The sequence below is a fragment of the Podarcis filfolensis genome, assembly GCF_964270895.1.
Source record: "Podarcis filfolensis genome assembly, chromosome: 9".
NCBI lineage: Eukaryota > Metazoa > Chordata > Lepidosauria > Squamata > Lacertidae > Podarcis > Podarcis filfolensis.
Window position 1 is genome coordinate 1781743 of NC_139610.1, and position 283501 is coordinate 2065243.

Sequence of the window (283501 nt, forward strand, 5' to 3'; positions counted from 1 at the left end):
AGCTGCAATCTGCGCCTCCATGGAGAGGGAGTTATTGAAGATTACAGCCAAACTCTTAATGGATGGTGCTGACACTAACTGCCCCCCCGCAAGAGATGGGAGTTGCCCCCTCAATCCCATATCGTCCCGTCCCAGCCAGAGGAGCTCTGTCTTCGAAAGATTTAACTTCAACCGGCTCCCACGTAACCATCTAGCCACAGCTTCCAAAAGCATCTGATCAGTGTGTCTGGGGCCGAGTCAGGATGGCCATCCATCAACAGATAGAGTTGGGTGTCATCAGCATACTGATGGCAGCCCAGCCCAAAACTCCGGACAAGCTGGGCGAGGGGGCGCATAAAGATGTTGAAAAGCATCGGGGAGAGTATTGCACCCTGAGGCACTCCACACACCAAGGAGTGGTACGATGACAATTCCCCCCCAAGCGCCACCCTCTGTCCCCGACCAGAGAGAAACGAGCGCAGCCATTGAAGGACTGTGCCCTGGATCCCCACGTCGGCAAGGCGATGGTTCAGGAGTTTGTGATCGACCATGTCGAAGGCTGCTGACAGGTCTAGAAGAATCAGCAGCCCCGACCCGCCTTGATCCAGCTGCCTGCGGAGATCATGTTAGGGCGACCAGAGCCGTCTCAGTCCCATGACCAGCGCGGAAGCCGGACTGGAACGGATCCGGAGCCGATGTTTCATCCAGAAACCTACCAAGCTGTTCAGCAACCGCTCTCTCAATCACCTTACCCAGGAATGGAAGATTCGAAACCGGGCGGTAATTGGATAGATCTAAGGGATCTAATGATGTTTTCTTTAAGAGCGGGCGCACCGCTGCCTCCTTCAGTTCCCCTGGGAATGTTCACCCTCCTTATAAGGTTGATGCAAACATATCAAGAAGAGCACTTTGAACTCTTTAGATGCGCTATATAGTATTATCATGATTCACATTATTGACTTATTATTAATTAATCTAGAGAGACTGGTTTATAACTAGCATTCATTTAAGCAGTTCTAAACATCCATTTCTTCACATAGAAAACACAGTGCACCCTGTTGCTGAGGTCCAAAAGCAACTTGAAGCCCCAACCAATACCTGGGTTGCTTCTTTTTCCCTAGCATATACAACTATGTCCCAGTTCTTTGTGTTACCTATCCCCAAAGGAGGGGGGTCACTGTCCTCATTTTCCTGCCTTTTGTGAGTGCCTTATTCTGATTTGGGGGGGGGGGGTTGGGTGCATCATCTTTGTATGTGGGGTCACAGCCCCCCTCCCCTAGAAGTAAACCCCACTGAGCTCGGAGGGACTGGATGCCCGGGCACCTGGCGAAGGCGAGGCCCTCTGCTCCCCAGCCCCTTCCGCCGCCCTCCGCAGCCTCCGTGCCGCAGCTCGGCCTGCCTCAAAAATGGAGCCCCGGGGCAGCTGGAGGCGCTGCAGCCGCAGGCCCGCCTTCGCTCCCCAGCCAAGACCACGCGGGCCTCGGGCAGGACCGGCGCCCCCGCGGCCGCTGAAGCGACGCTGCGCGCTGGCCGGGTGATTCTCCGCGGGCGCCCGGGGCCTCCGGCTTCTCTGCCCCTTCTCGGTTTGCACTGCTGCCAACTGGGAGCGAGCGAGAGCGCGGCTTCCCTCCCCCGGCTCGAGATGGCAGAAGGGGCCGCCGCGCCTCCCTCCCTCCCTCCCTCCCTGCGGGCGACCCACCTGGCCTCCCAGCAGCGCCTCGCGGTCGTAGTCCGGGCGGTGCTCGCCGTCGCCGCCGTAGTGCTGCCTCTCGGCCGCCACGCCCAGGACCAGGCCCAGCAGCAGCGCCAGCGGAGGGCCAGGCGCCGCCCGCATCGCGCCCGCTCTCTCGCTCTCTCCCGCGGCGCCGGCCCGGGCGAGGCTGCCGAGCGACGGGCTGCTCCTCCTCCCGCGAGGCCGCGCCGCGCGCTCCCGCTCCTCCCTCGCCCTGCGCAGCCGCGGACGTGGCCGGGCGCCTGGAAGCGGCTCCCGGGAACGAAGGCGCGAAACCGTCGCAAAGCAAGCTTTGAACGGGGCAAATAAACGTCTCGTGAGGAACGCTGAGACAGCGCACACGCCACCTTCCCTTTCCGTACCTAGGGTTTTCGGGGGTTTTGCCGGTATTATATCCTGCTTTGGAACGAATTCCTAATTAAAATAGGGGAACAAATTACCTGCATTGCACAGGAACGCTAAAAATCAAACTACAAAATCCAAGGTTTTTTTAATCCATTTTGAAACGTTCCCCACACCATCTGGCATCCAGCTGTATCCCAATGTACAGAAATCGCTTCTGTGCATGCCCAGACGCCAGAAATCGCACCTGCGCAGAAGTGATTTCCAGAGCCACAGAAGAGAGTCCCCACACTGTGCAGCACTGGTTTAGTGCAGCGCATGGGGACCTGCTGAGCAGACAGCTCAATTCGGGGCTGGCTCATGCGCCAGTTAAGCAACCCTCATGGGCCGCTTCCGGCCCATAGGCCTTAGGTTGCCAACCTCTGGTATAGACCAAGACCTGCTCTTTCATTTCGGGAACCTTCATGCAAAAATTGGTTAAAAGCAGCACTGTTCTGAAAATTTCACTCTGCCCTCTTGATTGAAAATGGTGTCCAATTGTATCCACAAAACCTGCTCCTTGATATTAAGAAGCATGAAACAGAATTTAGTTATGACATCTTAAGAGGCGACTTAATGTTTCACAAACATTTCAAAATACCGTATTGTGCGGCTCTTGGGGCTTTTCCTCGAAGAGGGAGAAGGGACTGACGGGCTGCCCTTCTCCCTCCCCAGGGAAAAGCCCCCAAGACCCCTCTTTGGCCGTGCGAAGCCTCGGCAGGGCAGGGAGAGCCTTCATCCCGCTGCCCTGAAGAGGCTGCGCGCGGCTATCCCAGAAGCCAGAACGGTGAAAGGGACTGCTGCACAGCGATCCCTCTTGCTGTTCTGGCTTCTGGGATTCAGAATATTTTTTTTCTTGTTTTCCTCCTCCAAAAACTAGGTGCGTCTTATGGTCTGGTGCGTCTTATAGAGCGAAAAATACTAGTAGATACTCGGAGAGGGAGGAAAAGCATAGTGAAGCATAGTGGACCAACACCAGCTGATGACATGGCTCCCCAAATCAACACATACTGTGGAAACTTCACACTGGACTTCAAGCATCTGGCATTGTGTGCCTCCCCATTCTTCCTCCAGACTCTGGGTCCTTGGTTTCCAAATGAGATGCAAAAGCTGCTATCAGAAGAGAGATTTGGGGAGCCATGTCATCAGCTGGTGTTGGTCCACTGTGCTTCATTAAGTCCAGGGTCAACGCAGCCTTCTACCAGGAGATTTTGGACCACTTCATGCTTCCTTCCGCAGACTTTGCAGCTCAGTATAGCCTTAGATGGATCAGTTGGAGGGTGATGGGTTTGAATGAAGAAAAAAATGGTCTGCGATAAGACTGTTTTTAGGGAAAACATTGCCTACACTTTGAAGGCTAAAGCAGTTCTGGATCTCAATGCCTCTTCTACATCATGGGAGCAATTGGCTTCCTAATGCAAAGCCTAGAAGATATTTCTGGTCTGCAAACTAGTCACATCAGAGTGGTATGTGCCTTTACAGAGCATGGTGGGGATGTGATCCCAGGTTCAAATCTTTATGAAACATGCTCTAGGACCTCTCAGCTCAGAGAGTTGTTGTGAGGATTAAAAAAAAAAACCCTGCCACTTCAGCTCTGGCCTCGAGTCAGCAGTGCAGACAGCACAGGAGTTACTTACTTTTCTGATTTCAATATTGTCATCTATAGTTATAAACAATGACTTGACTCAAAAGTATTTTAGTGATGAAGTAATTGTTAGAGCTGACTCTCAACTTACGCCAGGATTATGTTCCAGGGATAGCATGTGAAGCTAAACCCATGTACAGTGGTACCTTGGTTTTCGAACGTCTCCATTGACAAACGTTTCGGAACTTGAACGCTGAAAACCCGGAAGTAAATGCTTCGGTGTTTGAATGCGCCTCAGAAGTCGAACAGGAAACACGGTTTCCATTTTGAGTTTTTGACCGTTTCGGAACTTGAACAGTTTTCCGGAACGGATTGTTTGAAAACTGAGGTACCAGTGCAGAATCAAAACGCACTCTCCCTGCACCTCCAAATGCTCCCCCCACCAATGTATCCAGTCTCCCAAGGCTGCTGAACGTTATCCCTGCACCTCCAAGTACTCTCCCAAGGCGAGTCCAATGGTGGGCGGGATTGCTGACCTTTTTTCCTGGATGCCCACCCCTTTAAAATCCACCTCCCGTCCTGGGTTAGACCATCGCCCCATCTAGGTCAGTACTGCCTACAGTGAGCGGCAACAGATGCTAGAAGTTGAACATGAATCTTCAAATTTAATTAGCAACAATTAACAACCTGGAACCTTCTGCATGCAAAATAGATGTTCTTCTACTGAGCTGCAGCCCTTCCGAGGATGACAATAAATACTTTTATGTACCATCTGCATTAGAATTTGTACTTGAAAGGTGGATAGCAAAATCAGGTAGCACAAAACCAGTTTTAAGCCAAGAAATGTCAGAAGATGCAAGCAACAGTGTTTTCACACTGAATGCCTTTTCAAGCTGTCTTTGTTTACTCAAAGCTCAACAAGATCTCCTTAGCAACAAAAGCAACTTTCCTCTTTACAGCCATCCTTAGCAGGTAAGCCAAGATCTGTTTTGTGAATTTTTAACGTTAGCATTCATAAATTCTAAAATAGTCCAATGATGTTACAAGGCTACAATGCTCGTTTGTTGTTCTCTTAACACTGTATTGAATTTTCTAGAGCTCATGCTTTTCCTGGTTCTTTTGACACTAGCATGAGTGGGAATGCATGAAGTACTGGCAGGAATCAGATGGGTGAGAACAATGAGGCAGATTTACGTGTTGGAGGAAAATGTCAGCAAATGACAAAACCGAATTTGCATTCCTTCCCATTACATGGAAACCTAAAGTTTGAAAAGTGATCTTAGCCAGTGCTTTTTTTCTTAAAAAATGTTTAGGGGTACTGTCATTTTGACTCGAGAAAAAAGTACAAAGATTCACAAAATGTTTAGGGGAATGTGTACCCTAAAGCACTGATGATCCTAGCAATAAGAAGGGTTGCCTTGTTTGTGATAAACAGAAAACCTACTCTTTAGAGCTGTCAGCTAATTAAATAAATTTTGGTTGCTTAATAAAACTGGAGGTGCCGTTTGGAAGAAGCATTCCCTCCTGTGTGAGTGAAGAGGAAATGCCTTTTTTAAAGATGCCAAGTTGATTGTTTTTTCACCCATTACTGTTTTTGCAAGAGACACTGTACTTATTTTGCACACATTCTTCTAGCTATAATTGCCACTATCTGTTCTTGCATTTCCTTTCCTTCTGACCCCCCTGATCACATTACAAACATGGGTATAGTAGAGACTGCCCCCTGCTTGCAGCACTCGCCCACCCCACTCCGTTTCCCCCATGGTAACCCATTGAACCCTCCCCTTTCCACTTCATGCCACCATTGCTGCTGCCACGGGTCCCAAAGTCAAATGGCTGTTGCTCCTGAGCGCGAGGGGCAATCAGCTCCAGAGACTGATGAAGCAGCGGCGCCTCCTCCTGGCCTTCCACGCCTTTCCCTCCTTCCAGGTAAGAGAAGAAAAAGAGGAGTTTGGATTTGATATCCCGCTTTATCCCTACCGAGTCTCAAAGCGGCTGACATTCTCCTTTCCCTTCCTCCCCCACAACAAACCCTCTGTGAGGTGAGTGGGGCTGAGAGACTTCAGAGAAGCGTGACTGGCCCAAGGTCAGCCAGCAGCTGCAGGTGGAGGAGCGGAGACGCGAACCCGGTTCCCCGGATTATGAGACTACCGCTCTTACCCACCACACACTGGCTCTCAAGAGCCCTCTGTTAATGGGCAGAGACCCCGATTCACGCAGCGCGGGCTGTGGGAAGTCGCTCCCGCAAGAGGCTGGGACGGCCGCCAACCCAGATGGCTTCGAAGGAGGCCTGGCCTGCCTGGCCACTGGCCCTGGTGGCTCTGCCTGCGCAGTCGAAGGGCGGTCCCGCGAGGGAGGGATCCCGGGACACCCAACTATTCCGCTGCGGAGACCGCGCGCCCGAGGCCGGCGGGGCCGGGGCCTCATCCTGGCGCTCCTCCGGGCAGCACTTCGCCCCGCCGAGCCCGCCAGCCCTTGGCCCGGAGCGGCGAGGGGAGGAGAGCTCGGCCCCGACTTTCCCGCCTCCTTCTCCCTCGTGCGGCGAAGTGGCGGGCGCGCGCCTTCGGGCGACGCTGCCGCGCATGCCCGGAAAACCAGCCGCGCACGCTCCGTGGGGGCAGAAGTGGGCAAAGGAGAGCGGGAAAGCAAAGTCCGAGGCGGCTTCGGCAGCCCCACGGAGCACGCGCAGAGCTCGCCGCGCACGCTCAGTCGGCTCCCCTCGAGCCGGGGGGAGGGGCAGGCGCTTGCCCCGCCAGCGCCTTTCGTCGCCGCACCGGCAACCGGCGGGACGAGATGACGTCACAGCGGCGGGACGCACGCAGGCGGAACGGCGCGGCGAGGAGGCGCGTGTAAGTGGCCCCGCGGCGCCGCAGGGGCGGGCGGAGTCGGAGGGGCGGGAAGCAAGATGGCGGCGCGCCGGTCCCTCGGCCGGGCCGCCCCGGGAGGGCTGCGCCTCTGGGCCTCGCCCGCCGCCTCAGCCCGGCCTTCCCCGTCCCCCTTCGGAAAAACTGAGAAGGAATAGTGGTGGCAGCCAAACCCCGCTGCCCTCGGGGCCGCCTCCCGGAGAGGCCGGGGAGCCCCTTCGCCTCTGCGTGTGGCACGAGCAACAGAGGCTGAAGCGCAGGTGTCGAGGCCGGGAGGAGGGGTCGCCCTCGGGCGCCTTAAACACTAACCGAAGAGCATTGCGGACACGGTCTATCCCAGGGGTAGGCAACCTAAGGCCCGGGGGCCCGAGGCAGCCCAATCGCCTTCTCAGTCCGACCCGCGGACGGCCCGGGAATCAGCGTGTTTTTACATCAGTAGAATGTGTGCTTTTATTTAAAATGCATCTCTGGCTTATTTGTGGGACATAGGAATTCGTTCATCCCCCCCCCCCCAAATACAGTCCGTCTCACCACATGGTCTGAGGGACGGTGGATCGGCCCACAGCTGAAAAAGGTTGCTGACCCCTGGTTCATCCAGTTGTGGACGGTTAAGACATGACAGGCACGTCGTGCTTTTAAGGCGCAGTGGGCTTCTTGGATGAATGCGGGGGGGGGGGTGTCATAAGCAATAGGGGCATATTTCAGAGGGGCAGCCTTGTAAGTCTGTGGAAGCAAAAAGGACCGAGGAACAATAGGACTTTGGTTCTGGTTGATAGCCATGACATGCCTCCTTTACCCAGTTCCTCCTGCTTTTCTATGTTCCAGAGTGTATGTGAACAAGCGTTTCACTCACCTTCCCACACTCTGATTTTTCATTAAATCGTCACAGCTGAGTGAAAGCCATGTCATTCTTTTTAATCAAAAAAAGTGTATACATGCTTCCATTTCTGGTCCATGTAGTTGTCCCCTTAATAAACAGTGTTTTCAAAAGAAACACACTTGAGGCATTGGTGAAATTTGTAAGGGTTTTGTAAATTTCCTCCAGAAGGGAAACCTGTACTGATAAAAGGTATATCTCCGCCCTCCGCAGTCCTGCCTGCCAATTTTATTGAAAAAAGGAATGATGAAGCAACTGGAGGGAGAGTAGGTAACACAGAAAAGGAGCTTATGCCCTGTTACACCGTCACCAAACTTGTCATCATGGGATTGCATTTCTTACCAGCTGCAGAACAGTATGTTCATTATCCTAGGTAGACAAGTATGGAACCGTTTCCTTGCATTACATATCACCACAACCTCTCCAGCTAAAATGGGGAAGTGTAATTTGTGAATCGTGATAAATGTGCATTAACTGAAGCAGATGGAGATTCCAGAGTGATCATTAAAGTGCTTGAAATGGTTGTGTGATTTTTGGACTGATTCTTCCAGCGGCCTCTGGTACTTTCAGACTCAGTTGCTGCTCGAGGAAAGGTGCTGAAGGTGGTGGTTGAAGCCAGGATAATTGAGTTGCTGAGGAATACTGTTCTGCACGCTCCCCTTTCTTTTTTTAAAAAAATGCTAATACCTTTGTTATTGTTACTGAGGCACTACTGATTCTTTGCACATAAGCCATGCCTACCTGAGGGGATGGGTTGGGAACACACTAAATGTTTTCATTCCATAACTTGATATGTATATATTTTCTTTCTTTCTCCAAAAGTGGCTGCACACTTTATCCGGACTAAAAGTCCCATAACGGACATAACTTTGCCTTTCATGGTATGAACAGCACTTTTCCTCTTCCTCCTATAGACAGTGCTGTGGCACTTAAAACTTTGTATTAGTTCATCATGGCATGACTAGGGAGGCATTAGATGTTTTGTTGCACGGTACCCTCCCTCATACATCTTGGTCAGCCTCTTCCGCCTCCCACCCCGTCAGCCCCTCCCCTTGCTCCTTGCATGTTTTTAGCAGTGGTCACAGGCACTGTCTCCTTGCTCCCATGCCTTGTCACCTTCTGCAGCTCAGCCTTCCACTTGATGCACCTGCATTGCCACTCTCTCTTCTGTCTCGTCTGGTGGAAGATTATCCTGGGAGGCGCTTCTACAGCTTCCTAGATTAACCAGTTCTTTTCAAAGACCCTGGCTAATCTGAGAGTCTGGCAGCATCTTAAGAATGTTAGGAGACCCCTGCTGGATCATACCAGAGGCCCATCTAGTTCAGCATCAAGTTGATTTTTGTAAACTGCTTAGACATTTTATTACAATAAAGCTATATATAAAGGTTGTGGAAGAAAGACAGACCTGAGTGGAAGACCACTCTCCTGACTTGTGATTCCCAACAACTGATACCCAGAGGCATGCCACTTCCAATACTGGAGGTAGTACACAGCCATCCTGGGTAGTAGTCATTGATAGCTTTATTCTCCAGAAATCTGTCTAACCCCATCTTAAAGCCATCAAAGTTTGTGGCCAACACTTTATCCTGTGGTAGTGATGCCATAGTTTAACTATGCGCTGTGTGAAAAAGGACTAACTGATCTTTTCTCTCAGCTAAAAAGCCCCAGTAGTAACCTTTCCACATAGGGGAGTTGTTCTAGCTCCTTGGTTATTTTGGCTGCCCCTTTCTCAGTGCTTTCCAGCTCAACAATATCCTTTCTGAGTTGCTGTTTTATTGTAGATTGGCACTGTGATGCTAGTATTGAAGACTGTTGGCCGAAAAGAGTCTGAAAGATGATGCGGGTTTTCTAGTGTGGTGCTTTCAGGTAATAGTGCCACCTTAGCTCCTTTCCACCAGAGGAGGGATAATGGGATAAAGCTGTGACGGCTGCAATCAGTGTGTCAAATTCTGGACATGCTCTCATTCTTGGCTGCTCCCTCCCCAGTGGGCTTCTCCTGTCTCATGTTTGAGCTGCTCCATGGCATGTGCTTTCATAGGCAAAAGCCTGTTTCGTCTGATGCACGTTGTGAATTGAGCAGCTATGTGTCCTCTTCGGTTCATTGGAGGAAAAATGAAAAAAAAATGAAGGCCAAATTTGTGTTTGCTTGTATGGTTCCGTCTGTTGCACCAAGTTGAATGATTCAAATATATATCTCTTGAGCAAAATGAGGTGTTTTGTTGCTTCTATGGAACTAGGATTTAGTGTTTTGCTTTCCATTTCGTTGTGTGTTTTTGCACCAAGAAAAGTCCAAGATAAAGCAATCTTACTGTTTTGGAGTGTGCCAAGGAAATAATGGTAGTCAGCAGCAAAACAGCAATTTACATTCGGTGTAGGATTTTTGTACACAACCCAGTGCTTATTGCAGTTGCAGTTTTGAAAACCTGACGTTTTAGCAGCATCCTTGACCCACGTTGACCCATTTTTTTTTGTTTTATACATTAAGTTTTCAGAAATGTAAATTAGCATAAATTAAATTCAACAATAGATCTCATTGTTGTATCCATTCTGGAATCAACAACAGTCCCTAAGAGAAAAGAGTTGGAAAAGTTTGGTAAATCCCACTTATTCCAGAAGGGATGACTTAGGCCTAATGTCATGAGGGTGTGGGAAATAGAAACAATGAGATGTAAAGCAAAATAATGATTATAATAAAGAGTTGAGGTGACTAGTTTGTTTAAGGGTATTGCTAGGTATGTTGTACTCAGCACCACCACAACTGATGATCTTTTCCCATTAGTAGAATTGAAGGTCCTCCTCTTACCTTTCATACAGATAGCTACCACCTCTTGATTTTTCCTTGGTTGTCTATTTGCATATTAGGAGTTTCTTCCGATAAAATCGGAAGCAACTAAAATGTGAGAAGAATAGAGTGGTTTGTTCTCAAGACATGACAGTATTAATCCTGGTTTAAAGGTGGCTTATAAGGGACACAGGTGGTGCTGTGGGTTAAACCACTGAGCTTAGGACTTGCCAATCAGAAGGGCCGTGACGGGGTGAGCTCCCGTTGCTCGGTCCCTGCTCCTGCCAACCTAGCAGTTCGAAAGCACGTCAAAGTGCAAGTAGATAAATAGGTACCGCTCCAGCGGGAAGGCAAACGGCGTTTCTGTGCTCCTCTGGTTCGCCAGAAGCGGCTTAGTCATGCTGGCCACATGACCCAGAAGCTGTACGCCAGTTTCCTCGGCCAATAAAGCGAGATGAGCGCCGCAACCCCAGAGTCGGCCACGACTGGAGCGAACAGTCAGGGGTCCCTTTACCTTTACCTAAAGGTAGCTTAGGGCAGTGTTATGAATGTGGGACATTGTCATGGATATTTTAAATGTAAGAATTGAAACATGATGCTTATTTGATTGCAATCTTCTTATATCTATGCTTCCCCAAGTTGTAGTTTTCTAGTGGTGATTACTCTGGTTGTTAATGAATAAAATGCATTGTTCATTCATGTTTGTCTCTGTAACAGCAGCGTAGTGCCCCATCGTTGTTAGTCTAATACCATAGTCTTGCTAGCATGGCAGTCAGTGTGACTAGTCTAAGGAATTATCTGCTAGGCCAGCAAACTGTGGTCCACTAGCAGTATAATCGAATTTGGTGCCTGGGTGTAAATGTTAGTTGACTTTGCAACTTTAGGAATTCCTGATGCTTGTGACTTGAATATTAAATGTTTCTCTTTTATATTAAACAGCTATGATGACTTCATGGGGTCAGCAAAAAATGTGATAAATGAACCGGTTGATGTAGAAGACAGTTATAACATGATGGTAAGTTGTATGTCTACTATGGCCATATTTTAGGATCTTAACTTGTTTGGCTTGTCCTAGTTCACAGTTTTAGTTTCCACATATCTGGGTAATAGTTACCAGTCTTCCATGAAACTGGAAGGTGGTGGACTGTTCTTCACTGAAGGTTTTTAAGCAGAGGTTGGATGGCCTTCTACCAGGAATTCTTTAGTTGTGATTCCTACATTGAAGTGGGTTGGACTAGATGCCCCTTGAGGTGCCTTCAAACTATACCATTCTGTGATTCTATAATTTGATTTCTTCCCCTGCTGCTGAATCCTTCTTTGCTGTGTTAACTGATCACTACTAATCCTTTTTCTTTCTTTCTAACCCAGTCCCTTTCTATGTTTTGATGGATTTTCACATTTTGCACTATTAAACTATTATTCGGAATTCATTTCTTATAGAAGCATTGCTATAACCTAGTTGTGTTGTTAAAAGGTCATAACTTTAATTTTATATCTTTTATGCTAGCTTGCACCAAATCCTAAAACTTATTCATCAAATTTTCCCCACCAGTGATGCATATTATGTCCTTTCTTTTAGGGATGGGCAATGTTTAGCTGCTCTACACACACGTATACTGTGAACGTTTCTAGTTTTAAACTGTTCATGATGGTTTTATTACATTTTTGGTTGTTGTTAGCTGCAAAAACAGTGCCCTCCTCACTGAATTAACCTCTTCACATAAACCTTCAAATGCAGTTAGTGGTCTAGTAACTTTTAAACATAATAAATTGTTTTTATTCATGAGATGTTCTGTTTGAAAGTGCTGTAGCCATGTCTCTGGTGAGGAAAGTTTTTTTCTTATGACAAAAGCATGTATATATTACCATAGAGATTTTGAAAATTGCTATTTATGAAAAGAAAACCGTTTGCCTAAGAAATTGCCTTTATTTATTTAAATTTGTATACCACCCTTCATCCAAAGATCCCAGGCCGGTTCACAACAGAAAAATACAAAGTGAGAATACAAAATACATAATAAAGAACATGTCACAACAAGTATTTTAATGCATCTTAAAATCTGGTGTGGCCATTTGCCACAGTTTTATAAACAACAGGAATCACACTGTTTATATTTGAAAGGCTTTTTGAAAGCATTGTGAAGAATGGATCCTTTCCAGTGCCTCACAGATCTGTCTTTTATCAACAAAATGATGGGGAGATCGAGGCAAAGTCCTTACCCATCAAGTTCAGCAGTCTCTGGAAGACACCCACTCCCTGTCTCAGATAGAAATTGCAGCTAGTTCACACAATATGTTTTTCCTCAATGCATGAACAATTCTAACTATACCTGAGTCTCATGTGGGCAAAGTTAGGCAAAGTGCAACTCAATTCTACTTGCTTCTTCAGTTGTCTTTCCTTACCTCCTCCTTTATTTCTCTGTTTGCCTAGATGGTAAGCCTAGGAGCAGTTTCTACATTGTCAAGTTTGTTACATATCATACAGTGTCTTGTTTTTAGGTGTCGCAGAAAAAACCCTGATATTAATGGTTAATATTGCACAGCACTGTATTGTGTAAAGTCTAGAATGTCCCTTCTTATACCTTTTTTAAAAAGAGTGTGATTTATAAGGTATAATTTCAAACTAGCAAACTGCAGTGTTCCAGCTTGGTTTGAGTAGCATGTGAATGCCTTTCCAGCTCCCACCTTGAGCTTGCATTAAGGATTTTGATTCTTTTGCAGAATCATTTCACCTGGTGCAGAATTAATGTTGGGTCCTGACAAACCATAGTTTTCAGTTAAGGAGATGGTCTTGATATGTGCAGTTTCATTCCTGTCCTTTCCATACTGGTATTTAACTGTGGTCTCATATGTGCCAAGGCAAAGCATGGTTTCCTTGCAAACCAAAGATTGACACCAGTTGTTTGAAGTGGGTTTGTGAAACATGGTTATAAGAGAATTGGCTTATGTTAACCATGGTTTTGTCAGGTTGCACTCATAGCATGACACCGTAGTTAGCACTGGAAAGTTATCTTAACACTGGAAACATAGTTATCTTAACAGAGGAGAGGGTTCACATATTTTTAATACTGGCTCCCTGTTTACAAATTGTGGTTTGTTGAGAGCCAGCAGTCGCACTACACTAACCTATTTGTGCCTATTTTGCTTTCACAACCAAATGCATTTATGTAATGTTCTTTCTCTGGGCAACAAAGATGTCTGGTGTTTAGAGTACTGTAAAATTATTACAATGCTGTCCTTCTGGGGGAGAAATATTGGATGGAGATGGTTCAGTTCATGTTAAGGAACTTGAGAAGCATATCTAAAATGTGCAGAATTGTGAATAGTGACAGTTTCACCGTTTGCAAAAATTTGGGAAAGTAAAACATTGTGAAAGAAGCAGCTCAGAGATGCCTGTTTGAGTTCTTCTGCATGACACTAGATGGCACACTGTGGCTTTGAAATCAAGACACTAGAAAATGATTGGAGGTGAAATAAAATATAAAAATTATCAACATAGCGCAGTATGTCCTCTTCGTATTCTGCATTTCACCCCATCCATTATTGCTTGGAAAAGTCTCTTGCTGAGGGGTTTTATATGTGCAACTGCTTCATTACACGTATCTGAATGTATTCGCTTGAGCTTAATTATTAACTTGTTAATTAATATTTTAGACTATAGCTCTCATAGCTTCTCTGACCATTGGCTATGCTGGCTGGAACTGATTAGAATTGGAGTCTAGTAACATCTGTAATGCCACAGGTTAGCCACCCATTGTAGATCTTTGTGGCTGGTGTATAAAATAACAGTTATATAAAACTTTTGTGTGTGGTTTTTTTATTGATCAGAAAAAATATATTAGTGACCGAAGACTTAAGAGATGGTTCAGAAGTAACAGTAAACTATGATTTGCCAATGGCTGATAAATCAGGATATAAAATAATGCTTTAAAGCTAATTTGCAACGAAGGCTCAGAAAAAGCTCTATATGGAGGCCAAATGGCCGAAATATTGGGAAATATTGGAACAAGAAGGAGACAAATTGAAATTGCAGAGTTTTGAGAAATTAAAAGATAAAGTGCGAGATTGGCTTCATTATTATCAAATAAGAGAGGCCTATAATTTGGACAAAAAAATTGGCTTTCAGGTGGAAAAATCAAAATTGGAAACAGAACTGTTAGATCCCAAAACTAAGATACTTTTAAGAATGTATAACTTGCTGTTAAAATGGAATACGCAGGATGAAACGGTTAAATCTGCGATGATTAAATGGGCACAGGATATCGGTCATAACATCATGTTTGCTGACTGGGAACAGTTGTGGACCACAGGTATGAAATTTACGGCATGTAATGCCTTAAGAGAGAATATTATGAAAATGATATACAGGTGGTACATGACCCCAGTCAAGCTTGCAAAAATATATCATTTGCCCGATAATAAATGTTGGAAATGTAAAGAAATTGAAGGTACATTCTTTCACCTTTGGTGGACGTGCCCAAGAATCAAGGCTTTCTGGGAGATGATATATAATGAAATGAAAAAGGTATTTAAATATACCTTCCTGAAGAAACCAGAGGCCTTCCTTCTGGGCATTGTCGGCCAATCGGTGCCAAAGAAGGACAGAACTTTCTTTATGTATGCAACAACAGCAGCAAGAATACTTATTGCAAAGTATTGGAAGACACAAGATCTACCCACCCTGGAAGAGTGGCAGATGAAGATGATGGACTATATGGAATTGCCGCAAATGACTGGCAGAATCCGAGACTTGGGAGAAGAGGTGGTGGAAGAAGACTGGAAGAAATTTAAAGACTATCTTCAGAAATATTGTAAAATTAATGAATGCTAAAATTATGTTCAGATTGGCAATAAGTGGTATTCAGCAACAAAAGTTAATAAGAATATGCAAAAATGAATTGATAAATGGATGAAAATATAGAGTTATAATATGTTATGATATAGAGTGAAGATAAATGAAAGAGGGTAAGGATTTGCTGAATTGATTATGTAAATGGGAATACAAAAAGGGGAGGTGTGAGGAGGTCAAGGAAACAAGCAAATGAGCTTAAAGATATCAAAAAATGGATTTGCTTTTTGTATTTTGTATTTTCTTTTTTTTCTTTTCTATGTATCTTTGTATTTTTTGTATTTTTCTTTTTCTTTGTTTTTCTTTTATTCTGTAAATCTCTGTTTTTTGTAAAACCCTAATAAATATCTTTAAAAAAAATAAAGCTAATTTGCAAACCCCAGTGTGGGCACATTGTGGTTTTTGATAAAGTGTCTTAACTGACAAACCATGCCTTGGGACATTGCTCAGTCCATGGAGGCTGCAGTTTAGGATAGCATCTAGGTACTCTTAGGGAAGGCATAAACAATATTTTTTCTTATACAGCTGGAGCATGAATCACCACTTGAGTAAAGGAAGGTTAGCTCAAACCATGGTTTAGCATTGAATTGGAACCAACCCAATCCAATGACTGCAATCCTATGCCCTTTAGAGTAATCCTCATTGAATAAGGTGTAGTATGGATAGGATTATTGTGCTGTTAGTGAAACAATTTTCCTCTCTTTTCAGGCTTCCTTCCAGCGTTCAAATAGTCATGACAAGGTTAGAAAAATTGTGGCTGAAGAGGGTCGCACAGCAAGGAACCTGATTGCATGGAGTGTGCCCTTGGAAAGCAAAGAGGATGATGGTATGCATTAACCATGGATCATATTTATGTTCAGCAAGTAATTATGCCAGTGAAACAGATTGGCATTCTGTTCAGGACAGGCAAGGAAAGTTCAAATGTGGTGTACTTTAACTTAATGGAATTCGCCATCACATGATTTAGTTGTGATCACTGTTTTAGATGGCTTAAAGGGGGATTAGATGACGTCATGGAGGAAAAGTCTGTCAATAGCTGTATACTGTTTCCATGTTCAGAGGTCGTAAGCCTCTGGACACCAGTTGCTGGGCATGGCAGGCAACAGCAGGAGAAGACGGTTGCCACATTCACGTCTTGCTTCTGATGTATCTGGAGAGTGGCCTCTGTCACACAGGATGATAATGGACTAGACCAGTGGTTCCCAATTAGCTAAATACTGCAGCCCCCGTGTTTCACAAAAGCCAAGCCATGGACCCCCTACGTTTGAAAATGTTTATATCTCTATGGTAGTTTTGGTTGTGTGAATGGTGCCATGGACTGCCTGGGTGGGTTATGCAGATCCTCTTGGGTCTGCGGACCACCAGTTGGAAACCACTGAACTAGATGGACCTTTGGTCTGCTCCAGCAGGGCTTGTACTGTATTCTTATTATGCCTGTCAGTCCCCCCCCCCCCCAATAAGGCATGCAGCTAGAACTATAAAAGCAAGAAAAGGTTGAGCACCAGCAAAACTGTATACCCCCAAATCAGTGCTCTAATTATGGAGTGGAATGTTCTCCTTGACATCTGACATGTCTTACATAGTTGCCATTTTTACAGAGTATGATTTTACTAAAATTGGAGAGAGCCTGGGGTTGTGAGCTATGCATACCATTAAGCTCCCCCCCCCCGACACCTCTTCTCCTTTAATTTTTGCCAAAATCCGATAAAAATGCAACCCATCTGCTAGGCATGAAGGAACTCAAGAGTTGTTAGATTTATGAAAAGGTCATATAAATGCCAGTGAAGTTGGATGTTGATTTCCAGCACCCTAACTAACCACTGTCCATTCTGGTTGGAGCTGATGGAGTTTAAAAAGTCGAGCAACATCTGGAGGACCACAGGTTTACCATATCCAATGTAAGCATTACGGAATTATTGCTTGCTTCAAATGCTGTTTTCTTTTCACAGGAAAACAAAAATGGCAAGTAGGAGGGAAATCCAAAAGAATAACTCAGGGAACTCATAAAACTACTAAACAGGTACATGCAAGTTTTCTTGTTGGGTTGCTCTTCATACCACACTAGAAAAGTAATGTGTTCTGAAACAAAACTTAAATGCTTCATTTGGAATGTTTTGTTCAACTGTACTGGAGATAAAATATATCTTAAGCCATTCCCATCCTTCCACAAAGCAGTTTTATTTCAGTGTTTGGTTTGCTGGCATTGTGTTTGGATCATCATATGCCAGTTAAGCTGAGGTATGAAGAAGCTTTATGGATGTGCATGCAGTCTCTTCCCATGAGCCATAAGACAAAGCAGGGCGGGGTTTAAATAATTTTTGTTGTTATTATTATTCCATTTTACCAGAAAGCTGCAGGTAACAGGTATGGAACAAGAAAGTATATTAAGCAACGTGACATTGTGGTTAGAGTGTCGGACTAGGACCTGGAAGACCAGGGTTCAAATTCCCACTTGGCCTTACTAGGTGACCCTAGGCTAGTCACTGCCTCTCAGTCTAACCCACCTCACAGAGATTAAAGGAGGAGGGAGAGAACCATATATGCCAACTTGGGATAAATGAAGTAAATAAATAATAAATTCATGTGACCTGAGGGATTGAAGAATATTTAATCATGTGACCTCCCTTCACTGTCTGAAGCAATATGCAGGATGGTTGTCTCATCTGTCAGAAATTGTGAGAAATAGTCCTTTCTGTGAAATAATGATCACTGAGTGCTTAGTGTTCTCTTGATTCTACCATGCTTTGTGAAATTACAGATGTTCTCCTTGGGTGGGGAAAAGAGGCATGTGTCAACGATCATCTTGGAACCCAACCCCTTAATTTTCTAAAAATAGTTTTTAGCACCTGCCCTTCTAAGTGTTCTCTGTGTTCCTTACCTCCCTTTTATTCTTCCCTTAATCCTATGTGGTGGGTTCTTGCCAGCTGAACAACTGTTCAAGGCTTGCAGAGACAAGTGTGTGCTGCACATGTTAACAGGCTCCTGGGATGCCAACCAGGAAGCAGGCCTCAGGCTCAATGCTGCCTCCAGTAACAGCTCTTCTCTCATCATCGTCTAAGATCGCTGGGGTTTGGAGGCAATACCTCCTTGTTGACCTGTGTGTCTCCTTGAGGCTAGTTTTTCAGCAGTTCCTAAGTGATAGACTTGGGCGATGAGAAGCTTTGCATCACAGAAGGTGGAAACAGCAGCCCAGATAAGTCATGACTCATACTGTGGGATTTAAAATAAACTTTTCCTTAACCTCCCAGCCCCCAATTCTTCATTTAATCTTAGTCTGCAGTCCCACTTACTAGCAGGTAGAAGCCTGCTTGATATGAACACATGAAAGAAACCGAAGGTATTGTCTGCAAGTTTGCAAGTCATTGATAACTTCCTGGAGCTCTGTGTGAGTTGGGACATGTCTCCTGTCTGTGCGTCTCAGTTGCCACATGTGTTGGTCAGATCCCTTGTATGTGTCATCTACGGTGAGTGTAATGTAGCTAACCAAGTGGGGCAGTTATACGTGGTCACGACCCCATTTTTCATTTTAAAGAAAAAGGTGGTATTGATGGTTAAAATGATAAAAACAAAGGGTAGTATTTGTCTAACTCCTACTCAGAGCAGACACATTGAAATTAATGAACCTAAATTGTTTGTCTCCAACTTTTATTTTAGGGCAGGCACTTTATCTGATAACTACTAAATGAAGTTTTAATTTTCTTTTCCGTATTGTAAAAATATCAAGAACATACACATTGCATTTATTTTGCTGACAATCTGTAGCCTGAACTTTAAGGGTTTATTTTGCAGGTCTGGTTTACCACAGATTCTTTTTTTTTTGTACCAGATATGCTAAAATATTGCTGAAGAGCTAACAAGAAATAGATTTTAGATGCTCAGCAAATAGAAAATTCTTCTGGTCAGAGCAAGTGGAGGGTGAAACTAACATCCAGACGTGATGAATGTCTGTCTCACTCTCTGGGGGAGACAGAAAATTACACTGATATTTCAAACCGCCTGGAGATTAAAAAGGGCAACACTAACACAAATACCCAACTGTTCCACTTCAATAATGAGGCTTTATGAAACACAAAATGGAGAAGCATAGATGTAAAATGATAGTCAGATATCACTAATGGAAACTTAATACTTTCTCTCTTGGGGCTGTTCGGTCACTTTGACACCAGAGCTGACTGGCAAAGGCAAGATTAATTTCCATAGGTTTTATATTAAAAGCAACAACTCTTATACAGTTCATTTAAAGGTATTTCACAGAGCAGTCCTAATGCATTCATGCCCAAAAGCAAGTCCCACTATGCTCAATAGGATTACTCCCTTAGTAAGTGTGTTTAGGGTTGCAGCCCAGACACTATACATCAGTGGTTTTCAACCTTTTTGAGTCCACCGCTCCCTTGACCAACCGCTTTATTCCTGTGACTCCCCTGTGGGTTCCAGCTCATCCTGGGGTTTTGTTACAGGATGTGCGTAAGTGGGGATTCCCCCGCTCTGCCCCAACCCATTCTGCCCTTGCCAGCTCCCCTGAATGTTCCTCGGAGGAGAAGAAGAGTTTGGATTTGATATCCCGCTTTATCACTACCCGAAGGAGTCTCAAAGCGGCTAACATTCTCCTTTCCCTTCCTCCCCCACAACAAACAGTGGGGCTGAGAGACTTCAGAGAAGTGTAACTAGCCCAAGGTCACCCAGCAGCTGCATGTGGAGGAGTGGAGACGCGAATCCGGTTCCCCAGATTACGAGACTACTGCTCTTAACCCCTACACCACACTGGCTCTTGGAGAGAAAGAGAGATGATACAGGAAGATATGGGCTGAAAGTGAATGAAAGGACAGCCCCCCAGGGCTTCTCTGAACATTCCTCAAGTCTCCCCAGGGTGTCCTGGTGCGCTGGTTGATCACCAATGCTGTACACCTACTCTGCAGGACAGGGATGAGAAACCTGTGGTTCCTCAGTTCCCATGGGCCACAGCTTGCACAGCCAATGGCCAGGGATGGTGAAAGTTCTTGTCTAGCAGCACCTGGAGAAAGAGAGCTTCTCCATCCCTATTTTAGGAGCAGCTTTGGTGGCCAGCAAACATGGAAGAAGGAATGTTAGCCAAAGAATGGAGGAGAGTGTCTCCTGTGCTGCCCTGGATTCCTAGGCTGTGCTTGTAGACACTACAGCAAAATGCTTGGCAGCTCTGCCTTGTATGTGCACAGAGGGCTTTTTTGTGGGAATGGATGGGAAGCTGCTTGCACATGTATAGGAGAGGGCACATAATACGACAAGAGAACTGAACATGCCTTTTAGGTATATATTGAATTCTCTAGCTAGAGACATTAAAGAGTATTACTGTAATTCTATTGAATATAAGTGCTTTGTAAATTCTACCTGTGAATGTTAATTTAACATTTGCCGTTATCACAATGTCTATGAGAAGAACTAAAAAGTTCCTTCACTGTGCTTGAAATGCTCCCTCTTTCTGTCCCATGAATGTGGCTCAGTGGATAACTTCCTGCTTTCATCAAACTGTACTTTGCTGCTTTGCTCAAATCAGCAAACTATGATCTGAGTGAGCCCTCCAAACTACGATTGTAAACCACAATTTACTCCTAGTGTTGTTGTTTTTTAATTGCTTTTATTGAAGATTTTCTTGGGTTATAAAAGTACAAACATCACCTCTGCTTTCAGATCACAGAGTTCTTTTTACAGATCATTTATATTTGATATGAGACTTTGATGCTGTATACAGTATAAGGGGGGGAAGAGAGGTAGGGGGAGAGAAGGGGGTAATTTGCTCCTAGTTGATCAAGCCAAAATGTTATGCGCTCAAGGGAGTGCATGAGCAGAGGGCTTCCTCCCCATCCTTCAAACCCTTGAGCCCCCCCTATGTTGTTGGATTCCAGGCCCTCCCACCACAGACTTATGGCCAGTGGTCGGGGTGATGAGAGCTGGAATCCAGCAGGAAGCTTATCTGTGGAGTCTTGGAAACATTATATTCAGTGCTTTTTTTCCTGGGGGGATGCAGGGGGACGCATACCCCTAAACATTTTGTGAATCTTTGTACTTTTGTCCATTTACTATATTTATTGTTCCCATTCTGAACTATAAAATGGTGATTTTCTTGAGTCAAAATGAGAGTACCCCTAAACATTTTTTTTTTAAAAAAAGCACATTATATTTGAATACTTTCAGTGCTTTGTTTTAAAAGTGTTTGGGCTGAAGCAAAATGCATGTCCTGTGAATCGCCAACCGTTGGCCACACTTGCTGGATTTTGCATTTCAAGTTGTGCCCCTTCTTTGCAGAGTACCACATCAGATTGCAAAATAACATCAGCTACTGGAGAAAAAAACTTTGATAAAAGCCCAACTAAAACAAGACAGCCTCGGAAAGTGGATCTGCGAGCACGATACTGGGCCTTCCTTTTTGACAACTTAAGACGTGCAGTTGATGAAATCTATGTCACCTGTGAATCAGATCAGAGTGTAGTAGAATGCAAGGTAAGCTCTTCTGGTAGTGCAGTACATGCATGGATGATGCTTGGTTGTTACTTATAATCCTCAAAGTACTGCAGGACTCTTGAATCTTGTTGCTCTGTTCTTTATGAGTAGGCAGATATACTGTGGTCTAAGCTTTCATAGACTAGAGCCCGTTTCGTCATCTGCCACTCCAGACTTTAGGTTCTGAATGCTTATGTGCTAGAGAACATTCATTTCCATTGGGGTTGGGATCTGTGGTGAAACCACTGCACCATCCAGGGCCTTGCTGGTGAGCTGTGGCCAGAGTTGAGGGTGTGATTGGAGTGGCTTTTTCTATTTTTGTCTTCCTCCCTCCCCCCCCCCATAATGTATTTCCCCTTGACGGCATTGAGAGGAAAATTAAATCATTGACTCCAGGGCCTGTTTGTGGTGGGGATGATCCTGTAGATCCATAGCCTCCCTGGACCCACTGCATTCAGGGCAGCACCAGTGGGTCAGTGGCAGCAGCACTGATTTCCACAGCCACATTGGGGAAGGCCTGTGGCTGCAGACCTTCTTCTCACTACACTGAGAGGGAGCCTAATCAGCTGCAATGTATTTTCATATGGTTCTGTTGGTGGGTGCTTTCATGGTCTCCGGCTGTCTTTTGCAGTAAGTTTTCAATGGAGTGGATGATAGTGGTTGAAAGGGAGGTGTTGGAGCAATTGGGTGGATGGTGTGTTTGTGTGTAAGGTGGACTTGTTAGTGGGGGCGGGGTCAGAGTGACGTATCGTAAATCGGTCTGCTTGGGCAAGAAGGGAGGATGAGACAGAAGGGATCCTTGACTCTGAAAAACGTTTCAAAATGTTCGTGTTTTTGCTTTTCAGAAAAGTTTATTGTTCTATTTGTTATTATAGGTTTCTGGTTTGATTGTTTATCTATAGTATAAGTTATTTTTGTAAATTGCTCTAAAACTGAAATGAAATAACAAATCTGCAGGATCCACACGAACCTTTAACCACCCTTCTTGAGAGCTTAGGATAGTTTCCTTATTCTTTAAGTTGCCTTTGGATTCCAGTTTGCTCTTTGTATTGACTGTAACAGGCTAACTTAACTAACCCTTTGAGCAATTGTCATTTTTAAAATTGGCTGTTTAAAACTCTCTAATCTTGTTTGTTTGCAGAAGATTAATCATAATTTAATTTTATATATACCCTATATGGTCAAAACTGCTTTAAAAACAAGAATATTATGGCAGTGTAAACCACTGAAATCCAATAAAACCAGAAGCTCTCAGAACAGAGGAAGCTCTAAAATAAGAAATCTTAAAGGGCTCTAATTAAAGAATAACTCTAAAATAAATTATTCATTTAACAACATTTAATATTTATATGATTCCCCCATTGCAGTGAGATTAACACACAGTAGACTGTATATGAATATATTGTAGTTGATTTACCTGCAAGTCCCCCAAAATTTCAGTAATCAATCCTGTAGGTGGCACTATTGAGATTCAGCCTGAATTCACATTCTTTCGTTTCCTGTTTAATATCTTAATTACACATTGTTCCCTTTCTCCAGAGATAGCTATCGCTCCTCTCATTCACTTGCTGGTGGTAATTATGGAAGATTGATGGCTCAGTATAAACAGTGTCTGGGTGGGTCGTAGTCATAAGTTGGCTTCCCCCATATAATTTTAGATGGAAAACAGACACATCACCCAGTGTATTTTTCGCCAGCTCAACTGAAAGGAAGCTGGCTTCCTTCTTTATAACATCAAATTTACTCCTTGGAGTTTTATAATAAGTATAACAATTTGAATATATACATACATACACACACACCCCAAGAAATACATGGCGAGCAAAAGAGAGAAGTTTAACATTATGAAACTGTTGAAGGTATCCAAATTACTTTCCTATGAACTTTGAGTGAAAATATTCACCACATTCTGGAAACCATTATTATTGCTAGTCCATGACATGTAAAGAGAACTTTCATCTGGTCATGAATATTTAGTTTTCTGTTGAAATGAAAGATGACCAAATTGACTCTAGGGTTAGTGTACAAATAGAGCTGGAAGAAAGCAAATTCTGAAACCAAACAGTGGCTTGAGGTTTCCAAGCTGTCTGTTGGTTTAACACAATTTAACTCCCCCCACCACACACAAAAAACGAAACACTGAACTAAACTGAACTGTCCTCCTGCTCAGGAAATTTCCCCAAAGACCCTCCGCCCACTTTAAAGAGACCTGATACTCCCTGCAGTGTAATCAGATTATGATTTTCTAAACTTTTGTGGCTGAAAGAACAGTAGTTTATTTGTATGACATCTCCATAGATCCAAAACTGCATTCAGAATTCTGGTCATACCATTCATGCTAAGTTGGGAAGGAAATATTATATATCCAAAACCGCATTAAAACTAAAACAAAAAATCCCCCAAACATTCATTTTACAGAAGAGTTAAGGTTGTTAAGTGATACCAGTGTAATTATCCAATGAATAATTTGTATACAAACCCTAAACATTAGAAAACTGTATAGAATTCCTGCCTTTCAAAAAAAAAAGGTCTATTTTATTGTGCCACTGGAGCTTTAGTTCAGTCTTATGCATTGGTGACAATCCATGGCCACTTCAGTTATGGCATTTATGTTTTAGAAAGTACAAATGGGACCTACAAATGGGGGGGGTGTTCGTGTATGTCTGCAGATGCTAACTTCCCTCCTGTTTCTTAGCTGACCTTGTTTAATGTATATATGTATTTATTCTTTTCCTTAAAATATTGTAAGTCACTTTGGGTTGCTGTGGTAAAAAAGGTGTGAAAATAATAATTTTGCCTCTAGTTCTGTTGGCACAGGGCCACTGACGTCAATATTAGCAGGAGTGATTATCTCTATTTGCTTTATTGTGTGGGGTGTGTACATGTGTGGGGTGTGTACCCTGTAAAATGCTTATAGCTATGTGTTAGTTGGGGTGGGGGTGGGTGGTGCTGTGGTGGCGTTCTTGGGCTTGCCAATCAGAAGATCACAGTTTGAATCCGCATGACTCAGTGAGCTCCCATTGCTCTGTCCCAGCTTCTGGCAACTTAGCAGTTTGAAAGCGTACCAGTGCAAGTAGATGAATAGGTAGTGCTGTGGCGGGAAGGTAAATGGCGTTTCCGTGTGCTCTGGTTTCTGTCACAGTGTCCCATTGTGCCAAAAGCGATTTAGTCCTGCTGGCCACATGACCCGGAAAAGCTGTCTGTGGACAAATGCTGGCTTCCTCAGCCTGAAGCGAGTTGAGAGCCGCACCCCATAGTCACCTTTGACTGAACCATCCAGGGGTCCTTTACCTTTTAGTTGGGGTGGGGAATATTCGCACTGCAAAAGAAAGTGAAAATAATGATGGTTACGGTGACACTGCACTGTGATGTTGGCTTCTTCTGGATGGAAGTAATTCTGCTTCCCCTGTCTTTAGCACCAACCTTCTCTCATTTATACCATGCAGTGATCTCAGTTTTTGATGTGACTTTGACTGAGGCTACAGTGGCAGGCTTGAGCTTCCGTATCTGCAAGTTCCATCTTTTTCTGATATCTGCAAGTAAGTAGGACTGGGTGATGGTTGGTTTCCAACATCGCAGTGTATCACCAGCTAAACGTTGTGATATGCTGGTATATCACGATGTCTGAAATAAGGATGGAGCTATGTACGGTGGGCCTGGAGACTGGGTGTGCGGGTGGCTGAGGAAGCAGCCACAGAGAGGCAGGCAAGCGAGGGGCAACTGAGGCAAGCTCTTGCGTTTGGAGGGCGAACTCCTTCCACTCCTCCCTAGACAAAGAGAGGGAGAAGGAAGAAGCAAGAGCCTCGATTCCTGGCTGGGGTGAGGATGGATCGTGGAGGAGTGAGACACTGAAGGGGAACCCCCCCATCCAGAGCCTGGCAGGTGGTTCTTTAGGTGCCAGGAGGGGCAGGGCAGCTGGCTGAGATGAGCCACAGGGAAGCAGCTGGAGGGGGAAGGCAGAGCCTCAAGGAAGCAATCAGAGAGGAAAGGCAGGGAAAGAAGCAGCCAGCCAATCTCACTTTGGGGGAGGCAAAACGGTGTTTGGAAGGCAGCAGCCAGCAATCACCAATACACAGGGACAGGACTTCTCAAATTGCTCGCAATTATACCACCTCCGGGAGTTTTGAAGGCTGTTTGCAATGTATTGCCAGATCAAATATACTGAAACAGTTATCGCAATGTGGGCTGCTTCAAACCAGTTTTGAATTATGTATTGGTACATCGCACAGGCCTACAAATAAGGTTAAATATTTCCTCCTCATACATTTTTCCGTTGTTTGGGGCTTTATTTAAGGTTTGAAGGAACAGAACAGAAATAGCAGTGTGTGATGTGCACCCAATTCTCCAGATGTTTGCTCATTAGTAAGTTCCACTCAGTTCTGCTTACTCCCAAGTAAGCATGCGTAGGGGATTTGTGCTCATTTCAGCATTGGCCATGGCTGATGGAAGAGGGAATGGAGCCATCTCAATCTCACCTGCTGTCCATCAAGGGGTCCAGAATTTGGTGTTTCCAAAGGTCTGAATTGCACTGCTTTGGGAGAAGTAGACACTTTGTTCTCTTTTGTTTCCCTCCCCCTTCGTTTTGAAAAGTCTTAACTGTTTTTGTTCCAAAAGGGCGTCAGGAAGGAGGGCTGATGTGTCAAATATTTGGAGGCAACAAACATGTAGAGATAGAAAAGAAGAAAGGAAAAATGTGTGGACTGCTTCACATATTACTTTTTAAACAGGTATATGCAAAACATGTTTGTGTACCTGTGAAAACATCACATGTGCATGTGACAATCCATATTTATAGACACCTGTGTTAACAGTTTGGGGAACCAGACCTATCTGCTGCTCTCTGAATCATATACAGTGGTACCTTGAGTTAAGTACTTAATTCGTTCTGGAGGTCCGTTCTTAACCTGAAACTGTTCTTAACCTGAAACACCACTTTAGCTAATGGGGCCTCCAGCTGCTGCCGGAGCACAATTTCTGTTCTCACCCTGAAGCAAAGTTCTTAGCCCAAGGTACTATTTCTGGGTTAGAGGAGTCTGTAACTGGAAGCGTATGTAACCTGAAGCATATGTAACCCGAGGTACCACTGTACCCACAGCAGCCATGTTCACATTTCAAAGTAAGCCAGGATTCATAATCAAACAACAAACCATGTTTTAAGGCATACTAAAAATCCTGACTCATTAGGAGAGGAACAAACTAGGATCCTGGGTTCAGATGTCACAGGCATGCCAAGCTCAATGGTGGCTTACTGGGTTTGTTTTTCCTCCTCATTCCACAGGAGGAGTGAAGCAGGAGCGATCAAGATGGGTGCCCCAACAGCCTTGGATTGTTGTTAGGTGTAAATGCATCCAATACTTGGGCGTAGCCAAGGGGGGCAGGGAGGGGCAGCTGTCTCCCCCCAAATCAATAAAAATACATAGCAACTGAGGTTCTGCCACCCCTAACAAAAATCTTGACTATGCTTATGATCCAATGTGAAGTGCACATGTGCTGTCATATAAGTGTGTGAAAGGGGCCCAATTTCCCCTTGCAAATAGTACTTGCAATAATATTTTTCCCTTTGCAAATAGTATGTCAGCATTTAGGTTTTCATCCCTGTAAGGAAAGATGGAGAGCCAAGCGCATAAATTTACTTGAAGTCCGTTTGAGGCTTCTCAGCATACTATAAATTGTTACTGAATGAAAATAATGATACAAAATCTCTTTAAACTGTTAATTGTTTTTAATTTTTCTACTGCAACTGAAGGATTTTATCATTTTTCTTAAAGTAATATCAGAAAGGACAATTGTATGTTCATCTGTGGAATATCTGGTCAAGTTTTTTTTGCATTTTTGGAATTTGAAATGATATTTATTCAAACACAACAAGTAATATTTATTATATTCCTAAAGCAATTTGTTGCCTTCCTAAAAGAAAACCCCCTGCATTCATTTTAAATGAAGAAAGAGCAATCATTACATTTCAGTCTTTACATAATAGGAATTGGAATGTCTGTGTGCAGTGCAATGAGGGAGTGGGCCAGATTATTGATTTACAGTGTTGTTGAGGATAATGTTTATTGTATTTGAATGAGACAGGGCTCTGGTGACTGTTTGCGGTTGAAACTGCAGACGGAAGGGTTGTGGTGGAGATGCAAACAGGCTTGTGAGAAAATCAGCTGTTGGTAATCTCTCCAAGCTTTGAAGTTTGCCTTAAGGACAGTTGTATTTTACAGCTCAAACCTATGCACATTTACTTTTTTTTAAAATAATTTTTATTAACTGGCCAATCAAATCAAATTAAATCACATCACATAAATTCCGAATTACAAAGCCAAATTTTAAATTTTTTGTTGGGGGGACCCATATTTCAAGATCCGAAGGGGGATTCTGATCATCTTCTTGCTACTGCGTTAATGTCCAAATCAGTCCAAATCAATCCAAACAGAGATCATAATTCTATCCAGTCTTTTCTTGCTGTTTCCACATCACATCTTGTTCATATATTTTCTCTTTTTTCTTTATGATCTCTTCTGATAGTCTCCTTAAGCCGATAAACACCAATAATAATCCTGTGTGAATTTTTCCGTTCTTCCAATCCTCAAATCGAGATGGTTTCCATATATCATCGCCTTCATAGATAACATCGCTCTTTCCATCATTAATCTCGCAAAACTGTCGCTCTTAAGTCCCTCTGAGGAGTTTCACCCACAATATAAAAACAGCTTTATTTCTCGATTTCTCCTCCCAGACTCAAGACCTCCGACAGAACTTCCCAATATGGCGACGGCATTTTTAACTGCGTCATTCCAAAGCTCTTATACATTCCACGCTCTTCTTAAAACATGCTTTGGTTCGAAATTTTATCTCCACACAGCCTTAAATCCACAGCTTAAGTCCTTAATACGACATTTCTGACTTGTAAGGGGAGGGGATTCTTGTTTAATCACATAAGAAAAGAAAGGAAAGTTTTCCCCCCCTCCCCATCAGTCATTTGCCATACCGAGTCTTGGCGTATCTCCTCATGATTTATTCTTGTTCCTCCGACTCGTCTTGTTTTATCAGAGATCTCTTCTGTTAGCAGTCTTTAGTCCCCCTCTTTCCTTGAAATATGTGCATTCCTTCATCCAAATTGTTTCTTTTGAAGTTCTTGCAGCTAGTGGCGCGGATCAGGGATGGCGTCCAGGAGTGCCGAAATCCCACAGGAGGGCTTTGTGCCTAGTGCCCCCATCCCCACAAATTCGGGGGTGGTATAGGGCACAGCAGGCAGAGGCAGTCCCCCCCACCATCCTGGGGGGGTAGGGAGGCTAATTACTCCCATCATAGCCTCCAAATTACCTTGTGTGGGTCGGAGAGATGTTATTGTCAGCCATCTTCTGATGCGCCTCCTAGTGGCCCCCCTCCTCCTATGCACATTTACTTGGAAGTAAGTGTTGTGTTCAGTGGGACTTGCTTTCTTGTGTTCAGGGTTGTAATCATAGTAGCTCTTCTTAAGCTGCAATATGCACATGCCATTTTTTCATGGTTTGGAATACAGGAACAAATAGTTAAAGCAGGCTGTCTCCATCAGTTGTGTGTTTTGGCGACTAATGAAATGAAGTCTGCAAATTTTCCAGGGAAAAGCAAATGTATATGGTGGAGATATGTCATTGAAATCCATGGAATTTCCAAGTATGTTCAAAGTTGCATTCTGGATTTATCAAGGTTTTGAGGAGTTTGATCCATTTTCATTTAAAGGAGCTTTATTTCTGTGCAGTGATTATCCTAACCGGATAATTCTAATTACAGGTAGGTAGCCGTGTTGGTCTGCCGTAGTCAAAACAAAATAAAGAAATTCCTTCCAGTAGCACCTTAGAGACCAACTAAGCTAGTTATTGGTATGAGCTTTCGTGTGCATGCACACTTCTTCAGATGCACTGAAACAGAAGTCACCAGACCCTTATATATAGCGAGAGGGTGGGGATCAACCATTCCCACCACCCTTCTGAATAATACCCCTCCCCACCCTCTCACTATATGTAAGGGTCTGGTGACTTCTGTTTCAGTGCATCTGAAGAAGTGTGCATGCACACAAAAGCTCATACCAATAACTAACTTAGTTGGTCTCTAAGGTGCTACTGGAAGGCATTTTTATTAGGATAATTCTAAGTGTCTGATTATAGATATTAATGAAGGATGTGGGTTGAAATAGTGCCTTCTTTACCTCAAGAGGAGGGGCCATATTTTGGTGAGAGAGCACTTTGCTTGCCTTCAGACGGTTCCAAATCCAATCTTCATAGCTAGATGATGGGAAAGGATGAGTCTTACTCCAAGACTCTGGAACACTGCTGCCAGAGTAGACCACAGGTGAGCAACCTGTGGCCTTAAGGCTTCATGTGACCCTTGACCCAAATGTCATGAGAGTGGCAAGGATGGGGAAGCCGGTATTATCCCTCCTTGGTCCGCAGCCCCCAACAGATTACACCCAAGGAATTGCAGCCCCTGACAGGAAAAGGGGCTCCACTCTGGAAAGGACAAGACTAAAGACAGATGGGCTACTAATCTGATATGTAAGGCAGTGTTATATAAACTGGCAGCAGTTCTAAATCTAAGCCGTTAAGGATGTAATTCTGCTAGAGTTGCACATGTACAGGGCTGGCAATGATCCCAAGAAGAGCCCTTCTGGATTAGGCCAAAGTCCCATCTACTCCAGCTTCCTCTTCTCACTGTGGCCAACCAGATGCATAAGGGGAGCCTGCATGCAGGACTCAATTGCAGCAGCATTCTCCCCATATGTGAATCCCAGCAACTCATATTCAGAGGCTCTTTGCTTCCAGCAGGGGCGGTAGAACATAGGCAATAGGCTTCATGTTCTATGCACTTTTCTCAACCTTTTCTCAACAAGATACAGCTCCATAGTCTCTTTTCTGAATACAGTAACCAGTACAGTGGTACCTGGGGTTACATACACTTCAGGTTACAGACTCCGCTAACCCAGAAATAGTACCTCTGGTTAAGAACTTTGCTTCAGGATGAGAACAGAAATCGTGCTCCGGCGGCGCGGCAGCAGCAGGAGGCCCGATTAGCTAAAGTGGTGCTTCAGGTTAAGAACAGTTTCAGGTTAAGAACAGACCTCCGGAACGAATTAAGTACTTAACCCGAGGTACCACTGTATTCCAAGTGTGTCTTTACCATAGATATAGTGTCATTATGGTATTGTCAGTTTGGGGCTCAGTCCCTTTCCTAATTATTCCTAGCATGGCATTCACCTTTTTCACAGCTACTGCACTCTTAAGTCAACATTTCAATCACCTGTGTTTCAGATTCCATTTAGCATCTGTTCTATTTTTTTAAATTGCCTCAATGTGCATTTGCTAACATTGAATTGCATTTGCTTTTACTGTCTGTTAACCAATTTTGAAGAGAGTATTTTGGAGTGCCTTCAATCCCTTTTTGTTTTAACCACCTTGAACAATTTGGTAGCATAATCAAATTTGGCTAGTACACTGTTCACCTCTAACTCTAGATGATTAATGGACAAATTTAAAAGCACAAGTCCTAATACTAATCTGTGGAAGAAATCCACTTTCTATCAGTGGGGAAACTGCCCCTTTATTCCTACTCTCTGCATCCTGTTTTTTAGCTAGTTACTGATGCATATGAGGACCTCTCCTCTTATTTCATGGCTTCTAAACTTATTCAGGAGCCTTTGGTGAGTTATTCCTAGACACCAGCATTGCTTTTTCAGTGCTAGCCCACACAGAACTGAATGAATGAATATTTCAGTATAGAGACAAGAATCAAATTACCAAGTTCTCAGTGGATCTGGGCTTTCTCTCGCTATCCAACCTCCATAGACTTAAACAGGAATTGTTGTGTACAGAGTTGCAGCCTTGTTACAGTCTTGTTTCTTCTCCTGCATTTGTTGAGGTGTCCGAGGCAGATGAGTGGGATAGGGAGACAGAATACATGAGATTTGTTCAGGGCTTCTCCCAAGTTACTTTACATTGGTGGCATTCCACATCAATGCTCTTTTTAGCAGTTGACTTTTTTGGTTTTTTCCCCTTAGATGTGGCTTAAGTCTCTAGCAGTTTTACAGAGCAATCATACATATTTTATAAACTACGCAGAAGCCATACAAGAGAAACTAGCAAATAGAGGTATTCTACTCAAGTGGATAGTGGGTCGGGCTGTGGTCTAAACCACTGAGCCTCTTGGGCTTGCTGATCAAAAGGTCGGCAGTTCGAATCCCCGCAACGGGGTGAGCTCCCGTTGCTCTGTCCCAGCTCTTGCCAACCTAGCAGTTCGAAAGCATGCCAGTGCAAGTAGTTTAATAGGTACTGCTGCGGTGGGAAGGTAAACGGCGTCTCTGTGCGCTCTGGTTTCCGTCACAATGTTCCATTGTGCCAGAAGCAGTTTAGTCCTGCTGGCCACATGACCCAGAAAAGCTGTCTGCGGACAAATTCCAGCTCCCTCGGCCTGAAGCGAGATGAGCGCTGCACCCCATAATCGCCTTTGACTGGACTTAACTGTCCAGGGGTCCTTTACCGTTTCCGTTACCTTTACCTTTTAATCTGTAGAACTGTTTTGAAAATCCTGTATGAAACTTTGAAGCTTAAAAATCAGACTCACAGAATCATAGAATTGTAAGGGATCTACAGAGTAATCTAGTCCAACCCCCTGCAATACAGAAAGCTCAACTAAAGCATCTGTGATAGATGGCCATCCAATCTCTGCTTAAAAACTCCCAAGGAAGGAGAGTCCACCACCCTCCAAGGGAGTCCCTTCTACTGTTAAACAGCTCTTTCGCCCAGAAAGCTCTTCCTGATGTTTAGTCAGAATCTCCTTTCTTATGACTTCAACAGGAACTTCCCTCTGGAGCACGACAAAGCCAGATTGCTCCATCTTCCATGTGACAGCGCATTAGATATTGAAGATGGCTAACATATCATAGACTTGTAGAGTTGGAATGGACCCCAAGGGACATCTAGTCCAACCTATAATGTGGAGTTTTACTCATGCAGCAGAACTTTCCTTACCCTGGTCTGGTCGCCCAACCCTCTGTAGCAGATTTTGAGCATACATTGGGGAGGACTGCAGGAGAGGAGGTGGAAGTTCCATTGCACAAGTTGGATTCAACCCTCTGGCTGTATTTTCATGTACCACTGAAACATGGTTTAATGTTGCAAGAACATGTCTGTGTTGGCCTTGGGCTTGTGTGCTTCCCTCTCTCATCTGGCATGGCCACAAGGAAAGGTCCTAAACCTTTTCTTCCTTTGTAAACTAACCGCAGCTTACAGGCATATTCATCCGGTCAAACTGTGGTTTATGAAGCTGGCTTGTTTTCTTAGCTAAGATTAAGCACACTTTAGGTTGAGCATTACACTAAGCTGTGATTAATCAGTGATGGTTAATCAAAAGTGAAAGTAGAAGCTTCCAAGTTTCCCTGTGTTCCTGTCGGATGAGGAGAAGGGAAAGGGGATCTCAAAAGCCCAAAGTTCACCCAGGCTTGTCCTTGTAACATGAAACCATGGTTTAGCTGTTTACTTGGGAGTGAGCCCCATTGAGCTCTGTGGGGCTGACTTCTGAGCATGGAGTTGTACTGTTAATAGCCAGCTTCATAAATACAACCCCATCTCAGCTCCTATAAATCAAGTTTTCTTCCCCTAAAAATTGCTGTAGGGATGCACTTGCCCTTGAAAAATAATGGGATTTTTAAATGATCATGACTATAGCACAGAAACAGACTTTCCTTTTTTGTCAGCACCTTTTCAAGTGGTACGTATTTCCACTGCTTCAGCACTGTAGGGTATATCTGCTGCACTCACGACTGTGGGTGAACTGGAGAGCTGTATTGATGGCCAAGACCCCAGGGCCCTGTGCGCAAGGATTGTGTGTCAGTAGGACAAAAGGGATGGCGCCAACCATCCTGCTGTGTGCGCCAGTAACTAGAATTAATTACAAACCAATCGAATCCGTCGCAGCCAATTGGTAAACTAATTGGTAATTTTAGCTGTACATCTATATGTAGTTATCTGGGTGCCTGCCTGTAACAGCGCTTTCAGAGCCACTTTTGTTCGGCTGCCTCCTGATGGACAAAATGGCCTTCATAGCTTTAGGGAGAAAGATGTGCATCAGTGGACATGGGGCCGCTCCAGCTGCTTGTCTTGTTTGTATTCCCTTGTTCGTAAAACAGGATTCAGATTACAGCTGCATGGTGCTTGCTCTGATAATTTTGGATAACAGCAGAGCTACGCATTTCTTGAAATAGGCTCCTTTAAGCCATTAACTGTAATTTCTGTATGGCAGGCATCTCTTGAAACAAAATGTCATGTTTTCAAGTTAACTGGCTGTTTAGGAACGGGCAAATCTTCAGGTTGAGAGTTCATTTCTTAGCCATGTTCTCTGGGCAAATTGCTTCTTGTGGCCTGCGCTCCCATCTATGGCCACCTGAAAGAGAAGAAGGTTTGATCTGCCATTGGCAGGGTTGCGACTGGATGCCAGCTCTAATATTTCATTTTGTGGAACATGTCTTACTAGCTGCTGACTTGGCACTGCAAACAACTATCTATTGTGTCCACCTTTCCCTTTAAAAAGGAAAAGGAAAAGAAAAAGTTCTTATTAGAGCTACTTCTTCCAGCTGATTTAAAGTTTTAGTGTATTAATTGTCTCTTTTTTAAACAAATAATTGATGCAAATGTACTTTTATTAAAAGAGCTGTTCTGGGTCCACCCTCCTGCTTTGTGCAGTGGCCAGTCAGAGGCCCTCCAGGAAGGGCATGGTGGTAATAGCCCTCCCAGGCAGATTGACACTTCCCGGCAGCTGATATTCAGTGGCATACTGCCTGCAAACACCAGGAATCCATTTTGCCACTTCTTGTTATGTTTCAAATTTAAGAAGGAAAACACACACAAAACCAAGTTTTTTTCTTCATAAAGGAGAGGCAACAACACAACACAGACTGTCAACTTACACTGAAAATACAAGCATACTTCCTTCTAAAATTAAATGCGAGTTCACATAAGCACTCCACATGTCAATTTTAACGTAATGGATAGCAGCCATTTGATAGATCCTCCATGAATTTATCTGGTTGCCTTTTAAATTAATGTGAAGCTGATCTCCTTTACGCTACTGTCCAGGATTCAGCACCTTTAAATAAAAAGGGAGTTGGAAATCGGATTGTGATGTTGTGGCAATGGATCCCATAAATTTAATTCTATGTACTTTTTTTAGACATGGAAGAGAGGCTGGAGGTGTTTTACAGTTTAATAAACAAAAACTGCCACTCAGTTTTTGGCAGGGAAGGCCATCTTTAATAGTCTCTCTTTTTATTCCTTATTACACCATCTTGGCAGAATGGATACAGCTTCTTCAGAATAATGAAGTGTGACCTAAACTCTCAGCACCTCTCTTCATAATTAATCAGCTAAAGAGAGGGTGGCCAGTTGCATGTTACCAACAAAGACTTGCCTCAGCAAAGCAGAGGATAGACGATTACGTTAATTTGCATTAAAACTGCATATAGTAACATATGCATAGACACAAATTTGGAAATAATAGCTATAATTTAAATAGAAATATAGTACATCTCGCCATGGTGGAGATGCCTGCAAACTCTGCTGACCAGGTGCTGCTAAGTGTTGGTGGGCAACTTCGAGGGCCGCCAACCCTCCTTTTGTCATGATTTTTTGACATTCCTCAAATAGAGAGTCCCTTCAAATAGAGGACTTTCCTGTGCAGAGCAGAGCACATGGTAACCCTAAGGTGGTGAAATCACCAAATCCCAAGTCAACTGGGCTCACGCTGGCAAAGTAGAAAGGGTGGGGGAAGCATTTGTCCACACCTTTGTTTCTTCTTCCATAGGCCTATAGTTTGGTTTTTCAGATTTTTGTTTCTTTTGAATTTTGCCTCTCATTGCTCTCCATGGAAGAGGAAATTAAGATGGCAGCTCCAGGGCTGTTGTACTCCCTCTCCTCTTTGGGAGCCCCCCTTTTTTTCCATAGGGAGAAGAACACACATGGATGCAAAACGGCACTCTTCAGAATATGAGAATTAGCATAATTCTGGCAGAACTTTTTCTCCTTCTCCCTCTCAATAGTGTAAATTGCAGCCTTTAAATTGAACTTTATTGCCCATAGCAGACCTTCTTGTAGCGAAAATGGGGCTTTCAGTTGGACATTTTTGGTTGTATTTTTGATTTAGTGGTATAGCAGTCTGGCTTGCTTGGAGTCTGCTGTTAAGGGAATTCAATTTTTAAAAAATCATTCCTCTTTTTCTGCTCTGGTGACTTGGGCAAATTAGGTCTCTTAGTATGAACTACTGAATGGATTGCTGAAGCTGGACATAATGATGGTGTCATTGGACACTGTTAATTGACTTATTGAATATATTTTGTATGCATCTAAACTTCATTGTAATGTATTATGGCTATTGTTCTATTATTGTTGTTGTTGAACTGTCTTATTTTCTGTACCATTGTCACTGGTTTCAGAGTCAAGGGTGGCTAAACCCATTAATCTTTGGGAAGGGCTCGAGCTCAGTAGTAGAGCACATGAATGCCCAAGGTCCCAGGTCCAATCCCCAGCAGCTCCCAGTAGGGCTGGGAGAAACCCAGTTTGAAACCTTGGAGAACTGCTGTCAGTCCATGGTAACTGTACTGTGCTAGATGGACCAGTATAAGGCAGCTTCCTAGGCTCATAATATGTGAACTTGGCCTTTAAGTATTGAAGTGAGAGCTGGAGTCGGAATCAGCATTGATGAGCATTTGCTAAAGCCCATGCCTGCATAGGGGGCCACTGGTGACCTCTACACCACCACCACGCCAACCAGCCCTGCTGCTGTTGCACCTTCTACTATTCCTTATTGTTGCATCTTCCTGGGAATTACTTGATAAGCTTCACCAACTCCAAAATACTGTCATTGTTCTCTTAACTTCAATAAATGCCTTGTCTCCAAAGGCTGCAAAACAATGGAAATCAGGTGTGTTCTGCCAGTCTAGATATACCGTAGCTGGTGAAATATAGAATAAGGACTGTTTTAAAAACAGTTTTTTTCTCATAATTATTTGCTGCTGGGTTGATCCTTGTTTGTTCTATTTCATTTCTGTTCTTGGTTTGTATATGATATGTTCCTTTGATAAATTTATGTTGTAGGAGGTGTTAATGATGCTAGACAACTATGTACGAGATTTCAAGGCTTTGATTGATTGGATACAGCTTCAAGAAAAGCTGGAGAAGGCTGATGCCCAGAGCAGGTAATTGGAAAAATATTTCCATATAACTTTCCACATAACACTGGCCCTAAAGGATCTTTACTGGCTCCCAGTATGTTTCCGAGCACAATTCAAGGTGTTGGTGCTGACCTTTAAAGCCCTAAACAGCCCTGGCCCTGTACTCCTGAAGGAACATCTTCACCCCCATCATTTAGCCTGGACATGGAGGTCCTCCTCCAAGGGTCTTCTGGTGGTTCCCTCACTGTGTGAAGTTACAGGGAACCAGGCAGAGGGCCTTCTTGGCAGTAGCACCCTCCTAATGGAATGCCCTCCCATCAGCTGTCAAGGAGATATAAAAAACAACAACATTTGGAAGACCCCTGAAGGCCTTCAGAGAAGTTTTTAATGTTTGACGTTTTATTATGTTTTTTTAATATTTTGCTGGGAGCCTCCCAGAGTGCTTGGGAAACCCAGCCAGATGGGTGGGGTATAATAATAACAATAACAATAATAGTAGTAGTAGTAGTAGTAGTAGTAGTTGTTTTTATTATGCTTGTTCTCTATATGGCAGGCACTTCGTTTCAGATAGTGTCCCAAATGCTAGCATGTTGTGGCCTAACCAGAGTTTGGCCTTCAGTCTTGTGCACTCCTTTCTCTATGTGTGCTTCAATTCCCTTCCTCATTTGTAATAGTTGTAGTTTGAAATCAGGTAAACAATTATTATTGTAAACCATAGTTTGCATCTAAACTAGAATGGGAAGTCATATTTGAACTAGATCTGGAGGCAAGCTGCAGTTTGTTCTCACTAAGTTTGTCTGATCTGAGATTACTGCAAACCTATTGTTACGTTGAACCAGAAGTGAGGGAGATGCAACTCAGTGCAAGTGGGGAAGATGGCGCATAGCACTTCAAGGCATGACCCTGAAACCCAAGCCATGGTTTGACTGCTATATCTGAACCAAACTCTATGCACAGTTATGGTTAACTGTGGGTTCCTGGTTTATTTTCTTGTTTATGTGAAGTGTGGAGTAAAGGAGCTGTATGTAGATGTATTGTGGTTTGTAAGCCAGGATTGTGTAAACCATTTCTCTCTGGCCATTTTTAACGCTAATGTTACGATGGTTCTGCATATTGGAGTCCTCTGAGCTCCACTTGGCCCCTTCCCAAATTCATCTGAAGCTCTTGCTCATGCAACTTCATCTTCTGTATCATGTAGATCAAAATTGTTATTCAACAGAAAGAAGCATCAGCCATTTGAATGTTTGAATTTGAGAACATCACCTAAAAGAAACCTATATATAGCCATTCCATTCCAGCAGGGTTCAGTTTTAAAGGATTTTTTCTCATTCATTCATTCATTCAAATTGATGCTATGCCTTGTGTGTGTTTGATTTATATGCTTCTAAAGTTTTAATTAACCATTTGTCTCCTGGCTCAACCAAGGGGATTCAATTAGTTCATGGAGGATAGTTCTGTCAATTGCCTCTGGTAACATTAGCTGAATGAAACATCCAGATTTCATAATCTTAAACCTCTGAATTCCAGCTGCTGGAGGAGCAAACAACAGGCATCTTCATTGCCTTCATCCTCTGATGATGATGATGATGATGATGATAATAATAATAATAATAATAATAATAATAATAATAATAATAATAAATTTATTTATACCCTGCCCATCTGGCTGAGTTTTCCCAGCCACTCTGGGCGGCTTCCCATCAAGTGTTAAAAACAATACAGCATTAAATATTAAAAACTTCCCTAAACAGGGCTGCCTTCAGATGTCTTTTAAAGAGAAGATAGCTGCTTATTTCCTTCACATCTGAAGGGAGGGCATTCCACAGGGCGGGCGCTACTACCGAGAAGGCCCTCTGCCTGGTTCCCTGTAACCTCACTTCTCACAATGAGGGAACTGCCAGAAGGCCCTCGGCACTGGATCTCAGTGTCCGGGCTGAACGATGGGGGTGGAGACACTCCTTCAGGTATACAAGACCGAGGCCGTTTAGGGCTTTAAAGGTCAGCACCAACACTTTGAATTGTGCTCAGAAACATACTAATGCAGCCAATGCAGTTCTCTCAGGACCAGTGTTATGTGGTCCCGGTGGCCACTCCCAGTCACCAGTCTGGCTGCCGCATTCTGGATTAATTGCAGTTTCCGGGTCACCTTCAAAGGTAGCTCCACGTAGAGCGCATTGCAGTAGTCCAAGCGGGAGATAACTAGAGCATGCACCACTCTGGCAAGACAGTCTGCAGGCAGGTAGGGTCTCAGCCTGCGTACCAGGTGGAGCTGGTATGCAGCTGCCCTGGACACAGAATTAACATGTGCCTCCATGGACAGCTGTGAGTCCAAAATGACTCCCAGGCTGCACACCTGGTCCTTCAGGGGCACAGTTACCCCATTCAGGACCAGGGAATCCCCCACACCCGCCCGCCCCCTGTCCCCCCAAAACAGTACTTCTGTCTTGTCAGGATTCAACCTCAATCTGTTAGCCGCCATCCATCCTCCAACCGCCTCCAGGCACTCACACAGGACCTTCACCGCCTTCACTGGTTCTGATTTAAAAGAGAGGTAGAGCTGGGTATCATCCACATATTGATGAACACCCAGCCCAAACCCCCTGATGATCTCTCCCAGCGGCTTTATATAGATATTAAAGAGCATGGGGGAGAGGACGGAACCCTGAGGCACCCCACAAGTGAGAGCCCAGGGGTCTGAACACTCATCCCCCAACACCACTTCCTGGACACGACTCAGGAGAAAGGAGCGGAACCACTGTATAACAGTGCTCCCAGCCCCTCTAGATGATCCAGAAGGATGTTATGGTCGATGGTGTCAAAGGCCACTGTGAGATCCAGCAGAACCAGGAAACAGCTCTCAGGTACCTTTGTCCCTAGCCCTCCAGAGATCATCGACCAGTGTGACCAAGGCAGTTTCAGTCCCATGGTGAGGCCTGGAAGGGATAAAAATGGTCCACATCCTCCAGGCGTGCTTGGAGTTGTTCAGCAACCACCCGCTCAATCACCTTGCCCAAGAATGGAAGATTTGAGACTGGGCGATAGATGGCCATAATGGCCAGGTCTAAAGATGTTTTTTTAAGAAGCGGTTTAATGACTGCCTCTTTCAGCGGGTCTGGGAAGGCTCCCTCGCAGAGGGAGGCATTCACCACCCCACGGAGCCCATCGCCCTGCCCTTCCCTGCTTGCTTTTATTAGCCAGGATGGACAAGGATCAAGAAGACAGGTGGTTGGTTTCACTCGTCCAAGCAGCTTGTCCACATCCTCGGAGGTAACAGATTGAAATTGATCCCATATAACATGACTAGACAATACTCTAGCACTCTCCCGCCCCGGCCCTGCTCCCACGGTAGAGTCTACCTCCTTCTGAATCTGAGCGACTTTGCAAAAGCATTGCAGGAGATCTTGTGGTCCCTAGCCGGCCCCGATGATGAAGGTGGTTCCGATAGATTACAAACCACCTGAAAGAGTCTCCTGCTGCTGTTTTCTGCAGATGCAATAGAAGCGGCGAAGAAAGTCCTCTTCGCTGTTGCCATTGCCACTTGGTAGGCTCGACTTTGAGCTCTAACCCGTGTCTGATTCAGAGTGAGTTTTCCACCACCAGCGCTCTAGCCGTCTCAACGATTGTTTCTTCCCCCCCCAGCTCCAGGGAAAACCACAGGGCTGTCCGGGCTCCATGCAATAGGAGAGGGCACTTCGGAGCCAGACAGTCAATAACCCTGGTTAACTCCGTATTCTAGCGGGTCACCAGGGAATCAGCTGAAAGGCCATCAACTTGGGATAAAACATCCTCTACCACTCCCTGGAAACCATTTGGATCCCTTAAGTGGCGGGGGCGGACCATCCTGCAGAGGGGAAGGGTCACAGAGAAGTCCAGTTGCACCAGGAAGTGATCTGACCATGGCACTTCTTTTGATTCGCTTTTACTTAGTGTCAGATCACCAACATCCATAGAGGTGAACACCAGGTCTAAGGCATGTCCACGGCTATGAGTTATTCAGGGACAGCCCCATGGAGGCCATGCTTTCCACAAAGTCCCAAGCGGCCCCTTGTAAGGTTGTGTTGGCATGGATGTTAAAATCCCCTAGGACAACCAAGCTAGGTGTCTCCAGGAGAACATCTGCCATGACCTGAAGCAGCTCAGGCAGGGAATCCCTAGTGCAGATGGGAGGTTGGAATCCTGTACTGCCCCTATTGCCCAACTTCCAGAACATGCACTCAGAGAACTGGGTCTTCCCAATAGGACGCCTGGTGCAAACCAATGACTTCCTAAAATTCACTGCAACCCCCCCTCCCCGCCCACATGACCTGGGTTGCTGTGTGTAAGAGAAGCCTGGTGGACAAGCAGCGGCAAGGACAGGCCCATCTGCTTCATCCAACCAAGTCTCTGTCACATATGCCAGGTTGTGGATGGCAGTGGTCTTATTCATCATTGACCTGGCATTGCACAGCAACACTTTCGGGTCATGTGGGTTTCCCCTGCTGATTCCAGTATCCTTCCGGTCAGGACCAGACCTGGAGGTAGGGATAGTCCTCAGACAATGACTAAACCTGCCTCCTCAGTAATGACATGGTCTGGTATTAGTATAGCTCCTCCTCCTGCCCGTGACCACTGAGATTGGGTGTCCTGGTGCTTCTGCCCCTGTGGAACCTGCCCCAGCCATTCTGTTGGCTGAGGCCCACTCCCAGGCAGCCCTGACCCTTTCCCCTTAAAAAGCAAAATACAAACTTTACAATGGCCTAACAAAATAGTAAAAGCAAAACAAAGCCAAAAACAATTATACTAAAATAAAACTAATCCCCACCCCACTCAACATTTATCCAACCCCAAACAAAAATAAAATAAAATAAAAATATGTAAATAAAAACCATCGTTCACAGTGGTGGAACAAAGTAAAAACGCTTTTAAAACATTTTAAAATATGTAAAAACATTTTTGACATTTGCTGCAGCAGCACCAGTGTCCTGAGGCCTCGCTGGAGCCTCTTAAAGCTGTGGCGGTGGTGAGTGTGGGCCCCGCCCCCTAGGCCCGGTGGAGGGAGCGGCTTTCCCCAACACTCACAATGGGCTTTCCCACAAGCATCTGGCTTTTACTGCTCTAAGCAAGAGTGTGGATTAGACAGACCGCATCATAGAATAGAAAGGGACCACGAGGCTCATCTAGCCCACCCCTGAACTCTCCATATGTGGCAATTATCAGGGATAAACTCATGCACCAAGGAGGGTGGCTGAGAGCACTTGCATGGAGACCACTAGATGCTGTCAGCAGGCCTTGCATTGTGCGCTTTTACAGCATCCAACATTGTGGCTTTAACTGCAAACAAGTAGGAATACCAGTGCCTAGTTTTTACTTAGTATTCCACGTTGAACTTGCAGGCCGACTTCACTAGCATGGGAAGTAAAGAAGATGTCTCCAGGACGCCATGTAATTCCAAGCCCATCAACTGACAGAATAAGTGTAACATCAAACGCTCGAAGAAGTCTGAACTTTGGGTATGGAAACTGAAACACTTTCCTATTTCAAGAGTGAAAAGATCTGTTCATTGGCATAGATTTCTCACTGTAGCTTTTATTGCTAAACTTAACTTGCATCAGTTTTCTATTTTTCTCTTCCTGCTTAGCTACTATGTTCCAATCATTGTTGGGCTGTTTGTCCCCCCCCCGCCCCCCATTATGGAATGATTGTTGTTGTAGTTGTTGTTGCTCTGCAAACCTTACAGTTCCTCTGAGCATTCTCTCAGCATTCACCATATGTGTTTGCTATGAGAGGGAATGATTAAAATTAAAAATAAATATCACTGTCTTCATGCACACCTAAACTCACGCTAGAGCCTTTGAGGATGCAAGTTCCAAATTTGAAATTTGCTCCAGTGTAAGAAATAGAGGAAGTTTGCCTCTCTTTTCTGTCATTTTGCTGTGGAGAACTAGATGGAAAAGTAGTTCATGGAAAGAGGCAACACGAGTGAAAGTTAGGATACATAATTTTGTCAAAGCTCAACATTTTGCTTTGCCATGTTTCTAGACCATTTCCCACAAACATATTCTATATGGTTCTATGTGGATCCCACTTTGATAAAATCAACCTATTTGGGTAGAATAGTCATGTGACTGTATCTTTATATGTTCAGGTTTTAAATTAGTGGTGTTGAGTAGTGCAATCACGGTTAATTTTTGTGCTTTGGATAATTAATGATTAGGTTGAGCCAATAGAAACCATGAGGAACTAAAAAAGTCAGACGAAGAATACATGGAAGGTATCAATCTGTCCTTAATGAAAATGCTAGATGTGTGACTTTTTTCTTTGCTTAGGACACCATCTGCAACAGTGACTTCTAATCGTCTGGCTCCAGTGGGTGTAAGTTGGGCTGACAAAGTGAAAGCAAACCATATAGCAACGGTTACCAGTTCAGAGATGGCAACAGCACAAAAATGCATACCAACACCAGTGCAGAAAACTTCACGGAGAAATGGCAAGTGTCTATAAGTGACCTGATTAGTAATGTACCTTATGGTCATGTGCATACATTTATATGCATGTGCACTTGAGGCAAAGATGCATCCATAGCAAGATGTGACTTCTTAGGTATTTAACTTCTAGAGCAGTGGTCTCCAAACTTTTCACCCTCATGAACCACTTGATAGTTGCAGATAGTCTTGGTAGACCATTTAATGATTTTCCTGCCAGACATAACAATTGCAATGCCCTGTGCTAGATTCTCTGATTCTTAATTGTATTTTTATTGCTGCTTTTATTTCTTTCATTGCATTAGCATTTTGAAGTTGGGAATGTTAAAATTGTGGTTGAATAATAGTTGTAATATATATAAATGAGAATATATATATATTTCATAGAATTCAAATAGTAATACATTAAAGAAGCATTAAAATTACAATTAAAAAACTATGAATATTTAATTTGAGCATGCCACAGACAGTCCTCGCACCACATTTTGGGAACCCCTGTTCTAGAGATACTGTGGAAGCTGACAAACTTGGAGAAATGACAGCTTTAGAAACTCATGCTAACAAGTGCTGTTAAGTGCTATTTTCATATTGATTTTATGCTGCTCCATAATGGCTTTAGGCCGTTTGTGTGTTATTTAAGTCCAGCCTTCCCCCACCCTGATGCCTTCCAGGTGTTTTGCACTTCAGCTCTCATTAGCCCCAACATGAAATCATAGATTGGTGAAGACTGGTTTAGTACTGATGATTTTTATTATTACTGTATTTTTCGCCCTATAGGACGCACCTTTTCCCCTTCAAAAATGAAGGGAAAATGTGTGTGTGTCCTATGGGGCGAATGCAGGCTTTCGCTGAAGCCTGGAGAGCGAGAGGTGTCGGTGCACACCAACCCCTCTCGCTCTCCAGGCTTCAGGAAGCTATCCGCAAGCCTTGCGCGCCCAGGGGGAGTTCCCGCGGGCTCGCAAGGCTTGCGGGCGGCAGCCTGCAGCCCGAAGCACGGGGCGCCCTCCGGAGGACGCCCCGTGCTTCGCGCAGCTGTCCGCAAGCCTTGCGCGCCCGAGCTTCCCCAGCCCGAGCTTCCCCAGCTCCCAGCCCCGCAAGCAAGCTCCGGGAGCGATGGCGAGGTTGCGCAACCTCGCCATCGCTCCCAGACCCATTCTGGGGGCTGGGGTCGGGGGAAGCTCGGGCTTCCCCCGCAAGCTCCGAGAGCGATGGCGAAGCTGCGCGCAACTTCACCATCGCTCTCGGACCTGTTCTGGGGTCAGGGGAAGCTTGGGCTTCCCCCGCCCCCAGCTCCGGGAGCGATGGCGAGATTGTGCAACCTCGCCTTCGCTCCCGGACCCCCAGCCCCGAGGCTAAAAATGAAGCCAGGATAACGAGCGGGATCCATCCCGCTCGCTGTCATGGCTTCTTTGGGGCTTGGGGGGGGGGGGAATAATTTTTTTCTTTATTCCCCCCCCCCCAAAAAAAATAAGTGCGTCCTATGGGCCGGTGCGTCCTATAGGGCGAAAAATACGGTAGTTTAGTTTGTATTTATTAATTTTGTTTCATTTTTTCCAAAAATAGTTTCAGTCACTGGAAAAACTGTGTTAATTGGGCAGTGTAGACAAACAGCATACATAAACTAGACACTGTACAAAAATGGAAATAGTGATTTATCAGGGACAGGTACAAGAAAATACAAGGCTGGCCCTGTAAGAAGCAACAATTGGAGCTGCATTGCACAGTGTTTGTGCCAAGAGTTACTGTTTATGTTTATCCATTAAAAACTAAGCATTTCTTTTGTTTGGACAAGTTAAAAAGATATAGCTTAGTAATCCATCTGACTATTTCAGAGGGGTAGGCTTGTTAGTTTGTTTTTGCTGTAAGAGTCTTAAAAGACTCACAGATTTATTGTGTCCTGAATGCTGGTGCGTGCAATTTTGTGCCACAGTAAATCTGTTCGTTTTTAAGGTGCCACAAGCTTCCTTGCTTTTTTCATTGCTGACTACTAACCTAAATGTAAAGAATTAGAAGAGTATTAAGGGTTTTTTTCTTACGTAATTAAAAAGTACTGGTTTTGTTCCCCCCTTGTTTTAAAATTATCATAGACACTTTATACATCATCATGGGCATCAGGGACCACTATTAAAAAAAAAACCAAAAAGTGTTTAGTTTCGCAAGTTTAGACAAGTGACCCCACAAGAGCAGCGTTTGGCTAATATTTTCAAGAAAAAGCCGATAGGTAGACCATGTGCCTGTAGAGACACAAGTTTAAAAGAGATAATGGATAACATGTTGTTTGAGTACAGGTGGAATCCTATCTAGCTGTAGTTTCTCCTGCTTTAAAAGTTTCTCTGGCTTTTGTACTGAGAGCCTGGAGTTCTATAACAGGTTAATTCCTTATTTGTGTTCTATTAGTGATCTAATAATTCAATATCTACTCAGTAGTAATTCTATTGATATCAATATGAACACTCTACATACAGGGTGGAAAACGTGGTTCTCTGGGTGCTATTGGATAAAAAATAAAAACCTAGCACCATTCATTTAAAAAAGTCATTCATTTAAGTAATCTTAAAAGTACTACTTAAATTTTAACAACAGTGAACCAAATATTGATTGAGTGATTTATTCATTATATTTCTATGCCGCTTTTCATTCAGATGAATCACAAAGCAGCTTACAAACAATAAATAATAACAACAAGCTAGAACATGGGTTTTGAGATTTGAACATCACAACCTATTGGCTGCGATCAGAAGCCATGGGGTAGTGTTTGCACATGCATCCAGGCAGCTCGTTCCTTAGCTCACACTCCTCTCTGAGGAGGGACTTAATTAATCAGGAAGCAGGGCATATGAGTCACACTGGACCTCAGAAAACCCTCACATGAACAGAAGGCAGCAGTTTAGGATTTAGGAGCAATATAGAATTCACTGAGATATAGACTGTTTGGAACCAACTCATTTTGAGAACCTGTGTATTTAACTCTTATTGAATTAGGGGTCCTGCCCTTGTGTGGACCTGTTCCCTATCCATAATAGGACTTGTCCTCTTATTCCTCTCTATTCCTGGACTCCTAAGCTTACTCGGGAATCTTTGTAGAAAGACTTTTGAAAGTCCGAGGAAACCTCTGTCTGATGCTTGTTGACACTCAAAGAACTCTACTAAGGTAGTGAGAGAGCACTTGCCCTAGGTGGTCAAGTTGGTTGAGAGCTATTTGTTCTACCTCCAACTCCTATTAGAGTGGACTGAAGTGCAGGAAATGAGTCTGTTTCCCTTTTGCAATTACCAGTGACATTTGCTGGCTGCTGGTAAGGTTGTGATTCTTTGTAGCCCTGAAACAGGTCCTTTATATCAGTGTTCCCCAACCTTGGGCCTCCAGCTGTTTTTGGACTACAACTCCCATCATCCCTTGCTAGCAAGACCAGTGGTCAAGGATGATGGGAATTGTAGTCCAAAAACAGCTGGAGGCCCAAGGTTGGGGAACACTGCTTTAGATTAGGGTAGCCAATGTTGTATCCTCCAGATGTTAAACTCCACCTGTCCTCAGCCCCACCAGTAGTCAGGGCTGTGGAGAGTGAGTCCACAATATCTGGTGAGCACCATGCTGGCTATCTTTGTTCTAGTAAAACATTTCAATGAGTGTGAGCTAACTAATGGTAGAGGACAACATTCAGTGTGACAGATCTCTTTGAAAGGGATGTTTTAATATCAGGAACCGACAGCTTACCATAGTGCAAAGGGGCCCTTTTCTGACTAGTCTTGTTAATAGGGTTGCAGGACAGTTCTTCCAGATGCAGTGATGTTGGAGGCATAACGCCTAAGTGGCTTTGGGAGGTGGGGTGGTGGGGGCTTACAATAACAGATGGTTTGTCACTTCAGTGTAATATAAGAAGAAGCCGAGAGTGGGAAGCTCAGATGTGACTAGAGAATTGTCAGAATACCCCAATGAATTATTCATTGAAAAAACTGGGCATGTAACACAATCCAGGTTGTGATACTCAGTGTGGGCTTGCCCATAAAGTGCCCCACACTTAACTAAAACAAAAACCTTCTCCTTTCTGGTTTCAGTTTGTGGTCTTAGTATGGACACTCCCATCCAACCTCAAAGTGTGTGTCTGGTATTAAGGGCACCAACTGCACACCCTGTTAAGTCATGTAATGTAAAGCACCATTTTTAAAAGGCATATTTCCTATTTATGCTGCCCTCCAGGTGTTGTGAACTGCAGTTCCCATCAGCCCTGACCATTGACCATGCCAACGGCAGATGATGGGTGTTGCAATCCAACAATGCCTGGAGGGCACTGGGGTTTTTTTTTAAATCTGAGAACTGCATTGTAAACTCGAAATGATAGCTATGTTCCAGGCTGCTGTTGGCGGGCCCTGCATGCTGGTTTCTCTCATCCATCTGTTTAGCCACTGTGATAACAGGATGCTAGACTAGATGGGCCATTGGCTTTACTTGAAGTACAATAATGTAAGTGTACGTAGCCCTGGATCAAGATGGATCTGCCTTCCTTGAGGGGGCGTGATTGTTTGCTCCAGTGACAACTGTGCTTGGCTTGGCAGTGGAGGGAGGCCCTCTGGGGTGGAATTGGAGGAGGGAAGCAGACCTTCTGCCTCACTGTCCCTTGGGTCTCCTCTTTCTCTGCCGCTTTACGGACTGTGCCTCGTGGTGGTTCAACAGCCTACTCCTCTCTGTCTTCTTGGTGTTCCGTCCCTCTCTCTGAAGCGGAGCCTGGACCATGACACAGCTCCATCTTCATCAGGATAGAGTCCAGAGGCGCCCTGGTTCCATCTTTCCCGATAGCCTCTGTTTTTAGAAGGCTACCCTGGACATGATTTGGTTAAAAAGAGGGTGGGAAGTCAGGGCTTAGGGTTGTCATTAAAGGCAGCTCCTTTATCCCCTCAGTTTGGTGACTGCTCTTTACTACGTCTCTTAATTCTTCCTTAAGGCGAATCTTCTCCACTTTGCCCTTCCCATCTGCCCCCATGTTTGAGCAGCTTGCTACAGATAATATTTCTTCTCAGTGCTTTTTGACTTCTTGACTTTGCATCTTTTTGTGGTCATGAGGAGCCTTGAGAAAACTTAGCATACAGTAATGATTATATAACTCAAACTCTATATGTTATAATAGCCTTTGCTTGCAAATCGGGATGACAATCTTTTTATCAGTTTCCTGTGTGTGATTTGTTATTCTGCCTGAATAGCTATTCTTTATAGATCCTTCTCATTTCTTATTGAAATGCTTCTTTAAAACCTTTTAGATATAAAAGTAGCATTAACAAATATTCATCTTGCTTTCTTTAGGTACTAAATTTTGATTCGAATTTGCCTCCTGTGACCATTTTTCTTTTATTGTTTTTATATTTTATAACTTTCTAATGTTTGTGTTGGCAGCATCCTTGCCTAATGGATGAGTTCCAGTTTTTAAACAGCATTTCTTTTCAAACAGTGCTTTATACTCTTTAAAGTCCCCTCCCCCCCAGGTCACACAAGCCATGCTCGCCCTAAAGAGTAAAATTCCCCTGGAGATAAAGATTTGTTTGTAATCTGAGTAAAACCCATGTTACTTTACACTCCAGTATTGTTTTCTTTTAAATTTAATTTAAGCCAGCTTCTGTTGGTGCATTTAGAATTGCTAAATCATTTCCCTCCTTTAATGTGCAGTGCTCAGAATCACACGTTGCCTCCTATTAAGTTAGACCATGGGCCAAATCCAGCCCAAGCCTGTCTACCTCAGGGTAGCCAACGTGGTGCCCCCCACGTGCTGCTGGACTCCTGTCAGCTCCAGCCAGAATGGCCAAGGGTCAGGGGTGATGGGAGTTTTCGTTCAGCTGCAGCTGGAATGCACCACTCTGGAAGCAGATCTCCAGTGTCTCTGGCGCGGAAAAATCTTGCCCAGCTCTGCTGCCTGGTGCTGGGACTGAGCTCAGGGCATCCTCTGCCACTTAGCTGAGGCCCTTCTTACATATCGGACACAGTTGGCTCTAATCCATGCAGACTTACCCTGTAAAAGTTCTTTTAGTCTTTAAGATGCCACAGGCCTCTCTCTGTTGCTTTTTAAAATTCATAGTGCCTATGCAAATGTAAGTGCTGTGTGGCTCCATTTGCAGAATCAGAGCAGGAAAGTCAACTAGTTAAGGTATTTAATACGCACATCCCTTTGCCAGAAAACGTCCTCCTGACAGGAATATTTGAGGAATTAGTTCTTTGTGAATTTCAATATGAGTGGACCTAATCAACGCCCCCCCCCCCGGACTAATGCACAGATTGGAACATATTTTTATTTTATTTATATACTATAAATATTCTATACTTACCTTCATCTGAGGATTACAGGGTGGTTTATAATATAAAAACACAAAAAAGCACAGCACAGTAACAAACCATAACAGTAACAGTAAAAGGCCACAGGACTATTTAATTAGCCATAGCTATTCTTTGGATTTTGCAATGCAATTTTCAGATCAAAAATATCAAAATGCATATTATAAGATAAGATATAATATATCTTATACTTATAACACATATACTTATAATATATGTGTTTTCTGTAGTTTTTATTTTAATTTTTTTGGAATTATGAGGAAGTGGAACAGAACTGATTTAGGCATAAAGACTCAGGAGGTTGTGGACTCTCCTCCCATGAAGGTTTTTAAGCAGAGTTTGGATGGCCATCTGTCCTGGATGCTTTAGTTAAGATTCCTGCATTGCCTGGGGTTGGGCTAGATGACCTTGGGGGTCCCTAAAACCCCCAAAATCCTATGATTCCATGACATAGACTAACCTGCTCGTCCCTCACTCCTGATTTCTGTGTGCTCAGATATTTGTACTCAATCTTGCTTTTGATTTCTTGCTTTGCTTTTTAATGGTGCCATGTAGAGCGGAGGGATGCTGAAGGATGGGAAACAGTCCATCGTGGAAGACCTGTGAGATCCAAGTCTTCTGCTTTGGCCACAAAACCAACTTCATGTACAGAGTTATCACGCTTCAAGGATGACAGCGACAAAGAAAATGTCGCTCTTCGACCACCAGAGAATAAGCAGAAGGCCTTGCTAAATGAAGAGAGTCTATCTAAAACTGTAGAGCCTGCCCCCAAAGATTCTTGCTGTCTGTCTGAGCACCCCCTTGCTGAAAGGACTCAGGTACATGCAGTTCAGGGGAACTGTTTTCGAAAGAATGTTGGGAGCTAACTGGTGCAAGTAAAATTATTAAGCATTAGGTACTTGCTATAAAAAGAAAATTAATGCTGGAGATTAATAAACTAATGTGTTAGGACTGGTCGTTGTCCTCTTCAGATCACCACACAAACGCTTCTTGTTCTTTTATAACTTTTTATTGCGTATTAAGAAACAATCTTATAAAGGGTTCTTATCTTTAACTATTATTCTTCAGAGTCACTTATTTCAGATACCTTCTGAGTTCTGCTTCTGAACTGAACCCTTGCCTTTCCTGGGAACAGCCGGTCCCTCCCTGTTGTTCCTCTTGCTCTCTTCTATTAGATTCACTGCTCTCCTCCCCCCTTGGGGAAAGCTTTCTCCCTCTGGGAAACTGGAAACTTCTAACTCTAACTCTTCCCTGACATAATGTTTCTTGAAAGATCACCATCCCCAACAGCTTTTAGAAAATTCAGCACAGTGGTACCTCTGGTTGTGAACGGGATCTGTTCTGGAGCCCCATTCACAACCTGAACGGAACGCAACCTATGTCTGTGCAGGTCATGATTCGCCGCTTCTGCGCATGCGTGTAACGTCGTTTTGCGCGTCTGTGCATGCGTGAGCGGCAAAACCAGAAGTAACCCTTTCCGGTACTTCTGGGTCGCCGCAGGACGCAACCTGAAAAGACGTAACCTGCAGCGTTTGCAACATGAGGTATGACTGTATTTGTAAAAAAACCAAAAACCTTGATTTTAATTATTACAAGTGTGTAAATATTTCAAGCTATGCTAAGCAATGAACTCTTACGCAGAGTAGAAATGACAAAATCCCTTAAGCAGAATTTGCTCTTGGTCAAATGTATGGGTGCGGTTGTGTTTGGAAGCTCAGTATCGATTTCTGTCTATCTTGCATATTAGTTCGCAGCCCGTGTCCTTGAGGACATCAAGATCTCTGAGAAGAGCAACAGTTTGCCAGGTAGTTCTCTACTTCCATCTTCTGAAGTGCCTGTGGTTCTCTTAGAGGCTGAACATACTTCAAAAAGTCTTCAGGTGGAAGAAATAATCTCTACTGATTCCAGGAGCGATGGAGGGAGTCAAACAGAAAAAAATAAGATTGAAAGAGAAATGGACCCTACAGATATTTCAAATGTGAGCGCTTGCAGATGGGCAAGAGGATCTGTTCTAAAAACAAGTCCCCAAACTTAATGGCATGTAGTAAATAGTTACCACCTTCCCCTTCTGTAACACAGCTGTATTAGTCAAGTATGAGGGGATATAATGCAGTGATAAAGGAGATGCCTGGGAGGTCACAGGTTCAATCCCCTAGAGTCTCCAAGATGGTAGCAGAGCCATTAGTGCATCTGCAAGCTCCTAACGGCAACGTTTGTGGCACTTCTGATAGGGCCTGGGAGTGAAACTAGAGGAAGAGCTGTTTGGCTGGTTTTTAGCAGGTCCAGTGGTGAATCTTATCTCTTTGTTTTTAAGGTCCAGAAGGGGTGCCAAATACAAATGCTGCCTACGTATAAATGTAGGAAAGCAGTTACTTACTCGAGTTACTTACTCCTAGCAGTTTGAAAGCATACCAGCACGAGTAGATAAATAGGTGGGAAGGTAAATGGTGTTTCCCTGCGCTCTGGCACTCGGCATGGTATTCTGTGCGCCAGAAGCGGTTTAGTCCTGCTGGCCACATGACCTGGAACAGCTGCTGTGGACAAACGCTGGCTCCCTCGGCCTGAAAGCAGAGATGAGCGCCCCAGCCCATAGTCAAATTTGACTGAACTTAACCATTCAGGGGTCCTTTACCTTACTATACAGTGGTACCTCGGGTTACATACTTAATTCGTTCCGGAGGTCCGTTCTTAACCTGAAACTGTTCTTAACTTGAGGTACCACTTTAGCTAATGGGGCCTCCCGCTGCCATGAGATTTCTGTTCTCACCCTGAAGTAAAGTTCTTAACCCGAGGTACTATTTCTGGGTTAGCGGAGTCTGTAACCTGAAGCGTATGTAACCCAAGGTACCACTGTACCACCTCTGAGGGAAAGGGAGGAATGGAAAGTCAGATAGTTGGATATATGAATGATGGGGGTCAAATACCATCAGGTTGACACTTGGAATGGGAGAACCATTTACATAGCAGTAAAGTATTTTCAGGCTTCCAGCTGAACTCTGATTTTGGTTTTGCATCTTTAGTCCATGGCTGAAGTTCTTGCTAAAAAAGAGGAGTTAGCAGATCGCCTGGAAAAGGCCAATGAAGAGGCTATTGCAAGTGCCATTGCGGAAGAAGAACAGTTAACCAGAGAAATTGAAGCCGAGGAGAACAATTACATAAACATTGAAACAGACAATGACAGTGACTTTTCCGTGAGTTTTCTGCATGTGTTGAAATAATTTATAGTGGATCAGGTTAATATTCCCAAAACAGGCTAGAATTTGACAATAGTTTTGTATATTTGTATAGTTTTCACTGTAGCAAAGTAACTGTCTGATGTGCCAGGGAGGCAAAAAAAAAGGAACACAGGTTCTAGCATGACTGGAATTAGTTTCCAGGCTCAGTTGAAGGCTCTGTTCATCATCATCATTGTTGTTGTTGTTGTTGTTGTTGTTGTTGTTGTTATCATATTTGCATATAAGGTACTTGTTTTTTGAAGTCAAGAAAAGGAAAAAAGAAATATACATAATATCACTATAGCAATTGTTAACAATTAACAATTTCAATTTTTAAGCTACTGAGTTTTTATCACTGAGATCCAATTTTCATTATACTTGTCCATGCAAAGTCAAGTTTATAAGCCATCCGCTCATAGGTGGCAAGTGTAAACAGATCTTCAGTCCATTGAATAAACGGATCCCTATATTTATCTTTCCAGTGTAAATGCAACAATATCAGTCTTTTGGCCATAGTAAGGGCACGGAGAATCCATTTCTATTGTCCAGTTGTCAGAATATAATCCTCTGAAATTTTTAGCTTTTTCCATACAGTGTCATTTTATATAATCCATTGCTTTCCCCCAAAACTTAGTAAGTATAGGACATTGTAAAAATACATGTTTTAAAGAAAGCACCTTTCTTGACCTTAAAAGCCCTATATGACTCAGGAACGCCACTTCCCATAGAGACCTGCCTGAGTACTGTACTGCAGTTGTCTTCTGAAGCCAGGATGCCCAATCCAAAAAGCTAATGCCGTCAGCTACTGCTGTTGGCCTGAAAAGATGTTGTATCATTTGTGTGTGTTTATATTTTAAATTGTAAATGCCTTAGGTGCCTTCATAGAAAAGGTGTTCAAAAATGCTGTGAATGATAAATAATCTCTAGACTTCTGGAGGTGCTGAACTTCTGCTCCCATCATCCCTGACATGCGCTATGCCTGCTGGGGTTGATGAGAGTTGGCATCCGGCAACATCTGGAGGGCCACAAGTTAGCCACTCTTGCTTTAAGCTATGGTTAATGAGAACAAGCCAGGATCAAATCATACTTTCAGATCCTGCCTTGTTCTCAAACCATAGTTTTAAAAACCTTCAGTTTCCAAGTTTGGTCCTAAAAGAACTGAGGTTAGGTTAAAATGGAAAGGAGGGCAGGAAGAATGTGTAAGGCCCAATCTGCTTTTTCTCACAGCAAAAACATTGGTTTCCTATTATGTCTGAAGTGGGCCATAATAGCGGCAACAGCTGCCTTTTGTGTTGGTCTGCTATTTTAAAGGAGACTGGAAGAAAGATGCTCTTGAACATTTGATTTATATTTGCATTTATATATAGTTTGCATGGAATGGTGAGTGTAAGAAAGGTTTCCTTTCCAAATAGAAAGTTTGGTTTCTGTTTTCTGTTTTGCACTATGGAATTTTAGGCTGGCATGGGCAGTGGAAGCACATCTTTCTGTGGAATTTCCATGGACTGGAATGATGTCCTGGCAGACTATGAAGGTAAACTTCCTTGTCCAGAAATGTGAATTAACAATATCAGAGCGCATGTCTTAAGGCTTTCATTCTGTCACCCGCCACTTTATTCCCCTTGCTTTTTAATCACAATAAATTTGTGAGAGTGATAACCATCACCAAAGTTTGGTGTACCGTGCAAATATTATCAGGCAAGTGGTTTTGATATTAATGCAATTGCTTAATTAAAAAAAAAACTACGGAATAATAAAAGGGAACATTTTCACTATATTATTGTTCCAGAATTCTCTCTTTGGTCATTTCCATTCTGATTACATTCCAGAATGGAACAAATTCTGTACATGCACTATTCCTTTGATTTGTTTTTAAAACTCTATTGTATTTTTGATAACAAAGGCCAAGTTTGAACATCACGTTAAACCATGGTTTGCCACAAACATATCAGTTGCAGCTTCCCACTAGCATTCAAGAGAAACAAACCACAAGCCCTGGCTTAGCATTATGTCCAAATCAAGGGTTTTGGTTTATTTCACTCCAGATAAACTACAGTCTGTAGCCAAGATTTGTTCTTAGCTTACAGAACATGGTTTGTTTGAGTGAAACAAACCTCAAACCTTGGTTCAGACATAAGCCAGGGATCATGATTTGTTTCTCCTGTGCATCAGAGGGGAGCAGCAGCATCCAAGGTCATTTGGTTCATGGTAAACCATTAACTGCGATTTACTGTGATGTGTGAACAAGACCAAAGTCACCAATCACAAGTGCTACAACAGTCAACAATTTTAGAATGTGCTCCTTGAGAGTGGCATGGCCAGTTGGGAGTAGGATCATGTACCAGAGTAAATATTGAGGATATTTTGCTTCCCATATGCTAGCTTTTACTTTAAAAAGGGATCCTGCTTTTGTGCAGCTCGTGAATCATGGCGTCAAAATAACACTTGGGGCGACATTGTAGAAGAAGAACCAGCTCGTCCACCCGGCCACGGAATACACATGCATGAGAAACTCTCCTCACCATCTCGCAAGAGGTCATTAATATTTTTAAACTTTTGGTATAGAATAAGCTCAACAGGATCAAATTCCATAGTTGAATTACCGGTACAGTGGTACCTTGGGTTACATACGCTTCAGGTTACAGACTCCGCTAACCCAGAAATAGTACCTTGGGTTAAGAACTTTGCTTCAGGATGAGAACAGAAATCACGGCGTGGCAGCAGCGGGAGACCCCATTAGCTAAAGTGGTGCTTCAGGTTAAGAACAGTTTTAGGTTAAGAACAGACCTCCAGAACTAATTAAGTTCTTAACCTGAGGTACCACTGTATATATTAATCATTAGAGCATAGGAAGCTGCCTTTTACGAAGTCATACTATTTATTTGTCCATCTAACCCAGCCTTCCCTATTCTGACTGGCAGTGTTTCTTCTGGGTCTCAGGCAGAGGAGCTGCTCAGAGTGCTGCTGCCACCACCAGAGAAGCCCACCAAATTTATCTTGTCTTTATCATTTATTTTTAACTCCCAACATAATGAGCTAACTTGGCCATTGAGGCAAACTCTGTTATCTCTTCACTAATTGCTTCAGACCCCGTATGTGATAGCTGTCCCTTACGGTCCATTCTCACTAAACCATGGTGCTATTTTCCTTGAAAAAGAGGTGCCGGAACTGAACACGAACGCCTCCCTTGTTCTCTTAGAATGGCAATGGTGCCCATCTGAGAGAGGCCAGAACTTAGTTCCAGTGAGTTCTGGCTGGAAAAAAAGCCCAGCTAAATCATATGTATAGTTGAACAGAAAGAATACTAGGTCCAATGGTTGTTGTTGTTATCGTTTAGTCGTTTAGTCGTGTCCGACTCTTCGTGACCCCATGGACCAGAGCCGGCCAGGAACTTAAGGTCCAATGGTACCTTAGAGCTTAACATATTTGAGAGTTGAATCTTGATTACCGTATATTTCCATCCTTAAGACACCCCTATGTATAAAACGTCCCCCTATTTTGGGGTACTCATATTTAATAAAATGGGGGGAGATGGCCCCGTGTATAAGACGCCTCCTAATTTTTGACATTATTTTTAAGGGAAAAAACCTAGTCTTATACATGGAAAAATACGGTAATTTCCAGAGGGTTTTTTGCCACTGCACATTCCCACCCTGAACATCACCCCTGCTGTTGCTTGACCATGTGGTAAATCACTTCAGTTGTGATCCCAAAGGGCCTGCATGGGACACATGCAGCAGGGCTTTTCTGTCCACCCCCCCCCGCCCCCGAGTCTTTCTTCAGATCCAAATATATTTTTGAGGCTCAAAGAAAGCCCTTCCATGTGCTTCCATGGTGAACAGAAAGTTTTGAGGTTTGTTTCAATGATAATCCTTGCTAAATTGATGGACTCAACTAAGTTCAATTCATTGATTTAAATGGGCCTACTCTGAGTAGCATTTACTTGAGTATAAGCCATAGCTTAAACTATTCCAAAATTATGTTCAGTGCCTGAACTAGATATTTGTGAGGGATTTCTTCAATTGTTGCCCGGTAACATAAGTTTCAGGTTTCCCCACATACCTTTGTTTTGATTCATTGTCCCATTAGCCTTTTCAAATATTTATTTCAAAAGGACAATAGCAGAATCTAAAAAGAAACATGAAGAAAAGCAGATGAAAGCGCAACAGCTGAGAGAGAAACTGCGTGAGGAGAAAACGCTAAAGCTTCAGAAATTAATGGAACGGGTAAGTTTGCTGTAGTTTAGCTTTTCATGCTCCATTGTGACTCATAATCATACCTTTTGTTAGATCTTTGGGCCACACTCATGCCTTTGGGAACAACTGGTCAATGCACATTCAGAAGAGCATTCTCCAAAAATCTGCTGGTTGGATTTCAAAGGTCCACGTGTAGTGTTTGACACGGCAGCTGGGGATTTCAGAAGCCCTTTCTCACTTTAACCCCATATATTCCCTGAAAAGATTTTCCTGACTTGCAGGGGACCCTCAGGGAACAGTGTGTGATGAGGATGGGAATCATTGACCTCCCTTCTAGGTGGATGTGATTATTGTCTGCTCATGTACAATGTGCTAAGGTGGGTGTGTCTCTGAATAGGACCTCGGTGTATTGTTCCAGTCCTTTCAGCTTGAAGGTGTTCTGAATACAGCGGGCGGAATCCAGTTTGTCCTCCTAGGGCTCTTGCCTTGCTGAATCAGACCAATGCCTTAAATAGTCCAGCATTCTGTTCTCACAGCGGCATCCAGATGTCTGTGAGAAGCTAGGCAGAACCTGAGGGTAACAGCCCCTCCCTCCTTGTGATTCCCAGTAATTGGTATTCAGAAGCATACTGAATATTTCAGTAGTACAGTGGTGCCTTGGTTCTCAGACTTAATCCATTCCAGAAGTCCAAAACCAAAGCATTCCAAAACGAAGGCACACTTTCCCATGGAAAGTAATGCAAAATGGATTAATCCGTTCCAGACTTTTGAAGACAACTCCTAAAACAGCAATTTAACATGAATTTTACTATCTAACGAGACTACTGATCCATAAAATGAAAGCAATAAACTATGTACTATAAAATGAATAAGACAGTATGGTAGATGATAAAAATTAAAAAAAAATCTAACCTGCTCTGATGATAGTCATTGTTTGAATGGGGGGTTTATATCCATTTCTGCAGTCACACAATCAATCAGTAGCTGAACTGGGTTCCACACAGTCACAAAAAAAAATTAACCGAATAAGCCTCAAAAACAAAAATGCCAAATAAACAGCAAAAACAAAAGCACCAAACATAATCCGTTTCGGAAGTCCATTTGACTTCTGAAAGGTTCACAAACCAAAGTGCAGATTCTGGTTGGTGCTGGTGCCCCGGAAACGGTAGCTGACAGCCACATTGGATGTCCTCTTTCGAAAAACATCCGAAAACCGGAACACTTACTTACAGATTTTCAGCGTTTGAGAACCAAGGCGTTTGAGAACCAAGGTACCACTGCACAGAACACTGTACTTTGTAGACCCCAAACCCGCATGCTTCCTTCCCCTCTTGGGAGCTCTGATTCTCTCCCTAACTTCCTGGTTTGTGCTAGCCATGATTTGCCCTCATGTCCAAATTAGGCAAACTATGTTTTGTGCAAACTAGGAAGGGGAGAATTGGAGCACACAACAGAAAGAGAGGAGGTAATAGACACACCTGAGGCTAGTTTTCTACCCCCTGTAATATGATTTAGAAGAGTATTTTAATGGACCTGTTGGTGAGGCATTTCTATTCTTTAGAAACAACTCCATCTTCAGTGTCTGTTTCTGTTCTTCCAACCCTCCTTAAAGCATTTAGACTATAAATTACTCAGATACTTAAGCAATGACATCCTGTAAAATTATATTTTCCTGATCTTTGTCTGTCTTATGCAAATATTTCCCCTAGCATGGGATTGGTGCTGGTAAATATTACCTGAGGTTTCAAGGTTCATTTGCTTCTCTTACGTTAAGTGAAGTGAGAGCTTTTGTCATGCTGTGTATTGCATTATGTTAGACCTTTTAAAATGTTGACATGCATTAAACTTGGAATGATTGCCAACTCATGAAATATGAGATTTATGACATCTTTCCTTAACTCCATGTTCCTCATGGTTGGTGCCATTAATGCTAACCTTGATTGAAAGACTTCACAATATCTTCACTATTCAGTTTTGAGTTAGGCTGACATTGCTCCAAGATTACTCTAAGCAGTATTTCTAATGGCACTTAAATGGTTATATTTATTGAATTGTTGGCAGAAAAGTGGAATAAAAATATCCTGAGAATTTAACACAATATAGACCTATAGTAAACCATAAATCATGATTTACCGTGCTTAATCAAATCTTGTCTACTTCATTGCTGCTGACTCATGTAGGGAGGAAATAAGCCATGATCCTGACTTAGCATTATGTCCAAACCTGAGATTCTGGGTTTCTTCATTCTCAGTAAATTATATTCTGTAGCCTAAGCTGCTTTTTGGCTTACGAATCATGGTTTCAGTCCTCAGTTTGAATGTACTGCTAAGCCAGGGATATAGGAAACAAACAGCCCAGAATGACCCATTCACAGTATAGAACCATAGAACCCAAAGGTCCTCTAGTCCAACCCCCTCCCCTGTAATGCATGACAGATGGCCACCCAACCTCTGCTTTAAAACCTCTAATAAAACCATTAACTATGATTTACTGTGATGTGTGAACTGAATCATTGTGTGTATGTTGTTTATGTAGTCAAAAGATATCAAGGGATCTGTTGCTTTACTTACTATTTATGTAGGAAAAAGATGTGCGAAAGTGGAAGGAAGAATTGCTAGATCAGAGGCGGAGGATGATGGAGGAAAAATTACTCCATGCTGAATTTAAGCGTGAAGTGCAGTTGCAAGCAATAGTGAAAAAAGCACAAGAGGAAGAAGCCAAGGTGAGCCTCATGAATTTGGGGAAGCTTTTGGGGAGCTCCTGTTCATTTCAGTGGCTCTTGCACAGGAGAGAACTTCATTCTGGATTCTGCTCAATATTTACATTTCTCTTAAGATTGTGAATGGCCTGGTGGAAGAGATGATATCAGAGCTTTTGAATGGTGTATCCAACTATGTCCTACTCAGACAAACCCATTGAAATTAATGGCATAGCTAACTTAGGTCCATTCATTTCAGTGGGTCTATTCTGAGGAGGACTTAGTTTTCTTTAGCCCTATTTCTGTCTCTCAGTTCCAGAACATCCGCTGTCCATGTGGGAGCCCTTAAACCAGGGCTGGGGAATCTGAGACCCCGCTGACGTTGTTGCATGCCGACTCCTGTTAACCCAGACCACTTGCCATGCTGGCTGGGACTGCTGGGCGGTGTGGCCCAACAGCCTCAGAGGAGTCACAGATTCCCCAACCCTGCCTTAGGCATTGTAATTAGCATGGAGATAAAACAGGACTCTTCCTCCCCTCCCTTGCCTCAGTTTCTTGTGGGCTGGTGCTCATCCATTGGTCTGTTGCTTACTTGACCACTTGTTTGTTGCATATTTTTGTTGTTAATCATCTTGAGCTTTTCCATAGAAAGTTCAAGGCCAATTAAATACCAAAGGTTCCCTTCCTCTGATGGAAGGAGTAGTTCTGTTGGAGCAGCGGAATGTTTGGATACAGCCCAACGGTTACTTGGTTTGCTTGGCTAGTAACTGCAAATTGATGCTGTGTGATGGCAGATGGACAGTTATGAAGCATTGTAATTGTATAAACCAATGTTTCCCAAAGTGGGCAATACCACCCCCTGGGGGTGCTGCAACAATCCAGGGGGGCAGTAGTAGCCTTGGGTGCAATGAAGGGGGCATTGAATAAAAATTAGGAGGCAATGGAGGCATAAAGAAAGAAGAGAAGAAGAAATTGAAAAACTGTTTGTACACATTTCATCTGTTGTGTGAAGATACTTACTGCCAGGTCGGGTGCCGTTGTGAGATGGTGATCACACACACACACACACACACACACACACACACACACACCGGATCCAGCAGTCATGCTGGAGGCAAGGGGTTTTCCCAGGCTTGGTGAACCCTTTTCAGCTTCATCCATGCCCAGGAAGTGGATTGCAGCTTGCCTGCCTATTTAGTCAAGGGCAGGTGGTTGCAACACCGGCTCCATCCCTGGGCGGATCAGAGGGTTCGCTTAAAGAAGGTATGTTCGGGGGGGGGGTGTCAAGTAATTTCCCCCCCTGAAAAGGGAGCAGTAGGCCAAATAAGTTTGGGAATCTCTGGTGTAAACTCATTCTTTGGTTACTTTGGTGATGGCAGTGGCAGTACTTTATGCGTATGAGTTTGCTATGTTGTCAATCAAGGCCAACAGCCTGTTCAAGAGTACAAGTAATGAATCCCACATGTCAGCCTTCCCCAACCTGCTATCCCTTAGATGTGTTGGCCTGCACTTTCCATCAGCCCCAGCCAGCACAGGCCCAAACTATCTTGCGAGGAATAGGTTGGAGTCGGCTGCTCTGTGTGATCTTTGGAGAGAGCCCTTGTGGTTGAAGCTCCAAGGAAAAGCACCTTTGGCTTCTTCTGTTAGCGTAGCAGCTGTTTCCATCTCTTAGTTGAGAATGGAATTCTAACTGGATTTGCCTTCATCCTTGCTTCATTAAGCCTATGTGACTTCTGTAATCAAATTAACTAAATAATGTAATGTAATTCTCAGCTAAACAGATGTGTGAAAAGTGTTGCATATGCTAAGCTGTGCAATATCTGTTGTCCCTTTGCTCTTGAAGATCAAGATTAATTGGGTCAGAATTACTAGTTGAGAGGAAGTAGAGGAAGAAAGCTAGGACTTCTGCTGCCATCTATTTTGTCTCTTAAATTCCCATTGATGGCTGCTCACTGAGCTGCAAAATCCATTCTGTAAATGTGGTCCTCTCAGTAAACAAAGCAGAAAACCTGCCTTTTGTTTCTTCATTTAGTATCCCTGTAGACAAAGGTCTTTCATATGCGTGCGTGCGTGCACACACAGTAAAAGAGATGCAATGGTGCTGTAATGTTTTCACTGCAGTAATTTTATAAGAAGAATAATATTTTTTTTTTTTTATACCCCGCCCTTTCTGGTTCAGGAAACCAGGCTGAGGGCGGCTAACAACAAATTTAAAACAATTGATGCTCAAAAAGAAAAGCATAAAATACGGTATAAAGCGTAAATAACCATAAAATCAAAAATCAATTTAGGGGGGAAATCCATCCAATAAACATTAGATAATCGCCAGGGCTAGCTGGCTAAATTAGTCCCACTTGGGCCAGCAAGGAGACCAGGGGAGAACCAGCTGTGGGATCCCAGAGCAGGCAATCTTCACAAAAAGGGGAGGGGGAGGGAAGGAAGTGGAACAAAAGATCGGGCCAGGTTCAAATTGAAAGCCAGGCGGAATAGTTCTGTCTTACAGGCCCTGCGGAAGGAGGTTAAATCCTGCAGGGCCCTGGTCTCATGGGACAGAGCATTCCACCAGGTCGGAGCCATCACTGAGAAGGCCCTGGCCCTGGTGGAGGCTAATCTAATTTCCTTAGGGCCCAGGACCTCTAAACTATTATTATTCATGGACCTTAAGGTCATCCGCGGGGCAGACCAGGAGAGGCGGTCCCGTAAGTACGAGGGCCCTAAGCCACAAAGGGCTTTAAAGGTCAAAGCCAGCACCTTAAACCTGACCCGATACTCCACCGGGAGCCAGTGCAACTGGTAAAGCACTGGGTGAATATGCTCCCATGGCAGGGACCCCTTGAGGAGCCTCGCTGCAGCATTCTGCACCCACAGAATCTGGTGTCTGGGAAACCAGGAAGCAGGATCTGAGCACAAGAGCCCTCTCCCCTCCTGTGGTTTATAGCAACTTGTATTCAGATACATTGCTGCTTCCTATTCAGAGAAGGCCTGTTGAAATTAAAGGACATGGCTTATTTAGGTCCATTAATTTTGATGGGTCTACTTTGGGCAGAATTTAGGTGGATGCACCTACTTTTGTGCAGTGATCCAGGTTTGGTTTAGAAGTTTCTAATTTGCAGTGGAGACAGTGGCAAGGAGGAGGGAGCCCTACTGGGGGCATCTCTCCCAGTTAAAATAAGCTTGCCTTGTGAGGCGACCACCCTGCCCATGTTGCCATAACAGAGCAGAGGATATTGTGCTGCCTAACAAGCAAGCACAGCTTACCAGCAGCAGCATTTAAACGTCATGCAAGAGGACCACAACTCATATGTCAGGGCACACTATATGGGGCTATATCTCTCTGGCGTCAGGGTGAGCACAAGGAGGAAGTTTGCTTATTGGAAACTTATCAGGAAAGGGCACATAGCAGAAAAAGGACAACACACCCTAGACTTACAACACACATAGGAACTTCTGTATATAAACATCTTACAGCTTAAACCCACTTCAAAACTGACTCAGATAACTTGGCATTAGGAAAATGATGGCTTTCCTTATATTTGTAGAGCTGATCAGAACTCCTTGTAAGCAATTTAATTAATCTTTTGCTCTTGCTTGCCAAATTAGAGTCACATAACCCCATTATTCTCTTTGACTGTTCCAAGAGTTGGAGGCTTTCCCAGCTCACGCACCAGGCCTGTTCCCAAAGTTTAAAATATCTGAAATGGCTGCCGACGCATCAGTTGAGGCTTCTGAAATTCTGAGTTAGAGAAATTAGTCAGCAACATGGAAAGTGTTTATTTGAAAACATCAAACTTTTGCTAATAATGTTAAAGTCAGATTTGGAAACAGTGATCTTTTTTTGCAGCATGTATTGTAGTGCTTAACCATTTTCTTGGTTGGTTGGTTGGTTGGTTGGTTTTAATATGGCCCTTGCAAAGTCATACCAGAAAGTGAACTGGTTGTGTAAACTGGTTCAGTTGGGTTGGATGCAGATCATCAAATTACTGGTGGAATTTCTCAGGTGCTGATATCCTCAAAACCAGGGCTGTCTAACCTTTTTGGCCAGTGGGCACATTTGGAATTTTGAGAAAGTGCAGTGGGCATCAGTCAGAAAATGGCTACTGTGGGGGCCTATCATAAAACAAGATGACTGCCAGATCCAAGAGACAAGAGTAGTTCTTTTGGGCAGGCTGATGATTAGTAAAGGATCCTAGGCAGCTAAGGAGCAGAGTGCTCTGTAGGGGAAGGGGTCCCAAGTCCAATCTCTGTCATCTCCAGGCAAGGTTAGGAAAGACAGGTTAGGAAAGTCAGTTAGGTTTATGGAGCACCACGTCAGTTTCCTGTGCCTCAGTGAGGCTATTATTCCCAGTAGCAGTTGTTCCTTTGTCCTCTCTAATATTGTCTCCATCTCCCTCAGGATTTAGTATAAAGCTTTTCTGATCAGTTTTGCGAGACTCTTAGCAAACACATTTTTGCCAACTGCTATGAGGTGCAACACATCTCTTGCCATAAGTCCTTCCTCAAGGAAGCCGAGACTGGGTTCTAAAAAGCCAACCTGTTCAGCCAGTGGTTTCTTTCCAGTACTTTCCTCTCTCACCCTGGGCCACAACCTTCAACAGGAAGGAGTGATTTGGTTTCAGGTTGCTGTTAATTGTCCAGAGTCTTTATGATGTTTTATATACTGCTCTTACCCAATTTTTAAAGACTTCTTTATCACTCATATTCAAACTTTGCTTTAATTGCAGGTAAATGAGATAGCATTTATAAACACATTAGAAGCCCAGAATAAGCGCCATGATGTTTTGTCTAAGCTAAAAGAGTATGAGCAAAGGCTGAACGAGTTGCAGGAAGAGCGTCAGCGAAGGCAGGAGGAGAAACAAGCACGTGATGAAGCTGTGCAGGTATTGCTGGACTTTACAAATGCAACCAGTAATAACAGAGTCAGTATAAAATTGCTTTTAGCAGTTTCATTTGTTTTACTGGTGTGATACTTTCAAGCAGTATAACAGTGCATAAAAATAGGGCCACACTTCTGCCCCCCTGGGCTGAACTATCTGTCCCTGCGCTCATCCAGAAGTTTTTGAAAATGGGCCTATTAAAAGCTGCTTGCTTCTTGTGCTCATGTTCTGAGATTTTTAACCTGAGATGCTTGCTCTCCAGGAACGTAAAAGGGCTTTGGAAGCAGAACGCCAAGCCCGGGTTGAAGAGTTGCTAACGAAAAGAAAAGAGCAGGAAGCTCGGATTGAACAGCAGCGGCAGGAGAAGGAGAGAGCCCGGGAAGATGCAGCTCGTGAAAGGGCCAGGTAGCAACCTTGATTCTCTTAAACTCTGCTATCCTCAGCACTTTTTATGGGTCTTGGTAAAAGACAGATTCTTTAGGGTTTTTGTTAAGGTGGTCAACCTTTTTTTCTGTCAAGAGGTTGCATCTCCTCAGGGCCGTGTCAGGGCAGCACGCCGTCAGTGGTGAGGTGCAAAGCCAGCAGCAGAAGGGGCCAAATCCAAGAGTGGCCATGACCACCCCTTTCTCCCTCCATCTAAGCAAAACATTATTTGTGGAGCAGCCATGTTTCTGACATTATGTGGATGCTGTCTCTCACACAGGTTGACCTGAAGTTCTTTGCCATCAGTATCAGATTGCCCAAATAAGTGATATGCTTCAGTTTTGACAAGGCTAGCTATTAACATTCTGACCTAGAATTGAGTTTCACTTGCAACATTACTACTGTAAAGTCAGGACATGCTCTACTATAGAATCTGAATGTGGCCCATTTTTTAGAAGAGAACATAATGTACCAGAAGGTATTTTGAAGGTTCTAGTTGACATAGAAACTGAAATTTTCTTTCACAGCCTCTTCCTGAACTATCCAATGTAACCTTAAGTTTTGATTTGAAACTGCCCTGTGAGTAATCCGGCTAGAGAGGTGGAAGTCAGAAAGTGGTTGTTTTATATGTCACTCACACACACAAATAATGGCCATTATTTTGCTAGCTTGTAAACATGCTTTACCTGTCAGGAGAAGATTATGGAGCCCATTTATCTAAGAAATAGTGGCAGGCATTTTGTTCTAGTTCATGTGTCTGTTCTTCATTAATGAAGTTCTGTATATGTAATATTCATTCCTGATTAAAATATTAGACCTGCAACCAAAGGTTGCAGTACTTAATGCTTGGGGAAGGTCTCAGGGGTGGAGCATCCCCCTTCTTTCTCTCTTCTCCTGACAGGCAGTTGTGGGAGGGACAGGTTGCTCTTGCCAGCGGTCTTAACCAGTTGCTTGCAGAGGGCATTTGAAATTATTTAGTGGACAATCTTCCAAGGGTCAAGGGTCACCCACCCCTGCTTTAGGGGGCTTTTGTGAATGCTGGTAGCTTCGATAACACTGTCCCACCATCTTGTCCTCTGTCGTCCCCTTCTCCTTGTGCCTTCCATCTTTCCCAACATCAGGGTCTTTTCCAGGGAGTCTTCTCTTCTCCTGAGGTGGCCAAAGTCTTGGAGCCTACAAGAAACACATGTGACGAGAAAACACAGGAAAATTTTAATAAACAAAAAATTAGGAAATGAATTTATCTCATCGGACAAAATTAAAAAGAGAGGAGTGATATTATATATTAAAAACAAATTAGAAGCTCAACAAATTTTTAAAGATGATGAGGGTAGAATTGTGGCAGTACAAGTTAAGTGGCAAGGTGAAAAATTAATAATTGTCAGAGTATATGCACCAAATGAAAATAGAATGGACTTTTTCAAAGAATTAGAGGAAAATTTATTTGAATATATGGACCAAAAGATTATAATAATGGGTGACATGAACGCAGTTGTGTCATTGGACATGGATAGACTAAGAGCTACAGGTAAATCCAAAGAAGGGAAATTACCAAAGACATGCTTTTCAATGGTAGAGAACTGCAATTTAATAGATATTTGGAGATTGAAACACCCATTAGAAAAACAATTCACGTATCAGTCAGAAGCAAATCAATGTCAAGAATCGATCAGATCTGGATAACTAATGAGCTTACAACAAGAATATTAAAGATCGAAATTCAACCTAAGGTACTATCGGATCATAATCCAATAACGTGCATCTTGAAAGGATATGAAGAAAAATCTTTCCGATGGAGACTAAACGAGACTCTCTTTGAGGATCAAAAAGTTGTAGAGGAGGCACAAAAGTGCTTGAAGGACTACTTTCTAAATAATATGAATCAAGGAACAAAAATAACCACAGTTTGGGACGCTAGTAAAGCTGTAATGAGAGGACTTTTTATTCAACAGAATTCAATTAAGAATAAATTAAGAGAAAAGGGGAAAAAAGAAATTTTAGAACAAATAATGGAGAATGAGAAGAGATTGGTTACTAGTCCCGAAGATAAAAAAACGAAAATGAATATTAAAGCGTTACAAGCACAATTTGCAATGATAGTAAACAGAGAAGTAGAATGGAATATTAAAAGAATGAGACAAAGGAACTTTGTTTTTTTTATTTTTTTAAATAAATTTTTATTAAAGTTTTACAAAAGAAAAAAAGAAAAATTTACAGAATAAAAAAGAAACCACAGATAAAAATAGACAATACAAAAAAGAAAACACAAAAAATACACAAAAAACAACTAATTAAGAAAAAAAAGAAGTTAAAAAGCTAGACAAATCCATTTTTCTCAATATCCTCAAATTCATATGCTTGTATCCTTGACCTCCTCACACCTCCCCCCTTTTGTGTTCCCATTTACATACTTGATTCAGCAAATTCTTACCCTTTTTCCAATATCTTAACTTTGTGTCATAACATATTATACCTTGATATTTTCAACCATTAATCAATACATTTTTTTACATAATCTTATTTAACTTTTGTCACTAGTTACCACTTATTACCAATCCAGGCATAATTTTAACATTCATTAATTTTACAATATTTCTGCAAATAGTCTTTAAATTTCTTCCAATCTTCTTCCACCAACTCTTCTCCCAGGTCTCGGATTCTGCCAGTCATTTCCGCCAATTCCATATAGTCCATCAGCTTCATCTGCCACTCTTCCAGGGTGGGTAAATCTTGTGTCTTCTAATACTTTGCGATGAAAATTCTTGCTGCTGTTGTTGCATACATAAAGAAAGTTCTGTCCTTCTTTGGCACCAATTGGCCGACCATGCCCAAGAGAAAGGCCTCTGGCTTCTTAAGGAATGTATATTTAAATACTTTTTTCATTTCGTTATAAATCATCTCCCAGAAAGCCTTAATCTTTGGGCACGTCCACCAAAGGTGAAAGAATGTTCCTTCATTTTCTTTACACTTCCAACATTTATTATCGGGCAAATGATAGATTTTTGCAAGCTTGACTGGTGTCATGTACCACCTGTATATCATTTTCATAATATTCTCTCTTAGGGCATTACATGCCGTAAATTTCATACCTGTGGTCCACAACTGTTCCCAGTCAGCCAACATGATGTTATGACCGACATCTTGTGCCCATTTAATCATAGCAGATTTATCTGTTTCATCCTGCGTGTTCCATTTTAGCAGCAAGTTATACATTCTTGAAAGTGTTTTAGTTTTAGGTTCTAACAATTCAGTTTCCAATTTAGATTTTTCCACCTGGAAGCCTATTTTTTTATCCGAATTATAGGCCTCTCTTATTTGAAAATAATGAAGCCAATCTCGCACCTTGTCTTTTAATTTCTCGAAACTCTGCAATTTCAGTTTGTCTCCTTCTTGTTCCAATATTTCCCAATATTTCGGCCATTTGGCCTCCATATTGGACTTTTTCAGTGCCTTTGCTTCCATTGGTGACAACCACCTTGGGGTTTTATTCTCCAGTAAGTCTTTATATCTTATCCAAACATTAAACAATGCTTTCCTGACAATATGGTTTTTGAATGCTTTGTGAGCTTTAACCTTGTCGTACCACAAATATGCATGCCACCCAAAAACGTTATTAAAACCTTCTAGGTCCAAAATGTCTGTGTTCTCAAGAAGCAGCCATTCTTTCAGCCAACAAAATGCGGCCGATTCATAATAAAGTTTCAGGTCTGGCAGGGCAAATCCACCTCTTTCTTTTGTGTCAGTTAGTATTTTAAATTTTATTCTGGGCTTCTTGCCCTGCCAGACAAATCTAGAAATATCTCTCTGCCACTTCTTGAAACAGTCCATCTTGTCCAAAATTTGCAAAGATTGAAACAAAAATAACATCTTAGGCAATACATTCATCTTAATAGCCGCAATTCTGCCCAACAAGGAAAGCTTCAGATTTGACCATATCTCTAAGTCTTTCTTCACTTCTAACCAACATTTCTCATAGTTATCTTTAAATAAGTTTAAGTTCTTAGCAGTCATGTTAACCCCCAAATATTTAACTTTCTTTACTATTGTTAGGCCTGTCTCCTTCTGAAACCTTTCTTTCTCAATCGGTGTTAAGTTTTTCTCAAGAACTTTAGTTTTTGACTTGTTCAACTTAAAACCTGCCACCTGACCAAATTCTTGAATCAATTCCAAAACCCTTTTCGAACTAGATTCTGGCTCCTGTAATGTTAATACTAGGTCATCTGCAAAAGCTTTCAATTTATATTGCTTGGCTCCGACCTGAATACCTTTAATCAGACGGTCCCTTCTAATCATGTTCAATAATACCTCCAGGACTGAAATAAAGAGCAATGGGGAAATTGGGCAGCCTTGTCGTGTACCTTTCTCTATCTTGAATTCCTCTGTCACCACATTGTTTACAATTAGTTTAGCCTTTTGTTCTGAGTAAATTGCACTTATACCATTTTCAAACCCTTGGCCCACCCCCATCCCCTGAAGATTTTTCTTCATAAAACACCAAGAAATGTTGTCAAAGGCTTTCTCCGCATCTATAAAAATTAAGACTGCTTTGGTGTTTATGTTCACTTGCAGCTTCTCCAAAATGTTAATTATATTCCTCGTATTGTCCGACAAGTGTCTACCTGGGAGAAAGCCAGCTTGGTCCTTATGGATCTCTTCCAATAATACTTTTTTTAACCTATTAGCCAAAATATCAGCAAATATTTTGTAATCCACATTAAGCAGGGATATGGGGCGGTAGTTCTTAAGTTGCGTCTTTTCAGACTCAGTTTTCGGTATAAGTGTAATATAGGCTTCCTGCCACGACTCCGGCGCCTTTTTCCCCTCTAGGATCTCATTGCAGACCTCCTTTAGTGGCCGAATTAACCAATCTTTCAAAACTCTATAATATTTGGAGGTTAAGCCATCTGGTCCTGGAGATTTACCCAACTGCATATTCTGAATGGCACCCTCCACTTCCTGTTCTGTAATTTTATCACTCAGCATTGTCTTTTTTTCTTGAGAGATTTTTTGTAGTCCATTTTTCCTCAGGAATTGGTCTAGCTCAGCCTCTTTCTGTGGCCCTGAGACAAAGGAACTTTGAATTTGCAAACAAGTCAGGAAAATTGCTTGCTTGGCAGATAAAAAAAAAGGGAAAGAGCAAAATACTATTCACAGAATAATTGTGGAAGATAATAAGATTGAAGATCCGAAAGGGATAAGAAAAGGATTTGTGGACTTTTACAGACAATTATACAAGAGAAAAGAAAAAGTCAATATAAAAAAAGATAGAGGAATACTTAACAGAAAAAGCGGTGCAGAAAATCCCGACAAAAGAAAGAGGAAAATTAAATGAGAAGATAGAATTAGAGGAGATTAGAAATGCAATAAAAGAATTAAAAAGTGGGAAGACACCGGGACCCGACGGACTAAGTGCAAGATATTATAAAGAATTGAAGGACATCCTACTTGTCCCATTAAAAGAAGTTATGAACAACATTTTACTAAACAGAGAAATACCAGAAACTTGGAAAGAAGCATACATCACTTTGATACCCAAGCAAGACTCTGATCTAAATCAGGTTAAAAATTTTAGGCCGATCTCGGTTTTGAACAATGATTATAAATTATTTGCAAACATACTAGCAAACAGGTTAAAAAAAAATATTGAAGGAATTACTACATAAAGATCAGGCGGGTTTCCTGCCAGGTAGACAAATGAAAGACAATATTAGAAACATAATTAATATTTTGGAATACCTGAATGCTAAGAATGACAAACAAGTGATGTTAATATTTGTGGATGCAGAGAAGGCCTTTGATAATATTTCTTGGGAATTTATGTTAAAGAATTTTGAAATGATGGAAGTGGGACAATCGTTTTTAAATGGTATTAAAGCTATATATATGGATCAAAGAGCTAAATTAATAGTTAATAATGTGACGACGGAAAATATAAAGAGAACTAAGGGAACAAGACAAGGATGCCCTCTATCACCTCTGTTATTTATCACGGTCCTGGAAGTGTTTTTAAGGGCAATCAGAAGTAATGATCAGATAAAAGGGGTAACGGTGGGTAGAAAAGAATTTAAGGTTAAAGCCTTTGCGGATGACTTAGTATTAACTTTGGAAGACCCCATGAATACGGTAACAGAAGTGCTGAAAGAAATGGACCAGTTTGGTCAGTTGGCAGGATTCATTCTGAATAAGAAAAAAACTAAAGCAATTACTAAAAATATTGATTCGGAGAATGTAAACAGATTACAGCAGCAAACTGAAATAGAAGTGGTAAAGAAAGTTAAATATTTAGGAGTTTGGTTAACCCCCAGGAGTATTGACTTGTTTCAGAATAATTATATTCCAACATGGAATAAGATCAAAAGGGACTTAGAGGTGTGGGGAAGAATGAAATTGTCATTTTGGGGAAGAATTGCAACGATAAAAATGAATGTGCTACCGAAGATGTTATTCTTGTTTCTTTTCTTTCTTTTTTTTAAAAAGATATTTATTGAGATTTTACAAACAAAGAAAGTTACAATATAAAAAAATAAAAATAAAAAGGACAAAGAAAAAAGATACAAAAATACAGAAAAAAATACAAAATATGTAAAAAATAAAGTAACAATTAAAAACAAATCAAACTTTTCATGTCTTATATTTCAATTACTCGTTTCCTGGCCTCCTCATACCTCCCTTTTTTGTATTCCAGTTCACATAGTTAATTCAGCAAATCCTTTCCCTCTTTATTTTTATCTTAATTATAAATCTTAACACATTAAACATCATATTTTCATCTAATTATCAATCCTTTTTTACATATTCTATTAATGTTGTTACTAAAACCATCTCATTTCAATCCTGCATCATTTTAACATTCATTAATTTTACAGTGTTTCTGCAGATAGTCTTTAAATTTCTTCCAATTTTCTTCCACCAACTCTTCTCCCTGGTCGCGGATTCTGCCAGTCATTTCCGCCAATTCCATATAGTCTATCACTTTCATCTGCCATTCTTCCAAGGTGGGTAGATCTTGTGTCTTCCAATACTTCGCGATAAGTATTCTTGCTGCTGTTGTAGCGTACATAAACAAAGTTCTATCCTTCTTTAGCACCAATTGGCCGACCATGCCCAGGAGAAAGGCCTCTGGTTTCTTCAGGAAGGTATATTTAAATACCTTTTTCATTTCATTATATATCAATTCCCAGAAAGCCTTAATCTTTGGGCACGTCCACCAAAGGTGAAAGAATGTACCTTCATTATCTTTACATTTCCAACATTTATTATCGGGCAAGTGATATATTTTTGCAAGCTTGACTGGTGTCATGTACCACCTGTATATCATTTTCATAATATTCTCTCTTAGGGCATTACATGCCGTAAATTTCATACCGGTGGTCCACAACTGTTCCCAGTCAGCAAACATGATGTTATGTCCAACATCTTGTGCCCATTTAATCATAGCAGATTTAACCATTTCATCCTGTGTATTCCATTTCAACAGCAATTTATACATTCTTGGTAGTATCTTAGTTTTGGGATCTAACAGTTCTGTTTCCAATTTTGATTTTTCCACCTGGAAACCAGTTTTTTTTATCCATATTATAAGCCGAAGATGTTATTCTTGTTTCAAACAGTTCCAGTAATCAAAGGGGCAGCAATTTTTAAAAATTGGCAACAAGAAATTTCAAGGTATATCTGGCAGCGTAAGAAGCCGAGGATAAAATTTAAGATATTGACGGACGCAAAAGAAAGAGGAGGCTTCGCCCTGCCAGACTTGAAACTGTATTACGAAGCATCTTGCCTCTGTTGGTTGAAGGAATGGATGAAATTAGAAGACACGGATGTGTTAGATCTTGAAGGTTTTGATAATAGATTCGGGTGGCACGCGTATTTGTGGTATGACAAGAGACGAGTACATAAAGGTTTTGAAAATCATATTATAAGAAGGTCTTTGATTGAAGTGTGGGAAAGATATAAAAACTTGTTGGAACAAAAAACTCCATATTGGTTGTCGCCGTTGGAGGCGATAAGTGTGAAGAAAGTCAATATGACAGGGGGCTGGGTGACATATGAGAAGTTAATGTGTAAAAGTGTAGGAAAATGGAAAATGAGACCATTTGAAGACGTTAAGGACTATGTGAATGACTGGCTGCACTATTTTCAAATCAATGAGATGTTTAGAAAAGACTTAAATCAGAGGGGTTTTGCTGATAAAGAATCAAAATTTCAGACAGAAATATTGAATAATGATTATAAGAACTTAGCAAAAATGTATAAGATATTACTGGAATGGTGTACGAAGGATGAGGAGGTAAAATCAGTTATGATTGACTGGGCCAAAGATATAGGGCATAATATAATAATAATAATAATAATAATAATAATAATAATAATAATAATAATAATAATTTATTATTTATACCCCGCCCATCTGGCTGGGCCTTCCCAGCCACTCTGAGCGGCTTCCATAGAAACCAAAAATACAGTAAAATATCACACGTTAAAAACTTCCCTGAACAGGGCTGCCTTAAGATGTCTTCTGAATGTCAGGTAGTTGTTTATCGCTTTGACATCTGCTGGAAGGGCGTTCCACAGGGCGGGCGCCACTACCGAGAAGGCCCTCTGCCTGGTTCCCTGTAGCTTTGCTTCTCGCAATGAGGGAACCGCCAGAAGGCCCTCGGCGCTGGACCTCAGCGTCCGGGCAGAACGATGGGGGTGGAGACGCTCCTTCAGGTATACTGGACCGAGGCCGTTTAGGGCTTTAAAGGTCAACACCAACACTTTGAATTGTGCTCGGAAACGTACTGGGAGCCAATGTAGGTCTTTCAAGACCGGTGTTATATGGTCTCGGCGGCCGCCCCCAGTCACCAGTCTAGCTGCCGCATTCTGGATTAGTTGTAGTTTCCGAGTCACCTTCAAAGGTAGCCCCACGTGGAGCGCATTGCAGCAGTCCAAGCAGGAGATAACCAGAGCATGTACCACTCTGGTGAGACAGTCCGCAGGCAGATAGGGTCTCAGCCTACGTACCAGATGGAGCTGGTAAACAGCTGCCCTGGACACAGATTTGACCTGTGCCTCCATGGACAGCTGTGAGTCCAAAATGACTCCCAGGCTGCGCACCTGGTCCTTCAGGGGCACAGTTACCCCATTCAGGACCAGGGAATCCTCCACACCTGCCCGCCTCCTGTCCCCCAAAAACAGTACTTCTGTCTTGTAAGGATTCAACCTCAATCCGTTAGCCGCCATCCATCCTCCAACCGCCTCCAGACACTCACACAGGACCTTCACCGCCCTCACTGGTTCTGATTTAAAAGAGAGGTAGAGCTGGGAAAGACTTTGGAAAGAAGGTTTAAGATTCACTGCATGCACAGTTATAAAAGAAAATGTTATGAAAATGATGTACCGATGGTATGTATGTAACACCTGTGAAGTTAGCAAAAATGTATAAGATAAGTAACAAATGTTGGAAATGTAAAGAAAAAGAAGGTACCTTTTTTCATATGTGGTGGGAATGTAAGAAGGTAAAATGCTTTTGGGAAATGATTTATAATGAATTGAAGAAAATATTGAAATATACATTTGTTAAGAAACCAGAAGCATTTTTACTAGGCATTACAGGTAATGAGATAAATAAGAAAGAAAAGAAGTTATTTTTATATGCAGTGACAGTAGCAAGAATATTGATGGCCCAGAAATGGAAACAGGAGGAATTACCTATGATAGAAGAATGGAGAACTAAAATGATGGACTATGCAGAACTGGATAGAATGACAGGAAGGATCCGGAATCGACGAGATCAAAGATTTACAGAAGATTGGGAAAAGTTTATCCAATATATGCAAAAACTGAGTGATAATAAAATTACGTTTGTAAGCTTTAAGGAAGCTCTGTGAGGGGAAAGGGTTATAAGGGCAGAAATGTGTAAAAGGTAACAAAAGGAAGGAATGGCAGACAAATTGAGGGAAGTCAAAAAAGATAAGTAAGATATAATTAAGATGTATGGAATGTATAAATTTGTTTTTGTATTTGAAAACTAATAAAAATATAATATATATATATAAAACAAAGTCTTGGAGCCTCAGCTTCACGATCTGTCCTTCCAGTGAGCACTCAGGGCTGATTTCCTTAAGAAAGATTTCCTTAAGGTTTGATCTTCTTGCAGTCCATGGGACTCTCAAGAGTCTCCTCCAGCACCATAATTCAAAAGCATCAATTCTTCAGCAATCAGCCTTCTTTATGGTCCAGCTCTCCCTTCCATACATCACTACTGGGAGAACCATAGCTTTTACTATACGGACCTTTGTTGGCAAGGTGATGTCTCTGCTTTTTAAGATGCTGTCTGTGGGGACAGCCCTAAGTAAATCAATTAGACAAGGAATGGTGATAAGCACAGCCCAGCCACACAGGGCTTCAAACAGGACGCAATGCATTCATGTGCTGCGATAAGAACAGATCATTTGGGAAACCTGGCCCTTGCAAAATTTGCACATCTGCTTTTGCAAGAAAATGTCCTAAATAATCTTCCTCTCTCAAAACAAAAATTTTTTTTTCCCTTCCAGTAGCACCTTAAAGACCAACTAAGTTAGTTCTTGGTATGAGCTTTATCTGAAGAAGTGTGCATGCACACGAAAGCTCATACCAAGAACTAACTTAGTTGGTCTTTAAGGTGCCACTGGAAGGAAAATTTTTTTTTTTGTTTTGACTATGGCAGACCAACACGGCTACCTATCTGTAACTGAATCTTCCTCTCTGTTCAGTGGGGCAGAAATATCAGGGAAGAGTTCACACATCCATTAAGGCATTGTTGTGGAAAGAGTCTTGTCTGTCAACCTGCCAGCTTGGATTCCCCCTGCCTACAACATAAATTGAATTGGTTATCAGGAAGGTTTCTGAACATTTTAGATGTCAAAGAAGTTGAAGAATACTAGTCCCATCAATTCAATTCATGCAACAACACCAATAAATGTTTGTGAGGTCAATGTAGGTGCTCTATAGTTGTTGTTGGCATCCGTCTGTCTCAGGAAACACCGGAGGTGTGTGCCTTTGGGGCTGAAGTCAAACCATTGGAGAGTTACAGCGCCTGCTATAGCTGTAGAGACCGATATGGGAGAGACATGTTTTGTTGCAGCTGGGGCAGCGGAAGGCATCCGGTTGTGCTCCTGCAGATGCACCATGGCATTTTTTCTCTCTGTGCTCCTCCCATTGGTCATCCCTCCTCTGGTCACTTCTGTTGGATACACAACCTGGCTGTCTCAAGGCGCTGCAGCCATCTCCAAGGCATTTCCACACAGCGGGGGTTAATGTTGCCAGCCTTGTTTTCTCTAAAGTTGTTTATATATTACTTTTTATTGAAACCAGAAGTTTCCGTGTGTGTTTTTCATCAGCTTCAGATGTCCAGTAGGTTTTTGTCTTTGAATTCTCAAACAATAAAAGGAACAGTCTTTCTCAGCTATTGGATCCATTTCTGAGCTCTTGAGGGTTGACCTGGTAATCCGCTGCCGGGAATATTCATTGTCACAGCTGGTGTTATTTACAGTGGCCAGGAACTCTGCATAGAAGGGGTAAGCAGGTTAGGCATCCTTTTAAACCTCAAGGGAGGCATTTCTTTTGGCGCCTTGGGTCCTTTAGGCCCCCAAACAAATCCTGAAGCATAAGGGTGGAAGCCAAGGGTGTTGATCTGTGTCAGCTTTTGCCTAATGCCACCTGCTGCCCTGTAGCTGATGCAGCTGGGTGCTGCTTTCTATTTAGAAGTGTGTCAGTAAAAGCTGCAGCCAGCTTTTAACCCAGTTGTGTGTTTTGCCCCACTTTCATCCCCACCTGCTCCTGCCTTGGACACAGTTCATTTTATTCCATTTGGAAATGGAGGGCATTCTTATTTATTTATTTAATAAGCTTTATACACTGCTTGATTGTAAATCACTTTGAGATCTATATCTATATATTACAAGGTATGGGGTGAATTCTTTGTATCTTTTAAAATGTTTTTATCTTCACCCTCTTATTTGCATAGAGATCGAGAAGAGAGGCTAGCTGCTCTGACAGCAGCTCAGCAGGAAGCTATGGAAGAACTGCAGAAAAAGATCCAGCTGAAGGTAGAGCCTGAAAATTAGTTGCTATTTGTGGAGTTCTTGTCTTTATCTCTGGCATTTTTTGTTTAACAAAGTGATATCAGGACCGAGTAGAAGAAAGCAGTTGTGTGGCAGAAGAAAGCTGCCTGCAGAACATTCCAAATACGTTAGCTCCCTCTCTGGTTTTCTGGTTTTGGTCAAACTTCTCTGGCTTCTCCTTCTTGTGAAAAGTTAGTTCTTCCTTTATTGTCAAATCTTGAAGGTCTTTGGTCCACAGGTCAGCGAGTCATGAGAACCTGCTTCCCAGTGTTGGCACACGAGGCTTTTGGGCACAGCTGCCACGTGGGGAAGTCATAGGCGTTGCTGGAAGATAGTCAAACACCAGTTTGTCCGCCTGCGAGCCCTGTTGGAAGCGTCACAATGATTCTGCACTTAAGTCGCATTAAGCAACAATGATTCAGTATGGAGACAAAATATGGGGATGGGAAGCAGATCACAGCAAACAGAGCTCTAGAAGGTGGGACTAACAGGAAACATTTAAAAGGATTGCAAAGTGGGGAGAGACAGGCAGGATGGAATAAATAAGGCCAAAACTAACCTAAAATAAAGCTAAACTCTACCGTTAATTTATTGGAAGGTGTGTGGCACTGAGAAAAATTGCATCTCCATTCCCCCAAACTATTTGTTTATGTTTAGGATTTTCTAAATTAACTTGCTATTTCCAGTAGTGCCATTGTTTTACACTGATTTGATGTCAAGCCCTTTAGCTGTGTTTTTGACCATTTTGATGTCACTGTTTACTACTTCTGATTTTGCTCAGCATGATGAGAGCATTCGGAGGCACATGGAGCAAATAGAGCAGAGGAAAGAAAAAGCAGCAGAGCTGAGCAGCGGAAGACATGCAAATACGGACTACGCCCCTAAGCTTACACCGTATGAGCGGAAGAAGCAGTGCTCACTGTGCAATGTCTTGGTGAGCTTATAATTCTCTTGAGTTTGTGCAGACTGTGGCGCATGATCTGCTCCTTCCTTTTTCAACAAACCTTTTGAGTGGAGATGGGTATCGCAGTCTGTGTATATATTGGATTTGAAATTGTTTTTACATCTGAAAGTGTTTTTAATTGGGTTGAATCCAATAGCAGTCCTACTCTGAATATACCCATTGAAATTAATGAGCAGGTTGACTAAGTTAGAGTCATTAGTTTCAGTCCACCTACTCTGGAGTATACCTTAGTTGAATTGACCCCACTATTTTTTATTGCTATATGAAATTGGTTTTATTGCAGATGTTTTTATTGGGAAATCACTTTGAGATATTTTGGAGGGGAGAAATTAATAAATGGAATTAAATAAATTACCATGCAACATCTCAAACTATTGCAGAAGAGTAGCTTAAACTAAGAAGTGTTTTGTGAGACAGGAAGGTCCCCTGTTTCGATTTCACCTCAGCTGGTTCTTAGGCCAGCCACTCGATTCCCCACTCCTGCTTCCTCTCACAAGTGTAGGTGTGCACACGCACAGACAGGTCACCTGCAAGATGGCAATAATAATAATAATAATAATAGTAATAATAATAATACAATGGTACTAGCCTACGTTACAGAATTGTTCTAAGGTTGCTTTGTTTTTTGTTTTGTTTTTGGTGTAATATTTCCGCTAGCAATGCAACTCAATTTTTTTAAAAAAAACAACTCATTAATAACATTATTTATGATTGAGTAATCAATTTTGCCTATGGGTAAGACGGTACTTCTGAAGCAAGGAGTATTTTTCATTTTTAGATATTATATGTGTTTATAATGGAAGGCATGTTGGACAGCTCCCTCTTGTGTGGGAGAAAAGGAGGACACGTACACTGCTGCCTAATTTAATGCAGGACTCCTCTTTGCACTGTACTTTTACTCAGATTATTTTTTTAAATCCCTTTTCAGATTTCCTCAGAGGTCTATCTCTTTAGCCATATTAAAGGTAAAAAGCATCAACAAGCAGTGAGAGAAAACAGCAGCATCCAAGGACGGGAGCTTTCAGACGAAGAAGTGGTAGGTCTTTGTCCTTTTTCTTTCCGCCTCTTTAAGGTCATGTTCATATTTTCCCTAGAAATCTTTCTAATCTTCCCCAAATTAATAGGTGGTTAAACAATTTTTAAAAAATGTTTTTTTATTAGATTTTCCACAGTGATAACACAAACCACAAAGCAAAATGATACACAAAAACAGAAAAAGAAAAAGGAAGAAAGAAAGGGGGGAAAGGGGGGGGACAATAAACAGATAAACCATAACAACAAACTTAATTCTTCACAAATCCAACCTTTTAAACATCTTGGTTGACTTCCTCAAATCCCTCCCTTCTGAGTTTCCTTGTAATTAAAAGTAACACCTTTCCAATATCATTATTAAACTAAAACAATTTCCAATTATAGTCTATCTTATTCACTTTTCTTAACATTCTAAATCCCATTTATTTGATTATAAGTTAATTTAATCCTAGGCCTATTTGTTTCTTTCAAGTAATTTCTAATTTTTTATATTACAATATTTATTCAAATAGTCCTTGAATTTCCTCCAGTCCTCTTGAAACTCCTCTTCTTTCTGGTCGCGGATTCTTCCAGTCAGGTCAGCTAGCTCCGAAAAGTCCATCATCTTCATCTGCCAATCTTCCACTGTTGTTAGTTCTTATGTTTTCCAATTTTTAGCAAGTAATATGCGGACGGCCGTTGTGGCATACAAAAATAATTTAACATCTTTCTTGGGCAATTCTAAACCTGTTATTCCAAGAAGAAAGGCCTCTGGTTTCTTAATAAGTGTATATTTCAACATTTTTTTCAGTTCATTATAAATCTTCTCCCAGAAGTCTTTCACCTTGGGGCAAGTCCACCACATATGGAAAAAAGTACCTTCTTTTTCTTTACATTTCCAACAAAGGTTATCACTATTGTGATAAATCTTTGCTAGTTTTACAGGGGTCAAGTACCATCTATACATCATCTTCATAATATTTTCCTTTAACATCGTACATGCAGTGAACTTAACCCCTTTCCTCCATAGCCTCTCCCAATCCTCCATCATTATATTATGTCCCACATCTCTTGCCCAATCAGTCATAACCGATTTAACTTGTTCATCCTTTGTATGCCACTCCAACAACAAATTATACATTTTAGACATATTCTTATCATTAGTATTTAACAACTCCGTTTCCAATTTGGTTTTTTCTGTTGCAAAACCATTTCTCTTATCCATCTTATATAATTCATTAATTTGATAATATTGCAACCAGTTCACTTTATCTTTAATTTGTTCAAATGGTTTTAATTTAAAACCTTCCTGATCCTCTAACAACAAATCTTATTACCTCAACCATTTGTTTTCCATATTTAACTTTTTGGGGGCCTGTGCTTCCATTGGCGAAATCCATTTTGGTGTTTTTCTTACTAAGAGATCTTTATATCTAGTCTATATATTGTATAACACCTTTCTAATTACATGATTCTTAAAACCACTGTGGGCCTTTATCTGGTCATACCATAGATATGCATGCCATCCAAATCGATTATCCAGTCCCTCCAAATGTAACACATCATCATTCTCTAATTGAATCCAATCCTTGATCCAGCAGAAGGCAGCAGCTTCAAAGTATATCTTCAGGTCTGGTAGGGAAAAACCCCCTCTTTCTTTTATATCTGTAAGTAATTTATATTTAATTCTAGGTTTTTCCTCCTGCCAGATAAATTTAGACAATGCCTTCTGCCATTCTTTAAAACATTTAACATTATCAATGATTGGTAGAGCTTGAAATAAAAACAACATCTTCGCCAATACATTCATCTTAACCACCAATACTCGGCCCATCATTGAAAGTTTTAGGTTTGACCATATCTCAAGATCTCTCTTGATTTCATTCCATAATTTTTCATAGTTATCTTTATAGAGATTCAAATTCTTTACCGATAAATTCACACCCAAATATTTAACTTTTTTCACAGAAAGGCCTGTCCTTTCAGAAAGGGTTTTTCTTTCCTCATTAGCTAAGTTTTTTCTAAAACTTTGGTTTTGCTCTTGTTTAATTTAAATCCTGCTACCTGCCCAAACTCTTGAATCAGCTCCAGTGCTTTTACTGCACTGGTTTCTGGATCTTGTAAAGTTAAAACCAAGTGATCAGCAAAGGCTTTTAATTTATATTGCTTGGATCCTACTACAATGCCTTTAACCTCCTCCTCTTTCCTCAACATGTTTAGCAAAACCTCCAGAACAGAAATAAATAGCAGAGGGGAAAGCAGGCACCCTTGCCTGGTTCCTTTCTCAATTCTGATTTCCTCTGAGACCACATTATTAACTATGATTTTTGCTTTTTGTTCAAAATAGATCGCATTGATACCATTTAAAAATTCCTGGCCAATCTTAATTCTTTCTACGTTTTTCATCATAAATAACCAAGAAACATTATCAAAGGCCTTTTCAGCATCAATAAACATTAACATTGCTTTACAATTTCTTTTCACTTCCAACCTTTCTATTATATCAATTATATTTCTAATGTTATCTTTCATATGTCTCCCAGGAAGAAATCCTGCCTGGTCCTTATGTATATAATTTGATAGAACCTTTTTTAATCTATTGGCCAAAATGTTTGCGAAGATTTTATAGTCCACGTTAAGTAATGAGATTGGTCTATAATTTTTTACATCAGATCTATCTTGATCTATTTTTGGAATTAGAGTGATAAATGCATGTTTCCAGGTTTCGGGAGCTTTGTACCCTCTTAAAATCTTATTACACACATCTGCCAACAGTTGAATTAGCCAATCTTTCAATATTTTATAATATTTTGCAGAAAGACCATCCGGTCCTGGGGCTTTGCCTAACTGCACCTTATTTATTGCCATCTCAACCTCCTGTCTTGTAATCATGCCATTTAGTAGGAACCTTTTATCCTCGGGAATTTTCTGCATTTCATTCGCCGCAAGAAGTTGCTCAATTTTATCCTTATCTTCTTTACCTTTTTTATACAGCTGTTTAAAGTATTTCTGAAAACATTTTCTTATATCTGCAGGGTTTTCCATAGATTTTCCATCAGATACAATGTTTGTAATAGTACTTTGCTTCTGTCTCTATTTTAATTGCCAAGCCAACAATTTCCCACATTTATTCGCAGATTCAAAATTTCAAAATGTTAGGTCAGAAATACTAGATAGATAGATAGATGTAGTTTGAGAGTCTATGGGAATGGGGACTATTTCTACCTAGAATTTACACATCCAGGGATTATATTTGTGTATCACTTTTACTTCTGAAATGAAGCACAAAGCAGCTGACCCAAATTTAGAACAGGTTTTATCCCTGCCATATTTAATGTTCTTTCATCAGAATTACTGCAGGGCAGATTTGAAGGCAAACCATATTCAAAGCAAAAATGCCTGTGTGGTTTGAAGGAAGTTGAAACTGCTACTCATGCCCTATTACATTGTCATTACTACAAAGTTATATGCTCTACGTTTATCACTCCAATCATGCAGCAAACCCCAAGCAGAACTGATGATTATTACTTAAAATACTTAATAGGAGACAGGAAACAGAGATTACATTAAAAGTTGCTAAATTCTGTGCTGCTGCTATAAAATTAAGGAGACAAGCTTTGAATGAATCTAACAGCTGATGTCTTAATATGTTTTAAATTAGTGATTAGGGTTTTAACTTATAGAATCATAGAACCATAGAGTTGGAAGAGACCACAAGGGCCATCGAGTCCAACCCCCTGCCAAGCAGGAAACACCATCAGAGCACTCCTGACATATGGTTGTCAAGCCTCTGCTTAAAGACCTCCAAAGAAGGAGACTCCACCACACTCCTTGGCAGCAAATTCCACTGTCGAACAGCTCTTACTGTCAGGAAGTTCTTACTAATGTTTAGGTGGAATCTTCTTTCTTGTAGTTTGGATCCATTGCTCCGTGTCCGCTTCTCTGAAGCAGCAGAAAACAACCTTTCTCCCTCCTCTATGTGACATCCTTTTATATATTTGAACATGGCTATCATATCACCCCTTAACCTCCTCTTCTCCAGGCTAAACATGCCCAGCTTCCTTAGCCGTTCCTCATAAGGCATCGTTTCCAGGCCTTTGACCATTTTGGTTGCCCTCCTCTGGACACGTTCCAGTTTGTCAGTGTCCTTCTTGAACTGTGGTGCCCAGAACTGGACACAGTACTCCAGGTGAGGTCTAACCAGAGCAGAATACAGTGGCACTATTACTTCCCTTGATCTAGATGCTATACTCCTATTGATGCAGCCCAGAATTGCATTGGCTTTTTTAGCTGCCGCTAAAACAACTATATATCTTAGTAGTTTTATATCTGAGTTATTTATTGTGTATTAGGTCATAGAGCTTAATTTTAATCTATTTATGTTTGTATGCTCTCTGTTGTTGTATAGGTTGCATTCTGGTCAGTGACCAAAATAAATTGATTTGATTTCAAACTCCCTTGTTTTTGTTACCACCAAGAGATGTACCATATTTTTCGCTCTATAGGACATACTTTTCCCCCTCCAAAAATCAAGGGGAAATGTGTGTGCGTCCTATGGAGCGAATGCAGGCTCCTTGGCTTCAGCAATAGCAACACAGCCTCCGAAGCGCAGAGGGAGCGCTTCCTCCGCGCTCCGGAGGCTTTGCGTTGCTTTCACTGAAGCCTGGAGAGCGAGAGGGGTTGGTGTGCACTGACGCCTCTCGCTCTCCAGGCTTCAGGGATAGCTGCCTGAAGCCCTCGGAGCGCAGCACGAGCTCCCGCTGCGCTCCGCAGGCTTTAGGTTCCTTTCTCTGAAGCCAGGAAAGCAAGACTCTCCTGGCTTCAGCAGAGAGGGAGAGCTGCGCAGCGCCCCTTCAGCGAAGTGGGAGGAGAAATGGAAGGGGCTCTGTTTCTCCTGCCGCTTCGCTGAAGGGGCGCTGAGCAGAGAGGAGGAGATTTTTTTTTCTTGTTCTCCCCCTCTAAAACAAGGTGCGTCCTATAGAGCGAAAAATATGGTATGTTGTATTGAAATGCTGTTGAAATGAAATGTTGTTGTTTGGAATGCTGCTGCATTTGTTCTCTGTTGCTTTTTATTATTCCTCTTATGAAACTCTTCTTGCAGTTGTTGATTTTGGGATGTTTTGTTATCATGATTTTGAGGATAGGTTGCATACAAATGAAATGATGATGACTTGGGGTAAGATTTCAAAGCACAGGGTAAATAATGTGTTTGTGGGTATGCTTTGTTGTCAGTGCTTCCCATTTTATTTTTAATCAATGAAGGTAGGAACACACTATTCCTACTTAAAGTTATTGCTTGTCATCTCCAATGTCTTCATATTAAATGACCTTTCTTCTTTGGCATATAAGATTTTTATTTATACCACCTCTGACCTAATGAAATTTCACCTTTCACCTTGTGCACTTGATACTTCAGGTAACATACAGTTGATCTTTGACACATTTTTGTTTTAAGCCCTGTACGCATAATAGCTGCCTGCTGAGAAGCAAAGGCACTTTGCTGGATAGAAAGCTCAATGGGGAGCTTCCATAGGGTTCCCTGAGCTACCAAAGGAGCCAGCAGATTATGTGGTATTTATCTTGATCAAGAGAAAATCTACTGACAAAGAGCTGGCCGATTTTTAAAGTTGTTTCATTAGCAATCATACAGCAATGCCATTTGAGGATTGTCATGATCTGTTCTGTAGATTTTCATCCAGGGCAGGGGGACAGGATTGCTGATTTTGTTCTTTAGATTAGTTTTGGATCACTTGTTTATAAAAGAGGCGTAAAAATGGTGACGGTTAAGAATCCTCCTCCTAAACTCCATTATCTTCTTATTGTAGCTTGTGCTCCTTGGAACTTCATTTTCTTTCTTTGATGTAATCTCCTGTAGTATGTTTGAGTTTTATGGGACACAACAAGCTGCCACATACTAGGCAAGACTATTTGTCCACCGGGCCCTATATTGTCCGCCATGACTGGCAGCAGCTCTCCAGGGTCTCAGGCAAAGCTATTTCCCATCACCTGGTATCTGATCCCTTTAACCTTCCTTTCTGACCATGTTTCAACTGATGCAATGTGGTATCTCTTTACCTTTTCTGTGCTTTGAGCCACATTTCATCCTGCATGTGCATTGCAGAGGGTTGGACTAGATGATGCTTCGGATCCCTTCCAACTCTACAGTTCTATGATTTCATGTTCCTTAAGGGAGTCAAAAATACACTGGATCTGAATGAAGGGCATCCTGGCATAGGACCTAGCAGAGGGCAGTGGTAACGTGTGTTGCTCTGGATTGCCCAGAAACAATATTATGTTTAATCTTCTTAAACCATCTTAATAGCATAAAAATCTGCAAGCATCCAGCACAATGATTACACATAAAAAGTGGAAGCATGAACCTCATTCATAGTACAAAATGCTACTTCATGTCATGCAGAAGTTCTGTTTGGTTGTAAATCAGTGTTTGACTGAACAAATGAGAATGTGCTTTCTTTAAAAAATGAACTACTAATGGAGAGGTTGATTAAAGTAATTGATTTAAATAGAGGCTTGGTGATACAATTTGTCTTGATTTTAAATCAATTCTGAACACATGAACTCTGATCTAAGCTGGAATTACACTAGGAGTAAAAGGCCCAGTCAGCTGATACTGGGGGTTTTTAAGTAGGAATTTTTTGTTACAGTGTCCCAAGGAGAACTCTTCTGTAATGATTTCACTAGATAGAAGATGATATACAAAGCTTCAGAGGACCAGCTTTGGGGTACCGGAATCTGTTGCAACTGTCACTGTTTTCTGGGATGTTCTTGCCTGGCTCCAGGCTTTGGAAGGCCCTGGAGCAGGAGGCCTGCCTGCCCTGGCCATCCTCCCTGCCATTCTCCCTAGCTGCTGCTGCTGCTCCTTTTCTTCTCCTCATCGCTACCACCGGCTGGCTTGCCAGGCAGAGCACCAAGGAGCAGGGGGTCTGCTGCTTCTCCTTACTGCCACTGTTGTCTGGGCCACAGTGAGAGGCAGCTGAGCAACCCATCTGGGTTGTCCTGTTTCTCACCGTATATTGTCTTCTTGAACCTAGTGTGTTGTGCTGACATATAGTGTGGTGGGTGGGGGAAGAAGGGGGTTAGAGTTACGGATGGACTGAAGATGGGGGGGAGGTTATAGAAAGTAGCCGTTATATAGATGTTTGTTTGGGGTAGCTTGGACCATTTGGCTCCCAGCCGGTTGGTCCTGTGTCTCAGCTGGCATGGATGGCCTTGTTTGAGAACAGGCCGTCCCCTCTTGCGCTTGTGATGGGGGTGGGTCACTGAGATGGTGTCAAGTGCCTTTGTGGTGCTTGTGTTGGGTGTAAAGTTTATAAACAATGTTGTCAGTATTGTTAACAACATTTTTGGTTTGTTGGGGTATTAGGGTAGGGATGCGAGTGTTGGCACGCTCTGGCGACACCGTTATGTTAGATATTTGTTGGGTTTTAGCCTATTTGTTGATTGTTTTATTGGGGTGGGGATGTTGTTTTAGTTAGTATGAGTTTGCCTTTTTCTGTTTGCCTTTATTTTTTAACCTGAACATTTTGTTTGTTGCATTTATGTGGTAGGTGGAGATGAGGAGGCGGGTGAGCTCTATTTTTGTTTGTGTGCTTATTTTTTGTATATAGTCATTAGAACAAGGGGTGCATGTGGTTGTGGGGGTTGTTGAGGGATGGGTGGAGTTGGGGAGAATGGAGGAGGATGAGATAAAAGACAAGAAAGAAGAGAGAGTGCTATTGAAAATGGTTGGGGAAGTATGTTGTTGTTGTTGTTTAGTCGTTTAGTCGTGTCCGACTCTTCGTGACCCCCTGGACCAGAGCACGCCAGGCACTTCTGTCTTCCACTGCCTCCCGCAATTTGGTCAAACTCATGTTAGCAGCTTCAAGAACACTGTCAGCCATCTTGTCCTCTGTCGTCCCCTTCTCCTTGTGCCCTCCATTTTCCCAGCATCAGGGTCTTTTCCAGGGAGTCTTCTCTTCTCATGAGGTGGCCAAAGACTTGGAGCCTCAGCTTCAGGATCTGTCCTTCCAGTGAGCACTCGAGGCTGATTTCCTTAAGAATGGATATGTTTGATCTTCTTGCAGTCCATGGGACTCTCAAGAGTCTCCTCCAGCACCAGAATTCAAAAGCATCAATTCTTCGGCGATCAGCCTTCTTTATGGTCCAGCTCTCACTTCCATACATCACTACTGGGAAAACCATGGCTTTAACTATACGGACCTTTGTTGGCAAGGTGATGTCTCTGCTTTTTAAGATGCTGTCTAGGTTTGCCATCGCCTTTCTCCCAAGGAGCAGGCGTCTTTTCATTTCGTGGCTGCTGTCACCATCTGCAGTAATCATGGAGCCCAAGAAAGTAAAATCTCTCACTGCCTCCATTTCTTCCCCTTCTATTTTCCAGGAGGTGATGGGACCAGTGGCCATGAGCTTCGTTTTTTTGATGTTGAGTTTCAGACCATATTTTGTGCTCTCCTCTTTCACCCTCAATAAAAGGTTCTTTAATTCCTCCTCACTTTCTGCCATCAAGGTTGTGTCATCTGCATATCTGAGGTTATTGATATTTCTTCCAGCAATCTTAATTCCGGCTAGGGATTCATCCGGCCCAGCCTTTCGCATGATGAATTCTGCATATAAGTTAAATAAGCAGGGAGACAATATACAGCCTTGTCGTACTCCTTTCCCAATTTTGAACCAATCAGTTGTTCCATATCCAGTTCTAACTGTAGTTTCTTGTCCCACATACAGATTTCTCAGGAGACAGATGAGATGATCAGGCACTCCCATTTCTTTAAGAACTTGCCATAGTTTGCTGTGGTCGACACAGTCAAAGGCTTTTGCGTAGTCAATGAAGCAGAAGTAGATGTCTTTCTGGAACTCTCTAGCTTTCTCCATAATCCAGCGCATGTTTGCAATTTGGTCTCTGGTTCCTCTGCCTCTTCTAAATCCAGCTTGCACTTCTGGGAGTTCTCGGTCCACATACTGCTTAAGCCTGCCTTGCAGAATTTTAAGCATAACGTTGCTAGCGTGTGAAATGAGTGCAATTGTGCGGTAGTTGGAGCATTCTTTGGCACTGCCCTTCTTTGGGATTGGGATGTAGACTGATCTTCTCCAATCCTCTGGCTACTGCTGAGTTTTCCAAATTTGCTGGCATACTGAGTGTAGCACCTTGACAGCATCATCTTTTAAAATTTTAAATAGTTCAGCTGGAATATCATCACTTCCACTGGCCTTGTTATTAGCAGTGCTTTCCAAGGCCCATTTGACTTCACTCTCCAGGATGTCTGGCTCAAGGTCAGCAACCACACTACCTGGGGTGTACGAGCCATCCATATCTTTCTGGTATAATTCCTCTGTGTATTCTTGCCACCTCTTCTTGATGTCTTCTGCTTCTGTTAGGTCCTTTCCACTTTTGTCTTTTATTATGGTAATCTTTGTACGAAATGTTCCTTTCATATCTCCAATTTTCTTGAACAGATCTCTGGTTTTTCCCATTCTATTGTTTTCCTCTATTTCTTTGCATTGCTCGTTTAAGAAGGCCTTCTCGTCTCTCCTTGCTATTTTTTGGAAATCTGCATTCAATTTTCTGTATCTTTCACTATCTCCCTCACATTTTGCTTGCCTTCTCTCACCCGCTATTTGTAAAGCCTCGTTGGACAGCCACTTTGCTTTCTTGCATTTCCTTTTCATTGGGATGGTTTTCGTTGCTGCCTCCTGTATAATGTTGTGAGCCTCCATTCATGGGGAAGTGTGTGTATGTGATCTTTTTATTTGTTTGTCTATTGAGAGGGGGAGAAAGAAGTGGAAAAGAAGAGTGTAATAACGTGTGATTAAAAAAAGCAGGAGAGGGGGATGAAAACGTAGGGACTTTAAAAAGTTTAAATTAATATTAAAAATGTTGAGGTGTTGGAATCTAAAAAATAAAAGGTAGAAATAAGATGTAGTGAGAGTGAGAGAGCAGACTTTTAAATGAAAAAAATTTAAAAAGGGGGAAAATAATTTAAAAGATATATACAGTGGTATATAAATATACATACAGTGGTACCTCGGAAGTCGAACGGAATCCGTTCCAGAAGTCCGTTCGACTTCCAAAATGTTCAGAAATCAAGGTGCGGTTTCCAATTGGCTGCAGGAAGCCCCTATAGCCACTCGGAAGCCGCGTCAGATGTTCGAACTTTCGCAAAGCGGAACACTTACTTTGGCATTCAGAAGCCAAAACGTTTGACTTGCAAGGCGTTCAGGATCCAAGGTACAACTGTATATTAAAAATTAAGAAGGGATAAAAAAATATAGTTTAAAAATGAAGAATAGTAAAAAAAGTGAGTAATTATAGAAAATGTGTAACAATGAATTAAAAAACAAAAACTAATGGTTTTATGAAAAAAGGGGGTTATTTATATAATTAAAGAATGAAGAATGTATTGGTAGTAATTTTGACTCATGGGCAGTTTTTTATTTCACTGCGGGGCTCAGAGGGTTATCAGGTCCCTGGGTTTGGGCCAAGGCTGCGTCCCTTCAGTGGTTCAGGCCTCCTGCATGGACACGATTACAGTTCTTCAAAGAAGAAGAAGAAGAAAGTATGATAATGATAATATTAAAAATATGAAATATAATAATAACAACAACAACAATAATAATAATTCAACAACAACAACAATAATAATATTTCCCAGCAGAGGAGGGCCCGTACTGCATTTGTTTTTCCCCAGGGTGGCCTCTGGCACGCAGTTTTCCCCGGGCCCCAGCCTGCTCTTGTTGTGCTAGCTGGGGAAAGTTTGTTAATAAGACAGCTGACATGCATTTTCCGGGAAATTATCATTTCTTTGTTTGAAATGCTTTTTTAATATGCCGAGCTGTAATCTATTTGTAAGCTTCATCTGAAGTGTAAAGTCTAACTTTTCTATTCTAATGCATTCAGATGATTATAAATGCATTAGAATAATGAAGTTTACATAAATCTGAGTTTATATATCATTCATGAAAGTATTTATGCACATCAGTAATTTTTTTTGTCCTTAGCAGAATATAAAGAACCAAAACAATATTCAGCATCTTCCATTTTGTGTGTGTGTGTGTGTCATTTTTCACTTCCTATAAGCCATTTTTGTGTTCAAAATCTCTTCCAGCTTCATAGCAATACCATGTGGGGCTTTCAAATGCGATTCAGTCATGTTTCGCTTTTATGATAAAGGTGTAATCATAAAAGTGATCACTGATGTTTCTAAGAAGTATTTGCTTCAAATAACCTCTGCTGTTTCCAGAGTTTACAATACTAAGTGTTGCCTTTGCTTACCAGAATATTATAGAAACACTTCTTCAGAAAGTGTTAGTGTACTCACACATGAAACAGAATGCACTAGGTTTTTCTTCCCTACCTTCTGCTATTGAAATTTGAAATTATTAATTAATATATTACTTACATGGAAAACTGACTTCTGTGCTGTTTACAAGTATAAAATTACCATAACATCCATACATAATTAAAATTCACAGTAAAACAATTCCATCAAAGCATTAAAAACAACCATAATTGAAATATACAACAAAACATGCCAGGTTAAAAAGTTAACAGTTAAAACTATTAAAAATAGTAAATGTCACATGACCCCTGTGCATGTCTTAAAGGGTAGGCCTTTGGATGAGGGACTATTACAGTTTACTTTTGTGCACAGTAGTCTATTAGGTGTTTGATAAATGTTAAGTAATGCTTTAGGAAATAGAACCTGACATTTTGCAGTATATTTCCTGAGGTCTAGAAGAGGGCATCAAGAAGTATTTCTGCAAATATTTATAAACTAAACAAAAGATGGATGATTCTCTTTGTCAAGTGACAGAAAGAAGAATGCTATGAAATATAGTTAAAATCAACCTAGATTTAATGGCTTTCCTTTAGATGTGGGCTAAAACCATTATATATGGTATTTGTAGGGCACAGTCTAGAAAGGATAACTTTCCATTGAATGAGTCTTTTAAGCACATTTGACTTTGATGGGAAATTTAAGCAGAAGTTTAACTTAACAGTGTTTCCCTTTGCTCGGCTTGTGCCCATGTGGGATTGATAAAGGCTTGATGGCTTCCTGATTTCAATGGGAGGTTGGGGCATTTATCGTTTTTTAATAGCAGGTGACCCATATATTGCAGAACCAGACAAGCTGTATGTCAACGGCTATGATAATATGAAGGGGTAGAGCAGTATCTCATGTCACTTAAACATTCAGTTTTATCTCCTTTTACTTCCAAAAACTACATACATAAGTGGGGTTGGTGATAAAATAAACAATTAAACAAAGATGCCCAGGATTGCAAGAACAGCAGGGCCAGGTCTGTGTGTCCATGGGGCCTGTGGGACTTCTCAGACCAAACTGCCCCCTCCCTGCTCCCAGTTCTGCATGGCAAACTAATTTTTAAACCAGTGGGACTTTCAAAAGTGTTGGTGGTATGTCCTGTTGATTTGATCTACGAAAAGAAAAAAACTGGACAACATTAATTCTGTTTGGGTCTCAACTCTTATCTTATCTGGAACAGAGTGTGCATGAGACTTCCTTGCAAGCTATATTTCTCCTTAAGTAAAAGCTTGAGGAAGATTAGCACAATTTGTTGAATATCATACCACTGTAGGACCTCCAATTACTTTGCATACGCGGACACCATCTTTTTCTGTGTTGAACTTTGCTAAGTTTCCAATAAGTGAAGTGCTCACAAGGTAGATTTCCGTGAATTTAGCTGGACGTGATAGCCAGTGAAGCATAGCACCGCATGGCAGCTCCAAGATTCACAATCTGCCATTGATATTTGATACTTTTTGAGCTTCTGGTTGGATGTCCTTTTCTCCCCCCTCCCACTTTAGATATTAGATCTGCCCCTGCTGATAATCCCCCACTTTGATCTGCTTCTTGAAGAAGTGACAGTTGGATGTGATGCAACGTGTTATTATTCTGCTTCTGATTTAGAAAGATGAAGTTTGAGATTAATCTGAGCTGCTGCAGCTGAAAGCCGAGAACTCTGGGAAACCCCTTTTTGTTCAAGCGCCCGTTAAGATGAATGAATGTGTGTGCTGTATTCTTATCGTTCGGATAGAGATGTCTGTTGGGTCTCAGATTAGATCAGGAAAGACACGTGAGGAGTTAGAGGAGGTCATACCTCATTCATAATTTCCACCTAACAGGCAGAGTGTTTATCAGTTGTTGCTGAGCATACGGGGGGGACAGGTAATGTCACCTTAGATTTGGTGGTGACCCACATGTGAAGGTACCTGTTTCAGAGAAGGGGATTAACATTTCCTTCCTTCTGCTTTCAGAAGAAACTAAAATAAATAGGGAGTAATGCCAGGGAGCTTAATTACAGGTTGACAACCCAAGGGGCTGATGTACATTTTTGTTTCTACCTGTCAGTAGGACACCAGGGGCATCAAACCAGCAAAGTCCAGCCACTATTTACTCTCTGCACCACCGTTGGCTGGGGGCAGGAAAAGGGAGCTTCTGGCTTGGAGCACCATCACTGCAGATGGCCAGGGGTGGTATTGCAGCTAACAGTGCAGCAAGGACCAGGTGACATGAGGGGCCAGTTGAGTTCCACCCATTCCCAAAAAGCTGCTGACTCCAGTCAGGTGCTGAACCAGACCAGTTTTTGACTTGGGGCACCTGCTTGCCTGCAGTCCTGGTCTTGTTCCTCTCCCTCTCTGAGTGCCTTTGTGTGCCTAGAATAAGTCCTTAGCCTGTGATGATGCCTCTTCCTTGCCCAGATGGAGAGAGGTGTGGGTGGAAACCTCTGAATTTGCATGACTTGAGTGTGGCCTCCTGACCAAAAGCCAGCGTCACATCTGTTGCTCTGACGGTTTTTGCTTCTGCCCACACTCATCACTGGTATCCCATGCCTGGTAGGATGCTCACAAGGGAATTTGGCCCTCAGGGTGAAAAAAGTTCCATGCTCCTGTTGTACACCATGTATGTGATTTAAGTGGTTTATAAATCTTCCTTTAAAAATAATATAAATAAACGTACGTTTGGGAGGAAGTACCTTTTGATCTATTCAACATGAGTACAGTGGTACCTCAGGTTAAGTACTTAATTCGTTCCGGAGGTCCGTTCATAACCTGAAACTGTTCTTAACCTGAAGCACCATTTCAGCTAATGGGGCATCCTGCTGCTGCCGTGCCGCCGTAGCATGATTTCTGTTCTCATCCTGAAGCAAAGTTCTTAACCTGAAGCACTATTTCTGGGTTAGCGGAGTGTGTAACCTGAAGCGTATGTAACCCGAGGTACCACTGTACTTGAATCCGTTCAACAGATTCCTGACCTCAAACCTCAAGGAAAGAGTTCATTAACTTGAGAGCTAGGTCATTGCTTTGTAATAGATTAGTTATTCCTAATAAAGGTATTTGCAATACTGTTAGATTTTCATGTAGAAATGTTACATAACCCACTTTTTGTCCATTTCCCATGATCATGGTGGCTCATGGTTCAGCTGCAGCGATGGTGGGTACTGGAGAACACAATTCATGCCTTCATCTGCCAAGCATGGCGTGGGAGCAAAACTGAATTTCTGAACTGGCCTTGAGCCTGCGATTCTTCTATCATTTTTCATTATCATCTTGCATATTTTCTTTAAGCATGTACCGGTAGTTTTTTAACATTTTAAAATGGTCTCTTTTTGATGCAGTGGAAATAATATTTTATTGCTTTTTAAAATAAAACCCCCCAATACTTTCTCTGTTAAACACTGATTCCTTATTTCCTCCAGGAGCATTTGTCATTGAAGAAGTACATTGTGGACATAGTAGTAGAAAGTTCAATCCCAGCAGAGCCCTTAAAAGATGGTGAAGAGAGACAGAAATCAAAAAGGAAGGCTAAGAAACTGAAGGCACGGATGAACTCAAGGTATTGGGGGAGATTCATCTAGCTTTGCCATATGTAAAGCTTGTTTTTTCTTTCGTCCTTCAAAAAAAATGCTATAAAATATTTTTTAAAAAACCTTTTGAAGTTATTTGTTTCAGGAACATCTTGAAAATAACACTGATGAGCCTAATTTATGGCCACTTTCTCTGATTGAAGAAGAAAACTGAATATCGATCTAGAGCCCTTTCTTTCACCTGTTAAGAGCTTTCCTCGTAATTGGATGCTAGAGCCCTGCCAAAACTGTAGCCTCTTCCAGCATACAATAGTATGTTTAAGTATGTGTAAACCATGACTATTTTTCTTCCTGGCTATTGATTTTTAAAATGAAGTATCAAAGAAAATCAATAGTAATCAACAAATAGAAGCCTGTCGGCTGGAGTGTCAAATCCCCAGGCTGGGTTTAATCCATTTTGTTGCCTGCCACAACAAGGAAAAGTTAGAAATATCTTAAAATGGAAAGTGAGTTGTCAGACCTGCCCTTTGTCATTGGCCTAAAATGTGACATCTGCGTTTCAGGATGGAATGAGACATCGTTCTGTCATGAGCCGTGGCGCTGCAACGGTGTCCCCATCAGAGGGTCATCTCCGCTCCAACACACACACACACACAATTGATATTGTTAATTTTGTTAAATATCTTCCTCTTTAAAAGATTCCTTTCCCTTGGTTGGAATCAATCATAAGCAATGAAATATTGGCACAGCTCTTCTTAATTGTCAAAAGGACAGTGAATCTGTTCAGCAGCTTTGTTGTCTGTTTTATTACATTGTAATAAAAATTGTTTTGCATTCACATAGCTGTTCCTCTGATGTCAGGATTTTCCTCATTTTTCAACTCAGTGGCCAATGTCAATGAATAGGCTTATCATTTAGCACACAAATCTTTTAGATAAGTTAGCATCTTTGCAACTATTCACTGTTAAAGTGTGATATTTACAGTGGCATAATTTTGCATGTTACATTCAGTAGGACTCTGCAGTATTGTCTTGAGTGCCTTTGCCAACCTGGTGCCCTCCGGATGTTCTGCATTACAAGTCCCATGAGCTCCAGGTAGCACAGCCATAGTTAAAAACATCTGGAGGACACAAGGTTGCCAAAGGCTGCTATAGAGCAGGGACAGGTGGTTTAGACCATAGTGCTAAGCCTTTGGGGTTGTAGCCAATGGTGTCACTCCACTAATGGTGAGTCTTTCATCAGTAAAAATGGGGAGGGAAGCAATATTTGGCAATTTCCCCTCCCACTGAAGCCCCCAGAACAGAGAGGCAGGGACAGGGGATGCTGCAGGAGGGAGGGGGAATTACTGAAAATATATTCTCTCTTTATACCATCAGCTGTACAATAACATGGCTTGTTTTTAGTTTCTGTGACCAGTAAGGTTATTATTTTTTTGTTCTTTGAGCAGCAAATGTAGCCTATAGAATAATTTGTAGCTGAACTGGAATTAAGCCCTGTTGAGAATCACTTTCTTAGCACTGTGGGGCAATTGGGAAAAAATGTCCCCTTTTGAGCAGGTTTTGAAGACCTTTCCTTTTTAGATAGGCTTTTTACCTGTAGTTGTTGTTTCCAATGCTGACCCTTGATTTAATTTTGTCTCTGCTTGCAATTTTAGTTCTACTGCAAAAATATTTAAATTGTACCCTACTTTGAGAATCTGGTAAAACTGAAAGAGTAGGCTTAAACTAACTCTAAACAATGTGCGTGCATCCTTAGGATTAGAGGTTTAAGTGTATGTACATTTAATTTTAATTACACATCTCTTGCTGTACTTTAGCTTACTACTTGGCACATTGGCAGCAATGGTAAATACTGTGCATATTAAGGAGGAGATTGCTCATGGCTCGTAAATTAAAGAGGTTATAATCAGTGGAATGTGAGAAGATTCTTTTTCTTGGTTTTAAGTGCTTAATTCTAAACACAATTTACTAGGAAGTAAGCTCCTTGGAACCAAGTGGGACTTGCTTTTGTGTAAACATGCATAGGGCTGTGTTGTAAGTGGAATTGTTAGATGAAGAAATAGTTGGAGATTGTTAAAATGGAACTTGATTAGATTTCAAATTTAAAGAAATTAATTAGCTGGAGGCAAGTAAAAGGTTGAAGAGCAAGACCTGCTCTTAATCCATCTACAACATAGGCTTGGAGGTGAGCTGCCCACATCATTCATTTAAGTATGCATTTGTAGCTGTTCTGCAACCTTTATTGTAAGACACATCATAAAGCAAAACCTGCCCAATTTAAGAACTTGTAATGTTAAGCACACTTCAGAAATTAAGAAAATGGTAACATTTTAAAAATAATAATATATTAAAAATTGAGGACAAGCAAGTAAGTGGACCCAGTTGTTAGATCTTAAATCAAAGCCAGAATATGCAACTACCCGTAATGGCAGAGGTGAATGAAGGGACAGCCCTTGATCAATGAGATATCTATTCTCTTAAGAAGTTTTCTTGGTCTTATTAATAATATTTATAACCTGAAGCCATTAAGCAGGTGCTGTTACTGCTGATATATAGCAAAGTAAATTATTCCATATTAACGTGTATGTGACGCTATCAAAATAGTGCTTCAAGATGCACACAGCAAATTGGTGACTGACGAACAAAATTCTAAATTGTAGGCAAATGGCATGGCACTAATGAAGTCAATTGATGTGATTTGCCTGTGGTTTTCTCTTGCAGACTGCATATAAAACTTTCTACTTTCCTAAGATTTTGATAGCGGTTTTGGTTTGATGAAGAAATAGATTGCTTATCTGAACTAACTTCATAATGTCACTTTCTAGTTAAGCAGCTTTTACCAGCATTTAGAAACAACATTCTAAAATGTACTCACCTTTAGAGGTAAAACATGAACTGAAGGAAAACAGGAAATAGTGCCCTTCTGAGCAAAGCAAACCTCATATGCGAAAAAATAGCAAAGCAAATTTGAAATTAATCCTGCTGTTGGACTGAAAAATGGTGCTTAGCATCTTGAGTTAGCCAAAGAAATGAAAAATCACTTGCCAGCCAGCAACAGGAAAACTATGAACTAATCAAAGAAGATAATTAAGGGGCAAAGGATAGCCCAGGGCAAGAATTTAGTGAAGATAAATATTTGCAGAACATACAAAAGCTACTTCTCACTGACTTTGTGCAAACTTGAAAATCAACTTCCTTGCTTGTCACTCTAATCATGTCATGTCTCTCTCCGAATCCTTCCTTTCTCCTGCTAGATAAAGGTCAAGCTTTTCATCCCTGACTTAAGAGCTTTTCATAGTTCTGCCTCTCCCTTCTTACCCACCCATGCCTGTCTGTCTGGTACACCCAATTTGCTGATAGAATCTCACAGGTTTGGGAGATGACTAGAAAGAGAGAGTAAATAATAAGTGCAATTACATGATTTTTTCCTCCTTCACAACATCAAAGGGGGATATCTTTAATGGGCACTGACGACTATGAATTTATGTATTTTAAAGCCATAGCCTTAGACCAGATGCGTTTTGTCAAGATCTCCCTGGTGGCTATCTAACATTAGTGATGCTCAGCATCAACACATTCTAAACAATGCATAAGTAACTTACCTCCATTGTGAGTATGACTTAGTTGGATTTAGAATCATAGAATTGCAGAGATGAAAGGGAACCCAAGCGTCATGTAGCCAACCCCTCCAATGCAGGAATCTCAGCTAAAGCATCCATGACGGATGGTCGTCCCATGGTATTGATAGAAAGTAATATCTAAGTTTATTAATGCAGCTGCTGCATTGGATGTGTAATTTAATTTGAAAATGTTGCAGTTTGGGCTCTGTTTACATTGATTACTTCTTCTTATTATTAATATTAATATCATCATCATCTGAAGATCCCAGGGTAGTTCACAACAGAAAAATACAAAAAGCATAAAACACAAACACATTTAAACACATTTAAAAGCCACAAAATCAGCCAGACATAAGGCAGTACAGACATAACTTGCTTACCAAAGTTAAGTAATTGTGAGTGAGCTACAGGATTGCTGCATCCTTTCCCCAGTTTCCATTCTGGGCAGAAAACCACTCTGATATAGTGGTTAGTATTGGAGAGGAAGAGACCTGGGTTTAAATCCATGCCTGATTGGGCATCTTTAAGTCCATTCTCTCTATCGGCCTCACTTTCAATCAAATGCTTCTTGTGAGGGTAAAAATGGGAAAAACACATAAGCTTCCCTGAGCTCCTTGGAGGAAGGGCAAAATAATAATGTAACCAGGAGAAAACTAAGTAAATGCAAATTCATTTCAGTCACAGTTAAGTGTTGCAATAATTCAGTTGTTTGCTTATTTATTGCAAAAATGTATGCCCCACTTTTCTTATAAGTAGGTAATGACAAAAGTACTAAAAGCAATAGTGAACACTATAGATAAAAAAAAATGTGAACCCTGACCAGAGAGATACAGTCAGTCTGCAGAAACTCAAAAGCGAGCAGTGATCAGCAACACAGGGAGCAGCAGCCCATACCAAAAATAATTCCACAGAATTGGAAACGGTTGCTAGTAAATAGGGTCATGTTTGCAACTAAGGGTTCTACAAAACTTGCTTTCGTGACTATAACACATGCAATTGCTGGTTTGTTTGCTTTTCTGCTTTTCTTTTTTAGCTTTTTTGGTGTACTTTTTCCCAATGAAATGCTACTACCTTTTAGCTTATTTGTTTCACCTCTGGGCTTTGTTTGCAGGAGCTGAGAATTTAAACATTTCTAAATCATCAAAGTATCTTCTGAATTTAATTTTGCCAAGGCTTTGTTTGAGTCGTTGGCTGGGCTGGTGAATCACATCTTGTCCCAAGCCAGATTGAACAGAGTTAAGCTGTGTCAAAAGGAGCATTTGCCTCTGTCTCCAGCATGTTGGCATTTTGCCAACATAAACCTGAATACTTTTAATTGTCTGAACAGGTTTGTACTGCTGACTCCTGCTTACATTTCTCTTAAGTGAAACAGCCATTCATACAGGGCTTTCCTGTGGGCAGGGGACGGGTGGGGGCTCATGTAATTGCATCAATTGCTAACCCTGTTATTCTGCCACAAAACATTAATGAAACCCAAGTGATTAAAACACTGTAAACCAATTAATAATTCTGTTATCAATCGGAAGACATACCTTTTTAATGCTAGAAGTGTGTTTTCCTCTCTTGTAGTTAATGCTTATGATAATTATAGATGCTTCAATTGTTTCATTAGACAGTTACTAAAACGGGAGCAGTGTCTTCTCCAAGTATCAGGAAATGCTGTTGATGGGGGAAATGGTCTTACAATTAGTCTAGTTTTCTAGGATGCCTGCTAATTTCTATTAGAGTAGTAGTAGTAGTAGTAGTAGTAGTAGTAGTAGTAGTAGTTGTTAATTGAATTTATATACCACCCTATACCTGGAGTTCTCAGGGTGGTTCATAGAACAAAACAGAAATATAAAATCACAAAATATATACTGTAGATTCTGGCGTATATGGCGACTTTTTAACCCCGGAAAAGAGGTTAAAAAGTTGGGGGTCGCCTATACGCCAGGTATGGGTGGCGCAGAGCGGAGGCCCCCCCCAGTTGCTGCTTTGGAAGCAGCAGCAGCGAGCGGCAGGCTCAGCTCTGCGCCAGGCGGCTTTCTCCTGGCACGGAGCTGCCCAGCGTATTAGGCGACTGGGCTTATAAGACAAATCCCCAAATTGCAGCTGCTAATTTGGGGGGTCGTCTAATGCGCCCAGTCACCTAATACACCGGAATCTACGGTAATCAAAATAAAAACAACAACCCCCTCCCCCAAAAAACCACATTTTAAAAGGGCATAGGATGTCAATCAAACGTTTTTGCCTGGCGCCTAAAGGTGTACAGTAGTACCTCGGGTTACAGACGCTTCAGGTTACAGACTCCGCTAACCCAGAAATAGTACCTCGGGTTAAGAACTTTGCTTCAGGATGAGAACAGAAATCGTGCTTCAGCAGCACGGCGGCAGTGGGACGCCCCATTAGCTAAAGTGGTGCTTCAGGTTAAGAACAGTTTCAGGTTAAGAACGGACCTCCAGAACGAATTAAGTATATAACCAGAGGTACCACTGTATAATGGAGGCACCAGGTGAACTTCCCTGGGGAGAGCATTCTGCAGATGGGGAGCCACTGCAGGGAAGGTCCGTTCTTGTGTTGCCACCCTCCTGGCCTCTCAAGGAGGAGGCACACGAAGAAGAGCCTCAGAAGATGATCTCAGGGTCTGGGTAGGTTCATAGGGGAAGAGGCGGTTCCTGAGGTATTGCGGTCCTGAGCCGTTTAAGGCTTTATAGGTCAAAACCACTACTTTGAATTGGGCCCAGAAACTAATTGGTAGCCAGCGCAATCAGACCAGGATCGGTGTCATATGCTCAAACTGTCTTGCTCCGGTGAGCAACCTGGCCGCTGAATTCTGCACCAGCTGAAGCTTCCGAACCGTCTTCCGAACTTCTATTCTGTCATTGCTATGAAAGAAAGGGAGGAATAAAATTGTATGGAAGTCTACGAGGTGCCTTGTGTGAGTTATAACTAATATTTTAAAATGTTTTCCTCCTTAGGGCAAAGGAATATGAAAGTATAATGGAAGCAAAAAACGGCTCTTGTGACTCCCCTTACAAAGCAAAGTAAGCATTTAGACCTTGTTTTAAATTTGATATGCAGCACTTAGATAAAATTGTGTTACTGGAAGATGAAGACGTTGATGTTCAATGCATGTAATATGGTCAGCCATTTTTCGTTCTTGTCAGCCATTAAATCACAAAAAGCAAACCATTAGGAGTAAGTTGAATTATCAGAACTGCACATTGTAAAATTGTAAAGTTCCCAAAATCATTTAAATTAAAAAATCTATTTTGCAGTCGGCACTGTTTTTGATTTTGAAAAAAAAAGTCTGTAACTCTTTTACTGCTGGTGCATATAAAGCTACCTTATAGATAACTACCGTATATACTCGAGTATAAGCCAACTTTTTCAGCACATTTTTTATACTTGAGTGAGGCGGCGGCAGAGGGATGAGCGGCCCAAAAGGAGCCCTTTCTCGCTGCTGGTCCTTTTGGGCTGCTTGTTCTTCCTCCGCCGCTGCCGCCACCACCAGGTTTGTGGTGTGGTGAATTGGCTTATACTTGAGTCAATAAATTTTCCCAATTTTTTGTGCTAAAATTAGGTGCCTCGGCTTATATTCGGGTTGGCTTATACTCGAGTATATACGGTAACTGGCCCACATAGGTCAGCAGCCATCTAATTTTGAAACCCTCTGAATGACCTTCTAGAAATTAATGAAATGAATAAATCTATCCCTTGCATGAATAGTATAAAGGACAATGCACAGCATCTTTGATCTCACTTGATCCATGCACATAAAGACAGTCATTTGTTGGCCTGTTAAAGCATTCACCGGTCAGATATTCTGTGGGCATAGTTTGAAAGCTAAGCTGCATAAATGCATGTCTAAAAAGGGGGAAATGCTAATTCCCACAGATAAAAAGCCATTTTGTGGTTAGTCTTAAATATACCATACAGAGGATCCACATATGTGGTGCTTTGCAAAGTTGGAGTGACAGAAAACAGACTGTGGGTGTAGCATGAGAAGAGGAGGCAAGGGACAAATCTCTGGTCATTTCAGTTACATGGACTTAGGCCTTACTGAAAGGCCCCCCATCCTTGCCTTGTTTTGTCAGCCTGAGGGCTTCATTCCCCTCTGGGCAGCCTTCCACGTGGCTGGAGCCAGGGGCAAAAAATGGAACAGAACAATGGATGTGACTCTTTCATTTGTTCAGTAGGCAACATTTTGGATGCAAAAATCAGAGGTGTACACATGCCTGCACACTCACACTCCTCTACCCTCTATTCAGGCAAGCAAGAGGCATTGTTGCAGTCAAGAACACATTGCATCCAGGGGAGATCAGTCATGAAGGACTCGGAGCAGCCCTGAAGAAGGGCCTCCCTGGGTGGGACCTAGCTATTGTCCCAAGGGCCAGATAGAGAGTCCCGGAAGGCCTTGTTAGGCCCAGAGCCTGAGGTTCCCTGCCTCTAGGAAGTTGTGCCAAAGGCTTCACAGAGAAGTGTGGATGTGGGGGAATATCTGTACACATACACAGCTAATGTGTCCATTGACCATCCTATGAATACGGGGGGGCGGGGGGTGGTATTATTTTTCAGATTAGTCTTCATCACAAAACTTCAGATCTACTAGTGGTTTTAAGGGTGAAAATCCTCTGGTTCCCAAGATTGAAAAATGAGAATTTGAGGAGGCTTTGCCTGTATCTGGAGCATATGCTACTCGTGGTGGTATATGGGGCTCATATAGGGACCCTGGGGACCATCTAGTCCAACCCACTGCAAGACAGGGGCTTGAAAACCTACTCCTGGCCCTCCCCCCCCCCCACTGTGTATTTCCTATGGCCAGGAAGAGCTTAAAGTACCCACTTTTTTATCATGAAGCCAATTTGGTGTATTGAAGGAAGAAGTGAGGGGATAGGACGATTTTATTTATCAATGGCCTGAATGTAGTTTATACTATAATTTAAAGCTAAGCACAGAGAGAACTTTTTAATAGAGTTTTAACAGTATTTCACAATTTCCTTCTACTGGCAAACCTACCCTAGTATAAATCTCTCTAGCTTGACTTAAGTTCTCTGGAGTTTTGCCAGTATATACAAATAGAGCAACAAGCCTTTCTCCCATGCAGTCTTTTTAAATACATTAGTGGGAAAGCGCAGAATGTTGAGGAAGAGGAAGAAGTAAAATCTGAATTTTGTACTACTGTTGCAGTGTCTGTGGAGTTCTGTTTTCTACCACCTCTGTACCTGTGTGTTGTGTGTCTTCCACCCTAATTTCAAGAACCTCCAAAAAGTATACAGTATACTTGCAGCATCCTGTCTGCTTTTGAATGGATGTATTATTGATATTGGAGGGTAATAACATATCTATCGATCTATCTATTTGACAGAGCCAGAATGTAGTCCTCAAGGTCTTAGGGTATTTTCCCTTGAGGCTAAAGAGTTACTATTTCATTGGAGATGTTTGAACATTCCTGCAATCATCCTCTGAGGCCCTCCTTCATGTGCCTCCTCTATCAGCGGTCCAAAGGGGGGCAACACGATAGCGGGACTTTTCTGTGGTGGCTCCCTGTTTGCGGAATGCCCTCCCCAAGGTGGCTCACCTGGCACCTTCATTACATATCTTTAGGCTGTAGGCAAAAATGTTTCCCTTCAACCAGGCATTTGGCTGATTTTGTGGGTTTTTTAATGTGTTTGTGGGAGAGTGGTTATTGGGTTGTTTTTGTTTTATTTATTTATTGTTTTTTTCTGTTGTGAACCGCAGATGAAGGACAGTATACAAGTTGCTGTTGTTAATACATAAAATAATGTTAGTATTTTTATTTTTATTTTTATTTTGCCCTCTACTATACCTTAATTTCTGAGTTCGTTTTTCAGCAATAGCAATGGATACAGATTAGATTATACTTTTAATCTTTATTTAACCCACCTTTAAATATTTCTGTTTTCTTAAAATAACCATCCTAGCAGCTAGCAGTAAATATAGAATCAATTAATTGTTTGAGAAACAAACAGAAAAAGATAAAAAGGTAACTCTTCTTGATTAATAAAACTGGTTCCATCAGAAGATTTCATTGGTCTTGTGTGAGACAGCTTGAGCTTGCTGTTTTCTTGCCCGTTATTCTTCAGAAGCTTCCTTCTCAGTTCCAGCTGTGAGACATCTGAGTTTCCTAGTAAGATTATTTCAGGAAATTGGGTATTTTCTTTTAATCCATTTCATCTAACAAAAATAATGGGTCTGTCGGGTGTTTTTACTATTTTGGGTAGCTGTTTGCTAATATCATGACTCTCAATAGCTAATCTTTTTATTGTGTTGATTGTTTGTAACAAATGGGAATCAGAGAAATTGTGAGCATAATTTTTTCCCCTTCCTTTCCCGTGAAAGGTTTGTGAATTGATTTGGTACAACTGGAAACCATTACATGGCATGTTCTCCATTCTTCTTTTTGAAAATATGTTTATTGAAGTCTATAATAAAAAAGGGAAATTACAGCCGGTAAGACAAAGAGGGGGGAAAGCAAGAACCTCCCCCAGTAACAACCCCCGAGATTCACAATGCATGTGTGCAATTAGAAAAACTGAAATCACTGTCTTTCATTTTTCCTAGGGGAGTTGTTTAAAAGAAGAAAGATGCCTTTCACAGGGCATTCCGCTCCCCACCCCCATGTTTCATTGATGCTCTAGGCCAGGCATGTCCAACTTCAAATAGGCTGCCATCTACTACCCAGTGTATAAAAAAAAACAGGCAGTGATCTATCCATTGTCATTGGAGAGACGAGGAGCGCGCATGGGTGCGTGTGTGGAAGGAGGTGGCTGAGGAGACAGTCTCTCCCCCCCCCCCCAAGCCAGCCCTTCTTGCCTAAAGTCTTGGTGGCACTGACAACCTTAATTGGCTATTAAAAGGAGTGATGGTTTTCACTCTCTATTTTGAGAGACTCTCTGACTTCCTGTGAATGAGAAAAAGACATGCAGAAAGTTACTTTGGAATGGGGAGGGGGAATTTTGCCAAAATCCATAGTAGAAGTAAGAAGCTAAAAAAGTTTGAATCTATAATCACAGTGTAGAATGTACAAAATGATTTTGGTGCTGATAAAGGTAATGTTTCCATCAATTCCAAATGTAAATACTCTTGTGTGGATTGTTGCTGCTGCTATTATAGTGTTTAAATAAATGAAGGGCTGCATGGGATGGTGGGCTATTAAAAAGCTAGTTTTGCCTGAAGGCTTACGATCCAAATACTGGGATAAGTAGAGGGGGAGGGGTTTAGGGAGTCAGAAAGGGCAACTAGAATATGCAGAGGCAATGAGGCAGGGGGCCGTATCCAGTCCTAATCCTCCTCTGAGTTGAGCCATGGAAGTTAATGATCTTGACTATCTTAGGTTCATTAAGTTAATGGGTCTGCTCTGAGTAGGACTATCCTTGGGTTCAGCTGTGAATCCCTTTCCCCAGGCATAAGGCATTTTCCACTCAGGCACCTTGTGCTAAAGAATAGCTTAAGAAAAGTGAGCCTGTTTCTAACATGGTCCCCTCATTGTTCAAGCTGGGGTAGAAGAGCATGTACAGTCTCTTGCAAGAGCAGAAACTCAAGAACCTCTAGGGACCCTACCAATTAGGCCACCATGGGAACTTTTGCCAAGCATTTGTGGGACAAAACTAGCACCACAAACCACTGATACAAGATGGGTGGAGGTTTTATCCCCACCCATACACTGTTAATCTGCTTTGCAGAGACGCAGGTGGCGCTGTGGTGTAAACCACTGAGCCTAGGGCTTGCCAATCAGAAGGTTGGTGGTTCGAATCCCCGTTGCTGAGTCCCAGCTCCTGCCCAGCTAGCAGTTCAAAAGCACGCCAAAAGTGCAAGTAGATAAATAGGTACCACTCCAGTGGGAAGGTAAACGGAGTTTCCGTGCGCTGCTCTGGTTTCGCCAGAAGCGGCTTAGTCATGCTGGCCACATGACCCCAAACAACTGTGGACTCGGCCAGTGAAACGAGATGAGAGCCGCAACCCCAGAGTCGTTTGCGACTGGACTTAACTGTCAGGGATCCTTTACCTTTTTTACCTTTATAATCAAGCAATGTATAAATTTTGTGAAATAAATTTAAAATAGTTCCCCTTGCTTCCTCCGACTTTCCCACAAAACAGATCACCAAAAGCTAGTTCTTGATGCTTCTCTAGACTTTTTTTTTTTTTTTTTAAAGGAGAGCTCTCCACTTACCAGGGGTGAGAGGCCTTGGGATAGAAGCAGTCTTTTGTACAAAACCTGTTGAACGACAGAGCAACCTGAGCCCCAGCCAGCAAGGCCAATCATCAGGGATAAGAGGAGCTGAAATGCAGCAGTGTCGGGAGTGTATGACGTTTGGGGAAAGCTAAAGTAAACCACAATTAAATCCCCCTCCTAATTTTTTTGATAGAGACTGATTTAAGAATGAACTTCCTACACAATCCAGCATAGTCTTAAGTTTGACAGATCCTCAGACGGTTCCTACAATATTGATAGGGAGGCTAGATGAGCATGTAAAAAGAAAGGAATATGACTACTTTCCTTGAGTCCACAGACTGCTCAGTCCATAGTTCTCCAAGAAGTTAAGCAATTCTGTAACAAACAGAGTTATCTAAGAGAAGGTAACTTTATATTCTGCAATATGAGGGGAAATGAGAGAGAAAAATCCTTTAGGGATGCGGAAATGCAAGTCTCGGTAGATAGGGCTTTGAAGAATTGTGGAAATATTGTAAGGCTCCCCTTTGACTTAACTATAGCTGGAAAAACAGAAGGAATGCAGCACCATTAAGACTATATCTGGGGTTTGTTTCCGGGGGGGGGGGGGACTATTTTCAAATGTATCTGTCAAGCCAGAACACACATTAGTTGAGTGACAGCCCCCAATCCTGTACCTGGCTGATTAAAAGGAAACTAATAGCAGGGATCTACAGTCTTTTAAAAAATGATCCGGCTTTAAAAGGCCAGTTTAAGGTAATCATGACAATGGCTGTAATCAGTGCTTTTTGAAATTAATTAATTAATTAATTAATTGTTTAGGGGTGCTCTCATTGACTCAAGAAAATCACTATTTTATAGTTCAAATCGGGAAAAATAAATATAGTAAATGGACAAAAGTTCTACAAAGATTCACAAAATGTTTAGGGGTATGTGTGACCCCCAGAAAAAAAACTGGCTGTAATCACAAACACACTGATTTTATTCCAAGTAAACATATGAGTAGCAAGTAATTTGGTGTCAATAGAACACACTCATAACTGTTTCCTGAATTGAGGCCATTTTTACTATGTCCACTTTGAGAGACCTTTTAAATATATCAGTTTAGATGGAGATTTCTTCTGATATATATATTTTTTTATTGGACAGGATTTATATGCTGCTTTACCATCAAAACCTCAAAATACGTTAAAATATTGATAAGGAGATGTTACAAATTATTATTATGCTCACTAAACATCTGAAAAAGAAAGAGTTAAAAATACAAAATAAACAGCTGCTGTCAGCACAATTATAATCACAGCAGAATCCACAGTAGTGAGGAGAAATCAGCTAGCCAGGACTTAATACACAACTACCCTCCCAACCCAAAGCCCCTCCAGAATAGAAAGGTTTGACAGCAGAACAGAAAATAGGAGTGACAGGGCCAGGCAAACATCTGGGAGTGGCACGTGGGGGGAGATACAACCTAGCCACATGTACGACTTTATAGATGACAGTCCTCTTTTTAAGGAGCCTCTTATTTGCAGGCTGACCAGTCCAGGGGCTGTTTAAAGAATCAGAAGGAGAAGGAAGGAAGGAAGGAAGGAAGGAAGGAAGGAAGGAAGGAAGGAAGGAAGGAAGGGCAGATGAGCCTTGATGTTACCCGTCAGCTTTTAGCACCTGGATAGCAGACTGAGCAGGCACATAGGTCACCCACAAGGAGAAGAGGGGACTGTGTTTCTATTTAAGCTACAGGAAAAACGGGGAACTTAATGTAGCCAACTAAGCTGTACTCAAGAGTTGTCCCATTGAAATAGATGGATCTGGCTTAGGTCCATTCATTTCAATGGGTCTGCTCTGAATGCAGCTTAGCTGGATACAGCCCAGTAGTTTTTAGTGAAGGGTCTTGTCAAAATGGCCTCAGAAAAAAATCAGCTGAGTGTGGTGCAAGTATAGATACCACTGACTCGTGGGGCGACCACAGTTTGAGATTCTCTGTCCTTGCTCATAACACTGGCTGTCAGCAGTTCTCCCAGCCGGAAAAATCCTGGAGCCTTTTGCAAGCTCAGCATGCACTGCACCAATGAGCCCTCTCCCTTCTTGACTTTATCTAGCTCCTGGTCAATCTAATAACTGATAAGTGTCCATTTTGTATCCTTTTTTAAAAAAATTATGCTTTTCAGATTTATACATTTCACTAGTTTTACAATCATTTTATAATAATAATAATAATAATAATAATAATAATAATAATAATAATAATTATTATTATTATTATTATTATTATTATTATTTATACCCTGCCCATATGGCTGGGTTTCACCAGCCATTCTGGGTGGCTGCCCACAGATTAAAAACAGAATAAAACATCACACATTAAAAACTTCCCCAAATCATTTTAATATTTCAAAACTTGACTTCCTTCCCTCTCTTTCCTTTAATTTATTTTTAATATCTTCTGCATATCCAAATTAACATAATTTGCTCATTTATTCATCTACTTAAAATATATACCCTTAGAAACTGCAGGTTATTACAGTAATCCTGTCAGTGTTCTTATCTGTTTACAATTTATCTGTAAATATTCAATATACCATTTCCATTCTTTTATTAAGTTTGTTATCTTGATTTCTTATTTTTCCACTAAGTTTTGCCATTTCTGCATATTCCGTAAGTTTTTGTAACCATTCTTCCTTTGCTGGGACTTCTGCTTCTTTCCATTTTGGGGCGAGTAACATTCTTGTCTCTGTAATAGCATACATAAATAAGTTTCTATACAGGATTTTACTTGCTCATCCTTTTGTCTCCCATTCCAATAATATTTTATACATTTTAGACAGCACTTTTACATTACATTCCAATAGGTCTCTCTCCAGTTGTGATATCCCCCGCCCAACCCTCGTAAAAGTGCTAGAGGAGAGGTTGGATAGTGAGAGAGGCTTCTGACTCCCAGAAGGCAATCCGCTAACAGAAACCCAATCCTGTGCCTTGCAGCATTTCTCTGCCATTGGATGCCACTGCAATATAAACACACATTTGGATGGCAGTTACTTACACACTTACCGGGGGGGGGGGGTCCATTGAACTTGGTGGAGCTTCCTTGTGAGTAGGAGTGCCTAGGCTCACAATGTTTCTCTCTTTAGCATGCTATGATTAATCAAGTCTCAGTGATATATTACAGGAATGCCGTTTTCCCAATTCTGATCTTTATCTTTCTTCTCTCTCCCCCCCCCCCATTTGCATGGAAGGCTGCAGCGATTAGTAAAAGACCTACTAAAGCAACTTCAAATTCAAGACAGCAACAAAGTCTCAGCTCTGGATAGGATATTGGGAGAGATTTCGCGTATCCTGGAAAAAGAGGTATCATAACTCTTGTTGCTCAACTCACCATTCCCCTGCAGACCCATCATTTGGTTACTTAGACACGCAGGGACGCACTCTCTCTCTTTCATGCACACGTTTGTGTTGGTATAGATATGTGTGTATGTGGATTAATTAATCTGTGGCATATATGATATTGACTGACCATGCAATTCCATGCATGTTTATTCAAATCCCAGTATGTTTTGTTCATGTGACTTTTGAAAGTGTTGTTACATCCAACTAGTTTTACTTGGAGAAAACTCACTGAAATGGATGGCCATTACTAACTTATTCCCATTAATTTCAGTGGGTCTACTCTGAATAAAATGCAGTTGGTTGCAACCCCAAGAGGTGTAAATGAGAGGTTTTATGATTATGTGTTATATAATCTATTAGGTGAAAGTTGCACTATCAATATATCGAAAACAGAAAAACTAGTTGAAAATGCCATCCTGAGCTGCTGCATCCTTTTGAGTTGATTTAATTGTTTTTAAATGTTCTTTTCAAATATTTTTATCATAAATATAGAAAAAATAGAAACCAATCATTCATTAAATATCACTAAATCTCCAACATTAAACCTCAGAAATCTACTACAGCATCAGAGAACAGTGCATATGCATATACATTTATTGTTCTGAAACGAGAAGAAGAATACATTTCACAACAAATTGGGCATCTTATGTTTGCTTCTCTTGTATGCATATGGAACAGGTGGGGCTTTTTTTTAGCCGGAACTCAGTTCCAGCACCTCTCAGGTGGGTGCCATTGCCACTATAAGAAAAGGGAGGCATTAATCTTCTTCTAGAAAAATAGCACTGGGAGCAGGCAAGCTTTTTTTGCAGCCGCCACGTCAGTTGTATTCTCACAGCTCAGCAGGCCCTCTTCTCCTTGTCCTCATACCTTACAGCAAGGATGAGGACCTGTTGCCCTCCAGGTGTATTAGATTAAAACTCCCATCATGTCTGGCCATTGGCCATGCTGGTTGGAGTTCAGCAGCATCTGGAGGACCACAGCTTCCCTTTCGCTGCCATACAGCTTGATGGAATATAGAGCCAGGCCTTGCTTACAGATCCTAGTTCTGGAGCACAGAGAAGGAGCCAAACGGGAGAAGGCATTTCCTACAGTGTTTTTCCTAAAAGTAATTTACTGTTCCCAAAGTGTGTGTTTCTCCTATTTCATCTAACATTGTGAAAATCCTTAATGCTTTAACCAAACAAAATGGAAAATCACTGCATCTCGATTCAGTCTCATGTAAAACCATTTCTCTGGTTATTGGTTAAAGATGAATTTAACTTCAGGCTTTGAATCGCAACAGAGTAACATAAGCTTTGTGCGGCTTATCAGCAGCTTTTCAGACATGTGTGTGCCATTACTACAAGTAAACAGAATTTAAATGGATGGAGTTGACATGGATCCCCCCACAAAAAAATACCAATCCTGTTTTTAAGAATACAGCCAGACTGCTGCTTAAAGCTGGCAGCATGTCACACAGACGTTACTAAGTAAGTTCATATCTGCCAAAGTTTATAAGCTGGTGGAAGTGAGAAGGCAAAATATTCCCTGACCCATGTCGCCGAGTGTAATGCGGTGCAATATCAGATTCTGGCAAAGCCTGCTTTGGTTTGGGTTCATTGAAATCCAAATACCACAAGCAATGGAAGAAAAATAAATATGGGCTGTAGAAGTATCTGCTTGAAAATGGGAGATCTGTACTGTGCAATGTCTATTCTACATGTCAGCACTCATGTAGCATAGCACAACTGAACCATTCTCCTAGGAGAGTGCAATTTGTGCATTCAACATAGGAGATGTACATGTGAGAAAATGTACCCTGGGGTCTACTACACAGTTATTCATGCCTTGGTAACTTCCGGGTTAGACTACAACAGGGAGTGACTGGCATGTGGCCCTCCAGTTGTTTGTACTCCAACTCCCATCATCCCTGACCATTGATCATGCTGACTGTGTCTGACAGTAGTCTTAACAACCTCCGGATGGAACTACATTGGCTACACCTGCTCTAACCATTACGCCATATTGACTCTTGACTAAAGATGTGTGTTCACGTCTCAACATGTGAAAAGCTGATCTGAATGGGGTTTTTAATTTGTTGTGGAATGAAGGCTAACAAGTTCCATTTGTACTCATTAATACCATTTGGGCAAATGGTCAGGAATACAGAGCACCTCTTTGGCTACCCCTGGTTAGAGTTTGGACTTGAATTGGGGAGGACCCAGGTTCAAATTCCCTCTTACCTTACCTCTTCCATAAGCCTGCCCGACCATTACAATAATCTTTGGAGCCCACCTACCCTTCCAAAGCCCCCTTTCAATCTGAGATTAGGTGGGTAGTGACAGGAGAGAGGGCTTTTTATGGGGGTAAATAAGATACATGACCCACGTGTGGGTAATTACCCACACCCCATAGTCTCCTTTGACTGGACTTAACCATCCAGGGGTCCTTTACTTTTAATTAAAAGAATTGGCTGGGTGTCTAGATTCAAAGCATGGTGCTTAACACACTCTCCAGCGGAAGTGAGGCCCAAGCAGAGTTTAAAATGGTCACAAAGTCAAGGAGCAATATAACATGGGAGTAATAGGCTGATAGACCTTTGTATATATCCCGATTAGTTTGCTTGCAGCGTTTCTCCTTTTCTTCCCCCCTCTCAATGAACAGACCACTCTTAAGTAGGTTTTTAAAAAAGGGTTTGCTTACAAAATCCAAAGGTCCGATTTATGCGCTATCACATTCAGCAGCAAGGAGAACACAGGTAGAATACTCTTGGGTACAAAATACAGAAATATAGTTTTGAGCATTCAGGCTGAGCTTAGAGCAAACTTAGACATGTCCTTCCTGGTTACAGAAGGCTGCCAAATAAAGGCTGCCAAAGAGGTGATGATAATAACACAGAGAGAGAGAGAGATGCACAGACATGCAAGCCTTCTCTCAGGCTAAAAGACGTGACCTAAAAGGGAAAGAGGGATTGAGAGGGAAAGGATATGCATTTGTAAGGGGCCTCAAAGAGAAGGATTTAAATTCATTAATTACATAAACAGTTAAAAGATTCAGTTTCCTTGAATAAGACCAGGCTTACCTGAAAGACTGCTTTCTCCCATCCTCAAACATTAATGTCCTAGGAGGCCCTGCTCCGTATTCCCAGCAGAATGAAATGAGGCAGGCCTTTTCAAGTTATGGAATAGTGTTCCCCAAAGGCACGCCTGACACCGTGTTTCTGGTCATTTCAGCACCTGGTGAAGATGTTTCTAGTCACCCAGTCCTTTTAAATAGATTGCGCCTCTGTTTTAGAATTCGTTTTAATTCTAGGAATGCAGCAAGTTGGGGGTTTTATATTCTTGTTTTTAATGTTTTTATTTGAATTTCATTAATTTTTTCACTTATTTATTCAAAGCTGCCATACAAACATCATGTTATGAAGATGGCACACAAATGTCATCAATAAATGATGGAGGATATTTGAAAAAAAAAGGCGAACAGTTTGTAACACTTCCTTAACTCAAAAGGTTTATTGCAGTAGATCTGCCCCTATAATGGGACACCATTTCGCTATAAGTTATTTAAATCTTGCACAGATGGCAAACTGTTCTTTAGGCCTCAGGGCGGATAAGGAAAAAATGAACATATGTACAGTATTACGAATATCTGTTCTTAATTGGTCCATTTGAGCCAAGGGTGTGTATATATTTTAACAGGAAAACATGGATTCTTGTTGCTCGCATTGATATCCATCAGCCAACAGCATAATAGGCCTAACTCTTCTCAGGAACTATTGTACACATGAACTTAAAATGTTTTTTAAAAACAAGCCTGCAGTTTAATCAAACAAGTATTTTCCCCTTATCGCAAGGAGGTATCTCTCTTCGGTGGCAGATTTGTAAGCAGTGCGGGTTGTATTTCTGATGCTGTCTGTAATCATACCATTGCTAATTGTGGCGTAATGCAGTAACCTAAACAAACGTTATTGAATTTTCCTCACAAATTCTTCACGAGTCGTTTTACTACAGAGACTGTTTTGTAGGTAGTACAGGCAGTAATTTATTTATTTTTTAAGGGGAAAAAAGAGTGGCACAGAAGTGGTTCTGTTTATATAGGTGTGTGTATACACAAGATAGCACTGTGAAACTTTATTTGTCTTACTTATTTTGAAAAATTAGACCCGACATTTCTCTATAAATATACTCAAAACATTTATAGATTATACCCAATTTAACAAATTAGCAATAACAGAATAAGTGAAAAATGAAACATAAACCCACACTTTGACAGCAGAAAGAAGCAGAGAAAATAGTGATGCTGCAGTGCAAAACAAATAACACCCCCAAAACAACACCCGTCCCCCTCCGGGCACCTGAAGGTGTAGGGAAGCTGTTGCCTGCCAGGTGTCTTCTCATTCCTGACAGTTGGCAGTGTTGGTCGGGGCAGATGAGAGTTGGGAATCCAACAACTGGAGGCCATAGCTTGTGGGGGTGCACGTTTGTGATGAGGTTGGGCGGGTCTCCTGGCCTCCCAAGGCCCCTCGGGGAGGGCACTGAGAAGGCCCTGCTCCTGGCAGAGTTGTGCTGGGCTCTGGTTGGTGGGAGCACCTGGAGCAGGATCTCACTTGTCGAACAGAGTGAGTACACATGAGGAATGGCATCCAAATATTCAGGTTACTTACACCATCATTTCTTTGACTATAATTTAATTTCCATTTGCAAGTGATTCTCCACTTCCACTCATAGCTAGACGTGGGTGGTTCAGAATATGGGTAAGCACCTCTTTTTCTTTCCAAGCTGTTTCATGTGTTCTTGGCTCCAGCTGCTACAAGTGAACATTCTGATTTAATCTGATGACATCTTTGTGGTTAGTTATTTAAGTCGTGTGTTGGTTATTTGAGTTGCTTTTCTAGCATTCCGGTCTCCAAGTTGGCTCAGAACAAGTAATTTAAATGTTAACATGAATTAGCCCTTCCTCTCACCAAAGTTTCCTCCAATGCCCAGTCTTCTCTCATCTGCTGTCTTCCTCTACACGCCAGGCAGGAACAAGCCTCTCTCCACTGGTAGCCTGAAAGTGGGTGACCTGGTGGCTGAGGGGGCTTCTTTTACTCCCTAGGAGCAGAAACAACAGAGAGGCGAGATGTTTCTGGCTGCTGTTGGTTCTTGAAGCCATGGCAGGCTCAGTGTGAACATAATAGGGAGCACATTGGATGCAGCATGGTGTGTGCCTGGGCTGTGCAAAGAAGAAATGGCAACAAGGGAGTGGGCCTCTTCGGCTGTGGCATGCTCTGCTGTGCCAACACTAGCCTCTTCTCAGCATCAGGCTGAGACTTTCCTCTTCAGTTGGGAGCATGATGGAATTTTTATTCTTTTAATTTGATTGTAAGTCGCCTAGAGACTGCCCTGCATTAGGCAATTAATTAATTAATACTTATGAATTCATAGAATGATAGAAATGTAGAGTTGGAAGGGATCCCAAGGGCCATCTAGTCCAACCCCCTGCACTGCAGGCTAAAGCATCTGTGACAGGTGACCATCCAATCTTCGCTGGAAAACCTCCAAGGAAGGAGAGTCCACAACCTCCCAAGGGAGACTGTTCCACTGTCAAACAGCTCTTATCAATTGGTGGGACACGGGTGGCGCTGTGGTCTAAACCACTGAGCCTCTTGGGCTTGTCAATCAGAAGGTCAGCAGTTCAAATCCCCGTGATGGGGTGAGCTCCCATTGCTCTGTCACAGCTCCTGCCAACCTAGCAGTTCCAAAACACACCAGTGCAAGTAGATAAATAGATACTGCTGCGGTGGGAAGGTAAACGGCGTTTCCGTGCGCTCTGGCTTCCATCACGGTGTTCCTTTGTGCCAGAAGTGGTTTAGTCCTGCTGCCCACCTGACCTGGAAAGCTGTCTGAGGACAAATGCCGGATCCCTTGGCCTGAAAGCGAGATGAGCGCCACAGCCCCATAGTCACCTTTGACTGGATTGAACCGTCCAGGGGTCCTTTACCTTTACCTTTATCAATTGCTTGACAGTTGCTGGTCCCATGGCTAAAAAATCAAAGCCAAAATAAATTGCCTTCTTAAAAAAATATACTGATGGATAGCTAGTTCATAGTTGCTGCTTGGGCAGTAGTGCTCACCGAAATGTGATATAAGCAGGATTGAATAATCTGGCAAGTTAGAATGCCTACTCTGGCCTGTTTTCTAAAGACAGAAAGGACGCTTTTAGTATTCCTTGGTATTGCAAATTCCCTTAACAATCGACACAGTTTAAGGATACACTAGTGATGGATGGCTGAACTTCCTCTCCTTATGAACAAAGTTACGATGTTCTTCACATTTTGTGAAAATGATATTTTTCTTGCATTTAGTGACACTGCCAAAACCGACCACTTTAGTGTAACAAGAAAGGAAATAAACTGTCAGTAATATAAATGCAGTTCCCCCCAAATGACATCCATCTTCCTTCAACATTACATAATCAGCAGGCTACCAAGAGCTTTAAGTTTCTGAGAATTTTAGTTGACTTTTGTGAAAAGACATACCAGTGTGCATGTTGCTAATGCATACTCCTGGGCAGTGCTTTTTTTCTACGCATACCCCTAAACATTTTGTGAATCTAAGTTTGGCCTCATTGAGGAAGAGTATTTCAATATGGTCCTATCACCTCCTGGCAAATAGAAGGGGAAGAAATGGAGGCAGTGAGAGATTTTACTTTTTTGGGCTCCACGTTCATTGTAGATGGTGACAGCAGTCACGAAATTAAAAGACGCCTGCTCCTTGGGAGAAAGGCGATGGCAAACCTAGACAGCATCTTAAAAAGCAGAGACATCACCTTGCCGACAAAGGTCCGTATAGTTAAAGCCATGGTTTTCCCAGTAGTGATGAATGGAAGTGAGAGCTGGACCATAAAGAAAGCTGATCACCGAAGAATTGATTCTTTTGAATTATGGTGCTAGAGGAGACTCTTGAGAGTCCCATGGACTGCAAGAAGATCAAACGTATCCATTCTTAAGGAAATCTGCCCTGAGAGCTCACTGGAAGGACAGATCCTGAAGCTGAGGCTCTAATACTTTGGCCACCTCATGAGAAGAGAAGACTCCCTGGAAAAGACCCTGATGTTGGGAAAGATGGAGGGCACAAGGAGAAGGGGACGACAGAGGACCAGATGGTGGGACAGTGTTCTTGAAGCTACCAGCATGAGTTTGACCAAACTGTGAGAGGTCCATGGGGTTACGAAGAGTCGGACACAACTAAACGACTAAACAACAATTTCAATATGAGTAGGAAAATCATAATAGCACTGCTCTTGGGCAGAATTTAAGCAACCTTGTTGCATTGGAAGTGCTTGAAAAACTGAAGAGGTACCAATAGTTGTTAGCATGATTGCTCCCATGTTAATTTGAGATCTCATTGGCTCTATCTTTCCCTGCTTGCCAGAATAGCCTGTGTTTTCTGATCCCTACCTCTGATAAATCACTGTTCTAACCGTGTCCTTCCAGAGGATCCTTGTTAAAAAGTTTAATGTGAGCCGCTAAGATTGTTGTTTTTCATGGTTCAGCTCCCTCCCCAGGAGCCTGGTTAAAGTTCAGAGTGGGGAGCAGACACATCACCGAGTGCTTGCGCATAAACCTTAAGACACTATACATTGCACAGCCTGCCATTTCACTAACTGCAGCTGCAGAGGCATTGGTTGAACTGCTGATCACCTGTTATTGGACTGCCATGTGTTCCTAGCATAAAGCCCTGCTGAGGCATTCTGTCAGCATAGAAATATGAGAAGAAGCTGACTTATACTGAGTCAGACCATTTATCCATCTAGTCAAGTGTTTTCTACACTGACTTACACCACTCTCTTCTGCCTTGGTCAGACCACACCTAGAATACTGTGTCCAGTTCTGGACACCACAATTTAAGAAGGATGTTGACAAGCTGGGACTTGTACAAAGGAGGGCAACCAAGATCATCAAGGGTCTGGAAACCAAGCCTTATGAGGAACGGTTGAAGGAGCTGGGTGTGTTTAGCCTGGAAAACGAGACTGAGACAAGATATGATGGCCATCTTCAAATATCTCAAAGGCTGTCACATGAAAGATGGAGCAAGGTGGTTTTCTTCTGCTCCAGAAGCTAGGACTTGGACCAATGGCATCAAGTTACAAGAAAGGAGATTCTGAGTGAACATCAGGAAAACCTGTCTGACAGCAAGAGCTGTTTGACAGTGGGATGAACTCTCTGGGAAGGTGGTGGACTGTCCTTCCTTGGAGGTTTTTAAGCAGACGTTGGATGGCCATCTATTATGGATACTTTAGTTGAGACTCCTTCATTTCAGGGGGTTAAACTAGATGACTTGGGGTCCCTTCCAACTGTATGATTCTTATACTCTCCTGATTTTGAAAAGTCACATTCATCATGAAAGAGAGGGGAAACATTGATTGCTGCCTTTATAATCTTGTTCCGTTGCTCGTAGCTTGTATAGTGAGAAAAGGGCAAAGGAAAGGTGAATACGACGGCATTTGTAAGGAACAGATACATTCCTCCCTCCTTTCCCCACCCAAGCATTATTCTGCCACTAGTGAAGTCTCATTATTTCTGAGTGTCCTAATCAATAGGGTCATGAAAGATTGATTTTGGCAGCTGTCACGCTGTTTATGACACAGATCATATATAGTCATTTATAGAAGTGGGCAGTAATTCTCTTGTTAACTTGCAAGTCAAGAAATCAGTGGACACATCTTGCTTGTCAGGGGTGGTGAAAAAGATCTTGATAGTGTCACTCATTGACTGAGAGGAGGAGACTTGACACTGTTAATTGAATTTCCCAGGGGAACATAAAAAGAAAGAAAGAAAGAGACCCTAATACCATGCCATCAGGAGGAAGGAGGGGTGGAAACAACACAAGCTGTCACCATGGGGGAACTGCTTACATTGATTTAACGTTGCTAATGGCTGGGCCTGGATGAAGCATTGCCCAAAGGGAGAACAGAGTTCACCACAGTTGCTCCTTCACACTTACTAAAAGTCTTTCAAACTTGTGGCCCTTTTACTTGTGGAGTTATAAGAGATAATGCACAAGCAGTATTAAAGTGACTTAAAAATAGCTTAAAACAAATGAGACCACTCGTATTTATGTTCTGGCTCTGCCACAACAATTCCCCTCCCCTAATCCCCCCGACTGTAACATTTCTGGCTACGGGCCTGAGACTGGAGTACAACCTGGTTTGTGTTTCTGCATAATGTGAAAAATGGCCTTTATGAATGAAACATTCTTCCCACATGGACAGGATGCTGCACTTCTGCCTGTAAGGCCTGTATTCAAATCCTGAAAAGCAGAGAACTTGTTTTAATAATAATAATAATAATAATAATAATAATAATAATAATAATAATAATAATATCTTTATTGTCATTGCCCCCTCTCAGGGACAACGAAATTACTTGACTGCTCCATAAAAACACTAATTAAAACAATACAGTATAATACAGCAAGGAAGATTAGATGACTTTCAAAGTCCAGGCTTCCCATTCAGGGCCGAGATCGCTCTGGAGAAGAAGCTGTTCTTAAGACGGCTCGTTCTTGTCTTCATCGTCCTGTATCTCCGTCCCGACGGCAGGAGCTCGAAGAGACAGTGACCAGGATGCGATGGATCTTTTACTATGTCCAGTGCCTTCCTATGGCACCTTGTGGCATAAATCTGCTCTAAGGTGGAAAGTGGGCAGCCAACAATTCTCTCTGCTGCCTTAACAACTCTGCACAACCCCATCCTGTCCTGGGTAGTACAGCTTCCGTACCACACACATAAGCCATAAGTGAGCACGCTCTCAATGGCACAGTGATAGAAGGCAAGCAGCAGTTTCTGCGGAAGATGGTTTTTCCTTAGAATTCTCAAAAAGTACAGTCTCTGCTGCGCCTTCTTCACAAGCCCCCTTGTGTTGACACTCCAGGACAGATCCTCTTGTAATTCAATGCCCAAAAATCTGAACGTTGTTACCCTCTCCACACAGACCCCATCAATCAAAAGTGGCTGGATATTGCTCTTCTGTCTCCTGAAGTCCACCACAAGCTCCTTTGTCTTCCTTGTATTTATGAGCAAGTTGTTAGCTCTGCACCACTCTGTCAGCCGCTCCACCTCATCTCTATAGTCCGTTTCACCCTCCCTTTCAGGGATGAGCCCAATCACGGTTGTGTCATCTGCAAATTTGACAACCCTATTACTAGGGTGAGCAGCGACACAATCGTACGTGTAGAGAATATAAAGGAGCGGACATGCTGCACCCCTTGATTTAAAAAACATGGAAATATTGGGGCTGTCTTCCTCTGTATGAGCTGTCCAGGTTTTGAGATCTTTCAAAGAAGTCCTCCTCCCAGTTGTACCTGTTTGGCTGGGACATGAGAGAGAGCCTTCTCAGTGGCTGCACCCAACAGTGGAGCTTTCTTCCTGAAGAGACTCACTCACCTCTTTCTTGTCCTTTTGCTGCCAAGCAAAGTCTTATATTTAGGAAATATTTTGGCCTTCAGTGTCGCTCTTTCTTGATTTCTTGTCCCTCTTACTGATTGAGAGTTTTCAGTTGTCTGCTGTCTTATGCTTAATGTGTTGATGTGCTATGCTTTGATGACATGGCTTTTTCGATTGTTTGGTTTTAGTTTTGTTAGCTGCTTTGAGTATCCTCTTAATAAAAAGACGGGTTTGTATGTGTCTACTGTTGTTTGTAGACCAGGAATGAGGAACCTTTGGCTCTCTTGACCCTGTTGGACTTCAGCTCCCATCAGCCCCAGCCAGCATGGCCTGGGGGTTAGGGATGATGGGAGTTGGAGTCCAACAGTTCTCGATCCCTGCAAAAATAGTTTAGAGTCCTTACCTCTTCCACCTGGGGCTGCTTTTTGGATTTGAGCTTTGCAAAATTTAATGCAAACTGACCTGATCTGAGCCTCCTCGACTGATTTGCAGATTGGAACTTGTTTATTCTCTGGCTTTCGCTTTTCCCAGACATATCAACCCCCTTTCTCAGTCCAAAAACAGAAATAAATATCAAAGTATGTTTAAAGGTGCAATATTTGAGAGAGAACACATTCACTCAATGCATATTTTAAGAGAAAATACGTTGAAATAATATTTTATATGGAGTTTTCCAGTGAATATGTCTTTTCTTAAGAAGATGGGTGCAAAAACAAGATGGTACAATTTACGGGTGAACCCATATGAAAGCAGCATGGATCAAAGGTGGAAAGTTTTGTTTTCTCCTTTCCCACTTCCAGGGCATTTCTCATTTGGCAGAGAAACATGATGCCATTTTAATACCATATCTTGACTTCAGCATTGCTGTAGGAGTCCTCGCTTCTTTAGCTTTAAAATGTCTTTAGTCTATATCATTCAGCAACTTCACTTGCTGTGTGTATTTTTTTAAGAACAAAGCACAACACTCCTGACCTCCTCCGAGTGCTCCCTTAGTGACCACTAAGGTTGGCTTTCTTAAAGAAAACAAGGCGTCAAACAACATTTTGGGGTTTCATTCTGTTTTTTAGATAAATTTGCCGTCCATTGCTTCACCAGTCATGATGTCAGATATTTACATTTCAGTCCAATGTTTGTCGTAACTTTCAAATACAAGGGACTGTGGGCAGACAGTGTTTATCACAGTGGAGAGACAGTCGGGAATGGTTGGCCTCAGCGGTGCAGAGTCCGGCTTGGTTATTTACTCTAGAATCTGCACATTGTCAGGACCGTAGCAAGTGGCTCATTGCTGCCATGGCTGTCCCATCTGAAGCTTCGAGGCGAAGGGGGATACACTGAAAGTTTCTTTTAAAAATATACATCTAAGAGTTGAAGCAAAATCACCATATCAGTAGATTTTTATAGGATCTGGAACTCTTAGGAGTTCCTGCAATTTCTTTAGAGATGCATTTTCTTTTTTATACTAAGTGTGAAAAGGGGCAGCATTCTTTCTGTTGGTTTTACAGATGAAATTAGCATTTTTTTAATGGATTGTGATTTTTAAACATTGTGTTTTGTTTTTATTTATTTCTCTCTTTTATTTTTTGGTACACTGCAGTGAATGGTAGATGGTTTATAAGTTCTTTAAATCAAGGATGGGGAACCAGCGGCACTTCAGATGTTTTTGGACTTCTAGTCCTATGCGCCCAAGCAAGCATGCCCAGGGGGGAGGAATTATGGGAGTTTTTCATCAAACAGTTGGGGGTCCAGAAGTTTCCACCCCGATATACACATAAAAAATTAACATCTGCTAGCAACAGTTTCAAAACTGAGTACAGGATGGAGGTCAAAAAGATGCACAAGGGTGGAAGGCTTTGGAACTGCCCCTTCTCTTTGCAGTTACAGCGGGTGGTGAGGTGCCTTCTGGAAGCGGCAGCATCTCCACTTGAGGGATCTCCAGTAGTTGGGTGGGGAAAGACCTCTGAGGCAAGAACATAAGGCCCCTTTCTCATCTCACCCGGCATCCTGTTCTCCCAGGGACCAACCAGATACCTGCTGGAAACCTGCAAGCAGGATTCAAGCACAAAAGCCTCTCTCTTCCTGTTGCCTCCAGCAACTGACATTCAGAAGCATTGCTGCCTTGGACTATGGAGCCAGAGCACAGCCATCAGGGCTAGTAGCCATTGATAAGTCATCTTGATAGATGAATTTGTCCAGTCCTCTTTTTAAACCTCCCAAGTTGGTGGCCATCACTGTCTCCTGTGGGGGTGAGTTCCATAGGTCACCTGTATGCTGTTTGAAGACGTATTTTTATCTGTCTTTCCAACATTCAGCTTCATTGGATTTCCCAAGTTCTAAGGAGGGAAAAAAGCCTGTCTCTGCCCCCTCTCTCCATGACATGCTTAATTTTATAAACTTCTATCATGTCACCTCCTACTTGCCACTTCTCTAAACTATAAAAAGCTTTCTTCATAAAGGAGTCACTTGATCTGCTTGAACATTTTGGTTGCCCTTTTCTGAACCTTTTCCAACTCTACCAAAACTGCACAGTACTCCAAATGTGGTTGCACCATAGAATTGTAAAATGGCATGATGATATTGACCGTTTTATATTCAGTTCCTTTCCTAATGATCCCTAGCATCTGGAGGGCCACCAATATTCATTCACGCTGCTTTGGGGACACCACTTTTTCCTGAGTTTTTTTGCACAAATATTTCGTGGGTTCGTGTTGTCGCTTCTTATTTCCTCTCCTCCTTCCACGTTTCTTGGGAGGAAGAATCTTCCTCTTCTGCAACAGTTCAGGGCAGGTGCACCATCTCCATGGGGCAGAAACCTCTACAGCACCCCCCATGTCCACAAGGATGGGGCCAGGAGGCCTGAAGGGATGCCGCCCCAGACTGTGCAGCGTCAGCATGGCAGGCGAAGGTCACACATGCAACGCGTAATGCATGGGGTGTCACGTACACTGCATTCATGACGTCACCCCCCCAAAAAAAAATTTGGGTGCAACTCAGTGCCTGTGTTCAGGGGGCAGGAATGTGGCCTTACTTGTGTCAACCAGTAGCTTCCATTGTACAGCCCCCACACCCCACATCAGAAGACCCAGCAAACTGGCCCAGCATGCATTTTGTAGCATCATAGATCTTGCCTAATCTGAACACCAATTTGGTTTTTATTTATGGGGAGGTTGAAACTCTTTTTCTCCAGGAAGCTCTGTTGTAACACTGTATTGGTGCATAAATGTCCTGCTGTTTGTTTTTTTCCTTTAAACACACACACACACACACACACACACACACACACAGAGGGGGGGGGTGGGGGTGGTACAGATGCCTCAACTTGGCCACTAGAGGGAGCAGTGCTGGCAGGAATATGGTGCTGTCTTTGACTGGGCTTGAAATCACAACAGCTGAAAATGGGAGTCTTCTAGTGTATGCTCAGTATTCAGTGTAACGTATGAATAAAAAGTAAACTTTTTAATCTATTCCTAGGCATACTTTTACTGAAAAAACAAGTTCCAGCAACTTCAGTGAAGATTAATCCCTTACATATCTATTCACAAGTAAGGCCCACGTTATTAAGCAGGCTTGCATTTGAAAAATAGGCAAACAGTACAGGAGACAAACAGGGACGTGGGTGGCACTGTGAGTTAAACCACAGAGCCTAGGACTTGCTGATCAGAAGGTCGGCGGTTCGAATCCCCGTGAGGGGTGAGCTCCCGTTGCTTGGTCCCTGGTCCTGCCAACCTAGCAGTTCAAAAGCACGTCAAGTAGATAAATAGGTACCGCTCTGGTGGGAAGGTAAACGGCATTTCCGTGCGCTGCTCTGGTTCGCCAGAAGCGGCTTAGTCATGCTGGCCACATGACCTCCCTCGGCCAGTAAAGCGAGATGAGCGCCGCAACCCCAGAGTCGTCCACGACTGGACTTAGCGGTCAGGGGTCCCTTTACAGGAGACAAACATCCTCAAAGGCCTCTGCTCAAATTCCTCTGATTGCACTATTTTTTCCATTCTTGTGATGACCAGCTGGAAGAGAGAAGTTTTTAGGGAGAACAGCTGGAGAGGCCTTAGTGTCCCATCTCTTTCATTGATGAAATGGCTCCTGTGTCATTTGTAGTACAGTGGTACCTCAGGTTAAGTACTTAATTCATTCCGGAGGTCCGTACTTAACCTGAAACTGTTCTTAACCTGAAGCACCACTTTAGCTATTGGGGCCTCCTGCTGCCGCCGCACCACCGCAGCACGATTTCTGTTCTCATCCTGAAGCAAAGTTCTTAACCCGAAGCACTATTTCTGGGTTAGCGGAGTCTGTAACCTGAAGCGTATGTAACCTGAAACGTATGTAACCCGAGGTACCACTGTAATTCATGTTAAGAAATCAGTAATTAATATTGATAATTGGGTGCCTGAGTTTGCTTCCCCTCTTTCCTCCCCTCCCCTCCCCCTCCCCCTCCCTTCCCCTTTCATGTCAGGTATTTTTAGAATGTAAGCCTGATTTTTTGGGGGGGGGGTTTGCTGCTTTCATTGCTTCTAAGCCACTTTGAGAGCCTTTCTGGCTAAAGGGGAAGGTATAAATGCTTTGAATGAATAAAAAATAGCACTCTGGAGAGTGGGCAGTAGGAATGAATTGCAAATTCTGCCAAGATTCAAATAATTTCAGCAAAAAAGTTTGCCAATTGACCTTTCTCTATTTTTTAAAAAAATAAGCATCTCTGAATATACACCAGTTTACGTCATTTGTTTTTTGCAGAGAATTTAAGTTTTTTCTTGGCACAGAAACTGAATAATTCGTCTTGTGTGCCTGTGGTGATGGGGATGCTGCTAGTCTCGGACCCCTGCCAAGAATAATCCCAGAGCCTTCACACCATAGGAATACAGAGAGAGTTGCAATCGAAATTATTCAGCCCCCATTGCATAGCTGTCAACGTTTCCCTTTTTTAAAGGGAAATTCCCTCATTCCGAATAGGATTCCTCGCAAGAAAAGGAAAATGTTGACAGCTATGCCCCATTGCAAATCAGGTTTATTATCAAAATTTACAGACTTTCAACTGTTTGAAATGAGCAAATCAAACAAAAGCAATTGAAATAGCTCAACACAACTGATGCTTCAGGTGGTTCCCCCAAATTCAACTGAAATTGCAACTTCTAGTGGCTTCTCCAGACTCACTATTATTCAACCCCTTCCCAAAACTTCTGTTTCTTATTTATAGGATTTTGAGCATATTGGAGCCAACCTTTCTTGTGCTTTTAGGTCAGCAGTGGTATACGTCTTGCAGTTCTAGCAGGGAAACCTGTGTTTAGTACGTGCCTTACTGTGCTCACTGAAACACACCCACCCACCCCTGGTGCATCCTGCCCCAGCCATTCTGTTGGCTGGCTCCCACTCCCAGTCAGCCCTGTCCTCCCCCCTTAAAAGAAAATAACTTAACTAATATAAAAAAGTAAGGTAAAAATACAAATACAAGTTAAAACTACTAGTTCTCAAAGTAAGACAATTATTACAACCCCCCCCCCACACAAATAAAAGCCCCATCCCTATTAAAATAGTAACTTTGTAGTCACAGGTAAGAGAACATAATTACTCTTTATAAACCTCAATACAGATTCAAAGGATTCCCATATACCCTAAACCAGTAAATTAGACTTTGAAGACATTTATCCCCAGTATGATCACAGCACCTCCTACTGTCTACTGTATTAAGTAAGGACTGGGTAGGGTTTTCACACCCAGGCTAAACTCGCCTTGCCAATAGCTTCTACCTGCCTTAGCAAACGTCCCACAGGCCAGATGACTGCATGTTAAACTTTCTTTCCAGTCACTGTTACACTAAGGAACTGTTACTGGGATCTAAATGAGGTTGCAATTTCTACTGAAATAGCTTGCATGGTAATCAAACTCCTTTCTGAAAGAAATTTCAGAAGCTTTATTGCTTAAATGAGGGAGAGGGAATTTGTAGCTTTCCATATCGGTTTAGCCATGTTGGCCGCATGACCCGGAAAGCTGTCTGCGGACAAACGCCAGCTCCTGCAGCCTGAAAGCAAAATGAGTACTGCACCCCATAGTCGCCTTTGACTGGACTTAACCATCCAGGGGTCCTTTACCTTACCTTTTTTCTATGCTAGATGAAGAGCGGAACTTTGTAAAGAACTTAGAATAGCCCTATATTTCTATATTACTTGAGAGACCAGGGTTGAAATTCCTGCTCAACCATGAAACTCATCAGGTGACCTTGGTGAGAGAGCCATACTTCCTCAGCCTAATTTACTTCACAGGGTTGTTATGAAGATAAAATGGGAAGGAAGAGAACCGTGTTTGCCACCTTGAATTCCTTGGAAAAGAGGTGTGATATAATTTTAATAAAATAAAACAAGGTTGCTTCCAATGACAGTTATCAATACATTGTGGCTTTAAACACTTTGAGGTTTTATACCACTTTGAGGGTAAGGGGTAGATTTCAGATAGTAATTTATTGTGTTCCGATGTGGCTGAAGGTATTCACACCCAATGAGTTCATAAGTGCATAGATCTCAGAATACACAGAAGATTGGATCCAAAGGGACCCATGAAGGAATCTTCCACCCAAGGAGTTTAAAGAGCTGCCTTTTGGATCAAGTGGCAGGAAGACAAGCATTGCTGGAAAGCTTTATGAAGAAGCCAAGTAAATTTGATTGTACTTATTGCTATAAATCTAATGTATACTGAAGATTACTAATGAACAAATCAGTATTAGCTTTTTGTCAAATGTATTGATTTTATGGATTGGGGAAATTGCGTCACTGCAATTAAATATTTTCTTTACTGTGTTTTGAAAGTAGCAACAGGTTCCCACTGTTTCTACAAGGGTACTATTCAGTCGGGGACGCGGATGGCGCTGTGGTCTAAACCACTGAGCCTCTTGGGCTTGCTGATCAGAAGGTCGGCGGTTTGAATCCCCGCAATGGGGTGAGCTCCCGTTGCTCGGTCCCAGCTCCTGCCAACCTAGCAGTTCGAAAGCACATCAAAGTGCAAGTAGATAAATAGGTACCGCTCTGGTGGGAAGGTAAAGGGTGTTTCCGTGCGCTACTCTGGTTTTCCAGAAGCGGCTTAGTCATGCTGGCCACATGACCCGGAAGCTGTACGACGGCTCCCTTGGCCAATAAAGCGAGATGAGTGCCGCAGCCCCAGAGTCAGTCACGACTGGACCTAATGGTCAGGGGTCCCTTTACCTTTACTATTCAGTCATTTCTTTTAGGCTCTTAATAAGACCCAAGTAGTTAATAAAAGTTATTTTGGGCCATTTTATGCATTGATTTTCATGGTGTGACCTTTAATATCATGGCCTATGCCAAGAGCCCCCCTTTTTTCTTTTCTTTTTTACCTTTTCAGTGAAAACGAGGTCCTCACAAACCGACTCAGATGTAGAAACAGGCTTAAGGTGCAGCTTGGAATATGCATCCCTATAACCTTTAGTGTCTTAGTTGGCCAATGGCATTTACCAAGAAGGGCAACTTTTAAAACAATTAAACTGTGACACTTGTACCAAGTTAGACCATTGGTCCATCTGCACAAGCAGTTCTCTGGTTCCCAAGAGGAGACTTTCCTAGCCCTGCCTGGAATTGATGGTGGGTTCGATCTGGGATGTTCTGCATGCAAACGAGATGCACTGAGCTACATCTATTTGCTGTGTAGAGCCACAAAGCCTCCCTTGAATGTGACTTCAGCACTTCCATAAATGCAGAGCTGATAAGAACAACCTTAGTACTTTCTCTCAGTGTAAAACAATTTGTACCCTCATTGTACCTTCATTTTGAAGCTGGGTTCAAATTGCTTTCAGTTTTGCAGTTTGATCCTTCCTGTGATTTGTAGGCAATTGCTGCCATTTTGAAGATCAAGGTTTTTTTTATCCAATCAGAGGTGTGTGCTAATGGATGATTAAAGGTGAGGGAGACAATTTTTGCCAATTTCCTCCTCCCACCAGTAAACCCTCCCCCCAAGAAAAAGCATTCAAACAGGTTTTTGGGAAACTGTAGTGGTTGCCTGGCAGAGGGGAAATCATAAAAAGCCTCTTCCTGTCCACCTCTTCAAGCAGACACTTTCACCAGCGCAATGGTGCTAGAAGGACCAATAGGATTTCACCCAGGCTATTTAGGTAAGTGGTAGGCTGCTATTGAGGAGTCAGGAGGAATGTCTCTATGCCTCTCTCAGGTTGAGGAGCATGCCAGAGTTTTCTTCACCAAATATCTTTGACACAGTTCTGACAGATTCACACATGCTTGTGATTGTAAACAGGGGCGGAGGAAGGGGGGTGAGGTGGGGGCGGGGCGCCCCGAGTGTACCCACTGAGGGGGGTGACAAAATGCCGGGCGGCACTCACCGCGGGGCCTGCAGCACACCCCAGCCAGACGTCTTTCCTGGGAGTGACACGGTGGCTTGGGCTCCTGCAGGCTCTGCGCTGCCCAAACAGTCCGCCAGCTGCCTCCCCCCTCCCAGCTGTGGGGCGGCTGAGTGGGCGGAGGCAGGCAGACTCCGGAGGCCCCACAGAGCGTCCTGCCCGGCTGGCCCTGCCCCTGGGCACAGGGCACGCGCACCACCCCAGGCCCCCGACCAGCTTGCTCCACAGCTGATTGTAAAACAATATAGTAAGAATTAGGGTTGTGACATTTAATAGATTTACAGTATTCATCAATTAGAGTAACCATTTAAAACCTTTTGATTGAATTGTTGAATATTGCAGAGTATACGCAGACTTTCTGGAAGTATCTTGTTGGAAGCTGACAGGATGACCAGGAACAAAATGCTGCTCATTAGTAACTTGGTTACTTAGAGGTTTATTATTTACAGTAGACTCACAAGTTACTACAGTGGTACCTCGGGTTACAGACGCTTCAGGTTACAGACTCCGCTAACCCAGAAATAGTACCTCGGGTTAAGAACTTTGCTTCAGGATGAGAACAGAAATCGCATGGCGGCACAGCAGCAGCAGGAGGCCCCATTAGCTAAAGTGGTGCTTCAGGTTAAGAACAGTTTCAGGTTAAGAACGGACCTCCAGAACGAATTAAGTTCTTAACCCGAGGTACCACTGGATATACAAGATACAGACATGGATCTTAACTTTCTCTCACACTGAACTCAACTTCAGCTGACTCCAAGCCTCTCCTACACACACCAACAGACCAGCCAGAGAAGTCATGAGTCATTATGCCTATATGGGTGACCTCGACCAAGAGCAAAATTGTATCCAAGGTTCCCATATCACCAGGCAGAAAAACTTCTCTGCTCAGACTTCCTGGCCTTCCGCCAACTCACTAATTGCTTCTGTGAGAAAGCTGGATCAAAGCACGTAGGCAAAATCCCAACATGAATAAACAGGCATTCTAATTAATCTGTTAACATATTATTATTATTATTATTATTATTATTATTATTATTATTATGCTATTTTCAGTATGTTTGTCCAAAGGCTAACATGGCAAGTAGGCTCTTAGAAGAGGCATTCCGTCCTGTAGGAGAGATGAGGGAGATGAGGGGATGCCTCATTTAAGAGGATGATTGTAAAAAAGATACATGTGCATCTTCTAAAAACAAAATAAGGGTGTTTTTTTTTGCTTGCAAGTACTTAATTTCCATCTGCCTACATATTTAATAGATAGGTCAACATCCTATGATTATAAAAGTTTAAAGCCTGGTGGTGGTTGTGATGATAATAAACCAGTTAAAACCATTTATGAGCTTTAACAGATTGGTAAAGGCACCTGACGTTTGTAATTTGGCTGCGGAAGAGTCTGTGGAACATTTTTAAAGGAAACATAAGGATTTTTAAAATAACGAAGTAGTTAGCCAGCTAATTTTCAGCTTTTCCAATCCTACAGATTCCAGACCCAGACACCCACCTCTGCCTTGTAAATGAATGTGCAGAGCCTTGTTCCCCATCTGCTGCCTTTGCCTACAGCCAAGGAAGCTCTTCTCCCCACCCCCACCTGGGCCTTGATCACAAAGGACATAATTATTGTCTGCGGGAGAGTCAAGTACAAAGACAGTTCATCCAGCCTGACCGCCACTGCTCTATGGGCCACCAAAGATTAACAGCTGCTTCTCCTTTGATTAGGTTAGGTAATAACAGTTACTTTAGTTAATAATTGGATGGGTTCCCAGTCTGTGTAATTCAGGTTTAGGCTGTCATTTTTGCTGGCATGTAGCTGAGCTGTAGTATTGGAAGGGAGCCTGTAATCCTATCAGCTGCCACTAAAGTCATAGCAGATTCAGATCCATTAAGGTGTTGTCAGGTAGAGAAATAAAGAAGCCACACGGTCAAGGTGCAGGCTTTCTTCTGTGTCTAATCAAATCTGAACCAAATAGTTTTTTAAAGGGTGTTTTAAATATAGTATACATATATGAATACAAAGAGCTTTGTCTGTTTGGGCCTGCTATTTTCTTTCCTTCCATATATATATTTCCTATCTGCAAAAGCACTCATAGCATTTCACAGTTTAAAATAACTGGTAGTAATTCAATTTAAAAAAATATGAAAAAGGACAAGTAGGGAAAAGGAAAATAAGCAAATTCAGATATTACAGCCTCAGTTCTTGGAGAGGAAGAGCCATGTGGCCTTTGGTCAGACTAATCATGGGGATGCACATTGATGGAGCCGGATCTGAGAGGGGATGAACAAAATGGTAATTAGAATAATAATATAATTGTAGTTGGAAGGGATCCAAGGGTCATCTAGTCCAATCCCCTGAAATGCAGGAATCTCAGCTAAAGCATCCATAACAGATGCCCATCCAATCCCTGCTTAAAAACTTACAAGGAAGTAGACTCCCACTGTCCAGCAGCTCTTACTGACAGAAAGTTCTTCCTGATGTTTAGTTGGAATCTCCTTTCTGGTAACTTGAAGCCTTTTTTTCAAGTCCTAGCCTCCAGAGCAGGAAGAAACAATGAGACCCCCTTGAATCCAGAGATTTGGATATACGCCCCAAGTTTAGATTTGTGACACATGGCCATTTCTGCCTGTGGTCACACCTTGGACAGTGGCGAACTCAAAGGTGTTTTCATTGCAGGGTGAAGTCTTTCTCCCCACAGCTCTGCTTCTGACAGAGACTCCAACCCAAGTGCTTTCAGGATCAGGACTTCTTCTGGTTAGAAGGAAGCTGGGGTTGAAAGGTCGACTCTAAGAACTCTCTCTTGCTGTCAGGCTAGTGCTGGCACCGTGCTTTTCCTAACGAGCTTCCTGTTGCTTGCCTTGTCAGTCTTTCAGATAGTTCTTCTTCTTAGGCTCCAGTGCTCTAGTCTTTTCCCCTAGCTAAACAGCTCTCCTCATCTTGCTTGCAAGCCCATGTCTCCATGAATACCAATTTCTGTCGGTATTCAGCTGCTGGATGTTCCAGCTGTGGCAAAAGTTGGATGCAGAGGTCTTTTCCACATGGATCTCTTTTCTTTTTAGCTGGAGATGTCAGGAATTGAACTTGTGACCTTCCGCACACAAAGCATGTACTCTTCCGCTGCACTGCGGCACCTCCCCTGTGTGGTCCCTCCTCCCTTTGAGCATGTGGAACTAGCTGTGTAGTTCTCTGTGTCCTGGTCAAATTGCCCAAATGTCACCCAAGTTCATACATTCTGTGCGCAGACTTGGCATAACCAAAAGCAAACAATCCCTAAAGCAAAGAGCATGAATCATTGTGGGGGGGGGCAGTAATAAGGTCCTTTTGCTTTGCATGGCTTGGTTCGTGTGTTTGCTCATTCACAATAGAATTGATTATAGGTAGTTCCCACTTGTGGTTGCCAAGGTTTCTCCAAAATATAGTCAAAGCAAGAGGTGTTTCTTTTTCTTTCCCCCGGTTATCTGGCTAAGACCCAAAGAACTCTGTGACAGGTTCTGCACACCAAAAGGATTGGTTTACCTTGCTCAAATAGCTGCCTCCTATGTCTTTTGGCAAACTTCTTTTGAAACTGAAAGGACTTCAGTGGCATGGAGGATCCAATACCTGGAAGTCAAAGAACCCCACTAGCTCAATGGAAAGCTTGATGCTTGGCTGAACCATTTGTAGTCAACATTTTAACCAGGCACACATGCATCATGACCAGGCATTGAAGAAACATGCTCTCACGGAAGGCAGTGATGGCCACCAACCAAGAAAGAGGATTAGACAGATTGACGGAGGAGGAGAGGGATGTTGATCACTCCTGGAAAGGAGGCAGCAAGGCTTCTGGAAACCACAGGAGGGAGAGGGCTCTTGTGCTCTGGTCCTGCTTGTGGGTTTTCCACAGGGGCATCTGGGTGGCCCCAGTGGGAACAGGATACTGGTCTAGATAGGCCTCTTCTGGCCTGATCCGTTCATGCCTAGTTCTCAAAGGTTTGCTGCATTTGAATGTGTACAAGAGTTTGAACAGTAAACTTGTGCAGTCAGACAAAACATTGCCTGATAAATCAGTAAAATACTTGGACTAATTACTCTTACTTTTTATGTTTTCAACGCAGAATACAGCAGATCAGGTTGCATTTCACGTGGCAGGGGGATTTACAGCTCTGGAACAAGTCCTTCAAGTTGTGACAACTTCGGCCAATGTGAATGCAGTTTCACGAATCCCTCTGAAGTGAGTAGGATGTTTTTTCCCTTGCCTTTTTTTCACGGTCAGTAAATTAATGGCATCATTGGTGGCTAGAACTATTTTTCTGGCTCTTGTTCTATCTGGCCTTCCTGTTTATTGATCTGTAAATGATAGTTGGTTTGCAGAGGGTTTTATATGGCTGTGTCCTGCTTTTGAAATCCTTTGTGCAAGGCAGGGCCTGACGCCAGAGCAAGTTTTTAAGCTATGTATTTATTTAAAATGTTTATATGCCACCTTTTGAGACTCTTTCAATGCAGCTTACAATGAAAACACAGAAATACAATGAAACTGCTGATAGATAAAATACTAGATGAAACTAGATGATAACACAGGCAACCCTTCTAAAATTACTAAAATATTAAAATTATTTTAGATGGCTTTGAGTATATTTTCACATGCTTGGACTTGCAGTTGTTGTGTATTTGTACAGAGAAAGTTATCTTGTCAGTCAAGAGCATAGGAAGATGCTGCCCCAAATCTATGGTAGGTGCCAGCTTGCCATAGGTTCCATTTTGTGCCCACATGGAGCCACTTGGCAGCTGAAGTGACTTCCTCAGCACCGGTTGAAAAACTGTTCTGCCGGTGCATCACATGTCCCCCCCCCCCCCCGCCCCGGAACTGAGAAGCCATCATGCACAGGCTTTTGACTTTGATTATTTATGTTGGTGGGATCTGTTGCAGAAGCTTTGTGCTACTTGTGATCTGTAATTTTGAAATGATTCTTTTGAAACTAGAGGACTCATTGAAATAATTTTGTGTTGGGCAAAGGTTTTGAAACCCTACAGGTTTTGAATACCTTTGCAAATTATTTTTGGTTACCTCCAGTCTACCAGATTGTTGTGTATATGCAAGTCTCATGTCACCCCGCTGCACTCCCCAGCCATACTCCATTTTAGTGCTACCTCATCCTCCTGTCCCTTCCATTGAAGAAGGAAGAAAAGAGGGAGGACACATGCAAACTTTGCAGGCAAGTTTTCCTCCCATTTCTACTGATGGGGGAAACTGGCATCTAGGCTGAGGGTATGTAGGAAATGAGCAGCAAAAAGGAGAGGGAAGGCACATGAGAGAAACGTGGAACTTAAAAGAAGGAAGTTCCTAATGAATGCTGAACTGCTTTCCAAGTTGTGTGAATAGAGCCTTTTGTGAGGGTTGCTGGATTTCTATGGTACCTTTGGCAGTGATTCCAATTGCAGGTTCAGGACAGGCATACAGTTAATCACAGATAAACCTTGGCAAATACTAATTTCAGGGCTTCAAAAGAACTAATCATAAAAGGAAGGATCCTATGTAATTCCAGTAGAAGCCTACATGGTATCCAGACAAGTGCAGAACGTTATACATCTCACAGTCATTGTAGTTACTGATTTTAGGGTCAATATGACATGTTTATTGTATATGATGATCCTCTAGATTTCAGCAGTCATGAGACACCAGAGGTCATTTCAGAAGTACCTGAAAATTCAAATAGTTTGTAAAGGTACAGGCAGCAATTTCCTACCTATCTTTTCCCTGCCATTGCAACAGAGCAGTGCTCTGGGTGTGTGTTGTGCTTGTGTCAGGAAGAGAAAACAGCCTAATACTTAAGGAGGGACAAATGGTAGCGTGAATGGAAAAACTCCTTTGTGACTATAGTGGTACCTTCGCAAGACAAATGCCTCGGAAGACGAAAAACTCGCAAGACGAAAGAGTTTTTCGTTTTTTGAGTTGCTTCCCAAGACTATTTTCCCTATGGGCTTGCTTCGCAAGACGAAAACGTCTTGCGAGTTTGTTTCCTTTTTTTAAAAAAACCGCTTGAAGAGGTGCAGTTGCGACTGACCGTGCTCCGCAAGACGAAAAACATCGCAAGACGAGAAGACTCGCAGAACGAATTAATTTCGTCTTGCGAGGCACCACTGTAGTGCTCAGTTTGCACACAAACTGAAACAAAACTATGACTCAATGAGCATATGTTAATGTGGGGGTACCGAGAGCAAAAATTGTGGTGGCTACACTCCCTGCTCCCTCCTCCAGCTGTGCTGCCTGGAGCTAAGCCATGGTTTGGCTTAGACTTATTTACAAACCCAGGCTTGTCGTTTGTCTCGCAAGCTGTAACTGAGGTTGGTTGTTCATCTTCTGCTTGCAGTTTGTTTTGGGGAGACAAAACATGAGCCCAAGTTGACACATAACACTAAACCAAACCATGACAGAGCTCCAGATAATGCAGTGGAGCTGGGGCTGGAGTAGGAGGGAAGCAGCGTAGTATCCACAGGCGCGCACGCTCTCGCTCTCTCAGCCATAGTTTGTCTTAGCACTGTAGGTGAACCAGGCCAGTATTAGTTAAGGTTAGTCTCTTCCACATTCTCTGCTGTAGATGGACTGTTCTACAGAGGAGCTTCCATTAGACAACTTTCTAAAAATCATCAGAGGCATTTCCAATATGGTTACCAAGAGCAATAGGCAAATGCCAAACATCTTGTCCATGTTGTTATATAACTGAGGGTAAGCTTTTGTCTGCCAAGTATTAACACAGAACTGGCAGATTTATATTTAAAGCAAACAACTTAGAATAAGAACCTTAGATGAGGCCCTTCAGAGAAACTTTTCAGTCATAAATTACATTGACGTTCCAAGAAAATATGATAGAGATGATATGCTTATGCAGTTTACGCAATGATTTAAAAACACCAGTTTAGAGATACTGTGACGTGCCATGGAGAAAGAAGTGTCGGGTTATATGAGGGCAGCATTTGGGTGCTGAGGAACCCTTCGGAGCTAATGGAAGGCTGCCACAAATTGTTCCGTAAGCATCATGGGACGCCTCGGGGTTCTCATGCTGCTGGTGGTGACACGTGAACCCCCAGCACCCCTTGGGTGGAGCTGAAGAAAGGAAAGGACCAAGACTGAATGAGAGCTCCAGACAACTTGCCGGCGTGGCTTAGGACCAGGGAGGCGGTGAGGTGTTGGTAGGAGAGGAATAGCAGGCAAAGGAACTTGGCCTAGTGTGGGGTTGTATGGCAGAGGTCCGACGCTTCCCAAATCTATTCCATTGAAAGGTATTCCTCCCACCTCAGCCTGGGGCCGCTCCTTGTGAAATTATTGTTTCTAAGCAGCTCTTACATCTGAAGGTGTCTTTATACTGCTAGCCCTGCCAGGCCTCTGGATAGTGGTGGCTGGAGGGCCAAGAGGAAGAAAAGAAGGCAGGTGGATTTCTCAAGCGAAATCTGCTCTGGAGGGAGGAACATGAAGCAAACGTTTCGCCTGGGCAACACTTCTGCGGTGCTAGAAAAATAGCCTGCAGGGCCAACTCTCTTTTTGGGAAGGTTGTCAGCAAGACAACTCTGTGTTTCCCAGCAGTGTATCCCATACAATCTTTCCTGATATTAGTTGTTTCTTTTGGTTTCATTCCGGTTTCTTTGTTGTTGTTACACATTATCCTTTTAAAAAAGAGAAAATAAAAGGCCCCAGTGGTATTTTAATAACATACCTGTTTATGTCTCCCTTGGGGTGGATGTGAGGAGATTATATGCACTGTTATCCTCATCTCTTTCCCCAAAATCCTGGCAGCATGGGGCAGCTCAGAACCTTAATCCAATGTCTACAAGATAAAGCTTTATTTTAGCAAAGGTTTAACGGTATGCCTTTTGTTTTGGATTTGCTGGTATTATTAGATCAGCAGGGTAGACAGTGCTATGAAAAAAGTTGCATTTGTTCATGAAAGATGAGGGTTGGTTCCCTTACTGCCCTCTAATAAAACATTCAATCTTACAAAATAGATGATACATTTAATATTATGAGCCATAGAGATGAACAGTTTTATTAGAGGCATGTGCAGAAAGTCAATAAGACCTGCATATCAAAACCTACAAATGAATGTAAGAAGAGGATTCACATAGCTGCTTCATAAATTGCTCAGATTTGCTACTGAGTGTGCTTGACATGTGTTTGTGTATACCTGTATGATAAACGTTGCGATATCTGGTGCAGAATTGTGATTTGGTTAGGAGTAATACATTTAGATAGACATTTTATCCTGTGCTTCTGGTGCCTATGCACTACTCAGGGTGGCTTATAGCAATTTAATATAAGCAGAAAGACAGGTCCTTGCCCCAAGGAGTTTACAATCTAAAATTCAACACAGGGGAAACAACACAGCAAAGAGAAGTGGATGCAGATTATTTACTTATTGCATTTATAGGCCACCTTTCCGCCATATAGTTCCAGGCAACATATATATATTTCTCTCTCTCTCTCTCTCTCTCTCTCTCTCTCTCTCTCTCTCTCTCACACACACACACACACACAGAGAGAGAGAGAGAGAGAGAGAGAGAGAGAGAGAGAGAGAGAGAAGCAGCTGCAAGAAAGACTTGTGGTGCTTCCTGCTAAAAACACAAAAGTCAGGTGGTTAAGTTAACTCATACACAGATTTATAATCGATAGTGTTTGCTGTAGAAAAATGGCTGTCACCCCGAGAGGCAGCTTCTTTACATGCTCCAAAGGGCTTCTTTCCACCCTTGAACAGCAAGCCAATGTGCTGTATCCCCAACTGCTTTTGAAAACCCAAGTAAGAGGTTGCCATGTGTGGCTAGGACTGTATGAAACAATGCAGGTCCACATCCTAATTGGACACACAAACTAGTAATTTTTTTTTTTTTTTAAATATTTTTATTCAAGAATTTTTTCCATATAAACATAACATACATAAACATACAAAGACAAAAACAAAACAAAAAACATGTACCATTTCTTATCCTAATTTCTTGTACCTTTTTTCCCCGACTTCCTCATGCCTCCCTTTTCTGTATTCCAAATTCTTATCGATTACTCAGCAAATCTTCCCTTATTTTAATTTAAATTTAAACTAATCTTCCTTATTCTCCTTGTCTTAACCATTGCTAATAGTAACCATTTACTTTCCAGTCCAACATCATTCTAACTTTCATTAACTTTGTAATATTTCTTTAAATAGTCCTTAAATTTTTTCCATTCTTCTTGCGCTGCTTCTCTTCCCTGGTTTCGGATTCTGCTCGTCATTTCTGCCAAGCCCATGTAGTCTATCACCTTCATCTGCCATTCTTCCAGTGTGGGTAACTCTTGCGTCTTCCAGTACTTCGCAATAAGTATTCTAGCTGCTGTTGTAGCATACATAAAGAAAGTTATATCCGTCTTTAACACCCCTTGGCCGACAATACCCAAGAGAAAGGCCTCTGGTTTCTTGGAGAAAGTATATTTAAATACCTTTTTAAGTTCATTATAGATCATTTCCCAGAATGCCTTAATCTTCGGGCAAGTCCACCAAAGATGAAAAAATGTACCTTCAGTTTCTTTACATTTCCAACATTTATTGTCAGGCAAATGGTAAATCTTTGCAAGCTTGACTGGGGTTATGTACCACCTGTATATCATTTTCATAATATTTTCTCTTAAGGCATTACATGCCGTAAATTTCATCCCGGTGGTCCACAACTTTTCCCAATCAGCAAACAAAATATTATGACCAATGTCCTGAGCCCATTTAATCATGGCTGATTTGACCATTTCATCTTGTGTATTCCATTTCAGCAGCAAATTGTACATTTTTGACAAGTTCTTAGTACTGGGTTCTAACAGTTCTGTCTCCAATTTTGATTTTTCCACCTGGAAGCCAATTTTACTGTCCAGTTTAAACGCTTCATTTATTTGATGATAGTGCAACCAATCTCTCACCTTCCCTTTTAATTTCTCAAAACTCTGCAATCTCAGTTTGTCCCCTTCCTTTTCCAAAATTTCCCAGTATCTTGGCCACTTGGACTCCATATTTAACTTTTTGACTGCCTTAGCTTCCATTGGCGACAGCCACCTTGGAGTTTTGTTTTCCAGCAAGTCTTTATATCTAACCCAGACATTTAATAGTGCTTTTCTGACAATATGGTTTTTAAAACTTTTGTGTGCTTTAACCTTGTCATACCACAAATATGCATGCCACCCAAAAATATTGTCAAAACCTTCCAAATCCAAAATGTCTGTGTTTTCAAGAAGCAGCCATTCTTTCAGCCAGCAGAAAGCTGCCGCTTCATAGTACAATTTAAAGTCTGGCAGGGCAAACCCCCCTCTTTCCTTTGAATCCGTTAATATCTTAAATTTAATTCTGGGCTTTTTGCCCTGCCAGACAAATTTAGATATGTCTTTTTGCCACTTCTTGAAACAATCCATTTTATCCATTATTTGCAATGCTTGGAACAAAAACAACATTCTTGGCAATACATTCATTTTTATAACTGCAATTCGGCCTAACAAGGAAAGCTTTAAATTGGACCAAATCTCCAAATCTTTTTTCACTTCTCTCCAAGTTTTTTCATAATTATCTTTAAACAGATTCACATTTTTAGCTGTCATATTTATACCCAAGTATTTCACTTTTTTAACCACAGTCAACCCTGTCTCATTCTGAAACCTTTCTTTTTCTACCTGTGTCAAGTTTTTCTCCAAAACAAACTAGTAATTATTTGGATCCTGGCCTATGTCTCTAATAGCTAATAAAATGACAGATTAGAGTAGTTAAGCTATGGAAATATTTCAGCTTGCTAGAGTGCTTAATCACTTCATCACCTCCAAATATTTCATTTTCATTGGAAGTTGGAAAATAGAATCAACCTTCATATAAATCATACAGATTTCTATAATCTATCTATCTATCTATCTATCTATCTCATGTTAGGCAGTTAAATCTGAGGTTTGAGAGAGTGTATGAGTGTGCATATATGCATGCAAGTGTGGGCAAACAGAAGCACTCTATTGTTTTTTATTGTTGTTTTCAAGGTACAGTACTAAAGATTCAAACCTTTTCTCTGTAGCTGCATGGCTTGGAAATTCACTTTTAAGAAATGGAATACTTGCATTTATTACCTAATGTAAGATTTTTGTAGGAAGACCGGCTACAAATCCCTAAAATATTTTCATGATTTTGCATTTTGGAGCTTTTGGGTGCATTCACATGTTACAGTAAGCCATAGTTGATGGTTTACCATGAACACATGTTGCATCCACTTCCCTCCTCCCCTGGCATGAGCAGGAGTGACAAACCATGATCACTGCCTAGCATTATATCCAAACTGAGGATAATTGCTTGATTCACTCCAAATCATGATGTGTTTCCAAGTCTTGTTCTTGACTTAGTAGTTGTAGTTGGAGCAAAACAAACAGTGATCCATGGTTTTGGCCTAACACTAAGCTAAGGATCATGATTTGTTGCTCATGCTAAGGAAAGTGCAAACCTCCATGTTCACAGCAAACCATTAACTATGGTTTTCCATGATGTGCAAACTGGGCCATAGCCAGACTTAAAATTTGAAAAACCATAGTAAATTCTATGACGTTTCCAATTCTAACTTTTTCTCTCCCCCCCCCCCCCGTTTCCTTTGACTTGAGAAAATATGTAGATGATAAATGTGCTGGGCTTCACACAAGTTGCTGATCTGAGGCATGTGGAAAACAGTAGCTTATCCATGTGTCTGGGCCATCACCTGTGGCAGGTAGAGGAGTTGCACTGATGTAGCTTCAGAGCCTGGCGTGCTCTGGTTCATGGGGTCACGAAGAGTCGGACACGACTAAACAACAAAGCTTTAGCAGTGCTACTCTGGCTTGGCAGGTAGAGAAGAACATCTTGTTCTGCCAGACATCAAGTTATAATTTCATTATAAATCTTTCTTTTAAAATATAATAGGAACGTAGGAAACTGTCACAAGCCAGGTCAGACTGTTCATTTGTCCTTCCCAGGGTTGTCTGCCCAGACCGGCAGTGGCTCTGCAGAGTCTCAGACAGAAATCTTTCCCCATCGCCTGCAGCCTGGTCCCTATAGGGGAAGATGCCCGGGATCAGCCAGGAAACCCTCTGCCTGAAAAGCATGTGCTCTGCTATGGAGCTCTGGTGCATCCCAGTATACAGTGCACCTATTTTTTACCATTGCATGACAAAGTACATGTAAACATGCTGTGAATCAAGTTGTACATAGTTTCTTGCAGCCAAATCTTAGGAAAAATAGGAGGGATTTACTAGAAAAGCACAACCATGCTTCAGAGGTAGACAGATTGTAGGGTTCAAGCTGATTTAGGGAACCTAAGACAAAGCAGCCACCAATCATATTACATTCAACTATTATAATAAGCTCTTTGCATGCTGGATATGCTTTGAGGTGTGTGATGCTGGGCAGGGGAAACAGGAAATGCCCCAATTAACTAAATCCAATAAACTGAAGCTCAGTCCAGATAAGACAGAGGCAATGTTAGTGGATGGTTCCCTAGACCAGATAGGTGGAAGACTGCCTGCTCTTGATAGGGTTTCTGTCAGGGAACTGCCATCGGAACTAGAGGAGCAAACTAGAGGAGCAAACTCATGAGCTTCCTCCAGAACCTTGAAGTAAATTGTTTCCCGCGATCTGAGAAGACCCTTGAGGGAGCTGCATGCAGCCTGAAGATGTGATCCACAAACAATCTGGCTGTTTCCTCTGCCGTCACCGCATGTGAGCAAGCTATGAAATGGCACATTTTTGTCAGTAGATCGACTACTACCATGTCTGCTGTCTTCCCCCTTGATTTGGGCAAATCTGTCATAAAATCTATGGACACCACCTCCCAGGGTCTTCCCGGCGTGGGTAAGGGTTCCAGTAACCCTGCAGGGGCCACCCTCTCCCCCTTTGCCCTCTGGCAGCGGTCGCACCCCCGTACGTACTCCCGTACATCTTCCCTTACCCTTGGCCACCAGAACTGCCTGGTGACAAGCAGCATGGTCTTATGCTGACCAAAGTGCCCCACTGTTCGGTTGTCGTGGAGTTGTTTGAGTACCCTTCCCCTCAAGGTCTCCCCCGGTACGTACAGCGCTCCCTTATAGTACAGTACGCCTTCCTTTTCCTCAAACTCTCCAGGGTTTTCCCTTCCTTCCCGTAGTTCCCTGATTTTAGTTTGGGCGAACTCGTCGTCTCTGGTAAGACCGGCCAGTTCTCGTTTCCCAACCAACACTCCCCCACACACCCATCTGTCCTCGGGGAACACGTGTCGGACTTCCGGCGGTCCCTCTCCTTCCATGTACTCCGGCTTCCGGGAGAGAGCATCGGCTCTAACGTTCTCCTCTCCCGGCACATACCGGTTCGCGGTCATACACCGTGTAGTTTTGCTCCTGCATTTCCCGGTTGACATGGCGTACAGCTTACCCACCGGCAGCTGAGCCCCTGGGAGTAAGTTGATTTGGCAGTCAAAGGGCCTATGGGGGGGTAGTCTATCCGCCTCCTTCTCGCTGAAGACCTCCTGCAGGTCAGCATATTGTGGTGGCACCTCCCCTTTTGGCTCCACAGCCATCCCAGCCACCCTGGCCACGGGCATCCTTGGGTTCTCTCCCCCCCCCAGACAGTGTTCCAAGCAGTAAGATGACCCAAAGGTGACTGACCGCTGATGCCATGCCACTACTGGATCATGCAGTGACAGCCAGCTCATCCCCAGTATTATTGGGGGTCCTGCCAGTGTGGCTACGTGAAAGGCAATGGTCTCTGTGTGCCTGGAAACCCTCATTCTCATTGGTGGGGTCTGGTGCATCCCCTCCCCTCCCAGAAGTTCCCTGCCATCGATGGTTGTCACTTGCAAGGGAAACTCCAGAGGCAGCAGGTGGAGTTGGTGCTCTAGAGCGAAGTTCTTGCTGAAGAAATTGCAGGAACTGCCTGAATCCAGCAGCCCCTTCACCTTGACTGGGTGCCCATTTGGGACTTCTAGCACCACTTCTATGGCTATAGCTGCCTTGGGAGGGTCTGGTTGGGGCACTTCTATTGGTTGTTGGCTTGGCTGCTGCCCCCGCTGATTGGCAGCCAAGCGTGGCCGTTTCCCTGAGCTTGCTCCGTTTCCCCCTCCCCCTCACAGCCAGCAGCTCCCACCATCCCTTGCCAGGCCTTTCTTTGAGGGCGGACCCTGGCAAAATGTCCTGGCCGTTGGCAGAGGAAACACGTCTTGTTGGTTTTCCAATCCTTTCCCTCCCTCTTGCGCCCTTCAGTGGAGTTTGAAACCTCGCGCACGCGCTCTCCATCTATTTCCATTGGCTCAGCCGGCTGGGAAGGCTGCCTCGGTATTTCAGGAATGCGGTAGTCATGGCAACATTCCCCTCTCCCTTCGCGCTTCTCCTGAGCCCGCGCTTCCTGTCTTATGCCAATTGCAAGCACAGCCTTGGTCAGCTGATCCATCGACTGCGGGCGGGGCGCGCGGGAAAGCTCATCCTTGACCTTTGGGGACAACCCCTTCTCAAACAACATCTGAATGGGTTCAGCGTCCAGATCCCACCCAAGCCGGTGGATTAACATCGCAAAACGCGACCAGTAGTCTCTAACTGATTGGCTCCCCTGCTTGCACCCCATCAATTCCCGTCGAACCACATTTTGCTCCACTTCACTGGAATACATTGCATTCATCGCCTGAAAAAATTTCCTAAGGTCCTTCAAGGCGGCATTTTGCGTTGCCATTAGGGGCCTGATCCATTCCCGGGCCCCATCCTGTAGATGCCCAACAATATAGGCCACCCTCTCCCCATCATCCGCAAAGTCATCATGCTGCAGTTCCAAAGCGTACTCTATTTCCGTTCGGAACGCGTTGTAGTCCTGGGGCTTCCCCCAAACTTGTGTACCAGTCCCGGTACCTTCCTTGCGATAGGGTTGGGGCTGACCTTGGTATCCTGAGCCCGCCGTTCGTCCAGCCGCGCCATCAGCAGAGCCACATGCTGTTCCAAATCTTGGTTCCTCTCCACCAGATTTTGCACTCCAGCTGCTCGCTTCGTGGCGCCGGCTTCTCCGGTTTGACTCATTATGCTCCCCCGGCTGTCGCTGCGCACAAGCAACTTCAGGGACTGACGGATTGCTGTAATGGTTTTAGGGGTTGCTTGTGCGTAAGTTACCGCCGCTCTGGGCTAGGTTGCCTGGTTAAACCTTTTCTGTCTGGACAGCCATTATCTCCGTGGCTGTTCAGTCGCTAGCAGAATCCGTCAGTGGGCGTTTCTTGAACCTCTTCCAGCAAAGAAATTATTTGACGCCAAGTCGCCGCCTACTCTCCCTGCGCGGAAGTCTTCTGCGCAGGGTGGGTGTGGGCAGCGGAGGACCCGTGCTCTCCTCGCTGGTCTCCTGCGAGGAGTCCTGGAGCCTCCTCTCCGCTTCCCCCATCGGCCCCCCTCTATCCTTGGTGTTACGCTGATTTTCTTCCCCGGCCGGAGAACCCCCTCTCTCCCTGCTTGGCCCTTCTCCAGCATCGCTGTGGAGCCTTGCCTCCTCTAGTTCCAATGGCAGTTCCCTGACATCCATCTCCCCCCCAGAACCCCCTCCACCCCCGGCCCGACCTTCTGATCCAACTTCGTCCCTGTCCTCGGCCGACGATGCAGGGAATCCCCGGAAGGAGCTGTCGCCATCCTCAGAGGATTCAAAACCCGCTTCCCACCCGCTCTGATCTCTGGTGGGCCTCCCAGTCTGATTCCTCCCCCTCCGACACTTCTCCTCCCTCCTCTTCGGAGGCAGGAAAACCCACAAAGTCCTCCTCGTCGTCTGTGGTTCCAAATTACTCCTCCCAGAATCGCGCTGGTGGTTTTGGTTTATCTGGGAACCGACTGTGGAACTCTTCCACTAGATAACCATCATTGATTGCCTCCGCGGGAACCCACGTGTCTTCTGACCAGGGATCTCCCTCCCAAGCTACCAAGTACTCCACCTTGTGCCCTCGCCACCTGGAATCGAGTATTTCCGTGGCTTGGTTGTGGTGTTCCCTCTCCTCTACTTGCGGGTGTGTGGTGACTTCTCCCTCCCGTCCCGGGAATTCCCGCCCCTCCCTGTACGGAGAGAGTAAGGACCTATGGAACACCGGGTGTAACTTCATGCTGTCAGGCAGCTTGAGCTTGAATGCCACGGGGTTCACCTGCTGTGTTACCTCAAAAGGTCCCAGCCGCCTTGGCTGCAACTTCTTGCACCCTCCCTTAAAGGGTAACCCTCGGGTTGACAACCACACCCGGTCTCCCACCCGTATGGTCTCCCCTTCCCGGCGGTGCTTGTCTGCCTGCCTCTTGTAAATTTCCTTGGCCCGCTCCAAGTTCATCTGGAGTTGCTGGTGCAAGGCTTCCATTTCTTCCACAAACTGCTCTGCTGCAGGTACGCTCCATCCTTCCTCCCCCTCCCCGGGAAGGCCCTGGGGTGACACCCATAATTGGCCATGAACGGGCTCATTCCCGTGGACACGTGTTCAGCGTTATTGTACGCAAATTCAGCCAGCGCTAGTTTCTCTACCCAATCGTTCTGTCTCTTGCTGACGTAGCAGCGTAGGTATTGTTGGAGTATACTGTTCGCTCGTTCCGCTTGCCCGTTGGAGACCAGCGAGGAGAGCACGGGTCCTCCGCTGCCCACACCCACCCTGCGCAGAAGACTTCCGCGCAGGGAGAGTAGGCGGAGACTTGGCGTCAAAGAACTTCTTTGCTGGAAGAGGTTCAAGAAACGCCCACTGACGGATTCTGCTAGCGACTGAACAGCCACGGAGATAATGGCTGTCCAGACAGAAAAGGTTTAACCAGGCAACCTAGCCCAGAGCGGCGGTAACTTGCGCACAAGCAACCCCTAAAGCCATTACAGGTTTCCCTCCTTCTTAAGGAGCAGGTACATAGCTTGGGGGTACTGCTGTGTCCACTGCTGTTGTTTGAGGCTCAGGTGGCCTTCTGTCAGCTTCGGCTGGTGGCCCAGCTGCATCCCTCTCTGGACAGGGAGAGCCTAACTTCTGTGGCCTACATTCTGGCAACCTCCAAGCTGTATTGCTGCAATGCGTTATGCGTGGGGCTGCCATTACAAAATGCAATGGCCAGATCACTCACCAGAACAATTTGAGCATATAACACATATAATCTGGCACAATTGCACTGGCTGCTGATTAGCTTCTGGGCCCAATTCAAAGTGCTGGTGTTGACCTTACAGAGATCAGGACCTCAATACCTTAAGGACTGCCTCTCCCCATACGAACCAATCTAGACCCTGTGCTTGTCATCTGTGGCCTTTCTTTGTGTGCCTTCTCCCTGAGAGTTTTGGAGGGTGGCAGCAAGAGAACAGGCCTTTTCTGTGGTGGCTTGATTGTGGAATGCTCTCCCCAGAGAGCCGCACCTGGCACCATCGTTACATGTCTTTAGGCACCAGGCAAAAACATTCTTCTTTACCCAGGCCTATGGCTATTAAATATTCTATGGCCTGTGAAAGGGGGGGCGACTATTATTATGATGACTATTTTATTATTAGGCTGTCTGTCTGTATGCTTTTTACTGTGTTTTTATCATTGATGTTCTGTAATGTGTTTTTAATGTTGTACTGCACCCTGGGACATTTTGATAAAGGGTGGTATATCAATTGAATAAATCATAATCCCAGTGGTGCAGCGGTAAAACTGCTAGCATATTTGCAGACCTATGCAGGGTCCGGTATGGTTTCAGATTAAATGGGGACCTGCATGTTGAGATTCCTGCATTGCAGGGGGTTGGACTAGATGATCCTCGGGGTCCCTTCCAAATCTACGTTTTTATGATTCTATGAACAACATACATGGAAAGTGGAATTTTGCAAACCTTTGTGTTTAAGTGGTGGTATGGGGGTGTCTTGTTTTAATTCATAAACCATTTCATGCTCATCTCAGGGACCTTGTACAGAAATGGTAACACTAGACAGCTGTCGTTTCCTTAATAAGATTAAAATTAAGAAATTAGTTTGCTGACTTTAATCTGCCATTTAACCCTGTAAACCACCTGGGACCTGCTCTGCTGCCAACACTTTGCATTCTGAATTTAAAAATTGTATCTCTGAACCTGAGCCGACAACATTTCTGAATATATTCTAATTATCGCTGTCTGAGGTTAACAAGCTTATACTGCTGGTTTTCTGCCTCCATGTTGTAGCATAGAATAAATGACAGAATTTGCCTTTGCCGCCTTGGTGAAGTTCCTGAAGTTATACCACTTGGGGAATGGATGCTTGTGTGAGTTGGCTTTAGAAATGTTGCAGTAAAACAGCCAATGTGTGGACTTTAATTCAAGATAAACAATTAAAAACATTTTCAAATAAATTTATTTTTCAAACTGTATGTGTTTTAAATTTATTTTTTGTGTTAAGCAAAAAAATAGAAGAAGTTCTTTATTAATAAATGACAAATCTTGATTGAATGATTTTTAAGAACAAAGCATTTTAGTTATCCTTTATAGGCAGGATATGTTGATGGGCAGCTGACTCACCCAGATTCAAATAAACGGTTGGATAACCACACTGCCGAGTTACTATTGGAACAATGCCTTGTTTTTTGTTTCACAAATTTAATTTCTATGAAATATTTCTCTCCTGCCTTTTGAGCATGTGATTTCTAAGGTTGTGCAGAAATAAAATGCTAACATAATAGCATGTTGTAAAAAATGGAAGCTGGCTACTTTAAAAATGGTAGGCAGAAATCCACACAGAAGTGGGAATAATAAAATATCCTTAAACATCTGTGGAAGTTTTGTTTAACCTAATATCCAAATGTCAAAGCTGGCTCCAGGTTTGCGCAGGCCCAGTCTGGGCAGTGTTCCCTGTCAGTGGGCCATGATGGACTTGCTGAGTGGCTGTCTCTGGACACCCTTTTTATTTCCCATAATGCTCCAGAACAGTGTTGACTCTATTATGGGAAATGAAAAGAGTGGCTAGATCCAGCTGTTTGGCACTGCTTGGAGTCCCCAGATTTTGCAGGGGGGGTTAAGGGAGGCCAAGGTCAGGTGGCATCCGTGGGCACTTTCAGGGCAGCTGTTCTTCCAAAAGGCACAGCTGCCTGGTAAATCAGCGGATTGAGTTGCAAGACATTATCTCTGGTTGACAACCAGTTTACCTCTGAAGGTGGGGGCACACAAAATGAGACCTACTCTGAAGTTGTCAGGAATTGGGCAGGTCTGGTAGAAGAAAGGCAACTGGGCAAAAGGAAGGACATAACCTTTCCTATAGGAATCTTGACAAATAATCCAATCACAGTCCCTGCTGACAAGCAAGTATATACCTCGCATTTGCTCAAATGTCTGGTGGTCACTGTAGATGTAAGATTTGCTTTAACTATCTAGCCTTCCATGGGTGTAGACAAGGAGGGACAGCTGCCCCCCCAATCAAGTAAATCAGTACAAAATACTTAACCAACTAAGGTTCTGCCCCGCCCCCAACATAAATTCTGGCTTCGCCCATGTACCCATCCCTATCTTGAGGGCTCTGGATGGGTTGCAACATCTTTAAAACCCATGAACAAGGCAACAGTTTACTAATCTCAACATGGTTAAAGTAAAACAATTCCGGTGCTCGCTTCGGCAGCACATATACTAAAATTGGAACGATACAGAGAAGATTAGCATGGCCCCTGCGCAAGGATGACACGCAAATTCGTGAAGCGTTCCATATTTTTTCATTTGCCCGATAATAAATGTTGGAAATGTAAAGAGACTGAAGGTACATTCTTTCACCTTTGGTGGACATGCCCAAGGATTAAGACTTTCTGGGAGATGATCTACAATGAAATGAAAAAGGTATTTAAATATACCTTTCTGAGGAAACCAGAGGCCTTTCTCCTGGGCATGGTCGGCCAATTGGTGCCAAAGAAGGATAGAAATTTATTTATGTATGCTACAACAGCAGCAAGAATACTTATTGCAAAGTATTGGAAGACACAAGATCTACCCACCTTGGAAGAATGGCAGATGAAGGTGATGGACTACATGGAACTGGCGGAAATGACTGGCAGAATCCGAGACCAGGGAGAAGAGTCGGTGGAGAAAGATTGGAAGAAATTTAAAGACTATTTACAGAAACATTGTAAAATTAATGAATGCTAGAAGGATGTTGGAATGGTGTTATGTGGTTTTAGCAGAAATGTTATAAAGGATTAGGAAAAAACTGACTGTTAATTGGTGAAAGGAGGGAAAGTAAAGTTACATTATATTAAGATAAATTACAGGACAAAAATTTGAAAAGATGGAAAGGATTTGCTGAAACAGATAATCGAACTAGAATACAAAAAAGGGAGGTGTGAGGAGGTCCAGGAAATAAGCTAATGAAAGATAAGTTATGGGAAGATTCGCTGTGTTGTTGTTTTTAATGGATTTTATTTTTCTGTGTTTTTTTTCTTTTTCTCGTTCTTTTTTTTTTCCTTATTGTGATGTGTTGTATTGTTTTTGTTTAATATGGTGTTTTTTACTTTTTCTTTCTGTAACCTTTAAAACTTTAATAAATATTATTTTTTAAAAAATAAAAAAAATAAAGTAAAACAATTCCGATACTGCTTTCCTTTTGGCTACAAGAAGCCATAGCACAAACAGAAACTTGGCCATGGATTTTAAATGTTCCTCTTGTTCTTCTTCCTCTTCCTCTTCCTCTTCTTCTTCCTCCTCCTCTTCTTCTTCTTCTTTTTAAGTCAACAAATGATTCCTGATACTCCTGTTTGACAGGGATATGTCTGCTCTTTTATCTGCTCTTTCCTAAAGAAGAATTGCTAGAATATGCTCATCGTCTCCCAACCTGACCTCCTGGCACTACATAGCACGGCAGAAGGATGACAGAAAGATTTGGATTCCTGTTCACAGGAGAGAAAAGATAAAACTGGAGGGTGACAATAAGAAGATCTGTCCTCTCCTTGGTCTCTCCTCTTCCTGCCCAGCTTTGTCTTCTTTTTTCTTTTTTTAAAAGTATGTCCACAATTTTATTCAGGTAAAAACCTATTTTGGTGCTAGAACATTATATAAGCAGCTACCGATCCACCCAAAATAATTGTTGTCACCAAGAGTTTTTCCAGAGAAAACAGCATGACATGTGTGTACACAACACAACCTTACATCAGTTGTTCCAAAATGCAATTTTGCAATCTATATATTCCTTGTTTGTTCTCTGTTTACTAACATCACACACTCAAAACAAAAGCTCTCTGTACAAAAACAGATTAATAGCACCAATTAACCTCCTGGTTTGGAGAAACACAGGAGAGCAGACCTGGGCAAAAACATGCCCAATGATGCTTCCCTCAATTCCTTTTTTTTAAATGCTTTTTTATTAAATTTCCCACAAACAACAAATAAAACAATCTTTTACAATCAACATTTTGTGTCATCTTATTTACATTGCGTATCTTCACGCCGCGACTTCCTTCCTTCCCTGCATCGGTTTTCTTAAAACATATCTTCTTTTGTAGATTCTTACTGACCTTCTATACACATCACAGGATTTATGTTAACCCTGCCGTAGTTTTTAAACTTCTACAGTTATTTCTTATATATATATATTTCCACAAATTTACCCCACTTTTCTTCGAACTTTGTACCTTTTTGGTCTCGAATTCTATATGTCATTTTAGCTAATTCTGTGTACTCAAAAAATTTGGCCTGCCATTCTATTATCGTTGGGGTCTCCTGTAATTTCCATTTTTGGGCCACAAGTATTCTGGCTGCTGCAGTAGCATATTGAAATAATTTATGGTCTTCCTTTTTTACTTCCTTCCCTATTATCCCTAATAAAAAGATTTCCGGTTTTTTCGGAAATGTGTACTTGAAAAGTTTTTTCAATTCATTATATATTAGGTCCCAAAACTTTTTCATCTTTTCGCAATCCCACCACATGTGGTAGAGATCCCCATCTTTTAATTTACATTTCCAACAGGCTTTATTGTTCAATTTATACATTTTGGCCAATTTGACCGGGGTAATATACCACCGGTACATCATTTCCCCCAAATTCTCTCTTAAGGTTGAGCATGCTGTAAATTTCATCCCTTCGTTCCATAGTTTAGTCCATTTCATAGAATCATAGAATCATAGAGTTGGAAGAGACCACAAGGGCCATCGAGTCCAACCCCCTGCCAAGCAGGAAACACCATCAGTGCACTCCTGACATATGGTTGTCAAGCCTCTGCTTAAAGACCTCCAAAGAAGGAGACTCCACCACACTCCTTGGCAGCAAATTCCACTGTCGAACAGCTCTTACTGTCAGGAAGTTCTTCCTAATGTTTAGGTGGAATCTTCTTTCTTGTAGTTTGGATCCATTGCTCCGTGTACGCTTCTCTGGAGCAGCAGAAAACAACCTTTCTCCCTCCTCTATGTGACATCCTTTTATATATTTGAACATGGCTATCATATCACCCCTTAACCTCCTCTTCTCCAGGCTAAACATGCCCAGCTCCCTTAGCCGTTCCTCATAAGGCATCGTTTCCAGGCCTTTGACGTTCCAGTTTGTCAGTGTCCTTCTTGAACTGTGGTGCCCAGAACTGGACACAGTACTCCAGGTGAGGTCTGACCAGAGCAGAATACAGTGGCACTATTACTTCCCTTGATCTAGATGCTATACTCCTATTGATGCAGCCCAGAATTGCATTGGCTTTTTTAGCTGCCGCGTCACACTGTTGGCTCATGTCAAGTTTGTGGTCAACCAAGACTCCTAGATCCTTTTCACATGTACTGCTCTCAAGCCAGGTGTCACCCATCTTGTATTTGTGCCTCTCATTTTTTTTGCCCAAGTGCAATACTTTACATTTCTCCCTGTTAAAATTCATCTTGTTTGTTTTGGCCCAGTTCTCTAATCTGTCAAGGTCGTTTTGAAGTGTGATCCTGTCCTCTGGGGTGTTAGCCACCCCTCCCAGTTTGGTGTCATCTGCAAATTTGATCAGGATGCCCTTGAGTCCATCATCCAAGTCGTTGATAAAGATGTTGAATAAGACTGGGCCCAAGACAGAACCCTGTGGCACCCCACTAGTCACTCTTCTCCAGGAGGAAGAGGAACCATTGATGAGCACCCTTTGGGTTCGGTCAGTCAGCCAGTTACAAATCCACTGAGTGGTAGCATAGTCAAGACCGCATTTTACCAGCTTCTTTACAAGAATATCATGGGGCACCTTGTCAAATGCCTTGCTGAAATCAAGGTAGGCTACATCCACTGCGTTCCCTTCATCTACCAGGCTTGTAATTCTGTCAAAAAACGAGATCAGGTTAGTCTGACATGACTTATTTTTCAGAAATCCATGCTGACTATTGGTGATCACAGCATTCCTTTCTAGGTGCTCACAGACTGTTTGCTTAATGATCTGCTCCAGAATCTTCCCTGGTATTGATGTCAGACTGACTGGGCGGTAATTATTTGGGTCTTCTCTTTTCCCCTTTTTGAAAATAGGGACAACATTTGCCCTCCTCCAGTCTGCCGGGACTTCGCCTGTTCTCCAGGAATTCTCAAAGATGACTGCCAGTGGTTCTGAAATCACATCTGCCAGTTCTTTTAATACTCTTGGATGCAGTTCATCTGGCCCTGGAGACTTGAATACATCTAGACTAGCCAAGTATTCTTGTACTATCTCCTTAGTTATTCTGGGCTGTGTTTCCTCTGCTGAATCATTTGCTCCAAATTCTTCAGGTCGGGCATTGTTTTCTTTATCGGAGAAGACTGAGGCAAAGAAGGCATTGAGGAGTTCAGCCCTTTCTGTGTCCCCTGTTTGCATTTCACCATCTTCTCCTCTGAGTGACCCCACTGTTTCTTTGTTCTTCCTTTTGCTACGAACATACCCATAAAAGCCTTTTTTGTTGCTTTTAACCTCTCTAGCAAGCCTGAGTTCATTCTGTGCTTTAGCTTTTCTGACTTTGTGTCTACACGTGCTGGCTATTTGTTTGAATTCCTCTTTGGTGGTTTCCCCCCTTTTCCATTTTTTGTACACATCCTTTTTTAATCTTAACTCAGTTAAAAGTTCTTTAGATAGCCACCCTGGTTTCTTTAGGCACCTTCCATGTTTCCGTCTCATTGGTATTGCCTGAAGTTGTGCTTTTACTATCTCCCTCTTAACAAACTCCCAGCCATCATGAACTCCCTTTCCTTTTAGTATTACTGTCCAAGGGATCTCACCCAGCACTTCCCCAAGTTTTATGAAGTCGGCTTTCTTAAAGTCAAGAAATTGAGTCCTAGTATGCTTGGCTGCTCCTTTCCGCTGTATAGTAAACTTCAGAAGAGCATGATCACTCGCGCCTAATGATCCTTCCACTTCTACCGCACTAACCAGGTCATCAGCATTGGTTAGGACCAGATCTAAAATGGCTGTTCCTCTTGTTGCTTCTCCCACTTTCTGGACAATGAAGTTGTCTGCAAGGCCAGTGAGGAATCTGTTTGACCTTATGCTCTTGGCTGAGTTTGACATCCAACAAATATCCGGGTAATTGAAGTCCCCCATTACTACTATCTCCCTTCCTTTTGCATGCTTGGCCATCTGTTCCAGGAAGGCATCATCTATGTCCTCCGTTTGGCTTGGGGATCTATAGTAAACTCCCACAATGAGGTCACTGTTATTCTTCTCTCCCTTAATTTTGACCCAAATGCTCTCACTTGGGCTTTGAGGTTCTAAATCTTGGATCTCTTCACAGGTATACACATCCCTGACATATAACGCCACTCCTCCTCCTTTCTTGTCTGGTCTGTTTCTCTGAAATAGATTGTATCCCTCCATTATTACATTCCAATCGTGGGACTTATCCCACCAGGTTTCAGTGATGCCTATTATGTCATATTTAGTTTGCTGTACCAAGAGCTCAAGCTCATCTTGTTTATTTCCCATGCTTTGCGCATTAGTATACAGACATTGAAGTCCATTAATCATTCCCCCGTGTCTCTTATTTAAGGATTTTTTCCTCCCACCACTAGGTCTGCGTGCTGTTTGCTCCATTTGGTCTATGACATTTGGATGATCATCTTCATCAATTGATAGACTCCTACCTTCAGGAGCACTGTTTCCAAGATGTCTATTTGATATTTTGACTTTTTCTCACTGAATCCCTTTTTTTTTTTAATCCTCTTTTACTAAACTATTTACCTGATGGTATTGTAACCATCCTGTAAGCCCATCTTTTATTTCCTCATATGGTTTAATTTTCCACCTGTACTCTGTTTTCACTAATATATCTTCATAAGTTATTCTCTTTCCCTCCATATTTATTTTTTTAGTTATTAACACATCTGTCGGGGATAACCACCAGGGTGTAGTTCTCTCTAGCAAGTTTTTATTTTTGTCCCATACGTCGTATAAGGCCCCCCCTGAAGATGTGGTTTGTAAAACCTTTGTGTATTTTCACCTTGTTATGCCATAGATAAGAATGCCATCCGTATCTATTATTATATCCTTCAAGGTCCAATAAATCAATATTTTTAAAAATTATCCATTCTTTTATCCAGCATAAACAAGGTGCTTCATAGTATAACCTCAAGTTTGGTACAGAGAACCCTCCTCTCTCCTTCTTATCTGTCAATAGTTGAAATTTAATCCTAGGGCTCTTTCCTTGCCAAATGAATCTTGATAGAGTTTTTTGCCAATCTTAAACTGGAATGTCCCTTTGATCACAGGTATCATTTGAAAGAGAAACAACATCTTCAGTAAGATATTTGTTTTAATTGCAGCTAATCTTCTGCTCCAGGATAGCTTTAATCTGTTCCAAATGCCCAGGTCCTTTTTAATCCCTTTCCACACTGGCGTATAATTATCACTAAATAAATTAATATTTTTCATCGTAAGGCAAATCCCTAAATATTTTACTTTTTTCATCGCATTAATTCCAAATTTTTGTTCCAGTTATTCTGTCTCATTCTTATCCAGGTTTTTAAACATCATTTTAGTCTTTGTTTTATTTAACTTAAATCCGGACAGTTTACCAAATTCCTCTAATTCCTCTAATGCTTTCCCGACACTTGTTCGTGGTTCCTCTAAAAATAAAACCAGATCATCAGCACAGGCCTTCAATTTAAACCCTGCCCAGCTTTGTGAACCACTTGGAGGAGGCAGGTGGGGTCAGAGCCACAAAGGTCAGGGGCACACACTCCCCAAAGTCAATTTGCCAACCTCTACCTTCATGTACATCACGTTTGCCTTTTAACTGAAGGAACTGCTGCGACCTTTGCAAATTACTGCATCAGCTGTGCCCAAAGTGCCAGAAAGCATATGTTGCCACAAAAAAGAAGAAAAGTTTTCAGAAGGCCTAAATGGTTGACAATCATATAGCAGTTTGTTCTGCTTGACTGCTGTCTGACATCTAGTTTAGTCATTTATAACTGTACGCAGCTTAGTACAAAATAGCTGCCTTTGTGTTCTTTCCACACTCTTAAGAGGTGTAAATGGCTCCCTAAACTATGGAATAAGTCCCAGTTGTCTGTAAGGTGATTGGTTATGACCTTTTGTATTCTCAAAAGTCATTCAGGTGCATTGGCAAGGTTCTGTTTTTTTGTTGGCTTTTGTTTTGTTTTCCTGTTTCCTCTTTTGTCACATTGCACCACTTCCCAGGTGATGCCTTTATGAACTGGTCCCAGCTGAGCACTGTCAGTTAGACAGGAAGATGGTGCTCATGTACCCTTGTCGCTGGTGATTTTTCAACAGAATTGACCATTGATTGTCTCTTCCCTAATGCTACATTTATTGTAAAAGATGGTTACATGGCAATGTCAAAATGCTAGAAATGTCTGCTATGATCATTTGCAGATGCTCTTTTATTAAGGATTAGTAAAACATGTATCACTTTAAGGGCTTTTGTATACATACGGAGCCACGTGTGTTTCACCCTTTACCTTGTTATGCCCTGTACAAAGAGGCTGCACTTTTAATGAATCTTAGCTTTCAGAGTTTTTGTTTTATGCTTAAATTTCGGCCACAGGGCAGCTGTTGAGACTGCCATGGACAGGCAGAATATTTATTTATACCTTTAATGGGTAAAGGTAAAGGGACCCCTGACCGCTAAGTCCAGTCGTGGACGACTCTGGGGTTGCGGCGCTCATCTCACTTTACTGGCCGAGGGAGCCGGCATACAGCTTCCAGGTCATGTGGCCAGCATGACTAAGCTGCTTCTGGCGAACCAGAGCAGCACACAGAAACGCTGTTTACCTTCCCGCACTTTGACGTGCTTTTGAACTGCTAGGTTGGCAGGAGCTGGGATCGAGCAACAGGAGCTCACCCCATTGTGGGGATTCAAACCACCGACCTTCTGATCAGCAAGCCCTAGGCTCTATGGTATAAACCACAGCGTCACCCGCATCCCATAATGTGTATATTGCCCAAATACCATAGATTCCGGCGTATAAGGCGACTTTTTAACCCCAGAAAAGAGGTTAAAAAGTTGGGGCTCGCCTTATACGCTGGGTATGGGTGGCGCAGAGCGGAGCCCCCCCCCCCCCCCGTTGCTGCTTTGGAAGCAGCAGCAGCGAGCGGCAGGCTCAGCTCCGCGCCAGGCGGCTTTCTCCTGGCACGAAGCTGCCCAGCATATTAGGCGACTGGGCTTATAAGACAAATCCCCAAATTGCAGCTGCTAATTTGGAGGGTCGTCCAATGTGCCCAGTCACCTAATACACCGGAATCTACGGTAATAATGTCCTCTGAGTGGTAACTTTTTATAGAAAGAACCACACTGTTCCAAAATGAGCCCACATTGCTCTATGAACATAGGGATCATGCTTCATGTGATCGTCTTAAAGAATAAAGGTTTACACTCTCAAATTTTAGGATGTTGTGTGCATTGCAAACAATTACCCCATTTAAATAGGCTGCATCTGAGGGACAGGTGAGAAAACAAGAGCCGCAAGTACAGCTTGCCTCCTTCCCTTGCAGAAGAGTTGCCGTCTGCCGCCATTCCACAGGGCCACATTGCAGGAGAGATGAGCCACAGCAACCACCTTCAGCTGCTGAGCAGCGACTCCTGGCCGTGGTGACAGTGCTCTTATTATTCACATCATCATCAGGCTGGACCTGTGGAGAAGCAGCCCAATAATCATGGATCTCTCTCCCTTTGTATATTTACCTAAGAATCTTACCAAAGTATTTTAAGTAGTTTGCTAGACCTTTGAGGGCCACATTTAACTTCATCTTTTTATCTGGAAATTCATTTTTTTTATTTTATGGGTTCTTTCTTTCCTCCTGTTGTGTTCCATATTCAGAATTTGCTTTGTCCTTTGGCTGCGGTCTGCTGTTGGCATAAAAGTCAAGCTCAAAAGATGTCCCACAGAACTATTGATTTATATCACCTTGATTGGCAATTTTCCCTTAAGATGATTAAAATTTCACTTTATCTCTTAGGTCACTCTGCAGTACAATAAACGCTTATCACCTGGCCTGCAGTAACTGTGTGGAAAACTGCACCTATGTTTTGTTCAGCAACAAGATTACATTTTTAATGGACCTGTTGATGCACCAGTTAATGGTATGTAATGCTTTAACTTTGAATTAACTGTGTTAGTGCCATAGTGGTGACTAGAAATACCTGATATAACTGGACCACTTACATCATGGATGTTGTGTTTACTTGATTTTACCAATGTGATGTGCGGACATTTGTATCTTCCTCTGACATGTAAAAAGGAGCAGAATTGGGAGCTTGCAAGTTTGAGGAGGGCAGCAAAGCGAAGGAGGGGCTCAAACCACAGCCCCCTAATCTGTAAAGTAAGAGGCAACATTTTAGAAAAAAGGACATTTGCGTGAGGGGACTTATTCTTATTCTTATTAATAATAACACTAATTACATTTATCAGTTGGTTTATACAGTAAAATTTCTCAAAGCAACTTGACAAGGTAAAATACAGCATATAAAGCAGTTTATACCAATGAACAATACAAAATGTGTAAAATGCTCACCCAACAACATATTAATAGGAATAATTCGTACCCACCCCACAATAGATGAGCACCACCATAGGAGACAACACAAATTAGCTTGGGTATACAATAAAAGTCCTAGCCTGTTGCCTAGAGGCTGACAAGGACGGCACTAGGCATGTTTCCCTGGGGAGAGCATTCCACTGACGGGGGCCCCCACTGTGGTCAGGGGTTGAAGCCATCTCACGTTCACTGCTTGCTGCCACATAACTTCCCTCTAACTGCTTCCACTTGGTCCAGCTAGGGGATAAGTGGCAAAAGGAGACACTCGGTAAGGAGACAAATGTTTAGGGGCAGGGGTGCATTTGCCTGAAAGAAAGCTAACGTCCGCTTTGTACATGTTGGGTTTGTTGCCCTCTCACGTAGTTGAAATCTTGGAATTCACATGGTCTATTCTGCATTCTGTTTTTATTACATGAAAATGCATCATTCTGCATCTTAACAGGTTTTGCAAATAGGGGGGGGGGTGGAAGAGAAAGACAGATACATTTTAATGGGGAAACTTTTAACTTTCACTTAATTTCAGATGTCATTAAATATTTTATTAGAAACTCATTTTTAATTCATAGTAACCTCCTTATCATGAGATATTTAGTCTAGGACTGCTACTTATAAATGGTGTGTATATGTTTTCATGAGCCAAGCAGTTTGTTAATTGAAAAGTTATGTATGTGCCTTGAATAATTTACATTGCACAGTTAGAACCAACACGCCATAGGACAGTTGACAAACACTTAAGAGGAAGCCTTCATTGTCAACAAAAGGAACCTGAACGCAACTTGTAAATTCTGTTTTTCATTTGTCACTTGGTCATTTGCCTTCCTCCAGCTCTTTCCTGGAAGAACTGAGGTATACAATTTGAGCTTGCTTACATTTAGCTCTCTGTTGTACGTAGGAAGCCACAGTATGGTTGTACGTCCTCTGCTGAATGCACAAGATACTTGTTTGAGCAATTAAAGTATAAAAGAGGTCCACCAGCAGTTAATATGGTTTGATGTCAAAGGCCTATTACTGGGCTCAGATTTCATTCGTTATAATTAGTTCTCTTTTGCATCTGGCTTGGGTTGGTGAATCTGGGGTCCCAGTAAAAGGCACATAGTTCCCATAAGCCTGAAGTCTGTCCTTTCCTGGAATAGGCATTCAAACCCTTTGTTTAGATGAAGAGGCAAAACTCTTCCACTCAAAAACGAACTCACGCCAGTTCCTTCATCAAGAATCAGCCTCAGTGGCCATAACCTTTTCCCCAGATGGGCCTAGACCAGGGAGCTTCCACAGATTTGCTTACATCAGAGCAGCAGATCCTGTGGACCATTTCCAACTTCTGACACTTGGAGCAGCATCCAGTTATCTGCTGGCTCGTTGTTTTCCTTGACTCAACAGTCCTCTTTTCGTCTAACCACTTTAATGCTGACATTTGCTATATCAAAGACATGCAATGCAGTCCCAAGCACATTTACTCAGAAGCAAGCCCCTCTGTGTTCAGTAGGTCTTATGCCCCAGTGAATGTATATTGGATTGCACCTTTATCCACTGAGACAAAAGCGTCCACTGGAATGAATGCCTGTAGGGTTTTTGTGAACTTATTGCTGAAGGGAAAGTTTAGTGAAACAAATCAGTGAATGTTCTATTGTGTGCATGAATTGAGCCACTAAGTGTCCCACATTTCTGTAATACGGATTATTGCATAGAAAACTAACATTGGGGGAGTGTGGTGTCAAGGTGTGTTTTTTTCTCTAGTGAAAGAATCAAATAGATTGTAAGAGAGGCTCACTTGTTCTGTTTGAGCAGTAAACTTGAATTGTTAATTTATAACAAGCAGTTGCATCCTATAAAATTTATAGTTACTTTTTGACATTTTCCCTAGAAAGACATGTGTGCATTGCATGATGAAACCTAAAAACTGAATATTTTTAGCAGTGTCTTAAGTTGGGGAGAGGTGGTGGTGATATATTTCAGTACAAATTCTTTTGTGTTTTAAAAAATAGACTCTATGGGGCAGGTTGGATTAATTTATTAATCAAGTGCTCTCAGATAGATCTAATGAGTGTTTCTAAATGTCTTTGGAAACAACAAGCTGAGCAAGTTAGCAAGCAATCTGAGCTTGCCTTGAACCTGGTCTTAGGTGCTTTTGTTCATTCAGTTAGTTGCTTTCCTTTCAGAAGTGTCACTGCCACCGTGGGTTAAATGTTCCCACCACATTTACTAAGCACCAGATTCTTGCTTCCACTGCCTCTTATGTACAGTACCTATTCCTGAACTATATCCAAATTATGGACAAAACCACGCATGACTAGCATACATTTTACCTTGGATTGCATTAATCTAGGAATCTTAATTATTTAGAACAGTTCCTGCAAGATTGGACTTTCCTTCTTTTTATTCACTATGAAATAATGCATTCCATTATTTATTGATGGATTTGATTCACTTTATATCCGCCCTTCCTCCCGAAGGAGCCCAGGGTGCCAATGTATCCCCCCATTCCTCAAAGACGCTCAGGACGGCATCCACCGTTTTCACTCCTCTTTGTCCCCTCCTTTCATTTTATCCTCACAACAACCCTACGAAGGAGGTCAGCCTGAAAGTGACAAGCCCACGGTCAGTGGACCTTCCCAGTCCTAGCGTGACATTCGTAGTCATGATACCACAAAGAGTCACAGTCTGGGATAATTTGAATTTCAAATTTGAGAGCCATCTTGGCAATCCTTTATACTTCAAAGTGTCAGATATGAATAAAACATTAACAATAGTAAATAAAATGCATTGATTGCTAGTTGTTTCTTGTTTTAAGTATCTCTCTGTTTGTAAACTCTCTAAGGAGCATCTGACAATTATTACTTTTTGCTTTCCCTTTTTTGAGTGGCCTTACAGCTAAAGGAGGGTGAATTCTCTTATTGCCACTGCATTTTGTAGCTTAAATTACTTGAATGGAGATGCTTATGTCATATTTCAGATTTGAATAAATTATGGAGCAAAATGTACACCCTTAAAGAGAGGTGCTTTTATCAGCCAAGTAATGGCACTTGCATGTTTGACTCTGCAACAGAGGGACTTGCTTTAATATTGAGGCTTACTAGGCTTTTGTCCTCTTCTGGGTTATTTCTTCTTGTTGTCTGTCTGGAGGCTGAAGGACTGGAGCTGTCAGGAGCTAAAAGCTTTGTTTAGTCCCCAGCCAGGTAACACCAGTCAGCTTTATCTTCCCTTCCACCGCCCTGCAATTGGCCTCCACCCTGACCCCGCAGACCACCCACCTTAGGAAGCAGCGCCAGTCGCTCCATAGCTTAATTGTTCGGTTTTGTAAGGGACAAGAGAGAGAACGTCAGTAGTATTTACTGCAAATACTTTCCAGAAGTGCCTCTTTCTCAAAACGTTTCTGTTCAGGCAAGCCCAGAGGTGTTTTAAAGTCTGCAGAAACCACAGCACCCCTGCTGATGTTGAGAACGGGGTTCAGACACACCAGGAATGCCATGATCAGAGATAGCAGCACAAGGTGTACAACCCCCCTTGGTGCGTGTCCCCCGAGGGCACCCACAGAAAGACAGGTTCTGCTTTGGAGAGGAAGGGCAGTCACAAAATATTATCCTGTGGCGTCAGCCAAGAGATCCTTAAGGTCATCCTGAGGAATGTTTGGAAAAAATTAAAACCAACAACATTTTTGCTCTTTCCGTGGGTCTGCAGTAGATTGTACGTGGAAGGCTTAATAGTGGGTGAGATTGATAGATAGATGATTTGAATGTTTCAGTATAGGTTGCCTACTTGTCCCATATTTGTTTCATCTTTTTAAGTTTTAGATGTTGTAGCTTCTTCACTTGCTGTTTGAAGCTGAAAGCTGTACCTTGGGAGAGTATAGAGAAGGGATTTATGTAGGCAGTAAATTGGGAGTTTGCGTGTTGCCGGGAGGGGGTGGGGAGTTCTTCTGGCATGCATTTTGTCAATTGTAGAGGTTTTCCCAACAAAAGCTAGAAGGTAAGTGGGAACTGTGACTTGGGCCTGAGTCTCCCACTCCAAGAAAAATTTCCTTAATTTTGTTTATTTAACTGCAAACTAATTGGAGTCTCTTCCTCCAAGTCCCACCGTCATCTTCGATTAGAGAGCCTACTCGGTGATGGCACCTCATATTTAAGATGTCCTCTGTAGACCTGGTTCCCACTCTACTGGCTTTGAAATGTCAGGTGAAAAGTTATTTTTGTGCCCCCGGGCATTCTAGCACACTGAGAGTTTGATGGTTTAATAAATGAACACTCCAGTTTTTGTGTGTTTTCATTCTGACTACAGAACTTTATTGTACTGTTCTGTTCTTTAAACTGTATGCTCCCCTGAGAGCTTATGCTCATTCTCTAAATTATTCAGTGATAACATGTTTAGATTTAAGCTAATAATAAAAGTAAGGCCAGATGTTTCATCTTAGGACCGCTCTCATTCTCCCCCCCCCCCAAATTGCTTTAAGATGTAAAAAGAGTCAGTGGGTACCATTTTGATACTTTGATGACTGTGTCAGGGTGTTTGTGAACATTTTAGTTTGCTTTTTGGGCCAAGAACTGTATCAGAGGATTCAGATATTTTTTCTTTAAAAGAAATTTTATTAATAAATAAAGAAGGAAATACATTATCATAAGGATAATTAAATTCTGATTCGCATATTAGTTCACGAGGTGTGAATTGGGTCAGGTTGATTAAAAATGCAGACTGAACAAAATTCCCTGTCCCTGCTTTGCAGCAGGATTGCAGATTCATAGGGAAAACTATGAACATTAAAGCTGCATCTTGATCAAAAAGCAGCAACAGGGACATCAACATTTCAAACAGAAAAATTAAAATGGTCGTTTTTTGTTTTTGTTTTGCAAAGCGCTACCTCACCAAGTGCTGACTCATGCTAATTCCAAAAGAATGTGTATCTCAACTTTATATTCCCTTGGGTTTCACTTTAGATTGTTTTGCACTGTCCACTTCCGGGCAGGATAACGTTCAAAGAACAGCATCCAGTGGGACAGTGGTGAAGAGTATTGGTGTGCTCCTGTGTTTTAGTACTACTACCTGTTTACAACTGTGGGAGCCAGTAGCATTTTAAAGAATACTAGCCTTTAAAGCAGGATTGGTTCCCCAAGCGCAAACAGCTGCCCTCCCCAGAGCTGCTCCTTCCAGCCTACAATAGCAGTTGTGCGGCTGCCTTTATTGCGGGCTCCATTCAAGCACTGCAAAACTGTTTCTCCTCAGCGCCTGCTCAAGCAAACTGGTTATGCTCAGGGGCTAGTTGCCACCAGCCAGGTACACAAAAGCCAAAAGGACAGGTTATCTCTTCATTCTGCTGCAGTTTCTCATTATTATTATTATTATTATTATTATTATTATTATTATTTGTAAGCAGGTACTGTATTATGACTTCAAAATTCAGCAAGAAAAAATGTCAAACACAATAAGATAGTATAGGCAAAACTGTTCCTTCCACTGCTGAGAAGAATTGTTTGTGCAAGGAGCACAGTTGTTGCCCAGAGTCATCCTGCCTGGATGGCGGCTGCTGTCCGTGATTCTCAGCTGTGGGTAGAACATGCTAAGACAGATTCAAAATGGTCCGCGAAGTTTACACTGGAAGCACTAAGCCCATCAAAGAGGATTAGGCCTCCCACCTTTTTAGCATTTACCTGCTGGACCTTCTTGGATGTCTTTAGGACTGTGCATTAGAATGGAGTTAAGCTCCTGGTCCTGTGGGTCAGTCAGTAAGAGCATGCTGAAAGCAAATGGGAAGAGCCCTCAGTTCAGTTAGCCAGTGTATATCTTTCCTTTCCCCTGCCTGGCTTCGGCTTTGTTTACAGGAGATGCCGAAGATACAGGAGATGCATTAGGTTTATTGCACATCATGCGTAGGGGCAGAGGAGGTAGAGTAGAGAAAAGGGCAGGTCTGTGGTCCTGAAAATGTAACAGACAAACAAGATGACAGCCCACTTTCCTATTAGCAGCACCAGGAAGATAGGAAACTTCCTTAGTGAGACCACCAGTCCGTCTAGCTCTGACTGGCAGCAGCTCCCCAGGGTTTCAGGCAGGGAGTTTCTCTCAGTCCTACCTGGGGATGGAACCTGGGACCTCTTGCCTTCAAAGCGGGTGCTCTTTCCCTAAGGGCTGCAGCCTACTTGGTAAGGGGGGGGAGCAGGAAAGATGGCTGTTTCTGGTGGCCCTTGCCCCCTGCTGGACTTGCCACCATAACTGACCTTGTGCATGCATCTGCTGATCTCAGTAAGGACCGCTGTGCATAAATTATCCACTTCTGTTAAAAGCCCCGTGTCCTAGTCCTACTAACGCTAGTTTGAGAGTACAACCCACACAGAGGTTTGTTCATTAATTTATTTTAAAACATGTGTTTTGCTTTATTATTCCCAGTATTTGTACCCTACCTTCCTATGACAAATAACAGAAGCACTTGGCAAAACCAAATAAACATATGTGTGTGTGTGTGTGTGTGTGTGTGTGTGTGTGTGTGTGTGTTTAAAAGGCTAAAATATATATTTTAATAGTCCAAAAGCAACAATACAAAAACAAAAAAGTCAGAATCAGCAGCATTCAGATCTCATTTCAAAGCATTATCCAAAAAACACCTGCTGAAATAAAACCATCCTTGCTGCTGCCAAAAGGCACACAGCAGTGGGACCAGGCAGGCCTCTTTTGGCCAGCCAGTTCAGATTTTGGATGCCTGGATTGAAAGGGCCCTGATCTGTTATATCTGCCTGCCATACATCTGTGGTGTTTTAATCATGCAGATAGATGCGAAAGGACCTCATGGCTGCTGATGTCACAAAGGCACAGAAGTGAGTGCTCATGTGCTAGAAGAGCAGCATAATTTACCTTTTCCGTATTGGCAGCTTTTTGTAACCACTGTGACTTTTTGGTTTCCTACCTGTAAATGCAGGTACTCAGCTGTGTCCTTCGCAGCCCTTTCCCCCCTCGCACACACACAACACTGCCTGGCTGCATTTTTAAAAGGCTCCAAATTGATCACAGATCATCCAGTGTTGTGTGTAGTTTGAGCCAGACATGTTTAGGGAAAAGAATGGAATACCTTAAGTTGTACAGTGGTACCTTGGTTCTCAAACTTAATCCGTTTGGGAAGTCTGTTCCAAAACCAAAGCGTTCCAAAACCAAGGTGTGCTTTCCCATAGAAAGTCATGCAAAATGGATTCATCCGTTCCAGACTTTTAAAAACAACCCTAAAAACAGCCATTTGACATGAATTTTACTATCTAACGAGACCACTGATCCATAAAATGAAAGCAATAATCAAAGTACTGTACTATAAAATAAATAAAAACAGTATTGTAGATGATAAAAATTAAAATTAAAAAATTTTCTTACCTACACTGATGATAGTGTTTGGATGCGGGGCTTTTATCCATTTCCGCAGTCACACAGTCAATAAATCAACCAGTAGCTGAACTGGGTTCCACACAGTCACAAAAAAAAAGCCTCAAAAACAAAAACGCAAAATAAATAGCAAAAACAAAAGCACCAAACCTAATCCATTCCGGAAGTCGGTTTGACTTCCGAAATGTTCGAAAACCAAGACGCAGCTTCTGATTGGTGTAGGCACCCCGTTAACAATAGCCGACAGCTGCATCGGACATTCAGCTTCCGAAAAACATTTGCAAACCGGAACACTTACTTCCAGGTTTTCGGCATTTGGGAACCAGGGCATTTGAGTACCAAGGCGTTTGAGAACCAAGGTACCACTGTACAGAGAATGCTTGCTGTGCTAATGACTTCCAAATTGTAGCATCTTACTTGCTAATTAAATAGGCACACGTGTTTTAAATACAATCCATCTACTTAGGTAGAGGATCAAAATCACCAGGCGTGAATTACTCCAGGCTGTGTAAATTACTGATGCAACACAATATTCTTTCTTCAACTGAACTTGAATAAGTAGCTGAAGACTTCTCACTTCCTAGCTTGGCTCGTTACCAGGAACAGACTATTACAACGGATTTTAAGTACCAACTCAAGGCACAGAGCTGATGAATAATAAAAAAAAATGTGCATGTTCTTCATTGCCAAGTGTTACCATATTCCCATGGAGAGAGATACAGCACTCAACTGTGGGGCAACTGTACTTTATGATTCCACTATTGTACAATAAAAGTGTAAATACCTTTTTTTAAAGTGAAATCACTTTGGAGTTATCATTAATTTCTGAGTTTAGAAAGCAGCCTTATTTGTTTTGGTATTCATTCCAAAGTTCCCTGGAGCCAGCCTTTTTCTTCCTAGAATGATACCCAGCTCTGGACAGTGTTGACAGTCTGCCACTTAAGACACATCTCCTTCTGTTTATCTTCATCCTTATTATTCCTAATGCACGCCTTAAAGACTCTGGGGTGACTCGGTGAAGGGCATCACCTCACCAGCTGGAGGGCATCCAGAGGCAGGCGACCAGGGTGGTGAGGGCTCTGGGAATGAAGTCCTGTGAGGAACTGTTGAAAGAATTGAAACAAATAATTTGGAAAATGGAGCAGGGTTGTTTTGTTTTTTAATAATTTATTTTGTTTTGATATATGTGTGCAGGTTTACATTCCAGATGACCATAATGCTACCTTAGGAAGAACTGCCAACAAGCAAGTGTTTGAAGGTGTAACCACTGGAGTTCTAAGAATCATAGCTGTGGTGTTCGGGTGCCTGATCTCCAGTGTATCGTATGGGAACAAACAGATTTGTGTGCCAAAATTAATTCAGGAACCAAAGAACAAGGCCACACAAGCTGAAGCCTTTAACAGCAGGATGCAAGATCTCATTAGGTGAGAAAACAACTGGATGTCTTTAACCTCTTCATAGGGGAAAACGAAAGATCAAGTCCTCTCCATCAACCTGGCTGGAGTGAACTGCCATTTGGCCCCTCCTCTTCCAGATTAGTCTCCACCCACAGTTTCCCCACTTCATCCAGGGGAGAGGTGACGGCCGCAGGGCTGAGCTGTAAGCAGCAGTCCTTTGACACCTCCCCTCCTGCAGTGGCCATGGTGCCTGAGCAGGTTTGTTGTCCTGTTCCTTCCCTTCCTCTTCTCTCTTTTGTATCATTTAATGGTGAACCATCTTGAGTACATTGGCTGATATAGTAAATAAATAAATATTGAAGCCATCTATTTGTTTATCAAATGTATATCCTTCCTTCCCTATATGGCCTTAGATCCCAAAGATGCATAACAAAATCATCTATTAAACCCAACATTAAAAATACAATATAAACAAGATACATGTTAGCAAAATGCATGTTAAACAAAATCAGTATAGCATTATGGGCCAATAATGTTAAACAAAATCAGTGTAGCATTATGGGCCAATAACGTCATCCATCTTCAAAGGCCTGAATAAGGATGTGCATACTTGGCCACTGACTAAAGTTCATAATGTTGGTGCTAGGTACATCTCAAAGGAGATCATTCCAGAAACATGAGGATCCGTGCCAGTATTCTTGCGGTGGTGATTTTTATTGTGCTGATTTTTGTTGCGCAGCCTGTAAGCTTTAATTTGATGGTAATTTTTTTGTGAACCCATGTGAAATTATGCCGATTCAGGAGGATCCATTCTAATTCTGCTGGATCCAAATTTTACACAAACCTTTTTTCAAAATTCCATATATGTCCAGTTGGCAGCCCCTAAAGACATGACATATTCGGCATGAGACTAAAAGGGAAGGGAAATCAGTTGCCTGGTGCCTGGGTTGGGTGATGCGGGGAGCACCCTGCACATCATCTCTTGTCTGTTTCCTCTCTGAATAGGATTCTGGGTTAGTGCTCCCAACCCCACCCAAACATTTGTCTTTCTTTTGTCTTTGTCATCTGTCTTCCACCTTCTCTGGAAGATGCAGTAAAGGATACATTTAATTTTTCAAGGAGGTCTCCCTCTTCTCTTAATAAATTACCTTTTGCCGTGTCTTCAACCCCCCTCTGCCCCTTGCACTGACCCTGGCCTTCCTTTTGCTCTGACCTCTTGCGCTAGATGCACTTGAAATGCCTTTCTCAATACATTAATTTCTAGATGGCAGGAACTGCACTTGATGCACAGCTCTTTATCTTTCTGTATTTTATCTACATCCTTTCCTATGTGCTGTACCATTTTTATTTAAATTGGCATTTTTGCCACCTCTTGCTGTTTTTCCAGATAGATGCAGGGATATTCCTTCTTTACCTTGGTGCATGTGGAGTCCTTTTCTAACGCAGATTTCCTTAAGCGGTAGTCGCTGTTGCTTATGAAATTTCCCCTTCATATTCGCTATTAAAGTATCTGTGAAGTCTTTGAGAAGATTATAATTCATACATCATATTAAACCTGAATCCTTATTTCTCCCACCTGCCTTTGCACGAATCTTTACATGATGAAGTTACCTGTTCAGTTATTACAGGGAGTCTCTTTGAAGCCTCTTTGCAGGTGTGGTTTGGATTCAAATTGTGCCAGCAAATAGACTCACGCCAGACCTCTGTGAAGGTGCACTGTCGATGGAAGCATGCCTTCAAAGGGGTTCGCTGACAGTGCAGATCAACAGGTTGCCCTGATAGCAAGCCCTCTCAGCTGCACTAGAGAGTTCCTGGTGGCCAGCTCCCTAGTGGGGCTTGCTATCCGTGTCAGGTAGTTGATCAGCCCTGGCAGCAAGCCCCGCTGGCCAAGAAGCAATTGGAAGCTCACTTTAATTATTATAAAACCATTAGCTGTAGTTCAGTATGATGTCTGATGATAAGCCATTTTTCATGGTATTGGCCAGTAAATCAAGGATTCAGACATTGTAGTTTGAAGTGGGTTTGCAAACCATGGTTTGTGCTAACCATGATTTAGCATGATGTCTGAAGTGAGATGTACCTCTTGAGATGGAAGTGCCAAGCAGGTGAAAAGCCAAAAGAAGCAAGCAGCTGTAAACCATAGTTCAAAACATGATTTCAATTCTAAACAATAGTTAATGCAAAACAAGACTTGGAGAAAGGTCTGAACTGGGTAGATAAATAAAATGAACAATTAGGCAAAGAAACCAGGAATCATAGCCCTTAGTTTTTTGTTTTTGTGTGTGTGTGTGTTTTGGGGGGGATTTACTGAAGATTTTCTTGTTTTACAGAAGTATGTGTAATGTCTCTCGTATTTTTTCCGTGTAACATTTTTACAAATCAGTTTCATTTGTTGAGACATTGGGGGGGAAGGGGGGAGATGGGGGTGGGGTCGGGTGGCGATGTTTCTAATTTGCTTAATGTATGTAGGGTTTGCTGTCAGAGTTACTCGTGCTTGTTCTCTGTTGTTCACTTGTGTTCCTTTGGTGGTGAGAGAGGTTGGGGTTGGCCCAGGGTGTGGTTGTTCATTTGTGATTGGCTGTGGTGATCTATGTTTTCGTGTGTGAGTGGGGTGGGTGGGTGTTTTGGATAAGTTAGCCATATTAGTTTGTGTGCTGTTGGTGGATTATTGTCGTTGTCTTTTTGGGCTGTGTTTGTGATAAAGGGGAGCCATACCGGGGTGAAGGCGTCTTCTTCTATTTGTCCCTGTGTCAGTTTCAGTTTATTGGTTAATTTTTCTAGTAGGGCTGTTTCCCATACTATTTGGTACCATTGGTCCATGCTTCCTCCTGACAGGTCTCTCCAGTGTCTGTTTATGGTGTTTCTGGCTGCTGAAAGTAGGTGAGTTATGAGTTCTTTGTGGTGTAAGTAGGCATTGTTGTCTTAGAAGATGTTTAGTAGGGCCAGTTCTGGGGTGATGTCTAATACTTGCTTAGTTATTTTACATATTTCTCGTATGGCTGTTGTCCAGAATAGTTGGATTTTGGGGCACTCCCACCACATGTGGAGGTATGTGCCTGTGGAGGCGCACCCTCTCCAGCATTTTGGTGAGGTTCCTGAGCGTATTAGCACTAGTTTTCTTGGTGTTAGGTACCACCTGTAGGTGAGTTTCAGAGTGAGTTCTTTTCTTTTTGTTGATATGGATTTAAAGGGGGGTTTAGACCACATTCTGGTCCATTGAGTGGGGTTAATCTCATAGCCTATGTCATTCTCCCATTGTTTTTTTATTGCGTCTAGGGGGTTTGTGGGATTTTGGAGTAGTATTTTGTATATTATGGACACCATCCCTTTACAGTATCCCTTTGTTGTTAGGAGGAGGTTTTTGAAGGTTGTCAGGGTCCTAGTTGCTGCTGATTTTACTGTTGGGTTGTTTAAGAGGGCATGTAATTGGTGATGTGTTAACCAGGGCATTTGGGTGTCTTCTAGTTTGTCTTGTATTTCTTCTGTTGACAAAGCTTTGTTATTTTTATAGAAGTCTATTAAGCAATATAAGCCTTTGGTTTGCCAGGTTTTTATCTGGAGGTTTTGTGCTGCATGGTGGAATAATGGGTGGTACGCCAGGGGGATTAGTGGGTATGAGGTTGGGGATAGTTTGCCTATTTGGGTTTTCTATGCTTTGAACATGGTCTGTGTGTACCTGTTAAGTGTTGTGAGAATTTTCTTTAGTTTGTTTGGGAGGAGAGGGTACGCTGTGGTGCAGGTATTTTCAATTGTGTCCCTCTCTAGGTGCACCCATTGTTTTGTCTCATCTTCAAGTATATATGGGATTATATGGCGTATTTGGTTGGCAATGTAATATGCTTCTATGTTGGGGATTCCCCATCCTCCTTCTGAGGTGGGGAGGTGCAGGTATTTGGGGCTTATTCTTGGGTTTTTATGTGAGAAGATAAAAGAGTGTAGTTTTCTCTGCCATCTGTGGAGTTGTGTTGGGGAAATCCAGATTGGGAGGGTTTGGAATAGGTAGGTTAGTTTTGGGAGGGTGATCATTTTGATCATGGCTATTTTGTCGAATCATAGCCCTTATGATACACAGCTAGATCATGTATTATTACTTAATTAATTAATTAATTAATTAATTTTTAATACATTTTAAAACCACACTTTAAAGTACTGTGTTACCCATTGTTCCACATTATTTGTTACATTTCTAACTCTTCCCTTTCTCAAGGTTTCTAACCATCTCTGAAATAGAAAACACTAAAATGTTATATTGAATTTTAAATTACCCCATTAAAATTATGAGGGTGACTTTCCTCATTTAGGATTAGGGCACTGAAAGGCATTCAGCTTTTATATGTCACTGACAACGTGAAGATTTCCATTTTAGAAAGTGGTTCTCTTTTACAGATTTATTAAATTAGATTCCATGATACATCTACACCTAGCAAGACTTGTCACAAGAAACATATGCAGAGAACTGTCTAAATCTGCCTTTCTGAAATCCTGCTGCCCCAGCCTGAGATAATCTCTGAGTAGTGTGACTTGGTCACTAAAGCACATTGGGGGCCTTTGATGTTGCCAGCTGTTTCCACATGTTTCTGAAGGCCAAATTGATTCTAAGCTGGCACTTCCTCCCAGTTTACTCTTGACTTTCGCTCCTCTTACATCTTTATTGCAAGGTCATTTGCATCTACCTGATTTCTCCACAGTCCTTTCCTGCAAAAAGACTCCACCTCTTGGATCCCACATTGGTTCTGTCTTCTAGTGATCAGAACAATTTAGGGAGGTGGTGGCTGCTTCCAGACAACCTGTTTGTTTAGCATTCACTCTGATTTGTTTGCAGGGAGGTTTTTTATTTGTGTGGCAGTTAGACTATGTTGTGCTAAGTGTGAGTTGTCCTACACTTCCCAGTGCCTCTTCCTGTCACTTTCCATATCACAAACTTTCCAGTCTTTCAGGAAGCAGGTTTGTTGCACAGGTTCTCCCCATCAACTTTACTTCTGCAACCTGAATTTGCCAGCATGTGATTGAAGCCAGCCCTTAAATAGTGACAGTCTGGATGCTCCCAAATTTGAATTGTCAGGAAGAGGGACAATACTGCCCAACAGCAGCAAAAAGATAGCAGGGAAAGGTTCAGGAGTCAGTTTTTTGTAAAGGTTATGTTCCAACTGATGAGACCATGCCTTAGGCTTGATTTGAAATGTCTGCTTCTATCTGTGGGGAAAGGATATTTCTTTGAACAACAAATAAGTTCATCATTTGTTGTCAGCTAAAAAGATAGAGGATGTAGAAACTAGACTTGGGGAAGACTGTGTTGTGATCATATTGTGTCTTGTGTGTTTTAGTTGATTTTTCTCATTCTAAACTATTGCTTAAATATAAAAACCATTGTGAATCATTTATTCATATATAAAAACAAAGACATCCATTAATCTTGAAGTAATACATTAGGGTTTACAAGTAAAAAACAACATGATAATGGCCAAATATATGTGATTGACGCAGAATTATTATTATTATCCCACCCTCATACAAAGCTCAGGACAGCTATTAACATTAATTTAAAAATCAGCATAAAAACCACAATTTACAATAAAATCCAGTTACAGTAACCTATGACAATCAGTGGTATTCAAGACAAAATAAATGTGTTTTAGACAAATTAGACAACTAGGGCCTCTCTCACTATACTCTGAAGGCCAACAAAAATAAGCTGGTCTTAAGATAATGCCTGAATAAATACTGCATGAAGGACAATCAGATATATACTAAGAGGGAGTTCCATAGATATGGTGCTGCCACCGGGAAGGCACTGCGTTGTATAGTGTTTCCACACTGGGGGGAATTTGCCACACACCATGGGAATATCACAATTGGGGCACCGTGACCTGCTTTAATGCATTTCCACCCCCTTCTCTTTCCTTTGCTAGCTATGTGGTAAATATGGGATTAATTGAAAAGCTGTGTTGCTGTTTCCTCTCCGTCCAAGGCCCAATTGATGAAAACCCCAAAATAGCCACTTTCTTACAGAACGCTACAGCAGTACTGCATGGGATGTGCCAGCTGTGTTTTGCTGTCAATGGCAGGTAAGTGGCTGCTGTTTGTTTGTGTGCCATTATCCTACCCTGGTATTTTTCAATCATTTCAGTATAATTCTCAAATCATTTGTGTTGGAAGGAGCACCATTTATATCTAGGAGACTTAACGTGGTGAAATATTTGAATTTGGATCCATTTCTTTTCCCATCCCCATAGTGCAGTGGTTTTCTCAAGGAATGCACCATGGCACGCCTTGAATGATGGTGGGGGCAGTCACAGACAGCACCAGCCTCCGTCCCTCCTTTTAAGAACTAGATTGCATAGATTATATTAATAGAAGTAGCCACGCATGGCGAAAGCTAGCGCTGCATCACCTGCAAAGCGCGCCTGACAGGAAATGTAATTTCCAAGCCCCCCCCCCCCCCGAAATGAAATGAAATGAAATGGAGTTGATTTTTATCTATTCATTGGTTTGTAATACACACCCATCTTATTTACAAAAACGAAGGTCTGATAAAAAACGAAGGTATATTCCAGTATGTTGTGATGCAGTGCTGAGATCAGTAGCAGAGGCTGGAGTGGAGCCACAAACACGGGTGATGCTTCTTACGGGAGCAGGCATGGGCTCAAGGGCCCCCACACAGTTGAGAGAGCAGGTCCACCTCACCACAAATGCCACTGCTGATGGAGAGCCCATTTCATGCTGATCCACTTTGGCAATTTCAAGAACCTCAGTTTGCCATTTCTCAACTGTTGGCATTGCCAGAGTTTTCTAATATCTAGCAAATACAACTTTTGCAGTGTTCAGAAGGTTTCCAACAAGCAGTTTTAAAGAGGATTGAATTCTGTCATTCAAAATGTTACAACAAAAGAGTCCAAATTAAGATTCTGCCTATTTGTTCTGTTATTCCCAAGAATTCTAGCCAATATTCTAGCAGCTAATTACAATTCCACCAAAGGTGCAAAATATCGGCCTAATCTACTGCACACTTCAAATACTAAAAATGAACAGTTCAAAAGAGTCTATTCATTCAAGTTCGAATCCCGTACTATTTTTTAAAAAAAACTGATCCTCCTCCTAAACTATAACTTGCTGATAAACCTTTGATGCTTCTGATGAAGCCTGGGCCTCCATTTGTTCATTGGTATATTAATGCTTTGGTTTTTGTTGCTTGGTATGCTAGTAATAATAATAATAATATTTTTTTTATTTATACCCCACCCTCCCCAGCCAAGGCTGGGCTCAGGGCAGCTGAGTAGTAGCCTATGTTCTGTCCCAGAGTGAGGATGGTGTAATGGGTGGAGTTTTGGACTTGGACCAAGAAGGCGAGGGTTCCAATCCCCACTCTCTCAGGTCACAATAACACAAACCAAAATGCAACTATTCTTTGAAATTCATGCATCTCATAATTTTGCAGTGAAGTTTTCCAACCAAAAAGATGCATGCACTAGGGGACCGTGCGGACAAAAATGTGTAATAGCAAGGGAAATTGCTTTTAAAAATGCCTAGATTAGGCAAAACTGTATATATTAGGAGGAATGGACATGAAAATGTCCTTTTCTTAAACCTGTGAGAACCTCTTAAGTAAAAAGTTACTGGCTTCTTATGAGCCCTGGATGAAGATGCTAAATTCTGTAACAGACACAAGTGTTAAAGGCTGTAGCACTGTTTGGGTCCACTCCAAAGTTCGCCGAAGTTAGTGGGAATTGTTCCAGAGGCATTAGCAAGCTTCTCGTGAAGCCTCCCAAGATCTGTGTGCCAATGTCTATAAAACAGGGACATTTCAGAGGCATTTCACTGCAAGAGCTTGGTGGTGCAGAATAAAAACTCCCAACTAATCAGATGTGTACAAAACATCTCCAAATAGTATATCTGCACATCCACCTGCCCTTTAAGAGTGAGCAGTTATTCTTCTTTTGTTCTTACTGTGCTGCATTTTGTAATGAAAGGTCAGCACATGGAATCCTTGCTAGCAGCTCATTAACCTAGAGGTTGAATTGTTAGCTATATGTCCCCAGAATGGGCTAGGATTTTTTGTGTTTTTTTAAAAAAAAAAATAATCAAAGTTCAGGTCAAAAAGATCAAAGGAATATGAGCTGCCTTTGTCTTGTGTTTTATTTCGGTAATTAAGATAATGTCTGTTTTGGCTGCTGGGTGACAAATAAAATATATGCAGTTTTTCTTGACAACTGGTTGTTCTGCCTTCCGTTGCCGGCAGACAGCATATTCACCAAATGCTAAGGACTACAGCAAGAATTAAGTGAGCTTATTTAGAAGAGAACAAGGGACACAGGTGGCGCTGTGGGTTAAACCACAGAGCCTAGGACTTGCCAATCAGAAGGTCGGCAGTTTGAATCCCTGTGACGGGGTGAGCTCCCGTTGCTCGGTCCCTGCTCCTGCCAACTTAACAGTTTGAAAGCACAAAGTGCAAGTAGATAAATAGGTACCGCTCCAGCGGGAAGGTAAACGGCGTTTCCGTGTGCTGCTCTGGTTCGCCAGAAGTGGCTTAGTCATGCTGGCCACATGACCCGGAAGCTGTCTGCGGACAAACGCCGGCTCCCTCGGCCAATAAAGCGAGATGAGCACCGCAACCCCAGAGTCGGTCACGACTAGACCTAATGGTCAGGGGTCCCTTTACCTTTACCTTTATTTAGAAGAGAAATGGGCAACTGGAAAACCATGATGCCCATGGACTCTTGCTTCCTTTTGGATGTGCTCCTCTGACCCAGAGGAGCATCATATTTATGTAAGCCACACCATCCGAGTTTAGCATTGTGTCAGAAATACTCCCTGGTTCATAAAAAGGGGCCAAAGGCATTTTGAACATATTCAGTGGTCTTTCTGATATTAGCTATCTGTATTAGGAAGATAAGTGGAGTGCATAGTTTAACTACTATTAGTATTGGGCACAATGCAGAGAGAGGCTTTATTGTTGTTGTTGTTGTTGTTGTTGTTGTTGTTGTTGTTGTTGTTGTTGTTATTTATACCCTGCCCATCTGGCTGGGTTTCCCCAGCTACTCTGGGTGGCTTCCAGTATGTATAAAAACATAATAAAACGTCAGACATTAAAATCTACCCAATACAGAGCTGCCTTCAGCCGTCTTCTAAAAGTAGTGTCGTTCTTTATCTCCTTGACATTTGATGGGAGGGCATTCCACAGGGAGGGTACTACTGCTGAGAAGGCCCTCGGCCTGGTTCCCTGTAACTTCTTGAAGTGAGGGAACCGCCAGAAGACCCTCAGAGGAGGACCTCAGTGTCCGGGCTGAACAATGGGGGTGGAGACACTCCTTCAGGTATACTTGGCCAGGGCCGTTTAGGGCTTCAAAGCACCAACGCTTTGAATTGTGCTCAGAAACGTACTGGGAGCCAATGAAGGTCTTTCAGGACTGGTGTTATATGGTCTCGGCGGCCACTCCCACTCACCAGTCTAGCTGCTACATTCTGGATTAGTTGTAGTTACCTTCAAAAGTAGCCCCACGTACAGTGCATTGCAGTAGTCCAAGCGGGAGATAACCAGAGTATGCACCACTCTGGTGAGACAGTCTGCGGGCAGATAGGGTCTCAGCCTATGTACCAGATGGAGCTGGGAGACAGCTGCCCTGGACACAGAATTGACTTGCGCCTCCATTGACAGCTGTGAGTCCAAAATGACTCCCGGGCCATGCACCTGGTTCTTCAGGGGTACAGTTACCCCATTCAGGACCAGGGAGTCCCACACACCTGCTTCCCCCGTCCCCCAGAAACAGTATTTCTGTCTTGTTGGGATTCAGCCTCAATCTCTTAGCCACCATCCATCCTCCAACCACTTCCAGATACTCACACAGGACATTCACTGCCTTCACTGGTTCCGATATAAGCGAGAAGTAGAGCTGTGTATCATCTGCATACTGATGAACACCCAGCCCAAACCCCCTGATGATCTCTCCCAGCAGCTTCATATTGATAGATGTTAAAAAGCGTGGGGGAGAGGACTGAGCCCTGAGGCACCCCACAAGTGAGAGCCTGAACACTCATCCCCAAACACCACTTTCTGGACACGGCCCAGGAGGAAGGAGCGGAACCACTGCATAACAGTGCACCCAGCTCCCAGTCTCTCTAGACAGTCCAGAAGGGTGTCATGGTCAATGGAATCAAAGGCCGCTGAGAGATCCAGCAGAACTAGGAAACAGATTTCACCCTTGTCCCTAGCTCGCTGGAGATCCTTGACCAGCGTGACCAAGGCAGTTTCAGTCCCATGATGAGGCCTGAATCCCGACTGGAAGGGATCGAAATGGTCTGCATCCTCCAGGCATGCCTGGAGTTGCTCAGCAACCACCCGCTCAATCACCTTGCCCAAGAATGGAAAATTTGAGACTGGGCGATAGTTAGCCATATTGGCCGGGTCCAAAGATGGTTTTTTAAGAAGCATTTTAATAACCACTTCTTTAAGCGGGTCTAGAAAGGCTCCCTCACAGAGGGAAGCATTCATCACCCTGCAGAGTCCAGCCCTGCCCAGCTCGCTTTCATGAGCCGGGATGGGCAAGGATCAAGGAGACAGGTGGTTGATTTCACTCTTCCAAGGTGGTTGATTTCACTCTTCCACATCCTCAGAGGCAACAGATTGGAACTGATCCCATGCAACTTGACTAGGCGGGACTGGAATCCATGGGATTTAAGCATGTCAAGTGCTGTCGCTTTCCTCTTACCTCTATCAACTATGCTAATCCACAGCTGCTTCTAGCAAAGATTTCTGTGTGGTCCATGGATTGCCAAGCTGGCTGCACTGAATTTGGTATCTCACCCCCAACAGTGGTATTCCCAACATGGCACCTATGAAGACCTCATTCCCCTCAACATCTTCCACCTCTCTCACCTTTGAAAGTGAGGCAGGGATGATCTCTTGCCTGGAACGCTAGAGAGATTTGAGAGAGGAGGTGGGAGGAATGTCGTTACTTCCCACTTTGTCTTTTAATTCTTTAGGTTTGCAGTGAGAGATCAGCACCTGAGTAGACTGCACATCCACCAAGTGGACGTTGTAGTTCAAATGGTTGAGCTTTTAGCAATGCATAATGGGAAGGGGTGGGCTTATCAAAGCCATTCTTGCAATAAAAACGACAGGAGGGCTTGCTAGTATATCCTTGGTTTTGCCTGTCAAACGCTGTAAAATGTCATATTTTTATTTATATATTTCTGTGTTCTTAAAGCCTAGCTTATGAAGGCACTGCAATTTTTTTATAGAAAAGCTTGATATAAATAATCTTAGCTCACGTTTCTGGTTTACAAGAAGATACTTTGTTGCTTTCTTCAGCAGGTCTTGGAGCATATTTGATTGTGCTCATCAGGATCCCACCGGGCTAACAACTGCTCTTGAGACTACAGACCTGGTTGGGGTGTTGCACATGTTATACTGCATTCTTTTTCACGGCACAATTGCAGACCTGAGCACGACTAGCCCGAAAGAGAGCTACGCTGAGAACACTGTTCAAGTGGCTCTCAAGAGTTTACGTTTCTTCAACAGTTTTGCAGTTCTTGATCTACCAGCTTTCCAGGTAATATTCTCCACCACTCCTCAATGTACGTACACACTGGGGTGGTTCAGACACCACCACCCCTGACATGGCATGGCGTTACATGGATGAATAGCAAGGAACCTTAAGTAAGCACACTATGTACCTTCAGTCCTACCTAAGATGGCAAATTATGGTTTCTACTTGCCTTGCCATCCAGGATTGGAAACTAGGGTTGGATGGCAGGGGGGAGCACAGGAGCCCATTGACATAATGCAGCCCACCCCTCACTTGGCATTCAACCTGAACCCCCCCCCACCCAAATGCTTGAGAACTATTGTTACGTATATGTGGTTATACAAAATCCATAGAACTGGAAGCAGGACTTCCTGACACCCACCTCCCCTTTGCCGCCAGACATGTGCATCCTTGAAAAGCTCCTGGAAGTTGCGGGGGGGGGGGAGCAGGAGAGAGTCGTGTGTCCTGTGGTTCCCCCTCTTTTTTTAAGAGAGTGCTGCCTAAGCAATTTGGGCAAGCAGCTCTTTTTTCTCAAAAGGTGATGAGCCCAAGTGCAGGACTATGGGCAGCATGAAGATTCAGATAAGCACAAATAATCCCCAAGTTCATAGGTACGTTTTCCATTTATCTTCAGAGTCTAAACAATTGGAAGGCGTCAGGGAGAAGCAGTGCAGGATTCTGAACTGCTATTAAAACTGGTTAAAGAGGAAATACATTGTTTCCTTGAAAAATGACTTTTAACATTTATATACAAACTCTGGTGCCCTCTGGTCTGTTGTTATCAGTGAAGGTTAAACATGGACCACTAGAACATACAGGAACCTGTGTTGGGGAAAACGGACTAAACCCAAGAAGATGTCAGCACGTAATACACTGTAGTAAATGACTCTGAGGCAATCTCCCAGGGACGCCAGTGCAAGGAGCAGTTAAATGAATGCCAGAAAAGCTTTTCCTGCTGCATTCTAGCTAGACGTGGACCCAGCGGCAATACCCTACCCTTGCAGAAGGATGGGCAGAAACAGAACATAAGACTTCTTCTATCTTTCACAGTCCCATTGCTTACTCAGAAGGCAGGCAGCTGCTCACTTGGTTCTGACTTTGAAGTGAGGTGCTCCTTAGGCTGGTGACTAATGGTGTCCTGGTCCTGGGTCACAGGGGGGTTGGCCCTCAAACTTGTTTTGGCTGCCGGGTGGTCAACATTTATGTGCCATGATGTTTAAGGGGTTGATGAGCACAGCCAGAAAGATCCCTCTGCCTGAAGCCAAATCCAGAAAGTCAGTGAGTGGTCAAGTTACTGCACAAGGATACCTGCAGCCTGGAACCTTGTCGTGGAAACCATGCTATCAGACATGGCTCTCGAATTCAGAGCAACACCTGCCACTTTTTGAAAGTACATGTACAGTAGCCCTCTCAGGGCCCAATGGTGGTCAAGCAAGCAAGGTTTCCAACTGTCTTGTATTAGGATTTGGAAGAGATTTAGTGAAATGACCCAGTAATTTGAGGGGAAGGGCTTAATAAAATTGTCTTTTTTTTTTTAAATGATATTTATTAAAATTTCAAAAGAAGTTACAAAAGTAATAAGAAAATAAAAAAAGAAAACAAAAAATACAAAATACAGAAAAGAAAAAAAAGACAATTAAAAATAAATCCATCTTTCCATGTCTTGCCTTTCATTTACTTATCTCCCTGACCTCCTCACACCTCCCTTTTTTGTATTCCATTTCGAATGGTTAGTTCAGCAAATCCTTTCCCTCTTTGTTTTTATCTTAATTCTTTATCTTAACATATTATAACTTTACATTTTCATCTATTAACAATCCCTTTTTACATATTCCTTTTTAACATTGTTGCTAAAACCGCTTCATTTCATTCCGACATCATTTTAACACTCATTAATTTTACAATGTTTCTGTAGATAATCTTTAAATTTCTTCCAGTCTTCTTCCACCGACTCTTCTCCCTGGTCTCGGATTCTGCCAGTCATTTCTGCCAGTTCCATGTAGTCTATCACTTTCATCTGCCATTCTTCCAGGGTGGGTAGATCTTGTGTCTTCCAATATTTTGCAATGAGTATTCTTGCTGCTGTTGTAGCGTACATAAAGAAAGTTCTATCCTTCTTTGGCATCAATTTGCCGACCATGCCCAGGAGAAAGGCCTCTGGTTTCTTCAAGAAGGTATATTTAAATACCTTTTTCATTTCATTATATATCATCTCCCAGAAAGCCTTGATCCTTGGGCACGTCCACCAAAGGTGAAAGAATGTGCCTTCATTATCTTTACATTTCCAACATTTATTATCGGGCAAATGGTAGATTTTTGCAAGCTTGACTGGTGTCATGTACCACCTGTATATCATTTTCATAATATTCTCTCTTAAGGCATTACATGCCGTGAATTTCATACCTGTGGTCCACAACTGTTCCCAGTCAGCAAACATAATGTTATGTCCAACATCTTGTGCCCATTTAATCATAGCAGATTTAACCGTTTCATCCTGAGTATTCCATTTCAACAGCAAGTTATACATTCTTGATAGTATCTTAGTTTTGGGGTCTAACAGTTCTGTTTCCAATTTTGATTTTTCCACCTGGAAGCCAATTTTTTTATCCAGATTGTAAGCCTCCCTTATTTGATAATAATGAAGCCAGTCTCGCACTTTATCTTTTAGTTTCTCAAAACTCTGCAATTTCCATTTGTCTCCTTCTTGTTCCAAAATCTCCCAATATTTCGGCCATTTGGCCTCCATATTGAGCTTTTTCTGAGCCTTCGCTTCCATCGGTGATAACCACCTTGGGGTTTTGTTTTCAAGTAAGTCTTTATATCTTGTCCAGACATTAAACAATGCTTTCCTGACAATATGATTTTTAAATGCTTTGTGTGCTTTAACCTTGTCATACCACAGATATGCATGCCACCCAAAAACATTATTAAAGCCTTCTAAATCCAAAATGTCTGTGTTCTCAAGAAGCAGCCATTCTTTCAGCCAGCAAAATGCTGCTGATTCATAATAGAGTTTAAGGTCTGGCAGGGCAAATCCACCTCTTTCCTTTACATCAGTTAGTATTTTAAATTTTATTCTGGGCTTCTTGCCCTGCCAGACAAATCTAGAAATGTCTCTCTGCCACTTCTTGAAGCAGTCCATTTTGTCCAGAATTTGCAATGATTGAAACATGCAACTTTGTTTCTTCAAATCATTTTGATTGGCTGTACCTATTGAACTCAATGGGCCTTACTTCAGAGTCAAGCCTCATCCCACTCAGGGCCACTCAAGCTGTTTTGCTACTAAAAATACAACAGTAATACCGCAATAAATACCTAGCCATTTGCTGTTCTTTCATAATACCCAGTGCAGGGTTCCTCATTTTGCCTAATGGTAAAGGTGGCCCTGATTGGGACCGCCAATTTCTGAGGAAATGTTTCTCTGAATCCCAGTTGCTGTGGGCTGTTGCCTTCATGCCCCGTTTTTGAGCTTGTGGGGGACATCTGGCTGAATCTTGAATTAGGTGAGACGCTTGTCTGATCCAGCAGAGCTTAAGTTCTTGTGAAATTGCGCTAGGAAATGTTTTATCATGGCATATTAATTTGGGTGATGGAAGGTGTATCTTTCTTTTTGAAGCAAATATGGCTGTTGGGGGAGGGAAGGAGGGAGGAGAGAAGACCAGTGGCGGAGCTTCATGCTCTGGCACTGGGGGGCAAGAGCAGGCGGGGGGGCCGCCTGTGGGGGCAATGCTCGCCCAGCGCGGGGGGGCAGCCGCAATGGCACCCTGCCGGGATCGCGCTGGCAGGGGGGGGGGCGCTCCCCCTGCACTCCTCTTCCTCCGCCAGTGGAGAAGACCCCAGCTTTCTGCTGAATTTTGGCTGGCATGTGTCCACTCTGCCATGTAGGTTAAACACATCTATTTTATGCAAACTCCAAGACAGGGAGCTAAGAACTGTAGATGGCAGATATTTTCCCACAGGCCTATAGGGTTGTTCCATTCAAGCTAGTAGACTTTGATGTTCTTTCCTCATACATCACGTTCCCCCTTTGACCTTGTGTCGCTTTTTCTGGCTGACATGTTTATTAAATAGAGGCTGGGGGCTGTGCAGATAAAGTGGGCTTCTCCAGAATAAGCAGGGAGCCCCTTTTCTTCTCCCTCAGCCAACCATCATTTAACACACACACACACACACACACACACACAAAACCAAGCTAACAAGGATCTTCTTCTTTTGATTATACCTTACCAAACAATTATTTAAAAGTACTATCTTTTTGCTTCCAACAGTGTCTCTTGGAACATTCAGTGCCTTCACTATCCTTTGGTATCCTGCTTCTTGTTTGTGAAGAGTGATGATCTCTTCTCTTACCTTCTTGGACCATTCTCTTGACTAAGCCATATTTTTAACATGCAGCCAAATTTGACACTCAGCAAACCCCTAGCCAGTTCAGGAGAAGCCAGTATAAGATGCAATTTCAGCTGAATTTGAGGAGTTATTGTTGCATGTATTTTTGTGTTTTTATATTGTAAACCACTCTGACCTTCGGATGAAGGGCAGTATAGCTATTTAATAAATAGTAATAATGTTTATATGTGATATGAGGGTGGCTGTTCAGCACACTCACAAATTAGTAATTAAGCATATATTTTACCGCATTAGTAAAATAAAAAATTATTTCTTTTACTTTTTTACTGAATTTTTTTATTAGAATTATGCTTTCTTGGAAGATACATTGTTGAATTGGTCTGATTAAATTGGGTTTTTAATGCTAACAGAGTGCCAGCAAAGTCATCTCTGCCCTTTTAAAATTAAAATTCACTCTTACTTACAGTAGTGCACATTAGGAATATCATGCGGTAGGGGGGAGTGAGACATGAATTGAGAGGATGCGCTTTGGTTCATTTAACCAAAAAACAAACACAAATCCTAAAGCACTGTATGACTGGTTTATCAAATTTTTACATCCTGAGCATATTACAAGGGTCATCTAGTCCAACCTCCTACACTGCAGGGTTTGGGATGCAAGGTTCTTCCTGAAGTCAGTAGGCACAAGCCAATGGCCAGGTTGCAAAGTCATGTGATTTGTAGCAACACCTCTCTTTGGTTTCACTGGGAATCTGCAAAAAGGTGTAATTTTTCTTTGTTTGTTTTTCAGTCTATCGTGGGCGCTGAAGGACTGTCCCTTGCGTTCCGACACATTATAAGCTCTTTGCTGTGGCACTGTTCCCAGCACACCTGTGAAGCCCTCTTGCACGAAGTCATTGTGTGCATTGGCTACTTCACTGTAAAGCACCCAGATAATCAGGTAAGGCCATCCATTTGCAGATTACAGCTGAACTGAGGCTGCCACTCAGAGGAGGCCCTTGTGCCTTTCTTAGAGCAAGATAGCACAGAGAAGCCACAGCATAGCATCGCCTTTTCTTTAGGGTGCTAGTGAGAACACCCTTACTTACTTGATAAGCCCCAGAAAAATCAACAGAATGTATTAGAAGTAAACCTGGTTAGAATTTAGTTGTTAAACTGTTTCCCAACGGATAGAAGATACTAGTACCAACAATACAGGTATTGGTGCACATTGCATTCAGTAGGACTGGGCATTTGGGATTTAATTTAGTGGTGGTTCTCGGTCATAAATTTGATCCCAGTTTTTGTCAATATCATTGCTAATGATGCCGTGTTATTTTTCTTACATCAAAGAATGGCGCTTAGAGGGGTTCCTTCTTATGAAGGTCGCCCCCAAACCTGCACCTAAATATCACTTGAATTAAACGCTTTCACTTTCACTTTCTTGTAACTGTGGCTTTTACTGGATTTCATGCTTTTTGCAATATTGAAAGGAAACTGCAAGATTTAATGTATTTTTTGAATTAGTCCAAAGTTTCTGTTCTACTTTGTAAACCTACCAATATCCCCATTAAAAGAAGAGGAGGCCTTCTTGGTTCCCGAGTGGTCAGGGGACCTGAAATTGGGCAATATCTTTATGAGGACTGAAACATGGTATATAATGGTATATAAATAAATACTGTAATGTAAACCAAAGTGTCAATGAAATTTGAGTCTGCAGAAAGGTAAGCAAGACAGGGAGGGTAAGTGAGGAAAAGTTGACTTGATGTTGAAACCACATTGTTGGCACTTGATGTTAAAATGAAGGGTAAGAGGAGATTTCAGACTTCTTAGACACATATAGTGCTGCACTGTTAATTGGATCAGACTCTACAAGCTGCTGTGCAGATCTCTGGTTGCACCTTCACTTGAGCTGCTGGGACAAAGAATATGATAGATAGTTCCCATTTTAAAAAAGAAGTTTATTAGTGTATTAACTCAGAGCAGAATATGGTTTTTGGTTTTGGTGTTGAAGTATTTGGGCATTTTGTTAGCCAATATTTTTCTGTGCTCCTCTCCTCTCCCATTCATTTACATTAGTTCCTCAGCACCTGAATGCTTTTATACTAAATGCATGGTTTGCCTGTAAACATGGAAACAAGTGAATTTTTCCACTTGGGAACCTTACTACAGGATTCCTGAGAACTGCTTTGGTGCTGCAATATCTTTAGCCCAACGTGGAGCAGTGCATGCAATTTGTGTGGGAAGATGGAAAACTGCCATAGACTGAGTCAAGACCATTGGCCCACCTAGCTCAGCTACTCTGACTGGCAGCAGCTCTACATAGGTTCAAGCAGTGGTCTGCCAGCCCTGACTGCACTGGCTGCCAATTAGTTTCTGGGCCCAAGTCAAAGTGCTGTTTTTTTATTTATAAAGCCTTAAATGGCCCAGGACTGCAATGCTTCAAGGATCGCCTCTCCCCATAGGAACCCACCCAGACAGTGGCGTTGCGTGGGGGGTGCAGGGGGGGCCGGCCGCACCGGGCGCAACATCTGGGGGTTAGGGTTAGGGGGCGCAAATCCACGGGTTAGGGGGTGCAAATTACTTGCCTTGCCCCGGGTGCTGACAACCCACGCTACGCCACTGCACCCAGATTCTGTGATCATAATGTGAGGCCCTCCTTCGCGTGCCCCTTCCCCAAGAGGTCCAGAAGGTGGCCACACAAGAAGGGGCCTTTTCTGCAGTGGGTCCCCATTGGTGGAGTGATCTCCCCAGGGAGGCTCTCTGGGCACCACAGCATTGCATATCTTTAGGCACCAGGTGAAAATACTCATTTTCAACCAAGTCTTGGGCTGTTAAATAATCAATGGCATTTGAAATGTATATTGGGAGGTGGCATTATTATTATTACCATTATTATATGCATTTTGCGCTTTTGTGTTGTAAACCACCCTGTGACCTTCAGATGAAGGGCAGTATATAAATCAGTAAATAATACCTGGGAATGTGGAGGAATGTACCTGGGAACTTCTCTTTCACCCAGCTCAAGATCTATAGCCCACCGCCATCCTTTTAGCATGACAATCGCTAGAAGTTGAGACTCTTTGCCATCTCTGGCACCAGTCCTTCGGAATGCTGACTCCAGAGCTAAAAGCAGCATTTTGGAATATGGAGCATCATTTAACTCCAGGGAAGCAGGATCCAGAAACAGGCCTCTGCCACTCCTTCCACACGCCCTTCTGACCGTATTTTAGTTATGCATTCATGCTGAATTCCCAAGAGGCAGCACTGCACTCTTTGAATTCCCATTGCAAAATAAAAGTGGCCTGGTTGGCATACAGAAGTGCCAAAATTCCTCTTACAGGTTAACTTTTTTATTTTATTTTTGGCAGAAATTTAGCGACAGATGTGGCTCATTAGAAAGGGCTGGGCCGTGCGAGCGTGCCAGGAACAGCAGACAACAGAGATTCCCAAGACAAGTCCATTCTGTGCCCATCACTGCTGACACTTGTGCCCCGAGGCAAAGGTCTGACCACCTTGCGAGTAGGCACTGTGCCACCATGGCAGATGGCCTTTGTGAGTGCAGCCAAGAGGCAGAGTCTGAGGCTGTGTTTCGTCTCAGAGTGCTAGAGGCTATATTGCTGCAAGGCTTTGCGGTCTGTATAGCGTGAGGGGCTGAGGCCATGAGCCAGTGTGATGTAAAGACCTGGGAGAGCACAGAGTTCAAATCCCCACTTAGCCATGAAGGTCACTGGATGACCTTGGGCCACTTGCAGTCTCTCAGCGTAACTTACCTCACAGGGTCAATGGGGGGATTGAATGAGGAGGGGGAGAACCACAGACACCACCTTGAGCACCTTGAAGGAAAGTTGTGGTATAAATGTAATAGTAAATAAAATAAAATAGATCCTTAGGTGCTTCATAGCTCCATTTAAGAAGCTAAACAGAACTGGGCCTTGCTAGTGTCTGCATGGGAAGCTTCTCTTTTCTGATGTTTCAGCAGCATTGGGGCAATAAGGGCAAGATGCAGATCTAAAACAATCACTTGGTGACTCCATCTATGGTTGGTTATAAGAGCTGCATGGACATATGTTGTCATGTTTTGGAAAACTGTGCCCCCTTTGCAGAGATTTTTGTTGTGTGAACTTCTCACCCTCAGTAGACATGTATGTATTTTAATTATTTTTATTTATTTATGTACAGCCCTTAATCAGAGGATCACGGTTTACAGGTAGATGTATAGTTCCATATATATTTATTAATAGAGGTCTGGATTTGATTGTTTCCTCAGTAGCCTTGAGTACATTTCAGAGTGGGAAGGCAGATTTGGGAGGGGGGATTTTAGCAGCGCTTTCGTTTTTAGAGTGCCAATCCTTTCTCCCTTTTTTGGCCAAGGCTCTGAAAAGGACTCTGAGCCTCCTCCTCCCCTTCTGCCTCACTCATCGCCTTAAAGGGGTCAGAAGACCAAGTCCTCCCCCTCCAAAGTGGAACATGGGGAGCTGCCTCCTAGCGAGCCAGACCACTGGGCCAGCTGGCTCAGGACTAGCTACCCTGATTGCCCACAGCTCTCCAAACTTTCAGGCAGAGGCCTTTCTCAGCCCTGCCTGGGGATGCCAGAGACTACCCTGGGACCTTCTGCATGCAAAACATGTACTATCCCCCCGCCCTGCTCCAACTATGGAGGGCATCTCATAGCAGATTCTGAGCCCCAGAACTATGCACGCTTGTGCACGCACACACACACTGATGCACACATAGTTGTTTCAGAGAGAAAGGGAAGGTTCAGCCTCTGTTTGCCCCCAAGTCAGCTGTTTGGTGGCCAGGATTTCCTCCGCATTCTTCACACTGCCACCTGCAAATCTGGCAGAATCCCCACATTTTATTAGCCACCATTAATTCTGTTGGCTTAACAGGTCCCACGATACCATGGATGGGTGTACAAGTGAAACCGGAGTAATAAGAGTAATGCTTCTGCCTTTGGGTAAGCCAATCAGGGGCTTACTGTGGGATTACAGTTTCTAATTCAAAATGTTGTCTTTAATTAACAACCCTCTTGCAACTTGTGGCACTTTTGGTTTTCTCCTTGCTATCTGATCTAATTAATGAACACAATTAGTATGTGCTATCAACTGTTGAACTCATTTGCATTTTATATTGAATGTGGTCTGATAATTAAATTAACATGAATGACAGATGAGCTGGCTTCCCCCACATTACTGTACTGGGAATTTTAAAAGAAATAAGCCTTTGCATATCCATTACAAATATTTTGTAATTGGGCAAATCTTTGCAGATTGAAGTACTTGGACACATGAACTTGCATGACGGGATGCAAATGTGGTTGGCACGGTTCATTTGTCCCACAATGCCCCAAATCATAAATCTGAACATAAAACATCAGCCTTGTGTTTTACTCTTTTTTGTCAGCCTTACAGCTCCAGTGCACAAATGTTATTGTTCTGAATTGTGTATTTGATACAGACTGACTCAGAATTAGTGGCTTGGGGAAAGATTTTAAACTACATTTCTCTAAATTTAAAATATTGATTGGAAAACAATAATCTTTTGGAAGGAATGTGAATAAATATTCAGAATAATTTGCTGTTAGATTTAATGAGCAGTTCAGTGCGGAACTGCAGTGGAACACTTTGGGCATCATCAGCACATCTGATGGAAGCATTTCGTTAAGAGAGACCTCTTCATATCTCATTTATACCCCAAACTGGGTGGGATCATAAAGTTACTTTCTTGGGATCCAACCTCCCGTGTTTACACTACTGTTGTAAAAGATGCTCACAGAACGGGATGCATTTTGGTTACGTTTTAGACATTTACAAGGTACTAAGTAACTGAAAATTGAATTTTATGTGAAATGGGCGTACTCTTGTTTCTTTAAACAAACAAACACTAAAATCAGCTGGTGCATAATTAACTTTAATGACAGATAGATTCAGGTAGGTAGCCGTGTTGGTCTGATACAGTCAAAATATATTTAAAAACTTTTTTTAAAATTGTCCAGTAGCACCTTAGAGACCAACTAAGTTTGTTCCTGGTATGAGCTTTCGTGTGCATGCAAACTTAGTTGGTCTCTAAGGTGCTACTGGACAATTTTTTTATATATTTAATGGTGGAGGTGGTGATGTAAACTCATACCTTCATTGGATCATATTTTCTTTCATTAGCTGTAGTCATATTCTTCAGGATATAACTAATAATCATTCTGGCCTACTAGTAGCCTTTCAGAAGAAAGTGGCGATTCCAGTAGCGACCATTAGGCAATGTAAAAAACCAGTCTTTTTTAGGCATACAGTGGCACCTCGGTATACGAACTTAGTCCGTTCCGGAAGTCCGTTCTTAAACTGAAACTGTTCTTAAACCGAGGCGCGCTTTCCCTAATGAGGCCTCCCGCTGACAGTGCCCTTCCACTGTTCGGATTCCGTTCTTAGACTGAGGTAAATTTCTCAAACCAAGACGCTATTTCCGGTTTTGCAGAGTTTGTAAACAAAATCATTCTTAAACCGGACTGTTCTTAAACTGAGGTACCACTATAATTCCATTGAATATGTCATTTCTTGTGAGGCAAGATGATAAGTCTTAAACACTAGAGTTTTTACAACTAAATAGCTTAATTTAGGCAGTGGATCCCATTCGGTAGTCTGTGGACCCTGGGGAATCTGCACAGCCCACCCAGGGGATCTGTGGCACCATTCACGTAGCAAAAACTACCATAGAGATACCAGAATTTTCAAAAGTTTGGAGTCCATAATCCTGCCTTTACTTGCTAGGCCTGTAACCAAGCCTGTCATTCCTTTCCCTTCAAGGCAATCCTGACATCAAACAGTAATTTAAAAAAAAGTCAGCCCTGACATGATGATGAGAGCCGCCGTCTGTTCTGACCCATGCGACAGCTTTATAGGCTGTAAATCTTCGGCTTTCTCTCTGAGTATAGTGGATTCAGCAAGGCAGAAAAACAGTGACTTGCTCTGTATTTAGGATATTCTAATCCAACAGATCTCAGAAAGCCAGGGATCTTTTCCAGCCAGAATGCACTGGACCTCAGTTCCGGCCCCTCTCAGGTGGGCGCCATTGCCATTCAAGAGAACAAGGGAGGTGTTCATTGTGAGTTCCGGCACCTCTTTTTCTAGAAAAATAGCATTGCAGAAAGCTATATTATGAATTTTCAGAGACAATGGATGGACATATCCACCATTTGGGGATTTTTTTCTGATAGGGATTTCAGTCCACATTCACTGAATTTGTATATTTATCTACACTGATTGGAAAAGGTATTTGATCCCCTGCTAAATTTGCCCATTTGCGCTCTGACAAAGAAATGACCAATCCATAATTTTAATGGTAGGTTTATTATAGCTGTGAGAGTCGGAATAACAACCGGAAAACCCTCAGAAACCCAGAAGACAAAAGTCAGAGATTGATGTGCATTATAATGAGTGAAATAAGTATTTGATCCCCTATCAACCAGCCAGATGTCAGGCTACCTGGTATCTTCACTGTATGTAATGAATCATAGAATCATAGAGTTGGAAGAGACCACAAGGGCCATCGAGTCCAACCCCCTGCCAAGCAGGAAACACCACCAGAGCACTCCTGACATATGGTTGTCAAGCCTCTGCTTAAAGACCTCCAAAGAAGGAAACTCCACCACGCTCCTTGGCAGCAAATTCCACTGTTGAACAGCTCTTACTGTCAGGAAGTTCTTCCTAATGTTTAGGTGGAATCTTCTTTCTTGTAGTTTGGATCCATTGCTCTGTGTCCGCTTCTCTGGAGCAGCAGAAAACAACCTTTCTCACTCCTCTATGTGACATCCTTTTATATATTTGAACATGGCTATCATATCACCCCTTAACCTCCTCTTCTCCAGGCTAAACATGCCCAGCTCCCTTAGCCGTTCCTCATAAGGCATCGTTTCCAGGCCTTTGACCATTTTGGTTGCCCTCCTCTGGACACGTTCCAGTTTGTCAGTGTCCTTCTTGAACTGTGGTGCCCAGAACTGGACACAGTACTCCAGGTGAGGTCTGACCAGAGCAGAATACAGTGGCACTATTACTTCCCTTGATCTAGATGCTATACTCCTATTGATGCAGCCCAGAATTGCATTGGCTTTTTTAGCTGCCGTGTCACACTGTTGGCTCATGTCAAGTTTGTGGTCAACCAAGACTCCTAGATCCTTTTCACATGTAGTGCTCTCAAGCCAGGTGTCACCCATCTTGTATTTGTGCCTCTCATTTTTTTTTTGCCCAAGTGCAATACTTTACATTTCTCCCTGTTAAAATTCATCTTGTTTGTTTTGGCCCAGTTCTCTAATCTGTCAAGGTCATTTTGAAGTGTGATCCTGTCCTCTGGGGTGTTAGCCACCCCTCCCAGTTTGGTGTCATCTGCAAATTTGATCAGGATGCCCTTGAGTCCATCATCCAAGTCGTTGATAAAGATGTTGAATAAGACCGGGCCCAAGACAGAACCCTGTGGCACCCCACTAGTCACTCTTCTCCAGGATGAAGAGGAACCATTGATGAGCACCCTTTGGGTTCAGTCAGTCAGCCAGTTACAAATCCACTGAGTGGTAGCATAGTCAAGACCGCATTTTACCAGCTTCTTTACAAGAATATCATGGGGCACCTTGTCAAATGCCTTGCTGAAATCAAGGTAGGCTACATCCACTGCGTTCCCTTCATCTACCAGGCTTGTAATTCTGTCAAAAAACGAGATCAGGTTAGTCTGACATGACTTATTTTTCAGAAATCCATGCTGACTATTGGTGATCACAGCATTCCTTTCTAGGTGCTCACAGACTGTTTGCTTAATGATCTGCTCCAGAATCTTCCCTGGTATTGATGTCAGACTGACTGGGCGGTAATTATTTGGGTCCTCTCTTTTCCCCTTTTTGAAAATAGGGACAACATTTGCCCTCCTCCAGTCTGCCGGGACTTCGCCTGTTCTCCAGGAATTCTCAAAGATGACTGCCAGTGGTTCTGAGATCACAGCTGCCAGTTCTTTTAATACTCTTGGATGCAGTTCATCTGGCCCTGGAGACTTGAATACATCTAGACTAGCCAAGTATTCTTGTACTATCTCCTTAGTTATTCTGGGCTGTGTTTCCTCTGCTGAATCATTTGCTCCAAATTCTTCAGGTCGGGCATTGTTTTCTTTATCGGAGAAGACTGAGGCAAAGAAGGCATTGAGGAGTTCAGCCCTTTCTGTGTCCCCTGTTTGCATTTCACCATCTTCTCCTCTGAGTGACCCCACTGTTTCTTTGTTCTTCCTTTTGCTACGAACATACCCATAAAAGCCTTTTTTGTTGCTTTTAACCTCTCTAGCAAGCCTGAGTTCATTCTGTGCTTTAGCTTTTCTGACTTTGTGTCTACACGTGCTGGCTATTTGTTTCAATTCCTCTTTGGTGGTTTCCCCCCTTTTCCATTTTTTGTACACATCCTTTTTTTATGAGCTGATATTAGAAACTCCTGCTGTAAGGGAGAGGTCTTAACTGTAATCCCAGCTCATTACTGTACCTGTACAAAAGACACCTGTCGACAGAAGCAATCAGTCCATCAGATTCCAAAGTAGCCACCATGACCAAAACCAAAGAGCTGTCCAAGGACGTCAGAGACCTGCACAAGGCTGGACTGGGCTACAAGACTATTGCCAAGCAGCTTGGTGAACAGGTGACAACAGTTGGTGCAATAATTCGCAAATGGAAGAAACACAAAATAACTGTCAGCCTCCCTCGGTCTGTGGCTCCATGCAAGATCTCATCTCGTGGAGTTGCAATGATCAGGAGAATGGTGATAAAGCAGCCCAGAACTACACGGAGGGAACTTGTCAATGATCTCAGGGCAACTGGGACCATAGTCACCATGAAAACAGTTGGTAACACACTACGCCGTGAAGGACTGAGATCTTGCAGAGCCCACAATGTCCCCTTGCTCAAGACAGCACATGTACAGGCCCGTCTGCAGTTTGCCAATGCACATCTGAATGACCCAGAGGAGAATTGGGTGAAAGTGTTGTGGTCAGATGAGACCAAAATCGAGCTTTTTGGCATCAACTCAACTTGCCGTGTTTGGAGGAGGAGGAATGCTGCCTACGACCCCAAGAACACCATCCCCACCATCAAACACGGAGCGGGGCATATTATGCTTTGGGGGTGTTTTTCTGCTAAGTGGACAGGACACCTCCACCTCATCAAAGGGACGATGGACAGGACCATGTATTGTCAAATCTCGGATGAGCACCTCCTTCCCTCAACCAGGGCATTGAAAATGGGTCGAGGATGGGTATTCCAGCATGACAATGACCCAAAACACACGGCCAAGGCACCCTTAAAGGAGCGGCTCAAGAAGAAGCACATTAAGGTCCTGGAGTGGCCTAGCCAGTCTTCAGACCTTAATCCCATCGAAAATCTGTGGAGGGAGCTGAAGGTTCGAGTAGCTACACATCAGCCTTGAAATTGTACTTTGGAGAGGATCTGCAAAGAGGAGTGGGACAAAATACCTCCTGAGATGTGTGTAAACCTAGTGGCCACCTACAAGAAACACCTGACCTCTGTAATTGCCAAGAAGGGTTTTGCCACCAAGTACTAAGTCATCTTTTGCAAAGGGATCAGATACTTATTTCACTCATTATAATGCACATCAATCTCTGACTTTTGTCTTCTGGGTTTCTGGGGGTTTACCTGTTGTTATTATGACTCTCACAGCTACAATAAACCTACCATTAAAATTATGGACTGGTCATTTCTTTGTCAGAGGGCAAACAGGCAAATTTAGCAGGGGATCAGATACTTTTTTCCCTCACTGTAGCTCTCATTAATTCCTATGTGGTTAGAGGCTAAGTGAGGTCTTCTCCAACAGCCTAGTTAGAACCATTTGGCTCCTCCCTTTCCAGGGTTGTCTCCATTCACCGCCATTCTTCATGGCTGAATCAGAAGCAGAAGTGAGACACTGAAGCCTTCTCTATTGACCTGGTTGGGGCCAGTTGCCATTTTGACCCTCCCCTCTCAAACCTATCTCTTGTATTGTCCATTCCACCAGATCTTTTTGTGACCATGTGAAAGAACTGTTCTTGGAATTACTCATTTTCCTATCCACACTCTGTTCTCCTTTTAAAAAATGGTCTCTTTGTTTGCATGGCATGTATTTTTAAAAATTGTATATTTTTATTACACCTGCTGTCTGAATTCAAAAAGCTTAAGGAGCTACTAGGTGAGATCCCATGGTCAGAAATACTCAAAGAGAAGGGAGTCCAAGATGGATGGAAGTTTCGAAATATTGAAGGTCCAAATGCAGACAATTCCAACAAAAAAGAAAACGAATCTATTTCACTAGTGAAATCACTAGGGCACTGAAAACTCTGCTCACTCATGTTTAAGCAGCTCACAGAAAAAATATGCTGTGTGACTACATGGTACAATTACAGATAGGCTAATGCCAGAAAATAATTCATCCTAATCGTCCCTGAAAAGAGTGGCGAAAGCTGTAAAAGAGTGACGAAAGCTGTACTGGGATGCAGTCTCAAAAATGATAGAATGATCTCGATATGAATCCAAGGCAGACCTTTTAACATCACAGTAATCCAAGTTTATGCACCAACTACTGGTGCTGAAACGGCGTTCCATGTGCTGCGCTGGTGCTGGCTCGCCAGAGCAGCTTCGTCACGCTGGCCACGTGACCCGGAAGTGTCTTCAGACAGCGCTGGCTCCCGGCCTCTTAAGTGAAATGAGCGCACAACCCTAGAGTCGGACACGACTGGCCCGTACGGGCAGGGGTACCTTTACCTTTACCTTTTTACTGGTGCTGAAGAAACTGAAATTGACCAATTCTATGAAGACTTACAACATCTTATAGAAATGACACCAAAGAAGGATGTTCTTCTCATTACAGGGGATTGGAATGCTAAAGTAGGGAATCAAGAGATAAAAGGAACAACTGGCAAGTTTGGCCTTGGAGTTCAAAACGAAGCAGGGCAAAGACTAATAGAGTTCTGCCAAGAGAACAAGCTGGTCATCACAAACACGCTTTTCCAACAGCACAAGAGACATGGACATCACCAGAAGGGCAGCATCAAAATCAGATAGATTATATTCTCTGCAGCCAAAGATGGAGAAGCTCTATACAGGTATCAAAAACAAGACCTGGAGCTGACTGTGGCTCAGATCATCAGCTTCTTATAGGAAAATTCAAGCTTAAATTGAAGAAAGTAGGAAAAACCACTGGGCCGGTAAGATACAATCTAAATCAAATACCTTATGAATACACAGTGGAAGTGAGGAACAGGTTTAAGGATTTAGATTTGCTGGACAGAGTGCCTGAAGAACTATGGATGGAGGCTCTTAACATTATATAGGAGGCAGCAACGAAAACCATCCCAATGAAAAGGAAATGCAAGAAAGCAAAGTGGCTGTCCAACGAGGCCTTACAAATAGCGGAGGAGATAAGGCAAGCAAAATGCAAGGGAGATAGTGAAAGATACAAGAAATTGAATGCAGATTTCCAAAGAATAGCAAGGAGAGACAAGAAGGCCTTCTTAAACGAGCAATGCAAAGAAATAGAGGAAAACAATAGAATGGGAAAAACCAGAGATCTGTTCAAGAAAATTGAAGATATGAAAGGAACATTTCGTACAAAGATTACCATAATAAAGGACAAAAGTGGAAAGGACCTAACAGAAGCAGAAGACATCAAGAAGAGGTGGCAAGAATACACAGAGGAATTATACCAGAAAGATATGGATGGCTCGTACACCCCAGGTAGTGGGGTTGCTGAGCTTGAGCCAGACATCCTGGAGAGTGAAGTCAAATGGGCCTTGGAAAGCAATAACAAGGCAGTGGAAGTGATGATATTCCAGCTGAGCTATTTAAAATTTTAAAAGATGATGCTGTTAAGGTGCTACACTCAATATGCCAGCAAATTTGGAAAACTCAGCAGTGGCCAGAGGATTGGAGAAGATCAGTCTACATCCCAATTCCAAAGAAGGGCAGTGCCAAAGAATGCTCCAACTACCGCACAATTGCACTCATTTCACACGCTAGCAAGGTGTGAAAATTCTACAAGGCAGGCTTAAGCAGTATGTGGTCCGAGAACTAGAAGAGCTGGACATCTGCAGAGCAGCCAGTGAAGGCGCAGACACTTGTCCACATTTATAACCGGAGAACCTGGGGGGAATATTTCTCTCTTTGTTTGTGTATGTCCATTTCCAAGTTTTTTTCTCTTTCCTTCCCTCCCTTCCCCCTTTGGCTGTGTATTTTCTTACATCTGTTACTTATCTATACACCATTTCTCTTAGAACTAGTTTATCTGTTTTAAATGCAGGGCTGTTTATCCTTTTAATTTTATTAAGATGGCTATCTAAACAGTGTTTAAAAGGTGTCACAGTTTTACAGGCTTAGGCTGCAATCCCACCCCTGTTAAGGCTGTTTGAAGTCAGTGAAATTTAGGAACACCTACTTGTACACAAAAACAGGCTGCACATACTGTTGCATGCGGGATTGTGACCTTTAACTGGAGTCCCAAACACATTCACTTGGAATGCCAAGTTCTACAGAAATTCATTTGGTCCTTTCAATACTGGCTTGCTTTCTTTCTTTGTTTTACAATGGATTTTAAAAATGTGGAAGTGGTAAATAAATCAGTATTACTCCCTATGGCAGGGGAGATCTGTTATTATGATAGTCCTCATTTTTAAATGAAAAAAGTACAATACCAGTCATGGAGTGGGGCTGAATTGGATTAGCATTGCAGCACAAAGGAAGGGAGGTTTATTCCTTTTCCCTCATGCTGCTTTCCTAGTGCTTGTATTTAGCCCTGAAGAGGGGTGTATGGGTGCCCACGTACATGCTACCCTTCCTCCTAGGGGCCAAACAGTGACTGGGGGTAATGTATGCAAATTTAATGGGAATAGTGAGACAGGAATAAGGATTCGTCCTCTTCCTCCTGGTGCTATGGGCTAGTCAATTATTATAAAAAATATTACTGATATTTGTTTTTTCTTGTAGACGTGCTTAGGATGCTGCTTTCAGTGCACAGAGCCTGCAGGTTTAGAGATGAGCAAAAATATTTTTAATGTGTATTTCAGTGTATATATAGACAGCTATTTCTTTTTTGTGACTTACCATATTGGCCTGAATATCTGTCGCACCCAAATATAAGACACCTTTAAAATTGGAAGGGGAAAAGAAAAAATACCTGAATATAAGCTGCTCCCTTCCTCGCTGCTCCTGGCTGCATACTGGGGGGTGGGGGGGAGCCGTGATGCGTTGCCAGCGTCCTTTCCCCTTCCTCACTCTCCCGCTTCCCGGGGAACTATGCACGGGGTGGGCACCGCTTGGCCGCACTCCTGGCGCTGTTTGCCCCGTGTTCCTGGCTGCATACCTTGAGGTGGCGAATATAAGCTGCACCTTAACTTTGGGGGGAAAGTGTGGCTTTTATTTGGGCCAATATGGTAATATAATCTATTTTGGAAGGTGGATTTAAGTATGAAGATAAGCTTGACTTTTCAACTGCATGTTCTCTCCGTGGCATTCAATTTGAAGTCTTGCCTTTTTCAAAATACTGAGCACGGGGTGGGGGAGTTAAACCAGCATTCAATTTTTTAAATAATCTTTTAAACCCCTGAAATAGTACAATTGCCAGTTCTGTAAAACTTACCATTGGGGGGGGGCACAAGATAAATAGCAGATGAAAACTAAGAACTCCCCCTGCCCCTCGCCTGGAAAATCAGAGCTTTCCGAATGGTGGAGCCAGAGAAATGGGAAGGCACGGAGCTTGACCTAAGCAGTGACATGCCCTTCTGATTAAACACTTACAGCCTGGGATTTGTTTATAGAGTAGCAAAGAAATAAGGCAGATCTGACTTGAGAGGGACATACTCAAGAAACAACTTCTTTTATCGTTATAAATAGTCTCCCGTAGACTCTAGCATTTTAATTGTTAAATGGGGTTTTGTGCCATTAGAAACCATATACTGCTGAAGTTCAGTTCCTGTTGCTTTGAAACTCTTACACTCCCTGGTATGACTGTCTTTGAAATACTCCTCCTGATACAATGGCATCTTGTCTACAGGATCCTAAAATATAGAAGAACTTTCTTCATTAGTGCTTCAGAATGGTATATGTTGGCATAATGGTCACACTAAAACATTGGTTCCAGCGCTGCCGCTTTGCTTTTGACACAGGCTAAGGCAGGCTTCCTCAACCTCGGCCCTCCAGATGTTTTTGGCCTACAACTCCCATGATCCCTAGCTAGCAGGACCAGTGGTCAGGGTTGATGGGAATTGTAGTCTCAAAACATCTGGAGGGCCAATGTTGAGTTAATCCACCCATTATTGCTATCTCATCCAGGGTGTTCAGCTGATTATGATGTGACTTTCCCCTTATTGGTCAAGATAAGCTGGTGACAGCAAAGACCACGGAATTTCTGGTGACCACCATAAAAATAATGGCCATGATTATGAGTTTTAATTTTTTAAAAAATAAATAGTTTGGCAGTTTTATCTGCATAATTGTGTTTATGTGTCTTTGCTTTCTGCACAAATTGCAGTGGCTGGTGATTGCTGCAATTTCTCTCTCTCTCTCTCTCTCTCTCTCTCTCTCTCTCTCTCTCTCCTTTATTTAGCCAGTATGTGGAAAAGGAAAAGTCAGAATCCCCAAACTCCTCACTGGGAGTTCAGCAGCTGAACTGTTCCTAATGGTCGTGTTCCCATTTGTATGGCAGGATTTGAGAGTGGCAGCCAGTGGCCTTTTAGATCCATTAGCTTTTTAGCTTGAGCATCCCTAAGAGACTAGCATCTGGATAGGGAATAAATAGCTGCAAAAGAGCACAGTCGAGTAGAAGAGTGTGTGTTTTGGCACTTTACTCAACATAGAATTCAACTCTGGTGCAAATAATATGTTTCTGCAGCATTTAGTTCAATCCCCCCAAGAATCAACAGCTATAGCACATAATAGCACATGAAATAAGCTGAAAATGCTGGTATAGAAATATTCGGTGTCTCCAGCAGGGACTTTCCTTTTAGAATATCGAAGTTAGAAAAACATACAGCAGACGGAACCAGTTGCATCTTCTGAAGGACCACTTTCTCCCATACAAAGCTGCCCATCCATCACCCTATAGTAGAATTATTTCCTCCGGCAGATTCAACCATTTATAACTTTTAGGCATCCAGCAAAGTCCACCCAGTTCACTCACGCTTTTAACAACATGTGGTGTCCTCTGTGAATTACTCTGCTGTAGCTGTTTAATTGATAACTACAAAAGATAATGAGAACACTGTGGGAACAGTGGGAACATTTTTCTGTCATCTGTCTGAAGAGAAAACAAATTCTCATTCTCAAAATGCCCTTTGAACCTTACCAAGTATGCATGTTTAGTTAGAAAGAGTGTCCAACTCTCATCTTTAGTCCACTGTCTGTATTTCTTTTTGCTAGAGATCTCCATCCCAGCAGCGAGAATCAGATTTATAATCCACATCTTATACAAACCTGAATCTAACGGAACTCAGCCCGTTGTATCTGTGGTGATAGCCTCCTCCCAACAAATACAAGTTTACATTGTTGTACAGCTCCCAGTGCCATCATGGCTGGACATGGATAAAATTCCAAGAACCGAAAGAGAAATGACAGTCACAGACAGAGCCAACCTATATGCTCTGCCATCTGCATTTGAGGATGTGCGGCTCCAACAGTTACCTGTACCTTAACTCTCAGCCCTGTCCGTATTACAGATTGCTGGACTCAACCACAACAGATCTTCCACTGTATGTGTGGTGGAGTTTTTTGGCTGGATCTAGCAGAGGCAATAGAATTGCTATTGGTGATTTCATACTTGAAGTTTCATGCTGTGCCCTGTATTGACATTAGATTAAATTAATGTTTTTGTGCTTCCTCTTCTGACACCAGATTGTTGCCGCTGCCAACTGTTGAAATACTTTTTTCATAGATCATCTGGCTTTAGACGGCTAATTATTACATTTCAATTAATATACACATTGCCACTCTGCAGGTGCTTTTTGAGGAATCAGAAGACCTCGGATATACTCAGAATGGATTCCGGTCCATAACAGTTCTACATGTGTTCATTCATAAGTCTATTCCATCCCATTTCAGCATTTGTGTGGGTGTGGTAAAACAGTGTGAAAGTCCACATTTATTTATTTATTTTAATTTTTTTTTAAATATTTATTAAGATTTCAAAAAAAATTACAAAAGTAATAAGAAAATAAAAAAGAAAACAAAAAATACAAAATACAGAAAAGAAAAATAAGACAATTAAAAATAAATCCATCTTTCCATGTCTTGCCTTTCATTTACTTGTCTCCCTGACCTCCTCACACCTCCCTTTTTTGTATTCCATTTCAAATGGTTAGTTCAGCAAATCCTTTCCCTCTTTGTTTTTATCTTAATTCTTTATCTTAACATATTATAACTTTATATTTTCATCTATTAACAATCCCTTTTTACATATTCCTTTTTAACATTGTTGCTAAAACCGCTTCATTTCATTCCGACATCATTTTAACACTCATTAATTTTACAATGTTTCTGTAGATAATCTTTAAATTTCTTCCAGTCTTCTTCCACCGACTCTTCTCCCTGGTCTCGGATTCTGCCAGTCATTTCTGCCAGTTCCATGTAGTCTATCACTTTCATCTGCCACTCTTCCAGGGTGGGTAGATCTTGTGTCTTCCAATATTTTGCAATGAGTATTCTTGCTGCTGTTGTAGCGTACATAAAGAAAGTTCTATCCTTCTTTGGCACCAATTTGCCGACCATGCCCAGGAGAAAGGCCTCTGGTTTCTTCAGGAAGGTATATTTAAATACCTTTTTCATTTCATTATATATCATCTCCCAGAAAGCCTTGATCCTTGGGCACGTCCACCAAAGGTGAAAGAATGTGCCTTCATTATCTTTACATTTCCAACATTTATTATCGGGCAAATGGTAGATTTTTGCAAGCTTGACTGGTGTCATGTACCACCTGTATATCATTTTCATAATATTCTCTCTTAAGGCATTACATGCCGTGAATTTCATACCTGTGGTCCACAACTGTTCCCAGTCAGCAAACATAATGTTATGTCCAACATCTTGTGCCCATTTAATCATAGCAGATTTAACCGTTTCATCCTGAGTATTCCATTTCAACAGCAAGTTATACATTCTTGATAGTATCTTAGTTTTGGGGTCTAACAGTTCTGTTTCCAATTTTGATTTTTCCACCTGGAAGCCAATTTTTTTATCCAGATTGTAAGCCTCCCTTATTTGATAATAATGAAGCCAGTCTCGCACTTTATCTTTTAGTTTCTCAAAACTCTGCAATTTCCATTTGTCTCCTTCTTGTTCCAAAATCTCCCAATATTTCGGCCATTTGGCCTCCATATTGAGCTTTTTCTGAGCCTTCACTTCCATCGGTGATAACCACCTTGGGGTTTTGTTTTCAAGTAAGTCTTTATATCTTGTCCAGACATTAAACAATGCTTTCCTGACAATATGATTTTTAAATGCTTTGTGTGCTTTAACCTTGTCATACCACAGATATGCATGCCACCCAAAAACATTATTAAAGCCTTCTAAATCCAAAATGTCTGTGTTCTCAAGAAGCAGCCATTCTTTCAGCCAGCAAAATGCTGCTGATTCATAATAGAGTTTAAGGTCTGGCAGGGCAAATCCACCTCTTTCCTTTACATCAGTTAGTATTTTAAATTTTATTCTGGGCTTCTTGCCCTGCCAGACAAATCTAGAAATGTCTCTCTGCCACTTCTTGAAACAGTCCATTTTGTCCAAAATTTGCAATGATTGAAACAAAAATAACATTCTTGGCAATACATTCATCTTTATGACAGCAATTCGACCTAACAAGGAAAGCTTCAAATTTGACCATATTTCTAGATCCTTTTTCACTTCTGACCAACATTTCTCATAATTGTCTTTAAATAAATTTAAGTTCTTAGTGGTCATATTAACCCCCAGGTATTTTACTTTCTTAACCAATATTAAACCTGTCTCCTTCTGAAACCTCTCTTTCTCAATCGGTGTTAAGTTTTTCTCAAGAACCTTAGTTTTTAACTTGTTCAACTTAAATCCAGCCACATGACCAAATTCTTGAATCCATTCTAATACTCTTTTAGTGCTAGATTCTGGCTCCTGTAGTGTCAATACTAAGTCATCTGCAAAAGCTTTCAGTTTGTACTGTTTGGCTCCGACCTGTATTCCTTTAATCAGATGGTCCCTTCTAATCATATTTAGCAAAACCTCCAGGACCGAAATAAAGAGCAATGGGGAAATTGGGCAGCCTTGTCGTGTCCCTTTCTCTATCTTAAATTCCTCTGTCACCACATTGTTAACAATTAGTTTGGCCTTTTGTTCTGAGTAGATTGCACCTATACCGTTTTCAAAACCTTGACCAACCCCCATCCCCTGAAGATTTTTCTTCATAAAACTCCAAGAGATATTATCAAAAGCTTTCTCCGCATCTACAAATATTAAGACTGCTTTAGTATTAATATTCACTTGCAATTTTTCCAAAATATTAATTATATTTCTCGTGTTGTCAGATAAGTGTCTGCCCGGGAGAAAGCCAGCTTGGTATCTCCTCCACTAATACTTTTTTTTAATCTTTTTGCCAAAATGTCTGCAAAAATTTTGTAATCCACGTTAAGCAGGGATATGGGGCGGTAGTTCTTAAGTTGCGTCTTTTCAGACTCAGTTTTCGGTATAAGTGTTATATAAGCTTCCTTCCACGACTCTGGCGCTTTTTTCCCCTCCAAAATTTCATTACAAACCTCCTTTAGTGGTTGAATTATCCAATCTTTCAAAGATCTATAGTATTTTGAGGTTAAGCCATCCGGCCCTGGAGATTTGCCCAACTGCATATTCTGGATGGCACCTTCTACCTCCTGTTCTGTTATTTTATAGTTCAACATTGACTTGTTTTCTTGAGAGATTTTTTGTAATCCATTTGTTTTTAAGAATTGGTCTATATCAATCTCTTTCTGTGGCCCTTGTGTATATAACTGTTTAAAGTACCTCTGGAAACATTTTATAATTTCCACTGGATTCTGTATATTCTTTCCTTCCACTTCCAAATTTGTAATGGTGTTAAGTTTTTGTGTTTTTTTCATTTGCCAAGCTAACAGTTTCCCACATTTATTAGCCGATTCAAATGTCCTTTGTCTCATCTGTTTGATTTTCCATTCTATTTCCTGATTCATCATTTTCATATATTGGACTTGGTATAACTTTATTTCTCTCAGAATCTCTTGTGACTTTGGTTTCGTTCTCAGTTTCTTCTCACCCTCTTTTATTTTCTCCAAAATTTTGTCTTTTTTCTCATTTTCAGTTCTCTTCTTTATTGCATTCTGTTGAATTAGAAACCCCCTCATAACCGCTTTGCTTGCGTCCCAGATTACTCTTTTTTCAATGGTAGTGTTCATATTTATCTCAAAATAGTCTCTCAAGGTTTTTTGGGCCTTCTTAGTAACCTCTTCGTCTCTAAACAAGGTGTCATTCATCCTCCATCTGAAGGAACCAGTTGGTGTTAGTTTCATCTCCATTTTCACAACATTATGGTCGGAGCAAGTTTTAGGGCAAATTTCCACTTTTCGAATCTTAGGAGCCAGTCCTCTAGTTATCCAGATTTGGTCAATTCTTGTCCATGTCATTTTGGCTTCAGAGAAGAAAGTTCCCTCTCTACCCAAGGGATTCTTTGTTCTCCAAATGTCAATTAAGTCCATATTGTCAGTCATCTCAAAGAAGGTTTTTGGTAGTCTGCCATCCTTGGTGACTACCTATCTCTGTGCCTTGTCCATATTTGTAGATACCACTCCATTCATATCTCCCATCATGATAATGTTGTAATCCATATAGTCCAGCAATGTCTCATGCAACTTTTTAAAAAATTCAGATTTCCCCTCATTTGGTGCATAAACTCCTACTATCAAAAATTTCTCTCCTTGTGTTTGAATTTCAATTGCCACGAATCTTCCTTGGTCATCTTTAAAAATAAATTTCGGTGATAGGCTCTCTTTTTCATAAATCACTACTCCTCTTTTTTTAACCTTATCCGATGAAATAAACTCTTGACCCAATCTTTTATTGATCAGTACTTTCCTATGTAGCCTTATCACATGTGTTTCCTGTAGACAAATCAAGTCCAATTGTTCCTTTTTCAATAAATGAAAGACTTTTTTCCTCTTCTCCGGGGAGTTAAAACCATTAATATTCCAACTTAATAGTTGCAGAGCCATGGCGTGGTTACTTTAGTTTTCCTCCAACTGCACCCAGTAATTGTTCTTGTTCTGTCGGTGGTATCACTTTCTCTGAGTTGTCCAATCCAAAGGATAATGATGCTATGTCTAGTATTCCTGGTTTTATTGCCCTTAGCTCTTCTTCAGATTCTTTCTGCAGATCTTCCCCATAGTCTTTCAAAAATCTTTTTTTATCATCCACTGATCTTATTTTTAACTTTCTTCCTTTGAAGGTAAAGGATAGGCCTTGAGGGAATTCCCACCTGAAGACAATTCTGTTACTTCTCAACAGGGTCACCAGATCTCCGTAGTTAGACCTAAGATCCAGAAGATATTTTGGAATATCTTTAAATATCTTCACTCTTGATTGATGTATTTCCAAGGTCTTCTGAAAATGCAGACTCAATATTTTGTCTCTCTCCTCTTTTGTTCGGAGGGTAATCAAACAGTCTCTCACCCTGCTCAATATGGAGGCCAAGTGGCCAAAATATTGGGAAATTTTGGAGCAAGAAGGAGACAAATTGAAATTGCAGAGTTTTGAGAAATTAAAAGATAAAGTGCGAGGCTGGCTTCATTATTATCAAATAAGAGAGGCCTATAATTTGGACAAAAAAATTGGCTTCCAGGTGGAAAAATCAAAATTGGAAACAGAACTGTTAGATCCCAAAACTAAGATACTTTCAAGAATGTATAACTTGCTATTAAAATGGAATACGCAGGATGAAATGGTCAAATCTGCTATGATTAAATGGGCACAGGATGTTGGATATAACATCATGTTTGCTGACTGGGAACAGTTGTGGACCACTGGTATGAAATGTACGGCATGTAATGCCTTAAGAGAGAATATTATGAAAATGATATACAGGTGGTACATGACACCAGTCAAGCTTGCAAAAATATATCATTTGCCCGATAATAAATGTTGGAAATGTAAAGAGATTGAAGGTACATTCTTTCACCTTTGGTGGACATGCCCAAGGATTAAGGCTTTCTGGGAGATGATCTATAACGAAATGAAAAAGGTATTTAAATATACCTTTCTGAAGAAACCAGAGGCCTTCCTCCTGGGCATGGTCGGTGTAATGGCTTTAAGGGTTGCTTGTGCGTAAGTTGCCGCCGCTCTGGGCTAGGTTGGCTGGTTAAACCATTTCTCGCTGGACAGCCATCCACTCCGTGGCTGTTCAGTCGCTGGCAGAATCCGTCAGTGGGCGTTTCTTAAACCTTTTCCAACATAAAAGTTGTTTGACGCCCAGTCTCCTCCTACTCTCCCTGCGCGGAAGTCTTCTGCGCAGGGAGGGCGTGGGTAGCGGAGGACCTGTGCTCTCCCCGCTGGTGTCCAGAGAAGAGTCCCGGAGCCTGCTCTCTGCTTCCCCCATTGGCCCCCCTCTATCCCTGGTGTTGCGCTGATTTTCTTCCCCAACAGGAGACCTGCCTCTCTCCCTGCTTGGCCCCTCTCCAGCATCGCTGTGGAGCCTCGCCTCCTCCTCTAGTTCCGATGGCAGTTCCCTGACAGTCGGCCAATTGGTGCCAAAGAAGGACAGAACTTTCTTTATGTATGCAACAACAGCAGCAAGGATACTTATTGCAAAGTATTGGAAGACACAAGATTTACCCACCCTGGAAGAGTGGCAGATGAAGGTGATGGACTATATGGAATTGGCGGAAATGACTGGCAGAATCCGAGACCAGGGAGAAAAGTTGGTGGAAGAAGATTGGAAGAAATTTAAAGACTATTTGCAGAAACACTGTAAAATTAATGAATGTTAGAATGATGTTGGATTGAAAATAAGTGGCATTAGCAACAAAGTTAACAAGAATATGCAAAAATGGATAGATAATGGATGAAAATATATAGCTATAATATGTTAAGATATAGAGTTAAGATAAATGAAAGAGGGTAAGGATTTGCTGAATTGATTATGTAAATGGGAATACAAAAAGGGGAGGTGTGAGGAGGTCAAGGAAACAAGCAAAAGAGCTTAAAGATATCAAAAAATGGATTTGTTTTTAATTCTTTCTTATCTATTCGCTTTTTGTATCTTGTATTTTACTTCTTTTTTCTTTTTTATGTATTTTTGTATTTGTATTTTTTCTTACTTTTTGCCTTTTTTATGCCTTTTTCTTATTATTTTGTAAACCTCTGTTTTTTGTAAAACCTTTATAAATATTTTATTTAAAAAAAAACAGTCTCTCACCCTGTTCTTTCTCCCCCCTCTTCCAAGCCTAAAAGCACTTACTATCTTGATATCTTGCCTCTCTGAATCTAGGTTCCAAAGGTCTGCAAATTCCTGCATAAGAAAGTCACTTAGGTTATCTTTCTCAAGTTCAGGTACCGCCCTGATCCTTAAATTTGTCTGTCTTTCCTTCAGTTCAATCATGGACAACATCGACCTGTGGTCCTCAAGTTGCCTACATATCGGTGGTATCTTTTCCTCTACGGCCAGTGCTTTTTCCTTTGCTTCTTCAGCTGTCTTTCGGGTCAAAGTAGATTCCTGCAGCAATTTCTCAATGGATTCTGTGTTAGAGTTCACCTTCTGTCCCAAATTATTGATGCTTGTAGTGTTTTGGTCAATTATAGTTGTTGCTTCAGCTACCTGTTTACTCAGTTTTTCCAAGGATTCATTAATTTTACCTAATGCCAAAGCTAAAACATCTTCAGATGCCATTCCTTTTGACCCAACTTGAACAGATGCTGCCCCTGGTGGTGCAGAAGGGTCGGATACTGATGCTCTTCGCTGCTGCCAAATTTTACCAGATCTTGTTGCTTTTTCCTGAGGCAAGTCTGCCATAACACTTTATCTGAGGCTCAAGGTCAATCCCACGGCCGGAGCTTGTTTTGCTGTGGAAAATTCCCCTGGCCAGTTTAAAGTGGAAAATTCCCTGGCCAGTTGTAACAATTTCAAAGTTCCTCTAGGGGGACACAGTAACAGTCAATTCTTGTTGCATTAAAGTAACTTTTCCAAGTCCGCCAATTAACAAAATAACAACAGTTTCAATTTCAGATTCATTTACTTTACAGTTCCTTAAAGTCCGGAGAGACCAGTCAAAATCAAAGTATCTCTCTTGCAGAGCTGACTGTCAAAAGGTTACAATATCCATAAACAGCGCGATTCACAGTACGGCAATCTTATTGTCACTTGACAGCCCGTTCCCAGGCATTAAGCTGTGGTCTTTGTTTCTTTTCCTCTCTTTTTGCAGGCAAAAATACTTCTCCCTCTTCCCTCCCCTCTCCTGCAACTCAGGGAGGGAGATCTCTTGTATTGATGTTAGGATTTAAGTCCTTTTAAAGCGATTTTCCAGATCTTAGCTTAGATGATCTTTGCTTTGATCTGTTTACAAGAAACGGAAGGCGGACTTCCTGTTTAAGCCTTCCCGTTTCGGTGCCAAATTAGTGCTTTTTCTTCCCTTATTTTCAAATCTTTAAGTTTAACCTACTCACGGTAGTTGTTTTGATATCTGAATTGTCACAGGAAAAAAGTCAGCGCTCTCCGGCAACAGCTGTGCGGCTTCACTCCATGGAAGAAGCAATTGACTCTCAGCACCGCGCCGCTCACCCCGTTTCGCTCTGGAGCCCGTAGCCGGGTTCCTTTGCAGATTGGGGGGGGGGCGCTGAAGGTGCCCGCCGAGTCCCACGGTCACAGGCTTCACCCGCCTGTGGTTTTTTAAAGGGTCCCCACTTCGCCGTAGCGTCAAGACCCGATTTCCGCGGAGCTAACTCCCTCAGAGTTAGAGGGAATCCGCCATTGCAGATGGCGCCAACTCCGGAAGTCTGGCTGTGAAAGTCCACATTTAAATGTGTATCTAAATTCATAATGAGGAAATTTATCTCAAAGTAGCATTTAAATCCATATTTTTATCTAAATGTTCACTTTTCGAACTGCATTTTATCCTAAAATACCCTATTTTTATGCACTTTGATTAGTTTTTTTAACTGAAAAATGTGTTGCAAAATTTGAAGAAATAAAAAATCCTTATTTTCTGTGTATTAATCAGGGAGATGTGCATTAGGTCAATCTTCTTAAAAAAATAAGGCCACATTTGACTCTCTTAAAAATCTCCAGCCTCAGAGAAAGGTGACTGAAAAAAGTGTGCCCTTGTCTGCAGCTCTTCACCTTCATCACATCATTCATGTCATTGATGCATGTGCCCAAAAATGCTAGCAGAAGAGTTATAAAGATAAATAATTTTGTGGTCTTCACCACTTTTTCTGGAAGGATGGGGCATTAAAAATATTCATGCTACAATCCCTAAGCATAATTACATGCTTTCTTCTTATAAAGTACAGCTCATTAGCATAATCCTTAGTATGCCTACTCAGAAGTGTCTTTAAGTTCAGTGGAGACACGGGTGGTGTTGTGGTCTAAACCACTGAGCCACTTGGGCTTGCCGATCAGGTCAGCAGTTCGAATTCCCATGGCGGTGGTGAGCTCCTGTTGCTCTGTCCCAGCTCCTGCCAACCTAGCAGTTTGAAAGCACACCAGTGCAAGTAGATGAATAGGTAGGGCTGCAGCAGGAAGGTAAACGCGTTTCTGTACTCTTCGGCTTCTGACACGGTGTCCCATTGCACCAGAAGTGGTTTAGTCCTGCTAGCCGCATGACCCGGAAAGCTGTCTGTGGACAAATGCCGGCTCCCTTGGCCTGAAAAGTGAGATGAGCGCCACATCCCATAGTCGCCTTCAACTGGACTTAACCATCCAGGGGTCCTTCACCTTTTACCTTTACCTACGTCAGCCTGGATAGGTCAGTTGGTTAGAGTGTGGTGCTGATAACACCAAGGTTGCAGGTTCAATCCCCATATGGGACAGCTGCATATTCCTGCATTGCAGGAGGTTGGACTGGATGATCCTCGGGGTCCATTCCAACTCTACAATTCTTTGATTCTATAATTCTGTGAAGCGAGAAATTGTATATTGGATTGCACCTTACTTTATAGTTGATTTACATGTGCCATTAATGTGTGAGGCACTTCACAAAGTACAAGAGGACAGATTCCTGCCCCAAGCAGCGTATACCAAACTTTTAGAAGACATCAGCGCTGTTTAGGGAAGCTTTTAATGTTTAATAGGTTATTGTATTTTAGTGTTTTGTTGGAAGCTGCCCAGAGTGGCTGGGGAAACCCAGCCAGATGTGCTGGGTATAAATAATAAATTCTTCTTCTTCTTCTTCTTCTTCTTCTTTTCTTCTTCTTCTTCTTCTTCTTCTTCTTCTTCTTCTTCTTCCTCTTCTTCTTCTTCCTCTTCTTCTTCCTCTTCTTCTTCTTCCTCTTCTTCTTCTTCTTCTTCTTATTATTATTATTATTATACTTAGAATTTCAATACAGGAAAGGCAACAGGAAAAGAGAAAGGAGGCAGAGATAGAATAAACAGGGACTTGATTTGTTTATTTGTGCTTTAGACCTTATTGCATGGCGTCTTACAAAATGTTTAAAATTACAGTAAAATGCATTAGAATAAAAACATAAAACATATAGAACTCAAAACACCATAAAGACAAAATATAGAGGACTAAAAAAACCTGGAAAAATAAAATGCCCTTTGCCTAGTACCAAAACGACATCCAGGTGACCTGGAAGGAGTATTCCACCATCGGAGTGCTCCCACCAAGTAGGACCTTTCCCCTGTAACTAATCACTGCACCCAAAGAAGATAGTCACTTCACTTACCTTAATTTGCAAGTAGATTTTCTAGAAAGAGCACAGCTAGAGATTATTCTCACACACTACTTCAACCTGCTCAGATCTGGTGAGTGAGAGAACCTTCTCATGCTACCTATCCCTTCTTCACTTTAGTCTTTATCAAATGGGCCGAGTACAAGATACTCTGATAGAACCAGCTGGTTGGTGTAGCATAGCTATCTACTAAAGGCTGAAGCGAGGGCGGGTTATCGGGTATCTCCAGGACTGAGATGAAACACTCAGGGCTAAATGGAGGAAAGAGAGAGAGAGATTGAATTAAGCATTCTCAGCTTCCCAGGCCCACCAGGGTGGCTAACAAGCCATATGGGGGGGGGGGTTAATTCTACCGAACCAAAATAAAAGTGAGCCAGACAGAGGCGTAATAGTAATTATTTTTGGTTTTTTGAGGGAGGGATAGTTTCGTTTTGTGCATTCTGCATTATTGGCTATGAAACATCCATAACACAGTAAGTTGTAAATTAGTAAACAAATTAAAGGAACGCCTCAGAGATTATAACAAATTGCACCAAACAGCATTATCTGCAAGAATTGAATTATTTTTACCATTATGAATAATAATAAACCCAAAGTAATAATGATGTGCCAGTAGCAAAACCAAGAAGGGAAGACATTTATAAGAGGTTCTGCAAGCCGTAGGTCCAGTAGAACAGAACAAAAGGCTCAGACTTCAGTGGAGTGGGAGTGCCTGAAAGAGGAGTGTTTTGCACATGTTCATATTATTATTATTATTATTATTATTATTATTAGCCCGCCCATCTGGCTGGGTTTCCAAATGCTTTTCAAAATTGTGTTGTCATAAGTGTACTAGATATTACCAAGGCGTGTGTGACTGTGGCTAATATGTAACTGTATGTATTTATGTATTGATGGTTTTTTTATTTAAAACATTTATTCAAAAGTTACTATGCAGCTTTGCTCAGCTTTGTATTGATCAGTTTAACACCTGCACACCAGCTCAGTGCTATCCAAAGACACATTGTAGATGGGCCCTTGTTTATGAATAAGGATGAGCAAATGAACTTATTTATATTTCATGTCAGTTTCAAATGCACTCAGCCAAGGGTCCATTTCATCCCAATTTTGGCACATTAAAAAAAGGGAAAAATGCATTTAAATTATACATATGTTATGAATTTTTATATGCATTCTTTCTCTAGACAATGCATTGTGTATGCTTTTCATTTTATTTTCCTGTAAAATGTGCATTTTTGTCAGCATATTTTGAACCAAAATCGAATTGCAAAATTCAAAGAAATATGTAATCCAATTGAAAGCTGCATTCTGGCCCCACATAGAGGTCTGGGACTGGTAAAATAAGTTGGTTTATTCAGGGGCGGACCTTGTTATTGTTGTTGCTTAGTCGTTTAGTCGTGTCCGACTCTTCGTGACCCCATGGACCAGAGCACGCCAGGCACTTCTGTCTTCCACTGCCTCCCGCAGTTTGGTCAAACTCATGCTGGTAGCTTCGAGAACACTGTCCCACCATCTCATGCTCTGCCGTCCCCTTCTCCTTGTGCCCTCCATCTTTCCCAACATCAGGGTCTTTTCCAGCGAGTCTTCTCTTCTCATGAGGTGGCCAAAGTATTGGAGCCTCAGCTTCGCGATCTGTCCTTCCAGTGAGCACTCAGGGCTGATTTCCTTCAGAATGGATAGGTTTGATCTTCTTGCAGTCCATGGGACTCTCAAGTCTCCCCCAGCACCAGAATTCAAAAGCATCAATTCTTCAGCGATCAGCCTTCTTTATGGTCCAGCTCTCACTTCCATACATCACTACTGGGAAAACCATAGCTTTAACTATACGGACCTTTGTTGGCAAGGTGATGTCTCTGCTTTTTAAGATGCTGTCTAGGTTTCTTTTGTCCCAAGGAGCAGGCGTCTTTTAATTTCGTGACTGCTGTCACCATCTGCAGTGATCATGGAGCCCAAGAAAGTAAAATCTCTCACTGCCTCCATTTCTTCCCCTTCTATTTGCCAGGAGGTGATGGGACCAGTGGCCATGATCTTCGTTTTTTTGATGTTGAGCTTCAGACCATATTTTGCGCTCTCCTCTTTCACCCTCAATAAAAGGTTCTTTAATTCCTCCTCACTTTCTGCCATCAAGGTTGTGTCATCTGCATATCTGAGGTTGTTGATATTTCTCAGGAGACAGATGAGGTGATCAGGCACTCCCATTTCTTTAAGGATTTGCCATAGTTGGTTGTGGTCGATACAGTCAAAGGCTTTTGCATAGTCAGGGGTGGACCTTGGTAATATGCAACCCTGTGGGAGGCCAAACTTTGACACCCTTCCCCCACCCCTTGCTGTGCTGAATTAACCTGGGTTTAGGGAAGGAGGTGCAAGACTCTGGCAGGGTCCTAGGGCCCTCCTACCTCCTTTCCAAACCCTGGTAAGCACTTGCCTGGCTTTGGAAAGGAGACCAGAGAGCTTTAGGACAGTTAAGAGGCTGTCAGCGCTGTCACGCCTCCGTCCCAAAACCGGGCAAGCGCTTTAAGAAGGCACCCTCCTCAGCTGCGTGCCCAGTGCAGCCACAGTTCTTGTGCTGCCCCACATCCGCCTCTGGTAAATTCTAAGGATTTCTCTTCCGTCCCTGCTGACATGCTTCCAGTCTAAGGACAAGAAGCAATAGGAATGGGGAAGGGAAGGGACACGGATGAAGGGCAAAGATAAATCCGGTAAGGTCTGGAAAGCAAGATAAGGCTTAAATACCATTGCGGGAGCCCATTGGATGTCATGGGAGAGCATTCCTATGATAGGGAGCAGCCAAAGAGAAATGGCAGAGGTGGAAAATGGAAACAGAGTTGCAGTGCTTTGAACAGAAATTTGTGGCAGAGGAACAAAGAAAACCATAGAATACATGAAGGGAGGAGGATGTTGATTCTAAATTCTATGATTTAGAATTTTAGGTAATGGAACTGCAAGCCATATGGGGCCGTGTAATCTAGTGGAGTGTGGATGGATGCATGTGCAATAATTGTTTAAGAAGAGGGTCGTAAGTGATCCCAGAAAACAAAGAGGAGGGATTGCTAACCCTGGTGCAACTACTGCAAAGTGTGTCATTGATAAATTGATGTTATGCAGGCTATTCTTTTAACCCTGTCATTCCCAAAGGACTGCATAAATGTACTTTAACTAGTGACATGAAAAGAATATAACTTGCAGTTATGCAGAAACATCCATCATGACTCACTGACACTGATGTTGTAGAGTATATCTGAATCTCCAGTTTGGCTGCTCCCTTTACTCTGCTGCAGGCCTCTGAATGATGCCATCCCTCTGGTACCATCAGTATCCAAGATGCACCAGTGAGAGCTTTAGAACATGGGTGCAGCATTGATTTATAATTTTAAAGACACTCCCTGACACAGGACACTACTCAAACCTTTCTTAGGAAATGATAATTTGTAGGCATGCATACCCTTAGATCCCATGGGCTTGTAAAAACAAAGTTTGAAACTGTGATACTAACTGCTGAGTCAGTTTCTGGATTCAGGTTGCGCATGTTACACCAGTTCTCACTTTGTATTTATATTTACAGGTCCCCACCCCATCCCTACAAAGGCAAAAAGTTGAATATTCGTTTTCAACTTTAAGTAGTTTCTGCTTGAATTGCTAACACAAATGTTCACAATGGAATGAAGCAGAAACTAGCATGGTCCTTGTTCAATAATAATATGCAAATTCATTAAGCATCCACAATTCTTGAAAAGCAAGAGGAATCAGTCAAAGTAATTCAGCTTTCTTGGGACCCTGTGGCTCTCCTTAAAGTACCCCTTGCAACATAGGCATTTGCCCCTACCACGAGGAAGTGGTTGAACTTTGCTTTTTCTCATTGGGTATAACTCAGCCAACTCATGAGATTGTACACATGCTTTAAATCTCACCACTGAGTTTAACTTCTAGAAGGGAAAAGGCAAACATTAATACTTCACAGCAAGTGGAGGTATTTCAAATCATGCTGGTCTACAAAGGATTCCAGATCCCCAGTGAACTGGCTGCCAAGTGGCTACTGGGCTAAGTTCAAGGTGCTGGGTTTGGAGTGTAAAGCCCTATGCAGCTGGGACCAGGATGCTGGCGGACGGTGTTCTGCAGGCGAGGTCCGTCCACACAAGGTAGGGACTGGACCTTTGGCACCGTGCCGCCTGCCCCTCGGAATCCCCTTCCTCTGAGTATTAGACAGGTACCATCTCTGTTTTATTTTTGGCAACTACTGAATACCTTCCTCTTCCAGCAAGCCTTTTAAGTTGATATCTTTCTCAGTCTGTGTCTTTATTGGAATTGTTTTTTTAAGATACAGTGTTTGTTTTATCATTTGTTTGCTGCCCTGGGCTCCTTTGGGAGGAAGAGTGGGATATAAAGATAATAAACAAATTCCCTATCACTTGACTTCCTATCACAGTATCAATCTTTTGCTTCTGACACCACATTGCTCTTTGCCAAGAATTTTTACAAAAAAATACAGATAAATAATACACAATGGCTGGTGAAATAATAATAAGTGCATTTAGGGGAAAGGGGGATGTATCTCAGATTTTCTTCTCTCATATTCTCCCTCTTTACCAGAAACAATCTTGATTTTATCTATCTATCTATCTATCTATCATCTATCTATCTTATCTATCACATCATCATCTGTTCCCTGGTAAATCACCATCCTTCCCTTGCTATTGTGGGGTTTTGTTTTTAACTCTGTGGAGCTGCCTTTTTAATGTTTTAATATTGGAGTGAGTTGCTATTGCTGCTGTTCTTCAGGCTTCCCTCTCCAGGGTCTTTCAGAGTCAAAACTCTGAAGGCAGATTTGGCCGAACCCCCTCATCTGTTAGAGCTGAGCTGGGGGCTCTGAGGACCAGCCACCCCCCACCCACTGGTGACAGGTTCACAGCCCCATGCCAGGAGGCAATGGTGAATCTTCATGCAGAGGAGACATCCTCTTTCACGGTTCCCAAGGCAAGGCCTGTCTGGCAGGTGCGTTGGCAGCAAGGGCTGGGATCACGCACCCACACAACCCGTTGAGACATGCTTGAAGTGGATGAGAGGGCTCATCTGCAAACAGACACACACCCCAAAGAGAGGTGCATTTAAAAAGCTTGCAGCAGCCAGAAAAAAGCCTCCAGTGCTGTATATTAATGTGGTTCTTCTTCTGAAAACAGGTGTTAACACACACATACCCTCATTTTCATCTCAAAAGGTATACTTTGCTTGGTCCTTCTAGTTTCATCTGAGTCCCTACAGTAGAAAGGTGGAATTTGGACCATAATGTGAACTGTAACTCAAGGTACTCTTGAGTCAGAGGCAAGGTGGTTTGGATCAAATGCTACTTTCCCCCACTCTGGCATGGAATGAGGAAGAGTCGCTATTTCCATTTATTTGTTAAGAAGGTTATTGTTCCATTGCATGCTTTGAGTTGTAACAGTTTTATTTATTTATTTATTTATTTTATAATAATGTTTTATTAAGTTTAACAATAAAGAAATACATCCAGCCATAATACAATAAATACACAGAAGAAAAAATAAAAAAACAGAACAATACAATCTTTCACAAAAAAAGAAAAGAACAATCAGTAACACCACAAATAAGATAACATAAGGCAAACACAAATCACTCTTTTTTAGTTATTCATCTTTGATTAACTTGTTTTCCTGACTTCCTCGCACCTCCCTTTTTTGTATCCCTCTTTATTGAGTTGTAACAGTTTTAGTAGCCATGTTGAATAACATGAACACCAGTTGGTGCAATAAAACACCAGACCAACAAAAATCAACGCCTTCTTGAACATTAACTCCAAGTAATGATACTGTCACATTATCCCAGGCTTAAATATGAGTCAGAGGGGAAGATAAAAACATGTTTTCAGGTTGTCTGTGAGCTTGTTTTAGGGAAATGTTACAAATCAGGCATAGGGTTCAGTAGGTCATGTAATGGAGTTCAGGATTCATAAAAGGAGAAATTCTGGGCATTGGGAGGGACATTTTGTGCTCATCACTTACAGTTGCTTCAGTGTTGTGAATCAGGATCCATTTTTTAACCATGGGAGTAGTTAATTTCTCCCCTAAAACTACACATTTATAAGGAAATGAAAAATCAAATCAAAAACAATGATTGAAAATACAAAATGGAATGTGCAGCATTGGTCAAAATATTGTTTCAATATAACACTTTTAGTATTTTAATAAGACTTCTGCTTCAATGGGGTCCCTTCAGGATGTCAGAAGAGTGATGCCTTAAATGCAGTGTACCTGCTCACATATTTGGCTGTCTTTAAAATTCCATTTGGATTTAGGAGAATTAAGGGGTTCCTATCTGTGTTCACTGAAGGGTTTTCAATTTCATTCTGCCTATTGAACTAAAAAATGTGAACTATTACTTTGTTGATCTTGTTCTTGACCTGAACTGCATTACGAACTGAGAATGTGTTCTTAGTGAATTGTTAAAAGTTCTTTGAAAACTTGTAAATCCCTGTAATTTATGTTCCTCTGGTCGCCATCTCTTCTTTTTTCCCTTCTGTTTTTAATTTGAGTACTGTTCTGTCCAAGTGTGCATACTTGTAAAATGCTGGTTTTTCAAAGTACAATTTATGGTTGCAACCATAGGGTTTTACAGCAGTCCTAAAATTATAATAGATTCCAAAAAGCCAAATTTGGGTCAAGCAGCTCTTTTATATTATTATATAATATATAATAAAAATATTTTATTATATTATTATTGTCATCATCGTCAACTTACCAAGTTTCCCTTGTCTTGCTCTGATGTTGACGATTCTCGCTAAGACATCATGGAAGAAGCTAGTCACTTAAGAGTTTCTCTGGAAGATGCCATTAGCAGCTTCACTCTGTGGCTCAAGATGTGTACTGTTATAAACCCTACTCACATGACAACAGTTCCATTTATCTAAACAATTCCCCTTTTAAAGTCTATGGCACTGATAGAAACTCAGATAAAAGAGCAAATGGGAGGATCTTTCTGGCTCTGTGCATACTGAGTCCCACTGCAGTACAGCATGCAGTCTCCTTCCCTTTTTGGTTCTGTGTCGCTCACGGGCGTCTCTCATCTCCCCCCCAACACACATCTGGAGAGGCATTTGATAGGAGCAGCTCCCATTTTCTCCTGCCCTCCAGCAGCTTGCTCTGCCTGCCTGCAGGTATTCATAGCCTCTTTGCAATATTTCTGTCTCGTTTATGACACCTTGAGTGAAAAAGTGTAAGGTTGTGTTATTATGGTATAAGGGAGAGAAGATAGGGTGCAGCAAGAGGGAGAAATAAAAAAAAACATGGAAAATGGGGTGGGAAGTTGACAAAACAAAAAATTATTATGTATTGGAGTGTATACGTGAACTTTATGAAAATTTAATAAAATATAATTGGGGGAAAGATAAAATTAGTTTCTCCTGTGCAGTTACTGTACATGAAAAGAAACTGTGAGGACAACATTTTGAGCTGAAAGGTTTTTGTTTTGTTTTTAATCAACATGTTCAGCTTGGTTTTCTCTCTGTTAACATTTTTCTGTCACCCTTGTGCCTTATTTTGCTCTGGCTTCCTCCTTCCAGCTGCTCTGGGCAATCGGCCCCTGTTCCTCTCATGTTGTGCTGTCTCCATTTCCCAGGTGATTGTGCAGTCGGGCCGCCATCCCACTGTCCTGCAAAAGCTCTGCCAGCTGCCTTTCCAGTACTTCAGCGACCCTCGCCTCATCAAAGTGCTCTTTCCGACGCTAATAGCTGCTTGTTACAATAACCCCCAGAACAAGGTGATCCTGGAGCAGGAGATGAGTTGCGTGTTACTCGCCACCTTCATCCAGGTACGTGGTTTGTTTGTGTATCTCTGCTTAGCCATTTCTGTGCCTATGAAACAAATATGCATTAACTTACAATAAAACCAGGGTTTCTTTTCTTCTCTCTCCAAAATGAAAGATCCAACATGTGTCCAAGAGTTTTTCCCCTTAAGGAGCAGACATATGCAGAGTAATGTTAATATTATGTTCCATTCTTATTTAAATTAGCAGGACTAGTGAAATGTTGAGGAACTTATATTTAATAATGGATGGGCAAGTCCTTAAAGCCTGCAATCCTATAAGTGTACATTTTTATATAATCAGACTCAAATGTAAAGATAAATGGAAGTACATATATACACAGAGAAACAATGCTTTTTATCACAGATTTTGACTATTGATAGGGTTGGCAACAGTGTATACCAACTATGCTAAATATGCAAAGTTTTAAAACTCTAATTTATGAAAGCAGCCATTTCTGCTTACTTGAACTGTGCATGTTTGCGATATCATTCTGCATCCTGTAATTTTATTTAAAAATCAGGTGCTACACACTTATATTATGGAATTACTATTTTTTCTAATTTCTGAATGTTCTATGTTTTAGAATTGTTGGAATTAATAGCTGTGGAGTGTTTTTTCCTTCATAGCTGATAGCATATCTCTGCCACCCACCAAGCCCTCTGCTCCTGCCCCTTCTCTCCACCTCAGAGTGCTTGCAAGGAAGCTGAACTTCAGGGCTTGTGCCTGGACAACTGCAGCCAAAGGAAGAAAATTAAGCTTGTTTGTTAATTGATCCAAACAGGCGAAATGCCTGAAGGCTAAATGCATCGTCAGCTTTTAGGTAGCTTCATAGTTTTACTGCTCAAGATATTAGGAATATAGAAAGTTGTTGTAACATATGCATACATAACTGAAACATTTTAGCTCCTGAAACATTTTTTTAATGCATAAAACAGCAACAGCTTGCAAAATGTTTTTTTTTTTTAATGCTTCTGATAGTACTGTTCAGAAGCAGATGCTGCAAGAAGAAAAACCCCCCTAGGAGTGCTGGTCCTTCTGTGGATAAGGAGTTGTTTGCTTTCCCAGATAAGCAGCTGGCAGTCAACTATTTGATTTGGAAAGTATATCATAAACAAAATCAAGCTTAATTTTACTGAGAACTGATTTAGGTACTTCAGCATTTTGATTTCTGGTCTTCATGAACACATCCAGCTCAGCAGCCTGAAGAGATGTTTGTTTCTCCCAGGCTTTGGGGGAATGGTTTAGCCATCAGAAACAAAACTCTAATATAGTAATATTAAACAAACAAACAAACAGGCTGTAGAAAATGCAAAAAAACTCCCCCACCCCAGATACTGTGAATGAAAAACAGGCATGCATTTGTTCTTAAATTTCAACTTGCTATCATGGGGAGACACAATCTGTGCGCCTTCCTGAGGCAAATATCCTATTTATTTCAGCAGGGAGAGTCCTCCCTCTGTGGGGGAATGTGAGATAGCTGACCCCAGGATTGGAAAATAAATGTTTACCATATGGAAGAAATGAGGGGGGGGGAATGGTCTGGTTGCATGCATCTGGGGCTGTGTAAACATGCAGTAAAATACAGAAAATGTATAAATGTCTTATTATTAGTAAAACATCACCCTTACAACCTTGCTGCTGTATGGCGTCTTTCCTCTTATTGTCTAGGACAACAGCTTCTTTTCCCTTTTTGTCCCTAAAACTACTTATATTAAAATAGAAGATGGTATTACTTTAGCAAGAATGTTTGAATTCAGCTTTCACCTGCTGCCTAGGGAATCATTCTCTCTTAGTTACATTTCATAGGGTACATAATCCAAGCATCAAAAGCCCAGAATTATGGTCCTCATGTTGACTCCTGAGAACATGAAGTAAAGATGCCTTAACAGGACTGAAATAGGGCAAAAGCACAGTGTGCCTTAATTACACCATCCGATCTCAAGGAAGCGTTCTTTGTCTCAGGAGTTCCTGCACTGAGCTGATTCGTTGGGTCTGGTTCCATTTAAGAATCTATTCCCATAAAATATCTCAAAGAGATTTCACAGTAAGAACATCAACCATTTTTTTAAAATCCATGTGCACAAACAGTGAAAACACAATAATATATTTAAAGATTTGTGCCATGTAGAGAAATGGTTCATTTTTCAGTCCATAATAGCCTTAATCTTCAAACCCCTCAGGAGAGTAAGACTGTCATTTGTTCTCAATTGTTGTCTAAGACACTTTGCAATTCTCTTATCATTTTTGCTGTTTATTTGTTTGCAGGTTTATAAATGAATTCACAACCAAAAGCTACCAAAGTAGTGTACAAAAAAATTACAAAATATTACGGACACATTAAACTAAAAGCAATATTAGTATTTCTGCAGTTGTACAATTAATATTTCCTAATAGGACTGGGTCACACTACAGGTAAAGCCTTTTTAAAAGTGTTCAATATCCACCTAAATATCAGGACAGTAGGAGCTCATCTAATTTAAGCTGGTAACTAATTCCAGATGAGTAGAGCTGCAACACTGAGGCACCTGGTCTCTCGCACATGCCAGACCCGACCACTGGGGCATGTGGCATTACCAGCAGTGCCCCATATGAGGAGAATGGCTATGAGGCAGGAAAGTGACCTGGTATCAGTTGCCGCTGCTGCTGCTGCTGCTGCTGCTGCTGCTGCTGCTGCTGCTGTTACTGATATTAATTGATCAGAAACTCTGGAGACTGGCTGCCAGTCAGTGTTGGCAACCCTGCACTAAGTGGACCAGTGGTCTGACTGCGTATACAGCAGCAACGTATGCCTGGGTCAAAAAAACCACCTCAGCTACCACTGCAAACATTTTAAAGCAGTTTGTTGTTGATTTCCAAGCTGTTGTTTCCTGCAGCACCACTGAGACCTTTCCAGTCACTCCACAAATGCATAGACTGATAAGATCCTCTAGCCCAACCCCCTGCAATGCAGGAATCTCAATGGAAGCATCCCTGGCAGGTGGCCATCCAAGCTCTGCTTAAAAACCTCCAGCTCCCGAGGGAAACAGTTCCAGTTGTTTTGGTAAATTGTGTTCAGCAACAGAGCTGCATGGCATTGCCTGAGAAGTCTTACAGTAGAACTTCTCTTTGTGATTCAGGCCCGCTGCATTGTACACCGGCCAGGAAAATCACTTTTGTACAGTGTACAATGTTTGTCATACCCACTGAAATCAGTGGACTTAGTTGGATGTCCTCCAGCATGATGACTTTGCGTCCTGCCTTCAGTGCTGGAGGCTGCACTCCTCTGATCATCAGCTGCTGGGAATCACAAGTGGGGGGAGAGAGCGCTGTTGCCCTCAGGTCTTGCTTGCAGGCTTCCCTTGGGCATTTGCTTGGCCCCTGGGAGGACATCACTCTTTTGTGAAATTGCGTGAGGGGGTGGTGTTTGATCTTCCCTCTGTGGTGCTGAACATTGTTGGGTTTTGTTTCTGTAGGATTTCACACAAAGTTCAAGCCAGACAGATAACCAGTCTTCCCAACAAAGGGGTAAGTATAATATGGCCCATTGGGAATTGCATAGCAATCGTGCCTTGTAGCTTTTAGGAGGCAAACAGACCAAGGTGTTGATTGCATCCTGCTCCTCGTGGATCATGTAGCCTCTGTCCTTGAGGGGAAGTCATTGCCTTCTGAAAGAACCTGGGAGAACTCTTCATAAAGAAAGGGATTGTCAGCCAAATAAAACATAGCAATACTGTGCAGCCAGAGAGTTACCAGGTGGTATTTGAATGTTGATGGCATTGTGTGGAAAATGATTGGCCCACAGCAGAAGGGATAAAGAGTTGTGGGGTGCTTTGAAGACTAACAGATTTGTTACTGGCATAATCTTTCATGGACTTAACAGAATTTCTTATGGAGTAGGCTTGGCCCAGCGATAGTCAAGATGTTGCAGATTCCCAACTCATAACATCGCTGATCATTGGCTGTGTTGTCTGGGTCTTATGGCAGTGCACAACATCTAGAGGGCACAATGTTGGCTACCTACCCCGGAGCCAGCCTATGGTGCTTATGCTGTCATTTTCAAAGCAGCTGTGGGGAAACCTGTGGCCCTGCAGATGGCGATGGACTCCAGCTCTCATCAGCCTCAGCCAGCATGGCTGAGGTAATGGATGATAGGTCTTGTAGTCTTGCAACAAGGAGAAGTCCTTGCACCAATTTATTCTTGCTTTGTAGGGGGTTGGACTAGATGACCCTTGGGGTACCTTCCAACTCTACAGTTCTGTGATTCAATGGGACAACTTCATTGGATGCAATCCATAATTTGTTTATTAGAAGCGTCCTTCCTTCCCATTGATTTTTGTACCACCCACAGGGATGATGCATCTGTTTTTCAAAATTTTAGAGATTATGTCTCTCCCATGTGCAAGGTCTATGCATGCAGGCCAAAAGAATGCAATCAGTTTCCTTAATAAAACCTGGCAACTGACTACAGGACTGTGAACTTCCTTGAATGTTGCCCACCCCTGCAGGGGCATCGGAGGGGGCCAGGTGCACCTCTCTTCTCTTCAGTTTCTTCTTCTGAAACGTTGACCTGTTCTCCAACATATAATGGGGATGAAAATTTAATTTCCTGACAGAAAAAGAGTCATGTCCAGCCATTTTACTATCCAGAAACAAAACATACACAAGCATTTTTACCCTCCTGTTTTTTCATTTTACAACAGAATAGTTATGATGACGTTCTTTGTTCCTTGCTTGACAGAAAAGATCTTCAGTTCTCAAGATTACCTTGAGCTCTCTAACCGGTTCCCTCGCCAGACTTGGGAAGAGGCACGACAGTTCTTCTTGAAGAAAGAGAAAAAATAAGCGGTGTGCGTGTGTTTAAACTTTGAAAGCATCTTACCTTTTCCCGTTATTAAGTAATTTGTTGTTCTCTTTAAGAAGGTTTTTTTAAAGATCCTTTTATACTAAAAATGCGTATACTGTAGTTATATATATAAATATAATTTGCACTATTTCAGTCAGAAGAACTGTACATACTTTAAAATCCTGTTTATGGCTGTTTTGAAAATAAAGAGATTCCCCCCCCCTTAATATGTGCCACATCAAGGATCCTTCTACCTTGTACTCTGTGGTGTAGCATGTCTGTAAAGCTGCTGATTTTTGTGTCTAAATATTGGCAATGGGCACAATGGATCAAGAAGTTCCATTGCACTGAATGGGGGCTGTGCTAGAGAGTTCTAACACTCTCTTGCTCCCGTTCATTTCTGTGGGCTTTTGTGCCAGGAGAATTTCCTAGTGGAATATATCCATGGTTGCGTTCTGTATAACTTGTAATAAAATAATTTATTCTGTTTCATTGTCTGTTTTGCATAACTTTTTATACAATGCTCCTGGCATATTCAGTTATTTAGAAAGCACAAAATCCTAAATTTAGATAAATAAGCTATGGAAATCTAACCCAAATGCTTGGCAAAGCCATTTAAGACTCCTGGGCTTTGTGTCCAGTTTACTTTACATTTTGTGGGAACGTTGCGGAAGAATGTGTACAGTCACAGCAATTGTTCTGAATTGTCTGTATATGGCAAGAGTTTTCACTAAACTTATTAAAAGCAATATCACAACTGTTGAGGTCGTTGTTGTTGTTTTCGTTCTCTACCTTGCAGGAAACTCAGCATTAGAAATCTGACCGTCGTGGGACCATAGAGAGCTACCTCATACTGAGTCTGACCTCTGCTCCATCTAGCTCCGTATTATCGGCAGCAGCTCTACAGATTTTCAGACAGGAGTCACTCCCAACCCACCTGGAGACGTCAGGGGTGGAACCTGGAACCTTCTGCCTGCAAAGCAGATGCTCTTTCCCTTTGTTCAAACATGCCTGGCCCCTGGAAAAAATGTTAACTTCTACTGTATAGCCCGCTCAGCAATGAAGCTCACTGGATGACCTTGAACCTGTCACCCCATCCTGGCCTCATCTCCCCCACAGGGTTGTTGTGAGGATAAAATGGGAGCAGGGAGGGAATTGTGCGCCTCCTTGAAGGAGGCTGGGTTGGAAAAGAAACAACCACGTCAGCAAACACAAAAGAGCAGCTGACCAGAGAGGCCTTATTTCTGACCCTCTCTCCCACTTCCACAATCACCATCTTCCCTTCCATTGCATTTGTTGAATGAATTGATAGCCCCCTCCCTTCCATAAGTATTTCCAAGGATTAAAATATCTCAGTTATGCAACCCTCTAGCACTTCCTTCCATATTCACATATGTTTCAGACTGGTTGGGGAAAGGGTCCATCTCATACTGTTTTTTAAAGGCAAAAATGTTCTCACAGGAAATCACAGCTGTGTCAGAACAGATGTGGGGGACAAGAACCAGAGTGCATCTTTCCAAAATAGCATTGCAGTAAGCAGCAGTATCACAGAGGTAGATTCTGAAGTGAAGCTACCATAGAGAGCCACCCCCCCCATTCAGCCACGTCGATGCATTGCATATTTGCAGGCACACAGAGATATCAAAGAGAAGCAGTGATCCTATGCTATAGTTTCCTGGGGAGAAGCTCCATTGAATTTGGTGGCACATCTAACTGTGTAGGTTCAAATTGTAAAATGCAGTCAACTCTTAAAAAATGAGTTTGGACCCTCTGAAATGCAATGTTTGGTTTTTAATTAGAAATACAAACTACCTTGCCCTGTGGTCATTTTGGACAAGCCTACCCCCACGCACCTGTCAGTCACCTGACATCACAGTGCCAGTTGAATCAACATTAGAAAAATATTTGTGGGCATGACTCTTTGGGACTTGGAGTGAGCGCCATCCCAGCAAGACTTGCTGCAAGCAAGTTATTACAGCAAACTCTGCAGTGCTCAGCCAATAACAGCGGAGCTTGCTGTCTCCCCCCTTCAGCAGACAGCAAGCTTTGCTTGCCAAGAAACCAGGAGCACTTTCAGGCTCCTGGTTTTTCCTTTGCAGCCGGGTCTTACTTGCTCCACACCTGATGTCACTTTGTCAGTTGTAAGGCTGTGGGTGTGGTTTGAGGGAAACTTGGTGGGCCAAGCTGGGACCTGCGCAAGACCTAGTTGGGTTCATAGACCAGAGGTTTCCCAGCTCTGTGCTGGTCTGAAATTTTAAAAACTCATCAAAGGAAAGGAAAGTAGTATTCAGTCTTTGCTTTATTATTTTCATTCTCTTTTAATACAGTGGTACCTCGGGTTAAGAACTTAATTCGTTCTGGAGGTCTGTTCTTAACCTGAAGCACCACTTTAGCTAATGGGGCCTCCTGCTGCCGCTGCGCCACCGCTGCACGATTTCTGTTCTCATTCTGAAGCAAAGTTCTTAACCTGAAGCATTATTTCTGGGTTAGCGGAGTCTGTAACCTGAAGCGTATGTAACCCGAGGTACCACTGTACTGTTGCCTTTCCATCCCAAGATGTCTGATTTAATGCCTATAAATTTCAGCTTGGGATCTGACTATCAGGAAATGACTTCAGAAAGCCACAATGAGCAACAAAATGGAGTTAAGTGTCCTGGTAGAATCAAGAATCCATGATACAGTTTCCTGCAAGAATAGACCAAAAAGGAAGGGACTGGAGGCATCTGTGTTAGTACTGACAAGTGGGATTTAGACAATTTCTTTCGGCTCCTTGACAGATGCTCGCAGGTGTTCCTTAATCCTGTACCAGGAAAAGATAGCTCATTAAGCCCATCTAATTGTGCACAGCACCATGAGGTTGGGCTTGGTTTTGAAAAAAGGCAGAGCTGTGCAAAGAAGTTTCCCTCCACCATTTGGCTTGTTTAAAAGGAGATCACCCAGATAACAGCAAGAATTCTCTGCTGGTGGCATTTTCCTGCAAGATGTAGCCTGAGACAAACTGTAGAAATACTTTTGATCAGGATAGGTTTGCTAAAAAGCCGTAAGACGGCTGTGATTAGCCTTCCAAGAAACCACACCAGGATTGCAATTTTTCCTCAAGTCTCAATTTTTCCTCAAGTCTCAATTTTTCCTCAAGTCTCATTGCTTGATGGAAACATGAGGGGGACACAGGTGTATCCAGGATTTTTGGTGGGGGGGCAGGTCTTTTGTTAGGGGGGCAGAACCTCAGTTTGCTATGTATTTTTATTTTTATTGACTTGGGGGAGCAGCATCAGGGAGGGGTCCCTGCCCCCCTTGGAAGAGGAGGGTACACCCTTTGCCAGCCTAGTGCCCTCCAGAAGTTTGGGACTATAACCCCCATCACAGGCATGCTGACAGGCTGAGGGGAGTTGCTAGATTGAAGCATCTGGAAAGCACCAGGCTGGGAAATGCTGGCCCGGCAATAACCCATTCATAGGTGTGCTTATCTGGAATTAAGCCCCGCTGAGCCCAATGGTGTAATGGTGTAAACACCTTAGTAAGTGGATTCAGGATTAGTAGTTTATAGAACAATCTTAAGCACGTTTACTCAGTCCCTCCCCCTGGGGCTCAGGGGGGCTCCCATCTTTGTGTGCAATAAAGCTTGAAGTCAGAATCTTTCCACACAGGTCCATGGAGTTCCACAGCCAGCCCTACCATTAGACAAAAGGAGTTTGGTCAAAGCAGTTTCTGAAATTGTTGTATGTGTTTGTGTGTGTGTTTATTAAAAGATTTTCCATAAGTAACAAAAGTACATTCAGTGTCACAGTTTTCAAATCGTAGAATTCTTCATACAGGTCAGTTACAGTCAGTTTGAGACATTTTTGTTGAGGGGGAATGAGAAGTGGGGAGAGGGGAGGGGAGAAAATAAAGAGAAAAAATGGTGGAAGGGGGCAAGGTAAGGAAGACAGCAAACTTTCATTCTTTACATCTGTATCTGAATCTGTATCTGTATCTGAAGAAGTGTGCATGCACACGAAAGCACATACCAAGAACTAACTTAGTTGGTCTTCAAGGTGCTACTGGAAGGAAAAAAAATTCTTTACATGGTATACGAGTGGCGCTTTTTTGACAGCGTCACATGGATAGGTGTCATATTTTTGTTGGCAGAGCAAGAGGTCAGAGGGCCCAAGAAATGGTTGGTTGCAGTTGATCGGTTGCAGTGTGTTTTGATGGGGGGGGGCGTTGCTGGCTTCAGTTAGCCATACTGATTCGTATGTTGTCTGGGGGGTGGGATTGGTCATTGTCTTGTTGGGCTGTGTATGTGATAAAGGGAAGCCCCACAGGGTGAAGGCATCCTCTTTCACTTGTCCCTGTGGTTTCATTGGCTAGTTTTTCTAGTATGGCGATTTCCCATACAGTTTGGTACCAGTGGTCCATGGACGCTCCCAAAAGGTCTCTCCAGTTATGACACTCCTAGCTGCTGTAAGTGACTTAAAAGTTTTTTGTCATGTGAGTGTGCGTTATTGTCTCAGAAGTTATTTAGTGGGACCAATTCTAGAGTTCTTTCTATTACCTGTTTTATTATTTTGCAGATTTCTTGTAAGACAGATATCCAAAAGGATTGAATTTTTGGGCAATCCCACCATATTGTGGAGGTATGTGCCCATGGCGGTACAGCCTCTCCAGCACCTAGGTGAGGTTCCTGGGTTCATCATTGCTAGCTTACATGGTGTTAGGTACAATCTGTAGATAAGTTTCAAAGTGAGTTCCCACCTGTTGGCTGAGAGGGCTTTAAAGGGTGGTTTGGTCCACAGCTTCAACCATTGGGTTGAGTTTATTTCGTACCCTATGTTGTGTTCCCATTGGTCTTTGCTTGTGGTATTGAAGCCTTGGAGCTGTGTTTTTTATATTGCTGTGTCACTCTGCTGACAGCAGTTTTTCAAAGTTAGTCAATGGCCTAGTATGTGCTGCCTTTGTTTCTGGGTGGCTTAAGAAGGCATGTAGTTGGTGACGGGCCAGCCAGGATATTTGGTTGTCTCCTAGTTCGTTCTGTGTATTTGTATGGGGTTGCCATTTTTGTAGAAGTCTGTTGGGTGGTGTAGGCCTTTGGCTTGCCATATCCTCATGTGAAAGCTATGTGGAGCCGAGGGTGGTAAACCTGGGGGATTGGCAGGGGGAGGGCTGGGGACAAGGTTCCTGCTTTTTCTTTCCATGCTTCAAGCATGGTCTGTGTGAACCTGTTATGTGGCATGGAGTTTTCTTTGTTTTTGGAGAAATTTATACAGTGAGGTGGGGGTGTTTCCAATTATACCTATCTCCATTGTTTCATTTTGTCTTCTAAGATGTATGAGTTTATTTGGTGTACTTGGTTGTCGTTGTAGTCTAGTTCTATAATGGGAATTCCCTTTTTCTTTTGAGGAGGGAAGGTGGCTTTTGAATGAGAAGATAAACAAGTGTAGTTTTTTCTGCCACTTATGGAGTTGGGTTGAGGGGATCCAAAGTGGGAGGGTTCGGAATAAGCAGGTTAATTTGGGGAGGGTTATCATTTTGATCATGGCTAGTTTGAGAAAGTGACCTTGGTTCTACTCCATCTCCTCAGGTCTTTGTTGATTTCCCACCAGAAAGGGGTATAGTTTTGAAGGTATAGCTTGTTGAGGTTTCTGGTAATTTGTAGCCCTATGTATCTTAATCTGGTTCAGCAAAGTTTTTTCTTTGTGATGTCAGTAATATTTTTCTGAATTTAATTGGGGGGGGGTAGTGTTGAAGCACATAGACTGTGGTTTTGCAAAGTTCACCTATAGGCCTACACCATTGCAAAAGTGTTGAGTTGTTTTGGTTAAGGTGGCTAAAAGAGATAATCATTAAAAATAATTAAAAACAATAAATGTTAAGCTTGGCCAGCGACCAGGATGCCCAATTCAAAGCGGGGGGGGGGGTTCAGGGCGGGGGAGACCTCTCCTGTTTTGCCTCCCCTCCCTGGGTGCTCCAAGGCTGGTCCTGGTGGCAAGAGGCTTCCCTCAAAACTGAAGAGAGTGGGCAAACTTGGAGGCAGGTCAGTGTGTGCCGGAGACCGGCAAGGCTTGAGGGCCAAGGCCAGGGTCGGGTCCCCGGCTCGGGCTTCGCTCCCTTGCTGCCTCGGTCTGGCAGTTGTGCATCACAAGCGCCGTGCGCCATTTCGGGGAGGGAGAGTCCCAAGGCCAGAGAGAAGCGCCTTCGGAGCGCCGGGCCCGACGCTCCCTTTCCAGCCCAAATCCATGTGTTCTCCATGTTCTCCGCGCAGGGAAGGGAGGGATCCTGTCCTGGCGGACCCTTGGAAACGCCGCCGGGAGACGCACGGACGAATTGTGTTTCTAGGCGACGTCGCGGCTCCTTCCGAGGAACCCCCGAGCGCAGCGAGACCCGCAGCAGCCCCGCGGCGCTTCTTCCCGGGAGACGCGGCCGCCGAGTGCCGAGGCCTCTCCGCTCCCGCCCGGCTCCCCCTCCGGCCGCAGGGTCGCTTGGCGGGCGATGCCGGCGCAGATAAGGAGCCGGCGGCCCCTCCGCCGTCTAGACGGGAGCCTCAAGCAGCGCCGCCAGACTGAGCGCGGCCTCCGCGCAGCCCCCAGCGCGCCGCGCCCGCTCCTGCTGCCGGCACGAGCCCCGAGGCGCGCCCAGCTGGCGCCCTCTTGCTCCGGCTCTGGCCGGCAGCGGCTCTGGGCTGGCTCGGCCTGCAAACGCCCAAGCGGCCAGGAGCGCGCGCCAGACCCGTTCGCTTTTAACTTGCTCTTAACTTCTTTTGGTTTCCTGGGTTCATATTGTTGCAATTGTGATAAATTTGTATGATATGGTGGAACAGAACTATTTTTTACAAATAACAATCAAAGGCTGATTGCGGCTTTGCTGAGGCTCCTTCTCGGGGGAGGGTGGAGCATCCGGGAGGCTGGAGGGCCCCGGCCAGTCTAGCTCTGTGGGGCCACACGGGCTGGCCACAGCTCGCCCCCCCCCCCCCGCCCATGGCCTGAGGTTCTGAGGCAACTGGCATGACAAGAGACAAAGTGACAAGGCCGAGAAAGCAAGCAGATCACCAGGCGTAGGTGGCACCCATCGGAAAGTTCTTAAGCGGCTGGTCATCTAACAGATATATCTCTATTGCCCCTGAGAACAGCCTCCATACCCAAGAACTGGAAAGTGGCCGGTGTGAAATCAGTTTTGAAAAGGGGTCCAGGAAGGTTCCAGGAAATTACAGGCTGGATAATGTCTGTTCTAGGAATACTAGTGGAAAGCATGGTTAGAGATAGAATTACGAAGCACACAGAAGAACAAGTATTGCTGCAGAAGGACCAGCCTGGCTTCCATAAGAATGAGTCCTGTCTAACTTTTTCAAGTTATCTGAGTGTGTCAATGTTGCTAGGTAAGATCCAGCCCACATTCTGTGCTTAGGCTTTGAAACATCTCCCACCTTTAGGGAAGAGGAATGTACAGATCTGAGAAGTGGGTTCCTCCAAGGATCAAGAATAGGAACTCTGCTTTTTAAGTCAGGAGTGAGCAATGAGGTGGCCACGTGTCCCAAGGACACCACATTTTTCAAGGTAAGAACAAGAAGGGATTGCAGGGAACTCCAGACTGGCTGAATGGACATTATAATAGGAAATGCAATACAACATAAGCAAGTGCAGAGTGATTCACAGTCACATCTACGCCTTCTGGGGGATAAGCTGTTGGGGGAAACCCCCCAAAAAATCTTAGAGTCAATGAAAATGTCAACCTAGGCCAGCTCCTTTTAGGTTTTTTAACCAGTATTGTTGCTTCTCTGGTGGTGTGCTGGTATTTCTGACCCTTTTTCTGGGATTTATCAAACTAGTTTTATGCCAACTTCTTTGCTTTATTGCATTTTACTTTGGCTGGCCATGCCAAGTGAGCCAGCACTGTGATATTATTGCTGTTATTGGCGGGAGTATCCTTCATCTTGCAGAACAAGTCGAGTATCTTTCTCCCCAACTTCCTCCCCAGCCGATTTTTGACATTTAACATCCGTAGGAAGCCAGTCTTGTCCTTCATGTGGTGTCATACTCCACTGTGCAATAGTGCGTCTGCACTGCTCTTATGTATTTGAAAACTCTTTCAGGAATTAAATTTGAATAAATAGTTATGCTGTCTGTGTGAGTTTTGGAACAGAGGGGGTTAAACTTGAACACAGAGTTATCCTTGCAGGTTACTGGACAAAGAAAATTGAAGAGGGGAGAAGAGGGGAGAGGAGTAATATAGATTCCATGTTTGAGAGCAATGAAACACTGGAAAATGTAGACTCCAGGGAATCAAACGCCAGGAGGGACGTTTTAATCTTTGCTCCCTGCTTGGCAACACTGCAGACTTAAATTCCTTAATTAATTACTTCCTCTCCTGGAACAATTTGTACTCAATCCCTGGACAGCTATTTGTTTTGTTTCTTAGTAATAAGCAATGACAATGTAAAAAAATTATGCAGATTTGTCTTTAACAATTAAAGGCAATTGTTTGCTGCTGTGTGATTTGAATTGGTTGGATGGTGGCTACTGAGACTTTTCTTTTCCTAAAAGAGCAGAGAAAATCCAGCAGACAAGTTTCCTACTAATTGAGTTGTGAAATTGGCTAGACAGATGGGGTGCAGAGAGGATTTCTCCTGGCCAGGCATTTGCAGGTGAAACTCATGGGATGCGCAGCCTGATCAGAGCTAAGGCCACAGTCCTGGTCTCCTCTTAGCAGCCACTTTTTCTTTTCTTCTTAATCACTATTGTGCAGCCAACATTTTTCTAAAGGATTAGGTGTATTAAATACAACACACACAAAAGTATATTTTATAGCGAGGGGACCTGTAGTCCACCAGACGCCGTTGGACTATCATTCTTGACCCCAGGCAGGGCACAGCCAGATGCAGGGTGAGTCCGTGGGGCCTGAGGACGTCACACTGGTGCCTCCTCAGAAACAGAGGACCAGGTCGCAGAAGCACGTCGGAGGCCTAGGCTGCCGGAGCTCACGAGGCAGAACCGCTGTTCGTCTTCTGCATGGCTATCTAAAAGATGTTATTCCAGAAAAGATTGAGAAATAGTGTTTAATCTTATAACTGCTGCTAAGATGATAATAGCTAAATATTGGGTGAGGGAGCATATATCTTACTATATTTGAATGGACTGAGAAAATTTGGCCCATAGTAACTAACTTTATTATTATTACAAAAGAATAAAGCCAGCCTAAGAAGTTTATGGGGAAATGGGTTTTTTGTTTTTGCAAAGCTTTGGAACAAGAAGTTCAATGATGATGTCCAACCTTATGCTGCTTTCAACCTACAGTTGAACAGTATTTCTTTATGCCCTTTATCTTTGGTTTATTTTATTAATAATGATAAAATGGTAGTAGTAGTAAAGAACTGCTGCTTCTCCGAAGGGCTCCATCTAAGGCTGGCTGCTGCTCAGAGACATAGCATGGGGGGGCATAGCCCTGGGCGCATGATTTTGAGGGGGCTTGAACCTGGTGCCCCCATGCAGGGCTCCCTGTCCTGCCCTATCTGCTGCCAGGATCTCTGGGACCCAGAGCCTAGCCTCGTCGTTGTGCTCCCAGCCCCCTCACTGAAAGGTCTCCCGGCTGGGGGGGGGATGCGCCCACCAAGGCCCACATTGGCTGGCCAGGCTTCCCCCTGAGCGGGCAGGCAGGCAGCACAGCAGAGCCCTCCATACCCCTGGTCCCACCTGGGGGGAGGGCTGGACTGACGCAGTGAGTTTTCTTCACCCTTTGCGCCACAGCCCAGGCACTGGCAAAGGACGCAGTGCTGCTGCTGCAGCAGCAACACCAGAACGCTTCTCTCCCATAACACTGTCTGGGTCTTCCAATCAGCCTTGGTTTGCCACTTGCCTTGCAACATCACCCAATATTGTCATTCCACTGTTCTGGGAGAATTAAAATAGAGATTTGCAGACCTTGTTGCCCAATGCAGGAGCAGAAGTCAGCACTGGTGGCCCTAGCATTGCCTTGCCAGGCCTGCTGCCGTGTAGAGGGACAATGCTGCTCCACAGCTCCTAGTTTGGGGGCTGGCAGGGGAGGAATATAGCCCTGTTATTGCAGTTCTCACCAAAGGAGGATCCCTTGGCAGAGTCTAGTGCAAAACCCTCTGCCTACGCACCCCTTTGCCTTTGGCCATTCTTGACTCAGAAAGTGTTTCTTCCTCCACCTTATTAGGGTGGGAAGGAGCGGGGCCTGGAGTGGTTGGCTGGGTTTAACTAAGCTACTAATTTAGAGCAATTTGCTCAGCAAATTCTGTTAAGCACAATTAAGCTTATTAACTTATGAAATTCATTACCCCCAGGGTGTAGAAATGTCCACTGGCTTGGTGGGCCAGTGGCTCTGCTTATCTGGAATACATTTGAACTCTGCCTGGAAAAGGTCACAGACTGGGCCTCTTGCGTTTCATAGGCTTTTGGCCTCAGCGTGTACAATTTTTATTTTTTGCTGTATACACACATCTGCCAATGAGAGCGAACATTTTAGTGTGTCTGATGGAGTGGACCCTGCCCACAAGCACTTAAGTTGCAGTAGATATCATACGTCAGTCTTTAAGGGAAGCTGGGGGACCTGTGGCCCAGCCAGTGCTGCTGAGCTACGACTCCCATCACCCCCCGACAAGTGACCATGATGGCTGGAGCTGATGGGTATTGTAGTCCACCAACTTTGGGATGGGGTGCAAGATTGTCAGCCTTGCTATGCACCCCTCTCTGCCAACTCCTTAGGGAGAATGTTGAAGTGTACATGGATCAGGAGCAGCTGTCCAGATGCTGCCACACATTCCCCCCATGCAGTGTTCCCCCCCCCCATGGTACCCGGCAGCGGCACCTTTTTTCTTCCCCCTCTTGGGGTGGCCTCCCTGAGTGCGCTTGTGCCGGGCTGGCCAGCAGTGCAGTCCGGCCGCTGTAAGGGGACAGGACGGGGGGCAGCTGGCTTATTGAGCAGCAGACGTTTTGGGGGGTCCCACAATGCGCCCCCTGTGAAATGGGGGCAGCGAAGGCAAAAGGCCAATGGCCATGAACCTGGTGAATACCAGCACTGCCCTCATGCACATCCCATGCACACACTTGAAGGTCAGAAGGCTCTCAGTTGCACATGTTGCCACAAGTGAATAGCGCAACCCCAAACATACTTGCTAGGGCGTAAATTCCATTGAGCTTAGTGAGACTAATTTCTCACCCATGGATGAGAAGTCAAGCAACAGCTATTGGCTGTACTGTCTATGGCCTATTTTATTTTATTTTATTTATTTATTGCATTTATACTCCCCCCTCCTTTCCACCAAGGAGCTCAAGGTACAGTCCATAGTTCTCTTCCCCATTTAATCCCCACAACATTCCTGTGAGGTAGGTTAGGCTGAGAGGCAGGGACTAGCCCCCAAGATGAGATTTATTGCTGAGCAGGGAATTCGAACCCTGGTCTCATCCAGGTCCTAGTCCAGCACACTAACTGCTACACCACAATGGCTCTATGGGTATTGTAGTCTAAAATGTCTAGAGAGTAGAAGGTTGAATAAGGCTGGCCGGGGGAATAGGGAGGGGGAGAATGGATATTATATTTTATTTATTTATTTATTTACGGCTATTAGCCCATAAAATATGTACAAACATAAAAACACAGGGACATAAAAACAGATATATCCAACAACAGAAGGTGAACACCACGATGCAAGGGTGGGTCATTGAGCAGAGCCAAGTGGCGGCTTGGGGCCAGGAGAGCTCCAAGGGATGGATCACAGAAAAGGAAAACTAAAGACGAACTCCGACATGCACTCTCAGCATAACAGTCCAATTAGTTTTGATGTTGTTGTTTTTTGGTGGTTTTTGAGTGTGAGATAACCGCATTCAGAAATCTCGCCACCTGCAGAGTTACAGAAGGATCTGTATCCTGCAAAAGCAGTGCGGTGTGTGACTCAACAGGCCTGCCAACCAAGCGCAGTAAAGCAGGACCCAGGAATTTAGCCCTGGCTATGCTATGTAGGGGACAGTTGAACATTATATGTGAAAGAGATTCAACAGTTTCCCCGTCACACACGCATAGCGGAGACACCAAACCATTGGAAAATCTGTGGTTCAGCAGGTTTGATGGAAAGACATTGAACCTTGCACGAATAAATGCACGTCGGTGTGGTACTGATGAAAGAGATGACATGTATGATGGAAGGCCAAGTGGTGGGGTTATTCCGTGATACCTGGGGGAGCAGACACCCCCACCCCTGGCGAGGTTGTGTTGATTTTCAATGTCCGCTAATCTTTGCTCAATAAGGCTTTTGGCTGAGCGTAAGTTCATCTTTAAGGAGTCCGCTGGGGAAATTCCGATGCTCAGGAGTTTGGCATGGATTTTTCCTACCCATGGATTGACAAAGACGTCCCGCCAGAGGCACTGAAAAAGATAATGGTCGGGAAGCCTATGCCAGCTGGACAGCCAATAGCCAAAGACTCGCTTCCAGATGACAGTCTCCAATGATGCAATCCTTAACTCCAGACGTATGGCTGCATTGCTCACACACATGGGGAGTTTCAGAAGGCGACGGAGAAACTGATTCTGCAATGTCCCCAGTGATGTTAAATTGGACCCTGGGGCCCAGAGCGGGGCAGCATAACAGAGGGTGGAAACCACTTTTGCGATATTATATTTTAAAAAGAAAACAAACAAAAAACTTTATTTTATTTAAACAGATACCTTTTGAATGAAGCAGCATGTCAACTGTCCTCATTTTTGTATCCCATCCCCCAAAATCAAGCAATTCTGCTAGAAAATAAATAAATAAATAAATAAATAAATAAATAAATAAATAAATAAATATTGTTGTGGTTTAGTCGTGTCCAACTCTTCGTGACCCCCTGGACCAGAGCACACCAGGCACTTCTGTCTTCCACTGCCTCCCACAGTTTGGTCAAACTCATGCTGGTAGCTTCGAGAACACTGTCCACCATCTCGTCCTCTGTCGTCCCCTTCTCCTTGTGCCCTCCATCTTTCCCAACATCAGGGTCTTTTCCAGGGAGTCTTCTCTTCTCATGAGGTGGCCAAAGTATTGGAGTCTCAGCTTCAAGATCTGTCCTTCCAGTGAGCACTCAGGGCTGATTTCCTTCAGAATGGATAGGTTGGATCTTCTTTCAGTCCATGGGACTCTCAGGAGTCTCCTCTAGCATCATAATTCAAAAGCATAAATTCTTCGGCGATCAGCCTTCTTTATGGTCCAGCTCTCACTTCCATACATCACTACCGGGAAAACCATAGCTTTAACTATGCGGACCTTTGTTAGTAAGGTGATGTCTCTGCTTTTTAAGATGCTGTCTAGGTTTGCCATCGCCTTTCTCCCAAGGAGCAGGCGTCTTAATTTCGTGACTGCTGTCACCATCTGCAGTGATCATGGAGCCCAAGAAAGTAAAATCTCTCACTGCCTCCATTTCTTCCCCTTCTATTTGCCAGGAGGTGATGCGCCCAGTGGCCATGATCTTCATTTTGAAATAATAATAATAATAATAATAATAATAATAATAATAATAATAATATTTAATGGCATAGGAAGGGGAAAGGTGCAATTGGTTTAAACGACTCTGAGACTGGTTTGACTTTGGCATTTCTTGCAAGTGTGAAAGATGAATGATATTTTGTTTCTAAATGTTTGGAGGATCACACTGATGGCTCAGTGGTTTCAGTCACCAAGCAAGCTGGTTCCAGGTTTGCTGCAACGCAGGAGGTCAGGCCTCTGCTACTGGAGTCAATATGACCAACAGTATTTTTCTCCACTGTAGGACAGAGGAGGCTTTTAATGAGTAATAAGAAGGGTTGCAGCCCCTCCCATAAAGACTACATAGCAAGAAAATAAATAATTGCATTTCAAATAACGGTCATTGAACAGATACACACTCTCTCTCCTCTGCCTTTGCTTCACTAACTTTCTTGGTGCTCTTTCTGTCCTCCTCCAAGTGGCAGAAAAGGGTGGAAGTGGGAATGGAAATGGAATGACTGACCAAAAGGAAGCTAACCGACAAGCTTGAGCAGAAGGCAAATGTAATGCACTTTCCTGCAAAGACCTTGCTCCAGCCTCTCTCTCTCGCTCCCTCTCAGCCTAACCTTCCCCACAGGATTGTTCACATCCACCTGAGCTCCATGAAAGAAAAGCAGGATATTTGCAATGTAATAAATCCGCCCCATAGACTTACAGCCTCTACTGACACCCTTTCAATAGGGCTGGGAAAAGCTCCTTGCTGAAGCCTTGGAGAGCCACTGCCAGGCCCCGCAGACCGGGAGGAGAGAGATGGGCCAAAGGTTGGACTCCATGTCTGGCAGCTTCTGGTCTTCCTACAAGACCATTATAAACCCATTTTGTTACAACCAAATGGCCTATAAATTTTTTGTAAACTAAAATAAAAAACTCTCCATTTGCTATACAGAATACAATTTTAAGCTGCCTGGTCTGTCATGACTTCCTCCAAAGAACTATTGTGATTGCTGGCTTTTGTGAGGTTGTTAATAAGGAAGCCTTAGTCTTCCTCACAGAACTGCGGATGTGTCAAGTGATCTGCTCTAAGTGCTTCAGGGGTGACTTTAGGCTTCCTTGCACTGGTGCTGTGACAGAGATGATGCCTTGAGCCCCTTCCAGTTCTTGGGGTCCTGCACCCAGTGAGGGCTGGAATCTAATAGAAGTGGAACCAGTCAGATAATTTATTTGTAGGCCAATGACCTTATCCGAACACTTAAATGTCCTCATCAGCATCCCAAAAGGAGCCGCCAAGTTGCAATAGCTGCAACTAAGTGATGGTGCCTTCCACCACCACCCCTCACCTCACTGCCAGGTAGGAGCTAGGCGGGAAGCAGGCGGGAAGCTGGAGACATGGAGACCTGAATGTGCTGGAGCCAAAGCTGTAACTCATGGAGAAGCAAGATCTCCATGGAGTGGTGATGCAGTGAGTCCCTCCGTCCCACACTGAGGTTGCATATATGTGTAAATAAAGACCACAGCCTCTGCTGACCTTCATTCCAAGGAAACCAAACCCTGGGTAAGTGCCTAGAACTCCAGAATCTTTCACTGCTTAGAGACAGAGGAAAACATCCAAAGAGCAGCTTCCCACCACGAAGTGCATATACGTCTATTCAGAAAGTGCCACTGAAATCCCGAGTGGGTAGACTTCAGCTTGTGCAGATGCCAGCCCTGGAAAAGACAGGTTCTGAGCACATCACATTGCAAAAATTGGCACTAGGCTTTCTCAGAGGCACTTCAAAGCATGAACCAATTTGTGAAAACTGCTGAGTAGTTCAGGGCTGGGGACCCTTTTTCAACCCAAGCGCCACATTCCCTTCTGGCAAGCTTCTAGGGACCACATGTCAGCAGCACATGGGGCCAGAGCCAAACATGCATGGAGCAAGGAATTCAAAATTTGCCTTTGCACAGTGAGTTGATTCCTACACACACCCCTCTCCATTACCCGTTTCATCCAAACAAGAGGCACGATCAAGGACACAGTCCAGCCAGACAAAAACGTTCAAGGAAGGGCAAAGGAGGTTCAGAAGGGAGTGTGGCTGGGGAGCAGGAAAGTCCTGAGGGCTACATAGAGAGCCTAGGTGGGCCACATCTGGCCCCTGAGCCTGAGGGTCCATGTCCCTGCACTAATTCAACCAGCACCCTCACTCTGCTCCTCTCTTGTCACAGCTATGACACCACTATGTGAGACCCTGGCTGGATCTTGGAGCCTCCTCACCTTCCGCAGCGAAGTGAGGAGGAGAGGGAAGACGCATGGACACACCTGCCCAGATCAGGGCCTGATCAGGGCCAGGAAGGCGGTGGAGCCTCCAGCTCCCATACAAGCTTCCAGTCTGATGTGTGGCTGAAGGAAAAGCAGGTTTCATATAGTTCCAGTCTGTCTGACCTGGGGAAACCCTTCCGTGTTAAGATGTCTTCATTCCACACAAACACACACAGGGAATGTTCATGTGGCCTCCATATTTGACAGCAGTGGTGATCCTTAATCCCAGCCTTCTGATCCTGTGTGGCAGTGATTCACACAGACTTGCAGCACTTTCTCATCAGGTATTTGTTCGTTTTTATTATTAAGGTCAAAATATCAATCCCAACCATTTTATCTTCTGCCGTAACAATAAATAATAATAACAATAACTTACTTTGGTCTGCAATGGCCTAACAAACCTCACCTCCATCCAGAAGATAATTTAACATTGGCAAGAGAAGTGGGGGGGGGGATACTTTAAGTCTTGCAGATAGTTTTCCAGCAATCATGCAGGCTTGGAGGGGGGGGAGGGAAAAAGAGAGAGAGAGAGAGAGACAAAGAGAGACAGACAGACAGACAGACAGACAAACAGACAGACAGACAGACAGATCCCCCCTTCCAGGGCCAGCAAACAAATATAAGGGAGTTCAAGATTTGTCCAGGCTCCTGGCATAGTGTGGCAAATGGCACCGGCAATTCCAAGACGATCAGGTTTGCTTCTTCCAAATGAAGTGTGTTTTGTTTGTTTGTTTTTTTAAAAAAGACAACGTACTCTAAAGCTACCATTACATGAGTCAGGAAAGTCATCCTAGTACAATCCAGAGGTATTCACGGAGGGTGGGGGCACGGAATCCCTTGGGAGTCTTGCTCTGCTCCCCCCGGTGTGCTGGAGAGGGCGGTGCAGTCCAGAGGCGGGTGCCGCTTACAGCCATGACGGTTTAGGAAAGATCGGGGAGCTGGGTTTTAAATAAAAGATAATAATTTAAAGAGTTGAGTTTGCTCGGAGCTCAGGAGATCTCATGCAGGGGTCAGGAGCATGCGAAAGTCCATGGGGAGGTGGGGGTGGTAAAAGGAGGCTCTTCTCACGTTTCCACCGGGCTGGGGACCATGCTGTTGGGGGTATCAGGGAGCTGAGAGGACAAGGAGGTCACGTCGCTGCCAGATGAGTTGCCCAAGGAGCCGGACTCTGAGAAGGAGACCTGCGGGGGCGGAGAGAGAGGGCGACAAGGTTGGGGATTAGTCAAGTGATGCCAATCTTGCAGCAGGAGTGAGCGGGGAACCGTTTTTCAGCCAGGGGCCGCACTGCCTTCTAGGCAACCTTCTGGGGGGACACATGCCACTGGGGCAGGTGCAAAGGGGGGTGACCTGAGCTATAGAACAGACTGTGGGAGATGAGCGGCCAAACCTAACAAAAGCATATTCTTGCTAGTTAGGATGAGAAGGCGCTAATATCACAGAGCTGGATTGCTGAGGCAGATACACGGCCCATAGAAACGCAGTTAGCAGAGAGGGCTCTGTGTGGCGCCATTTGCCCTGCTCTCCTGGAGAGGAAAGAACAGAGCACCTCCTGTCCCTCCCGCCCATCAGATGCAGACATGCCTCCCCTCGCTGGAGCTGGGTTTACTGTAAGTATTTTGCCTGCATAGTTTTTACTGCTTCCACTGCTGTGAACCAATAAAGTAAGTTGCTGCCTGATATTTTGTTAAGTGGGGTAAGAATGGGGAAGCCAACTTACTTTGTAGCAGGACTTGCTCAAAACAAGATTTTACAGCTCCTATGCTTTTTATTTTGCTTCCAAGGATGGGATTTTAAAACTCTGTTTAACCCCCACATGCAGGTGCCTGGAGGGATAAGCTGCAATTTAATTGCATTAAAACTCATCCCACACAGACTCCCCAAAGAGGCTCAGCCAACACCTTTTCTATGGTCTTTGTAACACCAGGTGATGGGGAAGATGTCTTTATTCACGCAGGGAGTTTGGTGGTTTAAATCAGATTGTAATCTGCTCTATGCTGTCTCTGTTGCTCTTTCACTTTAATTTTTATTTTAAAATGATTTTAAGCCACCCAGAGAATATTTATTGATGAAAAGATACAGGAATTTATTTGCCCCAGTTCTTTAGTTTTTAAAACTTAACTCACAGGAGGCTGTCTCCTAGCAGGTGAGACCATTTGTCCCTCTGGACTGGAATTGCCTACTCCTTCCGACAACAACTCTCCAAGGTTTCAGGCAGAGAAAGCCTTTCCCAAAGTGTGCTGCCTGATCCTTTTTAATATCCTTCTGCATGCAAAGCAGATGCTACGGTCCCCAACCCCCAAAAGCTCATCCCCAAAACAGATATCAGTTAATATTGCCAACCCTTTCCTTGTTGCCAGGGCAAACTGAAACACAGCTGAAGGCAGAATGAGAAGCTGCTTAAAAGATATAGTGGATTTGAATTATATCAAAAAGTGTTTTGGGGCAGCACTCAGCAACATTTGATGCCGCTACCCCAGCCCTCATGCTGCCTTCCCAAAGCTGGCCAGGTGAGGAGACATAAGGCTCTGGCAGGGTCCCCGAAGCCTAGTTAGGGCTTGCCCATCTTTGGGACCCTGCCAGAGTCCCTTCTTCGCACTTCCCTGAAGCACTCTTGCAGCTCACTGTGGGATATTTACAAGGCAGTCAAACCAACAAAGCATGTTTGCTAGACAGGGACATGATCAGAGCTGAAGCTCACAGAGTTTTCCTGTAAGTTTGCTAGACAGAACTCTGAGACAGACACTCCCTCTGTGCCCTGATGGGGGGGCGGCGTCGGCATAGCCATGTATAATTACTCACAAGGCTTGGCGCTTCCTCTTGGCTCTTTGGCATCTCTTCACCCTTACCTCTTCATCTCAGCACCAAGTCAGAAAGGTGAGAACAACCTGCATATCTGAGCTCCATTGCTCAGACATGCTAGACTTAAGCTAGACTTAAGCATGTCTATCTAACTGAATTACCATTTTAAGCCTGTCTGAACAAAGCTGCTGTATCTGTCATTCTGCAACAGAAATGTGGAATGAGTAAATGTTATTTTTACCTTTTACAAGAATGTTTGTATGATTATTGTTTTAAGGGGGAAATACCAGGAGAACCCAGTCTGCCTTAAGGCATCCTGGATTACTTAAACTAAAAGGCTAAAACTAACCTATCTAAGCTTCACTTTTAAGCTACAAAGGGATGCACTCTGCTGAACTTACAAACGTGAGGAAGGAAGGAAGGATAATCTCTAATAAATCTATACATGTCTATTCACATCCCTACACGCACTTGGTATGAAAAGCAGCAGCACAATCCAGTGGAATGAAAAGGAACTGAACATGAGCACGTCCTCCTCATGTGCCGGAGGACTCCCAAAGGAATATTATGAGTGATAGAACCTTCTCCCAAACTGTCAGGATCCCAAACGCTTCATTATTCAAATGTGAGGTGTGCCACTATATATTTCCTAAAAGGACTCAAATTATGGGGAGAAAGTAGGGAGCTCATCATCTGAGCTTCATCAGTTGTGGCCAGATCACACTCACTCACCAAACCCATGAATAATGGACCTAAATAATGGGTGCAATTAAAGGGCACTGTTCAAATAAACTGATTAATTCAAGCACGGTTCCTTAAACACACCTATTACGTAGGGTCAGAAGTTCACAAACTTTGGTCTGTGGGTTGCTGGTAGTCTGTGAGCTCTGTTCAGGTGGTTTTGTGGAAGGCTTGCAGAGCAATGGAGGATCTCTATCCGCAATGCCTTTCCCTCCCACCCTTCTCTTTTCCAACAACATAGATTCAGTCTGAACAGGCTAGATTTATCAAGCAGTACCACTGATGCCATACTGTATCACAAGAGGAGGGAACCTCTGGCCTGGGGCCCAATGTGGCCCCCCAAACATCTCTATTTGGCCCTCAAGACCGTTCCCAGGCCACATTCCTTGCACCCCAGCCCTGCTCTGCACACTCGTCAAGTGCTCTTGCCTGACTGTAGCGTGATCCTGCCACTTGGGGGGGTAGAGAGGGGTGTGTGAATGTATAGCAACTGGACCCTCTGCAAAGGCAAATTTTATACTCCTTTTCCCAGCCACATTTCCCTCCTGCATTGCCTAGCGCTGGCTTATGGCACCCAGAAGGAAATGTGGCCCTTGGGCTGCACAAAACACTTTCCCTTCCTTCCTCTAACAGGTTTTCCCTCCATAAGGCTCTTGGGAAACCAGAAGGGGGGGGTGAGGGTAGAAGGGGAGGCCTTCACCTTTGTCCCAACATCATCCCTATTCCCCCACAGAGCTACAATTCCCAGAGTGGATTAACGGCTGATCCCTCTTCCCAATGAACTCTGGAATTGTAGCTCTAGGGAACAGGGGAGGCTTCTATCAACTCTCTGCACCCTTAAGAAACTGCAGTTCCCCGGTTCTGGGGAAGAAGCCATGACTGTTAAAGTGGCACATAATGCTTTCCCTCACAGTCTCCAGTTGCAGAGCCCCCTTGAGCCTTTCTCCTGCAAAGAGGAAACTGTTCTGTAAGGAATTTGACAGACTTCCTGCACACTCCTCTCTGTCTAGGCAAAGCTCCAGTGGCAGCTATGCAGAGCCGGGCTCCATATTTCATAAACTGATGTATAGGACCCATATTTCATTTAGTGGCACTTCCGTTTCTAGCAAATGACCATTTAATTATGCAGGCAGCTCACCCGTCTCAATTCTCCATTATCTTAACTAAATATTGCACCAGATTCATTTTTGATTATCCTCTAAAGCATAATCAAGATACAGGAAAGAATGCATTAGGAGGGGGAGAACCCTTCGATGGGCACACATTCCTCAGTATTCCTTTGTAATTAACGATATAGTTTCATGGGCTTCCCATCAGCAGTTCTGAGCTGTGATCCAGCAGGAGGACAACTCTATTTTAAGCCTGTTCATTTCCATTAGCCTGGCACACCTAACAACGGAAACTGGAATCCAGTGGTGCAGTTTTGGCATTGCAGCAAAACATCACAGCTGATGAACTGAGGCCAATTCACTCATAGCAAGCTGATATATACCAAATCAGAACACTGGTCCCCCTCCAGCACAGTACCGCCTGCACTGACGGGCAGAGACTCTTCAGGCAAAGATCCTTCCCACCCCTACCTGGAAATACCAGGACTGAACCCGGGACCCTGAGCTCACCAGCAATAGGCATAGTTTAGAAAGGTGTTAAGCCGCTGCATGCTCAACAGCAGGCATAGGCAAACTCGGCCCTCCAGATGTTTTGGGACCACAACTCCCATCATCCCTAGCTAACAGGACCAGTGGTCAGGGATGATGGGCACTGTAGTCCCAAAACATCTGGAGGGCCCAGTTTGCCTATGCCTGCTCAACAGGCAAGTTGAAGTGAACTAACCTTTACGTTTTCAGTGTGCCTGTGCTAAGTATTTGACAAAACTGCAGCCTCAGTCCAACACAGAGTTGACATTTTGTATTTACATCTCTCTCCCTCCAAAATTATCCCTCTTCCTCAAGCATTAACATGACCTTATTCTGGTGTATTCAGGTAGGGGATAAGGCCTTTCTTTCAAATACATCCCAGCAACTTCTTTATCACACAGTTCTGTGAGCACAGTAAGCTGCCTTCTTCATACCGCTGGTCCACCTAGTTCAATATTGTTTACACTGACTGGTAGCAGCAGCCCAGGGTTGCAGGTAGGGTGTCTCCCAGCTCTACCTGGAGATACTGGGGATTGAACCTGGGACCTTCTGCATGCCCTACTGCTGGGCTGTGCCCCTTCCCCATTTTGTCTAGGCATCTACCATTGCCTGAAGACTCTGCCCCAAATGTACAGGTAAGTGCATCTTACACCACAATCCTAAACATCTGCTCATGATGCCAACATAGGATCACATTTGGTGATGCTGCATTGGGGCGGTTCTTGATGCAACCCCATCCTAACTCCGCTTTAACTAATGGTGCAAGTACTCCAACAAATCATTAAAGGATCCTCTGATGTTGCAGTGGGAACCCAGACTTAGGTACCTGTGCACATACGTATAAACATCCAGAGGGCCAGTTTGAATTTATATTAAGCAGCACATACTTCAAACACACCAGCACAGATGAGATTGCACTCAAGATCACTTAACACACCACAAAGCACAATTTGAAGAGCTCTTTCCCTGTCACACAAAAGCAGGAAAAAGTGCTAAAGGGGTCTCAATTCCTGCCCTCTCCATCTTCCCACTTATGTCCACAGTGATCCTCATCCTACACAGAATGTAGTGATTGTTCGAGAGTGCTTAATCCACAGTACAGAGCACAGATGGTTCTTGTGTTGTGGCTGTCAACCACCGTCCTCCCAACCTCCTTTTGATCCCCAAAAGTCTGAGTCAACACCGAGGAGAATTTGGGTTGAAGCAGGCTTGCTTAGGAGATGCGTCCCAGACAGGGAGGTGAGCTGGGTGTCAAGGGAACGAGGAGGGCCAGCGGAGCCACGAGGCAGAATGAGGCAGCTGGCTGGTGGAAGATGCCGGGCCTGCGTGCAGGGAGCTGCAGTACAGAGCTGTGTGCCCCGCATGGCCTTCCCTGTGCCCCCAAAGCAACCTAACTGTCCCCACGTGTGGTAGAGGGCACAGCGTTTAAGGAGGAATCAACTGCTCACATACAGTCTGGGAGTGGGTGGCGATGTTTTTCTTAGGCTTGAGCCACAAAGGCCACGAAGGTGCGCCTTCCCCACTCTGCTCCCAAGCTGGTTCAAAGGAAGACCTGGTCCTCTTGGCTGTGTATTCCCACCTCTCCCGGTCCCTTACCAGTTGCTGGAAGGCTGGCTGGTCCAAGTCGCTCTGCAAGGCGAAGTCACTGAGTGCTTTCCAGGGGGGCTGATAGGTTTGCACCTCCACTGCGTTGCCCTGCACAGCGCTGTCATGGCGGATTGGGCTGCCAGCCACCAGTGGAGTCCCAGTCAGGCCCTGAAGGCTCTTGTGGAGGAGTGAAAAGAAAGGAACAGTCAGCAAAGACTCAGCCCAACCCACCTGTTCCCAGAGGAAGAATCTGGCAGCAGTGACAGACTTGGATGCATCATCATGTCCCAATGTCACATCCAGCCATGCACTACAGATCAATAATAGCAAATCACCCCTGGTTCTTTTAAAAAATTATATAGTCACAAGACTTTACAATGAAGCAAAACTATTTCTAAGACTCATATGTAGTGACAAAGCAATTTATGGAGGTCTCTTCCCACCCCACCCCCAAAAACACCCATGGAAAGGCTAGGGTATCTGCATATGTGTTGTCAGAAACTTTTTCATATCCATTGCAAGTCACCTCAGGGATCTTGTCAGTAGATCCCGATCTATCTTTTGCTCACCCTTGTGATCTAAAATATATCTAAAAGTTTATTACCCTTGTAATCATGCCTACAGATGCTGAGTGTAAAGGGGCTGACTATGGCTGCTCAGTAGCAAGAATTCTTGACATGTTCAGGGACAATCTCCTGTTTCATATTACTTGGTATTTTGCAAAGCCTTGGACTGAGACCCACCTCAAACCCCCCCACCCACCCACTGATACTCAGTTGGAAGGCTGGTGTATTTTGGAAAACCCCAAATTGCAGCTGCTTATGATGGCAAAAGGGATGTACCTCGGCCCTCCAGATGTTTTGAGACTACAATTCCCATCATCCCTGACCACTGGTCCTGCTAGCTAGGGATCATAGGAGTTGTAGGCCAAAAACATCTGGAGGGCCGAGGTTGAGGAAGCCTGGGTTAGGGGGAGGAGAATTCTCTTACAAAGTGCTCCATATCAGGGAAGAATGGACAACAGAAAGAAGTGGAAGAACCCAAATGGGGGAGGGGCTAATCAGTAATTAATCATTAATTAATGCTGGATTAGCCTACAAAATCTGGCAGTAAGGAGGGAGGAGAGTGAAAGAAAGTTTCCCTTTATTCTCCTCCTGCCCCAATCCAAATCCTTTATAATTACCAAACTGGCTTCACCAGCAATAACCTATTTTTCCAGAAGGGCAGCAGTTGGTTTTTCCACTTTGCCACAAGGAGAGCAAGTGCTCTTTCCCCTCTCAGTTTGATCTGTGGCAGTAATGGAATGAACATTAAATGATTTGGTTTCTAGAGAAATTAAGCAACACTTCCACCTCTGATGGTCAAGATATGTCTCCTGCCCGCCTTCCTGATCCCACTCCTCTCAAGGCTTTCGCCTCCCCCACCTCAAACCCCTGACCCAGATCAAATATGCTTCACAGTTATTTATAGGGAAGAGCAAAAAGTTTCTACCCCGCTTTTTGCTCCAAGAAGCTCAAGGTGGTCACATGGTTCTGCCCCTCCTCATTAATGCCCCAAACCAACCCTGCAAGGTAGGCTGGGCTGAGAGGCAGCGATTGAGCCCCAAGTCCACCCAGTGAGATTCACGACCAAGCAGGGGAGTTGAACCCTGCTCTCCCAGTGCTAGTCCTAACCACTACGCCACACTGCCTAAATCACATAAATCACATATAGTAGTTTTCTAAAGAGTTTAAAAGGCAAACAAAAGAGGTGGGGGCTAAATTTTGATTCATTTTTCAAACATAATTTTAATATCTTAATTTAATCTATTAAAAGTAATAGGATTTATTTATGATGACATTATCTGCTGGTATATTTGCTGCAGAGCCTTAATTGGAATTATATGGGTGGTGGCACTAATAATTGCTCTGGAGGGGGGGGGGCAAGAAGCAGTTTAAATTAGCATTATCTTCTCATTCTTTTTAATTTGCTTGAGCTTGCCTGGAAGTTTTGCATGAAACCCAATCGAAAGAGGGTTCTCTCCGGACAAAATCCCTAAGAAAGTGCCTCTCCGCAAGGCTGCAGCTCCCTGCTGTCATTTTCTACAACGCCCATGAACGTGGTTTTGAAGCCAATTAAAAGTATTTTGGGGCTGGGGGTGAACCACCAGGGGAAGATGCAATATTTAATGCCACCGGGGTAATTATTAATTAATCGATAATAAAAACAATATGAGTGATAACATTCCAGGAGCAAAGTGTTCCCTGCTATGCCGATAACCGTCTCCGGCGAAAACGAAAGCGAAGTGCACGAGGTTGCGAACTCTTTCGCTCTGCGCTCCAGCTCGTCCCTTTCGCGGAGACCCGTTGGCGCGTCGGCTTAGAAGGAAGGAAGGAAGGAAGCGCCCTGGAGGGCGGCGGGGCCAGGCGCGTGGCAAAACCCATGGAAGTCAACGGGCCTGGCCTTAATGTGCAGCCATATATTTCCTCCCTCGTCCCTCTCCTCGCCAATTTCACTACAGCCGAAAAGTGACAATTGTTCTAGAAGGGGAAAGCGGGGAAATGGCGGTTGCGGTTTTGTTATACTTCATTTTAATAATAAATGGATGCATTTAGATGGTTTCCCATAACAGTATAGATGGAATGACAAAATCCACCGGGTAATTATTCCACACACTGAGAGTTATTGCATCTTTCCCATTCATTTCAATCTAGTTTCCGCACAGAGAACCTTTCTGAGAAGCCTAATTGTAGAGCTGGGAGCGACCCTCCACTCTTGGACTATGTAACCTTTTTCGTTAGAGAGTCCTGTGCAGCACCAGTCTGTGCCCGTTTACTCGGACGTTTCAATGGGGACACGCTCCCACATAGCTGGGCATTGAGCAGCAGCCTTCACAATATTTCTGTCCTACAAAAGCCCTGTAAAATAGAGGCAATAATACAGTTCCCTATATTCCAAGTAAGATTACAGTGGTTTGCCGCGGAGGCGTGGGCAGAAAGACTTTTCCGGCTCGTATATTGAAGTAGCACAAGCCTATTCCCGGCTACTCAGAAGTAAACCCCAATTAAGTGTTCATAGAGGTATTGCTTTAGCCAGAAACAACACAATTTCAACCATGTCTACTCAAAAGTAAGTGTAATCGAATTCAGTGGCGCTTACTCCCAGGTAAAATGGGGTTAGGATTGCACCTGATTTACCTGGGACTCGGGAATAAGTCCCAAGGAACGAAACAGGACTTTCTTCTCAGTAGACACGGCTAGGATTACACTGTTCGTGACACCGGATCTGTTAATGTGCCCCTTTGTGGGTTTCAAGCGCCCTTCAAAAATAGATTATATATTAAAAGCAAAAACATTATTGTTGTTCTATTTTTAAGATGGGGCGCCAAGTTTATTTAATCGGAACTAAACTAATTTAGCAATAGATTTTGCTCAAAAAACACTTGGTTTTTTAAGAACTTTCGATTATTATTTTTTAAAAAAATTCACCCGAATACATTTTCAGGGACGCTCTAGAGACACATTGTATTAGGGATATATTAAGAGATCTGGTGTCACTAAACCTTCTCCTAGTCCAGCTTCGAGAAAGGTGGCCTTGTTTAGTTTGTTGTACCAAAAAACGAGAAAGAGTCTTGTGGCATCTTAAAGACCAAGGCACTGGCATCTATATAAAACGTAATCCAAAACACTGCCAAACACACGTGTGCGCGCGTGTCTAGGGGTGTTAAGCAGGAGGGGAGAGGGATCCTAGTGATGTGAAACGCAAAAACAAAACAGTTTGCCTTTTAAAACAGTCCGTGGTCCCCCACCTGCTGTCATGAAATTGGAAACCTGTTAATACACGTTTGAGTTTCGCTCCGATTAGACCAGATTATAAGGATGTAGCTTCTACAACTGTCACGTACACAACATTTACAGGATCTTCCTACATCTTCAGGTGCCGGCGAGCACCTTTCAAAAACGAGAGAGATAGGGAAGCCCTGCGCCACTTAAGCCATAGGTGTTCACTGCAGACTGTGCCAATTCAAACCGTCCGCGGATGCAAAGCGTGGGTTCGTGCTGGTGGATCAGGCCTGTCCAGAGGCCAGTTTAAATCCTCTCCCCGAAATCTCTAGGAAATCCTCCCCCTTGACTTGGGGACTTGGGTCTCTCCAGATGGAGGGGGCTCTCCCGACCCCCTAGAAAAGACCCGGCCATTTATTTCAGGGAGGGCGACGGCTATTCAGACGTGCAGAGTAAGGGAAGGGGCACTTACGGCTTTGTCGCTGTGCTGCTGCTGCTGGAGCTGCTTCATGAGGATGGACTTCTTCTTGTCTTTGCAGCGCTTGTTCTGGAACCAGACGCGGATCACCCGCGGGCTCAGGCCGGTCATCTCCACCAGCTGCTCCTTCATGAGCGCGTCGGGCCGCGGGTTGGCCGCGTAGCAGGTGCGCAGCGTGTGCAGCTGCTTCTCGTTCAACACAGTCCTCACGCGCGTCGTCTTCTCCGCCTGCTTGTGCACGTGTGGACGCAAGGAGGGTTGGCGCCCGGGCACGGAATCTGCGGGGAGGGAAGATGGCGAGAGAGAGAGAGAGAGACTGATCAGGAGGGGGGAGGGAAGATTGCGCCCCCCTCGGGGGAAAGGTTGGGACGACCCGCCCAGCTAGTTCAACGGCGCGCCTTCGGGGGCTCAAGCCACCCCCATGTCCCAGACTGAGAAGCTAACTTTGTGGCTTTTAGATGTGTTTTAGTTACAATTTTATTGTGTATGCACCGCCGCAGAGAGCTCTTTAAGACGTTCAAAACTATTTCTGGCTAATGTTTCTAACTTATTTTAATGGTCTTATTGTATGGTCTTATATTCCTGTAAACTGTAAAATATTTGTATACTTCTGTAATATGATACAGGGGTATACAAATATTTTTATAAATAACTAAATAATTAATAAAGTAATTGTTTTTCCTAGTTCTTCGCAGATCATTAGTCAGTGAACCTGCCTTTGCGAAAGTCACATTGATACCAAAAATTAACAGCAGCAGCAGCAGCAGCAGCAACAACGCAAAACTGAGCCCTTTCTCGGAGGGGGGGGGGAGTGACTGGCACCTCAGGACTGGCAGCTCCTCCTTGAGACAGCAGAGGAATTTTACTACGCAGTCTAGGAAGAGGCTCAACTTGGGGCCGGAAAGGCAAACGCGGCGTGAAACAAAACAAAACAATACCAACACGCGCAGCTTCTAAACTGCCATTTAGTTGTACAATAATTGCACACCCCATAACTAAGTCTCTGGGAGGGATTGCCGCCCCCCCCCAAGAAAACGCACCACAAGGTGTAGGGAGACCACCGGGCAGCGTTTGCACAGTCTCCCCGCTGCCCCTCGGTTCCCGCAGGCCCGGAGCGGCCGCTGGCCTGGAAGGGGGCTCCCGGCGGAGGGCGCCTCTCCGCCCAGCACCAAGGGGCGGCGAACCCGACCCCCGCCCCCGCCCGGAGCCCCGGCTCCTCCTTGGCACATCAGGCAAAGCTTCCCCATTGAAGATCAAAATAATAATTAAAGAACAGGTTGTACAGGAAGTTCCTATTCCTGTATTATTATCATCATTATTATTATTATTAGCCAAGTCTAACAAATAACCACGAATCTTCTCAGAAAAGGACCAACTTGAAAGAAACATGTTTAAATTAAAATATAGTAGCAGGAGTAGTAGCAATATTATTATTATTATTATTATTAGTATTAGTATTAGTATTAATAATAATAATAATACTTTCGGCCTTGTTTCCCCCCCCCACTCCACAGGTTCTCCAAATAATGTTAAAGATGTCATTTCAAACGCACAAGCCGAGGGTTGGAGAGGGACTGGACAGTCTCAGGAGAGGCTGGGCTTGAATTTCGCAAGGTTTGTCTCTGTACACACGCGCGCGCGCGCACACACACAAATATCGATCAGACTGCGCAAAAATCAAGCTACACCAAAGAGAGAGTTTAGACCAATAAATCCGATTGCTGCAATTATTACTATTATTCTATTTTTTATTAAACAAATCCCAAACTAATGTTGGCCTCGAATATTTACGTCCTTTTAAAAAGGTGCGCGTGTGAGGGGGTCGGCGGGGGGATTTAGCTCAGCAATGACTCAGATGACAGCCCGGCGTTAAAAGGAGACGCATCAGATGTCACACAAAACAGATGTCGGGGGCGGGGGGGGGGACCGGGCGGCGGGAGAGGAAAGCCGAGACAAACGGAATTGCCTGCATTTTCCGTGCCTGGGAGCCGCGGCCTCCGGGCGAGGAACCGGCTGCAACAGACAGACGCTTTGCGGCAAATGTTAAGAGACGGATTAAAAATGAGTCGTCGTCGTCGTCGTCGTCATCCCACCGCAACGCTTTTAAAAGTAAATCATTTATTTATTTATCTGTTTATTAGATTGCTATATTATTCTAAACCCGCGTCTTTGGAAGGTACAGGTACAATGCATCACATACAGATGATTATGATAATAAAAATAATTAATAAAAAAACCTACAACAACTCAATATAGTTTCTGTGGTTTGGAGATAGGAAGGAAGGAAGGAAGGAAGGAAAGAAAAAGAAAGAAAGAAAGAAAGAAAGAAAGAAAGAAAGAAAGAAAGAGGGAAGGAACTGTCCCAGTGTTAAGGAATTGCCAGCACAATCTTATTATGCATGTATGTCTACTTGGGAGTAAGCCTCACTGTATTGAATTTGGCTTGCTCCCTTGTAAGTGAGCCCAACGTCAGAGAACTCGAGGCTGAAATGTTTAATTCACTTACTCGAGAGTAAGTTTCAGGATGGAGCAGTGAAATTTCCTTCTGCGTAAACACCAGAGTGTTGCTCAGTTCAGTTGCAAAGCCAGCCTCGCTGTCCAGGGAGGACTTTAGTTCTAAGCAAATCCGGGGAGGTTTGGGCTGTAAGAATAGTAAAAGGAGTTCCCATGTCTAACTTTCGAAATCTATTTTTGTTCTTGTTTTTGTTTTGTTTTTGTTTTAAAGATGAACGGAAATCTGGTTATGCGCTGTTCCCCAAATTTTGTTTCAAACCTGATACATGGCCTCTGATTAAATCGAGAGTACATGAACAGCATCAATGTTTTGCGGGTGAGAAGGGTAAAACAAACATATTTTCTTCTGTTTCTAACCCCGCCTCCTCCCCTTAATCACTTAAGATCCCAGGACAATTTGCAAAAATTACATTAAAGCAATAAATTTAAGTAGCCCGTGTGAAAAGCAATTAAAATCCCAATATTCTAAAAGAGTGCGTACGTATGTATGTAATACATTAATTCCGAAAACTAACCGTGGGGTAATAGTGCCTTTATTAGGACTAATTCAACAGTCACAAAGGAAGGAATTCCCGTGCTGTTGAGCTGGGATTTCCCCCGCCCCGCGTGGAGCAATAGAGTTATCTGAAATTTAATAAATTAAAATTGAGTGCGAGACACAACTTTCTATGCTTACACTCCGATCCTGTTTCCTGAAGAAGCAAGTCCCCCTGCGCATTCAGCGGGACTTGCCTGCCTGGCAACTCGAATCAACTCTGCTTGGGGGTTTAGGTCTGAAAAGAAACTTTGCTGCAGGCTGCATGTGCTCTCTCTTCCGCGGCCCCCTTTTCTCCACGGAGTGGGCGAGGGAGGCGTTCCCCCAGCGGGTGTGCGAGAGAAACAGAGAGGGTTACTTTGCCTCCACTCCGAGGCTGGCAGAGACGTCGCTCAGAAGGGAAGCCCCCTGCCCAGGCATGGAGGGCTGTATTTTATCTGGTCCCACTCTGGTTTTCCTAAAAAGCCCTCAGCTGTGCAGACTGGGCTGTCCAACGAGGTCCAAACGCAGGACGAGAACCAGCGCCTTCAACAAAATCTGGAAGCTCTCCCCCTATATTTTGGACCTCCCTGCCTATATTGTTATTCACGTGTGTAACTGAGGGGCGAGGGACTAGGACCAAAGTTTGCCACTGGGAGAGACTGGAGGAACGGGATTCAGACAGAATCCATTCACCCAACACTCCTAAGTCTGTGTGCCCACCATTTAAAGCAGACACACACACACACACACAGCCCGCAAATGATCTGGGAACTGCAGTGCTTGGATGCACTGAACTACAGTTCCCGGGGTTCTTAAAGGAGACTGCTTTAAATGTGTCGCACTCACAGTACATTCCCTAGAAGTGAGCAGGATCTACTTTCTTCAAAGTATTGATTTTGGGGTGGGGGTGGGGTCAGTGGGTTCACCATCATCTCCGCCTGTCTTCTCTGTAGGTTTAAAAGAGGCTAACTGAACAAAGCAAGATTAAGTGCGTGGGGGGGGGGACGGGGGGCTCCCATCAGACCAGAGCTGGAGAGTATCAAAAGTTTGGGACATATACTCCTTCCTAACTCTGGATAGGTGGCAAGATTCTCTCCGTTTCCCCCAGGGATGTTTTGGAGTCCCCTCCCTGGCTGGCGCGGTCTCTCCCAAGCAGAAAAAAGAGACGCGGGGAACGGGAGAGGGAGGTCCTTCTTCCTCCTTTTATTTTCTCTGTCCTACTCCATTTTGCAAGCGCTTGGGGGCAAAGGATCTTCACTATTTGGTTCGCCTACTGGGGTACTTTTGCGCCTCCCCTGACCTGTTGATGACAGCAGAAGTGATTGCATTCGGTCTCCTAAAGCTAAATCCATCTGTTCGTCTGAAAGGAGCCTCAATACACGTGTGTGTAGAGTGCATGGGTGGATCCAGAAAGGGTCTGCTGTTTGGAAAGACTCCTAGGACAGAAAGAGTTCCGTCGGCTGTTGCGGAGGTTGGGAAAAGAGAAGGCGGGGAGGCTAGAAGATGAAGTGCGGAAGGGCGGGGGGAGTTGTGGATAGAGAAAAGACAGAATCAGAAACGAAGGAACAGAGGGGGAAAGTGAGAAAGGAGTCAGGGCGGAGGGAGGGAAGGAGGAAGGAAGGAAGGAGCGTTAGCTGAGGTTTCTACATTGCAGGGGTTGGACTTGATGACCCTGGGGGTCCCTTCCAGTTCTCCAGTTCCCCGGTTCTCTGCTGGGGCGCCCGCCTACCTGCGAGCTGGAGGCCCTGCCGGGCGCCTTGGAGGTGTCCGGGGCTGCGCGGGGGGCTCTCGGCCGACCCGGCCCGGTCGACGAGGAGGCTGTGGTCTGCGCGGCAGAGCAGCTCGTGGTCCCGCAGCGAGAACTCGTCTCCCGGCAGGAGCTGCCGGCTGCACACCGAGCAACGGAAGCACTCCAGGTGGTAGACGTTGTCCCGGGCGCGCATCACCAAGTCGCTGCTGCTGAAGCCCGACGCGCACTTGGCGCACTTGATGCCGAAGAGCCTGCGGGGAGGGAGGGAGGGGGCAGCCGTCAGCGGGGGGGGGGCGGGAGGGAAGGGGCACCACGGGCTCCCCACCCCTCGCAACCCCCCCGCGGCCTGGCAGGGACTAGGTGGCCCTGGGGACCCTCCCGGCCCTCCCATTCTGTGCTACCAGGGCGGCCAAGGGAGGCTCAGGTGAGCGGCGCGGGCTGCACCGCAGTTACCCCCGCAACCTCCTCCGGGCAGGAACCTGGCGTTTCCCTCCGCTCATTTAACGACAGGCAGCAATAAGGAGGAAAGAACCAGCCCTGGCGGCCTCTTGGAAGGCTACTATTAGGGATACTCTAAGGCTATCCGTAAAGGGATCCATCGTTAAGCATTTGAAGATTTGTAAGCTCCTCGAGGCGGGGACCTAGGCTGCCAAAGCCGCGAACTTAATAACGGGCAACTTCAGCTCGGCAGCTCTTATGGTATACTATGATGAATAACGATTCAGATTTCAAGTCTCTTCAGACAGAGACCTAAGTTGCAGATGAGTGGTGCCAAATTAAGAATAATAAAATAAGCAGAATCGGCCTCTCTCGGACTCCGTTACGGAGAGTCCTTCCCATTGGCACACTGGTTATTAGCCGTCCTTCTTGCCAAGCTGGCTTTGGGGTTTGCTTTAGGGTGCCCAGGAATTTGTCTGGCCGGCATGTCTGACCCAGGCAAAGCTTGGCACAGCGTAGATCGGAAATGAAAAAAACAAATAAGCGGCACCGCTTAGGATAAGCTGGAGCAATACAAGAAAATTAAGCCACCTGGGGGGTTGGACTAGATGACCCTTGGGAGCCTTTCCAACTCTACAAATCTATGAAATCCCCCGCTTTCCCTCCCTCCGAACTCTATGAGAAATGTCTCGCTCTTATCGCATCTGTCGGGCGGGAAACCACCAAGGGAGGAGCGTGAAAAATGAGGCTTCCACAGGCGAGTCTTTCTCTGGACTTCCGGCCGGCCGGAGCTCAAAGACCAAAAAGACATCCCTCCATCCTCTGCGGCCTGAAATCCCCCCCCCCGCAAGCAAGATTTCAACAACATAGAGAAGAGAGGGTAGGGGGAGAAGAAATTTGCCAAAATAAAGCAAACATTTGTAAACAATTAATCGAATAAATAAAAGGGGGTTGTGTGACAAAAAAGGCTCCGAAGAGGAGGAAAGAAAACGAAAGGGAAGCGGGGGGGGGGGCAACTGGATTTGCTAGGCGTGTTTTCCTTCCGCTCGGTGGGCGCCCCGCTCCGAGAGGGGGAGGAGGTCAGCATCACCTGATATAATCCCTTTTACAGTACGTTTTGCCATCTCTCACAAAACAAGTGCAGGTCTCGTCCAAATACTGGCTACAATCCGCGCACTTCAGGCAGGCCGCGTGCCACTCCAGGTCCGGGGAGACCTTCAGGATGTACTGGTCGTGGATTTCGCTCCCGCAGCCCACGCACATGGCAATCCCGGGTTTCTCTGCCGGTGGAAAGGAGCAAAGGACACTAAGAACGGACAGAATCTCTCATCAGGACTTTCTGGAAAGGGGGGCGGGAAACAAGTTTTCTTTTTTAAAAAAACAATCAGTCTAACACCAAACCAAATCAATCCGTATACTTTAACCCCAAATCAGGCACCGGTTTGGGTGCTGCGGCGGCACCTCTTTTATAAATCAACGCCCCCGCCCTAGCAAAGCAGGGGCATAAAAAGAAGAACGGAAGAACTCGGGGAATTTTGCATCTTTGACTTTCCCGTATAACTTTGTTTTCCGACTGCACCGCAGAAAATAAAAGCAAACGGCCACGTATTTAATACGCCCAGAAGAAATGAAGAAAAGAGAAAGAGAATCTGGGAATCTTTCCATGACTTCGTTGTATTATCATAATTGCTATCTTTATAGTTATTGCTAATTCTCCCTACAGTTTTCTGGAGGATCGTTCAAGTGTTGGGCGACAAGCCCCCGAATAAAAAACATGCTCGTTTAAAAATAAACCAGCAGCAAATTCTGCAACTGCCAGGTTTTGATAAGAATCCAGGAACGAAAAGGCAAACGGTGGCGTAAAGGAGAGGGGAAAATTTATGCTTATAAATGCATATCTATATATAGCCGTAGATATATAGAGGGAACCCTTTTACAATATTTGTTATGTCTGGCCATCTCCCCGCCCTCCGTGAAAGGGTTTTGCGAAAGCAAAGCCCCTCGCAAGAAACCACATTCCAATGCACCCCAATCTTTACGCACAGGATCCCGACCAAAGAGAGAGAAAGAACTGGAGCCACTTACTTTTGGAATGATCCCCCATAGCACCCAGGAAAGAACAAGGGAAAATAGCATCCACCATGCAGAAGGAGAGGCGGGGAAGTGCTAGGCTTCGCAAAGGGGGCGGGGGTCCAAGCGGGCTGCCCAGCCCCACCGCCGGCCGCTGCCTGACTAACTCTTCCAGCCCCGCCGCGCGGGGAGGGCAGCGCGCTCCGGCCCAGGCGCAGCATGACGTCAGCACGCCCCGGACCACCCCCCTCCCGGGGGCGGGGCGCTGACCTCACCCAGCCTCTCCCGCGCCCCGGAGGCCATTGGCCGGGAAGGCGGCGGCGAGCGCGGATTGGCCCGCGGTGAACAATGGGACGCAGAAGGCGGGGCCGAGCGGAGATCCCGGGGCCGGGAGGGGGGGGAGGGGTCCCGAAGGGCTTCCCCTCCGCCTCCCTCCCTCGACTGGGCAGCCCAAAGGGGCTCCTGGCCGGCGCTGCTTCCCCGTCGGAAGGGGCCTCGCTCCCGCCCCTCCTGCGCCCCCCCCGAGGAATCCTGCCGGCAGCGCCGAGCCGGAGAGATCAAGGATCTGACCCGGGAGAAGGCAGGCGCCGAGTCGAGGGTCCCCTTACGCGACGGCGCTTCCTCTTCGGGCGGGACTGCGGCGTCCCCTGCGCACCAGCGCAGTCCCCTAGCGGCATCCTTACCCAGAAGTAAGTCCCCTCAAGTCCCGACGGGCTTCTTCCCTCCCTCGCCCACCCGGCGCTGCGAAGCGGGCTGGGCAGCCCGGACTGCTTCGGAATCTGCACGCCCGGGATGGCGCTGGGAAGCCTGGAAAAGTCCATGTTTTCCTTTCGTATTTTCTCTTCCGCATTTCCTTCCTTAGGCAAATACTGGCATATTTTCTAGATTTCTTGATGTTTTATCCCAGCTCATTTACTGTGTTTTTAAAATCACAACTTTCTCCCCGCTGCTTACTTGACCCGTGGAAATGGTTAAACTCCTGTCATGTTGCAGCCTCGGGACTCGGAGAAGCCGCAAATCCGCCTAGAAAAGTTGTTTATTTTTTTCTCCCCCCGGTGGGCCGGCCAGCCTTATAAGAAACAGAACTACCCGCAACTCCACGTGTTTCGAGCGTTTCTTGAATTTGGAAACACGTTTCCGAAGAGAAGGTTCCTTCCTTTGGATTTTAAAAAAAACCCTCTGTGTTTCTTTTTAAAATCCGTTAATTAAAAGTGGCAGGAATAAAAACCTTGGGAATGTTTTGGATGTTACCGGATGCAACCCACCCCTAATCTTATTCAAACGAAAGGTTTCTGATTTCAGTTCACTTCTCTTAAACCAGAAGCCTTTGCGAGGCGCCAGAAATTAATAGAAACAAGGCTCCTAACAGAGCTAATTCCGTGACCTCCTTTCCATATATTTAAATCTTTTTCTCTCCCCACATCTTTTTTAAAAAACGATGGGGATGCGGCGTGTGGGAAAGGGACTTTCTAGCATAGCCAGAAGCTGTTCCGATGGTCATGTACACAAAGTAAATTTGGTGACAGAAATCGTCTTTAGTTGGTAGCGCGTGCAGGTTTTATTATTACACAGAAATCTTCGTCAGGCAAACCAGAAATTTAGTGAAACATTTGAACTTTTAAACCAACTGAAGTTGTTTCAATAAAATCTACACCAGCTCAATCCCTGCTAACGAAACTATTGCCCAGAACTGCTTGGTAGACTTTTCCTTCAAGGAGTGGGCTACCTTAAGGTCTAGCCACTTTATTTAGCATATATTTAGTATTTATAGTTTTATAGAACAGCATTATATTATTCTATTAGGATAGGATTACACTTGTTTGGTATTATGCATGCCTGTGCGTGCTTCTCTGAAATCCGTGCAGCTTTCTCCCAGGTATATGAAGGCATCAAGATGTGAAATACGTTTTTTAAAAAATAATGTTTGTTTCTCCCTCCTCTTCACATAATGGTATCGACAACTCTATATTTTAATAGGACATAACTCCCACATATAATTTACTGATTTCAAAACATCTTAAATTATAAATTAATATTACCATTATCCATAAAGTTAGGAATAGTCAGAGTGCATATTCAGGCCACATGGCATATATATACTATGGATTTTTGCGGGCGCCTGCCCGCCCTCCCCAACCCCGCACTCGAGTTCAGGGTGTTCCGAGGAGGCCCTCGCCCCTCCCCAGGGACCAGTTCGCGCCGGTCGTGTGGACGCCCCCCATCGGACCCGGGGCGAGTTCTTCTCCCTCCTGCCTTTCACTCGGATGCGACAGGGAGCTCTGCCGGGAGGACGGCTCCGGCGCCCCAAGCGGGGAGCAGCCGCGGATCCGCCCAGCCAGAGGCGCGCCGGCCTGAATCCTGCAGAGCCGGGAGGAGCAGCTCCGAGCGAGGGAGCCGGGCCTGGGGAGCGGAGGAACAAAACGGCCCGCAACTAAGCAGAGATGAACCTGCTGCTGCATCAATTTGCATTTTTAAGTTGTTGCAACCTTAGGATAAAAGGCGGCTATTAATGAATTGAATGTTCGGACACAGGGCTCACCTCTTGACCCCCATAGACAAAGCTCAAGCAGGATCTGCAGGTAGATCTCTGGGTGATTTGCAGTCTTGGCAAAAGGGTTTTGCTTATATCTGGTTCTCCCCCTCCTCACCTGAATCCCCGCAACAACCCTGGTTCGGCTGGGAGGCACCGGTGGGCTTGATTGCTGAGGGGAGATTTGAACCCTGGTCTTTCCCAGGCCCTAGTCCCTCAGGAACCACTCCACCAAACTGGCGCCCCATAACAGAGGCCTGTCAGTTTCCCACAAGAGCCAGTCAGGCCAGGGGGCAACAAAAGCTGGACCAGGACCTACAAGTGATTTGCAGTATTGGCAAAAGTTCTTATTCTGACCATATTTACCACTGTGTTTTTGTTTTTTTTGCTTACCATCTTTATATCATGTCTTTCCTCCAAGGAGCTCAAGGCAAGTATTTTTAGTTGCTGCCTCTCCTCCTACCCAGTAAAAGCAAGGATAGGAGATCACCTGTGATTTGTGTACTTCGTCCCTCCCACCTTTAACAACACTCTAGATCCCTCATCTTCACATTTCCTGCCCTGAGCTGTCCTCTTCCACTTCTACCAGCCTACCTCACAGGGTGTTTCTTTTGGAGGGGGGGGGTTGAAACTGGCCATGACCTTTATTGGTTACAATAAATAAGAGAGACACAGGCTTTCACAATTTTACTTCTGTTGTTGTTGTTGTTGTTGTTGTTGTTGTTGTTGTTGTTGTTGTAACAAAGTAATAATAAATAAATAGAAATAAAAATGTGCACCCCACCCCTGAGACCATTCCATTATAACTATCTAACTATCTAACAAATACCTTCCATATCTCCTCAAAATCATTTCTCCTACATATTCCCCATCTATATCCCACACCTCTTTACACCATTCTTCCATTTTATATTCTGCTTGCCCCTTCCACTTCCTAGTTATAATAACTTGTGCAGCTGTCAATACATTTGTGAGCAAGTCTTTCATAGCCTGCGAATCTTCCACCACATTGTAAACTGATAAGAATGCTACCTCTGGACTTTTGGTCAGCTTTAACCCTGTGATTTCTGTTATCTCCTTAAATACCCTTTGCCAAAAAGTTTGTATGTATTTACACCTCCACCACATGTGAATGTAAGTCATCCTGGCATCCCCTCCAACATAACGCCAAATATTCCTTCTTTAATTGATTTAATGGTGTGCAGTACCATCTCCATACTAAATTATAGTAATTTTCTTTTCTCCACCCAATCCTTTATTTTAAGTCTTTTCTTCTTTTTCGCTTTTTCAATTTCCTTTTTTCAATTTACTGGGAAATCTTCTATCACTACCACCAGAGTTAGTGGGGAATTTACTGGTAACAAATTTCCTTTATATTTCACCCATATCTCAATAATGTTTCTTAATAAGGGATTTTCAATATTCTGCCACCATTGCCTATTTGGTTTGATAAAAACTATATTCACTAACTTCTCCCTCATTTCCTGTGTACCACTCTCACTCTCCTTGTTATATTATCCCATCTATAATATATCTTAACTGATTTGCTATATAATATAACTTTATGTTGGGGAGACCCAGTCCACCTATTTTCTGGGGTTTATTAATTCTGGGTTTATTACCCCAGTTACAAAATCTTTTGATCATATTTTGCCAACCCTTTAGCTCTATGTCCGATATCTTAATTGATAATATTTTAAATAAAAAAAATATTCTAGACAAAATTTTCATTTAAATTATCACGATTCTTCCAAACCATGAAAGCTTAATTTTCTTATATTCCTCCAGCTTTTCCTTAATTTCACTCTTTAATTTCACTCTTTAATTTTTCTCTTGTTCTAAATTTTCTAAGTTTCTTGTTCTATTTATTCCCAAATACTTTATTACATTTCTTAGTTTTATATCTATTTTTTTCCTTCAAAATTTTTCATTTTTCATCTTCGTCATAATTAAATATAATCATCTCTGATTTGAATCAATTAATTCGCAACACTGTTATTTCTCCCCAAAAAAATCCAAATGTGGTTCTATTACCTGCATATTTTCCAATGGATTTTTTTTTTGTTAGCAAGGTGTCATCTGAAAATAAGCTTATTTTCTCCTTTCCTTTATTGCTTATTCCTTTTATATTTCCATCTTCTCTAATTACATTGGCCAGAGTCTCAATGACCAATACAAATAAAATTGGGGAAAGGGGGCATCCTTTGTTGTTTGTTCTGTTATACCATCATTCACTATGAAATATGCCTTGTTCATCAAGTATAATTGATTTCTTAATGCTTTAAATAGTTCTGCAAATCCTAAACTTTCTATAATCATTTTTAATGCCGGCCATTCTATACAGTCAAAAGCCTTAAAGATAGCCAATGCTACTATACCAACTTTCAATTTATTTCTTCTTCTTATATCTATTTTATTCAACACTTTTCCTATTAAACTAGACATCTGTCTTCCTGCTACAAAACCACATTGGTTTTTATTTATACTTTTTCCATTATTAAGGTCAATATTTTACCATCTTGATTTAGTAGAGAAATTGGCCTATACAATCCTGGGTCCTTCAAATCTTTTCCTGGTTTTGGCATTAAGCTAATTATTGATTGTTCCCACAATGGTGAGATCCTCTCACCCTCTATTACTGAATTATATACTCCTTCAATTTAGGAACCATTTTTTAAAAAATACCTTATAATATTCCGTTCCCAATCCATCTGTTCCTAGGACTTTACCCCCTTTTAGTTTCCCTATAACTTCCTCTATTTCTTTTTCTGAAATTGGTTGTTCCATAACCTCTCTATCCCTACTTTCTAGCTTTATCTTCCAGTGTCTCTTGATATATTCTTTCAGCTTCCCCACAGTATTGTTAACTGCTGAATATAACTCTTGATAAAACTCCTGAAATACTCTCAACTTATCTTTCATCAGATTGTGAATATTACCCATTTTATCTTTTATTAGGCTAATTGAATTCTTTACTTTTTTTTACTGTACGGCTCTAGCCAGCAATTTAGAATTTTTATTACTATGTTCAACAAATTCTCTTTTCAAGAATATCAAATCTCTCTGCACTTTCCCCATATCTTTATTTTCTCCTTCCTTTTTGCCCGTAATTGTGCATAACTTATTTTATCGTTATCATAAATATATTGATTTTCCAATGTCCTAATTTCTTCCTATAACTTTTTCATCTCTTCTTGTCGTTGTTTTTACAATTTACCGGGTTCCCTAATACCAATTCCTCTCACCACCGATTTCATTGTATCCCTTATTATTTCTTGAGTACTTTGCCCCTTCTCATTCATCTCGCATATGTCTAATGTTTCTTTCCCTTATTTACTGTTTGACTATTGACTGTTCTTCCAGTTCTACCACCCTACCTCACAGGGTTGTGGTGGGGTTTAGCTGGGTAGGGGGAGTTCCATATACACCACATCAAACTCCCAGGAGAAAAAGTTGGGATATAAATGAAAACAATTATTGTTATTACTTTTATAAAGTGTTCTCATCCCTCTCCTCACAACAACCCTGTGAGGTAGATTCAGCTGGGAGGTAGTGACTGGCCCAATCAAGGCTGCCCAGTTAGCTTTATAGCAGAGCTGGGATTTGAACCTGTGGTCTCCCTTGTCCTAGTCCAACACTTTTAACACTACAGCAAGCTGGGTCTCTGGCTTCCAGCCGTTGAATAACAGCAAAATGAAGTGGACATTGGTGCAAAAGCAGCTGTGTTGAACTCAGTTCAGTTCCCATTCTGCAAAACAAATGAAGTGGCTCAGAATGCACTCAGAAGCACCCTGTTATTCAATACTGAATACGTCTTTTGTATCCTGCTCTGGTTGGTAGCACTTAAGGTTCTAGTAAAACAAGGAAACGAAGCAGATCCAACGAGCCCAAAGTCTGCCCACACCTGTGCTAGGTGCTTTCAGGAAGCCCACAAACAAGATGAGAGCAACAAGCTCCCCCCCCCCATTTCTTTCCCCAGCCCCAAGCAACTGGTATTCAGAGACAGACTGCCTCTGCAGATGGAGGTTCTGTTCCTAGCTGAGATGATTAAGAGCTCTGGATAGACTCTGTCTAGGAATAAAAGCAGCTGCCTTTTCACAGAGTCAGATTATTGATTTATTTAGCTCAGCAGACGGAGTACACTGAGTGGCAGAGGTGCTCCAGGGTTTCAAATGGGGGTCTTTGAAACCCTGGAGAACCTCTGCCACTCAGTGTCTTCCCACTCCTACTTGCAGGTGCCTGCGACTGAACCTGGGACCATCTGCATGCAAAATTCCTAATGGAATTTCTCCAGCACTGTGCTGGAATCCCAAATAATTTTGGACATGCAGTATACTAAATTGGTTAGGGTTTCACATTGAGATTTGCTAAATAAGGAATACTTTTCAGGTTAGTCCTTCTTGTCTCATCTGGTTTCAGCAGAGAGCAAGAGATGGGATGCAGAATCTATTCGACTGGCTTAGTGAAGAGATCAGCTCATTTTGGCTGTTTCCATTGTAGGCGATCATTGTAAGATGATCATGTAACTTTGGTGCCTAAATTTGCTGGTTTTCCTCCTCCATCTCTGTACATTTTTAATTTTATGCCATATCTTTTAGGTGTTAAGCCTAACACCTTAAGCAGGAGAGGTTATGACTTTATGGCCGTAGAGCAGGGTCTGGGTGTGTGCTCATAACAAACAAACCAGGAATCCACCTAGAAAGATATATTAGCAATGTTAGCATCGGATTAAATATGGCTCAAAGTTTTACACGATCAGTATGGTTAATTGACTGTAGCTTCCATTCCAAACTAAAGTGTGGTCCTTGATTAACTGATCTAGTGAAGTGAATGGGGAAGATGTTTTGAGGGGGAAGAATTCTGTGTGCTCCTCAGTTCCCCCATCTCAAAGAGGTTGCTGCAACAACTCAGCAAAACAATCTCCAAAGAACCTTGTGAAGCAGTCTTGTTTAGGGAGGAATCAGCAAGTTTGGGAGAACCCCAAGATTTGTACTACCAAAAAATATTTAGGGGGGATGATGGAAGCCGAGAGGTGGGGCCAAAAACAGCACAATGAGAACAGAGCATTCTGAGTGAGCACAGAATGCTGACTGGCTGGAACGCTGAACAGGAGACTCTGTGCTGCAAGATTTTGCTGCAGATCTCCCTAGTTATCCCCCTAATACAGATATGTAACTGAGCTCAAAAGATTATGGTTTCTGTGAAGCCTGCTTTATGTCTTATGCTCTATACTGACTCTCTGGAATAAGAAGTTCTTTGTGGCACGCACATGGATTGCAGTATGCTAATAGGCACTAAAAGATAGACTTCATGATATAAGATCCAGTGTTTCCATTTCTTCTTCCACAAGATCCCCTTAGGTCTGAGATTCCAGGTCTTTACCAAGCCAAGCCTCTTCCCCTCCAAACCACACACACACACACACACACACACACACACACACCCCTACATAAATTTCCACGTATATACATATATAAAATTAGTAGTTTGATATTGGATACAGTTTGAAATGCTGGCAGTGCTGAAATGTTTTCCATGTGGGCTGTGTTGGAAAGGTTCCTTTTTGGCTGCCCACATAAAATAAAGGTCTACAACTACATGCATTTTGGAAATGTCATTGATGGGCTGGTCTCTGGGCCTTGCTATGTTTGACATCCTGTGGAAACCTTCTACCTAAGGACAACAGGAAAGTTTCTTCCTAAGAATCTGAGGCAGAAACAGGACTGAGAACTAACCCTTCCCCAAAAGAGGTATCCATTTCAACCACAAAAACAGTTTTTCCTGCAGGGTTTTTATAACATTTTGATAGTCACACAATAGACTAACCAAGTAGTTTATGGCTGATGGCAGGACTCAGTACAATTAATAATCTGTATTTGCCATTATCTACAAACTCATGATTTTTCAAAGGCAGAATAGAGAACAAAGTTTCTTTTTAAACCACTGTTCTTTGAATTAATCTATTCATGAGCATCTGCCATAAACAGTTGGTTACTACAACAGCTGGGAGGAGTTAGCCAGCAGAATATAACTTTGGAACCAGCTAGTGAGGGAGCCCCCTCCACAAGCTAGAGGGAGCCTTGGCTGGCAAAGCATCAAGGCAAGTCCAGCAGATGCGTGAGTTTGGCAGCAAACTAAGAAGGCCAGGACACCCCACTCTTCTCAACAGAATCCCTTACTCTTAATCGTGTAACAAAAACAAGCAAAGAACAATCATGCAAGTAGAAAGCCAGCAGGGACATGGGGGCTTTCCCGTGTTTACCCCCCCCCCGCCAACCCTACTATATGTATGACTATCTCTTAATGGGGCAGAAGTTGTGGGTATGTATGAAATGCAATGAGCTATTGGATCTCTGGGAACGTGTTTGGTTTTTTTCCTTTGAGGCCAAGGTGATGGAACTGGAAAATTTAAGAGAGGCAAAGAAAGTGGTGGAAAAGGCCTTTAGGAATGTGGTCCCACACGCTCGATGACAGCTCCCCTGCTGTCAGGGAGAAGGAAGGTATTGAGGAAGGACAAGATCATCTTGAGATAAAGGGAGGCATTCCCTTGGAAGGGACCCATTTATTGGCAGATGACCATCTATCTTCTCATGCCAAAGATACCTCTTCTATGGGTGGGGGGATGGTGGTAGTGGGCAATTCAATTGTTAGGAAAATAGCTGTTTGTGTCTGTGCAATGCACATAAGACCACTAAGTTAATTGTGGGTTCTGCTCATAGCCTGGTGCTGGGGAGGAGACAGTTGCTTTGGTGCACCAATTATATGGGGAAATGTAGCTGTAAGATCCTGGAAGCCAAATTTAGGGTGCAACATAGGGTGCTGAAAACCAGGACCTCGAAGGTAGCTTTCTCTGAGATGCTACTTATTTCACACTTAGGGTAAGACAGACAGGTTTGTGGTCTCATGAGATTATGGTGTTGGGAGGAGGGGTTGGGATTTGTTAAGGGCAGTCGGAATCATTCTGGGGCAGACTGGACCTTTACCAAAGAGATAGGCACCACTTGTGAGGCGATAAAGGAAAATTTGTTATAGATGTTTTATAGATGGTATTTCACACCAAGCAAAATGTTTAAAATGTATAAAACAAAATCTAAATTGTGTTGGAGGTGCAATCAAGCAGAGGGGACGCTCCTACATATGTGGTGGACCTGTGATAAAATTAAGAGCTTCTGGGATTTGGTATATGAAGAGCTGAAGAAAATATTTAAACAAACTTTTGTAAAAAAACAACAACCCAGAAGCTTTTCTATTGGGAATATTAGATCCAGATATCGCTAGGGAAAACACAAAAATATTCCTGTATACAACATCAGCGGCGAGAATCCTAATTGCCAAAAATTGGAAAAACGAGTCAGCACTAACAAAAAAAGAATGGCAAGAAAAATTATTTGATTACCTTGAGTTAGCTAGAATGACAGATCCAGTTAGGGGTCAGTCTAAACAAAAATTTCAAAAGGAATGGGGAAAATATAGTGATTACAGTGGTACCTTAGCTTACGAACTTAATCCGTTCCGGAAGTCTGTTCTTAAACCAAAGCATTCTTAAACCAAGGCGTGCTTTCCCATAGCAGCAGGGGACTCAATTTACAAATGGAACACACTTGACAGGAAGTGGAACATGTTCTGCTTCCAATGCAAAGTTCACAAGCCAAAACACCTACTTCCGGGTTTGCAGTGTTCTTAATCCAAGTTGTTCATAAACTAAGCTGTTCTTAAACCAAGGTACCACTGTATCTTAAAAAGCAGTGCCCTCAAATTAATCCCTGGACTTGTTTTGATTAACTTTTGCAAAACAAATTAAGGTGTAAAAGTCTAAAATAGAAATAAAAGTAGGAAAAAACAAAATGAGAAGGAAACAGTTTATTAAATATGAAAGTAGACCTGCATTGACGAAGGAAGTCAATTAGAAGAAAACAAGAAGTGAAATATGGTTATACAGTATGTTTATTATTTGAAATATGAAACATTTAAGTAAATATGAAAGTAGACCCGCATTGAGGACGAAGGAAGTCAATTAGAAGAAAACAAGAAGTGAAATATGGTTATATGTTTATTATTTGTTTAGTATTTGTATCTATATTCGTACTTGTATTGATATTTTCTTTTTAAGTTTATTCCTTTAGTGTCATATGTGTTTGTGTTGCAACAATAAAATTTATTTAAAACAACAACAGCAGCAGCAACAATGAGATGGGCACCACTTCAACAGGGATGGAACCAGACGGTTGGTGCTTAAAATAAAAAAGGTGGCGGAGCAGCTTGTAAACTGATTGAAGAGGAGGAAGGAAGCCAGCAAGAACCGAGGAGGGTCTGGTTCATAACAAATCTCCTCCCTGGGATGTAGATGATAAAACTGATGAACATTTACATGGGAGTTGCAGAGAACTGGGCATTGTAAGTGCAGGGAACCAAAGTGCCACAAGCCTGATCTATCTGGCTACTCTTATGTTCTTAGGTTAATTACAGGAATTACTGGTCACATAGGGCTCAAGGGCTGTCACATAAGAACATGGAAGAGGAGCCTACTGGATCAGGCCAGTGGCTCATCTAGTCTAGCGTCCTGTCCTCACAGTGGCCGGCACAGGTGCCAACTTGAATAAAATATTAGGGGGCCCCAGGTAAGTCCCGCCCACCCCACAAAATCGATCACATGACAGGGTGCACACACATCATTTGAATAGCAATCCCCATCAACTTGGGTGGGGGCTCCCTGAAATATTTTATTGGAGGGCCGAAGACCCCTCAGTCCGCAGGTTCATCTTGGCCAACCAGATGAACCATGGGAAGCCTGAAAGCAGGATCTGGAGCAACGGCACTCTCCCATCCTGCAGTTTCCAGCAACTGGGATTCAGAAGAAATGCTGCCACCTCCTGCGGAGGCAGAGCAGAGCCACTGCTAACCTCCTCCTCCTCCTCCTCCATGAATTTGTCTAATCCTCTTTTAAAGCCTTCAAAGCTGATGACCACCCCTGCAATTTGTGGGAATAAATTCCATAGTTTATGTAGGGTTGTCATATTTTGAAGAGTAAAAAAAGAGGACGCATTTGCCGACTTCTACTTTAAACTATGGATCTCTATGGCCACTCTCATCATGAAAAAGAGGACGTGTCCTGGAAAAAGAGGACTTATGGCAACCCTAGCGGTGCTTTGCTTTGTCTGTTCTGAATCTTTCAACATTCAGTTTTGCTGGGTGCCCATAGGTTCTAGGGCTATGAGAAAGGAAGGAAAACTTTTATCAGTCCACTTTCTCAATGCCATGCATAAGCTATGATCTCCTTTGATAAATGGATCAACAATATGATAACAGTCAACTTATGAATGGGCTGTTTTGTTTGGATAAATATGACAATATTTGGAATGAGTTTATACAAAATGTAGTAGGCTATTAGGATAATAATATCAAAAAGAATGTATGGGTTAGGGTAAAAGGTAAAGGGACCCCTGACCATTAGGTCCAGTCGTGGCCGACGGGGGTTGCAGCGCTCATCTCGCTTTATTGGCCAAGGGAGCCGGCATACAGCTTCCAGGTCATGTGGCCAGCAGGACTAAGCCACTTCTGGTGAACCAGAGCAGCACATTGAAACGCCATTTACTTTCCCGCCAGAGCGGTACCTATTTATCTACTTGCACTTTGACGTGCTTTCGAACTGCTAGGTTGGCAGGAGCAGGGACTGAGCAACGGGAGCTCACCCCATCGTGGGGATTCAAACCGCTGACCCTCTGATCGACAAGTCCTAGGCTCTGTGGTTTAACCCACAGCACCACCTGCTTTCCCATGGATTAGGGTAGTTTTCGTATATATTCATATATTATTTTTTTCTACAAATTTTTGTGTTTTTTATTTTTATTTTCTGTTTCTTTGTATCACTTTATTTCTTTATAATTGAAACCTTTTCAGTAAAATAGTAATACCAAAAGAAAAAGAAAAAAATTGTCATCCATAAGTTTATACACGGCTATCATATGGAAGAGGGCAATGTCCTGTTCTCTGTTGCTGCTCCAGATGACACAGGCCAAGATCTCATGCACTTAAGTTACAGGAGGGGAGATTTTGGTTGAACATTACAAGAAATGTCTTTATTGTATTAGCAGGTTGACAATGGAACTACGGACCTTTGCCGAGAGCGTTGCTGGGCTCTGCCTCTGCCTCCTCAAGCTGGACAATAATCTGGTGGAGATTTTCTGCATTGAGCAAGGAGTTGGACTAGATCAGGAATTGGGATTCTTGAGCCTAGGGATCAAATGTGGCCCTCCAGGCCTCTCTATTTGGCCCTCAGGAGTGTTCCCAGGGCACACCCCCTCCCACAGGGCACACCTTTTTTTGAGTATTTTTGCCTTGCTGGAATGTGCCTTCTTGAACTGTGATAATGAATCTCTCTTTCCAGGAAGGAGGATAGAGAGAGGTGTGTGAGAAGACCTCTGAATTTTGCATGGCAGGAACTATGGATGGGAGAATATGTTAATTTTTGTTTCGGGCAGTTTTTGGTTTTTCCAATCTTTAGTTCTCTACATTTCCTCATCAGTTTGTGATTTTTTAAAAAGAAGTTGTCATGAAAATTCAGCAGCATTTTGGCACATTCACACCCTAATATACATGTTTTTGTCAGCAATTTTTCCTAATATAGGAAATTACAGATACTTTTGCAAAATAGTTTCTTTAGTATATAATGCACTAGTGTGTGTTATTTTCAATAAATGCATTTTATGCATACTTTGCCCTAGTATATGCCTTTTGAAGGTACACATTACTTGGCTGGAGTACTTCATGGCAGTCAGGCAATGCAGGCAGTGGGCAGGCAACTCCTTAACCCCTTCCCTTTTGTTTGTGTGTTATATGCACTGCTTTCATTAAGGAGGCTTTAAAAATAGTTATTGATTTTCATTTCAGAGGATCTTGGAAACCAAATGAACAATGATATTCTCTCAATGAACAGCTTCCTCGATGTTTGTAAATAATCTATCGCTCACAAGCCCAACCAGTTAACCCCCCCTCCATCAAGTGATGTGGCAAAACCTGTTTCAAGCTGCGTTTCTATTATCTAAGATCCAATTAACCATTTGGAGCAGACTAAAACATAACTAGATCAATCCAGAATCAGATTAATATCCCATCCATAATCACATTAATCACAATCTGTCCATAATTAGCCATCAGATAATCCCATTGGACAGGAGGTAACAGGCAGTATCCAATTATCTCATTAATTATCTATTTTCAGTATCTGTGCACAGTCCCACAACATATGAAAATTGTTTCTCCAGGAAAATAAAATAAAGAAACTGCAGCCCTTTTAAGGCAAGCCCTGCCCAAAGACAAACATTCCCTTTTCTGGGATGCTGTTGAGTCTTTGTATCTTTACACCTACACTCTTTTTGCTCCCACAAAGTCCTAAGAGATACCATTCTCGCCAAGTAAAATATTACAACCTCCTTCAGAGAGAAATAAAGTCTCCCCCCCCCAAAAAATCCCAATAAGTACAGCTGAATGAAGAAGCAATAGTTAATAACTATTTTCCAACAGTAGCATAACTATTATTGCGTAAGGATTTATCTTCCTGCAGATATTTTATGATGTATATAATAAATTGCATTCCATTTGTTTTGATTTTATAATGGACTTAATCTGTTGCTGGATTTGTCATTGGGGACAATCCAGAAGAAAGTTTGGATGAATAAACTCTGTTCCTGTGTGGCTCCTATTCATTTCAAAGGGACTTGTGCCAGGTAACTTACCAGTTGATTGGGCCCTTTGCAATCTATGAGCAGACCCCAAATAAACATTCTGCAGTTGTGGTACCACTTCACACTAAAGGTGGGAAGTCACATTTGTCAATGCTCTCTTGTGTAAAAAGCTCCCTGCAAGTATACAAACCTAGTACACCAAGGAGAGACTGGGCTTGCAGTCTTTGGTCTCGAGGGGCTAGATTTTCACTTCCAAGACATTTTGTACACGAGAGATCTTTCAAAAATGGCACCCTCCCCACCTATAACTTGAAGTGATGGTGTACATTTACAAATATACAAGCAGACCCTATTGGAAGCTGATAGACTCCCACAGAAGGCAGCATAACAATTGATCCTGCTTCAGATACTGACAAGACCAACTGTACCCCAACATGATTATTCTTCAGTAATTCACCCACTCTCTCTGTGTAAATTCACACTGCAAAAACTATTTTCCCGAGCCCAATCCCTAGCTTAAGGATGCCACCTTCCCCAGGCAGGGGAGAGGCCCAACAGATTTAGAGTGTGTGCTCTTGATCTATCTTTTCTAGAAAGGCCAACTTCCAAATTCCGTGGCAGTCAGACCAAGACAGACAGGCAAGTTAACAACTAAGGTCAATCTTGGGTGGCAGCACCTTGGACAGCTCCAAGACAAATTGATCTTGCTCCAATAAGGTATGGAAGGAACCCAACAGATAATTTTTTTGGGAATGGGAAACCAATGGGCCTCCAGATGTTCCTGGGCTGCAATTCCTCGTCCCTGATCATTGGTCTTGCTGGCTGTGGCTGGAGTCCAACAACATCTGTAGGGCCACACTTTCCTCACCCCTGCCTTACATCTTTTTCTGACCCAGCTACCTATCACAGCCCTTCCCCCGCCCCGAGATGGGTTGAGAGGTTTAAAGGCACAGACTAGGAGCCTTAAGTATCATTGCTGTTCACTTTCTTCAAGCATGGTGTGTTGGCATTAGTGCCAGGTGTGGGTTGGAGATCCTTGGGGACAAGTGCAGGGGCTCCTGTGAATGTTCTGGCTTGAGGGCCTCTGTCTGGGGAGGAGACGCACCAAGATCAGAGGTCTACGACTGGTAGCTTCATCACCTGCACCACCAGGGCCCAGAACTCCCCAGGACTTTGGGGTACCTCCTCCTCCCAACCCATGTCCTGGTCACTACTTGAGGTGGGGGCATGAGAATGGCAGCTTTGCAGGGGGAAGTCCACATCTGATATATGGTCAGTCTTACTGGGGAGGCAAATCCCAATCATCTCATCCATGCTCTTTTACGGGCTACGTAGGTAGCTATGATTTCAACACTGGGTCACTATTGTATTTCTGTGATTTTGGCCATCTTGTGTGGTCAGGGATTTAAGAAAAGGATGTTAAGGTTCCCTGGTGTCTGGAAAACATAGTCTGTTTGGATCCACCCACCTGCTACTCCCATTCCTCTGTGGGTTCTCACTTCTTACCATGTCTGTGGGACATGGTAAATGTGCATTTCTTCACATCTCTCCGGCAAACAGACAAGGAAGAAGCCTTTGGTGGGTTTTGGCTGCAAGGGAGCAGTCTCACAGGAATAGGAGCCAACTTCTAGGGGCTGAGGTCCCTTTGTTCCCCCTCCAAAAATATTTGAGGGGGCTGCCCCCCCGGTTGATGGACATTGCCATTCAAATGGTGTGTGCACACCACGTAATGTGATCGATTAAGCAGTGTGGGGTTTACCTGCCACCCCCAATATTTTATTCAAGTTGACGCCCCTGCTCACAGGCATGGAAGAGAATCATTTCCTTCTCCTACACCAGAAGGAAAGGGAAGCAGGCTGAGTTCCAAGTATCAGGAGCCTAGTGATAAGCTATGCCATGGCTCAGTCTTCCACAATCTGGTACCCTCCAACTGATTTGGACTACAACTCCCAGCATCCCTGGCCATTGCCCATACTGTCAGAGGTGGATGGGAGTTGTAGTCCAAAACATCTGGAGGCCTCCAGGCTGGAAAAGGCTGCTGTGGAGGTTTGCATCAGTTTCAGAGTGCAAAATTTCTCTCTGTGCTTGATGAAGTGGGTGAGAGATTTAACTAGTAGCAAGCCAGAAAATGCTTTCTATCACAAAGTGCAATTGCGGTGTACATTTCTAAAGCAGGCTCATATATTTGAGCACTGTGGGCCAGGTGAGTGATGGGGAATGTTTTATAGTCTAGGTGTCATGGGCCAGGGGTCAGCTTCACCTGCTGAAGAGGGAGTAATTCCACCTGCAGCTGATTACAACCTTCAAGGACATGGAGGAGAAGGCACTGATGAGAACCAGCTGGCTCCAGCCTTCTTAAACAGAGCTCTCAGCAGCAGTCAGATGCTGGAAAGAATGCCTGTGGTTCCCAACCCTACCTGGCTGCTTCCTGCTCTCTGTCGGGACCCTTGGCTTCGTTATCACCGGATTCCCTGACTGCTGGGTTGCCTGACTACATGGATTGCTGTTTGCTCGACCCTCAGAACGGACACGACTTTGTACGCTGACTCTGCCAAGTGTATCTCAGAGACTCTTCTTTTGGTTTGGCCTCGCACTCCACAAGCTCTGTGCACTGTTACTTGGCAATGGGACTACGGCATTGAGGGCCACATTTTGTTCTGCACAACCTTCCACATGTGAGCGGTGGGCAGGGCTAGAGGCAAAATGGGTGGAGCAACAAATGTGAGTTTCACCTTTCTTTAGCAGGCATGTTTCTACTCACCCCCCCTTCTCCATCTGGGCAACCAAGAGGCATTACTTGAGTTGAAGGACACATTCCATTCACTTCAAAACATTTAAGGAGACTTGGTGAGAGGTGGTCCTGGCAGAGTGGTGTGTAGTGCTGGGAGAGTGCCAAAGGTCTGAGGTTCCCTACCACTGGCCTAAGTATAACCAGACTGAACCATTCTCATGGGACAGTTGTGATCAAAGCTGCTTCCTGGCATTTTCTATCCATCCTTGAAAAGGATTTTACAATTGCTGTCCAAATGCTGCCAATTCCACGTGGAACTCCTGGTGTTTTCCCTAGAGCTGGTATATATTAAGCAGTATATGAATATTCTCCAGTAAATAAGATCTTTTCACACCTCCCCACCAAATAATCATTTGCAAAGTAACAATAAAGGATGCCGTCACAATTTTTAAATTATCCAGTGGTGTGGTAAAGCAGGTTGGGATTCTTTAATCATTATTGGATTTTGGAAGATTAAGCAGGTGAATCCTTTCAATTCACTGTGGGGCTCTGCAATAAAAATGTGCTGGATAAAGGTGGGAAGGTTGCAGAAAGAAGTTGGCATGGAGAGACAGTTGGCATGGAGATTGTTAAAAATGCTGGCATTTTTAACAATGGAACCGACACTCTAACATTGCATCACTTCCTGGTGCATCACTTCCTGGTGCAACTGGACTTCTCTGCGACCCATCCCCTCTGCAGGGAGGTGGGACAAATTCGGATGGTCCGCCCCCGCCACTTAATGGATCCAAATGGTTTCCAGAGAGTGGTAGGGGATGCTTTATCCCATGTTGATGGCCTTTCAGCTGATTCACTGGTGACTTGTTGGAATGCGGAGCTAACCAGGACTCTCTGGCTCCAAAGAGCCTTCTCTGATTGCATGGAGCCTGGACAGCCCCATGGTTTTCCATGGAGCTGACGGCTATGAAACAATAGTTGAGACGGCTAGAGCGCCGGTGGCGGATAACTCATTCCGAATCTGACCGGACACAGGTTAGAGCTCAACGTCGAGCCTACCAAGTGGCGATAGCGACGGCAAAAAAGAATTTCTTCACTGCCTCTATTGCATCTGCAGAAAACAGCAGCAGGAGACTTTTTCAGGTGGTTCACAATTTAGCGGAACCACCTGCAACATCGGGGCCCAGTACGGGCCACATGTTCTCCTGCAATGATTTTGCAAAGTTTTTTGCAGATAAAATCGCTCAGATTCGGGAAGAAGTAGACTCCACCGTGGGAGCAGGGCCGGGGCGGGAGAGTGCTAGAGTTCTGTCTAGTCAAGTTGAGTGGGACCAATTCCAATCTGTTACCTCCGAGGATGTGGACAGGCTGCTTGGACGAGTAAAACCAACCACCTGTCTCCTGGATCCTTGCCCATCCTGGCTTATAAAAGCTAGCCAGGAAGGACTGGGCGATGGGCTTCGTGGGGTGGTGAATGCTTCCCTCCGTGAGGGAGCCTTCCCAGACCCGCTGAAAGAGGCGGTTATTAAACCGCTTCTTAAAAAATCATCTTTAGATGCGGCCACGATGGCCAACTATCGCCCAGTCTCAAATCTTCCATTCTTGGGCAAGGTGATTGAGCGAGCGGTTGCCGAACAACTCCAGGCACGCCTGGAAGAAGCGGACCATTTGGATCCCTTCCAGTCGGGATTCAGGCCTCATCATGGGACTGAAACTGCCTTGGTCGCACTGGTTGATGATCTCCAGCGGGCTAGGGACAAAGGTGAGAGCTGTTTCCTAGTTCTGCTGGATCTCTCAGCGGCGTTTGATACCATCGACCATAACATCCTTCTGGACCGTCTTGAGGGGCTGGGAGCTGGGGGCACTGTCATACAGTGGTTTCGCTCCTTCCTCCTGGGCCGTGTTCAGAAAGTGGTGGTGGGGGATGAGTGTTCAGACCCCTGGGATCTCACTTGTGGGGTGCCTCAGGGTTCTGTCCTCTCCCCCATGCTTTTCAACATTTACATGCAGCCGCTGGGAGAGATCATCAGGAGGATGGGCTGGGTGTTCATCAGTATGCGGATGATACCCAGCTCTACCTCTCTTTTAAATCAGAACCAGTGAAGGCGGTGAAGGTCCTGTGTGAGTGTCTGGAGGCGGTTGGAGGATGGATGGCGGCTAACAGATTGAGGTTGAATCCTGACAAGACAGAAGTACTGTTTTTGGGGGACAGGAGGCGGGCAGGTGTGGAGGATTCCCTGGTCCTGAATGGAGTAACTGTGCCCCTGAAGGACCAGGTGCGCAGCCTGGGAGTCATTTTGGACTCACAGCTGTCCATGGAGGCACAGGTCAAATCTGTGTCCAGGGCAGCTGTTTACCAGCTCCATCTGGTATGTAGGCTGAGACCCTATCTGCCTGCGGACTGTCTCACCAGAGTGGTGCATGCTCTGGTTATCTCCCGCTTGGACTACTGCAATGCACTCTACGTGGGGCTACCTTTGAAGGTGACTCGGAAACTACAACTAATCCAGAATGCGGCAGCTAGACTGGTGACTGGGGGCGGCCGCCCAGACCATATAACACCGGTCTTGAAAGACCTACATTGGCTCCCAGTACATTTCCGAGCACAATTCAAAGTGTTGGTGCTGACCTTTAAAGCCCTAAACGGCCTCGGTCCAGTATACCTGAAGGAGCGTCTCCACCCCCATCATTCTGCCCGGACGCTGAGGTCCAGAGCCGAGGGCCTTCTGGCGGTTCCCTCATTGCAAGAAGCAAAGCTACAGGGAACCAGGCAGAGGGCCTTCTCGGTAGTGGCGCCCGCCCTGTGGAACGCCCTTCCAGCAGATGTCAAAGCGATAAACAACTACCTGACATTCAGAAGACATCTTAAGGCAGCCCTGTTCAGGGAAGTTTTTAACGTGTGATATTTTACTGTATTTTTGGTTTCTATGGAAGCCGCCCAGAGTGGCTGGGGAGGCCCAGCCAGATGGGCGGGGTATAAATAATAAATTATTATTATTATTATTATTATTATTATTATTAATGTATAATGGCAGTGCTGGCCTGACTTATGGCTATATGGGGAGGGACCATGGCTCAGGGGAGGGCATCTGCTTTGTTTGAAGAAGGTCCCAGGTTCCATCCTGCACCGCAGGGGATTGGACTGGATGGCCATTTAAGTCCCTTCCACCAATACAGTTTCATGATCACTGGAATCTCTGGGCAGGGCTGGGAGAGACCTCCTGTCTAAAATCCTGGGGAAGCACTGTAGACAATGCAGAAAAACCAAGGTTCTGACAGTGTAAGGCAACTTCCTATGCCCTTGCATGAGTCAGGTCTGCCGAGAGCTGCCTGGGCCACCAGAGACCTCCCTGCCAGGGGGAAGGCAGACAAGTTTGAACCAGTACTGAACCAGTACTGGTGGCGGGTGGGTGGGTGGGTGACACTGAGATAGTAAAATCCAGTCTTACGCAGCTGTAGGGAGCCTCATGTATACAGCTGCATACACAGAAAGTCCTTTGCCTGTGATCAGGAACTGTGTTTTTTAATGCTAATAAATGCCTGAAGAGGGAAAGCATAGGACAAAAGCAATAAAGCAGGGATCTTAGGTGCTACGTGCAGAGTGCTCCAGCTTTTGTATTGCTGATAGCAGGCTTCCTCAAACTCAGCCCTCCAAATGTTTTGAGATCATGGGAGTTGTAGGCCAAAAACGTCCGGAGGGCTGAGTTTGAGGAAGCCTGGCTGACAGGAAAGGGCCATAGCTCAACAGAGGCATGCAGAGGTGCAGTCTTCAACATTTACAGGTAGAGTTGGGAAAGACCTCTTACCTGAAACCTTTGAGAGCTGCTGCCAGACAGTAGCAGACAGTCCTAAGCTAGAAGGACTGATGGTCTGACTCAGGATAAGGCAGCTTCCTGGGTTCTTCCTATGCTATGCATGCACTGTGAAGTCCATACGGCTGGACTTTTCAAACTAAGCATGCTGGTCGTCCAGGGGAGGCCTTGTCTGCCTTCCCCTTGGCAGGGAGGTCTCTGGTGGCCCAGGCAGCTCTCGGGAGACCTGACTCATGCAAGAGCCTTACCAGGCACCCCCAAACTCGGCCCTCCAGCTGCTTTGGGACTACAATTCCCATCATCCCTAGCTAACAAGGATGATGGGAATTGTAGTCCCAAAACAGCTGGAGGGCCGAGTTTGGGGATGCCTGATTGTGCCCTTATAAACATCTGCATTCTTTAAAACATGGGCCTTTCTTCCAAACTGATCAAATCACGACACTTCCATCCTGCCTGTAGTGAGATCATGTAATGCATCATACATTTGAAGCATGTACCTCCTCCGCAAATCCTGGAAACTGCAGTGTGTTAAGGGTGCTTGAATCAGCTCTGTGAGGGGAAACTACAGTTCCCAAAGCAGTTCCCAATGGGGTATGTGCTTTAAATGAAGAAACTGTTGCAACATCTTAGTGATATAATCCTGGATAAGAATGTGCTTCCCCTAATTAATTACTCCTTTTTACTATAAGTTCATTACAATATCATGCTGTACTTCACAAAGCGTGCTTAAGCAACAAAGCCATAGGCTCACAAGTAGTTTGCACTGGAGGTCATTAAACAACAAAAAAAGAATTTGTCATGGTTCAGATACTATGGATCATGCTGATATAATCTCTACCTTATTGCAGTTATAAGCTCCTAAAACACTAGCCATAAGTGATAAAAGACTCCCTTTGTATGTCAGGATCTAATCTGCATCAAGCCAGATTTAGTATAGATTATTCATATCCAAAGTGCTGCCATGGTTGTCAAAATTCAAAGCATAAAATCTAATACAGGAAATCTATTGTATCCTTTTAGACTGAAATCTAAAATTTAGGGCCAAGCTTATTGTTTATCTCAGGGCAGTTCACAGCACAAAATGCATAATAAAAACAAGAACAAAACAAACCAGTAACAGATACTCAAAATAATATTGTACTTGTAAATTGTTGGAACCTGGAATCTTATGAAAAAGGCAAAAATTGAAAATAATAGTAGTAGGAGTAATAACAACAAATTTGTTAAATCTCCTCTTTAACATATATAGTTATTATTGAATTCCCTTGCCTTGCAGCTAGATGCTTACTTTTGTAAAATTGTAACACACTTTTAAATGTTATAAAACAGTATACGTTGCTTGTGCAAAGCAACAAATTTTTATCTGCATAAAAGAACTGTTTCCTGTTGGCTTTTAGAGGACATCAGAACACCATCGTTAAACTTTTATAACATTATCATCACCATTATCTCACCTTTCTTGCAAGAAGCTGAAGGTGGTGCTCACAGTTCCCTGCTCTGTTTTATCCTCACCACAACCTTGTGTGGTAGGCTAGGCTGAGAGACTGCAACTTGCCCAAGGTCACCCAGTGGAGATTTGAACTCTGGTCTGCTGGGTCCTAGTCTGGTAAAGGTAAAGGGACCCCTGAGCATTAGGTCCAGTCAAGACCGACTCTGGGGTTGCGGCGCTCATCTCGCTTTACTGGCCGAGGGAGCTGGCATACAGCTTCCGGGTCTAGTGAATCAGAGCAGCGCACGGAAATGCCCTTTACCTTCCCGCCGGAGCGGTACCTATTTATCTACTTGCACTTTGACGTGTTTTCAAACTGCTAGGTTGGCAGGAGCAGGGACCAAGCAACGGGAGCTCACCCCGTGGCAGGGATTTGAACCGCCAACCTTCTGATCAGCAAGTCCTAGGCTCTGTGGTTTAACCCACAGCGGACAAACAGGAATGAGAAATGGATGGAGTTGCTATGAATTAAAACAAGAGTCTTTTAGCAACTTAGAATTGTAGAGTTGGAAGGGTTCCCAAGGGTCATCTAGTCCAACCCCCTTAAATACAATAGATCCCTCAGAGGCATCTGTTAAAGTGGATTTTTGCTCAACTGCTTATGGCCATCATGTGATAATTATACTTTACAGAGTTATGCGGAAGTTGCCCTGGGTCATTTAACCCTTTTAATAGTTCTCTCTTTCTCTCATAGAAAAGACTATGTATGATACATTGTTTAAAAATAACATATGCCTTTTACTTGGTATACTGAAACATATTTACATGAATATGTATCTGAGACTGACTAATATTTACATCCTGATTCTGAGGCACACAGCAGCACAAAAGACAACACCAGCAGCTCCCACAGTTAAAACTCCCTCTCTTCAGCTGATAACAGAAAAAAAAAACCTGCCTGCTGTGTTGTGGCATCACAGGATTCTATTCTATAGCATCAGCCTTTTGCATAGTATTTTGGATGCACCATTCCCATAGTAAATCCCATTGAACTCAATGGGCTTCCTGGTAATTAGGCATGGATAGTAAATCTGTTAGGCTGTGTGTGCGCTCCCATTTATTCTGCATTTTGGGGTATTTCCACTGGTGGCTTGGGAAGCGGTGGGTGCATGGAGATGTTAGCCATTTCTATTTATTTCATTAAAAAAAAGAAATAATAAAAAAACTAAAAGCAGTTTACAAAAAAGATGTGTATCTGTCCTGTATCTAAACCACCATTTCTTGAATACTGCATTTTGGTATGTTACCGCCCCCCCAAAACCAGCTTTGATCCGAATTGAAAAACAGAATGACCTCTGTGTTTTAAGCTGGCAATGTGTACTCAGTCTCTCAGTCTTTAAGGGGACACAAGTTTTGCTAGCCCTCTGGAGCATGAATGACATCACTGGTCAAGGTTGGTCACAACAGGAGCACTACCACCATGCAAATTTATGGCAAAATATTAACAAAAATGCATGCTTGGGTTAAAAGTGGATCCTGGGTCTGAAAAGGTTCAAGATACCTACCTTGCAACCATTTGCTGGGCTTTTCATAGCTGGTGGACAAATTTACAATATATATCTCACATGATTTTTTGTTTCTCATACTTTTAAAAAAAAAATCAGAACCTGTATTTACTACTTTTTACTGCATTTAACTGTGAAGAGCTTTGTTCTCCTCCTAAGTCACAGATCCATAATTGGCTCAAAGGAGCTAATTTTCTTGGCAGGCTTTCCCATATAAGGTTTAGCCTTGTTTTGTTATTTAAGGAAGGCAAAAATCCCAACCTGTTCTATTCTTCATTAACAGCTTGATAACCCCACTAAAAATTCCTTCTGCCTCATCACCCTAGAAGCTGATTTTTTTTTTTTTTTGGAAGCTTGAAGTCGGATTAAAAAGGGGTGTGTGCCACTCCTTTAATAAGTAAACACATGGTAATTAATGAAGAAAAAGGATATGAAGGGGATTCAAAGCCTCCTTACTCAACACACAGATTCACATGCAGCCTGATTCTATGCCTGCTTACTCTAAAGTAATTACAACAGATTTCAGGATCAGGATCAAGTAAATGTTGTGAGGATTGCATCTTGAGGTTGGAGAAACAAATGGTGTTGTTTTAAGAGAGTTATATTGGTTTTACCTCTTTGAAATTTATTATTTAGGGCAGGGTGTTCACAAACTCTGGTCTGGGGACCACCAGTGATTCACGAGTTTCATTTTTTAAAACATTTTTATTAAATTTTTGAAAATTTTAAAGATAAAATTCCAATACATTTTAAATAGATTTCTTTTCTTACTTCCCAACCCATCTTCCGTGATGTTTTCCTTGTCCCTGTTTTGCTGCACCCTGTCTTCATTCCTTTTTAATGATAATCATAACACAATAGTCTCTATTTTTTTCTGTTGCTCATAGCTCAAAACCTGGTTGTGGATTCTTTATGTTGTAATATTTCTTCAAATAATCTGAAAAGGGCTTCCATTCTTCAAAAAGGTAATCATCATTAGGTGATTAGTATAGCTGTTAGCTTTGCTGATTCAGCACAGTCTGAATCTTATCCATCCTTCTTTAGCACCTACTTCTTCATCTTTCCATTTCTGAGCATAATGAAGCCTAGCTGCTATAGTTACATACATAAACAAATTAACCATTCTTTTTTGGAATTTCTGTCCCCATAATCCCTAGCAGGAAAGCTTCAGGGGGTTTTGGGGTTGTGTTTTTTGGTAAACTCACTTTAAACATCTTTTTTATCTCATTGTATATCTTATTCCAAAATACCCTTTTTTGGAAATCCACCATATATGAAAAAGGAGCACCTGCTTGCTTACACTTCCAGCAGTTATTGGAGACCTTCTTATACATTTTAGATAATTTATCTGGTGTTAAATACCATCTATACATCATTTTCATATAATTCTCTTTTAAATCATAGCAAGCAGTGAAGTTCATATCTACTGTCCACAACTTTCCTCAAGTGTTTATTTCTATATTAGGTCCTAAATCTTTGGCCGATTTTATCATTACCTATTTCACCATTTCAACTTTCGTCTCCCATTCTAATAATAGTTTAAACATTTTTGAAATCAGTTTTTTTCTTCCTTCAAGCAGAATCTTTTAAAAATCAGATATTTGGTCCGTAAAACCTTTTACTAAATCTTTTTTAAAATATTCATTAATTTGATGTTATTACAGTATAACCAATTTGATCTCCATTCTCTTGTGTCTTCATATTCTTTTTCAATTTACAGAGATTTCCACACTATATCTCTATATTTACCCCACTTCTCCATCATATTTAATTTCTTTGATGCACCAGCTACTATTGGTGATAACCATAAAGGGGTTTTCCTTTCAAATAAATCTCTGTATCTAGTCCAAACTCAATATAAGCTTCGCCTTATACAATGACTCAAAAAATCCCTATTTCCTTTTACCTTGTCATACCATAGGTAAGCATGCCACCCAAATTGTTCCCATATCCTTCTAGATCCAACAGTCTTGTATGCCTTCTATTTCACTATTTCCCCTTAATTCCCTGCATAACACTTCTTGTTGTTTAGTCGTGTCCGACTCTTCGTGACCCCATGGACTAGAGCATGCCAGGCACTCCTGTGTACACTTCTAGTATCAAGATAAACAATAATGGTGATAGTGGGCAACCTTGTCTTGTGCCCTTTGTAATAGTGTACTTTTCTGTTACCACTCCATTCACTATTATACTTGCAATTTGTTCTGTATATATTACCTTTATCCCTCTCACAATTTTCTCCCCCCAGCCCATTATATTCAATATTTTCCCCATAAAACTAAAAAAAACAAAAACATTATTGAACACCTTCTCTGCATCTAATTGCTTATCATTTCTCTTTTCAAAATATTCTACAGTATCTAATATAGTTCTAACATTGTCCTTTATTGCTCTTGTTGGGAGAAATCCAGCTTTATCTTCATGTATCTAATATTTTAAAACTAATTTGTCTCCTAGCTAATATTACTACAGTTTGTAGTCACAGTTGATCAAGGAAATGGGTCTATAGTCCAACCTGAGTTGGATCTTGATCTTGCTTTGGTATCAATGTAATATTAGCATATTTCCAGGAATCTGATTCATTAATTTTATTCAGGTGATCCACCAAGGTATGTCTGTGGATTTGTGGCTGAAATCAGGAGACAGCATATCCATCATATTACTACTCTCTTTTTTTAGTTTACAGCAGGAGTTGAGAGTGTCCTCTATTAGGGAAGAAATTTAATTCAGTTCTTATTTAAAGGTGAACCTACCTAAATCACACTTCCTGAAGCAATACATGAATTGAGATAGTCATGCCCACTAATTTCAATAAGCCTACTCTGAGTAGGGGGGACACGGGTGGCGCTGTGGGTTAAACCACAGAGCCTAGGACTTGCCGATCAGAAGGTCGGCGGTTCGAATCCCCACGACGGGGTGAGCTCCCGTTGCTCGGTCCCAGCTCCTGCCAACCTAGCAGTCTGAAAGCACGTCAAAGTACAAGTAGATAAATAGGTACCGCTCCGGTGGGAAGGTAAGCGGCGTTTCCATGCGCTGCTCTGGTTCGCCAGAAGTGGCTTAGTCATGCTGGCCACATGACCCAGAAGCTGTACACCTGCTCCCTCAGCCAATTAAGCGAGATGAGCGCTGCAACCTGAGTCGGCCATGACTGGACCTAATGGTCAGGGGTCCCTTTACCTTTACTCTGAGTAGGACTAATACTGGATACAGCCCTAGGGTTCAAATCCTCATTCAGTCAATGGTGACCTTGGGTCAGTTGCTGCCTCTCAATCAAGCCCACCTTGAGTTGTTGTTGTGAGGATAATATTGAGAGTGGGGAGAATCATGTGACCAACTTAAACTGCTTGGAGGAACCAAGGATAATAATAATAATAATAATAATAATAATAATAATAATAAAAAAGGAGGAATATGTGTTTCCTGGGTCATAGGTTGCCCACCTGTAATATAGACAATTTACCATAATTTATTTCATTATCTCTATTTTGAACGTTGTGCTCTGCTGACAAAAAGCAAATATCTACAATTCTATGATTCTATGAATCTGGAGAACATCCACAACGTGTTATCTGTCTCAAAAGAAGGAAACTTTATGGACAGAAGATGGTCATTAATTGATTTCTGGTTTGCAAGGGTTATGGGTGTATGTCACAAATCCATATGGCCTCATGATGCTCGCCACATTGATCCAATTGATTTGAAACTAAAGGACAGATACATGCTGTTAAGTGCCTCTCAAATGTTTTCAAGGATCTATAACAAGTGTTGTTGGGGGGAAACTGGGCCGCTCGCTTTCCTTGTGCCCTGAACTGGCCATTCACACACACATCCAAAGTTTTTTTTTTAAAAAGAACCTTCAGTCTTCAAAAAAACCCTAGTTCCTGCAAAGTATAGTGTTATCTAGTTTTGATTGTATTCCAGGACTAATTATTGATGACTCTGCTGTGCTTCCATGGAATCATGCTCTTATTATTCATAGCATTGTTTTTATCTCTGTGAAATAACAATTTCTTCACTCTGCATTATTTTCTTTCTTAAGTTGTGGACTGTACGATGTCAAACAGGCAAGCCATTGATAGTTTCTGTATCTCTCAGACATCTGTATTGCTATATGAAACAAAACAAAACAATTTAATTAAAAAAGAAGAAAACAAATGAACAAAACAATCACTTTTAAAAAACAAATTTCCCCCAACAAAACTCCCCTTCTACGGTAAGGCAGCTTGCTCATTCTCTGAGTGTCAGGGGCCCCTCAGGACAGGGCCTTTTTGTGGGTGCACTTCTGCAATATGTCATTGACACAATAAAAGCACATTCGTGGTGGATTTATACTGGACCATCCACACCCCATTCAGCTTTATTAGTTGTTCTGTGGTGCCCCAGTGTTACAACATTATTGCAGTCAGGAGGGGCACTCTTGTGCTGCAGTGCAGCAAAAACAAGACAATACTCCCCCCTCCAGAACATTTGTGGCCTGGAAAGTGACAGGATTTCATCAGAAAGCTATGGAACAAGCACAGATTGGAAGCAAAGCAGCATGGCCACCCTGAAACATTTGCAGGCCCAAACAGCATTGAAAGCAGGATCACATCTATCCACCTTGACAGCATCGTGAGCACAAATCATCATGAATGCACAACAAAAAGGATGGCTGGATTGGCCCCACATCATTATGTAGCCAAAACTAAGCTGTCTATATTACAAATGGCCTGTCCCCACACAGGGCTAAAAGAGAGGGGTTGTCAAAACACTTTGAGAATTGTAGTTCCGTAAGGTGGACTGGGGTCTCCAAACAATTCTCAGCGCCCTTAACTGACTATAGTTCCAAGGATTATTTGGGGGAAGCCAAGGTTATTTAAAGTGGTATGATACTGCTTTAAATATATAGTGCTGATGGGCCTTTGTGGCTTATTCTGAGATGCCACAGGCAGGGTGGCAATCGTATCTGCTGGGTTTTGAACTCAGGAAGCTGCCATAGCCCTTTAACATTGTGGCAGCACACAGCTCTGCCCATGTGGCTGCAGTTGTGCCCAGTTCTTG

At 43.1% G+C, this 283501-nt stretch overlaps 3 protein-coding genes across 12 annotated transcripts in view; 1 reads left to right on the top strand and 2 right to left on the bottom strand.

Annotated features, from left to right (window-relative positions):
- The window catches only part of RCN2 (reticulocalbin 2), an 810887-nt gene extending 809004 nt beyond the window's left edge, over nt 1-1883 (bottom strand). The window contains exon 1 of one of the 2 annotated variants that reach the window (XR_014552002.1): nt 1679-1854. Coding sequence is in view for 1 of the 2 variants with exons in the window: in XM_083630757.1 (XP_083486883.1) it covers nt 1679-1813 (135 nt within the window). In the remaining variant the exon portion in view is untranslated. Of the gene's footprint in view, nt 1-1678 lie in introns of both variants that reach the window. The other variant, XM_083630757.1, reaches the window with a different exon arrangement.
- Nucleotides 1884-6093: 4210 nt separating this feature from the next.
- SCAPER (S-phase cyclin A associated protein in the ER) lies at nt 6094-221464 on the top strand. Of its 8 annotated transcripts, none has more exons than XM_083630090.1 (33): nt 6094-6526; nt 11140-11215; nt 15758-15875; nt 16999-17069; nt 21329-21523; nt 36637-36737; nt 42086-42202; nt 43019-43179; nt 50043-50305; nt 51235-51465; nt 52508-52678; nt 54158-54233; nt 55117-55234; nt 56814-56925; nt 59477-59617; nt 64315-64470; nt 64730-64872; nt 76877-76958; nt 77755-77907; nt 78866-78973; nt 93682-93818; nt 100366-100431; nt 108812-108923; nt 131800-131915; nt 155990-156113; nt 165110-165339; nt 171222-171377; nt 176618-176858; nt 181972-182121; nt 215692-215883; nt 219333-219384; nt 220598-220715; nt 220761-221464. In XM_083630090.1, the coding sequence occupies exons 1-32, from the start codon at nt 6471-6473 to the stop codon at nt 220699-220701; spliced, it is 4329 nt and encodes a 1442-aa protein (XP_083486216.1). In that variant the 5' UTR covers nt 6094-6470; the 3' UTR covers nt 220702-220715; nt 220761-221464. The 8 variants fall into 8 exon arrangements, with proteins under 8 accessions (XP_083486216.1, XP_083486215.1, XP_083486214.1 ...); XM_083630089.1 differs by having other exon boundaries at nt 220598-220710; nt 220756-221464; XM_083630092.1 differs by adding an exon at nt 8241-8299 and having other exon boundaries at nt 6356-6526; nt 220598-221464.
- A 15233-nt stretch (nt 221465-236697) lies between these two features.
- ISL2 (ISL LIM homeobox 2) lies at nt 236698-254864 on the bottom strand. Of its 2 annotated transcripts, none has more exons than XM_083630699.1 (7): nt 254732-254864; nt 253737-253926; nt 252188-252459; nt 247422-247705; nt 243198-243365; nt 237493-237605; nt 236698-237362 (listed from the first exon to the last, which is right to left on the bottom strand). In XM_083630699.1, exons 1-7 carry the CDS (start codon nt 254787-254789, stop codon nt 237329-237331), a joined length of 1119 nt encoding a protein of 372 aa, XP_083486825.1. In that variant the 5' UTR covers nt 254790-254864; the 3' UTR covers nt 236698-237328. The 2 variants fall into 2 exon arrangements, with proteins under 2 accessions (XP_083486825.1, XP_083486826.1); XM_083630700.1 differs by having other exon boundaries at nt 253737-253985; nt 254732-254799.
- Between the last annotated feature and the right edge of the window lie 28637 nt (nt 254865-283501).

Bases quoted from the DNA above. Each gene is read 5' to 3' on its own strand.
- SCAPER (XM_083630088.1), top strand. From the start codon at position 6,471: ATGACGTCACAGCGGCGGGACGCACGCAGGCGGAACGGCGCGGCGAGG. The intron at 52,679-54,157 runs GTGAGTTTTCTG...ATGGAATTTTAG, and splicing joins ACAATGACAGTGACTTTTCC to GCTGGCATGGGCAGTGGAAG. The intron at 77,908-78,865 runs GTGAGCTTATAA...ATCCCTTTTCAG, and splicing joins GCTCACTGTGCAATGTCTTG to ATTTCCTCAGAGGTCTATCT.
- ISL2 (XM_083630699.1), bottom strand. From the start codon at position 254,789: ATGGTGGATGCTATTTTCCCTTGTTCTTTCCTGGGTGCTATGGGGGAT. The intron at 247,706-252,187 runs GTAGGCGGGCGC...CCCTCCCCGCAG, and splicing joins GCAGGGCCTCCAGCTCGCAG to ATTCCGTGCCCGGGCGCCAA. The intron at 243,366-247,421 runs GTAAGTGCCCCT...CTCCTCCACAAG, and splicing joins AGCAGCACAGCGACAAAGCC to AGCCTTCAGGGCCTGACTGG.